The sequence below is a fragment of the Dermacentor variabilis genome, chromosome 6 (genome assembly GCF_050947875.1).
Source record: "Dermacentor variabilis isolate Ectoservices chromosome 6, ASM5094787v1, whole genome shotgun sequence".
Classification (NCBI taxonomy): Eukaryota; Metazoa; Arthropoda; class Arachnida; order Ixodida; family Ixodidae; genus Dermacentor; species Dermacentor variabilis.
The window spans coordinates 97,576,318-97,848,809 of record NC_134573.1 but is presented as its reverse complement, the minus strand read 5'-3'; the positions used below and the strand labels follow the sequence as shown (position 1 = coordinate 97,848,809).

At 45.2% G+C, this 272,492-nt stretch overlaps 1 protein-coding gene and 3 long non-coding RNA genes across 9 annotated transcripts; 3 read left to right on the top strand and 1 right to left on the bottom strand.

Moving 5' to 3' along the window:
• Positions 1-28,901: 28,901 nt before the first annotated feature.
• On the bottom strand, positions 28,902-168,568 carry LOC142584940 (uncharacterized). Of its 3 annotated transcripts, XM_075695305.1 has the most exons (6): positions 127,747-127,898; positions 113,178-113,226; positions 92,868-93,004; positions 70,294-70,379; positions 61,409-61,498; positions 28,902-29,348 (listed from the first exon to the last, which is right to left on the bottom strand). In XM_075695305.1, the coding sequence occupies exons 3-6, from the start codon at positions 92,924-92,926 to the stop codon at positions 29,188-29,190; spliced, it is 396 nt and encodes a 131-aa protein (XP_075551420.1). In that variant the 5' UTR covers positions 92,927-93,004; positions 113,178-113,226; positions 127,747-127,898; the 3' UTR covers positions 28,902-29,187. The 3 variants fall into 3 exon arrangements, with proteins under 3 accessions (XP_075551420.1, XP_075551421.1, XP_075551419.1); XM_075695306.1 differs by lacking the exons at positions 113,178-113,226; positions 127,747-127,898 and adding an exon at positions 168,420-168,568; XM_075695304.1 differs by lacking the exon at positions 113,178-113,226 and having other exon boundaries at positions 127,747-127,906.
• Positions 160,845-177,341, top strand: LOC142584942 (uncharacterized). Of its 4 annotated transcripts, XR_012828987.1 has the most exons (6): positions 160,845-161,771; positions 162,328-162,598; positions 172,940-173,056; positions 173,464-173,561; positions 175,489-175,673; positions 177,126-177,341. It is a non-coding gene; the product is annotated as an uncharacterized LOC142584942 (long non-coding RNA). The 4 variants fall into 4 exon arrangements; XR_012828985.1 differs by lacking the exons at positions 160,845-161,771; positions 162,328-162,598 and adding an exon at positions 171,936-172,371 and having other exon boundaries at positions 177,126-177,332; XR_012828986.1 differs by lacking the exons at positions 160,845-161,771; positions 162,328-162,598 and having other exon boundaries at positions 171,936-173,056; positions 173,393-173,561; positions 177,126-177,335.
• A 14,357-nt stretch (positions 177,342-191,698) lies between these two features.
• LOC142584943 (uncharacterized) lies at positions 191,699-196,998 on the top strand. The gene is made up of 3 exons (XR_012828988.1): positions 191,699-191,784; positions 192,701-193,006; positions 196,741-196,998. It is a non-coding gene; the product is annotated as an uncharacterized LOC142584943 (long non-coding RNA).
• A 39,336-nt stretch (positions 196,999-236,334) lies between these two features.
• LOC142584281 (uncharacterized) lies at positions 236,335-240,837 on the top strand. Its single transcript, XR_012828750.1, has 3 exons — positions 236,335-236,499; positions 238,020-238,055; positions 240,700-240,837. It is a non-coding gene; the product is annotated as an uncharacterized LOC142584281 (long non-coding RNA).
• The last annotated feature ends 31,655 nt before the right edge of the window (positions 240,838-272,492 follow it).

Genomic DNA, 272,492 nt, shown 5'->3' with positions numbered 1-272,492 from the left:
CCTCGTATACACCGGAGGCCTTACCGTGTCTTTGCGGCTGAACGCCAGGTCATCCAAACGAAGGTGGGCAAAATACTCTCCAAAAACATTCTCGAGCCTTCCAGCAGTACGTGGGCGTCACCTGCCGTTCTGGTGAAAAAGAAGGACAACACCGGGAGATTTTGTATCTATTATCGTCACCTTAATAAGATTACCAAAAAGTATGTGTATCCGGTTCTGCGTATTGATGACGCGCGGTACTGCAAACATGGTTCCAGTTATATTCATCGATTTATTTGCGCTCTGGCTACTGACAAATCGCAGTGGATGAACGAGATCGCGAAAAGGCCGCCTTCGTCGCACCAGATGGTCGTTACCAATTTAAAATTATGCCTTTTGGACTGCGTAATGCTCCTACTACCTTCTAGCAGATGATTGACTTTTTTCTGCGGGCATTGAAATGGACCACATCCCTCTGCTACCTTTGATGACGTCATTGTTTTTCACCGACGTTTGAGAGCCGCCTCTACTGACTCTCAGCTTTCCTTAGTATCTTTCGACGACCTTGCCTACAACTCAACAGTGCAAAATGCCATTTCGGCCACCGCCAAATACGAGTAATTGGTCACTTGGTTGACGCTTGTGGCGTCCAGTCTGATACTGATAAATTTCGTGGCATTGGTGGGTTTCCGCTTCCGCGTTCTTCTACCGATGTGCGAAGTATCTAGGGCTGTGTTCCCATTTCGGCGATTGGTCCAGAACTTTGCCGAAATCGCTCCTACTCTCACAGTCCTCCTCAAGAAGGCCCCGACTTTTGTTTAGGCGCCCGACCAGGCTGCAGCATTTTGCACGCTTATCAGTCGCCTTATCAATACACACGTGTTGGGTCATTTTGATGAGCATGCCTACACTGAAGTTCGCACTGACGCAAGCGGCCATAGCATTCGCGCCATCTTCTCCTAGCGACAGTGGAACGCCACTCGCGTGATCGCGTATGCTAGCCGTCTTCTTTCAGCACCGGAACGCAACTGCTCTATAACAGAACCAGAATACTTTGCCCTTTATTGGTCCATTTCTACCCTTACCTGTTCGGTCGACATTTCACCGTCGTGTCAGGTCATCATGCCTTATGTTGGCTATCCTCACTCAGAGACCCGACAGGCCTTCTTGGCCGCTGGGCTTTGCGTCTCCGAGAGTGTACCTTTTCCCTGTCCTACAAATCTGGCGGCTACATAAGCACGGCGACTGCCTCTCCCGCTATCCTGTCGACCCACCCGATGGCATCGAAAGTGATACAGATACCTGCATTTTGTCGATCTCCGACTCCTCACGCATCGCGGACCAGCAGCGTCGTCACCAATACTCGCGATCAATCATTGAACGTCTTACTTCGGAGCAACCGGACGTTTGCCGCCGTGTGTTTGTTCTCCAGGACGGGACTTTAAAGCGACGCAATATGCATCCACATGGTGCTGAACTGCTTCTCGTCGTTCCCCAGCCTCTGCGCTCAACAGTTACACGATGTGCCCACCGCTGGTCATATGGGTGTCTCCCGTACGTATGACCGTGTTCGCAGTTGATTGTTCTGGCCTGGCTATATCGCTCTGCCGGAGGCTACGTCGCTGCCTGCGAACTTTGCCAACACCGCAAGAAGCCTTCATTGTCTCGCTTCTGGCAACTTCAGCCTATATATATCGCCAGTGAGCCACTTTTCCGCTTCGGCCTCGACTTCTTCGGCCCATTTCAAACTTCATCCTCCGGCAACAAGTGGGCTATACCACTTGTTGTTCATACCACTTAGTTATACAGACTATACCGCGCGTTATGCCACAACGACGGCCCTCCCTACGAGCTGCGCCACTGATGTTGCTGATTTTATCCTACATGAATTGATCCTACATCATGGTGCCCCACGTCAGCTACTCACGGATAGAGGCCGCAGTTTTCTTTCTAAGGTTATCGACGATCATCTTCGCGCTTGCTCAACGTCCCACAAGTTGGACGGCTTACCACCGACAGACAAATGGACTTACCGAGCGTCTCAACCGTACACCCACGGACATGCTCTCCGTGTTCGTGTCCAATAATCACCGGGATTGGGACTGCTCCTTACCGTTCGTGACGTTTACATAAAATTCGTCTCGTCACGATATTACCGACGGCTGGCTCCGATTCCGCGCATCATGCCAGGGTCCTTATACTGTCCCTCCCACTGTTTAGGGACTGAAGGCTCTGACCCAATGTCAATTGGTGTGGTGATTTCGCTCTCAAATTGTTTGCCTCAATATATCGCGATATTAAACCACGTATCTACCTGCGCTTAAATTTCGCATTAGGGAGCATCGTAATCGTCTGACACTTTGAAGCGGTCTGCGCTGGATACATGAAAGAAGATGAAATGGGCTAGGGGAGAAGCGAGGAAGAAGCGAGAATTAAATGGCGGACGACACCCGTCTCACTTAGATTATGTCTTTTCTACGGCCCTTCTAGTTAGGAGCGCTCAGATTTGGCGTAACCGACAGTTTTCGAAAACCAGACATGTGGGTGGCGTTTTTCGTCGACCAGGCCTCAACAGCATCGTTCGTTGGCGCCCATTCTTGTTTAACGGAATATTTTTGAAGGAAACTCGCAAAGTGCGCATTACTGGCTGTGTGTTTTCGAGTACGCCTGGGACAAGAATATGGGGCACTTCGCCGAGACAAAGATGTTGAATATGAGCCGCTATTTGGGCTCTATATCCAAGAAATGGTATGATGTGCGGCTCATGGATCATGGACCAACATCTTGCGAACTGTGGAAAGGCAATTTCTTGCGCTTTCAAAGGCAATACAGAAGAAAGATGGGATGCTGCACTACAGTTCAGATATACATTGGCTCTCTGCTGGAGTGCTGTCTTGAGAAGCGTCCCCTATTATACTCCGCAGAACCGAAGCTATCATCTACTGCTGTTGTAGACTTGATAACGCAAGGGTTGTGTATCAAGATACGTAGTCATGTCCGGCTCATAGGTCCAAGAACATTTGATGACCTTCTCAACTTTCCACAGACCTCAGTGCTAAGATTTCCATTGAGAAAACAGCCAGGTGGTACAACGCAGCAACTTAATTCTCCTAAGCTGAGTGTAGATCTTGAGTCGTTGCCTTCATCTGAATGGGAAGACAGCTTCATAAACACACCCTAGCGAGCATCAGTCATGACTGTGTGGATGGTGAAGACGCAATTACCTCAGTTCTCAACAAACTAGTTCCCATCGTCTGACCACCGGGGATCACAAGCCCCAGAAAAAGAGCTTTAGTGAGACACTGTATTTGGTGTCTTCAAGCTTACTGTATGCCCTCATTAAGGCAGATGGCATTGAAGTGAAGGCTCCCTTTGACAGTGGGGATTCGGTATTACCAACAAGACTCGAGTGTATTCCAGTCGTCTGTACGCTAGTAGGACATTGCTTGTGGAAGCCTACGATGGGTAAGTGACCATGCACAGCGAAAGGGTAACCCTGGCTATTGAATTCCAAGGACATTATATTATCCATGACGTAAGGGCAATTTCCAGTGTCACCTGTGACTTTCTTTTGTCCCGCCCAGACAATAAAAAACTTAAGATAGACCTTTATTGGGACGACAAAGTAATGCCGAAAGCACATTAAGAACAGAAGATCCTTGGGAAGAATCTAGTGGCATGAAGGCCGATATTTCACCAGAAAAACATCAAGACAAAGTTCCCAGAGCTTACATGCATCGGGAGCCACCCTCCAGCGATGATCACATGTCGTTCCTTTTGAGCTCGCAGATAAAAGAGTGGTTCGTACAGTCCCCTATAATATGTCGAGAGGTAAAAAGGTGTGGCGGAAAAAGGAGTTGCAAGAAATGTTGGACGCTAGTACCATCCGGCTTTCGGTATCCCCCTTTGCTTCTCCTATGGATATCGCACCAAAAGAAGACGGGAGATTTCGCCTCTGCACAGACTACCGGGCTCTCAATCGTCAAGCTGAAATGATACCTGAAGCTAAACATTTCGACAGAATTGCCTGTCTGTATCGCGAAATTGATTAGGACTTGCACACTGACTCCAACCAATTAACTGAATTTTATTAGCGCGACGTTTCTTCGTGTTGTTCTTCGGGGGGTGGCGGTGTCCAGCTTTTAAAGGTTCTTTTATGTAAAGAAAAGAAGGGGAAACACGGCAGATGGGGAGACACTTCCCAGACGGTAAGATGGGGAGATACAAAAAGGGGGGGGGGGAATTGACGCGTGCGTGCCGCGCCGGAGTTTTTGTGTCGGTGAACAGAGCGCGAGTCTACCTGGCTGGGCGTCGTTCTCTTCTTTTCATCATGTCGCCAAGACCATGGATATACACCCAGGGTAGGTTGCCCTTCACGCGGTTTATGCAACACCCCTTATTCTGAGTATTCCATGACTCCAGTAGTAGTCTCTTCCGCGAGTTCGTCTCTGTTTGAAGGATTTCAGCTTTCTAGAAAGTAATCTTGTGGTCGGCGTCTTCAGAGTACTCGGCGACAGCGCTGCGTATACGGTTGAACGTTCGGACGTCGTTCTCGTGTTGTCTGAACCTTTCTTTCAGATTTTCGGTGGGGAAATGTACGACGCCGGACAGTCGGCACAGCTGATTTTGTAGACGAGGCCTTCAGCTTTTTCTTCTGGTGGACGATCTTTTGGTTTTAACACGCCGTGCTTGCTCAGTAGATGTAGTGTTGGGCTGCTGAGCACGATGTCGCGGGATCGAATCCCGGCCACGGCGGCCGCATTTCGATGGTGGTGAAATACAAACACACCTGTGTACTTTGATTTATGGGCACGTTAAAAAACCCCAGGTGGTCAAAATTTCTGGAGTCCTCCATTACGGCGTGCCTCATAATCAGAAACTGGTTTTGGCACGTAAAACCCCATTATTTCTTTATGTTCTGGTTTAGGGAGGAGGATATTCAAAGTGTTTATCGGTCTGTGCGCCACATTGAGGCCTCCTTCTTTCAACATTCGGCTGAGCGCTTCGCTGGTACCTCTGACGTACGGGATGGACACTCGCTTCTGGGGTTGGGGAGAAGTCTACTGCTGAAGTTTCCGCAGTTTCTTCCTTCTTTTTTGTTGTCTGGTTGTTTTTCGAATGAAGTCGTCTGTGTAGCCATTCCTCTTAAGTTCGTTGAGAACCGTTCTCTTTTCTTCCTTTTGATCCAATTCTGGTGAGGAATGAGTTTCGGCTCGTTTGAATAAAGAATTTACATCAGATGCCTTGTGGTTTGCCGGATGGTCGGATTGGAAATGAAGGTAGCAGCCTGTTTGGGTTGGTTTTCGGTAGACTGAAAATTTTAGAATGCCGTCTGTTCGTGTAACTTGTACATTTCAGAATGGGAGCGATGCGTTCTGTTCGGGCTCATATGGGAACTGTATATCCGGGTCTATAGAGTTTAAGTGTTTCTGAAGGTTTTCGACTTGCCCCGTCTTCACGATGCAGAAGCAATCATCCACGTACCTGAGGAAGACCTTAAGTTTCGGGGAAAAGGTATTTAAAGCTCTGTCCTCGATGCTCTCCATAGTCAAGCTAGCCACAGAAACGGAAATTGAGGCCCCCATAGTATTTCCTTTAACCTGTTTGTAGTAGCTGCCTCGGAAGGCAAAATAGGTATTGAACAGGTACAGGTACAGTAGGTACAGGTACAGGTACAGGTTATTTGAGTGTAGCTTTCGTCTACGTTCAAAGGGGATTTCTCGCTCAGCATGTCATCGCATTCCAGGCCATGCCTAGTTGTGGAAACAGCCAACTTAATAGGTACTCTGGTGAACAGAGAGATTACATCAAAAGAGACCAGACAATCCTTATCTTCGATGCATACGGAAGAAAGAACTCGACGCGTTCTTCGTCAGAAGAAAGCTTCAACACGAGGTACCTCATCTCTCTGCAACAGTTGAATCATGTGCAAAGGCCTTGGCGTCCTCAGAGAAAATGAAACGCAGTCAAACGCAGGGGAAGAAATTCTCTTCCCTAATCAACGAAATCCAGAAAACAGGAGTGTTAAACAAACACACAGTAACCAATTTATCACCGAGGAAGTGCACGAGCGAGGAAACTTCAATCATGGCAAAAGGTCACAAATTCAGTGTTACCACAGATAACCCACCCCTCCCCAAGATGATCGCCGCCCTTGATAGCGGCATCCAGCAACTAGACCACAAAGTGCGGGAACAGTTCAGACTGAAAGGAATCATCATAATAAAGTCCAATAACAACCGCACAAGAGAACGCAACCTATCTTCCGGCGAAATAAGAGCTGTGAGAATTCTGAAAGAAGATACAAGCATTGTAATCCTACCGGCGGACAAGGGGAGCTCAACCGTTGTTTTGAAGATAAAGGACTGCGAGGGAAAGGCGTCCGCCCTACTTGACAGCCAAGATTACGAGAAACTCAAGAAGGACCACACTAAAAGAACCGAATCGGTGCTGAAAAAAGACGATGGTTGAAATTTTCTGCAGCCATCTAATTGCTCGAAATCTCTACCTCAAATTAATGTGTAGGAACGGATCCGCCCCAGCTTTCTACAGCTTGCCAAAACTCCATAAACCCGGAATCCCCTTACGACCAATTGTAGACTTTTCTTTTCCCCCACTGCGATCACTAGCCACTTGCTTGCACCAGATCATATGCCCCACTTACCGTAAGGACAGCAGCCCACCTACGCGACTCCGAGAATTTCATCAAATTCACATCCAGAGTACGTATTGAAGATGATAAATGTCTGGTCTCTTTTGATGTAATCTATCTGTTCACCAGAGTACTTATTAAGTTGGCCGTTTCCGCAACTAGGGATGCCCTGGAACGCGACGATATGCTCAAAAAGAGAACCCCTTTGAGTGTAGGCGATATCTGCCGCCTTCTCGAGCTGTGCCTGTCCAATACCTATTCCATCTTCCGAGGCAGTTACTACAAACACGTTAAAGGAACTCCTATGGGGGCCTCAATTTCCGTTGCCATGGCTAACTTGACTATGGCGAGCATCGACGAGAAAGCTCTAAATACTTTTCCTCGAAACCAAAAGGCTTCCTCAGGTAGTCAAGTCAAGTCAAGTCAAGTCAGTTTTATTTACATCATTATGATGTGGGTAGGCTCAGGCAAAAAGCGAACGATTTTCGCTTGAAGAAGCCCGAGCCCCCCTACATGGCGTACAGCAAGGTCAAAAGCTTTAAAATAAAGTACAAAATCCACACACACTACATAACAGAATATAATACAAGAAATTCAGAACAGTCGATATAAACTCTTGGTACATGCTCATTAATACACAATGCATAGGTGTTCACAGAGATGAAAATGCCCTTTCCATCACACTTTAACGCAAAGGGAATACAGCGGAACAATTCAGAAAAATTGTTATTAGTGAAATTCAGAACAATGGATATAAACTCGTCGTACATGCTCATTTATACACAGTGCATAGATGTTAACAGAGATGCAAATGTCATTCGTGTCAGACTTTAATGCAAAGGGAATACAGCGGCTTACAAAAAATGATTTCTTAGAGTTTGTGTACTAGATGTTTCAAGAGAAAAACGTTCAAATATTAATTTATTTAGTAACCTTGGAACTGCATGACGCATCATCTGTCGACCATGTTCTGTACGGCAAAAGGGAATGGTCCAACGTTCGTGTTTTCGAAACGAGTATGGCGTTGAGTTTGCTTCGAGGGATGACAATGCTATCAAGAAGTTGTCATTGTGAAAAATGGATTTTTTATATCTTACGGCTAAGAAAAATTCGTATAGCTTATGAACGGGTATGATTTTGAATCGCTTAAACAATTCTTCGGTATGTGCGAGGTAGTCAACATTTGCTATGTAACGTACTGCTTTCTTTTGCAGCATGTGTATTTTGTGCAGGTTAGTTTGAGTAGTAGTGCCCCAAACAAGGAAACTGTAGTTAACATATGACATGAATAATGTGTTGTATATTATTAATTTAATCGATACAGGTAGATAGGAGCGAAATTTCGCGAGCATTCCGACGCACTTTGATAAATTGATTAAAGTGGAGCTAATATGAGGGTCCCAGCTCATGTTCTTGTTAAAGAAAATTCCTAGTGTTTTTACTGTGTCTACTACCTCTATAATAGAATTGTCTATTTTTAGCCTAATGTCTGATGTAACGATGCTCTGCCGGTAATGAAAAAGTACCGCTTTTGTTTTCTTACTATTTATTATCAAGGAATTTGCTGCGCTCCATGATTTCAACTTTTCTAATACGCTGTTTATGCTAGAAATTAGCAATGGAATGTTATTACCCCTAAACAAGAGACTCGTATCGTCTGCATACAGAAGATATTTTGGAAGGTTGCTGATATCTGTTATGTCGTTTATGTATATAATAAACAGTAGCGGTCCTAAGATACTTCCTTGTGGAACTCCAGTGGTTATTGGTTGAAGGGTCGAAACATGCTGATCTATTGTTACACATTGATATCGATGCTGTAGGTAGGACTTTAGTAGACAAGCTGCAGTGCCACGGATTCCATATCTTTCTAGCTTAGTGAGTAGTATTTGATGGTTTAGGCGATCAAAAGCCTTCGAGAAATCCACAAAAACACCTATGCATATCTCCCTGTTTTCAAGTGCCTCGAGGATTATCTCTTTTTGCATTAGTAAGGCTGTTTCAGTGGACCTGTTTGGGCGGAAACCATGTTGTGACGGATTAATGAGGTTAAGCTTATTGCAAAAGTTCATGAGTCTTTTATGAATTATTCTTTCTAGGCCCTTAGAAAAAATCGGCAGAATAGAAATAGGTCGATAGTTGGACATATCGTTTTTATCGCCACTCTTGAAAAGTACAATTACTTTGGAGATTTGCATTAATTTGGGGAAGCAACCTGTTGATAACGCCAGATTATATATATAAGTCAGTAGGGGGGCAATAACGTTCAGCACATATTTAACTGGAATAATTTGTATGCCGTCAATATCGCGTGATGTGCTATTTGTCAACGAGTTGAAGCTATTACATACCTCGCGTTCATCTGTCGGATCAAAATAAATGCTGCGATTATTCCTAGGAATAGTGCTGCTCAGAGATTGAGGGTTTTGAGAACTGCTGACAACATCTTTAAAAAATTTGTTAAATTCTTCGGCAAGCTCTGTGCCATGTATGCGGCGGCCCTGAAAAACGAGATCTTTGATAACTGGCGACGATGGGGTTCTGTTTAGCAATTTGTTTAGTTTTTTCCACACGTCTGCACTATCCTTACAGGATTCCTGTTGGAACTGATCCTGCAGGAAGCGCCGCTTTTCATTTCTCATGAAGGAATTCAGCTTATTTCTATATTGCTTAAATATTTTCAAATCTAAAAGTGACTTCGTTTTGACAAACTTTTTATATAATCTACCCTTCTTTTTTATTCGTTTTAAACACTCACGGCTGATCCATGGCTTTCGGTTGTTATGATGTGGCTTTAAAATAATTTCTCTAAATTGTTCACAGTAAATGCGCTTAAAAATAGATATGAATGTTTCATATGCCTCATCTGCAGTGTCACAATGGAATACACCATCCCAGTTTTCATTCACAAGACTCGAGTAGAAAGATTCCAAGGTTACAGGGGTGATGTTCTGGATATTTACTGTCATCGAAGTTTGCGCATGTGTTCTTTTATCTTCACATTCAACAAAAAGGTATATCGGAAAGTGGTCGCTTATGCCATTACATACAACTCCTGATATCACATTTTTTACATCAATGTTGGTGATAAAAAGGTCTATCAAAGTCTCTGTGTACATTGTAACACGTGTTGCAGTTTTAGTAGTGATAGCATGACCATTTGCTTCTACTGCCAAAAGAAAGGTCTCTTGCGCAGGGCAAGGTTTTAGCACATCAATGTTGAAATCACCCGCAAGTAGTAATTCCAAATTATTTACATTCACGTAGTTGAATAGCAATTCAATGTGGGAAATGAATTGATTGAATTGACCATTTGGCGGTCGGTAGATCACACAGTAGATGTATTTTCTCGATTTCAAGCATAGGCATTCAAAATCTTCAGTCAATAGAGACACTTCAGGAATTATTTCACATTCTAGATTATTTTTGATGAGGATTTCAATTCCACCACCTTGTTTATTAGGTCTGTTTAGGAAGAAACTATTATATCCATCACGCCTGTAAACCTCTGTATCCGATGAATACCACGTTTCAGTCAACATTATTACATCGAAGTCAAAAACAAATTCATTTAGAAGAATAGAAAGCTCGTCTTCTTTATGCCTCGCTGATCTAATATTCAGATGAAAAGAGCTCAAGCCGATTTTCCTCGATGTGTTAAATGTGGTGTTTATGTCGTGCGGAGACTGAGCCATTTTACAGGCGAGATGCAAAATATAAAAAAGTGAAGACACTTAAACCATTTTTTCCACGTCTTGAGCATTGCGAAGGTACAGAATCGATGACGATTCATCCTTCCGTGCAAGAACCCTACCATTGCTTGTCCAGACAAATTTCCAACCTTTTGCTTTCTTTTGTTCAATAGCCATGCCAAGTACTCGCTTTAGTGCAGGGCACAGGTGTTCGTTGATGAACAGCGGCGAGTTTGGTGAAAAACCCAGGTCCTCAGTTGATAGGCGCATTTTACGTGCTTTTTGGAGCACAGCGTCTCGCTTGGGGCGGCTTTTGAATTGTACGACGATATTCGGTACAGTGTTGGGTTTTTTTGCAGGGACGCGATGACAAATTTCAATGTCGCTTTTCGCAATAGGCTCCTTTAAAGCCTCCCCTATTTTATCAAGAGCATCAGGAAGGTTTTCATCTTCAGAGAAAGGGATCCCTTTAATCTCAAGGTTCCGATTCCTTGAATACTGCTCCGAGAAAGTCACTCGATCCTCGAGCTGTAAAACTTGCGTTCTGAGCGCCTGGCATTCTTCTAATAACTTTTCATTAGCCGCTTGGAGCTCTTTGTTTACTTTTGCCAGCTCATCACGTTCTTTCTTTCTGTCCTCGAATTCTTTATTGAAAAATTCGAGACTTGCCTTGACTTCCCTTAGGTCTTTTCTTAGATCCCGTTCAAGTTTAGCTTGAAATTCGCGCATTTCCTTCCTAAGTTCAGCAGATTCACTCATCTCAAATGCAACAAAAGAGTGCACACAAGCAACGGCGTTGGCAGCAGTTTGGACAGAAAGGACAGAAATGGCACTTCACTGTATGGAAAACGTTCTAACCTGCAATGATAGCGGACAAGATTTCGATGGTCTCGTCAGGCTGCCCTTGCTGCTGCCAAGTGATTCCTCGGTGAAAGCGCGGCCCTTTTTGTAGCAGGCACTTCCCTGGTGGACGTGACGTCACCGGCGTACTGTCGTCGTCACGCTGCCTGCCTTCCTCGCCGACGGTTGCTTCCTACACCGATGAATACCGGCCGCGCACTTGATGCTGCAATGATAGCGGACAAGATTTAGATGGTCTCGTCAGGCTGCCCTTGCTGCTGCCAAGTGATTCCTCGGTGAAAGCGCGGCCCTTATTGTAGCAGGCACTTCCCTGGTGGACGTGACGTCACCGGCGTACTGTCGTCGTCACGCTGCCTGCCTTCCTCGCCGACGGTTGCTTCCTACACCGATGAATACCGGCCGCGCACTTGATGCTGCAATGATAGCGGACAAGATTTAGATGGTCTCGTCAGGCTGCCCTTGCTGCTGCCAAGGGCATCACGTGGATGATTGCTTCTGCATCGTGAAGACGGGGCAAGTCGAAAACCTGCAGAAACACTTAAACTCCGTAGACCCGGATATACAGCTCACATATGAGCGCGAACAGAACGGATCGCTCCAATTCTTAGACGTACAAGTTACATGAACAGACAGAATCCTAAAATTTTCAGTCTGCCCATAACCAACCCACACAGGCCGCTATCTTCATTTCCAATCCAACCATCCGGCAATATTCGTCTGTTGTAAATTCTTTGCTCAAACTAGCCGAAACTCATTCCTCATCGGAATCGGATCAAAAGAAAGAAAAGAACAGTTCTCAAGGCACTTAAGAGGAAGGGCTACACAGATGACTTTATTCGAAAACGACCAGAGAACAAACAAGAAGAAACAAACTGCGGGCCCTTCAGCCGTTGACTTCTCCCCAACTCCAGAAGCGAGTGTCCATCCCTTACATCAGAGGTACCAGCGAAGCGCTCAGCCGAATATTAAAAAAGAAGGCCTCAATGTGGCGCACAAACCGATAAACACTTTGAATATCCTCCTCCCTAAATCAAAAGATCGTGCACGAAAAGATAAAGCTGAAGGCGTCGTCTACAAAATCAGCTGTGCCGACTGTCCGGCGTCGTGCATCGGGGAAACCAAAAATCTAAAAGAAAGGATGAGTCAACACGAGAACGACGTGAGAACATTCAGCCGTATACGCAGCGCCGTCACCGAAAACTCTGAAGACGTCGACCACAAAATTGCTTTTCGGGAAACTGAAATCCTTCAAACAGAGACGAACTCGTGGATGAGACCACTATAGGAGTCATGACGCATTCAGAATATGGGGGTAACATAAACCGCGGGAAGGGCAACCTACCCTCGTTGTATATCCATGTTCTTGGCGACATGGCGAAACGAAGAAAACGACTCCCAGCCAGGTAGACTCCCGCTCGGTTCACAAACACAAAAATGTCGGTGCGGCCCTGTAACCTCCCCCACCCCCTCGCCTCCCATCAGCGGCACTCTCGAGGGCCAAGCTTCCCCAGCATCGGTCATCCCAGCGCCCCCCCCCCCCACCTTCATGGTTGCCTCAATTCCCCCCTCCTTTTTGTGTCTCTCCACCCTCCCGTCTGTGAAGTGTCTCCCTACCTTCCGTGCTCCCCCTTTCTTTCTCCACAAAAGAACCTTTAAAAGCTGCACACCGCCAACCCCCGAAGAACAACTCCCTGAGGAAGCAGCCGAATGGGCTCCGTAACGTCGGGATAATAAAATTCAATTATTTTGTTGTAGTCTGTCTGAAAGCCCTAATGAATTGATACCGTATCCAATGCCGAGAATCGACGAGATCGTTGACAAAACTGGTGGTTTGCATCGTTTCTCACGAATAGATCTCTGCAAGAGCTTTTGGCAGATAGCACTAAGTGAAGAAACAAAAAGCACACCACGTTTATCACGCCGTTTGACTTGTTCGAGCAATCACCTACCATTTGCTTGGAAGAACTCGCCTTCGTGGTTTCAAAAGATTATGACCGACATTCTGAAATCTTACTTGGGCATATTTTGAAATGTGTACATCGGCGACATCATCATCTACTTAAAGACAAAAGAGAACGCCGTAGTCATCTTTCAAAAGTTCGTTACGCTCTCAGTCTTGCCCAACTCAATGTAAACTTCAAGAGAAGCGTGCTCTTTCAAGATACAGTGGTATTTCTTGGCAGAATGTTTGATGGACACTCTAAAAGCACTAAGCAAGAATCTTTAGAGAGAATCACCAAGCTGGTAAAGCCTTATGACGTGCACTCCCTGCGCATTTTTCTTGGCCTAGCCGACCAAGGTGCCTCACACGTTCAACTCAGAAAGACGTGCGAAGCTGTCTATTCTGAGCTTGTAAAACTAATATTGTCGGAACCCATCTTCAGAATACCGGATTTTTTCTCTGCCTTTCGCGCTGAACACAGATGCATCACATTATGCTACCGCTGCAGTCCTGTACGAGAAACTCTCAAAACAAGCTGATTAAACCAAACACGACGTTGTGGGGCATTATAGAATCAGAATCAGAATCAGAATCCACTTTATTTCCAACACACTAGTTGGGGGCCCCCAGGCAAGAAGCTGTCGCAGACAGCTTGACGGGACCTGGGGGCCTACAGAGAGCAGCAGGCAGTGGATTTCACAAATTCGAACAACTGTATATACATATAGACATTATGAAGAAGAAGTGAACTTGTTTCATACAGATGCAGCATACAGATTATGACATTGCAGCATACTGATGTAGCATACAGATACAGACATTATGAAGAATAAATTAACTTGTTTCATACAGATGCAGCATACAAGGTGGACACTATCACAGAATGCATAAACGGTGCAGGAAAATGTAGCAGCCAGGGGAAAAGAGAAAAAGTTCATTGCTTCATCAGGTAATCACGCACCTCCGATTTAAACGTGCCAAGTGGGGTATTGAAATTAATGTGATTTTTTAAGAGGTTATATAGTGTTGGTATGCCGTAATCCAGCCTAGATCTACCGTAATTTGTACGTGTACGCGGCACTGGCATTAGCCTGTTACGTATGCTGTAGTCATACGGGGAATGTTGTGTATAGTGTGGGAGTTTATTTTTATACATATAGAGAGATAGTTTATAGTCATATAACTTAGACGCTTTAAGCATATTATGGTTAATGAATAAGGGACCAGTGGGTAATAGGCTAGGGTGTTCATTAAAGTTCTCAAAGATTCTTATTACCTTCTTTTGGAGCCGCTCCAGTTTGTTATAGTTGGTGGTTGTTGTAGTGCCCCATACTAAAGTGCAATATGAAAGACGTGAGTAAAAATTAGCATAATATATTGCATTCTTTAGTCTAATTGGAATTAATTCCCTCAGTCTGTAGAGGCAACCAACTGATTTGCCTAATTCAATCGTGAGCTTAGTAACGTGCATGTTCCAAGACAGTGTTTCTTCGAACCAAACCCCCAAAAACTTTTCAGATGCAACGCGTTGCAGGGCCATTCCTTGAAAGTTTAGGGTGAGTTCGAAATCGCTTTGTTTGTTGAGAGGTTTAAAAATAATATATTTAGCTTTTTTAATATTTAAGGTTAATCTGTTAGAGTTCAACCACTGTTCAAGCTTAATTAGGTAATTGTTTATTGTTATGTTTAGGTGGGCTAAAGTTGGTGCGGAAAAGAAAATATTAGTATCATCAGCATACATGACCAGTTTGGGAGAATTAGGCACATCACATAAGTCATTGATATAAAGTATAAACAATAAGGGCCCTAGAATCGACCCCTGAGGCACTCCATGTTTTACCACAGTAGTCGGAGATGACAAGCCATCGACTTTTACACACTGCTTGCTATTGTAAAGATAGTTCTTTACGAGATCATGGGCGACGCCACGTATGCCGTAGTCATGCAGTTTTGACAGCAGAATATTATGATTTACACAATCAAATGCTTTTTTTAAATCAATGAACAATCCCACAGTAAAAAAGTCTGTTTTCTATGTTGCTACTAATTTCATTCTTGATTAGTAATAGCGCCATCTCGGTAGATTTCCCTTTCTGGAAGCCATATTGTGAATCATTCACAACGCGGTATTTAGTAAGAAAGTTTTCGAGCCGTGTATGAATGACATTCTCAAAAACTTTGGACAAGATGGGCAGAACAGATATTGGTCGGTAGTTTGCTATATCACTGACGGCTCCACCTTTGTGAACAGGGGTTATACGTGCCAGTTTAAGGTCAGAGGGAAATATACCAGTCTCTAACATTTGATTAATTATGAATGTCAGCGGTAAGGCTATAATAGACGCCACATGCTTAATAGGGACAGCACTCAGGCCATCAACCCGGTGGCGACGTTGTTTTTAATTCTGGAAATGAAATTTGTGGCTTCTTGTGCAGTAACCGGTGAAAGAATAATTGAATTAGCCAGTATTGTACGTGCAAACTGTGGCGTTTTAGTACAATCACTATGGCTATGCGGAGACACGTAGTCGCCAACGTTGGAAAAAAATTCGTTCATTTCTGTTAGGGCGTCTTCATTCGTCTTGCCTTGAGCAAAAGCTGCAATATTAATTGAGCACTGAACCTTAGAGTTATTAGACAAATTATGGATTTCCTGCCATAATTTTCTTTGACTGTTGTATATTTTAGCAAACAGGGACTGATAGAAGGAGATCTTAGCCTTTTTTAAATCAGCGTTTAATTTATTACGATATGATTCGAATTCAGTAAGCAAGGCAGCATCACGTGATTGAACGAATCTATGGTACATTTTGTTTTTGGCTTTTATTCTTTTATGCAAGCTGTTTGTAATCCAAGGCTTGCGTATTCTTTTGCTTTGTTTTGTGTTATGTGTCAAAGGGAAATGTTTTTCATAGCAGGCTATGATTTTCTTGAGAAAGATACGGTAGGCCTGATCTGGATCACTTTCGGCGTAAACATTCTCCCATGCAATCATTTCAGTATCAGAATAAAAATTGTTGAGCGAAGCGGTGTTAATGTCGCGATAAGTTGGGTTGTTATTTTTGTACTTTTTGGGAGCTACCGGTATAAACGTAAAAATCGGGAGATGATCACTGATATCAAGGGAAAAGACACCTGTTAAGTACTGGTCGCAAGGAAGGCTGGCGATGCTGATATCAAGAAGTGTGGCGCTAGTTCCAGTAATACGCGTAGGTAACGTAATCAGATTTGCGCAGGCAAAAGTACGAAGGATGTTTTGAAAATGTTCACTGGGTGCGTCACCACTGAGCATATTGATGTTCACATCGCCCATTACTAAAAAGGATGTGCGCATTGAGTGTAGACTGGGCAGCAAAGTTTCCATGAACTCAAAGAATTCAGACTTAAGTCCTAATGGAGGCCTATAAACTGCTGCAATAACAACATTCGTAAGTCTTACTACTAGACACTCTACATTGGCTGTAATACAAGTTATAATAAGTATTATAATGTTGTATTATAAGTTATAATGTTATATTGTAAGTATTATAATGTTGCGGAATTTAATAGTGAATTGCGCTCTAGCAAGAACTTGTATTCTACATTGCATATAAATTGTAGAAGCATAAAAAGAAAACTCGATGACATTGCTGTTTTTCTACGGTCTCTGTCATTTGGGTTTGATATGCTGGTTTTCTCTGAGGCATGGATCACTTGTAAAGAAGATGCACCGTTCCTTCCAGGTTATCGAAATGAAATCCTTTGTAGTTAACAGCAAAAAAGTGGAGGTCTTGCTATTCGCTTTAAGGATGAGGTTTCTTGGGAACTACTTGATAAATATTCTGTCATGAATGATGATATTGAATGCATGACAATGTGTACTGGACCATTTTTAGTAGTTGGTCTATGTAGGCCACCACGTGGCCACAAGGTAAATTTGTTTAGTACCATGACGTTGTATTATCAGCAACTGTTCTCTACACTGCTTCCATAATTATGAGCGATATAAATATTGACCTCTGCTTCAATGATCGCTATGCGACAGAAATTGAAACGCTTTTGGATAGATATGGAAGTGCAAATTTTATAACACTGCCTATCAGGATTACATCAGTAAGCACTACGCTGCTTGATATATGAGCTGTAAATTTAAATTCGCAGAATATAAAAACCGTTTTTTTTGTGTACGACATAAATGATCATATGCCCATTTTCCTTCTGGTGTTTTCTAGCTCTCACATCTGCATACCAAAAACCCAGACATTTCTTCATGGAACTAAAAACAGCAAAACTCGGGAACATTTTTTTACCAAGTTCAGAACCTAGCTTGGAGCACTCTTTATATGCAAAATAACGCTAATGAAGCTTATAACACCTTACTAAAGCTGTTGTGTGCTAGTTATGACGAACCATTTCCACTTGAGTTCTCACGTGATAGAAATAAAAAACGCAGAAAGCCTTGATAAATTTTGATCTTTACAGGCTAATACAAATAAAGAATAAGTTGTGCCACGATTTTATCCACTCGAGACAGACGCATGCCTTCACTAATTACAAGACATATCGAAATATTTTAACTTCAGATATAAGGAAGGCTAAAATGAACTGCTATGGAAAGTTATTTGAAAAAAATTACAACAATTACAGGAAATTATCGGAAGTCATAAATGGGCTCCCGAACAGGAATAAAGGCTGTCATAGAACACATGACCTAATAATTAATGGCGAATCACTCAGCGGCGAAAGGTTTCCCAATGTCATGAACGAACACTTTATAAACTCTCGAGCTTCTATGTTGCAACCGATAGATATACGGAAAGTACCCCAACTGCTGATAAGTATACTATGCCCTATTGTATTTTTTGGTACCCACAGATCTGGTTGAAGTAGACAACTTAATGAGAAAGCTTAAAGATAATTTTACATCAGGGATTCATGCAATAGGCTCTGCTGAGTCGAAATTCATATCACCATTGATATGTCATGTATTCGTCTATATTGTTGCAGGAAGAAAGCAGGCCGACGAGTGTAAAATAATGTATATTTACATCTGAGGTATATGGAAGTCAGGCAACTGCCTGACTTTCTCTTCCTCTAGTCAAATTCAACTTCCTTTTATTCACCGTAACATCACCCTCTCGGCGGAGTAGCTCCATCCCGGTGCAAGTTATAGAGCCTCAATTATTGGGGGGACATAGGGCTTGAGCCTGACGACGTAAGCAACATCGCTGGTGACATTGGGAGGCACTGAAGGCTCACCGACTGGGGTGATCTCGCATGTCCCGTCGGACAGTTGGTGTAAGGTCTGGTGCGAACCAGAATAACGGCAAAGTAGTTTTTCCGACAAGCCGACGCGACGTGAAGGCGTCCAGAGAAGGACAAGGGAACTATGTAAAAAATGGGAGTCTCGGTGCCGGAGGTCGTAGCGTCGCTTTCGAGACGCTTGCGAGTCTGTGAGGCGTTGACGGGCGATTTCTCGGGCCTGGGCCGCTAAGTCACTAGCATCGCGAGCGTAACCAGTGCTGGGTGATTGTACTGTGGAAGGTAGCAACGTGTCAGAGGGCAGGGTGGGGTCGCGGCCATACAAGAGGTAAAATGGTGAAACTCCGGCAGTATCGTGAAGGGACGAGTTGTATGCGAAATTGATGCACAGTAAAGCGAAGTCCCAGTCACGGTGATCTTCGGAAACGTACATAGCCAGCATTTCAGTTAGCGTGCGGTTGAGTCGGTCGGTGAGGCCGTTCGTTTGAGGGTGGTACGCGGTAGCAATCTGGTGTTCTGAAAAATAGGAGTGGAGCAGATCATCGACGTCCTTCGATAGAAAGTAGCAGCCGCGATCCGTCAGCAACTGGCGGGGGACGCCGTTGTGCAGGATGACGTCGTATAGTAAGAAGTCGGCGACATCTGTGGAGCAGCTGGTTGGTAGCGCTCCTGCGATGGCATATCTCGTGGCATAATCGGTTGATACAGAAATCCATTTGTTTCCTTTGATGGAAATTGGGAAGGGGCCAAGGAGGTCTAGGCCCAAACGGAAGAAGGGCTCTGTAGGAATATCAACTGGTTGGAGCAAACCAGCGGGAGGCATAGCAGGCGTCTTCTGGCGCTGGCACAGGTCACAAGAAGGACATAACGGCGCACAGAGCGATAAATGCCGGGCCAAAAGAAGCGGCGCCGCAGGCGGTCCTAAAGTACGAGTGATGCCCAGATGGCCGGAAGTAGGAGCGTCGTGTGAAGTTGCTGGAGCACGGCGAGTAGAAGGTACTTGGGAACGACTAGGAGGAGCTCCGGGCCTTTAGTATGAACGCTACAACGGTAAAATGTTCCATCGCGCAAGGTGAACATCCGGAGGGACGGGTCATTGGGCGAGGAGCTTAGGTGCTCCATAAGTGTTCGAAGAGCAGGATCTTTGCGCTGCTCATCCCCAATATGGAGGAAGCCGGAGAGGGATAGAACACTGATGTCCGAGTCTGCATCGGTATGGTCCGCTTGATCCACGGGATTGCGGGACAGGCAGTCAGCGTCTTTATGCAGGCGCCCTGACTTATACATAATAGAAGATCTATATTCTTGCAGACGCAATGCCCAACGTGGAAGTCGTCGAGTTGGGTCCTTCAAAGAGGAGAGCCAGCAGAGGGCGTGATGATCGGTTACGACGCAGAAGCTCCAACCGAAAAGGTACGGCCGAAATTTCGCGATCGCCCATACGTGCGCGAGACAACCTCTCTCAGTAATGGAGTAATTTCGGTCGGGCGTGGAAAGAAGGCGGCTAGCGTAAGCGATGATACGGTCTTGGTCCTGTTGACGCTGAGCTAGGACAGTGCCGTTGACATGACCACTCGCGTCAGTTCGCACTTCAGTGGGTGCAGATGGGTCAAATTGTGACAGAATTTGGGAAGTTGTAAGACGCTCAATCAGGGAAGCGAAGGCTTTTTCCTCCAGTGGTCCCCAAGAGAAAGAGACGTCTTTCTTAAGAAGGTCAGTTAGAGGGTGAGCGATGTCGGCAGAATTTTTCACAAATCGCCGGAAATAAGAGCATAAGCCCAGAAAACGATGGACATCAATTGTTGAACAAGGTACAGGAAAATTGCGCATGGCGTGAACTTTCTCTGGATCAGGTTGAATTCCGGCTGCGTTTACGGGATGGCCGAGAATGTTAATTTCACGGCTACCGAAATGACACTTGTAGGAGTTTAGCTGAAGGCCAGCCCAGCGAAACACGGAGATATGGTTGTGAGGCGCTGCAGGTGGCTCTCAAAGTTCGGCAAAAACACAATCACATCGTCGAGGTAACAGAGGCATGTAGATCACTTCAAGCCGTGCAAGAGAGAGTCCATCATGCGCTCGAATGTAGCTGGCGCATTGCATAATCCAAAGGGCATGACTTTAAATTGGTACAGACCGGCCGGTGTGACGAAGGCGGTTTTCTCGCGGTCCATCTCATCGACGCTAATCTGCCAATAGCGGGAGCGGAGGTCAATTGTTGAAAAGTATTGGGATCCGTGAAGGCAGTCAAGAGCGTGATCAAGGCGAGGCAGGGGATAAACATCCTTCTTTGTTATCTTATTGAGGGGATGGTAGTCAACGCAGAAATGCCACGAGTTGTCGTTTTTCTTTACTAAGACAACCGGTGGTGCCCACGAGTTACTGGAAGTTTCAATGATGTCCTTGTCAATCATCCTGTCTACCTCTTTCTGTGTGATGGCCCTTTCTGTCACGTAGACACGATATGGCCGCCTATGAATGGGGCTGGCGTCACCGGTGTTGATGCGATGCGTGACAACAGATCTCTGGCCAAGTGGACGGTCGTCCAAATCGAACATGTCTCGATAAGATGACAGGAGGTGACGAAGAGCTGCTGTTTGCTCGGAAGGAAGGTCAGGGGCAATCATCTTAGAAACATTTTCCGCAGGCGTGGAGTCCAGAGGACTGCGTGTCAAAGGTCCGTTGGTACTGAGGAAGGATTCAGTGGTCCAAGAGAAAAACCTCAAATTCTTCCAAAGGAGTGATATGCGCTATGGCGATACCGTGTGGCAGCACATGCGATGAAAATCCAAAATTGAGGATGGGTACGCGAGTGCAGTTTTTGCGGATCCGGATTAAGGTGCTCGGCGGGGCAATATTGCGCGACAAAACGACGTCAGTAGGCGGCGACACGACGTACTCGCCATCAGGTACGGAAGGACAGGGCGTCAGGAGGACATTTGAAGCCACTTGTGGAGACAGCCTTGCAAACTCAGCAGAACATAAGCGGTGTGAAGCACAAGTTGTTGCGTCGGCAGAAAGCGGCAGAACCAACTGTACAACACCTGCGGAGCAGTCAATTTGAGAAGAGTGTTTCGAAAGGAAGTCGAGGCTGAGAATTAGGTCGTGCGGACAGTGTTCAAGGACGATAAAGAGAACAACGGTATAATGACCCCCAATGGCCACACGTGCAGTGCACATTCCAAGGACAGGTGAAGTACTCCCATCAGCGACTCACACAGTTCCCAGTACCGCGTGTGTCAGAACCTTTTTGAGCCTTCGGCGGGGAGCAGCGCTCATAACTGAAAGCGGCGCTCCTGTATCAACGAGATATATAACAGGAACACCATCAACTTCAATGTCCAGTAGGTTTGCACAATGTAGGCGAGGTCAAAAGAGGATTTTTGGGCCGGGTCGGAGTTGCAGCTTCACCTCCGGCAGCTGCACAACCTAGTTTCCTGAAGAGATGCGACCTGTTACAGAAGGGGACGAAGAGCAGTGAACGAGAGGCGAACGGGACCTACGACCTTGCGTAGACGGGGAGCGGCTGGATCTTGTTGGAGCACTGTCGGCATTGATGTTCCTAGTCGGCGTATAGGGGGAGAAAGTACGATTGTCTGGTACTTGGCGGTAGTGACTCGGAGACGACCACCGAGCAGGCGACGACCAGTGGTTGCAGCAATGACGGGCGATGTGTCCAATACTGGAGCAATTAAAACAGATGGGTTTATCATCCGCTGTGCGCCAGTCAGCTGGGTTGTGACGGAGTGGCGGAAAGCTTTGCGTCTGGGAGTGAGCGGCAGGAGAAATCTGGTAGGTGTTTGTATGGCGGAACGAGCAGGGAGACAGAATGCCCAAACTTGCTATTTCCTCCCGAATGACCGCTTGTATAAGGGAGATAGCGGGCACGCTTTCCCGACAGTCGGGACAAATTGGAGTGGGAGCCATGGCCTCAAGCTCACGGCGAAGGATGCTATTTTTTCCCGAATGACCGCTTGTATAAGGGAGATAGCGGGCACGCTTTCCCGACAGTCGGGACGAATTGGAGTGGGAGCCATGGCCTCAAGCTCACGGCGGAGGATGCGCGTGATATCTTCCGGGCCTGTGGGCTGATCAAACCGCGGCGGGTCTTCGCAAGAAGATGTCGCGGCGGTATGGGCATTCGGCCGAAAGTTTGAGTGACGCGGCGGTCCTTCGCTTGTTCGAAGCGCCGGCACTCCTTTATAATTGCATCCACAGTTCCACAATCCTTACGCATAGGGAAATTGAAGGCAACGTCTGCAACACCTTTCTGTATGTGACCAATCTTGTCTGCCTCGGTCATGTTATCAGCCTTGCGACAGAGGGCCAGCACAACCTGCATGTACATGACGTAGGATTCTCTGGATGTCTGAGCACGGCACGCAAGTTCTTTTTTTGCTGCCATCTGACGACCGACAGGTCTGCCAAAGAGGTCTCGCATTTTTTCTTTGCACACATCCCAGCTCGTTAGGTCAGCTTCGTGTGTGTCGTACCAATGCTTCGCAGTTCCTCTTAGATAAAATATCACGCTTGCTAGCATCTTTGTTGGATCTCACCCGTTGTTGTCGCACACTCGTTCGTACATCGTAAGCCAGCCCTCGACGTAGGCGTCGTCCTTGCCACAAGATGTCCCAAGGTCCCGCGTATGAGTGAGGATGATTGTAGGCACGGGCTTCTGAGGTGTTGTCGCTTGTGTCGTTTGATTTGCCATTGTGGCGGCAGGTAGATGACGTCCGCTGCGAAGTTCCGTAATTCTACCCTGCACATTCCACCAAAATGTCGCAGGAAGAAAGCAGCACCACGAGTGTAAAATAATGTATATTTACAACTGAGGTATATGGTGGTCAGGCAACTGCCAGACTTCCTCTTCCTCTAGTCTAATTCAACATCCTTCTCTTCCCCGTAACAATATTATCAACCTGCCCCTTACTGCCGGTGTATTTCCAGAAGAGTTAAAGGTGGCAAAAGTCACTGCAGTACATAAAGGTGATGATGTCTGTAATTTAGCAAACTATCGACGAATATTATTGCTTCCATTCGTATCAAAAATATTTGAAGGAGTAATTTACGATACACTTGCATCTTTTTTGATAAACATCAAATAATAACCAAGAATCAATATAGGTTTTAGGAAAGTAAGTCAACGGAACAAGCTCTATTGCATATCAAAGATAAGATAATCGGCCACACGGAAGAGAAAAAGATACACTCATGGGCTCTTTCCTGATCTTCAAAAAGCATTCGGCTCCATACAATTCCAACTAATAATTCATACATTGTCGATGTATGGAGTGCGTGGAGTCGCACTTCTCCTCTTTAAATGTTACCTTGAAGGTCGCTAACCAAGGAGTGCATCAAGGGTCCATATCGGGGCCACTATTATTTCTTGTTTATTTAAATAATATTGTAGAAATTTCCGATTCCCATAAAGGTATTATGCCCGCTGATGATACAAACGTTTTCTTTTCACCAGAAAATTTTATATCACTTGAAGTCAGTGAAAATAACTATTTAAGGCATCTTTCAGAATGGCTAAGGCAAAATAAGCAACGCTTAAATGCCAAAAAACAACCTGTATTATATTGGCACCTAAAAACAAGCCTATAAGTAAAATAAGTGTCGCATTTGAAGGAAATTGTATTACACACGTTAGGGGGCAAAAAATTTTTTGGTGTCTGGTTTCACGAAGAATGAAACTGGAACACAGATGAAAATAACCTGATTTCCGCATTAGCGGTAATCAGGTGAACAAAACAGGTAAACAGGTGAATCCGATAAACAAGAACAGGTCAATCAGGTAAAGAAAACAGCACACTTAATCCCATTAAGGCTAAAACGAAATATGTATAATGCACGCTTTCATTCTAAGGTAAGTTAGGGGATATTAGTCTCGGGAACAACACCGCAAAGAAATTACCATAGACCTATTACTAAGCAAAAGAAAATATTGCGCTTTTTCGAAATGTACAGGAAAATATTACAAGACCTGCTAACTGCTCCACTGTTCATAAAACGTTCCATGCTCAGGGTTTATCATTTGTACTACCTTGAACTGCTCCAGCTAATTCAACAAAATAAATTATATGAACAAAGCCGCATCGAAAAACCATAAAATAAAAACTAATTATGGAAAACAAAGTGCTGCGTACAAGACACATCATGTTGCGAATATCCTTGCAGATAGATTGAACTTTAAAGGTAGCAGTGCTGCACTTAAAAACCAAGCAAAGAATCACATGTATACAGTACCAACATTAGCTTGTGGATTTTCATTCCTAGACCAATGCTTAAATCATTCACGAAGTAGTATTCTGAGTGTTTCCATGTATAATGTAATTTCATTGCATCTTCATGCATTCTACGTTTCGATTTTTTAAAATTTATTTTGTGTAGCTGTGTATTTTGGCGTGCGCGACCTCTTCTCTACAATCAATTAAAGGTGTGATGTAAAATTTTTCTCTTGTTTATGTGATTTGTTATGTGTACTCTTGCAAGTTGCTAGTTGTCCATTTTCCTAGAACTGATGTATTGCAATTCTTTTTTTGACTCTTGAACTCGAAGCGTGTGAGCTGCCACGAACTGCCGAGGGACAGGGACCTTTGTCAGGCTTGATTGCCTTTAGCCCCTGCCCCTGCAATGAGCTTTGCATATTGCTTAGTGTAAATAAAATACTTACTTTCTTACTTATACCCTGAATCCCGCTGAAGTCAATTACCCTACAACAGAAAAGGAAGCTCTCGCCGTCTTCAAAGCTGTGCAATACTGTCGTACTTACCTGGAAGTTGCCAAATTCAAACGTTTCATGACCACCAAGCACTGACTCAACTTCTGAGCATGGTCCAGCCAAGAGGCCGCAATGCTAGATGGGTGAACGATCTGCAACAATTTGATTTCGTAATTTCGCACCGTCTTGGCCCACACCTCACTGACGCTGAAGCACTATCAAAATTAATTGTAGACGAATCAAGCAAGAATCCAGATGCAATAAATCATATTAAACTGTGGGTAGGTACAGAAGAGCTCCAGTTCATCATCGGAAAGTATCACGTACCACCAAGTAAGCTTCCAAGGATTCTTTATCTGTACCACGAGACACATGGATCCGGTGGATATGATGGATTCTGGCGCACTTATAAGAAACTGCTCATGAGATTCACGTGGCCGGGCATGAAAAACGACATCAGCCAATACATCTGCACATGTCACCTCTGCCAGGTGAACAAAGTTAAATTCAAGCAATCTACAGACGTTATGACAAACCCCGAATATTCAAGCGTCCCATTCAAAGTAATTACCTTGGACATCGCGAACCTCAAGAAGAAAGGGGAAGGAGTCAAGCGAACGCAAGCTTTCTTGCTCTCTTATACATGAGTGCACAAGAACGATTGCGGCTAAAGCTGGCAAAGACGACGCAAACAGTGTAATAGATCTCAATGCTGAGTGTTTTCAACACACAAAGACGCTCGTCTCCGACAACGGGCCGGCTTTCTTGAGTGCCAAATTATAAAAGTGGGCACAAGAGCACAGCGTAATTATCGAGTATTCTTTTCCATACCACCCGGCAACAAACGGTTTAGCGGAACGTGCCATAGGAGACGTGAAACAGTATCTCAAGATGGATCCAGATTTTGCCGTTGGCTGAAAGTGGCTGTCTCCAGGTCGCCGTGAAACATTACAACAGATCGTACACCACTGGTTTACGCTGCAGCCCTCATTTTGGCACTGCGTGTCCAGCACCCTTACTTCCTGCAGATAGTAAGCTAGGCCTCCTAGAGAACCTTGAACTCGCTGAAGGAAAACTGTCAAAGAACGGGAGGTCTACAAGCGCCGGATGAAGAGAGCAAGAGAGAGAGAAGGGAAGAAGGAAAGGCAGGGAGGTTAACCAGGCTCAGTCCAGTTTGCTACCCTACACGTGGGGAGGAGAATGGGGAGTGAAAGAGAGAGACAGAAAACTTAGGTGTAGGATGTCTATAGTCGGGCACTGAAGTCTGTTGGCTTCAGGTAGTGAAAAAGCGCTCGAACTGCTTTCTGGGCTATTGAACTGTGAGGCCAGGCTCCCAAGACCTTCGCTTCCGTAATTGGCCTCTCATCCAGTCTATTCAAGGTACACATGAGAGGCTGACGTTGATTATCAAAGCGAGAAAAGTGGCACAGAAGATGACTGATGGTCTCTTCATACTTGCACTTAGCGCACATTGGTGAATCTACCATTCCAATACGATAACTGTAGGAGTTGGTGAATGCTACTCCTACCGACAGCCGACACAGCACTGTTGCGTCACGTCGTGAAAGCTTCGCTAGTAATTTAAGTTTTAGTGGTGGGTCGAGGATGTACAAACGGCACTTAGAGTTCTGTTGTGTATACCAGTAACTTAACCTGATTGTATGAGCTAGATGGTGAAGCTCTCCTGCGGCGTCGACTCTCGATAAAGGTAGAAGGAGTGTCGATGCGCCAGCATGGGCACATCGCTTTAGCCATCATGAAGAGAAACGTTGATAAAAGGCGTAGTGCCGAGATACCGGACATAAAACCTGGAGTCTATGTCCTTGTAAGGAAAGGAGCTGTGCCTTCAAATTATAATTTTACGGACCATTTCAAATCATTAAGTCTGCAACCCAGTATGGAATATTGAAGAACGTCTGGTACACCGGAGTGTCGTGTCAAACGGAGTGCGCCTCTGCTGGAAACATATTCAAGTATCACCCCAGGAGGTGTAATCAAAAGAAGTCCGGAAGAGTGAAGCGGTCTGCGGTAGATGCATGAAAGAAGACGAAGTGGGTAAGGGGAGAAGCGAGGAAGAAGTTAGACTAAAATGGCAGACGACACCCGTCTCACTGAGATTATGTCTTTTCTACTACCGTTCTAGTTAGGAACGCTGCACTTCTATGTTATAAAACATTGTTCACTTTTCTTATCGAGTGAGGTAATAGAAAGGAATACTTGAATGAGTTATCAGCAGCTCCTGTTGCCGCAAAACCTAGGCGAAGTATTAAAATAAGTTTACTTGCCGGCGTCATTCTCTAAGACAGCGTCAATCCCTTCTCCCGCCTGAAATAATGTAGAGGATAAATGTGTAAAATGTCGGTTGGCATGGGTAATGCGACATAAAATTCTATGAAATGCGAAGTATGTGAGGCTCAGCCATGGAGGTGGGTGGAACGTGCACGTGACACTTCCAAATTTAAGCGTAACCGGATCCATAACGTGAAGCGACGTGTGCCATCACTGGGCTCACGTCACCCCCTTCCCACAAAATAAATTCCTTGCTACGCCACCACGAACTCTACTTGCAGAGAAATTGTATCTATAGGGACAGTTTTCCCGTATTACAAAAGGCAATCAAACATGTGCCGTACCAAAACGTTTCAATTCCAACCTACGTTTCCTTATGGGATGGCGGCAACTTCGCCTGTTGGAGCAAAATAAAGCTGTCTGCACCTACAGTCGCCAGAACTAGCGCGCATGTTGTCCACTGTGGTGGTTATTCTGAATCTTCCAAAGTAGACATTGCAAAGGAAAAGAAAAAGATCTTCCCTTGGCTTCTTCTTAGCGCATATTGACAAAAACAACAAAGTGACGAAAGTTGGCGCGTGGAATTTTACGTCATGCAACTGAGGGTTACTAGGATTGCTTTCACTTGAATATATTATTACAATTTTAGAATTATTAGAACTTTATAATGTTGTACCCCTAAATGAGCCTTCGCAATATGAATTAACATTCGTGTTTTGTGTAGACGTCCACCGATTCAGGATAAAAAAAATGCAATAGCCCGGAGAAGACACATTGGAAATGCGTAAAATATAGGGCTAGTGCCTTCTTGCACCTGCAGGCCGCAGTGAGCGCTATTTATGTGCGTGGCTCTTGGTAGGAACCATAGAAGACTAGGATATTATATGGGAGCTGGAAAATGCATGCCGCGTGGGGTTATGCTTGTTTCACTTCGGGGCATTAAGGCTGCACTGAAATTGTAATAACTCATCGCGGTGTTATATAGCATTCCGGTGATTTTAAAATTAAAAGCACTCTATCCAATGCATTTTGTTCCTGACTTTTCAGGACTATTATCATCCTTAAAATTTGTGTCGACGGTTATTGTGTGATCAGGATTCGAATTTATTTTGAATAGATTGAGTCACACATTTTCAGAAATTTCTTCGCACACCCCTAGCAACACAGTTTAATAACGCCTGCAGACGGGCTAGATGGTGAATTGTAGATCGATGGAAAATTATCGCAAAGGAACACGAACCGCCGAGAAAGACACAGGACCGGCCTGTTCTGTGAAAATAAGCCTACAGGAAGATGCACACGAACAGCCGAGAAAGACACAGAACAGGCCTGTCCTGTGTTTGTTCGTGTGTGTCTTACTATGCGCCTATTTTCCGTCGATCTCTAGAAACAAAGCTGCTTAAATCCAGCATAACGTTGTTATGTGGCACTGGCCGCAATTGTTTCGGTGATTTTCTACAATGTTGCTGTATGATAGATGTGAGACTGACTTTAATAGTATCTTACTTCAAAGAAGAAGAATTGTAGGTTTCCGTAGAATTTATTTCTTTCATAGACAATATCAAAACAGCCATATCACATTTATTAGATATAAAGACCTTTTATTTTGCTGAAGGATATCTTCCGAAGTGGCCCGAAAGATGAACCTAGTAATTATATAAAAGCAATGAATATTCTATGTCTGACAAGTAGTGGTTACCAAAAAGTAGATGACAGAATTATGCAAAAAATGAATGGTTCCTCTTGTGCGTGCAGCCCGTGAACACTCAATTCTTAAGCAATGGCAGCATGGTGATCTACTAGTTCATCAGCATCCTGGCTGCTCCACACACTCATCGTGGTAGACTTCTTGCTCAGCTTTCTTATATGAGCTACAGTAGGTTTCATAGGTGTTTAGACATGTTTCTTTACCACTCTTGACAGTTCTATTCCATATATACGCCTCGCATTTCTGATCCATTTTGCGATCTGCAAGAAGAATATGATGTAATATAGTGTTCTAAAAGTACAGAAAATATTTGCAGAGAAAGAAAACCGGATACATTTATGTTCTACAGAATGTACAGATATGCGTGTGGCAGATGGTGAAGATGTTAAAAATGGCCAGGCTTAGCTTGGTTAAGCCAAGAATGCGTTGCATATTGCGCGGTCAGGTCGTGGCTGCGGCCGCGCGCGACTACGCGAGTTGGGGCCCAGCTTTTCCTTCGTGACGTCACGTGCCGGCGCAGCGCCCCTAGCGGGAGGAGCGGGAGTCAGGTGGTGGCTGTGGCCGCGCGCGACCGCGCGAGTTGGGGCCCAGCTTTTTCTCCGGCTGTCGTGACGTCACGTCACGTGGTTGCGCTAAAGGTCAATGGTGGCTGCCCGGCCGCGCCCAAGGGCTGAACTGAGTGATTGCAATATGCAACGCATAAAAGCAGTGACATCTCAAGTATTTGTTCAAAATAAGTATGGCTCGCAAGCTCATTGTGTACAATTTGTATAATACAATATGTGCCATAAAGTAACTGTTAAAATTTATTAGGGAAAACTTTACTAATTGTTCGGTTATGCCTTCTCATTTATTCCTAATGTAACGTCTGCTTGTTCAAGAAAATGCAGTTCTTGGAACAAAATTATATTGTTTGCCAGCGAAGTCTTTGTGTAGATTTTTCTAAAGTAACAAAAAAGCGACAGCGCATTTGTGGAGCCTTGAAGAACAGCAACCTGTTTCCAACAGAGCTGCTTTTTGAGTAGTTGGAATAATAGTTTGAGTTAGCTGTAGTGAAATCACGTTAAAGGGCCACTGAGCCACCCCTCGGATTTGGTAAAATAAAATAGTCAGAGGGTAGCATAGGTTGCTGTGAAAATTTCAGCCAAGTTTTGCTGTCGTGCGCGGCGCGTGGAAATCGCAAGCGAAGCTCTAACTTACCTTTGTCTCAAACACCCTCTTTTAAAATAGAAGCCTGCTCCTCAGTTTCTTCTTGAAGCTTTATTTCGTAATAAAACGGATCCCCATACGCGGCTGCCATTGGTAGCTGCGGTCGGCTACACATAGTAGATACAGCGTCCGCCGCCGGGTGTCACCACGAGTCCTCAGGCTAATCGAACAGCGGGTCGCTGAGTGCAACCACGTCGGCATTACTTTTAGCCTGCCATAGGCACAAAAATCACACGTCATTCCGTCTACGTTATTATCTAAAATGAAAACTGAATTGCGCGCCACGGTGATAAAAAAGGCGGAGCGTTTTGGGCACACCCCAGTTCGCGGTAGCCTTCGCAGTGCAAGGCAGTGAAGAAGGAATGGGAGCACAGCGGATGCTGCATTTGAATGCCAATAACTCCGCTTCTGCAAAATGCATTAAAGGACTTTTTGTGGCAAAGTATTTCTGAAATAGTCCATTTTCACTTCAAACGCCTTTATTCACTTCCATGAAAAGTGGTTCAGGGCCACATTAAAACGCTTCCCTCACATTACTGTTCTGTTTGCAATCTACCGTGCATATAATGGCTTCGAGCACTTTTAACGCGATAGCGTTAAGGAGCTCGTGTCGCAGAAAAGCCGGTGTCGTCGGCGTCGGTGTCGGTGTCGGCGTCCGCGGCGTTGGCCGTGAGCGATAAATCACGGCAGGCACTTCATAAGTAAAAAGCAACTTCCAAGATGGGCTGGGTGGGAATCGAACCAGGGTCTCCGGAGTGTGAGATGGAGACGTTACCACTGAGCCACGAGTTTTTTTTTTCTTTATTGACTGAGCCACGAGTTCGATGCTTCAAAGCGGTACAAAAGCGCCTCTAGTGAACGCGGTGTTGCCTTAGAAACGAGCTGTTTCTAAGGCTCAGGCGTGCGTCGCTTGCTCAGGCGCACATTTCGTTGTCGCGCCGAACGCTGCGTTGCTCGACGCTCACCGCGTCAGATGCGGGGCGCGTAGTCGCTGCGCCGTAGCCCATTGTCTTACACCCCTTGGTGGGTCGACGGGAACGCTGTCGCGTTCCACTCTTGAAAGCGAAGCTTAAGCGTCCTCCAATTTTTTAATAAGTTTTACAAATGCAGTAATAAACCATTTATATTTTATCTCACCAGGTCATCGGCCGTAGAGTAGCTAACACTGAATAAATTTGTTTACAAAACAAAATTATTTAATCCAAACACCTAAACGCGCAGTGAGATATGCTATAGAGTGATTGATATGCCATAGAGAACTTGATTTTGGTGGCATTCGTAGATTTTAACAAGGAAGTGGGTTAAGATCTGTGCCACTCGTAAGACAGACTAATAGCACACCATAATGCTTGAAGCTGTAATCTATTCCGAAGACCCCAATGTACCCTTTTATTTTATACTTTGACATGCAGTACCCGATATATGGCCCCTACTAGCACCAAATCCAAACAAGCTGCCTATATAGTTTAGTTGATCGAAGAGCCCAAGTGAACGTAAAGCACGCATTCAAAACCGGAATAACTCAGGGTTCACCAAATATCTGTTAGACTCGTAATCGAGCCAGAAACGTTAACATTTGTTACTAATTCCACTTAAGACGCCGCCGATTTCTTTTAACCCTATTGCAAAAACCAGCGTCTTCCAGTGCCTTCCAGTGTGAAACCAGCGCGTTTTTTGTCACTGGATCTTACTGGGTACGCTGGCGCTCGCTGGAACTCACTGAGACGCCAGTGAGAACGATGGATAAGGGCTGGGTCACGCTGGAAGAGACGCTGGTTCCAATTTCATGACGCTGGGGCGCACTGGTTTCTGCTGTACAGGTGCTGGTTCTCGCGGCAGTTCGCTGGTTTGCACTCGAAACTGCGCTGCATTTGTTTGTGCCGCCCTGGTTCCATTACGCAAAGGACGAGCGCTGCTGAATAATAAATGTTTGTACAATTTAATCGCTTTATACAAGTATATTCTCCTAAATAACGCTATACCTTGGGGTAGTGAAACTCTATCTCGTGTCGCAGCTTGGAATGAAGGTGCGTGAGCTGCCCTGTTTATTCATGCACATTTGACTCTGAAGATCACTTTCGTTTTATGCTTTTTCTCGTTTGACTTGGCGGATAGCTAAATTCTTGAACGAAACCATGGAAACGCAGAGGACGCCGCGTTTTTTTACTAGTTCGCACGTAACGTATGACTGGGAGTTGTCGCCGTTGTCAGTGTTGTGGAGCGGACATGAAATCCAAAAGTCATTCACAGCCACTCGAACGAACCCCTAGTTCGAAGCCTACGGCTGACTGATATTATTGCACCGATAACAAAGCTGAGGTGATTCGTGCACTTTCCCTATTCTACTAAAAAAAGTTCTGAGGCTCAAATACACAAATTTTAGCTTTCGCCAGCTAGCCGCGCCGAGACTGGTCCCCACGGAAGCTTAGGCCTTTCGTATCCGGCGAGTCCCTCTGCATGCTACCGATGCGTCTAGGCTCAGCAATGAAGAAGTCTAACAACGATAAATCACTCTATATTTAGCTTTCGCATCGGTGTTCTTAAATAAACCATTTTTTCATGTCTACAGTGCGAGCAAAAGAAGCGATGACCGCCAATGTGACGCGACATAAACACAGGTATATGTGCTGTCGCCGAAGGCTCCCAGCACAAGCCTGCGCTTCTCTGGCGAATATATATGACTAGACAGAGGCGTTGACTGAAAGGTATCACTGAACTAAGAAAAGTTGCATATCCCTCGCGTGATGAACAAGAAACGGCTATCGAAATCGGCAGTAACAGCCCATACACTGTCCCGCGTCGGCGATTCATTTAGGACTTTTTTCGTAGTTAAAATACCAATCGCCAGTGAAAATCGATGTTGTGGCACTTCCGTGCGTGTTACTAAATACAGACAGCAAATTTGTCTTTGTTATACAGGCGTGAGCTTTAGTTGCTGGGCGATAACGCATCTACCATGTCTGTGCCAGACGTATCTCTGCGAAAGTAAAAGTGCTTCTCGATTTCGACAAGGCAAATTATCCGTTCATGTGTATCTGCTCGCGTGGCGCACGAAAACACTGAATTTTATTAGTGTTTTCGTGCGCCACGCCAGCAGATATACAGGAACGGAAAAAAGATCTGCGTTATTTAGGTGTGCCTCTCTCACAGTATATAAATGGCAACGCTCATTGGTCGGAGGAAGTTGGCAAAATTCAACGTAAAGTGAATTCATGGCGAAGGCGGAATTTATCAATGTTCATTCGTGATGAAGTGCGCAACGTGTTCTTAGCTTCCCGCCTTATGTATGTGCTGCAAGTGCTGCACTGCTCACGACTTCGCCTTCAGGCACTGCATCGTGTATTTGCAACATTTATTTGGAGTTCGAGCTGTGAATCGATGCGCCACGACAATCTGTTCCTCCCCCTTGTACGTGGTCGTCTAGGATTAGTGCACCTCTTCGTCAGACAAATTGTTCCTAGCTTGCTTTTCTTTCGAGAAAGTGACCATCCGTTCTTTCGTGAAATGTTGCAACTACGTTTAGTTCATTATGTTCCTAATATACTAGTGTCATCAAATACCAAAGATGTCCCGCAGGCTCCTTGGAGCTTTCTCAAGGAGGTTGTTGACACATTTCTTTTCTTGAAACTTAGATTCAGCCAGGAGTTCGTGTTCACTGGGAGTCGAAAAGCAATTTATGTGGCACTGGTGGACATTATTTTCCCAGATCTTTGCATCGTGTACCTTATTTAAGCGAACCTTATCAGGATGTACTTAAGCGTGTCCGAAAAATGTGTGTACCTCCTGGAGTAAAAACATTTTTGTTTAAATTACATTCGGAAACACTCCTTGTTAGAACTTGGTTCAATTCGAGGGGTTGCTTTGTGCCGTGGTCAACAAACTGTCGACTCTGTCCACATGCCGAAACATAGATCACTGTCTCATAGACTGTAGGGATGCTGTATTTTTTTTTTGGGGGGGGAGGCATTCTCCAACAGCTGCTATCACTCCATATTCAATTAGCTTTCAACCGTTTAAGGTTACGGGTGCTCCTCCCTTTGACATGTTCATTGTACTTGGTTTATAGAGCCTATGGAGGTGTAAACTGTGTGATCGCCATGCCGAAATCCCGTGATCTACAAAATTCTTCTTTCGCGAAAGTGCTGCTTATGTAAGAAGTGTGCACGCTGCGCAGCAACCTCCGCCAGACTGGATGCAATTGTTTAATGCATGTGTGTGTTTGTCTCCTTTTTCAGTGTGTAGTTGTGTCCACTTTGTAATATACCTTCAGTTTTGTTTCCCATGTAATAAAGAAGAAAGAACTGCTGGCGTGGCTTAGCGGTAAAGTACCGGGCTTGGGATCAGTGCGTCGGACGATCGAATCCTGGTCGGGGCACGTTTATTTTTGCGTTTCTTTTATTGCACTAAAACGCTCTCTGTTGCTTTCTGTAGTCAACAAAATATACACGGTGTCCCGGCACCGCGTATTTAACTCGCTAGAGCTGTTTTTCGCATCAGTAGCCAGCGCCTCGCAGTACGCCTCGCCTGCCCAGCGTCCCAGCATCCAGCGCGCGGCACTGGACCCATAATCCGGCGCACTGGGTACTGGGTACTGGGTTTTGCAATAGGGAAGTTAACGAAAAGGACGACCGGTAAGCCAGGCGCGGTCACTAAAATTGCACTAAATAGCAGCGTCAAGCTGCTACTTCGTCGGCTGGGTGACAACTGGTCAGTCCATAGGTTAATGGTGGCAAACTGTGCTGCTATGTTGGAGGAACCCCATTCAAAACCAACCATTCGACAAACTAAGACCCCTGCTTCAATTCAATTCTTCAATCAATCTATTTGAGGCCTACTTGTATCACCGGGTAGGGGCTACTCTTCAGTGAATCTCATTCACGACATGTTTAGTCACTAAGTATGTGCCACGGAGCTTGCACCGCTCTTAAATTAACGTTTTTCACGCCAACTTGGCCGGCTAGATATGTGCAACAGGATATATGCTGTTCTTTTATGAACCTCTTAACGCCAACTTGGCTCGGCTGGTATGTGCCGCTGCTGAATGAATCTTAGAGGGGGAACTTGGGTAACCAACTAGAGCTTTGTTACTGAAGCGTAGTGCAGGCTGTCTCATTGTGGCTGAAAGGTCGCACCGACGAGGGCAGTCACTCAGTCCATACTGCGCATTTTTAGAGCCAACCGAAACAATGACTAGTTTATATGGGACTGTCCCTCCTTCGTTAAGCAGCAGTCTGCACTCTACAAAGACTACCGATACCTTGGCTTATCATGTGCTACATGGATGGCTTAAAACGTATTTCCCTTTGGTGATGCGTCCAAACTTCATCAAGCACACAGAGCCCTTCTAGCATTAAGGCATCGAATCTAGACTCCCGATAAAGCCCCCTATTTTTCTCCAAATTTGTAATAATTTGTGCACAATTTGCCGGACGTTAGGTGTCGTGAGCTTAGTTGTGATCCACATGCATCCTTTATTCTTGTGCCATTCTTCTCTCTCATCCTTCCTCATCTTCCTGTTAATTCTTTTTCGTTATTCCTTATTCCTTTTGTTTATTCCTTTTCCTTATTGCTTATTCTTTTTTCATTATTATCTTTCTATGTGCATTTCCTCTTCTGGAGCCGAGAGAAGTTGTGCCCTTCCTGTTGGCATTTATTATTTGCCAGCTAGCTCTATTCCTGATTTCTGGGATTGTAACGTTTTTTTTATTGTAAACCAAATAAAAAATTGAACCACTGTTTATACAACGGACTTCAGTGAGAAAAACAAGAAAATCTGAAGAACCCGTCGCACTATGACTGTCGGCGGTAATGCGCTTAGCATTGCATCAATATAGCGACACAATATATTGCCACCATCGAAACGAGGTGTGAATTAAGGCGCGTATTCCAGCGTTTCCCCTCTTTCGCTCTTTGATGATGATGATGATTGATTGGCATCCCCTTTGGAACGGAACGGTGACAAATAATCACCTAGCCTGATTGAGTTACTAAGGTATGCTATACATGCTTTTCATCCTGGCATTTTTATACGCATATCCTTAATGTTTTCTTTTCTTCCACAAAATTTCTGTGTCTATCTTGTACCACTGCCTATGCCCGTAACGGATCGGGTTGTATAAATATATTGATAAAGGTCGGTTGCTTGCCTTCACTGCCTACAGGTTGATGCTTCCGTTCACTTTAAATCCAAGTATTTCGGGAAGGTGTACTTCACCTACCGGTTTCAATGGGTGAATCCCTTCGCGTTCCCTTAGAATGTGATGACTTGTCTCCAAACTTTCGCTGCAGCATACGCATGCTTCTTCTTGTTGCCAATGTTTGCTACAGTATGTTTTTGTCTTTAGGAAACCAGCTCAAGCCTCAAATAACAATGAACTTCCCTCCGTGTTATCGCACAGATTTTGCTTTCCGATTTCTTTTTTCTCATGCTTGTAAATGTACACGGTCTTTTTTATTTACATTCTCTGCATCCAATTCATCGTCTCTGTTTCTCTCACATTATATTGATGACCCCTAGTTGTCTATTTAATTTTCAATTACCATGTACATGGTTGCAATCTTTCTTGAGCTCTTCCTCAACTCTGTGTCTGTGCTTCTCAGGTGCAGATACTTGTGCACTTTAGCCACCCATTTATTTTGATCCATGTTCCTGTATCTTTCTTCAAAACTAATTTTGCTTTGAGCTTCTCCAACTTCAAACGAGGCGTAACCCATGCCACCAAGCTCTGCTTCATTTTTCGTTTTGCCGTGGGCTCCCAAAGGCAACCGGCCAACCAATATTTGGTTAACTTTGGCATGTGGCAGTGCTTTTGTAAGTACACATGGCGCCATCTAGCAGCGCCTAACCGAAGCCAGCGCGGTGGCTTCGGTTAGGCGCTAAGCGCATCAAGCGGCTGCCTGGCTCCTCTCTGCCGCTATTTTCTGGGCGCACTTTGCCATCTAGTGTCCCTGTCAAGAAGTCTGCGCATGGCCTCCAAGAGAAAAAGCCTGGCGAGAAGGTGCACGCATATAGTTACACAACTTTTCGTCAAAGACGGTTATTCAAGGGCAGCACACACCTAACTGCACAAACTATGTGACCACAGTTGGCATCAAACAGTCTATTGAAGACCAGCATACACCGAGTGGCCCATAACAGTGGTTCGAAGTGGGCGTCAGAGAGTGTTTTCGAGCACCGTTACCTACTCCGTACCGCGTCTACAGCGACCCATGGCGGCGAGAAAGAGGCTCTTTGAAGAGCGGCACCTATCTGCATACTACCATATACCCAGTGACCTAACTTGTTCCGAAGGCTGGTTTTGAACCTTCCTTCCTCAGCATACTATCTGAATGCGCTAACCATTCAACCATAGACTGTCCAGTTACCATGGTACGGGGCAGAATAGAAATGAGATCAGTAGAAAGTTAGCCGGTGCTTGTAAAGGGACGCGGGGTGTACCCTAGAAATTCTGAATTAAGCTCGGAAAAAATGTATATTTCTCCCGTGTTGGGTGAAATAAAGTTGTCGTCGTATACTTGTATATACTGACAATCTTGTCGGAATCTCGCCGGAGTGACTCTCCTCTTCAGTGATTTTTCCCGTGAATGCCGCTCGTGCACAGAGTTCATGCCCTGTGCTAACGGTCGGTCCCAAACATCGGTGATCAATAAACGTAATAAACGCCTTTACAAATGGTGGAGGTTGCATCGGCCTACAACGTAAAACCTGGAATTTCGATCCCGTACCCTACGCTCAACCATGCCTGAAGACGCATCCCAGTGAACTCTTGTTACTCCATCCCAGCAAGCGCCTCCTCAGTCCGTCCTGTGCTTTAGTGCGCCTCGCAACAGCGACCCTGACGTTTTCAGCGGCGCGGACGGCACCGACGTTGATGAATGGCTGACGACATAAGCAAGGGCAAACGCCCACAAAAATTGCGACGATACCGCGAAGCTGAGAAACGTGCTCTTCTAACTCGTGGGTGTCGCCACTCTCGTGTACAACAACCATGAGACCGACTGTGCGACGCGGTCCTCGTTCAAGACCTCTTTAGTGGCTGCGTTCGTTCGCTTTGCTGTGTTCAAGCTGCGCGTCGAATTGTGTTTGCGAGAGGACGTGCCAAGCATCCGGGTGAATCATTTACCAGCTACATAGAAGATCTACTGAGCTTGTGCAAGAAAGTCGATGCAGCGATTTCGGAGTACGACAAAATCAGAAATGTCTTGAAAGGGATAGAGGCCGATGCTTTCAACATGCTACTTGTCAAGAATCCTCATTCCGTGACAGATATCATCACTTTATGCCGAACCTACCAGAAGCTACGCAGGCGGCGCTCATTGACACGCCGCCCTTCCTCACGCGACGACCTCATTGTTGGCTTGGCTACCATCTCCGACCAGTCAGCGTTGCTTGCTGAAATGAAAGCGTTCGTTCTGAAGGAAGTTTTACGCCAGCTCTCCTTGATATCCCTCGCTCAGCCGTCGCATCTCCTACAGCCTGCATCGAATGTTCTGCCTCCACTCTGTCATGCGATCGAGCAGGAAATCGCCGAGGTGTTGCCAGACCAGAAACAATAACTTGCGGCTGCACCGCCAAGCTAAGCTAACGTCGTCGCGTGGACCCAGCCACTCTCTTCAAGTATACCTTTCCTTTTTGCCGACTTCGTGCCTAGACTCCGACTGCCGCCCGGAGCGCAGACATGTCAGCAGCCGCCCTTCAACACGTCCTGTGACATGGATAGGAGCTGCCCCGGCGAGCCGGTGGCGTACTCCCGACAACCGGACAATATACTTTGCGTGCGGCTACGCCGGTCACGTTGCACGTTTCTATAATCATGTGCAGCCGCCTAGCGCCGCACCACCCAAGAAAGACAAGCCAGTTCAACCGTTCATACTACGGCCCCCCGTAAGCTATGTCACCGGCATTGTGCTCGAGCGCAACTACTCGCCGTTCACCTACTCCACGCTGTCGCTCACTGTCGCCGATGCGACTTCTCCCCGTAAATTGGGACGAAGAAAAGTAATCGTCGCAGTCCATGAGGCAGGGGCTGCGGCAGCGTCGAAATGTGAAAGTCCTCACCGCGGTCCCTCGAACGTTATCGAAATGTTTGTTGACAGTGTTCGCGCATCTGAACTCGTGGACACAGCAGCCGCCGTATGTGTCATGAACGCTAAGGTTTGGCGCTTACATTGGAAAGCCACGCCGCCCATCTGTAGACTGTCCCTCCACATAACCAGTGCGCTCATTGCCGATGTTCTAAACGCTATAGAATTCATCATGCTTTCCTCGTGCTCTCATGACGTTACCCTTGGCTGTGATTTTCTCTAGCGCCACAATGCCGTTATTCATTGCGCATGGGACGAAATAGAACTGTCGCCACTATTAGATTTGCGGCTCACCGACAATTCTTCCCTCTCAAGAAAACTACTTGTCCAAGCCGACAGCCGACACCCACACTCGTCCGAACGCCTCAAAGGTTGTACCCATGTCCTGTAGCGGAATCACAGACGCTCCTGCGCTACACTCTCCATCTGACCGCTTGTCACTCAGAAAGGTCTGCTGCTACATTTTGCGACAGTGGACATCACACAGGGCTACAGCACAATTTTGTTTGCCACCCGTTTCCATACCTTATGTTACTGCTCCGAGGGGAATGTATTGGGAATCTAGAAGCGATCGAAGACGTGCCAGTTATGGACGTCGCCAATGACAATTACTGTGCTACTTCCAGTGCGCTCAGTGCTGTTTCTACGTCCAGTGATGTGTTCGGTTCTCTTATTGCCGATGCCCGAACACCGGTGAAGTGATTTCAACTTTTGTGCCTTCTAGACGAATTTCGTTGTTCTTTCGATGTAGGGCCATATTCCCTGGGCCGGACACCAACTGTTACACATCGCATCGAAACTGGCCCGCTACCGCGATTGTGGCAACGTCTTTATCGCGTGTATCCTGCAGAACGTTGTGTAATCAACGAACAAGCCGACGACATGCTTCGCCGCGAGGTGAGACGATCTTCTAACAGTCAATGGGCATCCCCTGTAATCCTAGTTACGAAGAAAGGTGGTTCTGTGCGATTTTGTATGAACTACCACCGCCTGAACAAGATCACTCGCAAGGACATCTACCCTCTCCCGTGAACAGAAGACGCGATTGACAGTCTACAAGCCGCAAAATTCTTTTCATCCCTAGATTTGCGCTCAGGGCATTGGTAAGTACCCATGGCAGACGCCGATCGGCTGAAGACAGCTTTTGTCATACCCGACGGCTTACAGGAATTTAACGTAATGCCTTTTGGACTTTGTAATGCATCCGCAGCGTTTGAGCGCATAATGGACATAGTTCTGCACAGCTTGAAGTGGTACATGCGCTTGTGCTATCTTCACGACGTTATTCTTTTTGCTCCTGACTTCCCCACTTACCTTCAATGGCTGCGGTCTGTATTGCCGTTTTTAAAAAGCGCAGGGCTACAACTAAGCCTTAAGAAGTGCTGATTTGCTGCTCGGCAGCTGGCAAATCTAGGTTACGTCGTCTTCAAGGATGGAATTCTACCGGATCCAGCCGAGCTTCGGGCCATTGCCAAATACCCTAAACTTACATCCGTAAAAGGCCTGTGCAGTATTGGAGGTCTCTGTTCCTAATTTAGACACTTCATCCCTAATATCGCCACCATCATTCCGCCCTGACGAAGTTTATTGGAAGCAGCGGGCCTCTCACTTCATGGTCGTGAGAGTAAGATGTAATAGTTCGCAATCCTGCACCGTTTGCTGCCCTCAGGCCGCTTTGCCCATTGGAAACTTCGCCTGCAGGACTAGGATATTCGCGTGCTCCACTTTAGCGTCCATCAGCACTGTGACGCCGAGGCCCTCACGCCCTTTCCTTCGCCCAACGACAATGCCTACTGCTCCGTATCCCAGCGAAGGTTTTCCATCAACCTTTGCACTATCGCTTCCAAGCACCGTAAGGACCACCGGATCGCCTCGCTGATAGGCATGCTCTCAGATCCATGGGCACAACCAATCACTCGCCCGTTACGTCGCCAAGCCCCCCATTTCTCCATTCGCTGTGACCTACTCCACCGACGCAGCTACACCACCGATGGCCGCCACTGTTTGCTAGTAGTACTCCGCAGTCTGCGTTTGGAAATATGCGCATCATTCCACTCTGGCATACAGTGTGCGCACTTGGGAGTACTCAGAACTTACCAGTGCAACCGACAGCGGTACTACTGGCGTGGTCCGCACAGCTCCGTTCAGAAGTTCGTTTACTCGTGCCCATATTGTCAACGCTTGAAATCTTCACCGCCCCTCTCGCCAGCCGGTCTGGAACCGTTCGTTACCTTGTCCTAACCGGCCCTTCGGGCGCGTCAGCATTGATTTGTATGGGCCACTTCCTTTGACATATGCTGGTAACCGCAGGGCCATCGTAGCTGTTGACCACGTCACGTAATGCTCCGAAACTGCCGCTCTCCCTGCAGCTACAGTGCTTGAGGCTGCCTCCTTGCTGCTGCAGCCAATAATCATGCGTCATGGTCCACCACAGGAGTTTCTCAGCGATCGCGCACGTATCATCGTGTTTGAAGTCTTGAAGCCATTTTCAAAGAATGCCAGGTTGTGCACCGCACGACTACTGCCTACCATCTGCAGGCCAATGGCCTCGTGGAACGCTTTAACCGCACGCTTGGCGACATGCTCGCAGTGTACGTAACCTCCGAACACAAATTAGGATGCCATTCTGCCCTTTGCTACCTACGCCTACAATATCGCCACTCAGAGCACCACTGGCTTTTCCCCCTTTTTGTTATTGTACAGCTGGCACCCGTCGCACGCAAGTGACACAATCCTTTTGTACAAGCCGGATGCATCTGAATGTGCGCCTATGTCTGCCACGGCCAGACATGCCGAAGTGCGTCGCGATTTAACGCTGGCCTTCACTTCAAATGACCAAGCGCGCCAGAAGAGCGTTCATGGTGACACCACTTCTGCGCCCACGTTGCTCCCCGGGGAGCTTGTGTGGCTTTCGGGGTTACTTCCGCTGCACTTGGTCTCTCGTCGAAACCACTACGAAGTATGAAAGCTCCTACCGCTTTGTCGAACGCACATCTCCGGTCAACTACGTGATCCAGCCTGTTGAAGTTGAACCCTCTTCGGACATGCGCCGTCGTGGACGAGACATTGCCAACGCTGACCGCCTTAGGACCTTCTATGACCCACTCATAGTGAAAAGTTGTTAGGTCGCCGGGTGGCTCCCTTTTCATTACTGGGGGTAAATGTAGAAAAGTATTGGGACGACAAAGTGGGTCGTCCTCGCCAGCGCTTTTTCTCGTGAATGCCGCTCTTGCAGAGAGTCCGTGCCCTGCACTAAGGGTCGCTTCCAATCTCAAGCGCCCGTGACTAATATACGCCTTTCAAAATCTTACAGTCATCACGTGCGGAAATCGTAGTGGCGTCGCTAGGTGACGCAGCGTATCCAAAAGAAACGCGGAAGAGGAGCTCGGCTACCCACCGGGTAGGCTTAGCGGCTTTGACAGTACGCTGCTAAGCCCTAGAGGGCGCGAAAAATATCCCTGCTGCTGCGGCCGTATTTCTGTGAGGTCGAAATGTAAGAACGCTTTGTGCCGAGCATTGGTTAAGATTTAAAGAAGTATAGGGCGTCGAAATTATTACGGAGCCTCCCACTACGGCGTGGTTTGAAGTAACATTCCCGCGCAAAACCTCAAGGTAGAGAGGAGTAGTTAATAAAGGAAAAATGAGACATCCACCCAAGCTTAGCAAATTGCTACAAAGGAAACCGATACGAGTTCCTCGAAAGAAAAAGCCTCGCAGTTGAAAAAAAAAATTCATCCTGGTCCGTGACTCATACCCCAAACCACCGCCTTTCCGGGGCAACTCTACCATCTGAGCTAACCAGGCGGCTAGCAGATGTCAGGGCGAAGCCGAATTCATCCATAACTCGGACGGAAGTTTTCTGAAAGAATTATTTATACATTTTGACTTAGACAGCGCTAACATAGATGGGCGAAAAGAAAACACATATACTTTCAAATGAGGAATAATTGAAAAACAGGCACATAGGTAGACACATTGATAAACACATGTGGTCCCTAGAAAAATTTAGAAAAAATTTTTTATTCCCACATCACTTAGTGGTGGGCGTCCAGGTAATCTAAGTCACCGTGATGCAGCATGATGGACTGTCTCGTGACACAGAGGTTTCGCCCTATTTGCTTATAAAAAGTGATTCTTCTATTTCTCGTGCCACCTTGTCTTTGATTCTCAAGTTTCATTTCCCTCCGCGTATGGTAGTTTGCGCTGCCTAAGTAAACGATATAGCCATATCATGATTTAGGCACGTAAAACTCCACAACTATTAATTTGGCAGCCCGGTTACTTACAGCCCCGAAAACATGACGCGTCTCTTCGGTGAAAATACAATTGGTCGCTGTATTGCTTCAGTGCTGATCGCATTACCGTCTGCATTTATTATCAAAAGAAATGCTGCTCCGCTGCCTACTTTCGTGACTGATGCTGGTTTCGTGAGAACACGAAAACATTTATGCGAATAAAACAAAATAAAACGCAGCAACTTTCAACAATCATTTAGCAGCACTAGCCCCAAGGCATAACAGTTAAATATTGTTCCTCTGAGGCAGTAAAACTGCGCGAAGGATTTTCCTTCATATAGTGCTCTACTTTTCTTCTGCTTTACGAAAGTGACAACGAATCATGGACCTTTGGTACATTAGTAGGTCGTTGCAGATGGACGCCGCGTTCTACAAAGTGTCACACTGTGAAAGGCGAAGTGGGGCACCATGTCTCAATAAAAGAGAGATCGCCTCTGTCATACCGGTTGGCAATGTCCCAGAGCAACGGGAGCTCATGGTGTTCGCACAGCACCTGGAAGGCCAACGACCACTGGTGTGCCGGGCCCAGCACGCAGACAGCACCGAAGGAGTCGGGCTCTGAGGTTTCCTCCGACTCGCGCAAGCAAACAGCCGGAAACAAGTTCGCGTCCTTTGTGGTTCTAGTGGAATTCTACATTTAATTCCTTTATGTTCATGATAGGTCTCGCCTGAGCCCTGTTATGTACAGCGTAAATGAAGATATACGGGCTGTTTTAATATCGCGCGTTATTACAGAAGGCGGACGCTCATTCAAGATCATTTCTCTAACGGCCCTAATGTTGCGCGGCGCCGTGAATACGATAGCAATGTAATGTAATAATGTAGGTTGCGTAGATGTTCAGTCGTTTCTAGCAAGGCCCCTTCAGAAAGATTTGTACCACATGGTCATAGTATATTATTTGCATTAGGGCCATTTTGGCCATTAGCATGATTTTGATTGTCATGCGCTTTGTGAGTATTTATATGGAATTTTTTCTTCCTGAGTTGTGCGAAACCATTATCATCGACTCGCGTCAACGTTTTCTTCGCGCTCGTTGGTTTTCTAGCATCATAGCATCGACACAACCATCATGTCAGTAATGGTAGGTAATACGGCCCCTTCGTGATCTGCGCTTTCCCTATTTCCACTCCACTTTTATTTCCTGAACTGTATAAATATTGTTTGCGGAAAGCGCTCACAGATATGCCATCGCACGAGACTGCAGCTTCCACTGACCTGGTGGCCTTCCAGTGATCTTCCTGTACTCTGAGCAGTCGTAAACCGGACCCTAGGATATTCGGTTGCCTCCACCATTTCCCGTTTAACTACGACTTTTAAAAACAGCTGCTGAACCTTCTTTTTACTTCTATTTTAAGCGTTTATACGAGGCTCATAGTAGGTGTCTGGGTGCCTCGCCACTTCGATTATATAAGCAAATCACCCTGCTCATATTTCCTGGAGTAGGGGAATGGTTATGGGTGAGGTGTATGCAAAATGCAAAGTAGTTAATGGCGCCTTACGAACGGCGAAGGCACTATCTAGCTTTTGTGAAATAATTGTAGGGGTCACTGAGATCAAGCTTTTGCAAAAGGCAATTATGGAGCTTAAGAGGGCAGTTGCCATTGCTGCGGGTATGTATATATATATATATATATATATATATATATATATATATATATATATATATATATATTCACCTTTAATAATGGTGGCACTTGAAACTTCGTCAGACCTCGAAGATATTCGCGTAAGTCATGCTCTTACATGAGCCCTTACAAGAAATCTTAGTAGTAGAGAGGGGTGCTATAACAGAATGCTAGTTTTCAAATTTTTCTATTCCATTTCTTACCTCAACGCTTCACGATTGGTCTAACAACTTTCGAGCCTCCGCCAACTTCGCCTGTCTGTCACCTGATGACAGGAAAACCGCGATAGCTCACCGTATGATAGGACGTGTACATCCCACTAGGCCCCGAATATCCTCTGGAGATCCCGATTAGATCCGAACCTCCAAGTGACGCTTAAGACATCCAGTATATAACATGAGGACTATAATTTGGGGATGTCCTCTTTAAGGCATCTTGAGGACATCCACAAGATTGAACTTCTGGGATGCAAACTAATCCCAAAATTTTATTTCTACAAATGCCGGAAGGGTGTTCCTAACCGGATGTCCTATAGATGTTATATGTGGTACCAACACACACAATCCAAGATGTACTGAATTTTAGGTCTCTTGCATGGCTGCCCACTGTGCACTTTCTTCCGAAAACACATGCCAGACAGTAACGTGAAGTGGCCACACTCAGGATCAAACTTCTAATGAAGACGATAAATGGAGAAGTTGCAGTGAACGTCCGAAAATGCATAAGCCTATCGGGAGGAAACGTCACAAGGCAGTAGGCAGAGCACCAGAACAGCTGCGCATTACCACCAACCGCAAGGCGCAACCGAATGCATCATATCCTACGCCCTCTGAACATGTCGAGAAAGCAGAGTACTGCAACGGTTGCAACGACCACAACTCTTTCTATAGAATGGGGCAGCGACAACTTTACGTCTCAAAAACAAAAAGGTGTTAATTGAACGTTTGCCACGTGTCAAACCACCGCACCTCCTATTCAGGCGATAACACAGCGTGGACACTGACGGTTTAAGGGCGCTCACCCCACCATTACCTAGAAACCTGAGCAAAGGATGAAAAAGAGGGACAACTTACTGAGAGGCGCAGTTAATTAGACGTTTTGGACGAGTCAAATCACCACCCATCCTTCAGCACTTATCCAGCCTTTAAGACAGCGTGTAAACCAGCTGTTGCAGGGTTCCACGAAAGGCCCTCACGCCACCCTTTACTTGGCAGCCTGAGCGAAGAAGAAAGTGGGGGCAACGATGAAGGAACTAAGTGTCGCCGGATTTCTTTCTACAGATTCCAAACCAGTTTCTTCGGAGGCGGAGTTACTGCAGGTTATTGCCAGCATGGGCGTGGTATCGCAACTGAGTGGATGGTGGTGATTTGCTGCTGCAGAGTCTTCAGATTCCCTAGTCGGCTAGCCTAGGGAAAACGACTGTATTAAAAGCAGCGAGTTTTCCAGAGTGAGGACAGAGGGTCCCGATGTGAACTGAAATGTTTAACTTGCTCCTGCATGCAGTGGGCTTCCGCACCAGAGCCGTGTAGCTAAGCTAATAAACCATTTTTCCTTTATTTCCTACAACCTGACATAGTAATCCATGATCTGGGTGGATTCCATGCCCCGAACTCCACCTTAGACGCAACACCGCCTTCGCCGAGTGGAATTACTACTGTCTGTTGCATGCACGCTTTACACTGATTTGCGCGCAGTCGGTCACATGACCTAACGCTGCCTTTTATTGCATCTCTCTGCCCTTCTTGTAGTCACCTGTGTTGCACTTCCCGCTCAGTGTGCACGTTCTCTCTGAACGTGGTGGTTGGGTCATGTGCTTATCAGTTCCAGCGGGAACGTTTGTATGTACCAGGGGGCGATTTTTTGCGCTTTGGAGTTATATCTGACTTCAACGTGCACCACCAGCTTTGGGGAAGCACCAAGATTAGCATCAGAGAGCAGAATGACGGCAGCCTAACGTATCGGCGGAGCACTTGCTTGGACTTGACTGATTTCAAGGCGCGTTGCTGCGTTCACACACAATGTTCCCTCTAGCCCGCTGCCTTTTTTCCATTCCACCTTTCCGTTCCCCCAGTGTAGGGTAGCAAACCGGACGCTCGTCTGGTTAACCGCCCTGCCTCTCCTCTCTTTACTCTCTCTCTCTCTCTCTCTCTCTCTCTCTCTCTCTCTCTCTATATATATATATATATATATATATATATATATATATATATATATATATATATATATATATATATATATATATCTTGCAGTTCCATCTCCGCGGCGCCTGAATGTCTGACCCCTATCAAGAGGTGAGTGACAGTTCCTGGAGTCAGTGTTTTTCTATTAGCAGGCTTGCAACCTTTTCGACTGTCGTGTCTGCGGGTAATGGAATGCTGGGCACTGCACATCCTCATGTCTTGCGGCCACGGTAAGATCAATCGGCGATTCACCATCCGTTGTGCTCCTGCAATACTTCGTTCGGTCGCATCGTACTGCTTGTCTGCAAAACTTCCGAGCTTACTCTGTGCTATATTGTTGCTGCGCAGCGCCGAGACCCACCGAAAAGAAATTCCTGAATGAGAGACTTTAGCACCGCTAAACGCTACCATGCCCACAGGATGGGTCCGCGAGAGATGTCGTTGTCTCTTTCGTGAACAGTGGAGAATATTAATAATAATAATAATAATGACTGTTCCCTACTCGCACACTCCGGAATACCCTCGCCTGAGCTTCGTATACGTTTTAACGCGAGACCGTTTAGGGCCGCATGTTGCAGAAAATCTGGCGTTGGCGTCCGGCGTATCCCCGTCCCACGTGCCACGTCAGACGTCGCTTCGCCGGAAAAAAATTGAAACAAAATCCGTACCACGCATACCCGACCACTCTTCTGCAACCAGAGTTGATCATACCTTGTCTTTCATTCTTTACAAAGTTAGTCTTTGCAATTTCGGGAATGGCAGACCAAAATCAAATGTAATATTTAAAAAACACCGAGAGCGCATATCTTTTGTGTTAGCTCTTGTCAAACTGAAACATTAAAACTGCTAAACAATAACAGGCGATCAACCCACGCAAGAGGCCGCGTTTCTACGAGAAAGATCGTCTTCGTGCATAGCGTTCGCCGCCAGCGTGTCGCGGCAAGTGTTACGGCTACCTAAGCGGCAGTTGCCGTGAAACATGAAAAGCAGTTAGGGGTTTCTGAGTGCTATCGCGTTCCACACTTAAAGACACAGCTTAAGCGTCCTCCAAATTTTGTATGCGTAATAGCGATTGCTACAGCAATTGTATAACTGCGTAAGGTTAAAATAAATGAACTTTTGTAGGCATTTGCATCATGGTCGAAGCGCTTGTACATAATGGCCCGCGGCATTACTGAATTTTACCACGTCTGTCCTTAAGACTGGTATATTCCTCTTTCTATACAGTGCCTTGCCCGTTTCTTGGAATAACAAAAGTTTTGCGCGGCTTGTTACTTCTGCTTACTTCTGCTTACTTTCCCGTGATCGGATGCTAGTATGGTAGCACATCAAGAGAAGTTTACTTCTCAGAAGCAGGTGACGATCGACACGTTGGCGCTAACATAATTGCTCGTTTGCATGTGGTCGTATTTTTAGTACGTAACAGTAGAACTTTTTCTCGACTGTTTCTGTCCCGCACTCGTAATGGTAACCGCGTTGCATAAACTTCGTACCTGTGCTGTTGGTATTCTGCATAGGTAAGCATGGTTCGGAAAGTAAACGTAAAACTGGGTACGTTTAGAATTACAGAACTTTTGATGGCGTTTGTATAGCGATCGAAGAACTTGCTGCATGGTATGGCAGTCGCGCTGCCGAATTTAACCACGCGTGTCTTTAGGGTAGGTATCTGTTTTTAACAAAGAGCGCCGTGCACGCTGTTGGAATAAAGAAACCTTTGGGCGGCTGGCTAAACTGCTTATTTACACGTTAACCGGTGCACACTAGTATGGCGTTAAAGTCAACTCCCTGTCTCCATTCTGTAAGGGTCGAAACGTTTTGCGTTGATTAGCTCTTTTGCACGTAGTCTCAGTTTTTAATATGAACGTTTATCTGAGTTGACTCTTTCTGTAACACGCTTGTAGTGAATAGCTGTATCGCTTAACTTAATTGACCTTGGTCTACCAGTGGCGTTTTGTTTGCTTAACGATCGCGATAGCAATCGTAAAACTGCGTTAAGGATGGATTTCCTGGACTTGTTTTATTTATTTATTTATTTATTTATTTCAATACTGCGAGTTATTATCGCGGTTTTCAAAGATGATGAAACAGCTGGTGTCCTTAGAATCAACGTACTGTAATGGGTGCACTGAACAGTTCCGATGGTAACGTCTCTTCGTAACCCAGGAGGCAGGTGACGCAGAGCAGGAACACCTGGTAGCTCGAACGGCTCACACTCGTGCCAAGCAGTGGCGATCCGGCTGGCCCACTGGTTGCACAGCAGGCATGGAAGAGACGATCTGGCTGGCCTTGTTCCTGTGCTCTTCTTCTTCATTACAATTACCCCCGGTGCAAAAGCGGAGCCATCCTGGCGACTTACGACGTGGAGACGAGCGGGTCATAGAATTGTTTCAGGCGGCGCACGTGAACAACATCCCGTCTACGGCGGCGCTTGTCGGATGTCGATGTAAGCGGCTCTATGACATAGTTGACGGGAGAGGTCCGTTCGACGATGCGGTATGGTCCATCATACTGCGAGAGAAGTTTTGTCGAAAGTCCAGCCGTCGTAGAAGGCACGGACAACAAGACAAGGGCGCCGGGAGCGAAGTTCGGATTCGTAGCGTCGCCATCACGATTGGCTTTTTGTCGTTGTTGGTCAGCGGAGGTGAACTTTCGGGCTAATTGACGGCATTCCTCGGCGTATCGGGCGACGGCTGAAACGGGAGCACATTCGGATGCGTCCTGTGTATAAGGCAAAACCGTATCGATGGTATGGGAAGGATCGCGACCGTAGAGAAGAAAGTATGGAGAAAATCCTGTGGTACTTTGTGTAGCCGTATTATATGCGTACGTGACAAATGGGCGGATGATGTCCCAGTTTGTATGCTCTGATGAAACGTACATGGCGAGCATATCCCCAAGGGTCGAGGTGTCGCAGTATATGCGGAGACGTCAGGAGACGGCGTAAGGTCACGAACGCGGTGTCGCATGCAGGAGACCAGGAGGATAGGTCGTTGGCGCCACTTAAGAGTTGTGTCAGAGGTGATATTATCGAGGCAAAATTGCGAACAAAGCGTCGGAAGTAAGAACAGAGGCCGATGAAGGCGCGGAGTTCTCTGAGTGTCTTAGTTTTCGGAAATTCTCCCACGGCGCGAAGTTTGGATGAGTCGGGCAAATGCCCTCTTGTGATACGGCGTGACCCAGAATCATGAGCTTGCGCGCGGCGAACTGGCACTTTTTCAGGTTCAGCTGCAGGCCTGCGTTGGTCAAGGACGTCAACACTTGCCGAAGGCGAAGAATATGCGTGCTGAAATCAGGGGCGAACACAACGATGTCATCGAGATAGCACAAACACGTGCTCCATTTTAGGCCGCGCAAGATATGGTCCATCATTCGTTCAAAGGTAGCAGGCGCATTGCATAGGCCAAATGGCATCACATTAAATTCGTATAAACCATCTGGCGTGACGAATGCAGTTTTAGGGCGATCAACTGCTGACATCGGGACCTGCCAGTAGCCCGAGCGTAAGTCCAACGAAGAGAAGAATTTAGCGCCTTGCAAGCAGTCCAGTGCTATCTCCAATGCTATTCACAGCGTGTTTACAGGAGGTATTCAGCGACCTGGATTGGGAAGAATTGGGAATAAAAGTTAATGGAGAATAGCTTAGTAACTTGCGATTCGCTGATGATATTGCCTCGCTTAGTAACTCAGGGGACCAATTGCAATGCATGCTCACTGACCTGGAGAGGCAAAGCAGAAGAGTGGGTCTAAAAATTAATCTGCAGAAAACTAAAGTTATGCTTAACAGTCTCGGAATAGAACAGCAATTTACAATAGGCAGCGAGGCACTGGAAGTCGTAAAGGAATACATCTACTTAGGGCAGGTAGTGACGGCGGATCCGGATCATGAGACGGAAATAATCAGAAGAATAAGAATGGGCTGGGGTGCGTTTGGCAGGCATTCTCAGATCATGAACAGCAGGTTGCCATTATCCCTCAAGAGAAAAGTATATAACAGCTGTGTCTTACCAGTACTCACCTACGGGGCAGAAACCTGGAGGCTTACTAAAAGGGTTCTACTCAAATTGAGGACGACACAACGAGCTATGGAAAGAAGAATGATAGGTGTAACGTTAAGGGGTAAGAAAAGAGCAGATTGGGTGAGGGAACAAACGCGAGTTAATGACATCTTAGTTGAAATCAAGAAAAAGAAATGGGCATGGGCAGGACATGTAATGAGGAGGGAAGATAACCGATGGTCATTAAGGGTTACGGACTGGATCCCAAGGGAAGGGAAGCATAGCAGGGGGCGGCAGAAAGTTAGGTGGGCGGATGAGGTTAAGAAGTTTGCAGGGACGGCATGGCCACAATTAGTACATGACCGGGGTTGTTGGAGAAGTATGGGAGAGGTCTTTGCCCTGCAGTGGGCGTAACCACGCTGATGATGATGAAGCAGTCCACAGCGTGGTCAATGCGCGGTAGCGGGTAGACGTCCTTGCGCGTTATCTTCTTGAGACGGCGATAATCGACGCAGAACCGAATGGAACCATCTTTTTTTGTGACGAGAACCACCGGTGATGCCCACGGGCTATTGGAAGGTCTAATGACGCCACGCTGAAGCATGTCGTCCACGTGCTCACTGATCACCTGACGCTCCTCGGCGGATACGCGGTACAGGCGCTGCCGCAATGGCGCGTCGGAGCCAGTGTCGATGTGGTGGCTGACGGTTGACGTGCGACCCAGAGTAGGCTGAGCGACATCAAAAGAAGAGCAGAACTAGGCAAGTAGGTGAAGAAGCTGGGAGCGCTGCTCGGAAGTAAGGTCATTGGCAATGAAAGGTGTCAATAAGTCGGGCAATGGCGGAGCAGAAGTGGAAAGTGCACAGAAGTCGGTGAGCTCTGCATACGAAGCATCCGGCGCGTCGGTTATAAACATGTCATCAATAGGCTGAACATGGCCAAGTGCTTCGCCGCGAAGAGCCATCAGGGCTGTAGGAAGCGGATTGCAGACAACGATGGCGCTGAAACCGGCTGAAAGGTCAAGCGCGGCGAAAGGCAGGGGAACGTCTTTGCGGGTCATGAAGAGTTCTGAAGGAGTGAAGAGGACAGCGCCTTCATAGACAGCGCCACAGAAGACGGGAACAACGGCAGACGAGTACGGCGGTATGGCGATGTCTTCTTGAAGAACTAGCTTAGCGGAAAGAGAAGTGGCGCCGACGAGGGGCACGTCACAAGGAGGCGATAATTCGACTTCAGCACGTACACAATTGATGACGGCGTCATTTCGCGAAAGAAAGTCCCACCCAAGTATCACGTCGTGAGAACAGGACTGGAGAACCACAAACTCCACAATATAGAGAACGCCCTGAATAACAACTCGAGCTGTGCACGCTGCTGAAGGCTGAACTGGCTGCGCGCTTGCTGTGCGAAGACAAAACCCAGAAAGTGGCGTCGTAACTTTTCGTAAAGCGCGAGAGAGGCGTTCGTTTGGGACAGACACGGCTGCTCCAGTATCAATTAGCGCAACGGTAGGGACGCCGTCAACAGTAAGATCGACAACGTTCGAAGGCCACAATGGAGGACTTGTACAGATCGATGGTGACGCAGTTCTTGCCTCCTGAACTGCGGCGCTTAGTTTTCCTCTTGCGTGGGTGAAGGACGCCGACGCATGGGGGACAACGAGCGGCGACGCGGGGAAGGTGAACGACGTGTAAAGACCGGGCGCTCGGCTGGTGGCCTGTACGACTGCCGAATAAGATAAGTGTCGTGGAAAGGCTGCACGTTGGCGTAGGGAGGCGACTGCAGAAACTCATCAGAGTGCAGCATGCGGCGGCGGCAGAGTCGTACAACGTGGCCGGGAATACCGCAGGCATAACATATGGGCCTGTTGTCTTGCGTGCGCCAAGGATTAGTAAAGGCAGGAGCAGGTCGATGAACGGGACTATGAACGAGTGGTGGCGGCCGAGGATGTAGGGCAACGAGTGGTTGACGAGGGGGCTGCGCGGCGACGGATGCGTAAGTAGGTGGCGCGGCGCCAGGGTACAGCTGATGCTGCATTGGTAGAGCCTCAGCAACTTGAGGCTGCGCGGCGACGGTTGCGTAGGTAAGTGGCGCGGCGACAGGGTACTGCTGATGCTGCATAGGTAGGGCCTCAGCAACTTGCTCTTCAATAACCCGCCGGAGCGTAGGGGCGAGCTGTGTAGGAGGCTGTGAAGGCAGCGGCTGCTGTTGGGGTAGCTCAGCAAAGGGCATTAGAGAGAGCTGACGTGCAATTTCCTCCCGCACGAAAGCTTGGATTTGTGTGAGCAGGGGGGAGCGATCAGGGAGGACGGTCATGGAAGAGAGGGCCTCGTCAGCCACTGAGGGGCGCCTGGTCAAAGCGCGTTGCCTTCTCAAGTCGTCGTAGCTTTGGCACAAGTTTATGAGCTCTGCTACGGTGCGCGGACTCTTGGCGATCAACATTTGAAAAATGTCATCGGCGATGCCCTTCAAAATGTGCTTTAATTTCTCATTTTCGGGCATAGAAGCATCCACACGTTTGCTCAGGTCGAGAACCTCTTCGCTGTAACAGGTGAATGTTTCTCCGGGTTGTTGCGCTCGCTCTCGTAACCGCTGCTCGGCGCGCAACTTGTGGACGGCAGGGCGACCGAAAACTGCAGCGAAACTGGTCTTGAACGCGGACCAGGACTGAAAGTCGGCTTCGTGATTCTTAAACCACAGGTGAGCCACTCCCGCTAGGTAGAATGTGACGGCATTTAACTTGGCGGTATCATCCCATCGATTGTGCAAGCTCACCCGTTCGTACGTAGCCAACCAGTCATTGACGTCCTGTTCGTCCGTACCGCTCAAAACCGCTGGATGGCGTTGCGGGACAGCGCCAGAGCAGGCAATGGGGGGTGGCGGCGGCGTCGGCTGGCGAGAGTCAGGCATGACGGGAGGCAGAGTCCGAGACCGGAGTTCCAGGGTGTAGATGTTCTTGAGTACCCCGCACCTTCCACCATTTGTAATGGGTGCACTGAACAGTTCCGATGGTAACGTCTCTTCGTAACCGAGGAGGCAGGTGACGCAGAGCAGGAACAGCTGGTAGCTCGAACGGCTCACACTCGTGCCCAGCACTGGCGATCCGGCTGGCCCACTGGTTGCACAGCAGGCATGGAAGAGACGATCTGGATGGCCTTGTTCCTGTGCTCTTCTTCTTCATTACAGTATAAACATCCAGGCTTGTAGGCGAACTTAGGACGTGGCGGAATATAGATGCAGGCATCTGCACCACGATCGGAGCACTTGCTGCACGTGATGGTTAGTTGGAAGGCCGCGCTACTGAATTTTTGCCACGCTTGTACTTACGGCTAGTATATTCGTGTCAAAAAAAGCCATGCAAGTTTGTCGGAATAAGAAAACTTTTGAGGGGTTTGTTAAGTTTCTGTCCATTTGCACGTGGTCGGATGCATGATGTTATGAGGGTAAGCTTAAACTTGTCAGCTTCCTGTAATGATCGAAACATTTACGCTACTTAGACTATTGCTTGTTCGCACGTGATCGTTCTTTTTAGTCGATTTGTTATTAGTGGGACACGTTTGTCTATGTTAACTATTAAATTTGTGTTACGCGCCCGCCCTCACTGATTAACCCTGTCGCTTAAGCCGTCGGCTGCCGTTTACATTTAGGGCAACCGCGGTTGTGATAGCAATCGTAAAATAGCGTAAGGGTGAAATACGCGAAATTCTGTAGGCATTGGTATCAAGATCGCAGCACTGCTGCACGTGATAGCCGGCTGACCGCGCTGCTGCCTTTTCCCACGCATTTTTAGGTAGGTGTACGCTGTGTTAAAAAAAGGTAAAGTGTGGGCTTTAACATGCCAAAACCACTTTCTGATTATGAGGCACGCCGTAGTGGAGGACTCCACCTGGAGATCTTTAACGTGCACCTAAATCTAAGTTCACGGGTGTTTTCGCCTCCATCGAAATGCGGCCGCCATGGCCGGGATTCGATCCCGTGACCTCGTGCTGAGCAGCCTAGCACCATAGCCACTGAGCAACCACGGCGATTTATACGCTGTGTAAACACGTTCATGAAAATAACGATACTTTTGGCTGGTTACTTGTTGAACAGCTACTCATTGGCACGTTGCCGGATGCATGCTTGTATGATTGTGAGGTCATGCTTACGTGTCAACACTCTGTAACGATTGAAATGTTTACGCTACTTATTCGACTATTTCTCGTTCGCACATTGTATTGTCAGTAATCGGGAACGTTTGTCCCTGTTGACAGTTAAATAAATTTGACACGCGCCTTCGACGATTAACCGTGTCGTTTCAGCAGGGTCTGCGGCTGGCGTTTTCTGTGCGCAACCGCCATTGCAAGAGTAATCATAAAAGCGCATAAAGCTCTAAGAACTGAACTTTTGTAGGCATTTGTATCTCTAAGGCAGCACCTCTAAGATATTGTTGTTAGCCAACCGAGCTCCTTCGCGTTTCTTTCCCTTCGTATTTGCTATCATTTGTGCCAGCGTACGTTCAAATATGTGCGCGTGATTAGAAGATTGCGAGTTTCGTCCATCCCCATATTATCACTGGATTCTTAGTGAAACTACAGTCTACATTTCCCTAATTTCTTGTTTACTATTGTGATTGAAATTGCAGGGACACTCCAGGCGAAATTCTTCTGATGCGGCGTACGCATCGTACGTGCGCGGTAGGGGGGGGGGGGGTGGCTTCATGAGCGCTGTTTCCTTGCAGCTATAGTGTCGAAGGTTGCGTCAATTTAGCTTAGCAAGCTTGGGCAACGCGTTGTGGCTTGAAGCAGCAAGAAACCTTAGCTTGTCGCTGCTACTTCGCTTCAGCATGCCAGCGTTCCGATGGCGAGCTTCCCCTGTTAACGAGTGACATGTGTTCATGTTTGTCTTTGAGCATGACCACGAGGATGTCAGTTTAGTGAGAACGCGAAGGTTTCCTATAATTTACACTGGCGATAACACTTGCAGATGCTTAATTTACTTATTATAGCTGTCTGATAATTTGCTATCGCAATCACTGCTTCGGCTTTTGGGAGAAACTGTGCTATTGTTATTATTATCAGCACGTTTGACAAATCCATACTGACAGTGACATTAGGATAATTCCTTTTATCTTTGCACAGAGTTGAAATTACTATTTATTTTCTGGTGACTTTTAACCCAGCTAGTTTGTATAAAGCCCGAAAGAAGCAACGTTATTCTAAATACCAGCACATTGCTGTTAAATGTGCAGCTTTTTAACATGCACATAGTGGATAGTAATTTGCATATATATTCCTAATACGTCTTTCTTGCATACTTTACAGCCATACTGTGTGCTTTCCATCAGCCTGATGTCGCTTTGGGTCGACATCATTCTTCGTTGCTGCTCAGTACTGAAGCAAGCGCACATAAATCTGGTGACTTTCTTAGCTAACTTTCCTAGCACCTCTGATCTAAAGAGTGAATTTTCGCGTCTCCGATCGCTGAACTGATCTTGGAGCATGACTAGTAAATTGTGCAGCCGCCAACGCACCAGTGATCTGCCCTGTTCTACATTTGCAACCATGAATGAAAAGCTGCACCCATCAAGTGGTAACTTCCTTAGGGGTGAATGTACTCGTGAACTCTGGGATAACTTGTATCTGTAACTGTTAGTGCATGTTCACATGAATGTCCCACTAAATTTTTTAGTAGCTGTGAACTGCAATGCACTTTGTGTCAGCGACCACTGAAGCGAGCTTGCAACATGCTCTAGTAAATTGTGTAAACATCAAGCTAACTGCTATCTTTTCAGAAGTATCTGTATCTGCAGCCACAGAGGAACAGCCATAATCAGCCTCTGGTCACTTTCTTTAAGGCTGTGTCATACCCGGGACTTTTTAGGATGAATTTGTCTTAACAGAACTTCTTGCTGGAAAAGTTGGCATTATTTGATTATACCTATTCTTAAGGTGCCAAAAACAACACACAGCACACAAGAGAGGACCACGGGACAGACCATTTTCCTTTCGTATGCTGTGTGTTGTTTTCTGGCGCCTTAAAAATAGGTAGGATAAATTTGTATTTGTGTGACCACAAAAACAAGTCCACGCAAATCCTGTTAACTTTTGGTACATTTAGTCCGGGTGAACCCATACAATGAATTTGTATGGACGCTGCATGCTTAGCTGCCAACGTATCTGTGAATTCTTTAGCAGTATTTTGCAGCGACCAAGGAAGAAAGACCGCCTTCAGCTTCTGGTAATTCAATTGAAGGCCCCTGAATCTGCAAGCTCTAGAGGTGAATTGGTATTTGTGACCACTAAAGCACAGCAAGAATTTTGTTACTTCCAGTACCCGTGAACTCTGCTTGGTTTTGTGCTGAAACAAGTGTCTTGTAAATGCTTTTGTTCCTTTGAACTGTCCAGTTGTGTTCGTGTCCTTAACTGCTAAAGTGGGACTTTAGTAATTTCATTAATAACCAATTTAACTCCGAAATCTTTATTATTTCTATTGTGTGAGACCAGTGGAACAAGCCTCCAGAAAGCCTGAATAAAGTATCTTCCTTGATCGCTAAGACACCGGTGAAATTTTTAGCAAATTTCGCATTTATGTGCTTGTAACCCGTGAAGTGAGCCAGCACGCAGTAGGCCTTCTACTAACTTCCTTTGCGCCCCAACGTTACAAAGGGATTTTAAAATTCTTTTACTGGCCGAGGTGTATCTACAAAATATTAGCTCAACTGAAATTGTATCGTCGCTACTCGAAAATGTTTATTCTACTAACTTTCACCAGAATGTCTCATGAATGCAGAGTGCATTTGCAGTATAAATGGATGATCATACAGCAGCTGTTTATGTCTGCTACCGCTATCAAATACCTTCGTTAACACCTAATGTAGCTGTGATATCTTGAGCATAACTTGTTTTAGTGTGTGTAACTACTGAAGGCATCCTGCAGAAATGCTCTTGTAACTTCCTTATAGTGACACATATCTGAACTTTCCAGAAAATTCTGAGTTCATGTGCCTGCAACCATGGAACTGAGTCCACTGTAAGCCTCATTACAACTTCCGTAGTGGCCCCACTGCGAGTTCTTAGATTTTCTTGCTACCTAAAGTGCAGTTGTAAGCAGTTTGTAATAAAGCTTTTTGTGGTGCAGGAAAACTTATCGAGCTCTTTCAGCTCGTATAGAACATCGCTCTGCTAACTATCCCTTGCTGAGTATCCGTTTTAGCGCCATTCTTAGCCATCCGTCGTAAGCCGCCGCGATTTTCTACCAGCCAGCGCAAGCTCTAAGAAAGAGGAAGCGGACCAATCGCAGTCACTGGCACAATCTCATTCATCCCGTTATCTACTTTCACTCCACTTGCTGAGCTCCATCGAGACCTCCTCCATTTGAGCGTGCTTCTCGCATCATGTCAGCCAATAACATAAGAAATACAGCTCAGTGTAGGCAATGTTAAAGAATAGAAAGTTGGGCAAGTTGGTACGATAACATGATGTTACATTGTAGTGCGAAGGGACACAGACACAGACACAGACTTCCTGTCTGCTTCTAGTTTGCGTCCGCGTCCATTTGCGCTACAATGCAAGATTATGTAGGCAATGTTATTCATGTTGAAAGCGAACAAAACCGATCTGCTATGGAAAAAGACAACGTTTAATTGTACTGCGCTGACAACACTGCGGTTCAACGGCCGATGCTCGCATCCGCGGTTACGTAAGTTTGACGTCAGGTGATTGGAATTAAAACAGATTGGAATAGGTTCTCGTTATAGGGCCCCATTTGACGTTCACAGCCCAAGTTCTCTCGCACCATCAAGAATCTGGCGTCTGTCATGGTGTGAACTTTCTTCGAGTAATTGTGTTATACTTCGCTATCACTAATACAGCTTCACCTTTTCGGCGACCACTGCATCCTCTCTCACTCTCATTTTTACGATGAGTCCGAGTATAAGCGCTGCTGCGCATGACTGCTACTTATTCTGATTGCGAGGGAATACGCATTGGCCTCATTTAGGTAGCTGTGGGACTTTTAGACGGGGTTTTTTTAGCTGCACCAAATTCTTAAACATTACCTGTGGCAAATGGCACATTTCTAACCATCGATATAAAGTACTCGATGAGGCGGGCGTTGCATCCACGAGACATAAAAATCTTCTGCTCAATAATAACGTAATTACGCAAATTAACTTTTTTAAATTCTTTACTTTACACCACATATTTCTATGAATTATAGCTGCTGAGTTCGCATGAAGTATCCACTTGCAACGAATTGTCTGGACAGCGCCAGTTCCGACATAATAATTGTGAAAGTGTCCGTCGAAATGCATAGATGTTCAAGTTAATTTTGTGCGTCAACGCACAAAACAGCATTTTTTAAAGAAAAGTAACTGGAACACCACTGCATTTCGTCCGGCACTCTGATAATTAATATCTAAGAACTGGTGCCGTTTAGAGAATTCATTCCAAGTGGATACGCCGGGCGAACTCAGCGGCTATAAATCATACATTGATTTACGTGGCGTCAAGTAACACCTTCAAAAGGTAATTGGTTTAATTACATTAGTTTTTCAATTGAGCATCATGTGTTCTCATAGAAGTATCGGCCGCCTCATCGAGTAATTTAGATCAAGGGTTAGAATTGTGCTATGTGCGATTGGCAATATTAAAAAAAAATGGGTGGAGCTAAAAAAAAACACCCTGTATAAATTTATAACCTCTGCGTTCAAGCGGCCGTGCTTCTATCCCTAATACTAAATGTTGTAAGTTATTAGAAGAGCTTTATTTTTTCTTTGTCATGAGCCCTTAGCATTACGGCACTGAGACACATATTCCCGTGTACTTCCCACGCCGTTGATAAAGAGTTTGCTGAAGGGGTCACTCAAGTAAGCAATGTTTCTTGTTTTCAAGGTCAAAAAAGCACGCGAAGCAATTTCATGTGACGTGAACCTATAGCAACATATTTGTTCTCTAGGCATAGGCTATGCATACTATTAGAAATAATTGTTAGTTGCATAGCTACATCTCCGTAAAAATATAATAAACTTTGTCCTGTGTATATATAGCGCTTGTGTCGTGTGGTTCTTTTCTGTGTCCCGTTATTCACGCTGTATTCTAAAGAATATATTTAAATATGTTTTGTCTGCATTGTGTTTACAGCGGAACGAAAAAAAGTGGTGACATAAGACTGCGGTAACTGCCTCTGGTGATTCTAATTCACTCATCATGCTACTGCCAGAATTTGCAGAAATAAAGCGAAAGTATGAATTAAAAGCCGCGCACACGCGCGACAACAATGATGCGGCAAGCTTTTAGTAAAAGTGACATTTTAAGTTAAAAGGTAAAGACAACTAAACAGACACCTGAAGTGATGTGGGTGATAGAACACGTGCTGATACTTTAGGGAAGATGAGATTGGGCTTAGGCATCGCCATGGGGGCTCCCCCCCCCCCCCCCGTCCTCGTCTCCTCAAAACTTCGTAGGGTTCTGGGACCACGGAGCCCCCCTGCCCCGGACGTCGGCGCCTATGTTATGGCCTATGTGTTCTTGAAGTAATGAGTACTTGAATACGGTCTTTTCTAAGAATTACTCTAAAGCTTTTCAAAGCCTTATATGCAGGTAATATTTAATGTCAGTGGTTTGCTACGCACAACTGCAATTTTTAATGCAACTGCTCATTAAGGACAGTGGAATGTCATGTCTTCAAAAGTCTGCTGTGTTTAACAAGTTTTAATGTGGTAGTTAGTTTTCGAAAAATGAGAACAGCTAATCTTTCGTTTCTACAAAAGGGAGAAGTTCAATGCGGTGCTCGTGTGTTCGCGTTTCCCAAAGTTTTCTCGAATGCAAAAGTCGCGGCAACTGAAAACTGTGTAAGCAATTAAGAGGGAGGTTTTTACCAGACGGTCGTTGTCGTCGTAATTAAATAATATCAGGGAAGTCTGCAGCTGTGCTAAAGGTGTAGAACTTACCTTCTGAGGTGTCCACGAAATAGAAAATACCACAGTGGCTATGCTCTTCATAGTGAAGAAGTACATAATCCATGGTGCCATTCGTTTCCTCTATAAGGAATAAAAAAACATAGAATACACTAACGGAACGCAATAAGTTTCAGCCGTTTTGTGATAAGGACTATCACAAAGAACATCACAAAACAACTTTTTTAACTAAGAATAAACTTTAATATAAGTAAATAACGGGTATGAAGTTTCAAACATACGCGTATTTTCTGTTAGCGCATGTTATTCTTTACCTTCTCGGTATGAAAAGATACAATGCTTGAGCGCTCTTTTCGTAGTGATGATGAATTTCTCGTTTCAATAGTACTATCGATGTATTTCCTGTTTGTGTACTGATTTTTACATTTCCCGATGACGCTTTATCTCCAGTTTTGCGTTGTTCTAATACATTGCTCACTACTACATGCTTAGTGCTATTATCGACCTCAAAGAACATCATTTGTTTGCACTGTGCTCCTAGTGAATTACCGCGTACCTTTTGCCTATTTAGACATAATACGCTTTAGGACATTTATGTCGCCGTGCGGAATGGTATGAGGATTTTTGTGGGGCACGAACAAGCTCTTGTGGTAAGAGGATGTTCCTGCCTCTCCCGTAATGCAGGTGAATGTATAAGGATGAGCCAATGTACACAGGTGAGAGCTTGTTAACAGCAAAATTCCTACAACAGTATCCTCTACGGCCCCAAGTGACAAATGTAATAGGCAAGTTTTCTGCATAATGTCACGTTATAGTTACAGTCAACAACCACAATGGCACAACGCAAGTCGCGAAACTAAGTCGTTGCTGAGAAAGCCTGAGGTCAGCAATCCAATCAGCACTCAGCGCAATATAGCGGCGACCACACTAGTCGGTCACCGAAAATCTGATTTATGGATGAGAGGCGTTGGTTATTCATACATGACTCATTGAACCTTCCAAAGTAATTGTTGGCACTTGCGTAAGTTCTAGAATGTATACCGGTTTTGTTGTCGTGGAGGAAATCTGATAACACAATGCTCCGTGACGACATACACAGCTGATGGAACCAGCGATAGGATTTGAGAATGATCCGATAAAGAAAGGCGCGTCTTGCACTGGGTGATAACATTGAGCATGTTATAGCCGGCGAAAGATGGCCACCAAGAAAGGTAAATATGTACGCTGGGGAATGGAATGTAACCCACATTTGTTAATTAGTATGAACGTGGTATCGGTGATGGGTAAACTCAAAACAAAATAAACTATACTGATGGGCGACTTCAATGCCAGGGTAGGCAAGAAGCAGGCTGGAGAGAAGGTCAGTGGGGGAATATGGCATAGGCCCTAGGAATAGCAGGTGAGAGTTATTAGTAGAGTTTGCAGAACAGAATAATATGCGGATAAGGAATACCTTCTTCCGCAAGCGGGTTAACCGAAAGTGGACGTGGAGGAGACTAAATGGCGCGACTAGAAATGAAATAGTCTTCATACTGGACGTGGTCGGCAAGGTGCCTGCAGTGAGCATAGGATGGTAGCAATTCGAATTAACCTATACTTGAGGAGGGAACGGAAGAAACACGTACATAAGAAGTCAATCAAAGAGTTAGCGGTAAGAGGAAAACAAGAGGAATTCCGGATTAATCTACAGAACAGGTATTCGGCTTGAACTAAGGAAGCGGGCCTTAGTGTTGAAGCAATGATCGACAATCTTATGGGCATCAGTAAGGAGTGTGCAATAGAAGTCGGTGGTAACTCCGTTAGACAGGATACCAGTAAGCTATCGCAGGAGACGAAGAATCTGATCAAGAAACGACTATGTTTGAAAGCCTCTAACCCTACAGCTAGAATGGAACTGGCAGAACTTTGTAACTTAATTAACAAGCGTAAGACAGCTCACATAAGGAACTCTAATATGGATAGAGTTGAATATGCTCTCAGGAACGGAGGAAGCCTAAAAGCATTGAAAAAGAAACTACGAATAGGCAAGAATCAGTTGTATGCGTTAAGAGACAAAGTCGGCAATATCATTACTAATATGGATGAGATAGTTGAAGTGGCTGAGGAGTTCTATAGAGATTTATGTAGTACCAGTGGCACCCACGATGATAATGGAAGAGAGAAAAGTCTAGACGAATTTGGAATCCCACAACTAACGCCGGAATAAGTAAGGAAAACCTTGGGAGCTATGCAATGGGGGAAGGCAGCTGGGGAAGACCAGGTAAGAGCAGATTTGTTGAAGGATGGTGGGAACATTGTTCTAGAAAGACTGGCCACCCTGTATACACAATGCCTCATGACCTCGAGCGTAGCGGAATCTTGGAAGAACGCTAACATAATCCTAATCAATAAAATAGGGGACGCCAAAGATTTGAAAAATTATAGTCCGATCAGCTTAGTGTCCATTGCCTACAAAGTATTTACTAAGGTAATCGCAAAAAGAATGAGGAATACCTTAGACTTCTGTGAAGCAAAGGACCAGGCAGGATTCCGTAAAGGATACTCAACAATAGACCATATTCGCACTATCAATCAGGTGATAGAGAAATGTGCGGAATATAACCAGCCCTTATATATACCTGTGATTATTTACGAGAAAGCGTTTGATTTAGTCGGAACCTCCGCAGTCATGGAGGCACTAAGGAATCAGGGTGTAGACGAGCCGTATGTAAAAATACTGAAAGATATCTCTAATGGCTCTACAGCCAGCGCAGTGCTTCATAAAGCAAGCAACAAAATCCCAATAAAGAAAGGCGTCAAGCAGGGAGATACGATCTCTCCAATGCTATTCACAGCGTGTTTACAGGAGGTATTCAGAGACCTGGAGTGTAAAGAATCGGGGATAAAAGCTCACGGAGAATACCTCAGTAACTTGCGATTCGCTGATGATATTGCCTTGATAGTAACTGAGGAGACCATTTGCAACGCATGCTCACTGACCTGGACAGGCAAAGCAGAAGGGTGGGTTTAAAAATTAATCTGCAGAAAACTAATGTAATGTTTAACAGTCTTGGAAGAGAACAGCAGTTTACGATAGGTAGCGAGGCACTGGAAGTGGTAAGGGAATACATCTATATAGGGCAGGTAGGGCCCACGGATGCAGATCATGAGGCTGAAATAATCAGAAGAATAAAAATGGGCTGGGGTGCGTTTGGCAGACGTTCTCAAATCATGAACAGCAGGTTGCCACTATCCCTCAAGAGAAAATTGTATAACAGTTGTGTCTTGCCAGTACCCACGTATGGGGCAGAAACCTGGAGGCTTACGAAAATCGTTCTGCTTAAATTGAAGATGACGCAACGAGCTATAGAAAGAAGAATGGTGGGTGTAACGTTATGGGATAAGAAAAGAGCAGATTGGGGTGAGGGAACAAACGAGGGTTAACGACATCTAAGTTGAAATCAGGAAAAAGAAATGGGGGGGGGGCATGGGCAGAAGATGTAATGAGGTGGGAAGATCACCGATGGTCATTAAGGGTTACGGACTGGATTCCAAGGGAAGAGACGCGTACCAGGGGGCGGCAGAGAGTTAGGTGGGTGGATTCCATTAAGAAGTTTGCAGGAGCAACACGGCCACAATTAGTACATGAACGGTGTAGTTAGAGAAGTATGGGACAGCCCTTTGCCCTGCAGTGGGAGTAACCAGGCTGATGATGATGAAATGCGATTAGGTTTTGAACACCGACGCCCTAGCGTTATGTAATTCCAGCCTTAATATTATCTTAGTAGTTATCTCTCGCTCATCATTTTATTTGTTTGACAAATAAGAATGTAGGTATCTGTACGTGCGTACGCACAATTGTCTGAATGCCGTAGAGCAATCTCTCCCCCCACTTTACATAAGGACGATGACTATATAACTAATTTGCTCTGCAATAGCGCCACTTTAAAAGCGAGCCTAGCCGGCAGGCTCCAGCCAGCAATAACAACAACAACAACAACACACAAAAAGCAGGCTGCTTTAAATAGAACTAACGGAACATATTTTTGAATATTTGCGCATGCAGAACTAATTGAGTGGTTTTCAAACCAGCCCCAAATCTAGAAATGCTATTGAAACCGAATGGATTCTATTATGACCAGTGCTGAGATTCAAAGCTTCCCTATTCTCTCGCACTAGCACATTCTTTTGCAACACGTTTCAAAGAGAAATCCAGAATCGTCCTATGGCAATTATTGTCAGAATTGGCAGAGGCAGAAATAGACCCCTCATGATCATAAAAAATTTGGGAGACTGCAACACTTCCGGGGGGTACTGCGAAAGCACTAAAGGGAACACGTTGGGGGATTACGTGTTGGAATACATTGGGAAAGTATTAGAATTGAGTTTTGTGTCCTAATTTAGTTTCCGAATGAAGAGGCCCCAAACAAGGCGAGACAGAAACCTACCTAAAGTGCAATGTTCTTCAAAGAGGAAAAAAATGCGCTGCATTTGAACACCCCATGCCTATCACAGCCTCACTATTGGTACCCACAATATACAACCGACAAAAATACGGTGATGTTAGCGTGCAGCGTAAGACAGCGCTCGAGCATTCGCGTAGCTATATCAGCAACCCTCGTCATATCCACGCAGCAGGAGATACAGTGACAGTTTTACTAAAACAGCACCATGGACGAGGACCAAAATTACACAAACAACAGGATGAGGCTGAACTTTCAACTCACGTTTATTTCAATTGGCTGACACACTGCATACTGCAGATCACGAACACACACTGCTTATCAGGCACTCACTTGTCTGGGCCTGAAGTGCACTGTGTCCCGTCTTGTAAACAGTACAATATGTGGGGGCTATTACGACAGCCGCAGTAATTTTACCGAAGTGAGTGTTTTATTCAGAAAACTGAACACTAATATTCGCAATTTTTATCATCATCATCATTGTCATCACTATTATCACCATGATACGTAATGTTCACAGCAGAAGGAAGGCCTCTCCCTGTGATATTCAATTAACCCTTTTCTGTGCCAACTGATTACAACTAGCGCCTGCGAATTTCCAAAATTCATCACCCCATCTAGTCTTGTGCCGTCCTTAACTGCGCTTCCGTTATCTTGGCACCCGTTCTGTAACCCTATTGGTCCACCAGCTATCAAGCCTACGCATTACATGGCCTGGCCAACTTCATTTTTTCCTCTTAATGTCAATTAGAACCTCGGCTATCCCATTTGCTCTCTGATCCAGACAACTCTCTCCCTCTCTCTTAAAGTTACACCAAACATTCTTCATTCCATCGTTCTTTCGGTGGTTCCTTACTTGTTCTGGAGCTTAATTGTCACACTCCAAGTATCTTCCCCAAATATTATCAGCTGTAGAATGCATTGATTTTATACATTTATTTTCAATGATAGTTGTGAGCTTCTAGTCAGGATCTGAGAATGTCTGGTGAATGCGTTATAACCCATTTATATACTTATGTAAATTTCCTTCGTATCATCAGGGTCCCCTGTGAGTAATTGACCTAAGGAAATGTACTCCTTCAGTGATTCTGGAGGCTGAATGGCGATCCTGAATGTTTGTTCCTTTGACAGGCTATTTATCTTTATCTTTGCTTTCTGCATATTAATCTTCAAACCTACTCTTACACACTTTCTGGTAAGGTCCTCAATAACTTGTTGTCATTCGTCCACTGTGTTGCTGAGCTGGGAAATGTCATCTGCAATGGAATTTTGCGGGGACATTCACCGTTGATCCTCACTCCTAAACCGTCTCAGTTAAATAGATTGCATACTTCTTCCAAGCACGCAGTGAATTGCCGTGGATAGATTGTGTCTCCTTGCCTGACCACTTTCTTTATAGGCATCTTCCTACTTTCTTAGTGGAGAGTTAAGGTGGCTGTGGAATACTTGCAGATATTTTCCAAGATATTTACGTAATCTTCCTGTACATGTTGATTACGTATTATCTTTACGAGTCTTGTTATCTGTGCTGACTCAAATGGATTTTCGTAATATATCAAAGTCCCACAGAGAGCCTGATTGTTCTCTGCAGATTTCTCGGCTGCCTGATTTAGGACCTGCATGCGATCCACTGCACAATATTCCTTCCTGAAGCCTGCCTGCTCTTTTAGATAAGGAAGTCAAGTGTTACCCTTGTTCTACAGGAAATTATCATCGTGAATGTTTTCCACAAAACTGGAAGTAAGCTAATGGGACTGTAGTTTTTTTCAATTCATTAACGTCTCCATTTTTTATGGATTAGTATTATGTTGTCATTCTTCGAGTTTTCTGGGACCCTTGAAGTCGTGACACATTTTGTATAAAGGGGCACAAGCTTCTCAAGCATGATGTCTCCTGCTTCTTTGATTACATCGATAATTATTCTAACTTCTCCTGCCGCTTTTCTCCGTTTCATGTCTTGCACTGCCCTTCAAACTTCATCACTAGGTATAGAAGGAGCTTCTGTAACCTCTTCATTACTACTTTAACTGGAGCTTTCATGGCTCCTGTTTGTACTGCACTGGTCATTACCGAATTATTCCACTGCTTTTACTATATCTTCAAGATTTCTAGTTATATTACCCTGCTCATCTTTCAGTGCATACATTATGGCTTGTACTATCCCAAGTTTTCTTGATTTCATGCTGCATCCATGTTTTACTGATTCCTCAATCTTCCTCACGTTATAATTTCGAATATCCCTTGTTTTCTCGTTGTTGGTGAGTTTCGACAGCGCCGCAAATTCTTTATTGTCTCTTGAGTTGTAAGCTTTCGTGATTTGTCGTTTCTTTTTTATGCATTTCTTTGCTTGGGAGAGCTCACCTACTGTTTGCCTTGGTGCCTTACATCCCAATTTTATTGCTGATTATGAAACCAGCCTAGTTAGAGTTTCATTGATTACCTTTATGTCATCATCTCTCTCTTGTAAGGCTGCATATTCGTTTGCAAGTACCAGCCTGAATTTGTCTGCTTTTACCAATACCGCGAATATGTTGGCCTGTTTCTTTTGTACCAATTTTACTCTCCCTCTCATCGTATTGAGCCTAATCCTTGACCTCATTAACCTATGATCACTGCACTTTGGCCTACCTAACACTTCTACACTTCGCACTAAGTAGGGATCGGCGGAAAGTGTGAAATCTATTTCATTTCTTGTTTCACCATTCGGGCTTTTCCAGGTTCACTTTCTCTTCTACGCTGCCTAAAGAAGGTCTTCATTATTCGCAACTTATTCCTTTATGCGAATTCTACCAGCATCTCTCCTCTACCGTTTCAAGAATCGACGCAGTAGTTACCAATTGCTTGTTCACCAGCCTGCTTGTTCCCCATGTTTGCATTGAAGTCGCCCATGAATATAGTATACTGAGTTTGCACTTTTCTCATCGCTAACTAAACATCTTCATAAAGCTGTTCTACCTCATCTACATCATGAGTGGATGTTAGAGGTTAGGCTTGTCATACCTTTAATCAATATCTCTCATTAGGTCTAATTACGACTACTGCTACCCTCTCATTTTGCTGCAGAATTCGTCAATGTTACCCTCTATTCATAATCCTTGTGGATGACGTAGTAGTGCTGCGGAAACCCGCAAGGTGGAGAGAAGTAATGAATAAAGGGAAAATCAGACATCCACCCGTTCGTAGCAATTGCTACAAAGGAAACCCATACGGGTTCCTCGAAAGAAAACGCCTCATAGTTGAAGAAAAATTCGTCTTGGTCCGGGACTCGAACCGGGGACCACCGTTTTTCCGGGGCAGCCGCTCTACCATCTGAGCTAACCAGGCGGCTAGCAGATGGCAGGGCGAAGTCGAATTTGTCGACAACACGAAGCAATGGCAAGTGTTTGACGTAGTAGTTGTGCAGAAACACGCAAGGTGGAGAGAAGTAATGAATAAAAGGCAAATCAGACACCCACCCGTTCGTAGTAATTGCTACAAAGGAAACCCATACGGGTTCCTCGAAAGAAAACGTCTCATAGTTCGTCTTGGTGCGGGACTCGAACTCGGGACCACCGCCTTTCCGGGGCAGCCGCTCTACCATCTGAGCTAACCAGGCGGCTAGCAGATGGCAGGGTGAATTCGATCTTACCGACTTAAGATATGAAAGAGAGGGAAGAAAACCGAGGATTTGAATTTCTACCTATGGCAACCGAGCAACCGAGATAGCTAAGTCAGATAACCCTGTATGTGGCGAGTCCAACCTATGGCGGAGACGTCTAGCCTAGATGATCATACATGCCTAAAAACTGTCTTCGTTTATCTGGGATAAAAGGGTTTAGTTTTATATCAAATAGGTTGCACAATATGGCATTATCTTTAAATGGTTGTAACCGCGTGGTTCCGGAAAATGACGTGAGCAGGTGACTGTGAACACGGCGAAGTACACGGCCCGAAAACCACGAATCACTTACGCACGAGGGTATACCCACAGGCTTGTATTGTTGAGGAATATTGTTTTTCTTTTTCTTCAACTGCTCTATGAATAATATTATTGATTTCCACAGCATAATCACTGCTGCACAAGACAGGTGTCTTGTGAGGCTTGTCTAGTAAAACTGTCCTGCCCCCTACATTTTCCAACAATCGATCTCTACTTTTATTGATTCGCGCAAAATCCGCTCGTTCCATTGAAAAGGTTTTGGCCAGTAGGTGACCAGAAAAGGTCACCTACTGTCTGCAAATAAGGAATGCCCATATATGATAAGTAATGTTACAGAAGCAATCAGACCCACGTGTGTGCAGTTAGAGATTGTGTCAGCGCCGCTTCCATTGTACAAGTTCACGCATAAATATAGTTAGAAATATTGCAATGTTTTCCTTGCTTTTTACGATGGCTAGCATTCTAAGGATACTTTCTTTGCCGTTGTTAGCTTTATAATGGCGTAAATAGCATTCGTAATCCACAAAGCGTTACAAAGATACCATGGAACTACTCACCTTTTTTTTCACGGACAATGATTTTTGGCGTCTGCTGGTCCCCAGAGCCCATAGACAGCCTCGAGTACAAGTGATTATAGTACACCCTGAAATAATGGCCGAAAACACGTGGTTGTACAAGCTATGATTACAAATTTACCATGTGGTAATACTTGCCAAAGTATCCTTGAAAGGCCATATGATTTCACCGTCCTCTTATTCCAAGCCGATTTGTGTCCATAAAAAAATAAGCAATTAAACCTGCGAGGGTATTCTAAACCAACTTTGCTATGACCACGTATTGCAGCTGCGTGCTTGTTCGTCTACATAATATGGAGACGGCCGAGGCAGAAGTTTTCTTTCTTTGGGAGTTGCAATCACATTTGAATGCTTGTCAAGTTACAAAACTTATTAGTACTGTATAGAACCGTGTCCTGAATTATCGAAACCTAACGCTGAATAAGGAGGAATGTGCGGTTCAGGTACTTCGTTAAGAAGTTTCAGAAATTGAGAATCCTAAATTGGGGCAAACTGAAGACTTACAAGAACATAAAAAATTAAAGAAAGAATAACGGTAAACTCGTACAGAAAAAAATGAGTTTTGGGAAACATAAAACCGCTTGTGGGCACCATTTCTAAAACTCCCTATTTCATGCACACTATTTGGACTATAATTTTAGTGAAACAATTCAACTTCAATTTTTCCCACGCTTCGCTATTGAGCGGGCCTATACCATGTAACCTGTATCACCAGGATTGGCCACTAGGCATGGCAGATAAGTAGACTAGATGAATAGAAAAGACAGATAGATGGATTCACAAGAAGTGGGCTTCAATCATTGTAGCAGCTGTAGTACACACCCTCGTCCCTCTTCGGGACTCCTGTTATCGATGCTGCACGGGCTTCGATTTGATGAAAGGCAGGAATTCCGCGAAATGAGTAATTTAAGTGGTCAGACATTGCCCCACGTATTCTTGTCTGCTGGGAGTCAGCATTACAAGGTGTGATTGTTCAAATGAACAATAGACTCGAATTCTGTAAAACAAGATGCAGCAATCTGAAAATATGACAATTGATTAACGTGCAGATGTTACACGTGGCCAACTTAACGGATGCCTTGAATTCAATGAAAAAATTGTTTTCCTGAGAAATATTCTAGAATGCTCTGCTGACAGTACGTTGTTCTAAGGGGTATTGCTGACAATACGATCAGTCTGCTTGTATACAAGAATGTTGTCAGCACTTACACCATCCTTTTAAAACGGCGTTGCAGGAACAAGCGAAAAGCCAGCGACTGCACATGTACTTCACAAACCTTCTCAACCCAGTTGTAACGTAGTCTTGCGAAGAACTTACAAATCAGCCCTTTCGATGCGACAGCCTACCCTGCAGTGTTAGTCGTGTGTTCAAGGCACTGCCTGTCATACCTTTGAACCTGATGCCGCAAAGATCGTCCGCGAAATACCTGACAAGTTCAGTCTTCAATCGTTTGGCCCGCTGCGCTGTGGTCAGTCCGATTATGCACCTATTGCTGCACCTTTTCTCGTGTACTATTTTTCACATCTTTGTATTCTGTCTGACTGGCGCTTCCCGCTAGGACAAAGTGACCTATTTCAAATGCTGACACACTGGTCACACCACACGCCGACTGCCGGAAATGTTGACTTTCTCGGCACCGAATGCTATTGTCACCTTCTCCTGTCCCTCCAGTCCTTCCTTCAGCTTTCCGACGCCGATTGTGTGTCCAGTTCTTGTGGCACATACGGGAAGTTGCCGGTACGGCCAGCCCCCTTATTCGCCCCGCTAAATATGCTTTCAGTTAACCAACACGCCCCAAAAATGGAAAATGGCAATGCCCTCAATCTGTTTCACCTCCGTCTCACTGTGCTTTTTTACTGACCTATTCGCCCCACTACTGACCAGAGCACTAGACAGTTCCCGTTACGAAGGTAGAGCTGCATTAGATAACTTGCATACACACCTTCTCTTGATATTCATTACGAAGTGGACATCTTGGACGTTCATGCTTCGTGCTGAACCCCTCTGATGCTCATGCAAAGGTCTCCTGCAAGCACGTTTATCTGCGCTAGGGCGCATGGATTTATTTTGATTGCTGCCCTTCGCGTCGGCAGAAGGATGCTTATATGCCTGCGCTTAACAAATTTGTACGAGTCGCCAATGGCGAGTTTAGGCACTATTGTCGGCGTGTGCCCTGCCGCAGTCGCCGATAGACAAAATGTTGTTCTTTTCCCTGGGACAGAACATTTGCCACACAAACGTCTTGGTTTTCTGTCCACCAATTCTGCTCTCATTGGGCGTTTCGCCACCTACCTTCGCCTTGCCTTGGCTCTTCTGTGGTACCCAAGCACGACCAATTAAGGCACATATATTTTCCGAGGCTTCCTGGGTGCCAATGGGCGGCCGGCGAACGATGGGCGAACGCGCATACTTCAAGCCGGTAACACCAGGATTGCTGAAAATTTGCCCCCTGTATATTTCGGCGCGTGGACCATGGCCCGTAGCAGCACGGTGATCAGCTGTCACCACAGCGCATGCGCTGATATGGAGTGTAAGCGTATACTTTTAATGTGTAAGCATTCTTTAGCGAGTACCCCACCGAAATCTGTCCGCCCTGTGAAGCCTTATATCTCCAACGAAAAAGCATCATTGTTCAAGTTAACGCATGTACGTTATAACAGTGTAACAGCAGGTGATTGGAAGCGTTAGAAAACAAAAAGAAGACTGGGCCCGTATTCGCAAAACTTTCTTACGCTAAAAGCGTTCGCGCCGACCAATAGTGATGTTGGGCATATTATTAGCGAAGGCGATCAGGCAATAAAAACAGCAGTTACGAACGAGAAGTTTGTCAATTCGGACCCTGGTTACGTTGCCGTCGCTGCGTAAAGCTCGTAAAAAAAGCAAAATATAGAAGCTAACACATGTAATCGGCGTAATAGTGTACCAGTATATTATTGGTAACGTTAGAAAAAAAATATTCTGGGGTCGCCGTCGCAGCGTCAAGGTTGTAACAAAAGAGAAAACTGAAAAAAGAAAGAAAAGAGACCTTCGGTGTGGAAAAAAATGACGGTTGTGATGGCGTGTTAGCTCAGTTGACACATTAAATCTGCGACATAACTGCATAATTGGTCAAGTTAACACGTGTAGTCGTTATAGTAGTGTAACATTAGATGATTGTTATCGATTGGTAGACATGCATACGCTAGCTAAATAAGTGAACAAGAGCGAAGTAGCAGTCGAGCTAAAAAATGCTTACGCAGTAGTAGAAAATTCTCAGAATTCCTGTAGCATTTTCGCTTGGCGAAGGCGCACACTCAGGACATTCTTTACGATGCACCCGTACTGCAGGCCAGCATGCTGCCTGTCAGCCCCGACAGAGCGCAATGCACGCTTGTATGGCAGCTCCGGCATGAAATGAGGGCATGCTTTATTCCCGCGCTAAACAAGTCAAAGCACGCTGAGCGTCGCCAGTCATGCTCACTGCACCACGACGCTAGAATGTATGTCGTCAACTTTATGCCGGCGTAGCGTAGCTGCATCGTGCGTGACGCGTGTACGTGCTCTGTCGGGCTATGTTCGCAACATTAGAGCCGCTTAGGCTGCATCGAGCTTATTCGCCGGCCAACTGATGATTTGGCACATGTCGATGTGTTCTGCCCAGCTGTACCTCATTCTGGCTGCGCGATTACACAAATTCCTGACTTTTTTAATGTTTACTTGTTTTCTCATCCGTCCGGCCCTTGCCCATCCGCCTGCGCAGAGCAGCCAACCTTAACTTCAGCTCATTAACCTCTGTGACTTTCACCTCTTGTTTTCGCTCTTTCGTTCACGCACGGTGTTACTGTTTTGCACACTGCACTGACAAATCAATGGCAGCTGCACCTATTTTTTTCTTGTAAATGTTGAGATAATTACGCAGACTTCTACGCAAATCATCTCATTGGCTGACTTTTGCACTCTGCAGGGGCGCCAACGCTATAGGCTTTCTCAGTGCATGGCTCCGTCAGTCCAAACTACGCCTGAACTTCATCGCATTGCGGTGGCGAGGGCTTTTAGAACTTGATTGCCACTGCTATTCCGCCTTTTCAATCACAAGCTATTTCAGATTTGGTGATTTGCACATTTGGTAACGTGTTTGTGCAAAGTACCTGTATGAAAAGATTGCGAGGTTTATGTGTGCATGTAGGCATGGCTGCTGCAAAGATGATTTAGTGAAGTTGCTCTCTCTGTCTGCACCAGGGCCCTAGACGATCGCAAGCATGCCGTCATACAAAATACTAAGTGCCTTTCAGTCTAACTCCATCCGAGAAGGTCGATTCCACGTCTGAGTGGTTTGAATAACCATCGTCATCACAGTCGCCGCGGTGGCGTAGTAGGTTTGATATTGTGCTGCTCAGCATGAGGGCGCGGAATGAAATCCTGGCTGCGGCCGCCGACGGAGCTATGGGTACGAAATGTAGAACACCCGTCTAGCGTGCAATGTGCACGGTAAGGAACCTCGGCTGTTCGATCTTGTTCTGGATCCTCCCACTACGGCGTGGCCCTTAATGATATCGTGGTTTTAGAATGAAAACCCCGAGAATTTACTTCATTATTTTACCTTGCATATCCAGGTATCTTACAGCGGACCTGTAAAGCCTTTCGTAGGTCCGTTTCGTGCCGACAGAAAATTCGGCGCAGCTGTGCGTCACCGAGCCTTGCAACCACCTCGCATCGCACACGTGCGTAGGTCTCGCCGTGGCATGCGTGTGCTTCCCTCTACCCAGCCGAGGAGGAGCAAGTGTTCGCTTAGCAATGACGTCACTGATATGCTAGAAAGGTCTGAGCAGCCGGCGCCCTGACAGACTTGTCGCTTCTCTCGTCTCGTGAACACGCATGCACAGATACCACGGGACGAGCCTAGATAATTATCCAGCGTGTGCAACCTGGACGGCCGGTTGAGTTTTATACCAATGTTATATGTATTAGAAAGTTGTAAGTGCTTGAACATTACTATCCTCTACGACCGCGTCGTTCCCTCCCAACGTTTATTGCATGCGGACATGGCTATGTCCCACCTTCTGGGGTGCAACCTCGTGCGGTGGCGAGTGCTGTGGCTAAGCAGCGCAATGAAACATGTACACTCGAAATAAGGAACAAGAGAAGGGCGCTGACTATCGACTAAACGTTATTGGTACGTGCACGAATACATAGTTTGAACAGCATCACTTTTATGCCCTACCGTAAGAAACAGCAAACCAAGAAAGAGTACGAATGTTCGGTAACCTACGTCTCTAACTCCTCCGGCTACCAAATAGATCAAAGCTTCGCTTACGCACTAATTAGCCGCTTTAATAATATGGCGCAACTCGGTTATCACTTTAGTGAGATCTAGCTTATGCTTAACCAACTCGGTATTTCACGTTAGCTTAGGATGGCACCAGGACGAGCAGCAGTGCATGTTCCGATGGGTTAAAGCGCTGTTAATATGATTAGCATTCTTTCTTTACTTGAGATGTTCGTCTGTCTGTCTGTCTGTCTGTCTGTCTGTCTGTCTGTATGTCTGTCTGTCTGTCTGTCTGTCTGTCTGTCTGTGCATTCGTTCATGGATGGATGGAAACAAGTTTATTTAAAATGCCCACTTTTGTGTCTTGAGGTCGGCAGCGCACTTCGACATAACAGCGACCATAGCTACTGCCATTTTAGCTGATATATCTGGACACGTCCACAACATGTTTGAGAGCGTCACTCTAGTTGCCTGACAACTTGCAAGGAGCACACGGGTACTGCGTGAGGCAAATGTGCGCAGTCGCGACAGATTTGGGAACGTTAGTGTTTGCAGTTGCCGCCAGACGACTGCCTGGCGACGTTTCAGTTTGGGCTGAGGTGGGGGAAATATCCGCCTGCTTAGCTTGTAGTGCTTGGTGATGTCGTTGCACCTGACTAAGCGCCTCGCATGTTTGTAGCCAGGAGTTCCAAATTCAGAGGGGATCTCTGATTCTGCGCGACGGGTCAGTTCTCCCGCAGAGCGGTGTGCTACCTCGTTCAAGTTATGGGCGCCCTTCGCGGTGGGGGTGGCGCCGTAAGCTGGGAACCACACGATTGCGGTGGTATCGAAGTGCTGTCAACCAGCTTTTCTTAGGCTCAGAAGAGCTTCGGAAGATATGCGCTAGTGTGCGTAGTTACGAACTGCGGTTGCAAGTTGCTAAGAACTACCTCGCATTCATTCATCCTCTTCCGACAGCACAGAAGCCCAAGTTGTCTTGCAGCTAGGACGACTGAGTATGCGGTCGTTTCTTCACCCCCATTCAAGCTTGGTCGTACGACTCTCGTCATACCGTCGTCGTCACGCCTAGTACGCCGACCAAATGGCTTAAGTTGTCTAGTACGCACCAGCGCTTGTGGTGTGTTTGTCTTCTCTGTGTCGTCGTTGTTGCGCTGCTTTCACCTTTATTGATCCCGCTTATGCAACTAAGCCAGCGTTGAACATTGGACGCTGCACTAGCTTTATGCTACCGAGGACGCTAGGGGGTTACGTGACGTGCGTATGTGTTTGCATGAGCTCCACCAAGCGAAGTTCACCTACTTGGTGCAATGTACTTTTCCCTCACAATTTTTATTGGAACAACTCAGGGAAGTTACAAGGAGCGGATGGATGCCGCATTTATCACGTTAGGCCCACTGAAACCTTTTTTGTGGGTCCCTTCTCCGACATCGAGGGTTAAGCCTATTTTGGCTCAACACAACATCGGCTCCGCTGTAGTGTGGGAAGGTGGGAAGGCGTGGCCGCTCGTTTGGCCTACCGCCAACAACGTTCTAGAACATTCCACCATGCCTTACGAGGCAATGGTAGAGGGCGAACAAATCTTCAAAGACGCCGAGTCCAACAGCTGGATTACCGCTGACAGCGGAACGCGGACAAAACCTGCATCGAGAACGAGATGCGAAAGGCAAGGTAAAAAGGCTCCTACGTTGGCGCCATACAAGCCGGCCAGCTAAGAAAGGTTGCCCCATCCTCTAGGCTACCATCATCATCATAATAATAATAATCATCATCATGGTTACACTCACTGCAGGGAAAGGCCTCTCCCATACTTCTCCAACTACCGCGCTCATGTACTAATTGTGGCAATGTTGTCCCTGCAAACTTCTGCAGGTCAGTGAGCATGCATTGCAGTTGGTCCGCTGAGTTACTAAGCAAGGCAGTATTGTCGCGCATACCCTGCTGAAGTATACACGCTGAATGGGGATCCAGGCGTTTGTACTTCACGAAACATATCCATTGACGCGCAATCCCGAACGAACCTTGGTGTCTTCTCTTTCAGTCCTTTTACTGTGCCACACCATGTGGCACTACCCCCTCTCCAAAAAATAATAAAAAATGAATCAAAACATACATAGGCTTGACGTGAGAGCGCCGAGATCGCCTATGACGGACACATAGGCTATCGTCACAGTCACTGTGGTGTGCGATATAGTCACAAGGCACTGAGGGACGAGCAACAATAAAAACTAACCTAAGCGGTTGAAAACGTCGAATTTTAGGGGCTGTAGTAGGGTTTCAACCGCACAACGTGCACAATCTCAGATTGCGGTTGTCGACATCGGGGAGGCTGGCTTCCCTCAGGAAGGACATCGTAATTCACGTCACTAATTCGCTGCAACACTTTGTAAGGTCCGAAGTAGCGACTCAAAAGCTTCTCGGATAGTCCTTTACGGCACAAGGGAGTCCAGACCAAAACTATTTCGCCAGGTTGGAACTCGACTTGTCGATGGCGGAGATTGTAACGTTGCGCATCGATGCTCTGTTGTTTCTTTATGTGCACTCGGGCAAACTGACGGGCTTCTTCCGCGCGTTGCACAAAAAGTTCGACATCTTTAGCAAGGTCGAGATGATCGATGTTGTCACACGGCAGCATTGCTACCAACATAGTCTCCACTTCACGACTGTAAACGAGGTAAAACGGCGTGAAGCGTGTTGTTTCTTGCGTAGAAGTGTTATAGGCAACGTTACGTATGGGAGTATCTCGTCCCACGTCTTGTGCTGCACCTCTACGCACATAGACAGCATGTCAGTCATCGTTTTGTTCAGTCGTTCGGTCAAGCCGTTTGTCTGCGGATGATAAGCAGTTGTCCTTCGATGGTTTGTGCAGCTGAGTTTATAAACGTCTTTAATGAGCTGCGCTGTAAAGGCCTTGTCTCGGTCTGTGATGACGAGCAATGGGGCGCCATGCCGTAGGATGATGCTCTGTATGAAAAACTGGGCAACCTCGGCAGCTGTGCCTCGAGGCAACGCCTTTGTCTCTGTACACCGCGTTAAGTAGTCTGAGGCGACAATTATCCACCTCTTGCCAGAAGACAGTGGAAACGGGCCCAGAAGATCCATGCCGACCTGGTCGACAGGTTTTCCAGGTGGCTCAATAGGATTAAGCAATCCCGCAAGTTTCACAGCTGGTGAATTTCGGCGCTGGCAGTCACGGCAGGCTTGGACGTACCGCTTAACACACTCGGCAAGTTTCGGCCTGTAATACAATTTGCGCACTCTGTCACGACTTCGGGTAAAACCCAAATGGCCAGACGAAGGCTCGTCATGACAGGCGAATAAAACTTCGGCACGGATGTCTGCTGGAATGACCGAAAGGTACATCCTGTTGGTGGCAGTGGAGTTCTTCTTATACAAGACGCCATGTCGTAAACAAAACGACGACAATCCTCTAGCGATGTACCGGGGTATTTGTGGGTTTCGTCCCTCCAGATTTTCAAATATAGGCCGTAGTGAGTCGTCTGCGCGCTGCCGTGAGGACAAATCAGTAACGCTTACGGCCCCCGGGAAAAGGCCATCGTCCTCAATGTCTTTGTTGATGGTGTCGATAGGGGCGCGCGAAAGTGCGTCAGCGTCTTCGAGTATGCGGTCCGATTTGTACACGATGGTCATGTCGTACTCCTGCAAATGTAGACTCCACCGTGCCATTCGTCCAGAAGCGTCCCGCAGATTTGCAAGCTAGCATAACAAGTGATGATCGGTTACAACTTTGAATCGGCGGCCGTAGAGGTAAGGTAGAAACTTCGCCAGCGCCCATACGACGGCAAGACGCTCTTTCTCCGTAGTGGTGTAGTTGGTCTCTGCACGCGATAGCATGTGACTTGTGTAGGCGATCACTCGTTCAGTACCTCCCTGCCATTGAACAAGCACAGCACCAAGACCAGCGTTACTGGCGTCTGTATGAACTTCCATGTTCGCCTCCTCGTCAAAGTGGGCCAAAACTGGTGCTGACACTAGACGCTGTGTAAGCTCAGTCAAAGCAGTCTCTTGCTCTGTGGCCCAGCCGAACGATACATCGTCCCCGTGAGTCGAGTCAGCGGCTCCGCCATCTTCGAAAAATTTTCGATGAAACGCCGGTAGTGTGCGCAAAGCGTCGGACACCTTTCTTGTCGGTCGGTGTTGGAAACGTGGCTACAGCGGCAGTTTTCGCGGGATCGGGGCGAATGCCTTCCGCGCTGAACACGTGTCCCAGAAACATGAGCTCCTTGTGGCCTAAAACACACTTCGGAGGCTTAAGAGTGAGGTTAGCCGATCGGATGGCTTCGAGAACTTTCCGCAGTCGTTTCAGGTGGTCGTCAAATGTCGCCGAAAAAACAACCACGTCGTCGAGGTAGACGAGGCAGCTTTGCCATTCAGACCAGCGAGAACGGTGTCCATCATTCGCTGGAAAGTTGCTGGTGCCAAACAGAGCCCGAAAGGAAGTACCCTGAATTCGTAAAGGCCATCTGGAGTGACGAAAGCAGTTTTTCCGCGGTCTCGTTCATCTACCTCAATTTGCCAGCAACCACTCTTTAGATCGAGAGACGAAAAATACTTAGCTCGCCGCAACCTGTCTAAAGAGTCATCGATACGTGGTAGTGGGTACACGTCCTTCTTGGTGACATTGTTTAGGCATCGATAATCAACACAGAAACGAAGCGTTCCGTCTTTTTTCTTGACCAGAACGACCGGGGACGACCACGGACTGTGCGAATGCTGAATGACACCATCATCTAGCATCTCCTTGACTACGGCTTGAATTGCCTCACGTTCTTTCGGCGAGATACGGTAAGGCGGTTGTTTGATGGGGCTTTCGTCGGCGGATGTCATTATTCGGTGTTTCGTGATTGGCGTTTGGCCCACCTTAGTAGACCGAGCGAACCACGCGTGGAGTTCCTGCAGTGCGTCCTTTTGGTCGTCCGTAAGCTCGGAGTTTACATTAATGTCTCTGGGCGAACCGCCGTCTGTGTCCACTTCAGAAGTAAAGCACTCGACGATGTCCGTTCATGGTTCGGCGTAGGCGACGGCAGTCCCACAAAAAATGCGCCGAGGCTCAAAGGTAACGTTGGTAACGAGGACCGCTGTCCGGCTATGACGAAGTTCCACAAGGCTTCGCGCTACACAAGTACCTTGGGTAAGCAACATAGAAATGTTGCCTTCTACAATGGCTTCACCGCCTTGTAGCTCATCGGACTTGACCGGAACCATAACACTTGCACGCGGCGGTATCGTGATGCTGTCGTCCGAAACGCGAAGTGCGGATATGTGTCCAACGGCGTCGGTCTGTGTTGTTGCCCTTTGCGTCGAGAAAGTGATGGAGCGCTCGCGGAGGTCAATAATGGCGCCATATTCCAGGAGAAAGGTCATCCCAAGAATTAAATCACGGGAACACTCGCGTAGCACCGGACAAGTGGCGAGAAAGCAGCACCGCGAATTTCTGCTCTCGCCGTGCATAAGCCAAGCGGTTTGACGACGTGGCCACCTGCCGTACGAACTGGTGCCCCGTTTCAGAGCAACGTAACTTTTTTCAGAACGCTCGCCAGTTTGCCACTCAAAATAGAGTCATGGGCGCCGGTATCTACAAGTGCACTTATCTTTCTGCCGTCGATCAACACATGTATGTCCAGTGAGACCTTGTCGCGGGAACTGCTTTTGGCGTCGTAGTGTTTTCGTTGTTCTGCGGTCGGCACGATACGAGGTCTTATATACGAGTATCAGCGGCCTCGCCTCGAAAGGTCGCTAACGTCAGTTTTCCAGGCGTGGTCTTGGTGAACTCCCTTGCGTCGTCCTCGAGGTGGTATCACGAGCAGGGAAATATCGCCGCGGTGAGGGTGAGCGTGACTGCCGCTGTGATGTGCCCGGCCTGCGCTGTTCTTCGATGAATTTTGTGATGTCGGGAGGCCTCAGGCAAAACCTTGGTCGAGGCGAATCGATAGAAAAAACCCGCTGTCTGAGTCATCAATAGGGGCACTCCCGATACACATGACCAGCTTCGCCGCTGTGGTAGCATAGCAGTCGTCGATCGGGTACTCGCCAAACCTCTGATTTCCTCGAGGCTGTTCGGAGGTCGTCGAAGTACGGTAGCGGAGTTGTCGGAGCGGCTTGCGCAGATTGCAACGCGACTGGCGACGCAACATAAGTAGGTGCGAAAGCTTGCGCGGTGCTCAGTAATGTCTCTGCGTAAGTCTTGCGCCAGGACTTATTTGGCAGAGGTGGAGCTTCACTGCTGGAAAGAGATGCCTGCAGTGCCTGCTGAACTTCGTTGCGTACGACGCTGGCGAGGGAGCTGCCTGGCGGTGGCGACGTACCGTGGTGCTTCTGCAGGTCGTCGCGAACCACACAGCTAATCAGCTCGCAAAGCAAGGCGACGTCGCACCCGAAGCCTACCGGCGTATCCGGAGTGCAGACGGCATTTACTTGTCGCTTGTGCATGTTCGACCTTTGCTGAAGCGTCTTCTGCATTGCGGTGGCTTCGGTGATGAACTCCGCGACAGTCTTCGGCGTATTCCGAACAAGACCGCCAAGGAGCTGTTCCTTTACGTCTCTCATCAGATGACGCTCCTTCTTCTCTTCCGGTATGCTCGGATCGACACGCTGAAAGAGACGCGTCATGTCCTGAAGTACATCATGACGCTCTCATTGGGCCTTTGGAAGCGTGACTGAAGGGCTCGCTCCGCTTTTCCCCGATGATCGGGGCTGGAGTAAGTCTCCAGTAGCTTGCGCTGGAATTCAGGCCATGATGACAGACCACTTTCGCGGTTCGTAAATCACGTGCGACCACCATCCTGGAGGCTGAAATAGACGTTCCTGTGTTTGGCGTTGTTCTTCCACTCGTTAAACGCAGCCACGTGCTCGAACTCCGCCAGCCAGTCTTCCACGTCTTTAAATGTGTCGCCGTGAAAAGCCGTTGGCACTAGGGGGTTCAGCAGCGTTAGGTAAGTCGGGGTCACCCTTTCCGTAGAACTCGCAGTGGTCGCAGTCATCACTTTTTCTTGGAGGTTTCCAAATTCTGGGGCCAGGCCTCGGATTCGCCAGCTTGTGCGGTGAACTGGAGTCACCTCCAATTGTGCGAGGTTCTTGCTGCCCAGTGGTGTCTCCTGCGTAAGTTGCGTGTACCCAGCAAGCTCCACCAAATTGTCGCGTATACCCTGCTTAAGTATACACGCTGAATGGGGATCCAGGCGTTTGTACTTCATGAAACGTAACCGTTGACGCGCGATGCCGAGACGAACCTCGTTCTCTTCATCTTCATTGCCCTTGCTATGCCACACCATGTGGCAATATCATTAGCGAATCGCAATTCACTAAGGTATTCTCGTTTAACTCTTATCGCCTTAGATTGAAGGTGTCGATCACGCCTTCTACGCCGACGACATCACAGTCTAGTGCAAGGGAGGTAGCAACGGGAAAATCGAAGACAAATGACAAACAGCGATCACACTCGTTTAGTATTTCTTCACAAAGGCAGGACTCTGCCTGTCGGCTAAGAAATCGGAACTGCTACTATACCGGTCCACAATCGGTGCAAAGAAAGGGACACCTCCCTATATATCTGTCACCAGCGAGACCGGATCCCTTATCCCGGTAGTACACAGAGTCAGAATCTTGGGCATGTTACTGGAGGAGGACGCCAGTAATGATTATACCATAGAGCGCATAGCAACCAAAGCCAATTCCCGAGCAAAGTTAATCACGAGGGTGGCCAACAAGGATGGGGGGCTATCAGAGGATAATTTTCGGCGATTCTTTCACACCTTCCTAATCAGCCGCATTAACTACATAGCCCTCGCCCACAAATAGAGCAGAAGGAACGCGGCTGGGCTAGAAACAATCATTCGTAAGACCATAAAAGAGACAATGGGTCTCTCACAGAGGACCATTACCGATATGCTCTTGGAGCCAGGCATCCACGACACCTCTGAAGAGATTGTCGAGGCGCAAAAATGGCACAAGTTGCAAGACTGGCTTCAACGGAAGCAGGCAGACCTCTACTAGCGCATATCGGTCAAGATTCGAGCATCACCAAACAAAGGGAGTGCGCGCTCCCGGTCAAATTTAGACAAATGTATTCTGTATCTACGATACCTAGAAATATGCATTCATAGCACAATTACGGCAGAATTAAAGCGAGGACCAGGGCACTTTTTTATCCTGGCGGCTAACCTTGAGGACAACGTCGCCTTCGTCGACGCTGCGCAATACGCAGCCTGCAATCATTTTGTTTCGGTAGCTACCTCGCTGCGAAGGGAGCTGCTGACGTCGCTTTCGCATCAAAATATGAGCACCCACAAAGCTGAACCGGTGGCTGTAGCCGTCGCCATGGCAACCACGAACTGTTCCGGTATCTTCACAGACTCGCGAGCTGCCGTTAGAGCATTCATGAAAGGCTCGGTATGTGCGGAAGGCACTCGCGTTCCCTCTGGAGCACCTTGGACAGGCAAAAAGCTGTTAATCTGGTTCCCCTGTCACACAGGCAGCGATGCTCATGAAGCCATCCCCAACGCCAATGAACTTCCCCACTCCCAGGAGCGAGATCTCACCCGCCACCCTGCAAGTGGGCAATCGGAGGCCGGGAGATGGCAATGACACAGGGACCCCCTGCTTACTTTTAACGAGGGCTGCAAGCACTATCAACTAGCACGTTGGAAGTTTCCATTTCCACACCTAACCAGACCACAGGCAATCACCCTAAAAATGCTGCAGACTCATACGCATCAGTCTCCATTTATTTGCTCAAGATTCCTTGGCGCCATCAACCCGGCCTATCCGCACTATGGACATCCCAGATACACTCTTAGTCACATGCTCCGACAATGCCTCGACTTGCGCAGGGTCTCAGGGTTTCCCTCTACGGAGGAACAATGGCTCTGCATCGTCACCAGCTCCGCCAAGGAAGAGCAACTCAGGGCTTTCCAGAGAGTCTGAGAAATCGTTGAGAGTCTCAACCTCCCGGCTCCGTCGTAGGTGCGGCCCGCAGACGCAACCACGACGATGAGTGTCCCCTAAGGGGGACACTCATGGTGTTCTCAGGACCAAAATAAAAGTACTTTGTCCGCTTGTTTGGGCTGCCGAAGTGTGCAGCGTTGCGCACCTCTGCAATTCATTCGTCTTATAGCTTGGGCCACGAGGCATGTGCTCGCTGTTGTTGTAACATCGTAGTCGTTGCATCGTCGTCATTTAATTTTTGTCATCTGAATCTCCTCATGTTGTCTTCTTCACGACGTCGTCATCATGCAGTCGCCATGCATTCGTTGTCATGAAGTCATTGGGATAAGGTTGTGATCATTCTATTGTAGTGATACCCGCCGTGGTTGCTCAGTGGATATAGTAGTTGGCTGCGTAGCACAAGGTTGCGGTATCGAAGCCCGGCCACGGCGGCCGCATTTGGATGGCGGCGCAATGCAAAAACACCCGTGTACTCAGATTTAGGTGCACGTTAAAGAACCCCAGGTGGCCGAAATTTCCGGAGTCCTCTACTACGGCTGCCTCATAATCAGAAAGTGCTTTTGTGACGTAAAACCCCACAATTTAATTTTCTTTATTGTAGTCATGCAACTCATGTTCTGCCGCCTCCGTTACACAATCGTTGTCAATGCGACGCTGTCCTAGACTTGCCGTCACTTCTTTATCGTCATGCCGCCACCGTAACGCGGCCATGTTTATTTCATCATCGTCATTCTAACTTCGTCATCCGACACTCATCATGCCGTCTTTGTCTTATGTTTGTCGTCGTGCCATCGTCGTCACTCTGTCATTTGACCATCCTGATGAATTGATGCATGCAAGCTTATTTCTTCACGACCTCGTATTTACCCTACCTACGTCGTTCCACTGACGACATTTCGACTCCGATAAATATTGTACTAATGGCGTCATCATTTATTCGTGATTATGTTACCGTTGTGATTCCATCGCAGTCATTTTGTCGTCATGAGACAGTCCCTCTCACGAACCCATTGTCGTAAGATAGTCGTCATTCGGTCATTGCTGTGCCGTCGCCGTCATTCCAGCTTTGCCATTCGGTTGTCTTCATACCTAGATCACGCCACTGGGGTAATACACTCGTCGTCATCCCATTGTCTTCATGCCGACGTCATAGCGCTGTCCTCGTTAAACCATCGTTATTGTTTGATAATCGTCGTCAGTGGTCGTCACGCCGCCCTCGTCATAGTGCCGTTGCCAATCTATCAACGCATCCCCTTTCTTTTTTCAGCGTCGGCCCTGAATCGCCGTCATATACTCATTGGCACGCTGCCATGCTTATTGCTTACTTCGGCAACTGAGTGCCACTGCAAGATGGGCCGATAACGAAGTGAGCGTGCGTCGCATGTAGTGTAAGCAATGAAAGTCTTGGAATGACGATTACAAATAATAAAGAAGCGTGGCTTCCGTAATACAGTGTATTGCTACATTGTTTGAATACTAATCGCATTACGACTAGTGCGAGTGAGATGGGTTCTGTTGTAATTAATTTTAATAGCACCCTCGTGCTCGGCCAAACGCTTGTTCAGGCATCTGCCCATCTGTCCAGTGTATGCTCCTCATATTTGCAAGGCTTGGAACACATGAGCCCTGCTGCACACCTGACAAATTGTTTGACATCTTTCCCCCCACAGCCGCTGTAGGAATTAGTTGCACCATTTCCTGCTTTTCACTGTGCCGCACTGCACTGCGGTTGAAAACACAACGCCAGTGCGATAGAAAGCAGACACCTCGTTGGGACCACGCAAGAATGTGCGTGTCTGTGCAATGACTGCTGCCTCCTAAGATGCAGATTACAGCTGACCAGGTCATGCTGCCCCATCGTTATGAATGTTTACAACTTTTTACAAGCGAATTGCACCATTGTCTTCAAATATTCTATAGGATTAAACTTATCAGCTGACCAGTAATGTTTTCAGTGAATGCTTGAACCCATCATCACATTTTCAAACGCCCTGAGAACATCTACGTCCCTGGAATTTACATTTTTGCAGAAACATTAAGCAATAATCGATGTAGCGGTACACTGCGAGAGCCAAATCACTTCGGGTGCACTCACCTGAGTCAGAAATAGAATGTTCGAAATTCGCACTACATTGGACCTTATACAGAGTCCAGACTTCTGCACTTTCTAGTGAAGCACAAGAACAAGCATGTTAGACAGATCTTCATCACCTGTCACCGCTGCGAGTGGCTCGAGTTGTGTTACTGCCCGTCTCCTAGCTCCTCAACACCGGGCATCAAACCTCTATTATAGTTGGTAGAGTTACTGAATACCCTTCAAGACAAGAGCGAGGTCCGAAGTTGCAATCTACCTATTGCAATCACAAACAACACAAGGGTTCAACAGCCTGCGGTGTTACTGGCTTGCATATATTTTGGTGCGATGCACCAGCGAGATTCCATTTTCTTCAGCGGCACCATCTGTCGGGACGTAGAAAACACGCTACCTTCGTACGAAAGGGTGAGCGAAAGAAGAATAGCGATGATAGCATAAGGCTTAAGAACATCACGTTCTACCTGACAGATGTTGCCAACCTGTCAACCGCACGCCATGCCATTTGGAAGCTTCGAGCATCGCAATGTCGTCACCTACCAGAACAGCCGGCCGCTGAGAACCTTATGAGCTATAAAAACGTAAGCAATAGAGTGCCAATACCCTCGACCGCTCAGTCAAAAGTAAAATTGGAATTAGAAGTGACCAATTCTTATACGCGACGACGAGCACTCCGTACTTTTGTATAAACGTGCTACAGGCTCATCATTTTCATGTAATATACTTCTTAGCACAGTACAAAAGCTTGCGATGCGGTGCACAATAAAACAGGTCCTTCAAGCTGCTAGACGAGGCCTTCCAGTCGCTCCTATTGCGCTGCTTCAGACATTCCCCTCACACATTTAAAACGGGCAATAGGAGGACATCCTTCAATTTCGAAGATGCTAAGTGCTACTGCAGGAAGCTGGAAACATATTATGAAACTCCACCCTCTCAGACTAAATATCGGAAGTATAACCAGTAGCAGATACGAAGAACCCCAAGTTGAAATAAAGAATCTTAATTGAAGACGGGGCAAATACCGAGTGGCACATACCCACTGACCCTAGATGGCGTCAAAGAGGCTCCTTGATGTGCGCAAGATCCCAGGGGCGTTAAACGGGTTCAGTGAATGTCCATGAGTCCCATACGCAGTGACCCGATTTCGACCAACGGTTAATAATGCGTGAACATCTAAGGCTAGAGTTAATTTCCTTTCCCTTCGTCCTCTGGTAGCTTCAACACTAGTCATGGAGGGAAGGTGTTGAAGGTCCGAAGTCGGCGCCCCTTGATGATTCTAGTGCACGGTGGCAGCGCTAAGGAAGAGCCGTTGTCCGATAAAGGGACGCTTTATTCAAGCGCCGAGGCGTCTGTCCGTGTCGAAGCCCGAAGCTCTACTCTCTCCACAGAACTAAACATGACTTTTTAAGCCGTCAGCTGCACAAAGGAGTCGCAAACCAGCCAATCACACATACGAGTTGCCGAGAACGCTTCCGTGAAACCAAGGCTTATTGACTGCATATCTGCCGGACAGCGGGCTGCCTTGCATGTACTGAGAAAACTGTCTGAAGACATTAAAACATTACTTAAACCCAATCAGCAATAATAGGAGTGATTAATGCTTATTCATTTTACATTTCATTACCCTAGTTTATAATTATCACAATTACAATATTATCGCCAAATAAGATTAATCCTGCTGAGTATGTTCACCGACTGGGTTTTTGCAACAAGTTATCGCAATACTTGCCGCACAACGCATCATCCTTGACACAGTGAGTCGCGGTGTGCGTACCTCGTTCACTCAATTATTCACAGAAAGAGTGCACGATCAGAGACACGAAATAATATTTACCCATTATCTGACAAGTCGCACTAGGGAATTCTTGCAGTAACCTTACGGAAGTAGCTTCCCACAACACTGTAGCTTTATGCTTTGCTCATGGTAGCATGAATTAACAGTGAGCCAAGTGAGCGTGGGTCGGGGAAAGTGGTTAGAGACAGACATAGATAGATTGACACAGCGCCTCTGTCGTGTGCCCCTTTTCTGTGCCCCACTTTCGCGCTGTTTGCTGAAGTATGTGTTCCTATTATTACGCTTTGCTTAAATTTGTAAGGTCTCCCATCCTACTTAATAGACTAAGAATGGCACCTGGCACCACTGGATTGCTTGGTGCATTACTTAGTTCTTCCTCGTATCCTTTCTGTCGTTTTCTGTCACCTTACCCTTCCTTCCGCGCAGAGCAGCCAACGAGAACAACATCTAGGTAATATTCACGCATTTCTATACACCATTTGTCCTTTTCGTCAGCCGCACGTGTTGATGATGTAAAATAGTGCACAAAAAATGTGAATCTACGCAACATTTTAGCAAAACGGGTGAAGTAAATTTATGTTTTTTTCGGTATTGCATTTGTTTAAGCGATGGAACGTAAACTGTCATGCTATATGTGTCTAATAATGCGGTTAATTTTCGCTTGACGACACAAGTGCTGCCACGCGGGATGTCTCTGGCCCAGCTTTGCTCATTCGATGATCACTCAGTAGCATCTATTGCAGTAGACGACAATTCAGCTGATCCTCCTCTACCATCGCAGTAGGCAACTTGTACCATCGCCAACTTACAGAAAATAATTGCGCCCGACATGCCTTCCGAGCATGCTCGTGAGCTCTACCGCGTTCTGTTTTCCTACCACGATATTTTTGACTTTAACGATTGTCCTTTGGCCCAAACTACAGCTCTTGAACATCGCATTATTTCCGGCAATGCCCATCCTATTCATCGCCACCCATATCGAGTGTCACCGGCTGAGCGTCAAGTTATTAACGCAGAAGTTTGCAAAATGCTTGCCAAGAACATTATTGAACCGTCATGCAGTCCATGGGCGCCACTTGTTATACTGGTAAAAAAGAGGGATGGCTCATGGCGCTTTTGCGTGGATTATCGGCACCTTAACAGGGTTACCAAAAAGGACGTGTATCCCCTACCTCGGATTGATGATGCCCTTGACTGCCTCCACGGTGCTCGCTACTTCTCCTCTATTGACCTTCACTCCGGCTACTGGCAGAGTGCCGTGGACAATCTCGACCGCGAGAAGACTGCTTTTGTAACGCCCGACGGTTTTATCAATTCAAAGTGATGCCGCTCGGTCTATGTAACGCTCCTGCTACTATTTAACGCATGATGGACTCCCTTCTTCATGGTTTCAATTGTCGACGTGCCTGTGCTACTTGGACGCTGTTATAGTATTCTGCCCAACGTTCGCTACGCACCTCGAGCGCCTCTCAGCAGTCCTGGACGTTTTTCATCGATCCGGTCTGCAACTCAACACATCGAAGTGCCAATTCGGCCATCGCCAGATTACCGTCCTTGGGGATCTCGTTGGCGCGAACGGAGTGCAAGGGGACCCAGGCAAGATCCATGCTGTTACGCACTTCCCTGTTCCGAAGTGTGTCATTGATGTGAGCAGCTTCATCGGCCTTTGTTCGTACTTCCGCCGTTTCGTGAAAAATTTTGCAGCCATAGCACTACCACTAACCGAGCTTTTGAATAAATACGCCCCTTTTCAGTGGGGCAATAACGAGGCCTCTGTATTCTCGCATCTAATCGACCTTCTCACAACGCCTCCAGTTCTGGCCCATTACGATCCTTCTGCGCTTAGCGAAGTCCGTACTATGCCAGCGGTCACAGAACTGGCGCAATACTGGCCCAAAGCAAGCGTGCCAACGACCGTGTTATCGCTTACGCCAGCAGGCACCTCTCACCCTCCGAGCGCAACCATTCCATCACTGAGCGTGAGTGTCTGACCCTAGTTTGGGCGGTTGCGAAGTTCCGCCCATACTTATATGGCGGACCCTATTCCGTTGTCAAAGACCATCACGCGCTTTGCTGGTTATGCTCACTGAAAGATCCTACAGAAAGACTTGGTCGCTTTGCCTTACGCCTCCACGAATATTCGTATACTGTCACCTACAAATCTGGCCGACTTCACAAGGACGCTGACTGCCTGTCTCGCGACCCGGTAAACGAGCCTGACGATGCCGATAGTATTACCGCCAGCGGCATTTTCTCTCTGTCTGCCTTCGCTAACATCGCCGATGAGCAGTACCGAGACCTATCGCTGCGAGCACTCATCGAGCGTCTGCACTCTACACCTACCCGCGCATCCGTTCGCCGATATGTCCTTCAGGGCGGCATTCTGTACCGATGGAACTTGCTCGCTGACGGATCTGAACTTCTTCTTTTGGTGCCAAAACATCTACGACAGACTGTGCTCTTTGAAATGCATGACGCACCCACTGCAGGACATCTTGGGGTAACCCGCACGTACAACCGCGTCCGTCACCGCTTCTATTGCCCTGGTCTCGATCGCTCAGTCCGACACTATGTTGCTTCCTCTGATCCCTGCCAGCGTCGCAAAACACCTCAGGTGCTACCTGCCGGTCATCTCCAGCCGCTCACCGTGCCTGTGGAACCGTTCTTCCGTGTTGGGTTAGACCTCCTCGGTCCCTTTCCCACGTCATCATCTGGGAACAAATGGGTAGCCGTCGCAACTGATTACACCACCCGATACGCTATCACTCGGGCTCTCCCTACCAGTTGCGCCACTGACGTCGCGGGTTTCTCCTCCGTGACATTATCTTACTTCATGGCGCCCAGCGACACCTGCTTACTGACCGTGGTCGTAACTTCCTCTCGAAAGTTATCGCCGACATTGTGCATTCCTGTTCCACTCAACACAAGCTGACTACCTCATACCATCCTCAAACCAATGGCATAACAGAGCGGTTAAACAGTACTCTTATCGATACACTGTCCAAGTACATTTCCGAGGACCACCACGACTGGGACATTGCCCTTACTTACGTCACATTTGCGTACAATTCTTCCCGGCATGACACCGCCGGATAATCTCCATTTTACCTAATGTACGGTCGCGAACCTACCTTGCCCCATGACACGGCACTTCCTCCTGCTGCGATCTCAACAAGCCGGTATGCGCGCGACGCCATCGCCCTCGCCGACCATGCACGCCAGCTTGCCCGTGCTCGACTGACAACCTCACAAACCACTCAGCAACGTCAGTACAACGCCCGCCACCGTGGCGTACGGTTTTCGCCTGGTGCGCTCGTGCTCCTCTGGTCGCACTCTCGTCACGTCGGACTTTCCCAAAAGCTCGTTTCGCGATACACAGGGCCCTACCACGTGCTGCGCCAGGTGACGCCTGTGACGTACGAAATTGCTCGTGCGAGCTCAACTTCGTCCTCTACTCTGGCCTCTAGTGATGTCGTGTGCGTCAGTAGGGTCAAGGCCTACTACACTGCTTCCGAGTCCGACCTTTAGTCGCTCCGGGAGGGCGCTTTTGCCGGCGGGGATAGTGCTACGGAAGAGTGTTTACAATGACGAAGAGGCGAGGAGTGAGAAGACGACGACGACGATTGGAGGCTTGTGCGGGCTGTTGCCTCTTGGCCAACTGCGCCATATTTTCTTGTAAATATACTTGTATATAGCTTTTTGTCTGCGTCTTGCTACGTAAAATTATCAACTATTAACCTGCCCAAGTACAAAAGTAATAATTTTCTGCCCCTCTAAATAAAAGTTATTAATGTGTCAGCAAGCTGACCATCGCATACTAATATATTACTTCATGCACGGTAATTTGGCGGGAAAACAGAGGAGTTCAGGTATAAATGTATAATGAGCAGCTAGGGCCGCCTAAATTATCTTTGTTCCCGGCCTACATCAAAAATTGATGAGGAAATATTTTTTGCTTAACTGTTGTTTGCGAATTAAATATTTACCACTAGTGTAGCGTGCCTCAAATCTGGTAAGATTGTATTTACTCAGATGTTTACCGTCGCCAGCGTGTTTTCCGATGTAAGTGTATTAGTGGTGTCTATCTTGCCTTTGTTTAGTCGAAATGATTCGCATGTTTATCTTTGTCGGTGAATCAATTTTGTGCTCTACAAATCAGTCATTGTGACCCGTACTTTTTAGTTCTTCATATGAGATGTAACAATAGTAGCTGAAGGTCTGTATGACTGGATTCCGTAAGCAAAATAAATATACATACGACACCCGAATTGCCAATCAAGCTGTGATATTCATTTCTTCTTCAAGGAACAATTGTCAATACAATATGAACCTCCCACCTTTTTACAGAAAAAAAGTAATCACTGAAATACAAGCCGTTTGTTACTGACAAATTGTTTTTTCAAACACTTTTGAAGGGAGTGTAGTCAAAGACTGCTATACAAATCTAGTTTCTTTTACTTACTTGCCTCCAGCACTATAATATCGGGTAAATTCATAGTCGGAGCCGTTAAGAAACACCATTTTTGTATAGATACATGATTCATTTTCTTTGCTGTATGATCGCTTCAGCAACCAAACAGGATCAGATGTGTTAAGTGCCTGGAAGAGAAATAAAACTGTATTTCCTTCAAGTCCATGATAGGCTCTTAGCACAAGTGAAATAGGAAGAAACCAGACACAGCGAACCAAAATCTTACTAATGGAAAGCCACTACGAAAGCCACGAGTACATTTTACAAATTTAACGTTATTTTTTAAAGCACAAAAATAATTAAAGGCGCATAATTTGAATTTGATAGAAAAACAGGTGATGAGGGCGTAATTAATTTTATAGCACTTTTACCCAGCAGCAAGTTGTCGCTGTGATGTTCCGTTGAGGAATGTGCGCGAAAATCATAAAAAGCAATAGTAACATTCTTGCACTCAATAAGGATCCTAAAGAATAGAGCTTGTGCTGTGAAATTGAATGTAAAAGAGAAATGCCCCGTCCCATGAGACTGGTCACTTGGGGAGGCACTGCGTAGAAATGGAGCTCAATCTTATATTGGAGGCCATTTAGTGCTTATAATGCATTGCGTTAAAGCTGTAGCTTGTTTTTCTTTGTCCCACCATATAGTGAAAGTACCAGAGTGTTGAATTTGCTAGTGCAGATAAGGTGATGTAAGGTGACGACAAAATATGGTGACATTCGCAGAATTTCTATCCACGGAAGCACACCTGAATTTGTACTTTTATACACGGCTATGTTGTGTTACGGAATAACACAAAAGTCATCTGCATAACCAGTGCACAAATATTATCACGACAGTATGAAAATGTAGTTTTCATATACTTTTCATTACGCAGATTAGCATGTCAAGGGAAACAAGCATCAACTCCCACACATCAAAGATCACTACAATGTGAATAAATTATGCGCCACTTTTATAGCGAAACAACAGCAGCAATACCAGACGCTGGAGAATGGTCGTTTCAAATGAATGCTGCAAATGACGGCAAGCCTTTGTTGTAAAATCATCCGAAGAAATGGATCAATTTGCGCAGCAATGGTTCACATGTGCAGGTGCACCGGCACTGCTATACCAACGGGCTTTAATTAAACAGTTTGTGGCTAACTAAAAAACTGCTCTTTTTGTCGTGTCAACCACTACTCATTGTGGACCAATACCCCGGGGTGTTTCAATATTATCCAGCAGGCATCCGTGAAATTTTGTAGCTGTGTAGGCTGTACGAAAAAACGTGGAATTGATTTCATAGCTTTAATTCGTCCTTTCGGTGCGCTATAAGCCATTTTCAAATTTGAATTACTTGGGCTTATGCAGGATGTTTGCCAAGAAAATAGAACTTTTGATATGACCGAACCACCGACTCTAAACAACAGCAATAAATAGGTGGAAATAAAATATGCAAATAAATGAGGGTCCTTCTTAACTTTCAACCTACTAAGTGAATTCGCGACGCCCTACAGAAGTTATTTAATGCTGTCAAATGTGCAAAACAATCCGCAGAGAGGTGATATTAAAGTTATATTTGTTTCATGCAAATGGCTCAATTAAGAAACCGATTCACGTGAACAAGATTAGACGCATCAATATCTGCGCATTTCTATGTATCCGATGGGAGTTATTAACGTGCTGCGTTCTAAATATGAGCGCTAAATTAATTTCAATTGGTTTTTATCAAATAGTTTACTGCTTCGCTTCCGAACGTTAACCAATCGAATGCATTTAGTAACACCGCAGAATCAGCGGCGTTTGCAACCATTAAAGTCGGTTTGGGAAAGAATAAAAACAACATAGATTTTGTGAGCGCGATGTGAAGTCTGTGATAATCACTGCAATGTAAAAAGCACTACCATGTGGACTTCTATACTGAAGGAAACCATTTATTCATCATGCACGGAGCGTACGCGTCGTGCAGTATGTCGTGGTCGCTTACATATAGATTTTGAATAATAAAGCGGATTCAAGAATGATATTTTTGAAGCAACTTTCCTGGCTTCGAAGGGGCTGAAATGTTGCCAATTCTTGATTCAAGTTGCCTAAACGTCGCCACTCACCAAGTACAAAGCTTTGCCACTAAACAGAAAATAATGTCCCGGAATCTAGCGACAAATTTCTAAAATGACAACACTGATTATTTCAGATCGGCAAATTATCAAAACCAACGCTTATTTTACGTTTTCAGATATGGTTAAGTTAGACTTCGCCTTGGCTGTTATTTTGTTGGATTTGCCAATGTCCCGCCAACAGTGCAATTTTCAAAATTGGGGCAGGGGGAGGCAAACGGTCAACCTTGCGCGCCTCGCTTACTCTCCTAATCCTCCATGCATCGCCTCCTGTCTCCTTCGCTGTTTCGTTGAACTCTACCTAGACTTTCCTCTAGGTGGCGCTGCTGCGCCGCGCACTCCAGTAGTAGCGTGAGATATTGTCGTTGATAGACGTGTTTTCTAGGGCTCTGTGGCGGCGACGAAATCATAAATTTTTTGTGCGTGCTTTGAGTTTGCTTTTGTTTTTGATTTGCTGGTTTTTAGCCTTTAAATAATAATTGGGTAGTTTCTCTTTCTTTCTCTTCTTTTTGTGTGCGCGGGTGTGCTTCGTGTATATTTGGTTTTGCAGGATAGTCACAGAGTCTTTTCGTGCCACGTGCTTCATTCCACACATGGCAACCGGGTGGGACGTTAACTCTTTATAGACTTTAAATAGTAGCTTGGAAGTGGCAAGATTAGTAGGTAGTAGTGGTTTTAGTGTGTGTGTACTTTGGTATCGGAATATTGCTTTGGTAGGAAATTGATAGCGTGACGCGTGGTTGAACCCGTTCGAAAAAGTGGCATACCTTAAGTCTATGCGGCATTGATTCCTTTTGAAACATTGGTGAGAACTGCCTTGTGGCATTCTATGGATTTAGGTACTGTGCGTATCGGTTTTAGTTAGAAGGCACGTATTCTGCGTTATTATAGTATTATCGTATTTAGATTAGGAAAAGCCGTGCGATACATGGGAAGAAAGCCGGAAAAGCGTGGGCTGGATGAGAATGGTGAGAGAATCCAGTCAATTGGCCCACACTTTGATGTCGATGCTAGGCTGAAGAAAAAGGAAGCTTACCAGGAGGAGCTTGCCAAACAGGCCGAAGAGCGCAAAAATGAGCTAAATATGCAGCGTGATGCACGGACAGGGCCGCCATTGATGAATAGGGCCGCCGTTGTGAACTAGAATGATCGTGACAATGAAACACAGTTCCCCGACGTGACAGGAAAGGGAATGCCAGCAAAATACGGGGATTGCGTGCAACGTAGTGAGGGGGTAGCTGCAAAGAGCGATACCTGCCTTGAGGAGATAAAAGCAGAAACGCAGGACTCATTGCCTCGTGTCAAGTCCGAAACACGCGGAAAAGGACGAAAGCAAGCAGGGAGAGGAAGGAGAGAGTTAAATGGGGATTATCGATGGCGACCTAAATCTGGCTAGGTGCTCAGAAGCAATTCTGGAGATGGTTAAAGGCGATAAAAGAGTGGCGCTAGGGAAATTTTCAGGGCGGATACTGGGTTCTGTCAAGGATCGGGCGATAGCAAAGCTCTCGGGAAATGGTCACCTGCGTAACTTTGTCACAGTAGCAGGTGGGCTAAATGACGGCCGAAAGAGGAAAGGGACAGTACTAGCCCAGCCCTTGGCGAAAGGGGTGGACGACTTGCGCGAGCTGTCGCCTAAGTTGCAGATCCTGGTGTGCACGGTGCCAGAAGTGCCTGCACGTGACAGTTACGTACAAAGAGCCGTAGTGGCTGCTAATACGGCGATATGGAAACTGAGCCGAGAGAAAGGTGTCGAGGTTGTCTAAGTAAAAATGGAGGTGAGGTTTGGTAGCTTTCAACGAGGCGAATCGACTTCAATTACAGACTTGGACGAGAAGTGGACTGGAGACTTCCTGGTTGCGCTGTTGCTTTCGTTCAGAGGCCCACGGGGGCTCAGAAGGCCAGAGTACGTAGTAGTAATGAAGAAGGTCCTCTAGGGGAACCTTAGAATAGCATCGCCGTCAATAACAGTTAAAGGAGGAAAACAACAAAGAGAGCTCCCCATGCAATAGGCTACATCAGCATGCAAGGCCTCCAAAGAAAGGAAAGTTGGCAGACATAGCGGATCAGTTAAATAGAGAAGAAATAGGGGTGTATGCGGATACAGTGCCGCACCTTACAGACTGGGAAGAGGCCCGAGTAACTGAGAATTATGTTTGCGAAGGTGCAGCGGTGGCGTAGAGGTAGAACATCCGCCTCGCGTGCAAGAGGACCGTGGTCGGAATCCCGGTGCCGCGCTATTTTCCACCGGATTAAAAATCTTCGCGTGCTAAAAAAATTGCATAAACAAGCCTGGAGTGTAGCTTGATCCCGGTGACCAGAACTGGTAACGCACTCCCTCACTCGCAACCTTCCTTTCCACCCTCGCACTCCCACCATCGCACCACTTCTCTTTCCTGCAGACTACGCGGTAAGATTTGTGCCGAGTGAAAAAGGGGAACGGGTGTCTGGCTGCTTCTGTGTGACCGTGAAGCCGCCACATCACGTCCCCTTCTAGTGAGTTAACGAACGTTCATAGGACGATCTAAATTGTTCACACGTCCATATGACAGGGCGCCCTGGAGACTCGTCCAGTGCGTGTCCTTGTGACTTGGCGTGTTTGGAGGAGAAGAGCTTTGGAGGGTGGTGTCAGAGATGACGGTTCATGTGAAACTGTGCCTGCTTCTTCAACGTGCGCTGGCTTCAGCCGATCGAGTGACAGCACTTCGTGACGACCGCGCACTTCGATTGTGAATTGCTTCTCACCTCGACTCAGCACTCGGATTGGCCCGTTATGCGGTGTGTGGAGTGGCTGATGAACTGCGTCATGGCGCAAATCACGTGTGTACACGAAACGAGTTCTGATCGTACGTGCACCGTGCGTGCCACTGCCCGTCGCGGTGGCGTCGTCCGAAGGTGTTTCATTATGTCTCGTAGCCTAAATGCGTAGGCTGCGGTGGATGTGCAACCGTCTTACGGGTGCCCCTGAAGAATTCTCCTGGAAGGTGTAATGTCGTACCCTAGACCAGTTCGGCTGGACTGCAGCCGATGTCTGTTTTGACAGCTGCCCTGATTCGCAGGAAGATGAGTGGTAGTGCCTCCTTCCAGCTGCGCTATTCTGTTGCGGCGAGCGCAGACTTGAACTAGCAGTGGAAGCGCTCCACCATGCCGTGGCTAATCGAGTGATAGACAGCTCTTCTGAGGCGAGAAACACCAATGAAACGTGTAATGCTGGCCGAAAGTGATGATTCGAACTGCCTTCCATGGTTATTTATTACAGATGGTGCACTGAAACGAGCAACCCAGCGGTGCAGGAAGGTGTGGTCAACCGTGTCAGTAGTGATATACGCTATAGGTATTCCCTCCGCCCAGCGCGCGAATCTGTCAATGCACGCCAGTAAATAGGCTTGTTCTTGGCAAGGCGGCAGAGGTCCGACAATGTCGAGGTGTACGTGGTCGACACGCGCGTCTGCAGGCGCGAACGCTGCTAACGGGGTCACAGTATGTCGATGAATTTCGGCTCGCTGACACGGTATGCATCCTCTTGCCCAGCAACTCACGTCTCGGTTGATACTTGGCCAGATGAACCTTGCTGTGAGCAACTTTTGCATAGCTTTGACTCCAGGGTGCGATGGCGTGTGAATAGAAAGGAGAGAGAGAGAGAGAAACTTTATTGCAATTGTAAAGATTTGAAGGAGGGTGGTCGGAGCCTCTCAGTCCAGGGCGTCACTGGCCTCTGCCGCCTGCCTGACCTGGCTAATTAAGGACTTTTGTCCTGCCAGGTCGGAGCGGGCGAGCTGTGCCTCCCACTGCTCCATTATCCTACTGGTATTTAGCCTATGAGGGTGCTTAGTGCACTCCCAGGTTATGTGTATTAGGGTAGGTATGCCACCGCACCAAGGACAGTTGGCCCTATAACGAGTGGGATACATGGCGTTTAGCAATTTTAAATGGGGGAACACCCCGGTCTGTATTTTACGCCAATCGGCGGCCTCTTCCCCGTGAAGTTTTGGGTGGGGCGGCGGGTATTTTCTGCGGACTCCACGCTGATGAGCAAGGATGTCTTTGGCGTTTAAATTGGTGGAATTTTGTGAGGGATAGTGCGGGTGGTTGGGGTTAGAAGAGGACGCCGTCGCTCGGTTAGTGAACCCTCGAGCTAACGCGTTAGCCTTTTCGTTCCCCTGTACCCCCGCGTGGCCCGGGCACCAGAGTAGGCGATGATGGTGGTTGAAGGATTTGGGAATTATCGCAAGGCTAGCCGCAGTCACGTGCCCCTTGAGAAACATGCGACATGTCTCCTGGGAGTCCGTGACCACGGCCGAGTCTCTTTGCGAACGCTCCGCGTGGGCGAGTGCGATCGCCACTGCTAATATTTCAGCCGAGGTGGGAGATCCAGCCGCGGCCGACGCGGTAATTTGCTGTTGGCTGATAGTGTTCACGACTGCCAGGGCGTACCTCCTTTGGTAGCGCTGCCCGGTCGCCTCGGCATACAGAGCTGCGTCCGTGTAGTACGTGTTGTACCTATGGCTATTAGAGTACGCTGATTGAATGTGTTGTGCGCGTGCTTTGCGCCTTTCTTTGTTGTACTCGGGATGCATATTCTTTGGAATTGGGACTACTGTAATTTTGGATCTCATCGAAAGAGGGAGATCCACGGCCTGCTCTGTGAGATAAATGGGGTATGCTGGGATATTCAGTCTAGCCAATATTGCCCTACCAGTTTTTGTGAAGCTGAGGCGCTCCCTCTGTCGCATCAGGGTGGCTTGCCTCAGTTCGTCGAAAGTATTGTGCACTCCCAAAGCTAACATGCGCTCCGTTGAAGTACATTTAGGCAGGCCCAGAGCAGCTTTGAAAGCGGTTCGGATTATTGTGTTAGCCTGCTTTTCCTCCTCCCTGTTCAGGATTTGGTACGGTAAGCCATACGTTATTCGACTAACCACTAAGGCCTGTACGACCCTTAGGGTATCGTCTTCTCGCATTCCCGCTTTTCGATACGTCACGCGACGTATCATTTGGGCTATGTTGTTGGCTGTGGATTTGAGGGTCTTGAGTGTCTGTACTGCTCTCCCGTCGCTCTGAAGCCACAAACCCAGGACTCGCATCGTGGGTACCTCTCGGACTGATTGGCCCTCAACCACGATGATAATGGATCCTCTGGATTTGTAGCCTTTCGCGTGTATCCGGATAACCTCAGATTTTTCGGGTGCGCACTTCAGGCCACTCCATCTAGAAAACTTCTCCACCGCTAATACTGCGCTTTGGAGCGTATATTCCTTATCCCCTAGTGAACCTCTGCTCGTCCACAGCGTGATGTCGTCCGCGTAGAGCGTGTAACCTAGGTCGGGTATCCGATCCAGATCGCGCGCGAGGCGACACATCGCTATGTTGAAGAGAAGAGGAGATAAAACAGCTCCTTGAGGTGTTCTTTTGTCAGGCATTTTAAATAAATCCGAAGTTATTTGGCCTATACTGATGCTCGCCTCGCGATTGGAAAGAAACGCTCTTAAGTAATTGTATGTGCGCTCACCACAACCCGCGAGTTCGAGTTCCTCCAATATTGCGGCGTGAGAGATGTTGTCGAAGGCTCCTTTCAGGTCTAGTGCTAGGACTAGTCTCTCGTCGCCGTACGGTATATTAGTTAGAATTTCATCTCTAAGTAGGAGGAACGCGTCCTGGCAAGAGAAACCCGTGCGAAATCCTATCATGGAGTCCGGGAACCAGCTCCGCTCTTCCAGGTATCGCTGCAATCTGCTATGGATAACCCTTTCATAGAGCTTACCTAGGCAGGACGTGAGCGACACCGGCCGTAGTGTATCAATGGAGGGATTCTTTTTTGGTTTGGGGATCATGATTATTTTAGCCAATTTCCACTCTTGGGGCAAGTCTCCCTTGGCCCAGCACTCGCTATTAAATGTCTTTGTGATTTTCGCTAGTGCTACCGAATCCATGTTTCGAATCATTGCATTTGTGATCGAGTCTGGGCCCGGTGCCGAGTTTTTAACCGCGGATTGTGCCGCCTCATACATTTCCGCGTACGTTATAGCTTCGTCTAATTTAGGGTTCGCTTCCCCCGCGTATTGTCTCCTCGCGTACGACGATCCTGTGGCAGGTGAGGGTCCTATGTACTTTTTCTGAAGCGCATGGACGAGATCTTGGTCTGTACCGTCGAAGTTGTCTGCTATAATTTGGAGCTTCTTGTTATTCTCAGTACGCGTGCTCATCCGGTCTAGCATGCTTCGTAGTATTCGCCACGTACTGGTCGTTCCAAGAGTTCCTGACAGGGTTCCACAGAACGTCACCCACTCGTTTTTAGCGAGCTCGTTGGCATGGCCTTGGGCTTGTTCTGCCAAGAGAGCGATGCGTTGTCTCAGGTGTTTGTTTAGACGTTGCCTTTTGCACCTCTTGGCCAGTTTCCGCCTCTCTTCCCATAAGCTGACCAGGTGAGAGTCTATCACCGGCGCCTCCGCTGTACGCTCAATGGCTTTAGTGGTGTCCCCGTGTGCTCGTCGAAGGAATTCAGTCCATTCTCGCATGTTGGTCGGGGCGGTATCCGACTCCTCCAGCGCTCTCTGGAGTTGTCTATAACGAGGCCAGTCAGTTAATTTAGTCATTCCTAATCTTCTCCGTATGTTGGGCGTGGAGAGCGCTATTCGGATTATGTCGTGATCGCTTCCCAAATTTTCGTCAAAGGAAACCCATTGTGCGTCGCTGATGTTAACTGTAAAGGCACGGTCGGGCGCCGTGTCTCTGCTGACGCTGTTACCTGTGCGCGTCGGTTTGCCGATCTGATTTATTGCCCGTAAGCCCAAGGCCTTTGCGGTGCGCTCGAGTAGGAACCCTTTGGGCGACGTTTTCGCGTATCCCCATAGTATGTGGGGTGCATTGAAGTCACCCACTATCACCGCCTTATCCCTGGTGCCCGCTAAATCTTTTGTTGCTGAGAGAATGTGGGGTAGGTCGTCCCCTTTGCATTTGGGAGGACTGTACAGATTTGTGATTAGTGTGTGTGCTTTACTTCGTTTCCTTGGCATCACACTGATAACAATGGAATTAGTCTCTCCCTCAGTTTGCGGAAGTGTTAATAATTGAGCGTTTATCGAGTTGCTCACCAGCGTGGCGACCATCGAATTTTGAGGATCGCTCAGTGTAGTATCCCTGCAGTTTGACCGGCTTGGCCCCCACCTCCTGCAGACATATTACATCCGGAGCGATTCCGGAGTTTTTGATAAACTGGTGGAACACTGCTGCTTTCCTGGAGAAGGAGCGGCAGTTCCATTGCCATATCTCTAATTGGTCTGAATTTTGTAATCGTTGTGATTTCTTAGCGTGATTAGCCATGTTGCCCACTCTTATTTTAAGCCCGTTACGCTTCCGTGTCCGAGCCGTCGGATTCTGTTACGCAGTGGCTTATTTTAGTTTTTGCCGAACCCGCTCCTATCGCAATTGCGCGTTTTTTGGTTGGAACAGCCTTCGAGACTGCCTTAAGCTGTTCCGCCACGAATACCTTGTGTTTCTCGAAGTCCTTCGTGCATAGTTGTTGAAATTCCGTTAACCTTTGGGTAACTAACGTCATCATTTCATGCATAAATATTTTCAAATTGTCTGGATCTGCGCTGCCGTTATCTACGTGTCCGTCTCCACGCAGTCTCCGACAATCCAAATCTCAAAAAACACGCAGAAAGGAAAATGCGGCGACGTAGATTGCCAGGCACGAAGGGGCGTGGGTTGCCCGTGGAGGTGTTGCAACAAATCTGGTCACCTGATCCCGGAATCTGCATCCACTGTAGCTTGAGGGCCGTTTTGTTGTTAGGAGGCTTTTTAGCTCGTCGTCTTCTCTTTGGGCTTCCACCAGTGCGTCGAACTCAACTCCTTCTGGACCGTCGACGACGTTTATATCGTTCCGCGACAGGGCGTCGGCAACGACGTTATCGCTCCCTTTTACGTGGCGGATGTCTGTCGTGAACTCACAGATGTATGCCAGTTGCCGAAGTTCACGGGCCGTATGCGTGCCGCCATGCGAACGCATACAGCGGAGAGCGGTCAGCGGCTTATGGTCGGTTAAAAGGAAGAACGACGCCTTCTAAGAAATGGCGGAATTTGCGTGTACTCGAGTAGACGGCCAGGAATTCGCGGTCGAAGGTGCTGTAGCGGCGCTCAGGAGGTCCCAGCTTGCTCGAGAAGAATGCAGTTGGTTGCCATGGGGGGGAGGGTGCCATCGCAACACGGCGCCGCGTGTGTCGTTCCAACAACGCGCCGATGGCTATGTCTCAGGCATCGACCATTAAACACTGGGCAATACCTGGCCGTGGGTAGGTCAGGAGAGCCGCATTTGCCGAGGCCTGCTTGCTTTGGTTGAAAACCATTTTCGCTTCTTCGCACCAAGGCAGGTCACTCGAAGATCCTTGCTTTGCCTTGAGCAGTCCGTGAAGCGGTTGTATGATATGGGCGCATTTAGGCACAAAGCGGCGGTAGAAGTTTAGCAATTCGAAAAATTCACGTACTTGGCGTTTCGTGGTTGGCAGGGCGAAATTTTGAATGGCCTGCACTTAATATGGGTGTGGCCGTACTCCCGAGCTCGAAATGATCATCATCATCATCAGCCTGGTTACGCCCACTGCAGGGCAAAGGCCTCTCCCATACTTCTCCAACAACCCCGGTCATGTACTAATTGTGGCATGCCGTCCCTGCAAACTTCTTAATCTCATCCGCCCACCTAACTTTCTACCGCCCCCTGCTACGCTTCCCTTCCCTTGGAGTCCAGTCTGTAACCCTTAATGACCATCGGTTATCTTCCCTCCTCATTACATGTCCTGCCCATGCCCATTTCTTTTTCTTGATTTCAACCAAGATGTCATTAACTCGCGTTTGTTCCCTCACCCAATCTGCTCTTTTCTTATCCCTTAACGTTACACCTATCATTCTTATTTCCATAGTTTGTCGCGTCGTCCTCAATTTGAGTAGAACCCTTTTCGTAAGCCTCCAGGTTTCTGCCCCGTAGGTGAGTACTGGTAAGACACAGCTATTATACACTTTTCTCTTGAGGGATAATGGTAACCTGCTGTTCATGATCTGAGAATGCCTGCCAAACGCACCCCAGCCCATTCTTATCCTTCTGATTATTTCCGTCTCATGATCCAGATCCGCCGCCACTACCTGCCCTAAGTTGATGTATTCCCTTACCACTTCCAGTGCCTCGCTACCTATTGTAAATTGCTGTGCTCTTCCGAGACTGTTAAACATTACTGTACTTTTCTGCAGATTAATTTTTAGACCCACTTTTCTGCTTTGCCTCTCCAGGTCAGTAAGCATGCATTGCAATTGGTCTCCTGAGTTACTAAGCGAGGCAATATCGTCAGCGAATCGTAAGTTACTAAGGTATTCTCCATTAACTTTTATCCCCAATTCTTCCCAATCCAGGTCTCTGAATACCTCCTGTAAGCAAGCTGTGAATAGCATTGGAGAAATCGTATCTCCCTGTCTGACGCAGTTCTTTATTGGGATTTTGTTGCATTCATTATGGAGGACTACGGTGGCTGTGGAGCCGCCATAGATATCTTTCAGTATTTTTACATACGGCTCATCTACACCCTGATTCCGCAATGCCTCCGTGACTGCTGAGGTTTCGACAGGATCAAACGCTTTCTCGTAATCAATGAAAGCTATATATAAGGGTTGGTTATATTCCGCACATTTCTCTATCACGTGATTGATAGTGTGAATATGGTCTATGGTTGAGTAGCCTTTACAGAATCCTGCCAGGTCCTTTGCTTGACAGAAGTCTAAGGTGTTCCTGATTCTATTTCGATTATCTTAGTAAATAGTTTGTAGGCCACGGACAGTAAGCTGATCGGTCTATAATTTTTCAAGTCTCACCGAGTTCACTCTTGACCGCGTTGACGATAACGCTGTGCTCAGATAGACGCCGAAAAATTATCCGCTGGTGCTCTTCATGCTCTTCTGGAGTGGTGCTCGCAATAAGCAAGTCGTCCATGTAGTTGTGACAAAAATTGAGGCCCCGTAGAACACCGTCAACATACCTTTGGAATATTTGACCCGCGTTGCGAAGGCCGAATGGCATGCGCTTGAACTCGAATCGACCAAAGGGTGTAGTGATTGCAGTCTTGGGGACGTCTTCCTGTGACACAGGTATCTGGTGGTATGTCGGCACGAGATAAATTTTTGCAAAACTTTTCGCCCCATGCAAACCTGCCCGTATGCCGTTAATATGTGGCACGCGGTACCTGTCGAGCCTTGTAACACTGTTCAGCGCTCGATTGTCTCTGCAGCGACGCCATTCACCCTATGATCGCTTAGGAACCATGTGAAGGGGAAATGCCCAAGGACTGGAAGAAGGTTGCATGATACCCACCTCCAACATATGGTCGAATTCCTGTCGTGCTACTACCAGTTTCTCAGGCGACAATCGAAGAGGTCGAGCGTGAGCCGACGGTCCAGTAGTAGTCATGTAGTAGTCATTTTACTGGGGATCCCACTTGGCGAGCGTGTGTCCGAAAATTCGCTCATTATGGAAGCGAAATTGATCAGCATAGGGCTGAGCGGCGTATGTCTTGAAGGCTTGCCTTTTACATCGCTTTGTTAAACTGGATCCTGTAACCACCAGTTACGCACGTCGACTAACAACCCGAAGTTGCGCAGAAAATCTCTTCCGAGAATGGCGACTTTCACGTCGGCTGCTGTGACAATCTATCGTAGCGTTCTCTGGAGGCCCAGACTAACGGTTAAGGAGCGGTTTTCATACGTGGCGATGGCCGTGTTGTTGACTGCTTTCAAAGGCGATGGATTAGGGCGCTTGCTGTCCGCGGGTGATGCTGGAAGTAGGCTGACTTCTGCGCCTTTGTCGACGAGGAAGCAGAAACCGCTGTTGCGGTACGTTAGAAAAAAGACGGACGAGCGACGTTCTTGAATGGCATAAACGCTGGTTGCCCTCAGCGGCTGCCCGGGGCGTTTCACGAGGGCTCGCAGGGTGGTACGCATTTGCGTGCAGCAATGCCGAACTTGCGCTGGTATCTACATAGTTTTTCGCGTTTCATAGGCGACTGCGGAGCACTCTGATTCGTTCACCGTGACGCGGTATAGAGCGCTACCACGGAATCCACGAGGCGCGATATTTCGTTATTGATCTCTCTAAGCTGCTCATGTCGACATGGTTTGCTTGTGACGGCCGCGACAGATGTGGGAGCTACCACCATGAGCTTGTCGGTTAGGTCGGCCAGCTTGGATAGATCGTTCTCATTTCAGGCAGTCATAACCATTCTGACGTTGGGGGGGATTTTCTGCTGAAATATTTCGTAGAGCAGCAGGCTGTCAAGACCATCCACTTTGCTGCCCAATAATTGCTACATATGACGCAGCAGCTGGCTCGGCGTTCTGTCGCCGCGGTTGGCATCACGGAGAGGCTGTTGTAGCCGTTGGCTTTCGGTCAGCGTGACCCTGCGAATGAGTGTTCGCTTCAATTCCTTATAAACGTTGTCTGCAAGAGGGGAAAGCAACAGGTCTCGAATTTCGCTGGCGGTTGATTGGGGTCAGACTGCTCACTACCTAATGGTATTTCGTGGAATCTGCTGTGATGCGCCATGCAGTTAATTGTGGTTCTACCGGAATGAATCACAATGTAGGCTCCGATGTCCAAAACAGAGTTCGACGTCGACGCCGAAGAGTGTCGGAATTTCGGTGCCTTGAGGTGTGGCCATAGCACTTGCTGCTCGTCCGGGTCACCAATGTTGCGGGGGACGCGAGCGCGGCTGGAAATCCGCAGATAGAAGAGAGTGATGTGTCCCTGAACAACAAGCAACAACTAAATTTATTTTTGTGCTCGTCCAGCCTTTAAGGCTCGGTTGCGTACCCTCACACCACTTCCCTTTTAGCCACACTCCACGATAAGATATTTACAAAGTGAAAAAGGGGGTCCGGCTGCTGCTGTGCGAACGTGAGGCCGCCACACCTTCTTCCGCAAGCGGGATAGCCGAAAGTGGATGGTGGAGGAGCCCGAATGGCGAGACTAGAAATGAAATAGACCTTAGACTCTGTGCTAACCCTGGCATCATACAAGATGTGGTCATGCTCGGCAAGGTGCGCTGCAGTGAGCATTGGATGGTAAGAACTCGGATTAGCCTGGACTTGAGGAGGGAACGGAAGAAATTTGTACATAAGAAACGGATCAATGAGTTAGCTGTAAGAGGGAAAATAGTGCGATTGCGGATCAAGCTAGAGAACAGGTATTCGGCTGGGTCAACACTAAGGAAGAGGTCCTTAGTGTTGACCCAATGAACGACAATCTTATTTGCATCACTAAGGAATGTGCAGTAGAAGTCGGTGGTAACTCTGTTAGACAGGATACCAGTGAGCTTTCGCAGGAGACGAAAGATCTGATCAAGAAACACCAATCTATGAAAGCCTCTAACCCTACAGGAAGAATAGAACTGGCAGAATTGTCCATGTTAATCAACAAGCGTAAGACAGCTGACATAAGGAAGTATAATATGGATAGAATTCAACAAGTTCTCAGGAACGGAGGAAGCCTAAGAGCCGTGAAGAAGAAACTAGGAATAGGCAAGAATAAGATGTATGCGGTAAGAGACAATGCCGGCAGTATAATTACTAATATGAATGAGATATTTCAAGTGGCTGAGGAGTTCTATAGAGATTTATAGAGTACCAGTGGCACCCACGACGGTAATGGAAGATAGAATAGTCTAGTGGAATTTGAAATCCCACAAGTAACGCCGGAAGAAGTAACGGAAGCTATGGGAGCTATGCAAAGGGGGAAGGCAACTGGGAAGGATCAGATAACAGCATATTTGTTGAAGGATGGTGGGCAGATTGTTCTAGAAAAACTGGCCACCCTGTATACGCAATGCCACATGACTTTGAGCGTACCGGAATCTTGGCAGAACCCAAACGAAATCCTAATCCATAAGAAAGGGGACGCGAAAAACTTCAAAAATTATAGACCGATCAGCTTACTGTCCGTTGCCTATAAAGTATTTTACGAAGGCAATCGCAAATACAATCAGGAACACCTTAGACTTCTGTCAACCAAAGCACAAGGCAGGATTCCGTAAAGGCTACTCAACAGTACACCATATTCACACTATCAGTCAGGTGATAGAGAAATCTGCGGAATATAATTAACCTTTCTATAGAGCTCTCATTGATTACGAGAAAGCGTTTGAGTCAGTCGAAACTTTAGCAGTCATAGAGGCATTACGGAATCAGCGTGTAGACGCGCCGTATATATAAATACTGAAAGATATCTATAACGGCTCCAGAGCCACTGTAGTCCTCCATAAAGAAAGCTACAAAATCCTAATCAAGAGGAGCGTCAGGCAGGGAGACGCGATCCCTGCAATACTATTCAAAGCGTGTATACAGGACGTATTCAGAGACCTGGATCGCGAAGAATTGGGGTTACGAGTTTATGGACAATACCTTAGTAACTTTCGATTTGCTGATGCAATTGCCTTACGTAGTAACTCAGGGTACCAATTGCAATGCATGCTCACTGACCTGGGGAGGCAAAGCTGAAGGGTGCGTCTAAAAATTAATTTGCAGAAGACTAAAGTAATGTTTAACAGTCTCGGAAGAGAACACCAATTTGCGATATGTAGCAAGGCACTGGAAGTGGTAAGAGAATACACCTACTTAGGGCAGGTAGTGACTGCGGATCCAGAACACGAGACTGAAATAATGAGGAAAATAAGAATGGGCTGGGGTGCCTTTGGCAGGCGTTCTTAGATCATGAACAGCAGCTTATCATTGTCCCTCAAGAGAAAAGTGTATATCAGCTATGTCTTACCAGTACTCACGTACGAGGCAAAAACTTGGAGGCTTACGAAAAGGGTTCTACTTAAGTTGAGAACGACGGAACGAGCTATACAAAGAAGTTTGATGGGTGTAACGTTACGGGATAAGAAAAGAGCAGATTGGGTGAGGCAACGAATGCGAGTTAATGATATCTTAGTTAAAATCAAGAAAAAGAAATGGAGGGGTGCATGGGCAGGACATGTATTGAGAAGGGAAGATAACCGATGGTCATTAAGGGTTACGGACTGGATTCCAAAGGAAGAGAAGCGTAGTAGGGGGCGGCAGAAAGTTAGGTGGGCGGATGAGATTACGATGATTGCAGGGACAACATGGCCACAATTAGTACATGACCGGGGTAGTTCGAGAGGTATGGGAGAGGCCTTCGCCCTGCAGTTGGCGTGACCAGGCTGATGATGATGATTATGATGATTGCGAAGGGTGGAACAGAAGGAAGTCGGAAAGGAAGGGATGGGGAGTTGGAATGCTCATCCATCAGGGAACCAAATGGAAAAGAGTAAAATGAAAATTTCCCGAGCATATTTCGTTATCAGGTACAATAGTGGAAAGAAAGACTCTGCTGGGCGTAACGTATTTGTGGACCGGAAATAATTGGATAGACAAGAATCACGAGTTAGTGGGATCCATATGTGCTGCATTAAGGGTTTCGGGAATGATGCCGAAAATATTCTATTAGGTGAGATATATTCCCACATACAGGACCTAGATGGGTATAATGGCTAATGGCTATATTGCTATAATGCACAAACCTATTCGCGTCGAACATGACATATGATCATATAGAGTAAGTACAAATATCACTAGCAATATTTTTGCTTTGAGAATAGGCGATAACATTCAAGACACGTATGGTTCCTCTCGCGCTATGTAACAGCTGGTTAGCCGCTGAAAAAACTGTACAGGAACCAGACACAAATGTGCGCGTGAGAACACAAATATAAAAATTGACCCTGCGAATATAGCAGGGCAGTGCTATACAGTGTATATAGTCAGTCGTAGTCCATCGAACTTCGAGGTACAACAGTTGAAACCGAATGTAGCGTCTATTACCCTACCTCAATCTGCGCAAAATTCTACTTAGCTTGCGTTTTTTTGTAAAGCACGAAGCACAGAAAATTTCTAACACTCGTTTTATGCGCTGTCATTGTTTTCTGAACTTGCCTATTTTATCTTTCAAAGCACTGTGTCAAAAACAACGTGTGACGAACGATTTATAGAACTGACTCTATCTAGGATAGTGTCTCTTTGATTTTTGTTATGCTTAAAAAAATAAAATAAGTGTTTCTGCCGACAGTGACTCACAACGAAGAACTTGATGCATCCATTTTATCTAAAGTGGGTATTTCATCGAGTTTCCCTTTTTTCTTCGGTGTGAAAGTCTCCTTGCCGCCAAGGACGTGCAATGAACGAGCAAGCACACTCGACCGCTGTGCCGCGCCGTTTTTGCATTTGAGAGGAGTGACTTTTCTGTTTAACGTGAATGCGTTGGTAGGCATGATGGCTGACCTATGAACAAGTCCGCTCCCGTAGGAAGCACATGCAGTAACTTTAACGCAGTCAGTGCATTCCTTCGTACTTTTCTCTGAGCGCGATTCTCTTCTCCACCTCGAGGCGCCTTCATCCTCCGGCGCACGCTTCCTTCACGGCTTCAAACATCGGGTCGCCGAGTTCACCGGTGAAACTTGTACGCTGGCGCGTGAAAGTGACATGATAATGGCACCAATTTTTTATTCTTCCTTGTTCCGCCAACAATTCTAGGCTAACTTGAAACCATTGTACTTCGCAAGGCGGAAGTATACAGCGGAATGACTGGTATTCGAAGAGGACGGAAGCTCTGAACCCCACTCATATTGCTACCTGATATTTTAAAATCATAGGTTTGTGACCAATATTAGACGAGACTGATTTGTATTGTGCAAAAGTAATTCTTGTGAGGTAACGATGCGGTCAAGAACTGCTAACAAATCGGATATGGTATAACTGGTATGCAAAGGAATTTAAATTGTAATTTGAGGATAATGCTGCAAGTAGGCTATAAAAAAGCATAAGAGAGCGCGAAATAACGTGCGAACAATTATAAAGAATAGTACACCTGAATGGCTAAAATACGATGCAGCGCAGCGCTGAACTGCCTGTAGGAAGCGACGGATACAATCCTGCAAGGATACGTCCAAACTGTCTAAGTATGCTTATGCTACATAATAATGGGCGCAAACCTTAATTCAGTAATGTCAGCCCTCTAATACAAGTAAAAAAAGGAACACCGATTACAGACTGCTATTTAAGATGCAGCAGCGGAGATTAAGCTGGCAAATTTTCAGCTCGCGCAGGATTCTACTACGCTCACGAAGAATCAACAAGAAGATATTCGCAATCTGAACGCATTTCTAAGGCTGCTGAATTCTAAGTAGTAGCGATGTAGTGAACCACAAAAGAAGAGGCCCAATTTGAAGAACCGTAAGAACCGCGGCACGTTGTGCACGTTTAGCGGCACAATAACAATTTTTAAACACTGTGTAGACATTGCATGAGCAATAAACCGAGCACAAAGGGCTCGGCCTTTGAAGGTGCAGCAATCTTACGATGATAAGCTGTCCTAAGGTTCCATGGCCAGTAATCTGATTTCGCTGGTAGGCAAGGGCACCAATCAACAGCGGAAATATACATGCATACAGCAGAGCATTCATTTTAGTGACGCTATGAGAGCGAAGGGTATCGATAAACCAGATATACCGGGGCGCAAGATGCTCTGTGTATGCCCTTATTAGCCGCGCGGGAGATAGCATGCTATATACTTAGTCGACTGGCTGCTACTTCATCATTTTGCTTACGTATATACGTCATCCAATACGTCAAGAGTGGCATTTGAAGAAGGTTCGAGTTTAAGGGACCTTGACCGTCCTGCCTGTCAGAAGACACTTACGTTCCTTTAGCGAAAGGAAACACCATGCAGAAATAAACACCCGGGGTACACATCACCGTTATGTGAGCATATACGTCGTTTATACAGCGTAGGGGACAACTCTTCGACACGTCAACGGTTTATCGTGTGACATTATTTCTCTCTTTTTTCTTTCTTTCTTTGTTGATATTGTCAGCGCTTTCTTTAGGGCCATTACAGGAGTGGAGAAAAAAAATAAAACAAGCAATGTCAACACATCTGATTCAGGCAGGGCGCACAATACATCTGAATACAGCGTACAAAAAAGAAAGTGCAGTGCATATGCACTGTAATAAAGCAGGCAGAAAAACCAATCAATATCCCTTGAGGCACGTAAAATAAGAACAACATACACAGATGATAACGGAATCATAAAATAGGATTATTCACAAAGTTAGATGATTAACGCACCGCGCTCTCGGAATAGATAACGGCATGCAAATTACTCAGAAAATTAATAAAGGAGGCAGACTGGACTACGAAATCTGGAAGCATGTTCCACTCTTTTATCGTTCTGGCAAAGAAGTTATATTTAAATGTGTCGTTACGGTTTACAAGAGGGGGAATCTACATGCTCTGGCGATGTCTAGAAGATTAATTAGCAGAAATTTCAAAATAGTTCATCCTAATATTTTTATTTCAATATGGATAGTAAGGAACAGGAACTTCAGCCTATCATACTTAGTCCTTGGTTCTAAATTGGAAAGATTTTCAAACTGACATAGTTTGAAGGGGAGTGAAGTTCACCATATTTGTTGAAGATGAATCGAGAAGCTAACCACTGAATCCTTCCCAGCTTATTACGGTTTTTCTGTGTGTAAGCATCGCAGACAGTTTTCGCGTACTCAATGATTTGTCTGACCAGTGTTCTATAGGCCAAGTTTCTAACTTCAGAGGTTGCTTTGTGTAAATTTTGCCTTAAGCTTCAAAGTGCATTATTCGCCTACTTTCTTACTTCCTATACATGTCTATTCCTGCTTAAGTCACTCCTAAATAAGAATCCCACCCGGGACGGTGTTCCCGGGTTCCATTCCCGGACCAGGACTCTGAGGCTTTTCTTTCGAGGAACCTGTGTGGCGTTTCCTTAGTAGGAACTGTTACGAACGGGTCGATGTCTGATTTTCCTTTTAATAATTACTTCTCCACCTTGCGGGTTTCCACAGAACTACTACGTCAAAGATGAGGCACAAATGTTCGTCTAGTAGTCTCTCTTCATAACGCGCTACTTTTCTATCCACGCTCCCTCACGCACATCCCCTGGAATCTGAACTCAGGAAAGACTAGCGTCTCTAGTAAAAGTCAAATGCTTTAGACAAGCTTCCCATGTCGGCTAGTGACACATTATCGAAGTTTAAACATGTAAATCTTGGACAAAGTGGGCTAGAGGCATAAAAGTCGCCACAACAATGAACACGCCGTTGGTAAGTAAAAAGTAACTAGACTCACCTCTTCAAGACACAGATTTTGAAATTGTTCTATAATTACAGTCAATTTTCTGCAACACAATTACAGCAAGTGCACTCGTTACTTTTATGGGCCTGTTTAAGTTCAATGGAAGTCAAAGGCTTCTTATGTGAACGTTATGAAGTTTACATAAAGGAGGCTTGTTAATGTCTGCGCATTTCGCAACAACCTGATTATTAACATGCATGTGATCTCCTGCTGGAAACCGTTTTGAAAACTTGCCCTGTTCTCTGGGTGCAGTGTTTCTCGTGTTGCTCCGATTTCACTTGAGATCTGCTAAACTAGTGAGAGTAAGATAATGAGCCTCTCGCTTCTAAAGTCACGTTTGTTCCGGCATAGTATTGCATTAACATTCATGCACGTTACAGGCACACTTCATTTAAAGAGAATTTGTGTATACGGGGCTGCAAGTTTTGCGAGCAGAATATATTCATCGTATTTTATAAGATTCGCAGTTACTGTTTCATTGTCTGCTTTGAGAGGAATAATAAAGTAAGAGTATCAGGGCAGGATACCAAGTAGCAGTTCATAAGCCGCTGAAGCAAATTGAACTTGCGTTCCCCTATATCAAATAGTCAGCGCTGTAGTAATTTCAGAAATTCAATGTATCTTTCCTGGAAAGTGAACAAGCAGCAAGAAAATGGAAGAAAAATAAAATTTTCAGGCATTGAAAAGCTTTTAAAAAATTATGGGGTTTTGCGTGCCAAAACCACTTTCTGATTATGAGGCACGCCGTAGTGGAGAACTCCGGAAATTTTGGCCATCTGGGGTTCTTTAACGTGCACCTCAATATGAGTAAACCGGTGTTTTCGCATTTCGCTCCCATCGAAATGCAGCCGCCATGGCCGGGATTTGATCCCGCGACTTCATGTTCAGCCGCCCGACACCATAGCCACTGAGCAACCACGGCGGGCTGAAAACCTGTTCATCCCCATCATGGAAGAGATGCGGCTGCAATTTAAATACGCTATGAACCCTTGAAATAAGGAGACACCTAAAGTAGACGCTAACTGTCCACACATTCAATAATTTAGTGGAATGCAATGGGAGTCCGGAAAAAGGCCATGCTGGATATGTTAGGGGACGTCAGCTTTACCATGCAATGTTCATGACATCAGAACAGCAAAAAGATGTCATGAGGTAATCTTAGGCTTTTTGTGGCTTCTTTGCTACATAATGTGAATAACAGTCTTGTTTGTTAATACTAAAAAAGAGTGGCTAACTATAAACCGATAAGTTATGATGATGCCTTTTTTATTCATATGCATAAAGAGGGAAGGGAGTTTCTGGTGCCGAAATACCGATAATATAATTTTTCATCAGGGGTAAATACATAGAGTGCACACATACAAGGTAGTTATTTCTAAGTTTTATGGAGTTTTAAATATAGTCTGTTGCAGATAACATAATTCCTTAACCGTCCTAGTCTATTTGCTCGTTTAAAAGTGTTGCGTTGTGTGTGGCCAACACCGCAAGCAGCCACAATATTGAACTATAATTGTAGTGCTTGAACTGGATTATTGAGAGAGTCAGAAATTACTTGCACGAGAAATTCCAACGGATATACAACTAATTACCAAAAATCCACGAAATATATTTTGCATTATTTAGTTTACGGCATATATTGGAATTTGCGAATTGTAGCTTGTGAGTTTGCATGGCGTAACCACTTGGAATGCCACAAAATATGTGCGGCATTACGGAGGCGGGAGTTTCTACACTTTCGTCTACACTGCCGCATTCGCAGTAAGGGCTATCTGTTTGGCCAATAATATAGAATACATAACGCAAGGCATAACTAGCCGTAGTGTGAAGTAAACGTGCGGTAAGCCGTTGTCTGCCAGCTTCTGCTTATCTCAGCCTCCAGTCTACGTTGCCCTCTCGCCTCGTCGCGTTGCTGCTTTCGCAGTTCGGCTTCTTTGGCTCGTTTGTGCCACTTTAGCTGGGGCTTCTCGCGCTCGTATAACGGGATCAGACTCGCACCAACGGCGTTTCGCTTCCACATTACGCTGCATTCTCTAAGTAGGGGAAAGCAGCACTCGTGGTCGAACGCCTTGCTTCCGCCGCTTCGCATGTCGAACCACGTTTCTCTCTTGGCGAGCATCATCGGCCTTAGCGTTATTCGAAGAGGGCCTATGCAATGCTTTAGTGATCGTTCGGATGCTTGTTTTGAGCTTGTTATTTATTGAAATGTAGGCTGTTCTGGTATGTACTAGTGGCTATTTCAATGAACGTATCAACTGTTCGCTTAACTGTGCTGAGCGGTTGTAGCCTCTGCTTTAAGGGGTTATCAGCCATTGCATTTTTTGCTTGCTTACGTGAGTATGAGCCATTGCTGATGACGACATATCTGTACCACTCGAGAAGACGTCGCGTTCTTAACGTATCAACTATTGCAACGAGCCACTTAAGGCTTTCGCCTTAATCTATGCAATAGAGGCCGATTACGATGTTTCATAAAGCGAGTATGCATAAATGTATCCCTTCATATCAGTTATTCACAATGACATTGCCAAGAGGACATCTGAGGGCTATTCTGTAAGTGTCCACCTAGCGGACATGTCCATGTCACCTGCTGCTGGTGTGTTGATGTGGTTAGGTGCGCCTGCCCCCTTCTGAAACGTACCCCAGCCCCACCAATCTGTACTCCAGCAGCAGACGAAACGTTACCACGGTGAACCTTCTTAAGAGTAGCACAACTGATAGTTTGGCCAGTTGGTACGAATTTATAGTAAAATATTTTGCGCACACAAATGACAAGGACACAGTGAAGCGCTCGTCTGTCCCCCTTCACAATTGTGCGCGCTAAATATTTTACTATGACTTCTTAGGAGTAGTTGAAGGCTTTGAAGAAATATAAGTACGCTGTTTGCACAATACCTACGTTCAAAACTTTCCCATAGTATCATTCAGTAACAATAAGCATAGCCGACTTCTAGGAGCGCATCGAGTCCTGTATTCACTTTCTGATATCCGAGGACGAGGTCATGAGCCCGCTCTTCCATCGACTCACTAACACTTTTATTTACCTTAACTTGGAACAAATACGTTGCGCATTGACGTGAAATTATGAAAACTGTTTAATTCTGTTATGGGGTTTTGCGTGCCAAAACCACTTTCTGATTATGAGGTCGCCGTAGTGGAGGACTCCAGATAATTCGACTACCCGGGGCTTTTTACCGTGCACCTATTCTGAGTACACTGGTGTTTTCGAATTTCGCCCCCATCTAAATGCGGCCACCGCAGCCGGGATTCGATCCCGAGACCTCGTGCTCAGCAGCCTAACACCATAACCACTGAGCAACCACGGCGGGTCTTATAAAAAATTTAGTGGTGTGTTGTAGGGCTAATCAAGCGGCCTGCTTCTTACATATAGCAATCCTGCTACACATAATGTATCATGATATTGCGAGGGCGAGCTTATGTATGCAAATTCCACTTATATTTAAAAAATGTAAATAGACGATGAATAGTGTCCCGCTAACTTTACGCAATCAGCAGCAAATCACATGACTGATATCATTATAAGGGCGAACAGTAACACTACATTTGACTCTTACAATTTATTAAAAACTCAAAGTGGGCATGGCAATCAATGAATCAATGAAACTGGGCCTTGCGCAAGGTTAAACACTGAGAGCAGTGCCCTGTCAAAAATCCTTCGGCTGTATTTAGTGTTTTCGTTTTGTGACGCGCTGAAAAGCAAGGAAGGCGTATGTCATCTCCTGTAATTTGTGGAAAACTGATCACGTGTTTGACTCTCTACCATAATCTACGGCTACGTCTAGCACTGCTTCAGAAAAGGTTGAAGTTCGCGATCTTATAAAAAACTTGCATACATCGCTGTTTCCCGGTAATTCCTTGCGTATCTCCGTATAAACGTTCTTTATCTTTCTGGAAATTCAGGACGCGAAACTTTAGATGCCATCTTCAAAGGCAGATGTCAGTTGCTGTCATGTAAATATTTTTGTATTCAATAAAAAAATATCATCTTAGGCTTCTTGCGGAAAAGGGCGTTTTGCACCTGCTGATACACCAGTGAGGGTCGGAATGCGTGACGTCTGCTAAACATCAACATTTGCGACTAAACCGAAGGTCAAAAAATAAATGACGGTGATGAAGACATTTAGAATATCAGCAAGTTTTCCTATCGCGCAGAATAGAGAAAGTGCGACGATGATGGATAAATATTTTTCAGGTGAAAGGAATAAGGATACCCAATTATCAAATTACGCTGATCATTTATTACAAATACTAATAATAATTTAGTACATGCTTCACCAAGATATACATTTATGTTAGCAAATATATGTCTAAAAACTGTTGTCATGCTGGAAACTGATTCCCACTGTATACGCTTCGCAAAATCAGCGGCTTTAATTGGTTACTTGCAATATGTGCCGTAAAGTAAATATTTGTGAGTTAATTAGTGAAAACGTTAAAATATTTGAAAAGCTGCTTCACTTTATCATTTAAATAATGAGCACATCTCTGAGTAATGCAACTCTAGGACTACAACAATGTTTTCACTTGTAAGGTCTACAACAAGAATTAGCCCGTCTGTATAGCAATATAAGATGTTAATAGACATCTTTTTTTTCTATCCTTGTGGGCGAGCTCAGTAATTAAATTCCTTCTCATAGGAATTCCTGGCAGAAGCTTCCTCAAACCGTCTTCATAGCCGTCCAGCTAGGCTTTGTACGAAGGGAGGCCAACTTAAGAATACAGTTTCATTTGGAAAAAGTGGGATACATTGACCATAGCGGCGGACAATTATCGGCTCGCTCGATCTCCCTCCCCCCTCCCCCCCCATCGTGTGCAAATACTCGTTTAAATGCCTTGTGATATGGGGTGGTACCCTTATTTTAGCTATCGTTGCTCACATTTTACCAATCTCTTCTTATACATGGCGTGCCATTTCTAAGTCGGCCGGACATTAAACAATCAAAACCGTGACCACCTGCTTTTCCGATACACCGCTCAACATTTAAAGGAACGCCACATGACGCTCTTGCTTGAACGTCACGCAACTCAGTGCAACAGGCCCGGTGCGATAATATGCCGTGCGAACACATAAATTGAGGCGCGAGCCACTAGCAGCGGACATGCCGCAGAATCGTACACGCGCACGACTTTGCCGCCTCTTCTCGCGTTATACACTTATCCTTGCTATATGGCATGAACTGTGTACCTCGCAAGCAGCAGTTTCGGCACTGCCAGTGCTTGCGTTATCCCACCAAGGAAGGGCTATATACCGCTGAGTGACATGCACGTGGAGAGCCTGCTACTTCGCTTCTCGTTACATACGCTTGTCCATAAAGTATTCGCACATTTCGGGCAACAAAGAGGAAGTGCGTCTTCCCCAGCAGACCCTCTCTCGAAGAGCAGCACAGTTCTATAACATAAGTGACGTACTGTCGGCTGCGAAAAAATAAACGATCTGCGCGAGTATCATGGATGTGCCATCCAGGCTACTAATTCCTTTTTGTTTCCTAATAACAAAATAATGAAAGCTGCGTTCTGTTAGGCTACCACGTCGGGAGGGAGGAAATAACACATGCGGGTGCTTCATCAGCCGAGCGTGAGGGACCAGTGTGTGACCTGCTAACAGCTCACCCTATACTCAAGAGTTTCTAATTGTGAATAAGAGGACACACAGGCTTCCTTCATTCACGGGCGCTAGGGCTCGCGCTTTCATAGTAAAGCTGTCATGTTATACAGAGATATAATAGTTTTACAGAGATAAAAGCTTAAGGCCGGTATTGTTGCATTTATTGAGTGATTTTGAAACCTACGCAGCAAGGACGGAAGAGGCTAGTGAAACTCCGAAAATCCACTAGTAAACTGTTCACTTTCTGGTTCAGCAAATATGTTACAAACAAGAAATGTTGCATATGCTGTGCGTATACTAATTCTCTGGGCGAACCTGATGGAGCACAATAGACGAGTGTGCATGACAGCGTCAGAGCCCATGTGACTTTCCAGCTACAATGTTAACATCCTTTGCCAGAAACTTGTCAATTATTCGGTTTGAATTTGCACTACACACAGCTCAAAAACAACTGAAGTAACATGACATCTCGCGCGCACATGATGATGCGCATGATTACAGAGAACATTTTTCATTTGTTTTTCGTTGACATATAAACCGGCCAAAGCAGTAAAATCTGGCCCTGAGAAATATTTCAAATGGGCTAGGAGAGGACGGGTCAAAGTGGGCCAGTAAATGTGGATTGGTGAGAATGTTGGTGAGCTGGGCAAATGCGGCAGTTTGAGCGGGGCCCCACATGAACGGCACGTCCTTGTACAGAATATGATCAATAAGTCGTTCGTTATGTGTGTTTGTACTTCAATAAGGAAATGCTTCAATTTTTTGACGCGAATAACCTCAAAGCAATTAGACATAAGTCAGTAATGAGAATGAAATGAAGCCATCTTCAATGCGAGCCGTTTTTCATGTATACTACGAAGTTGATCGCTCTTTCTTCATGTTTGTAATATTATCCACGGAGACGCTAAACCTGGTAAAGGTGCGGGAGCTCTGAAGAAGAACTATGACGTCCGCGAACCGATGGTTTATCTCCTGAATCATTGGCACCTGGCATGTAAATGATGGCGCGTCTATTGTAATTCATCATGACCTTTCGGAGGCATAATGATAAATTTTATCCGTCGAAGTATTTCCGAATGTTTATGAAATTGCTCCTATTCATTAAAATTATCAGTTATTTTTTATTAATCATGCTTCGGCATCATTAAACTCTGTCTCTATAAAAATTCATTTTATAATTCCTTGTGTAATTTTTAGTACTTTCTTCTGGTGTACTACTTCACTTTATTATTTTACCTTCTTCGCTCCCCTCGAATCCCCTGTCTTGTGGCCAATATTACTTAGTGGACAAGGGCTATGTTTCCTTTGGCAAACAAGCAAGATTGTCTCGACTGCTCCACCCCATTTGTACATACAAGTTTTCGTTTGGCCAAAGCGAGTTTTCTCGCCACGCATTAGGCTTTGAGGGATGGGCGCCTGAAAATATTCGGAAATGCCTACATGTGCTCAAAATACACTGAGCTAGCCAGAACATATCATAAAGCCTGCACTTGTGCCGTGCATTGGGTGCACGGTAGAAGTATCATCTCTAGCAATAGAATTCACAGCAGCTGTAACCAAGAAAATATTTTTTCGCAGATTTTGTCAATCAATGGGTACACGCTGGTACCTCACTACAGAATGTCCAAAAAGTTCGGTAAGAAAACTCGTTATTTTAGTTATCCTAACATTCCATAGCAACATCAAAACACGTAAAAAAACCAGCCGCAAATTTGCTCTTCATAAGTATAATGCGACTTTGAAAATAGAAATCTACATTCTGGTGTTCTTGTGACGCAATTATTGATTGATCCATGTTATATTACAATATGCAGTTATGGGTTTTGTTAGGGCCAAGGCGTTTATTTGTCGCTTCTTCATTTCGAGAAAACAAGTTCGGCAATGAAAACATAACGTTTTCACGGGCCATACATTAGATTAACGCTGTTATTGGTACGAAGGTGTCATAAATAAAATATTCTAGCAAATTCTACGACAGAAATAGCGCAACCCTGATCTACGTGTTACATACAGGAGAATGAAGAACGAAACGTTCGGAGGAGCAGCAAGAACGCATTATTCTTGCTTGTGTCTAGCTTTGTCTAGCGATTTCGGATCGCGCTGGTGATCTTCCGCCGGATATTGTTTGCCGCAGGCGCGACACCACTTGCGTCCTGGGTTGGAACATATGCCAGCCCGGTATCCTGGTCCTCCACATACGCAGTAGACTTCGGTATGGCGTCGGCATAGCGTGGAGCGAAATATACTAACGTCGTATGCCACGTATTTGGGCAGACTCATGCCTTCGAAAAGCACCACCACCGCCCAGGTGTTTTTGGTCCGCCTGCCCTCCAAAGCACCTGGATTCCGATGATGTACAATTCTCACTCTGACCTGAGCTTCGCTGAATTCCACGTCAACTACTCTTCTGACTCCCTCACATTTATTCTCAGGAGGGGTCAGGTGTGGCCACCCCGAACGTGCCTTTGCCGAGCCTGATTTGCTGCACTTGGATGTACCTGTCCATGTTTTTGTCGTACGGAGTGCACGCCACAACTTTTCCTGAACTCCATTGGGACGCATCGTGTGTTCTTCGTTTACGGCCGCAGCCAAGGGTGCCGCCATGGTCAAGGCTGTCTCAAAGCGTATTTTACTGACCTTGTTTACAATCGGGCGGTTCCGTGGTCTGACAATGATGCGAAAAGTGTCCCTAGGCAGTCGAGGGAGCCTTGTAGCACCATCCGTGAGTAATTTTTTTTTCTTGGAAGATTTGCCCACTTTCCTCTGTGACACATGGTCACTCCAACATTTCGCTACCATCGTTGCAACGAATATTCACTATCGTTGCTACATACGCCGACAGTCACAGACAGAATGGCACCACGCGTTTGCAACACCACCCTGCGTGTTCGTCGTCTGCTTCCTACACTCATGGACACCACAATGTAGAAAGTGTACTTTTAATGCTACATCAAAGCAATACAAATTTGGATGATGCTTATGCTTCTCCTTTAAGAGTGGTACGCGACAGCATTCAAAGATCCCGGACTGCTTCTCATGTTACCCGGCAACTGAAGCGTATCTAACCGTAATGTTTACCAGAAAACGTTGGCCGTAAACGCAATGCACGAAGGCGGGCTTTCTGGTAGGAACGCGGCCTCTTGCGTAGAGCGCTATGCGGCTAAGGCGAGCGCCACGTGGGGGCATTGCGAGGAAGCGGGCGCACCGCTCCGTGGTCCCTGAGTCACTGGCGCGCCGGCGCGTACAAATGGCGGACTTCGTCGCCGATCTATGCGTGGTAGAAGCGCTGAAAAAGGGTTTTCTTTGAGTTTTCGATTAAGAAAATTATGTTTTCTCATATAGTCAAATTAGTATCCGACTTTATCACGTGTGTAGGTGGTGTGTAAGTCGTACTTTACGATTTTCTACATATTTTGGCTTGAGAAATTCAATTATTTCTGCAACTTCCTGACGGCACATGGAGGGCCTGGAAATGGTTGGTTCAGGAACTTTCTTGCAGAATAACGTCCGACGCCGGACGCCGACGCAGAATTCTCTGCAACACGGGACCTTTAATGCTTTCGCTTTAGAACGGCTCCGTGAAGGTGGGCGGAGCTACGCTTTTCTACACCAAGTAAAAAATGGCGGCTTCCTACACTAGTTAAACTCATGTGGACCGTTTAGGCAACTAAATAGCCCTACTATTTACAGGAAGGAGAGGCAGTCAAGTGCACAAATTTGGAAAGAAGCAGGTGTTCATTTCTGCATGGGAGCTGTCATGTTGCTACGTAGCCGCGGTTAGCGCGGCTATTACTTTTGCTGGCGATAAACGGCACAGTTGCTTTGCCGTATACAACCTGCATGGCAAAGGGCTGAATATGTTACGTATCGGTGGAATGTATTATGTACCAAGAAAAAATCGAGCTCTCTAATCCCACCAATAATCACATAGTTACACCAGGAAGTATATTACGCCGCGCAATGATGTTTCCTCCGCACACGTCGTGCAATCGGTAGTCCTGCGAGTTACTTCTTTAGATATTGCATATTTGTCTGCATGAGATGCTACCGTGCGTCGGGATACTCTACGCAGGTTTTTAGGCCTCGAGGTTTGGTGAGTGCGTGGCTTTTCTCTAGTGAGCTTTACCACACATTTGTTACTGTAGGAAACAAAACGGGTAAAATTTGTATTTGTCGCCAAGCGCATGTGAGCAAGCAACATGGAACTGAGCGACGAATTTGAAGCACTTGCATAAAGAGGAGTTCTTGGAGCTTACGATGGAGCTGTGTCTGGACGCCCCCGACATACCCCAAGAACCAGATTTGATTGAGGATATTCTTCCGTTCCGAGCCGATAATGACGAGATTTCTGAACGCCTTAAAATCATTCGGGAGAGGCCCAAAAAGGAAGCCAGAGACAGGCGGAAGAGACTGCGAGCTTTAAAGGCAAGACTGCGAACATGCACGTGAAAGAGAAAAGCGTGCACTTCAAAGATGGTTTTCAAATGATCGCGAAGAGTGAGAACGCGAACTTGCGCTTGAAATGATGGGGCTTGACGGCGAACTAGAACACATTCGAATACCAGCTTTGGGCAATAAGGAGCCAAGTGCAGGAGAAAGTTTTGACCAAAAACCCGCAATAACTTCCTTCGAATTGAAAAAGTGGCGAAATGTTGAGTTGTTGAAGTTGCATTGAGAGCCAGATGTAGACCTAGAGGAAGATTTGTTGGAGGCAGCTATTCGTAAGAATGTTTTCGAAAACGGAAGTGACTGCACTGAGATGATATACCTCGGTAGAATCATTCAGAAAGAGAGACTTGTGAAGCAAGCAAGTAGGTGGGAAATAGAAACATTGGACAGATAGATTGAATAACTCGGACAAGAGTTGTGGCGCAAACAATAAGAGCGCTAAGACCGCGAACGTGCGAATCAAGAAGAATGCAAAGTCGCCATTGCGGCTGTTTCTATTGCTTGTGAACTTGCTGAAAAGGCAGTAATTCATGAAACGATGGATACAAATGACGGAAATAATCAGAAGGGCACCGCAATGGAATTGGAAGCGATCACGTGTTGAAGCCAAACTACCTGTTGCGAAGGCAAGACGCGAAAGTCATGTTTGAAGCCGCGAACACCAGTCAAACGCAAAGCGCATGGAAATTTTGAGAGCCGCCGCGCTAGAATAGAATGTAGAGATGGGCCACTCAGGAGTAAACCCGATCATTCAAGCTGCTTTTTACTGCGAAGCAGTATAGCTTTTCCTCCCAATCGGTGTGTCGTCTCTGTGGGCACGCACAGCGGGACGCGTGTGCCACATAGGCCACTGGGTTCCTTACAGCACCACGAGGCAGCGCTCGCCTCTGCGCATCTATGGCAGCCGTGCGGGGGGGGGGGGAAGTAGAACCACAAGATCGCCTGAGCAAATAGGAATCGCCGCAAGCGTTACCCAGAAAAATGCTGGCTGTGTAAGGTGCACTTGTCGAGAAGCATCAACTGTGGTATACGAAATAGCGAGTGAGCTAAGTACCCTTTCGTATTGACAAGAACAACCCACCTAGTCACTGATTTGCGCTGCGACAGTGCAATGCCACGGCCCTGCCTAGTGAGGACTCCACCGCAGTAGCCTGCACAGAGGGAGTGACGAAGAGAGCAGAGGCGACATTTTGAACAACGGCGTCGTGATCGTGCCGCGGATCAACATCGTGTCCAGGATGCTCATCGCAAACGCCAGGCGCCACAGGATAAGGACGAATTTCGTGAAGCGGAAAACCTCGCCAAACGACGAAAGTGCAGTGCAGTCATTCTTATGAAGGGTACAAATTCTAAATTTAAGGACAAATTTCTCCACGCAGTATTTGCATTCGGCTGCTCCTTCAGTGATCGACTGTGGTTCCAGGATGATCTGGTGTTCATGTCAAATGCCACGAATAGACCACAGAAGCAAAGCGCACTCGACCTGTTGCCACGTTACTTTCCTGTGGAAGACGTTGTGAACATTAAAGTATGTGGTGCCTCCAGCGGTCCGTTACTGGAAGGTAAACTGCCTGTACTATCTAAGACTCGTGGATACTTATATCCTCCAATCCCAACACGACTGCCTTCGCTAACCATCGTAGAAAAACGCCTGATTGCGCCGCCGATTTCGTTCACATCACTAAGACGCATTTCTTACAGAAGTGCGCAGTCTGCTTTTACAGGCCAAGTTGTACACATTTTTATTAATGGGCACAATACTGTTGAGCGTCTTCCTCGAAGCATATATGACGATGTCGCCATCAAAGTAGACTTGAAACGGCGCCTGCTCGCAAAATTACATACTCTGTAGGTACCGTTCATCAGCGTAACGTCAATACATGGCTCTACGTTGTCCTCCAGTGCCCCCTCCACAATTTCAACAGCATTCGGTTCAAACCACAGACCTTCAAATGTCTCCTAGAGGAAGAGGACATACACGCAGACAGGGTCTAGAAGCTAAGGGAAGTCGACGACTTGAATAAGCCAACGCAAGGCACCAAAGCTATGAACGCGTCATCAGACGGTTGTGTACAATATTTTATACCTAGGTAATCTGCGAAATCACACACAATTCTTGGCTGTTGGTCCCAGTGAAGGTGAGACGCCAATCTCACGAATGTATAATTCTAATACGCAAGAACTATCCTTTCCGCAAAAATACCTCGGTCACCCTCATCAGATCCTGAGCGACAGGGTAACACTGTTCTTGCTTAAACGAGTGAAATGCGCCACACTGATCGAAGGGATGTCCATGCGGGACACATGCCGTACGTGGCTCTGAGAGTCATAAGGCTCATGATGGTTGAAAAGGCAGTCACCTTTAGAAGTAATCATAAACCAAAGGGCATTACACGCAAACTAGAAGAGGGTGAGTTTGACAAATCTGCCATCAACCAAGACCTGGCGTTCATTCGAGGAGTGCCAAACACGACACACAACTGGACAGAGGAGCCGTGAGAGGTGTTCGTGATGATCCGACTGCTCACGAAGCGCACCGTTTTCCTCACAATGTCGGCATCGGAAATGCATTGGAAGCGTTTCGATGCACTCCTCGAGAAATTACGGGTGCTAGGCAACCCGGAGTGTTAGTGACCGCACAAGCAGTTGCAGCTCATGTACGCACCGGGCCTCGTTAACAACAATCCTGGGATGTATGCCATACATGTCGATCGGCTCTTCAACACCATCATGAGCATGTTGAAGGACAATATAGCCTCTCCTTTCATGCTATGCTACTTGGTAGACTCCTTCAACCGAGTAGAATTTTAGCACGGACGCAGTCCGTACGTCCACATTCTCCTCGGGCTGCCCAATGGGCCAAATGAACAGTTGACCAAAGGCATGCCGCAGACGATCACGCGGACAGTTCCTTTGATATGTTGAATTAGTTTTCCTTACTATACACACATGCTGTAAGAAGAACAGACACGCCTGTCAGTTCGGTGCATCGTTCATACTGAGTGGGAAAACAATGATAATCGCACCGTTCCCATCGAGTGATGCACCCAATGAGCTATAGAGACGCGAGGCGTTCAAGCAAAATACCTCGAGACGTACGCTAAGTTAAAATAAACCGAATACGAAACGACTGAAGGCTTTAAGGAATTCAATATCACTTCGGAGCAACATTACATTGACATGCTCAGGGATGGTTTTTGTTAGGCCACGTTTCTTGCTCAAACGCAATGCGAAAGAGAAATGGATGAATATATTCAACCCACGCATTACCTCAGTGCTCAATTGCATCATTGATCTCCTGGGCATTTTGGCTAATTACGCATGTATTACGCATGTCCTTGATTACGTCAGCAAGGCGGATTATTGCATTTACAATTTTCCCAATGCGATCATCAAGATTATGGTCGAAAAACCGGAGATGCAGCACACCGAGGCACTGAAGCCAGTTGGTGCTACAACGTTGAAAATAATTGAAATGGCGGAGGAAGCAGCATCGTTTTCGCTGAAAGGAGACTTGTCCGAAAAAGGTCAAAGCGTTATATGTATCCCAACCTGGCCCCTGGAAGAGCGGCTTCGTACGCGTAAGAGCAAGCAGCATATGGATAGCGAAAACTTACACGAAAATGTAACCCAGGTGTACCTGCGCAATATCATTCAAAAGTACGAAGATCGTCCGCCACACCTACAGGATTTCTGTCTGGCAGATTTTGTCACTCATTACAGTTACAACTTTAGGGCTAAAAGGTATGACCAGAACGACACAACCTCTATCATCAGACACAGGCATTACACAATTGGCTACCCCATCCACTGTAATATGGAACAAGTGCTTGCATAAATTCAAGCGGCAAGTTGACGTTCTAGACAACACCAAATTTGAGACAATCTATGAAGAAAACCTGGACACGTATTCGTTTTGCCTCGCTACTATTCGAAACAAAGCTAGTACGCAGTGGGAAAGGATTATGACAAAATCATGGAGATCTCCCGATCCATTATATCCGACCAAAGCGAGCGAGCGACGGGATGTGAAGGAGCAGAAGCATCATTGAACGCCCGTGTCCACTACGACCAGGACAACGACATTCAGCATCAACGTTGCCGGTTCTGACGTATATGCGGCGGCCATGCCTAAAGTCCCAGTTTGTTTGCTAGGCTAGACAGCAGCCAATGCGTGTCTTTACTTTTTTATCAAATAGGAGGGTGCCCTTATGTCCTTAATAAAGATGAATAACATTACCACCGCAGTTCTGTTCGTTTAAAACTTTACGTTTTTGTTAAAGCTTTCGTTTCCCTGGCTATTTCCCTATTCATATATGCGAAATAACTCCGAATTTGTTATGTAGGTAATGAAAAATGAGGCATGCAGTGAAGAAAGGTAGTTATCAAATTCAAGCCCAAAAGCTAATTTCATTAACAAAAGTGTTCAGCGATGAAGCAAAAAGGAAGTACCTAAAAACGCAGTGTAATTTCAAAAACAAATGGTCTTACCGTGTAAAGTTGTCCTACAGAACCATGTCCGGTTGTCTGACTCGTAGGATAAGCGCCTAGTGCGCCACACGAAAGATGCAGTAAAGTTGTAAGCAGAATTATCTCCATCGCAATTAACGAAAGCTAGAAACGAATGCAGTCGAATTAATGTTGGTGCTAACGCACGGCATATATACGCTCGACAGCAGCTGTGAATTGTTTTTTCAGTGAACTCACCTTTACTAAGTTTCTTTACCGACCTGCATCATTAAATACCAAGCAGCAAGGATGTAATGAATGACGGATTCAATACTGTCTGCCTTTAATCACTGTCAACATGAGGCGCTGACATTTATTTCACCATGACTTTACTGATCAGAAAACGAAAGATCGTGACGAATTGCGGAAAACCTCAAGATGCGAATAGTTTTTCTCATGTGTCTAGAACAGCGTTTTTCCCAGAAATTTCGGGGCTCAGCGTTTATCCTATGGGGCGAGCACTGCTTGCGTGACTTTGATTTTGGATTGGTACCTAATATAGGGGCCTTTAAAGACTTTCTGATGACAAGAAAGTTCTGCCGAGCCTTAGGCGTGAGATGCAAAGCCAACAATTTATTACACCACACGCAGCAGGTAATTTGCCTTCTCATGTCAAAATCAGTAAAAAAGTGCTTACTCTCTCCTTCGGAATGTGGCCATGCAGCCACGTCGCAAGCAGCCAAGTGTACCAAATGTTATTGGGTGGTTTCTTGATCGCGAGAACATTCTCATCACCACACTGATTGCTAGTTTCAAGTTATCGCAATTAGGTATACACATACCCGCGACTTAAAACAAAAGAAAACAGAAAAGTATCTCACCTTGGCGCTCCCGGTCTGCACACGCCATTTTGGCTTAAGTGCGTCTGCTGAGCGTGGCCTCCTAGATTGTAGCAGCGTTTTGCGCAACGTAGATGCCGCTGCAGTCACAGAGTGTCGGGACCATTTCGCGGAGATAGAGCGCCGCACGCACCTGAACCACTAGTAGCGCCGTAAGGAAATGAAAACAGCAAAAAATAAAATAGAAACTTTGCTTGCTTTTTATGCCTTTGTGTAATTGCCAGTGCGTTAAGAATAGACGCAAGAAGAGAGAGAGAGTGGCGCATCGGCGCAGTAAATAACTCCGCTTGTACTTGAATTATGCGAAAAAAATTTGCGGCATGATATTCCTCATGCGATGTCCTATAATAGTGAGACCAATCTATGATTAGTTAGAATAGCGTTGCAGGGCCCTTTTAAAGTGGAAATAAACGTTACACAATTCACTCTGTGTCGCACTGCGCGAGAAGATGCATTCGCGCCATCTTCTGGAAGCACACCACCTACATTGTATGAAGGGTAACTCGTCATGCTCCTCACTGCTCATAGTCTGATTGCCAGCACCCGAGTGTTGCACCAAGCGGGTGCCTTTGTGATCATTTCTGAAAGTGTAACAAAAAAGGAAAATTGAAAACTGCCACATGACTGGTCGTGGGTAAAGGGCTAACAGCGAACACTGCGCACATGTCACATGATCACAAGAGACAGTGTGCAGACAATGCATAGCTACGTCTCAGTGGAGTGCTCTGAAAAGCTGTCTGTAAGCAGCATACAACCTCGAGTAATGCAGCGGAATGCAGTGACCACACCTATTCTCAGCGAGCCTTGCACATGAGCATGTGGGCTATCACGTCATGTTCCCATCTCAGAGAGTGATATGGCGCAATATTTTCATTTTGACTAGTCTTCCCATTTTGTCTCTTTTCTTTCTTGAAGCGAAATTTCATTACGGTGCTTAGCAGGGAATAGGCGGCCGATTGAGGCAAAATACAGGCTGGGGTATTCCCCTTCTGAAATTACTAAACGCCATGTTTCCAACGAACTATAGGGGCAACTCCCCTAGGTGAGGTGGGATACTCACCCTAATACAACTAACCTGAGAGTGCACTAAGCGCCCTCATAGATGAAAGAGCAATGACGCAATGGAGGTCAGGCAGGCGGCAGGGGCCAGTGGGGACCTGGACTGAGGAGCTCCGCCTTAAAATCTGTTCCTGTCAAATAAAGATTTTATATATATATATATATGAGTGTGTGTGTGTGTGTGTGTGTGTGGGTGGGTGGGTGCCATGCCTCAATTCATATCTTGAAATCGATCCGCCATGGGACAGAGCACTGACTGCTGAGAGCTTCATGTGCCCTGTGTTCTTGCCTCCTATTTGACGTTGAAAAGAGACGTGTAGGTCGCTATTTTAAAAGCGATTTGTGATTGGGATACAGCGTGGATAGTGCTGGTAGCTTCATGAGCATTGTGTTATTGCCGCTTATTTCGCGTTGAAGCGATAGGTCGTACGAAGGTGAATTCTGTCACTGCGGCGGGCCATATTTTGAAAGCGTATGTCCGAAGAAGGTGGACGGATGCAGTGACGGATGGGTTTCCTCGTTGCGTCAGCATAGGAATGCGCAGGCATTTAAAACCGACAACACTTGGCGGCGCCACGGTGGCTCACCTTTGAAAATCTGTATGGACACGAGCGCGCGATGGCGTCAGAGCTCTACCGAGGCAGTTTCCTCATGGACGCACTCGCCGTTGCGTCGAATGCACCTAAGACGCCGAATACACTCCTGAGTGTTGTTTATGCTGCGCAGCGCACCGGCCTCGCGTGTTTGATATTGCCATCATTGTTTTGCCCTTGGACAGAACCTGTATATAATTAAAAACTGTGCACATTTACAGGTTCATAATTGCGAACGTGCAACGAAGCTGTCGCTGCTTCTTAGAATACACGCTTTCCTTTTGTATTTAGACACATTCCTTTCAAATCTGGATGAATATTTTTTTTCCAAGTACTACTTCGTATGCCGAGAACTTCCGTCGTTTTTCTCCGTGGAAATCGAGCGCTATGACTTCAACTAATGCTTTATATACCGATGAGGACTGTATACGCAGCAAAATGGTATTGTTCAGTGGCTGTACAGTGCAACAACGCACTCGAAGGGGTGTTTGCGGTTATGAGCAAGAAACAAAGTTTTTGGTAATTACTCAAACGACTGATCGTCTGTCGACCAGGGCAAGTGCAACTATTCCAGCCACAGATACTTCTATAAAATTTGTCAGAGGATAGCGAGGCCTTGTGCTGCTCCGTACAGACGCCATTCTTGCATCAGGAACTGCTACTACTTTTCATGTCCGGAATGAGTCGGGCGTCGCAGCCCTGGGGAAAGTCAAGGCCATCGAGGAGATGACGAGTGGAAATCACAGGCAAAGGGGTGCGCTTCGGTTGGAAAACTCAAATATGATTAAGCAGGCAATGAAAAGAATAGAACTGCAGGGACACAGGAAGTTGCGGCTCGAGAGAAGGGATAAGCGACGTCGACAGTGAGGTGTCACGTAAGAGGGACTACAGGAAAATAAACATAATGAACAATTGGAAGGCGTGCATCACTGTCCAGTGTTGCCTGAAACCCTGGTGGGATACGCGTGAGAAATGGACATAATGGTATGGCTGATGGTCGCGGCGAGAAAGTCAGCGGTAGGGTCCAGGCAATAATTTCAGCGTAATTAAGGGGTGCAGGCACCAGCGGTGGTAAAAGAGAGGGTGGAATAGCCCAGGATTCCCAGTGTACGTGCTACGTAAACTAGACTTCAGCAGTGTGGCCTGTCGCTATGTGGCTCAATTTTTATTCACATTGCTGTCAACAGTCATCACGAGCAGAGTTCTGCCGAAATTTTTTTTCTGTTAGAGCATCGAGATCGGGAACAGCAGGGCCGGGACTCGAATTCGGCCAGCGCATGCACTTTTTTGTCATAAACATTATATGCACGCTTCAGTCAAATTTAAGCGGTGGTCGTCCATGTTGCCGCGATGTTCCGTATAAAGTTAAAGTAAAATAAGGTCGTGATCGCGAGCCGTATGCTGTAGGCGAGAGATGAAGCGTGAGATGGTGAGCCGAGAAGAACGGTGACTTGATCTCACGCGCACAAAGGAGGAAGGTGGACCGGAAGTGTGCCGACGTTGGCCCCGCGCAAGGCAGCAGGAGGGTGTGGGGACGTTCTACTCTAGCCGCGGCTGCCTATGGCTGCCGCGGTTGCGTGTGCCTTATAGTTTGAAGTGCTGTGTACAAAGTGCATGCGCGACGAGTGCTGATGGCATCGTTTGCGCTGTGTTTTCCCCGCCTACTTCATTATTGGGGCGGACGCAGCACGAAGGGCAGTTCACTCGCAGCTTCCTCCGCTTTTGCTTACGTGAGGGAATTGATACCGTGTGTACTGTGTCATTCAGTGAAGATGTGTTCACGTTTGCCGGTGCTCGCGGTTACACAGTGCTTGTTAGTCGAGTTAGTAGGCGAATGTTTACAAGTTGATACAGGCAATAGAGCTATATTGCGTACTTCATATAGCTGTGTAACTATTTTGTCTCGCAATCGATGCTCCGCATTACGGGCGATACTACGACATTTTTTATTGAATGCAAATAGTCGATAAGTACCAAACGAGCTAGTGACCAAGCCATGCGAAGCCATGAAATGGTAGGCAAACGAAGGTTGAAGCAGAGTTTGGGCCCGGGCTAGTTGGTATTCCATTGTTTCCAACATCACTTACAACAAGCACATAGACAGGGACCAAAAGAACGGCGAAGACAAGCGCTTGTCTTCATCATTCTTTTGGTCCCTGTCTATGTACTAGCTGTAAGTGATGCATGAACGAAAGGAAGGTTGGCTTGAATATCATGCGTCGCTTTTTTTCACACAGAGGGCCAACGCAGTGCCATATTTGAGTTAGCATCACTAGGCAAGTCGGCTACCTGCGCTAAACATTTAATAGCCTAGGGGCAGCTTGCCATTTGACGTCAAAAGCAGTCGAGCTCTCGAGCGAAAGGCTCAATGTGATGGTCGTCACTAGCCCGATTTAAACTCCCTTTCAAATCGAGGAATTTAGTTGGCGAAGTAATAATAATAATATTTGGGGTTTTACGTGCCATAACCACTTTCTGATTATGAGGCACGCCGTAGTGGAGGACTCCGGAAATTTTTGACCACCTGGGGTTCTTTAACGTGCACCTAAATCTAAGCACACGGGTGTTTTCGCATTTCGCCCCCATCGAAATGCGGCCGCCGTGGCCGGGATTCGATCCCGCGACCTCGTGCTCAGCAGCCCAACACCATAGCCACTGAGCAACCACGGCGGGTAGTTGGCGAAGTATTAACTATTAATTAGCTGTTGAGCGTGTAGGTAATCCATACTCAAAGAATGGCGAAAAGGAAAAGGGACAAGGTAGAAAATATTATCTCCTCGGTGTTTTTTATCTCATTCCAGTTTGTTTGCGCCATTCTTCTTTGAGGATTTAGTTTGCAGCGTGCTTAAGAGCAAGGGTTCGTGTGGCGATCAAACCGGAGGCCGCCAAGGCTTTCTTCAAACTATCTAAATTTTTTTGCATATGGTAGAAAGAATTGTGGAAGAGATAGAAATGAATCCGGCATTGTCGCATGCGTTGAAAACAATGCCGTTATTTTGAAACAATATCTCGCATGTGCTCAAACAATATCTCTCGTAGATACATTAGTAACGCAGGTAGCGTGTTTTTAGAAAATAATTATTTCAAGACAAAAACAGAAATCAGGCGGGCTCAAAACGACGCTGCTAACAACACATGTAACTGATGTCAACTGCATATAAGTCTTCATTCCTTTAATGACCTGGTGCACGATGGGTGTGACACTTTCTATAGCCATATAAAGCCCTTTGCATTGTTTCGTGAAGCGATAGTCAGAAATGAGTGAACAAGTACATAAGTGCACTCTGTTAGACATATTCATCATTATCCTCAGCCTATTCATTGTCCACGGCACGACAAAGGCCTTTCCCTGCGATCTCCACGATCTCCAATTCCCCCTGTCATGCGCCAGCTGATTGCAGCTAGCGCCTGCGATTTTCTTAATTTCATTACCCCAACTAGCCTTCTGCAGTCCTCGACTGCGCTTGCATTCTCTTGACGCTAAATCTGTAACCCTAACAGTCCACCGGTTATCTAACCTACGCAATACTGACCTACCCAGCTTCAATTCTTTCTCTTAGTGTTTATTATATTATCGGCTATCGCCGTTTGCCCTCTCATTCCCACCGCTCTCCTTCTGTCTCTTAATGATAAGGAAAACATTTTTAGTTCCATCGCTCTTTATGTGCTCCTTTACTTCTGCTCGAGCTTTTTTGTTAGTCTCCAAGTTTGTGCACCATATGTCAGCACCGGTAGAATGCATTGATTGTATACCTTTCTTTTCACTGAGAATAATAACCTTCCAGTCAGTAGCTGACAGTTTCTACCGTATGCGCTCCAACTTATTTTTATTCTTCTGCGAATTTCCTTCTCATGATCAGGATTCCCCGTTGTTAATTTGCCTAGGTAAACGTACTCCTTCAGAGAATCTATTGGCTGACTGGCGATCCTGAACATTTGTTCCCTTGCCATGCTATTGATAATCATCCTTGTCTTTTGAATATTAATCTTCGACCCCACTCTTACACTTTCTCCGTTAAGGTCCTCAATCCTTCCTTGTGACTCATCCCTAGTGTTCCTTAACAGGGCAGTGTCATTTGCAAACCGATGGTTGCTGAGATATTCGCCGTTCATCCTCACTCCTAAGCGTTCCCAGTTTATTAGCTTGAATACTTCTTTCAAGCATGCAGTGAATAGCATTAGAGAGATTGTGTGTTCTTCTCTGACCCCTTTTTTTATAGGTAACTTTCTACGTTTCTCGTGGAGTATTAAGTTAGCTGTGTAGTCTGTGCAGATATATTCCAAGATATTTACCTAAGCCTCCTGTACTCCTTTATTACGTAATGCCTCTATGACTGATGGTATCTCTACTGATTTAATGCCTTTTCGTAATCTATGAAAGCCATGTAGAGGGGCTAATTGTACTCTGCAGATTTCAGGATTACCCAATAGGTGACACCAATGTGATCCATTGTATAGTGTCCCTTCATGAAACCAGCTTGCTCCTTTGGTTGATTGAAGGCTGGTGTCGACGTTATTCTATTGGAAATTGCCTTGGTGAATATTTATATAATACTGGAAGTAAGCTAATGGGCCTATTATCTTTTACCTCCTTAACGTCTCCTTTTTTGGGGATTAGTATAAATATTGTAAGGCAGTTTGTCGTGTGCGTATCATGGCCACGCATGCTTATATCGCCTTTCCGTTTCTCTACCACGGTTGCGCTTTAAAACCACGACGCTGCAAGTTTGCTTCAGAGACTTTCCTTTCCTTCCCTATTCTCCGCCCTTAAACTGGCTCTCTTAACTACTACACGCACAGAAAAAGCAACAGCGCGCGCTTTAGATCCTATAGATGAGATGAATATTTACAATTATTTTATAATTATATTCGAGTGCTGATTGCCATGTTATAGTTTGTTAACGAAGCTTCCCCTCAAGTCTAAATATTGTAAGGCAGTTTGTCGTGTGCGTATCATGGACACGCATGCTTATATCGCCTTCCGTTTCCCTACCACGGTTGCGTTTAAAACCAACAGCGCGCGCATGCGATCCCATAGATGAGATGAATACATATATATAGAAAAGTATCAGTCATAGCTCTCGTAGTATAGCCTTCTGAGCCGTTTCCCTTTTTTTTTCTTTGAAAGAAGTCCTATTAGGGTTATTATAATTACACGAAGGTATTTCGCTCTCGCGAGCAGCAGTACTTGAGATAGCTATTCCGGCGGCTAGCTTCCCACGCTATGCGTGCCGCCCTCGCACCTGTTTAAGCTTTTTCCTAGACGCTAGAGCTATACAATGTCCGCGCAACCTTGAGCGATCGGAAAGCGCGTTTTCCACCCTTGGCCGGCGGAGAGGGGAGACTTCGTTCCGGCCGCGAAGCTCTCTACATCTCAGTAAGGTGCCTGGTGGTGGTCTCGTGCTGACGATGCCCTCTCGGTGAGCGCATAATTCCCCCCTCATCTCTTAAGAGATTCAATACATACAAGCATTTGTCTCGAAAACCAGATTTATTTCAAGGGAATTTTCCACGTCTCAATAATTTCTCTCGTCGTATACGAGTGCTGATTGCCGTGTTATAGTTTGTTAACGAAGCTTCCCCCAAGTCTAAATATTGTAAGGCAGTTTTCCTAGTCTCTAAAGCCGCTAGAGTTCACGCTGCTCCTCTGGCGGCCATTTTTCCAAGAAATTATGCCTTCCAACCACTCACTGCCGCGGACAACATCAGTCCCTTTCCACATAAGTATGAGGCTCGGAGCAGGAGCTATGGCGCTTGAAAGTAACTCTTGGCTTGACGAACCAACCGACTGAGCTACCTTTCCGGGCAACATTGAAGGATCACGAGTTCAAATCACATGTTATGTTCCTTTTTTCCCCCCGTTTTTTTCTTTCTTTTAATGTATTTTCCTTCCTTTTATCACTGTACGAAAACCCTCCTAAAAAAAATTATATATCCTCAATTATGTGTGGCCACACATGTGCAGGTCATAAATACCAGGTTCTCTAGCCGAGTGCCATCCATGCGGTATAACCGAGCTCAGATTGGTCCACCTTGACTGATCAAACAGGGCACCACTGTGGGTTAAATGAGGCGTACAACGCCTGCGGGACCCGCCGTGGTTGCTCAGTGGTTATGGTGTTAGACTGCTGAGCACGAGGTCGCGGGATCGGACCCCGGCCACTAGAAACTAGGAATAGGCAAGAATCAGATGTGTGCGTTAAGAGACAAAGCCGGCAATATCGTTACTAATATGGATGAGATAGTTCAAGTGGCTGAGGAGTTCTATAGAGATTTATACAGTACCAGTGGCACCCACGACGATAGTGGAAGAGAGAATAGCCTAGAGGAATTCGAAATCCCACAGGTAACGCCAGAAGAAGTAAAGAAAGCCTTAGGAGCTATGCAAAGGGGGAAGGCAGCTGGGGAGGATCAGGTAACAGCAGATTTGTTGAAGGATGGTGGTCAGATTGTTCTAGAGAAACTGGCCACCCTGTATACGCAATGCCTCATAAACTCGAGCGTACCGGAATCTTGGAAGAACGCTAGCATAATCCTAATCCATAAGAAAGGGGACGCCAAAGGCTTGAAAAATTATAGACCGATCAGCTTACTGTCCGTTGCCTACAAAGTATTTACTAAGGTAATTGCAAATAGAATCAGGAATACCTTAGACTTCTGTCAACCAAAGGACCAGGCAGGATTCCGTAAAGGCTACTCAACAATAGACCATATTCACACTATCAATCAAGTGATAGAGAAAGGTGCAGAATATAACCAACCCTTATATATAGCTTTCATTGATTACGAGAAAGCGTTTGATTCAATCGAAACCTCAGCAGTCATGGAGGCATTACGGAATCAGGGTGTAGATGAGCCATATGTAAAGATACTGGAAGATATCTATAGCGGCTCCAAAGCCACCGTAGTCCTCCACAAAGAAAGCAACAAAATCCCTATAAAGAAAGGCGTCAGACAGGGAGATACGATATCTCCAATGCTATTCACAGCATGTTTACAGGAGGTATTCAGAGGCCTGGAGTGGGAAGAATTGGGGATAAAAGTTGATGGAGAATACCTTAGCAACTTGCGATTCGCTGATGATATTGCCTTGCTTAGTAACTCAGGAGACCAATTGCAATGCATGCTCACTGACCTGGAGAGGCAAAGCAGAAGGGTGGGTCTGAAAATTAATCTGCAGAAAACTGAAGTATTGTTTAACAGGCTCGGAAGAGAACAGCAGTTTACGATAGGTAGCGAAGCACTGGAAGGGGTAAGGGAATACATCTACTTAGGGCAGGTAGTGACCACGGATCCGGATCATGAGACTGAAATAACCGGAAGAATAAGAATGGGCTGGGGTGCGTTTGGCAGGCACTCTCAAATCATGAACAGCAGGTTGCCACTATCCCTCAAAAGGAAAGTGTATAACAGCTGTGTGTTACCAGTACTCACATATGGGGCAGAAACCTGGAGGCTTACGAAAAGGGTTCTGCTGAAATTGAGGACGACGCAACGAGCTATGGAAAGAAGAATGATGGGTGTGACGTTAAGGGATAAAAAAAGAGCAGATTGGGTGAGGCAACAAACGCGGGTAAACGACATCTTAGTTGAAATCAAGAAAAAGAAATGGGCATGGGCCGGACATGTAATGAGGAGGGAAGATAACCGATGGTCACTAAGGGTTACGGACTGGATTCCAAGGGAAGGGATGCGTAGCAGGGGGCGGCAGAAAGTTAGGTGGGCGGATGACATTAAGACGTTTGCAGGGACAACATGGCCACAATTAGTACATGACCGGGGTAGTTGGAGAAGTATGGGAGAGGCGTTTGCCCTGCAGTGGGCGTAACCAGGCTGATGATGATGATGATGGTGATGATAATGTTGGAGTTCTTCCACTTGTCTGGGACCTTTGAAGTCGTGAGTGATTTCGCATAGAGGGCAGCAAGCTTTTCAAGCATGATGTGGCCTCCATCTTTGATTAAATTGACTGTTCTTCCGTCTTCTCGCGCCGTTTTTCCTCGTTTCATGTCTTGCAAGACCCTTCTACTTTCATCCCTAGTTCTTAAAAAATCTTCTGTAACCTATTCACTACTACAACAGAGGGAAGCATTGTGGCTGCTCCGGGCATTGTACAGGTGAGTATAGAATTCTTCCGCTTCTATTACTATGTCTTCGAAGTTGCTGGTGATATTACCTTGTTGTCTTCCAGTGAAAACATCACGGCTTGTCATATGCCAAGTTTTCTTCTCACTGAGCTCATGCTGCGTACGTTTTTTACTGCTTCCTCAGTCTTTCTTACGTTATAATTTCGAATATCCCTTACGTTCTCCTTGTTGATCAAATTTGACAATGCCGCAAAATCTATCTGATCTCTTGAGTTGGACGCTTTCAATCCGTGTCGTTTCTTTATTAGGTCCTTCTTTGCTTGGGAGAGCCTTCGTGTTTGTTGCCTTCGTACATGACCTGCTACTTCAGAAACCAGCCTAGTTATGGTTTAATTCATTACCTTTATGTCATCTTCATGTCGCTCTTCTAGCGCTGCATATTTTTTTGCAAGCACCAGAATGATTTGGTTTGCTTTTAACCTTACTCTGTGTAGGTTGGACTGTTTCTTCTTGACCAATTTGACTCTTTCTCTCGTTAAATTGAGGTGAATCCGAGCCCTCACTAACCTATACGCACGGTGCTTTACCCTACCTAACATTGGTACACACTGCACTATGCTGGGACCGGCAGAAAGTATGAAAACAATTTAATTTGTTGTGTCACATTTAGGTCTTTGAGATGTCCATTATTGTTGTTACGGGTTTCTGAAGAAAGTGTTACGATAGACTTGATCGTAAAAGTGAATTCTAGCGCATGTATATGCTCAATATATTGAGCCCTTGCCCCGTGGTGTATTATGTATGATACATATAGAACCAATTCTTCTTGTGTTATTACATTCAATTCAACATTTCTTAAGGTGACCGCTGAACCTTTTGGCGAGCTCGCCATCAAGTTAGTTTTCTTGCCTGTCATTTTCCTTGGTAGCTATTGTTCCTTGTGAAGCCACGATGTATGGCCTTACAGTGGTAATAGAAGAAAACATGGAAGCTCCGTGTTTCATGTTTTGTAGTTACCCTGGTGAAGTCAGTGCCCCAGCCGAAACATTAGGTAGTGAACTCATTGCTATGTACGCGAGACAACAAGGGTGTCAAGTGAATATGGACCAAGCTTTTTTTTAAATAAAGGGAAGTGCTCTAGATGACTCGTGGTGACTGCATAGTAGCCGTATTGGTGGGTACTTGCAGCCAGTATTTTTTCATCACGAAGTATATTTAGTTAACTGCTTTCAATTATCGAACTTTTTATACATTGCTTGAATTTTAAACATATCAATTACAAAGTCGCAGGGTAACTGAAATAACCTCCCAATGAAGCATTTGTTTCGTGCTGAGCTGTCCGTCGTTGGTTTTCTGAGAGGAAACAATAGCGCGCGAACCATCCGAAATGCGAAATAGATCCGCTCTCGCGCGCCCCTGCTAGAGCGCTCCAAAGCGAATATCCATGGATACAAGGCTTGACTAGCGGTGGCAGCTCGATCCAGACCTTCACGCTATGTGATGGTTGCGGCACCATGAGAAGACTCCACTGACGCATTGATAAGCGTAGCGGAGTCGTGGGAGGAGGGGGGGGGGGGAGGTGTTGAAGCCGGGCATCTGTGACGGCGCACTTAGGGCTGTAATTTCGCACACTCATCTTGTTCGGTAGACAGGCGCGCCCGGATGGAATGTTTCTTATGTTTCCTTTAGCAATAGAAACAAACCTTGCGCAGGCTATGTCAATCTAATACGTTTTGGCGGGTCTGTACGGCCAGTAGATGCTGTTGTCGATTACCTAAATCATTCTTGCTTGACGTGTCAGTACGTAGGTAATAACAGGAGATCTGAACGGTACGATGCCAGTGACCTGTTCTTCAAGAATACAGTCATGTCCTTCACGAATGATCACAAGGCTAAAACGATCATGGCTCTGGGGGCGGCCCAGGTTGACAAGGCATCAATTCTATTCTGAATGTGGCATTGTGGAGGACTTCCTTGTACGTCAACAACACTTAGAATTTAGGCAGTCCTTAGCGAGAAGGGTAGCTTTACAAGAAAGCGACGCAGGACTTCGGCGGTAATTGAAGACGCGGAAACGGATGTTTTGAAATTGATTGCTGCTAACCCTCACGGTAGTGCGCGCGACGCTAGTGCGGATACCGGAACCTCAAGGTCATGAGTGTGGAGGATTTTAAGGAAACGTCTTATGCCCCCATGACATGTACATCTTCATCAAAAAGCTTGTAGACCGAGATTTTGAAAACAGAGTTTGTCAATTAGATTTTCGCGAAATGTGAAGAAGAACCGGACTTTCTTGCTCGCGTAGTTTGGACTGATGAGGCTAATTTCTCCGAAAACACGCAACTGAATCTTCCCAACACACACTAGTGGAGTGATAGGAATTGCCACTGGCTGGCACAAACACGACACCAATACCAGTGGTAGTTTAATGGGTGGCGCGGTATTTTTGATGGCTACATCATCGGACACATATTTTTTGACATCACACTAACGACGTGACGCTACGTCAACGACATCCTCGAGGGCCCTGTGAAGGACGTCTGTTGCAACGTTCCACTTGCGCACCTTCGGAACATCTGGCTTCAACGCGATGGTGTCTCTGCGCACAGTAGCAGTCGGTCTCGAGCGTGGGTCGACAAGCTTTTTCTGGACAGAGGATTGGCCTGCAAGGTCGCCGGACATAGGACCACTGGACTTTTTTTTTGTGGGCCTACGTGAAAAATCGCGTGCGTAGCAGCGAAACTACCCCACCGGACGCCCCAAAGGCCAAAATGAACAGAGTCTAACGCGAGATTCCAACGTCATTGGTCAAAACTGCAGCAGCACAAGTGTTGGAAAGAAGCAAGTACCGTATTTCTTCAAACGTGGACCTATTTGTACACGTGCACAAGCGACAGTGGAAAATAACCGCTAAAAACTGGAGCAAAGCGCGACTACTTAACGCCGCTTCATGATGTCACCCTATCTTTACATCAGAAAAGCTTGCGAAAAAGATAGAAATAGTTAAAAAATCACGTTGTTCCGCCTCTATTTCGTAGTTTTAGAGACAGAAAAGGTAAATGCCTAAGCCCGCTGCACCTTTGGATGTTTCTTTGTGAGCGGCTGAGACGTCTTAAGTCCTTTAGTTAATTTTGTACTGAAATAAAATCCACAGTAGCTCTTTTCTGTTCTTCTGAGAACAGCTTTTTTCTGCTCTATTGCGCACTTTCTTTTAACATTGGTTGAATTTCGTTTGTAGCTTTGTTTCATAATACGCGAAGGTTAAAGCTATCACGAGTGCCTCATGGTCGAGCTCAACATTTTTGCGTCTGCAGATGCTGACGCTTATCGCACCAAGCTAGTTGAGTCGAGAAACCTCTCGAACCATCCTACATGATGAAGCCTTATACGATGCGGCGATTAGTGAATGTAGCCGTATATCTTTCAAAGAAGGCTTGGAGGCGCTTGAGTAGCCGCGCGCTAGTGGGCATAAATTTCATATTTCGCGTATTTCGCGGGCTCTTCTTTCTTCTTCTTAGAAGAAACAACCAGGCACACTCCAGCACAAAATAAATACTTGATTCAGAGGTTAATTAAGGTGCCCTACAATCGCGCAATTGACATGTTTGCGATTCAAGCAATAAATATAACGCTAATTATTTACAATCAATAATCAGCTAATACTTCGTAATGAAAAGAATACTGGCTATAAGTACACACGACTGCCGCTTCTATGCAGTCGCTACAATTTCTTTACAGCTCTTGGCTTTTTTTTTAAATCTTGGTATAAGTTAACTAGGACACCCGGTATATATATTAGGCTGCTAGTACACAGGAGTAGCTTCAGCCTCCTCGTCAATAGCTTTTAGCTGATATAGGATGGTTTTCAATAAACGCCGACGCCAGGGCAATACATGTAATTTTTTTTCGCCTTTTTTGGCCCGAGAAAATAGTAGCTGGTCTAGAAAACCAGGAAGTATGGCGTCATTCAAGTTGCTAATGCACATTGAAACTTTAGTCCCGTCATCATTTATACTGCCCTCGGAGCGGCATGTTCCAGTGTTTGCTTTGTTTATGTTTTTTTCTTTCAAAAAGAGCGCATGTAGAGTCTTTCCATGTATGTGACGCGCTAAGTCCTCTGGCTCAAGCCATCTTGCATTCCTTCTCCGAGTCATTTTTTGCTCAAGCCTAGATATGTCAAAATTCGCATGGTATCACAACAGCTTGCTTATTGAAAGGGTCGCCGTTCATATAGACACAGTTGAAGAAGAAGAAGAAGAAGAAGAAGAAGAAGTTTATTTTACCACATAAGTACACTGATATATACAAAGCGGTAGGAATGGCAGTATAAAAGCTGCGTAACGGCAGCTTGACTAGTCCCCCTTCCCGTGAACAACAGGCAGCAACATGGCAAGATATTTGTTGCACATACTTGTGGCAGGGTTAATACTTACATATTCAAAGACGTGTATATATATATATATATATATATATATATATATATATATATATATATATATATATATATATATATATATATATATATATATATATATATATATATATATATATACTCATACACATATGCGAGAAAACCAGAAATGAGAACTTTGATACAGCAAAGAAATAGTTTTCGACCGACAAACCAAAAAGTTAATCATTCACAGAAATTTTTGCAGTAATGTGCTCTTGGATATATGGTGTATGTTTACATCACTTAGACTATATTTGTTAAGTGTAAAGGGAAGACAGTAGGAGAGTGCTTGAAGGCCATAGTTAGTCCGAGGGCGCTGGACTTCCCAGTGTTCCGTATATCGATTTAGGCGAAATGAAGGATTCCGCTGCAAGCTTGCGATGTTTATGATATTGCCACGACCTCGACACAGCTGACAGCCACTCGGTGCAATTCGGTGCCACATGCTAGGCATGTTGGGTGGCTCCGAGAAGAAGAGAACGACGAAGATGCCAGGAAAGCGACATATATAAAAGATCTCTAGCGTCGACCGAAGTATTTTGTGGCTTTGTCTGTGGCAAACTGGTGGAGGTGCGGGGTACGCGTCTATGTACTCTGACCCCCAAGAACAGGGAGCGGGCAACCTGCGCAAAAGCCGACGGCTTCAAAGAGTGCCTCTGGAATAGGGCCTGTAAGATCTGCCGAGGATGTCCACCACAACCGCAAGCCAGACACAGGAGACGTACGGTACGGGACAGCCTCCTGCGTCGCTGGTTCTCCACACCCCACGCTTGCCGCGGCCGTTCTATGGTGAGCCTTTTGAGGACGTGGAAGACTGGCTCGACGACTTCGATCGTGTGGCTGACGTCAATTATCGGGACGAATAGAAAAAGTTAAGGAACGTGTACTTCGCCCTAGAGGACTCTGCCCGAACATGGTTCGCTGACCACGAGCCATCCATCACCACCTGGCAAGAATTTCAACCGCAAATACGCGATACGTACAGCAGCCCCGCAAGAAAAGAACGAGCAGAGCAAGCCCTTCAGAATAGGGTTCAAAGGCCGAACGAAAGCGTAGCCATGTTCGTAGAAGACATGTCGCGGCTTTTCAAGCGTGCTGACCCTGGCAGGACAGAAGCGAGGAAAGTACGCCTACTGATACGTGCAGTAAAAGAGCAGCTGTTTGCTGGACTGATGCGAAGGCCTCCAGCTACAGTAGCTGAGTTCGCCAGTGAGGCGACAACAATGGAGCGAGCCCTTCAACAACGCTCCTCGGTCTACGATTGCCAAATCAACCTGGGTTCAGCATCTTCTCTCTCGTTACCCTATGACACCGATGCGCTTCGAGAGCTTGTGCGTAGTGTCGTGCGGGAGGACCTCGACCGGCTACATGGAGTGCGATTTCAACCGACCGTAACATCCCTCACAGATATCGTCCGCGAAAAAGTTCGCCAAGCAGCACAGGCATTCGTGCAAACCAGACCTGAAGCCGCCCCCGTACTGACTTATGCGCTAGCAGTGAGGCTACCTGCGCAACCCGGGAACCACCGTAACCCGCCTTCTTCTGAAGAACCGCTGTGCCACTTCCAGGGCCAAGGTTCACGTACAAATATGTACGGGTCCGCGAGCCCCCGAATGAATACACGAAAGTCAGGCGTGTGGCGCACACCTGACTATCAGCCACTCTGCTTCCACTGTGGCGAAGCGGGCCACTTGTACCGTGCCTGCTACTACCGAAGAATTGGACTCCAGGGCTATCACCCCGGCGCTCGTCGCCCACGTGAGGGAGAGCGCCCGAGAGAAATCCAGCAATATCTGGCCGGTCAACCTTCGTCGCCGTACGCGCAGTTCCCACCGGTTGAACAGTCTCTGCCAACGACCCGATCTCCGTCTCCGCAGAGGCGCCAGTCACGATCACCACCTCCTCGACGATCGGCGTCACCTAGCCGCTACACTACGTTCTCCGCTTCCGTGGGCAACCAGCCCACGAGCCCAAGTCGGGGAAACTGAAAACAGCGACCTCCGGAGGTGGGGCCGCTGTCCAACGCACTTCGAAAGATCCTCCGCTGCGACACCCCGACGACGACGATAACGACGACGACAACGACGACTGCGTACCTTCGACACCTTGGTTCGAAAACCGTGAACCTGTTTCAGCCGACATATTCGTTTCTGTCGATAACCACCCGGTAACCGCGCTTGTCGATACTGCCGCCGATTATTCTGTCATGAGCGGACAACTGGTTAAGGCACTTCGCAAGGTGACGACACCGTGGCCAGGACCTAAGCTCCGTTCAGCCGGCGGTCATGTTCTCACGCGGATCGGCAAATGCACTGCGAGGGTACAAATTTGTGAGGTCACATTTGTCGGTTCATTTATTATACTGGAAGAGTGCTCTAGGCAGGTCATACTCGGCATGGACTTTCTTCGGTATTACGGCGCAATCATAAACCTTCGCGAGTTGCTTGTCACATTTTCCAGCGAACACGCAACTCTTTCGGACGACTACCACCCACAGTCCACGGTGTTACGCGTTTCGGGTGACTGTGCTACTTTACCACCCCGGAGTACTGCGTTGATCACCGTAGAAACAGACGATGATCCTCCCCATCTCGGAATCGCTGAAGGCAATCTGTCAGTCTTATTGGCTCGACAGGTTTGCGGAGCCCGCGGCATCATGCACCCGTCGTCACGGACTGCTCAGATTTTAGTGACCAATTTCAGTCGTAAATACCAGCACTTCGCCCCACGAACTGCCATCGCCAATTTGGAGCCAATCAGTGGTTTTCCCGCTTGTTTAACTGTACGGCAAAATGATGGAGATTGTAACTGTGACGTACCAGCCAACACCAATATTGATGTGAATTCTAAATTATCAGGTGAACAACAGGCTAGCATTCGAAGCCTTTTACAGTCTTTTGCGGACTGTTTCGCTTCAACATCGAAGGTCAACCTAACGCCTATTGCGAAACACAGAATTATTACAAATCCCAACGAATGACCCGTGCGCCAACGTGCCTACCGTGTTTCTCGTAAAGAGCAAGACGCCATCCGAAATGAAGGCCAACAAATGCTTACCGACGATATCATACAGCCCTCCACCAGTTCATGGGCGTCACCTGTAGTTCTGGTGAAAAAGGAAGACGGCACACTGCGTTTTTGCGTTGACTATCGCAAGCTTAACAACGTTACGAAGAAGGACGTTTATCCCCTTCGCCGCATCGACGAGTCTTTGGACCGCCTTCGAAATGCTCGATGCTCCTCATCGATGGACCTTCGCAGCGGCTACTGGCAAATAGAGGTTGATGAGCGTGACCGTGAGAAAACCGCATTTATTACGCCTGGCGGACTTTACGAATTCAAGGTCCTTCCTTTCGGATTGTGCTCTGCGCCTGCTACTTTTCAGCGCATGATGGACACGGTGCTATCAGGTCTCAAGTGGCAGTCATGCTTTGTCTATTTAGATGATATCGTTGTCTTTTCAGAAACTTTTGAGCAGCACCTCCAGCGCTTATACGCAGTTCTAGACGCAATTCGTACTGCTGGCCTGTCTTTAAAGCCTGAAAAATGCCATTTCGGGTATGACGAACTCAAATTTTTAGGCCATGTCGTCAGCTACGAGGGCATTCGACCAGATCCCGACTAAACCATTGCTGTTGCTTCGCTTCCAACACCTTCCAACAAACACGAACTCCGCCGTTTTCTAGGGCTCTGCGCATATTATCGACGCTTCGTGGCTAACTTTTCAGGGATAGCCGAACCGTTGCAGCGGTTGACTAAAGATAATGTTCCGTTTGCCTGGGAGCAGGACCAACAAGAGGCCTTCTGTGAACTCCAGAAACGTCTGCACACACTTCCTGTTCTAGGACACTTTGACGAAGACAGTGACACCGAGTTGCACACGGATGCCAGCTACGTTGGCCTTGGTGCCGTCCTCGTACAGTGGCAAGATGGAGCCGAGCCCGTCATTGCGTACGCAAGCCGCACTTTGTCTCCAGCTGAAAGGAACTATTCCACTACGGAGAAGGAATGCTTGGCCGTTGTGTGGGGAATTGCTAAGTTCCGACCATATTTGTATGGCCGATCATTTCGAGTTATGACAGATCACCATTCATTGTGCTGGCTCGCCAATCTGAAGGATCCATCTGGCCGTCTTGCACGCTGGAGTCTTCGCTTGCAAGAATACGATATGACGATAGCGTTCAAGTCCGGGCGTAAACACACCGACGCCGACTGCCTGTCACGTGCTCCACTTCAACCGTCGCCATGCGACTTTGATGAAGAGGACGCATTTCTGTTCATTATCACAGTATCAAACATCAGCAAGCAACAGCGCGATGATTCAGAACTCCGGCCTCTCATCGACTACCTTGAGAAGCGTCTACCAGAGCCGCCTCGTATGTTCATCCGCAAATTATCCTCGTTTTTTCTCCGCGATGGCGATCTGTACAAACTTGGTTTTCACTCGACCGCAACCGCCTGCCTTCTTGTAGTGCCGTCTCCACTACGTGACCATATCCTGCGGGCCACTCACGACGAGCCATCTTCGGGCCACTTGAGATTCGCGCGGACGTTTTCACGCATAGGCCAAAAGTACTTCTGGCCTAACCTTCGCCGTTACGTAAAGTAATACGTGAAGACATGCCGCGACTGCCAGAGACGCAAGACACCACCCGTGCGTCCGGCTGGCCTTCTCCATCCCGCGGATCCTCCGCGGATCCCTTTTCAGCAGGTTGGCATAGATTTGCTGGGACCATTCCCCACGTCGAGGGCTGGTAACCGTTGGTTTGCTGTTGCCACAGGCTACCTTACACGTTACATTGAAACCCGCGCACTCCCACGAGGCACTGCTAATGATATTGCGACCTTTTTTGTACATGGTATCGTACTCCGCCCCGGTGCTACAACAATGGTCATAACCGACCGTGGCACAGCATTTACAGCGCAGCTCACAGAAGATATCATGCTTCTCAGTGGTACAGTTCACCGCAAAGCCACTGCTTACCATCCCCAGACGAATGAGCTCACAGAAAGGCTAAACAAAACGATCGCTGATATGATTGCCATGTATGTTGACGTCGACCACAAAAACTGGGACGACGTTCTCCCATATGTTACATTTGCATATAATACTGCCGTTCAAGAAACTACCGGCTTCACCCCTTTTCGCTTGGTACACGGCCGGGAAGCTGTCACAACGTTGGACGCAATGCTTCTACCCACCTACTGTTCTAATGTTGTCACTGATGCTGCGGAATTCGCTCGATGCGCCGAAGAGGCGCGCCAGCTCGCAGGAATGCGTATCCGCCACCAACAACACAAAGACGCCGGCCGGTACAATCTTCGTCACCGCGACGTCACTTATCAACCCGGTGACAAAGTATGGGTGTGGACACCGATCCGCCAGTGCGGTCGGTCGGAGAAACTTTTGCGCCGCTACTTTGGACCTTATAGGATCGTTAAACGACTCGGCGACGTCACATACGAAGTGATTCCTGAAGGAGAAGGCACCAGTCGCCGTCCCTGACGCCCACGCCTGTCCGATGTCGTTCACGTCTCTAGATTGAAGTTATACCAATCCCGCTGAACACAAAGCTCCACACCTCTCTCACCATCTACGTCTGTTTTAACAGTATCACCGTGGCAATCTCCAGTGCATCAATGTTCCGCATCGAGACGATGCTTCTAGGGAGGGGGGTAATGCCACGACCTCGACACAGCTGACAGCCACTCGGTGCAATTCGGTGCCCCATGCTAGGCATGTTGGGTGGCTCCGAGAAGAAGAGAACGACGAAGATGCCAGGACAGCGACATATATAAGATGTCTCTAACGTCGACCGAAGTCTTTTGTGGCTTTGTCTGTGACAATATGATTAGTAGCCTTAATCGTATCACGTTTAAAAAACACATAAGTTGATACTCGTAAAGGTGGTGTACTCGTAAAATCTTGAACTTCTGGAATAGATCACGCGTATGTGCATTGTAAGGCAAGCTCATTCTGTTCAGTCATTCCATGGCGCATTCCTTCTTTACCACGGGAAGCATTCCCCCATCAGCATTCGACCTAACGTGCACGTAAATGTTAAACAGCTTGTCGTAGACGAACAAAACAACCGAATAAAGAAATATATCCTGGCTGGCTTCAAGGTTGCAATGCGGCTCTGTGCCGTTCATGAATGTAGGAAGGTCACAAGTGATTAAAGCGTCAAGACTTCCACGAAATTGACGTCATATGCGCTCTACTTCCTAGAAACTTTTCCTTTCAGCGAGTCTGCAAATTTCAAAAAATTCTTCGCGTGGCTCTCACGATAACTTTCTTATAGAAAAATATCATTCTTCCGCTGAGTGCAATGATAACGTGCTCCGAATTGCTCAAATGCAATTGTCCATAGGATTAGTTCTTCGGCCAATATTCCTCCAGCTCTCCTACCTAAACAAACAACTGCTGAAGTTGCTCCTATAGTATAAACTACAAATCACGCTAATTTATTGACAGAGATAATGTCACTATGATCTGCTTGACTCTCATACGAACTGCAAAGCGCAAAATCCATAGTTTCTAATAATATGAAAAAAATTGCATTCAAAATTTTGTGGCTGTAGCAGGCAGTAAAATATTACGCTTTAGAACGCATTCTAAAGCATAAATTTAAGTTCTTTGCACCGCGCTACGTTGATATTGCCCTTCCGGGTTTTTCAAGGTGCCCGTAAAATAAATATTGGCCACGTATTTTCGTCTAAACACCGCAATAGTGCCGTTTTCGAACACTCTGCGAACTAGCGTAGATCCAAAGCAAATGTTTGAATATGCGTGAAGCGGTTAATTAAATGCTATAAATTTGATTTTTGCATCTTGAGCGTGAACGAAACTGGCACGCGCATGTGCCCTCGTATACGTGTGCTAATCAATGTGACAAATGTTATAGTCTTGCGCTTCTTCATTTTAAAGCGAATCTTTCTTTTGAAGTTCGAGGCACTTGTTCGTACGTATCTTGCTTCTAATGCGAAAGGCGTTTGACAGGAAGGTGGTGCCATGTAGCAAGCGTGCAGCAATGTAGTGGTTTACCGTTTCAAGCATACGTGCTTGATATAATAATTAGTGGAGGGTACTGTGGTACTAGTGTCTACGGGACCTGCTAGCAGGGCATTTCAGCTAGCATCGGAATGATGATTAGTACATGAATTTGCGTAAACGATGTCGTTTTGGCTTGAAACGACACGGTGACTTGGGTAACTCAACAGTACATTTTTATATATAACTAAATATACATTAATAAGATTGTCCGATGGCAATATACGAGCACAGGACCTTTAGCACACAAATATGATATTGGCACCGTTATACCATGGGCGCGGGCGTCGACAAGCGCCATAGCAAGCACTTTATTGCGGGAAAGCAAGCTAGCGCGTTTAGACGCCTGGCGCATTTGGTCAGGCCAGGCATTACATTTGGCCACCTAGACAGGGGTTGCCACTGCAGTCAATTGCGATTACCTGCGTTCGTAGGGCTTTATTGCCGTCTGCATTTAGAAAAGTATATGTTTGAAGTATAACTTTTAAACTTATGCCCATTAAGGGAGATAAATAGTAATAAACAAGACTGCCGTTCTTTGCTACTAATATTTGTATCTCGAAAACTTCACTTCATATGTCCACACACACACACATGTCTCATGAGGCAGTCTATTTCTTTCCTATATGCGAAATAGAGTTTAATATGCCTTTTCTTGTCGAAGGGAAGCTTTCTGTGCCGACCAACCCGCACTTCCTTGACCGTGGTTGCCACCTTCTGCTGCTGCTTCTCTTGCTTTATCGCCGGATAGCTCACACTCGGCTGCATACGGTGGCACCATCTAGGAGCGGTGGCTCACAGTTCTTCACCCGCAGCAGTTGAATGTAGAGGGGGGATGCTGGCCTGGTCATGCTAGTTGTTGCCCGCTGATGGAGAGAGCAAGGGCTGGCCACATGAAAAGCCGTGTTGAAACGGCAGGAAAGGCAGCTGAGGAGATGTCCTGGCTTTGGGCATGTGCTGCGCCGCCTAGTAACTTTGTGGACGGTCACTTCTGTGCCCCCAAAAGGGGATGGAGCACCAAAAATGCTCTATCCTGACTTTTGTTGCTTTGTGGCTATTGGTCATCGTGTGGACATCATGATTTTTATCAACACGGAGCAGTCATCACACATAGCTAGTTGGCATCGCTCTAACATACATGTCCCACGTGCCACCCTCGCAGTCGAGAGAGTGAATTCCTACGAACATGCACGAGGAAGCGCCGGCACTCCTGAAGGGGCGGTCATATCCCCGCTCCTTTTCAACCTCGAGATACCGGGTCTCCTGGCCTACCTCAACGAGACTGACGGTGTCCACCACGCCTTGTATCCAGACGACATCATCCTGTGGGTCGACAAGGGCAGCGACGGTCACAGAGAATGCACCTGACAAGTAGCGGTCTCTGCCGTATAAACCTACCTCCAAGACACGGGTCTCTGGTTACCTCCACTCAAACCGGAGCTGCTCCTCTGTCGCCTGCGTCGCCAACCCAAACCTACTGGCGAATCGCGCCAATGTGAGGAAATACTCCTCTATACGCAAGACAGCTCCTGTTTTCGCAGAGTTCTCGACGTGCATATAGCAGCCAACGGGTCAAACGCAGAATCTATCTGCAAGATCAAAGGCAAAGTAACAGCGGCTAGCCGCCCGACAAAATGCATTAGAAATAAGGACACGTTCATGAAGGAACACAACGGGATGCGCCCCATACACTCCTTCGCAATCAGTCACATTACTTAAATGGCTGCCTTCTACAAGTAGAATGTCACCGAAAGGGAGAAACTGAACACGCTTATACGCAAGATTTACACGATCGCCCCTGGCCTACGGTAGTCTACGAGCACTGCTCCTCCGCTACAGCTGGGGTTATAGTGTACGCTTGAGGAAATCGTGGCCGCGCAAAGAGCCTCGCAACTCAAACACAAGTCCCTGACAGCCACGGGTCGGTATATCCTGCAGAAAATCGGCTTCAATTACCACGTGCAACATGGTCAGCAGCAGGCCATTCCATCAGACACACGCTGATCATCGAGCGCATCCCTCGAAACGTGCACCCCGAAGGCACTGCTGCACTCTTTTGGTGGGAAGAGGACTACGCGATTCGTCGACGCGGCAGAACACTAAAAAACACCGGTTCGCGGTTGTAGTGATAGATGCTAACTCCCGGCTTACGCAAGCGTGTATGGCCAGCGCCGAATACCCAGAAACAGCGGAATAGGTTGCGATTGCGCTTGCGCTTACTGACCACTTCTGTGAGGTAGTTCTTAGTGATTCACAATCCGCAGTTCGTAACTACGCACGGGGGTGCATTTCCTGCGAAGCTCTCCAGATCCAAAGGAAAGCAAGTCGACAGCACTTAGATAGCACCACTATCATGTGGTTCTCAGTGCACGTCGGCACCCCCACTGACGAAGGCCCCCTTAACTTGAACGAGGTAGAACACCGCAATGCGCGAGAACTAAGCCGGCGCGCAGAGTTGACCCCACCTCTTCGAGTTCAGACCTCCTCGTGCGAAACACGTGAAAACGCTTATTCAGTTAGAACGACATCACCAAGCACTACCAGCTAGGCAGGTGGATATTGCCCCCACTTCACCCAAACTGGTACGTCGCAGGAATTTGCCTTGCGACACCTGCAGGCATACACCCCTGCCAGTGCGGTGCGATTGTGGTACATATTCCAGGCACAATACCAGAGTGCTCTTTGCAAGTTATGTCATCCAACTATAGACCAATGCTCTCGCACATGTTGTGGGAGCGTCCTGCTATATCAGCTGAAATGGGAGTGGCTCCGGCGGCTCTTGCACTGAAGTGGACCGCCACTCTTCGGCACTCCAGCCTCAGGATACAAGAGTGGGCAGTCCAGCGGACCCGAGAGGTGGCGACGAGGCAAGGCCTCGAAGTCCCCGCATGAGAGACCTGAACCCGGACCGTTACACTTTGGACGGTTTTCAATGAAGTTTTTTTTCCAAACATCCATCCTACTTGTGGACGAATCCGGGTACCAGCCTTTGTATCCAAATGACCATCACCAAAATTAACGTGGGCCCTCGCTTTCTCGCCGATTGCCTGTTGCGGGTACGTGTCACGTTAATGAATACGTAATCATCTTGAACACTTGGCGACCATGTCAACGCTGCTGGCGTGGCACGATGTTTAGTACCTCTTGCTTCCTGCTCGACTCCCCATTGGGGACGCGTGCAATTGTGCGGTGGTTATCATCATCATAATCTACACGCTGACACGATTTCTGACGGAACCTCCGTTCTGGTTATGTGCCATAGTATGAGAATCATGATAATCAAGATGCGGTGATCATCGCAAAGAGCTAGTTGACGCAGGCACGAGAGAGGTGTGCGTGTGGTTGCAGCCTTATTTTTTTTTTATTTGGAGTGTCAGGTTGCTGAGCTAGAGGGCCGAGGTTTCAATCCCACCGTCCGACACTCTTAATTTTTTTATTGCTTAGCCATTATATGGATAATCCCATCGAATTTACTCCATCGTCGGCGTGATGTGTGGTATGAACTCCAAGCGCACTAAGATTGCGGCCGCATGCTGTAGGTGCTAGTGAAAGCCTTCGAGGCTGAGCCGCAAAGGGCGCTGGCTTAATCTCCGCACGCACAACAGAGGAAGGCGCAGCGGGGCGGAAGCGCGCCGTCTTTTGTTGCGATAAGAGGTAGCTTTAGCTCGGGCCCAACTCCAACGCGGCCAATTCAAATACATGTACAACGCAAAAACGCTTTTCTGCGATAACCCCTGGACCAATTTTAATGAAATATATTGCATCTGAGAGGAAAAGTTAATATCTAGTGACTGTTGCAAGCGGAATTTTGATTTAGGGCTTGAGTTTTGTTAAAAAGATGTTCAAATATTTATTCGACCATTGGAAATAAATAGAAGCACGAAGTTTACAAATTCATAGCTCTGCATCAAAAACTGATATCGCGGTTGTGTAAACGACATCCACTAGACCATTTAAAGCGGGCAAATTCGGTTTGTAATTTCACGTCTTACTTGAATTTGTTACGTTGGTTACAAGGGTTCTGCAAAAGCTGTATTTCTATATTACTAAATTTTTTATATATTCATGTGTAACATATCAGATTTTGTCCGCTTTAGATGTACTATTAGATGCAATTCACAGAATTGTATTATCATTTTTCGTTGTTGAGTTAGAGTTGTTTCATAGTTTCGTTTTTTAAAATTTGCCATTTTTGCTAATTTCAAATAAAAAATTGACGACCTAACTCGAAAATTCGAAACCAACAATCACCAGATTTTAAGTTTTTACTTTATATGCAACAAACCTCGTCAAATTTGGTGCAGTGGTTGCCGAGAAAAAAGAATTCTCCTTTTACATGTATTTAGATAGGAGCACCCGAGCTAAAGCTTCCTCTTAAGGCAGCAGGAAGGAGGGGAGCGCATTCTACGGCGGAAGGGGCTGCGTATGGCGCGACCGTGCGGGTCTTAGCGTGAAAGTTTTATGCGGAGGGTACCAAGTGTTGGCGCGACGAGGGCTCATGGCATTTTGCACGCAGCGTTTGCGCTGCTTAGTTAGCGTTGAAGCGAGAGGCAGCACGGTCAACTCGCTCCCTGCTGCTTCCGCTCTTCCTCTCGCGAGTATTTTGACAGCGAATATACGGTGTCCTCTAGTGAGGTCTGTTCATGTTTAGCTGTGCTACTGATCACACCATAACTGCTGTTTATTTAGTGAGCGAATGTGTACAAATATTTACGGCTTATTAAACTACTATGCTTACTTCGTATAGCTGCCTAATAATTTTCTGTGGCAATCAATTTTTCAAGTTCTGGGTGAAAGTCCCACACTCTTTAAAGTGAATGCGAATATACTCGATAAGTACCATACGAATACATATATATATATATATATATATATATATATATATATATATATATATATATATATATATATATATATATATATATATATATATATATATATATTCGGCCAATTTTGCAGCGTGCTTGAAACTAGGACTCCTTTTACGCTAAAGAACGAGCGATGTAAAAGACTGCAATGGAGCTAATTATTTTGCATGCGTCCTAAAGGATACCGCTTTTATATTGCTCTTAAGTACATTGGTAACACAAGTAGCGTTTTATGACAATTACGTATGTGAAGACAAAAATAGAAATCTGCTGGCGCGTTAGGACGCTCTTAACACCACACATATTTGATGCCGCTGTCATAGGCTTAGTTTTTTTAGGGAATCGGTGCACAATAGCAGAGGCACCCTCTTTAACTACGCATCTCTTTCGTGAAGCGGCATTTATACTGCTTGAGAAAAGCGCATGAGTGCAGGCAATTGCGCATCAGGGTCTATATTTTCAAACAGCTCTTACGACATATTTTATAGTGAAATCGAATTCCAGCAAGTGTGGATACTCCACATATTATTCCTATTTACACCACACTGTGTATCATGCATGATGTTCAAAGTTGCCATTCTTCTTGGACAATGCATTCCAAAAGAAACAAGATTGTGCATATTCATTCAGAATGTGTCTTCTCTAGCAGCGACATAAACAGCGAGTTTTACACTGAAAAGATAGCTTAAGTATTTTCCTTTAAATAGTATGCATGCGGGCGGTTCTTCGCACAACGTGCTAGAAATTCATAAATAAACACCTTATTTATACAATTTGTGCCATTGAAATTCACCCACCAGAAATACCGGAATCTTTCCATAGCCCACTATGATGTTTCGATTCTGAAATGCATTCGGATGGTTCTGTTTGACAAGCATTTTTCACAAATGATAAAGCATGCAGTTCAAGGTTTTTTTGAGGAGGACAGTAAAGGTACGGTTCCGTGAAAAAGAAGAAATTTGACGGTTAAATTTATTAATTGCCCCAGATATAATTTCTTTACCGCCTGCATTGGTGCAGAAACGTTAGGAAAACGAAAATCCTTGGGGTGTTTACGATGAAGATAGCGTGGAGTCAGCCATATTCCTAGAGGCAAGAACAATAGAAGCAGCAAGTAACTCTCCGATGACGAAGACAGTTTTCTTTTGGCTTGCGTGAAACTCGCAATGTCATGCAAAGGGAAACCTTTGGGGCGTGCGAATGCGGTCCTTGACACCTAATCAAATGCGCTTTTAAGAGTTAATTTATACAATTTAATTATGGGGTTTTACGTGCCAAAACCACTCTCTGATTCTGAGGCACGCCATAGTGGGGGACTCCGGAAATTTTGACCACCTGGGGTACTTTAACGTTCACCTAAATCTAAGTACACGGGTGTTTTCGCATTTCGCCCCCATCGAAATGCGGCCGCTGTGACCCGAATTCAATCCCGCGACCTCGTGCTCAGCAGCCCAACACCATAGCCACTACGTAATTACGGCGGGTGAAGTCCAGAATGCCAGAGGCGAATCGACTTGAATAGAATGTAGAATGCCTTTCAAATAGTTTTGTAATAGTGAAGAGTGGTTATCAAAACTAGTATAAAACGTTGGTCGCATCCAAGTATTCCTAAAATTAGCAAGTCTCTGTTATTACAAAGTATGCTGTGAACAATTGTTTATTAAAAGCACAAATGGATCATTCGGAGCAAACGGTAGTTCCTAAGCATGCAAAAGGTGCACAGGGCTCTTCAGAAAGGTCGAACGATCGCCTGTACAGCGTGTAAAGTATAGCTACCTAAGTGAATCGGCCTGGTCTACTACGCAAGATCTCTTGTTTTATGTCTATACTATGCCGGCTATACCATGCAATACTATGAGTTATCGGGCTTTACGTACCAAACGAAGATTTGATTATTTGGTATGCCGTAGTGGGGGACGGCGCATTAATTCTGACTACCAGGGGATCTTTAACGTGCCCCCAATACATGGGACACGTGTGTTTTTTTGCATTTTGCCCGAATTGCAATGGGGCCGCCCAGTTGATCCCAGGACCTCGTGCTTAGCATTGCAACGCCATAGCTGCTAAAGGCGCCGCTGCGGGTAATGCTATAATGTACTAGACTATGTTTTTGGGGGTTTATTCGACGTTTAGAACTATTTGAAAAGTATTCGATATATATTCGCACTTACGAATAGTGAATTCAATTTGAAGACCCAATCAAATCGTAAACTATTCGACTCGCTATTCAAACATTTTGAATATTTGCATGCCCGTAGAAAGGGTAATATAAAACGGAGGTCGATAAATGATCCCGCCTTGTTGTTGAAGGTATGATATAGCCAACCAAGAAAGACATCATAAAATATAAATGAAACACGTACCAGCTGCAGCGGCGAGAAATGCGCTTCATATCTTAAGCAACGTGTCAAGTTTGTTCAATTATTCTGTTATATTTTGGAAGTCATCTGTGATTCTACTCGCTCTTTCAACGGTAAAAAAATATGCCCGTAGCTGCATGGTGTGTCATAAAGATTCGCGACAATTTCCCATTCATATATGTACAACGAGGTGTTCCTTTTTTTAGAAAACGAGGCTGGTTTCGGCATATAGGGCCTACAAAAAGCATGTCCGATTTGTTCACCAGAAAAAAAAAATAATATTGCAGTAAGGGGTTAACCAATGGTTTCAACGTGCTTCAAGTGCACTAAATGGATCGGAAATTCGTCAAGAGATTGAATTCAGAAAGCTGTTTGTTCGCAGGGCTGTTAGCCCTATCTGGTCGCATTCGCTAGTAGAATGCCCACCATTACGACTTACAAGCGTGGTCATAAGAATCTGGTCTTTAGAACAGTTGTAGCATAATAATTATTTTATGTGTGTGTGTGCGTGTGCGTGTGCGCGCGCACGGACACGCGCGTGCGCTATAGGGATTCAGAACGCGCTACATTGATTGAACCTATGCGGTAGTGGTTAGCGGTCGTTTTGATGATAGTTAAACTTTAAATCCCAAGGCTGCCCAGTTGAAGTATACCACGGGAGTGGGGGCTCACTGTCGGAACTGCCTGTGGATATATACATTGATTTGGTTGCTTTTCTCATTCGCATTGACTAAGCTTGCAATTTTTCGAAAATATACACCTCTATTGTTTAAGGTAGGCCGTAAAAAATATAAGTGTCCTCAGGCCTATGCTCAATCCCAATATTCTTCTAGCACATGTGACAACATGGTCTCCGGGTATCGTTCAGCAATGCACCCAGGAACCCCCTGTGCAATGACAAATTCGAAAACTAGTTTTTGCTTATAAAATCGTGTCCCTAGCACTTCTTTTCAGGAAGATATATGAAACGGCAAAACTTTGTTGTGGTTCATCTGATGTTCATATGCATGCTGGAGGGAAAAATTGTGCCCCACTCTAAAGCCATTATAATGGCTAATATATATTGCAGTCTGATGACAACATAGAGTATGGAAATATACGTGTCTACCATAACATTTGAGAAAAAAAACTGCAATAAGTCATTAAATAGACACTCTTAATGTGCGGTGCAATGTTGAAGCACTTGCACTCATCATAGCGCCTACCAAGATGTTACACCACGTAGGCGCGCTTTGTTCGCTCTGCTCGTCCTCGGATAACTTTATGCATTGAAATCATTGAGCGGCTCATCGCAGTCATCTGAATGATTCCATCGCGAGAGCGAGGTGACAGTGTGAAGAAGCACATCGTTTTCGGCTCTCAAACTATGTTTTGTGTTGACCTCACACTCAATTTAATCATTTCCTGGCAATTAAGGCACAGTGGTGGAGCACGTATCACGTTTAGTGCCACCAACGAAGTTAAAATTCAGAGGACATTCGCGCCAAAACTACGACGTGGTTATGGGGCACACCATAGTGTGGCAATCTGGCCTAATTTTGGCTTCCCAGGGTTCTTCAATATGTAATATGTAATATCGTAATATATGTAATATCGGGTGAACGATGACTACTGATTGCAACCGCGATAACGTACTCGTATGTTTGAACGGATAGTTAATTTAGAAACACGCGACAGCGAACTTAGAATGTGCTTATCTACTAGTCCTTGGCCGGTGTGCTCGTACAATCACGCATTATGGTAAGGTAAAGCTTGTCGGAATAGTACGATGAGCTAATATTTTTGTTTTCTTTTTATCGTGAGAAATGTTAACTGTGGAGCCGCAAAGGGGAGCCAGAACTCGAATGACCCTATGTCAGTCATTTTACTCATCGTCCAGCATATGAGGGATGTGCACAGCCGCTGCTCACTCCACATTTCAGTATCACAGGCAGCTCTGCACATAGGGGGAGCGAAGTGCACTGGTCTCGCCACCTGGTTTAAGTTGAGCGAAATGCTCTTCACAAAGCATCAGTCCAGAATTCTTTTGCGTTTCCTCTCTCTTCAACACAGGCTGGCCTAATTTGTCGCTTATATCACTTGTTTAGAGGATGAAACGGGGAGCTATTTAAATAGCTAAGTAAGTTCATTGTCTAGGTTACGATAATTTCGCTGCACAGAAATGAAGCAACGCTTCGAAATTCACTGCAAACATCTAAGATAAAAAAACTATTGATATATATAAAAGAACAAACATTATCTCTATGAGTCATTGATAAAGAGACCTCATCTGAGTTATTCACGAAATAGAAAACTGTCATCATTAAAAAAGTACAACCAACAAAAATTTTGCTGCATTTTCGGAGGTTTTGTACGTAGTATATTGATACCTCGATGGGGAAGTGAGTTCGTTAAGCTGTAATCTTCTGCCAGATATATTATAAGGTATATTGAATGCTTTTACTTTACAAACACAGAAAAGTGATGGCTGATGAACTTAGAAACACTCTTTTTGTTACCCAAAATTTTCTGCAACAGCATTCGGTGCTGTTATCAAACCAAACCACTGTTATTCTACTTATGCGCGTAAAGACGAATATCTCCGTAAAAGACGCTTCAGTAAACTTTTTAACAATCTCGAAACACATCAATGGTTTAGAAACGAGGTTTAAAATATACAGCAACGACCCTGTTAGGCTAGACGTTTCCTACATTAAAAAGTACCAAAAGTGTAGCGGTTTCGTAAAGGCGGTGGACGATTGGTTTGAGCAAGCACCGGCGAATATCTCTCTGTCTTACCTCTTTTCGAAGGCCATTGAAAATACGAACCCACTATCTTGGAAAACATATTTAGCGCCTGCGAACAAGGACAGAAGAGAGACGACACTACGCAGCGCAATGCGCCACTATCTTGCTCAAACTTTTGACACCATTTTGTATTTACGTCGGTTGAGCTTCTCCAAGCAGCTAGAACTGAGCAAATATTACCGCAAGCTTAGGCCTCCCGCTGTGAAAAAAATGTGAGTATGCCAGCACAGCAGGTCCTAATTCAGTTTCAAACTACGGGAACTCCTTCTGTGAATACATAAGCTGTAATTATCCGAATTCTTGTCATAAATAAACTGATTCTGATTCTGATTCTGAACAGGAAACCGCATACAAAACAGTGTTTAGGAATGGGCACCCCACACCACTATCCGCGGCAATTGAGCAGGCGCTCCGGCGACGCGCCATCTTATAGTAGGTAACCGCCACGAAGAGGGGGGGCGCGCTAGCAAGTAATATCAATTGTTTCTTCTCATGTGGGATGAGGATACGGGTGGATAACAGGGGTATTGAGAAGAAGTTACACACTCAGCACTAAACTGTTTTTCGAGTAACCGCAACAGCACTGCGCCAGATAAGGGGGAGTATAGGGCAATACTGGAGACGGGAGAAGGACAGCCAGGTGCATTCACTGTCAGAGGCAACAAGTGCCACTGAGAAACGCGCATCGCAAACGGGGAAGCGAGAGATACGGCTAAGATCCGTACAGCCACGAGACGCCGATACGTAGCAGTGGAGAGCCGTGAATCACGCGCGAGGTGGCAAGGAGCGCCCGCTGCCGGCACCGTGGCAGTGCCGCGACAGAGGGAAAAGGAACGGCGAGGGTTTACTAGATGGTAGCGGCGAGAGTCACCGCAACGGTGCTGCAAGGAGGAAGTGGGCGAGAGGATAGGCGAGAACACGTAATCCTGCTTTGGAGCACAAGGGAAGTTGTGCTCCAAAGGGAGCACAAGTTGCACAGGGAGCACAAGGGAACTCCGGCTTTGGAGCACAGCAGGAGTTGTTAGGAATGGCCGTACGGGGTGACAACGTGCCAGCTATTTCAGCCCGCTGCACGTGTTCCTAACAACCGGACGGGGCGCACTTCAGAGAACTGCGAATAAACCGGCAGCCACGTGGCGCGGGGTCAGCTCAGGAATGTGGTACCCGGCCGCGCCACCCGGGATGAAGCAGAGTTCTACGAAGCCCCTCTGACGTCGGCTCCGGATCTTTACACCTGTGTGTGTGCGGCACTGAAACCTGTGCAACACGTGTTTGTGAGCCCTCCTCCAAAAGGGCGGGTCATCTACGGTGACGTCGAACGATGACTGGACGAACGTTTCCGTCCACTGGGAATCAAGGGGGACCAAGTGCTCATAAGCAGCGTTTGCCGGCTGCTAGAGCGTGCTCGTTGCGTGCTCGTTGCAGTGCTCGTCGTGGTGAGCTGAGTGCTCGTTGCCACGCTCAAAATGTACTCGTGAGCTGTGTGCTCGTAAGCTGTTTGCTGTATGTTAGTCTTGCGGGCTCCATATGGGAGTCACGCTAGACTGTCTATATTTATCTTGTTCAAAATGTAAATTCAGGAAATAAATCCTGCTCTCCTAACTCCCGACGAAGAGTCAAGCTCTATCCTAGAGCTACGACTGCCAAATCGGACAACTGGTGGCAGCGGTGGGATATTCCGACGAATCTAATATCTGATGGCAGCGGTGGGATCGACTTACGGCTCCTAGATCGGCCTACGGCTCCTAAATGAGCCTACGACTCGGAGACAGCAACGGCATCTGACGGATGTTGGCACATGGTGACCGACCGGTATCCTGATCAAGTTGGGGGTGACGTGAGATTGACCACCTCTTGCAACTGACTGGGTACGGCGGAGAAGGACTGGTGATATGGTGCTGCTTCAGTGGGTAAGTGTTTGGTTTTGGCTGTCAGATTTACCAGGCTTCAATTTCTCTGTGTTTTTGGATTTGATTCGCTGGCATCTTTTACTTGTATTTTGATTTGCGTGGGTATCGCAGCAAGTATTGTGTTACAGCAGAGCCAAAGCTTAAACTAGCGATCATGGTCCTAATGTGTTTGATGAGAGCTGACCTGTTGGGGTTGTGTGAGGAAATCGAGGTAGACGTAGAGGAGGACTTGACGGAAGAAGAAATTCCTAAGACAATTCTATAAAGTAACAATGATTCAAAATTCATAGAACAAATGAGTAAACGAATTCTAAAGAAAAAACGGGAACAGGAACCAATTAGGCAAAAGCAGGAAGAAATTAAGGAAGAACCGAGGATTTCTAGAGCATTCCTTGATTCTTCTCTTTCGAGCTCCTTGCCGCGGGCCGCAGCGTCCGAGTTGCTGCCGGCCCGTAATGACTTTAAGACTTTTAATTGACTCTCACTGTAAATAATGTAAATAAACCTCCCAAGTTTTCATCCCGACGTCCTCCTCAACTCCTACAACTGGGGGCAGAGGTGGGATCGCCTCCGAATGCTACAACTGGTGGCAGCGCTAAGGATCAACCTTCGTCGAGAGAAGTCCTGAGGAACCCGGAACAGTGAAAAAGAGCCTTCGTCCAAAGGAGTCGCGAGGAACCGGGAAGAGCGAAGAAGAGAGAGCCTTCGTCGAAAGAGGTCCTAAGAAACTGGGAGTAGCGAAGAAGAGCGACTCTTCGACCCAGGGAGTCCTGAGGAACCGGGAACAGCGGACCAATGAGCCAGATGGCAGGGTGCTGCAACCGTAGGTAAGCGCGTGGTTTTTGCCTTTTGATTCGCCAGACTGAAATGCTGTGTGTTCATTTTTATAGTTCTGGGAATCGGGAATTTGTTGCAATGTGCGTTTGCACAAATTAATTAAGGAAAACACTTCTAACCACCAGTCGGGGCAGCTGCCATGGATCTTAGAAGGTTGACGAGGTTAGACTTGTTGTTGGTGTGCGACGATTTGGGGAGTTGAGGCGGACGAACAGATGAAAGCGCCAGCTATCAAAAAGGCGATTCAAGATAGTGGCAATGATGATAAAAGCATTGAGCTTGCTTGGGAGGTGATACAAGAACCACGGGAGCGTGAGCGTCGTGAACGTAAAAGTGAGCGCAAGCGTCAAGAACGCGAGAATGAACGTGAACGTGAGTATCAGTAACGTAAGCGTGAGCGTAAGCAAACGTACGAGAGAGAGAAGGCAGCATTGATAAAAGAGCTACAATATTTTGATCAGTTAAAGGCACAGATACAACGGCTGTCAGAAAATTCTGTAGGCAGTACAGAGCACAAGAATGAGGAAATATCTAGCGGATTTTCGCCGAGAGCCAACGAGAAGAGTAGTGCCTGTGAGATTGGCTGCACATTCATAGATGAAGGGAAAAAGCTAGGCAGAAACTAAAAATTATTTCGCAGGAAGAAGGCTTAACAGGAGTTACGAGGCAGTACATTGATGCACTGAACATAGAGATTGAAGGTTTTGAGCAGTTAATCGAGCAAAGTCAACAGCGGCTTGAAAAATCTGTAGGCTGGACGCAGCGAAAGTGGCAGGATGTCGACAGCAGATTTCAGTCGACAGCCGAGAGAAGGAGTAGCACCTGCGAGATTAGCAGCACGTTCATAAGTGAACTAGAAGTGCTAGCAGCTAACAATGCCTTAGTGGCAGCAGAGGCCGTTAAAGGCCAGAGTGAGAGCGACGAGGTGCTGTGCCAACAGATGACTGTAGAGACAGCTAGGCCAGCTGCGAACAAATTGGCACAGTTACCGCACGTGTGCGTCGCTTGTAATGTTATCGAGGTTGCTAGCGAAGTAAAGAGTACTGCTGACCCGATAGACACGAGCACCCACGTGGAGTCAGATCTCCGTGCCGAAGAGAAATGCCAGCTGGACGATGCAGTTGAGAGTAGTTCTCGGGATGGCGAGCTCCGTAGCTCACGAGAGAACAACTGCATTGTTCAGGGCTCGTTGTAGTGCTCGTCGTGGTGAGCTGAGTGCTCGTTGTCATGCTCGAAATGTACTCTGCTCGTAAGCTGTTTGCTGTATGTTAGTCTTGCGGGCTCCATATGGGAGTCACCCTAGCCTGTCGATATATGTCTTGTTTAAAATGTAAATTCAGGAAATAAATCCTGCTCTCCTAAGTCCCGACGAAGAGTCAAGCTCCTTCCTACAGCTACGACTGCCAAATCGGACAGAGTGCGCGCCGCTAGAGCAGCGCGTCACCTTGGTTGCGGCGTGCCCAGCGGCGAGGCTCAACGGCGACGCGAAACGCAGGAACGGGCGCTGCGTTCTGAAATGATGGTTCTCCAGTAAACGAGAGAAGTGAGCATGAAATGGCTAACGACTGTGCATATCGGTTGGGGATAATTCATTGCCACAGTCTTGAAATGGGTGTAGTGCATGTTCGCAATGGCACATCCCACCACATCACACCACGCCACTCCATAGTGTGCACTCGTCCATTTGGACGCAACAGTTTGCTGTCACAGATAGAACCTCATTGCAAGTATCATCTCGGTCATACGGCCATTCGCGGCGCAACGGACGCGCCACAGAACTCCCGGTCCGCTGGGGTTCAGAAGAGACTTAGGGCCAGAAGATGACAGTCAAGTGTGTAGTGCCCTGTATGTGTCTTTTGAACGTCGCTATAGGAAAGGGAAAATGAAACCTCAGCGTACTAGAACTTACATCTTGAGCGATATTGTGAACAAACATGAGGAAGAAGTCGGAAGTGTAATGAAGGAAAGAAGCAGTTGGGATCACGCGCTCGGATTGCGAGCGCGGACAGACGCAAGATGACAAGTCAGGTAATAGAACCGCCGACCGAGCGGACGGGTGTTGTCTCTGTTCGCTCCTTTAGCATGGCGCAGACATGAAATGCGGAGCAACCGAGTCTTAATGCTCCTCTGTCCAAGTTCCTTCGAAGCGGCGGATTCTTTTCGGGATCGCAGTCACTACCACCCGGGGACAGCGTTCAAGCCTCCATGGTGACTTCATGGCAGGACTGCACCGCCAAACTTGCCCGAGTCTTCTTCATGCTGACACAGCAGCTGAACGTCCCATCGACCAATAGATGGTGAAGGAATGCCGTACGCGTTTTCCTGGCCATGCTTCCGCCTATCGTGATTACCGCGGCCGCCACCAAACCTGACTCAACGGATGCTGTTCACGCTTCCTTGGTGACTGGTCCGGCTGGCACGAGTACAGTGGCCGCTGCCCCCTCCTCATTGTGTACGAGTTCCACCCCTCGCTCACCGTGCGGCTCAGCCGAAGCTTAACGGACGTCATACGAGCCACCTCTCTGCTCTCGCAGCAGCTGAACTGCATTGTTTCTTCCACCTCAGGCTTGCCGTCTGCAACCATAGCATCACCGGCTGCCTCAGAACTACCGGAGCTCCACGGATTTCATAATGACCCAGTTCTGAGAGTGCAAGCAGCCAATGCGCTTGGCACTCGCCATGCTTGCCCAACAACACGATATGGCTGGTTGCAGCGAGGCGGCTTCGAGGTGGCGCAAAGGCGTGGAATAACTACGGAGGCCACGATTACCGGTCTTGGGCAAAATGGAGCGCAGCTTTGATAGCCGTTTTCCGCCCGCTCATGCATGTCGGCGATGAGCCCGACCGGCACTACTCTGCGGCCACCACCTTGCGGTACACCACTTTGACGCTGCAGTCGGGCCCAGTAGCGCCTCGTCAGAGAAAGCCACTGGCTGCCCCGCCGCAAACGCCAACTCACCGGGTGTCACCGTCGGCTCCACCGAAGACAGTGGGAAGCGCATGGCGACTACGGCTCCCGCGTCACCCACCACTGAGCGACGCATCACAAACCGACACCATCGGCTCCATCACACCCTCTACACATGCAGAAAGTCACCGCTGTTCGTTCCACACGGCAGCAGTGCTGCGGAGATTGGAATTCGCAGCACCTCACTACTGCAGCTGCACTCGGGAGTGTTTTGACAGATTGCCTTGCCACTTGCCCCGCTTTAGACCCCGACGAGGATAGCAATAGGGGCTTGTTGGTACGGCATATCTTATTTTGTTATAGCGCAAGCTTGACACGGACAACAGACGGCACATTTGACACACACAGCGCTACTTTCAACAACAGATTTATTTCTCGTTCTCGTCGCTATATATTGTCCGTGTCAAGCTTGCGCTATAACAAAATTAGATAGGTAGACCCCGAATGCGAGCCGTTTATACCCCCGTGGGTTTGGACTCTGCACCAGCGTCCGAGAGACTGAGACCATTTTAGGGCCACAGTATTCTGTAAAGCTGCGCCCAAACAAATCATCTCTGGCACGTACGGAGGCGCCAACGCTATCCTTCTAGGAACCCGACCTCTCCACGGATCGCAGCAGGGAGATGCTACCTGACTCGCCGGAGCCACATCGTTCTATGCCCACGCAGTCGTTTGCTAAATTCGTGGCCGTCCACACCACGCTTAGAGAGGTCTCGCTTAACTTCATCACCGTTGATACCTGCCCGCGCGCGATGAAACGCACCAGGCGTGCAGAACACCGCAAAGGACACGCAAAAGACCAGATGAGCAAGGAACGTAGTTTTCCATCAAGCTTGGCGTAATCGAGCGCAACGGCGAGCCTAGATCAATCAGTGGAAACGTTGAGAAGAAGCATGCGACGGTTCGGCACAGGGCTTAGCTCTTTGCACGACGCGTGAGTGCGGCCTGTAGCGGTTCACTGTACAATGTCTCCTGTTTTACTTTGCCAGGTGCGACGAGTTAACCGCCGGCGAGACATGCTACCCGAATGTAACATTCAGTGGCGACCCCCTGAGAAGCTAGTTTCTCACAGGGTGGCGTTAACGACTTTCAGTTAACGAGTTATAAGTTAACTAACTATTTTCAATCACCACCGAGCCCTTGCAACCACTTGAGCTTTATTCACCATCGTGGCCGAGCATAATAAACAGAAAAAAGCACTTTGGCTCGCGCGCTTCTACGGCGGTTGTGGGCAGACGGAAGATGACGAGGCACATAATAGAACAGCCGGCCGAATGAACGGATGTTGTCTCAGTTCGCTCCATTACAGAAGCAATATTTTTGTAACTTCTTTAGGAAGTAACTAGCATATGCAATATTGTCTTGACTGGTTACCTGGATTATCTCGTTTTGTTTTCTCAACTTGTCCGGATGTTCTCGTTTGAGAGCCCGGATAACTGCTTTGGCATTTTGGTCAAGGTCACTTGAAGGTTGCCGACAAATGAAGCTAAAAGCATTTCATGCTTAAAAACTGTCAGGAGTGTCTCGGTTTTCAAGAAAGTAATTTATTTATGTACATTCAAACATCATTGAAATAGTATGCTTGTGAAACAATGCAGCGTTTCTAGCATCCCTTCATTATTGCGATAATATTCGGTAAGGCTAGTACGAAAGTTGGAGCTCCAGGACACAGTCTATCTTTTCCTCTTTGTCTCCCTCTTGCGCGCAGGATCCTGTCCAAATGCACCTTAACTATATCTTGGACGTCTTATTACCGGAAGGAGTCTGGCACCTTACAGCGGTTCATGCTGAATTAAGGCAATCGTAAATATTGCATTGTATAGGGGTCGTACCCTTACACCTTAGCTTCGTCTCAAGTGATGACACTCGATGTGAACAACAGTGATTCGCAAAGATTCGTTGCCATTTATTTCGCTCTCTTTAAAATGTAACACAATGCTCAAAGGCTGGCATTTTTACAAGATTGCCTAAATCAAGCTCAAACCAAACTAGGGTGCTTCACTGGTTCTGGAAGAGACCTCCAGGATATATTCACAAATGTTCAGGACCGCTACGAGCGTTGTATTGTTGTGCGATAGGACCGTTTCGAAGATGAGAGTGTTTGATAGCGCGTAAATTATTTACTTTTCATCAAAGAGAGCCAATTGCTTCTCTAGGCGTTCGCTGTATCCCCAATTCCCTGACTACAAGGTTAAGCAAGACACTGACGGCTGTGTTTTGTCCATCGTTGATGGACCTCCACAATAGAAGAACGAATAAGTGCGCGATAATGGCTCACGCTCAGTCATTCTAGGTGCCTGTGGATACTGCCGGTCACTCTATGCAAAAGCTCGTTCTCTGTTGGCGAATTCACTAACGCGGAGCCCTATTATGTGAAGTGCCGGTGGAGTCAGCCCGACCGCGCATCGAATCATAGCTCAGCAGGTGAAGTATGGTTGCGGCTGCCAGGTTGTGTCACCTGCTGTTCTATATAGCCGCCAAACCGGCGTTATAGCCAAGTGAACAACGCTCACATGGACATGTGATTATATCAGCGCAGCCAGGCGTCTCATACAGACGGCTGGCTGATTCCACACCTGGAGACTCACTGTTCAGGCTTGTTGGTGTATGCGCGTTTACACAGAAAGGTTTCTTTGGTGCAAGTACATTAATTGAAAGGAAACGCGGTTTGTCGGGTTTATCCTTTCATTGTCGTGCGCCTGGCTATGAACAAACATTTTTCTTTCTAGAACTTCACACCCGGAGCATAATAAATTATAACGTCTCCGTAAAACTGTTCTGCCTTAACAAATGTATAACTTCTTGTGCTTATTACGGAGAATAACGGTTGCATGCAACATTACCTTATTCTTCGTTCATAACATCGTTCTCCGCCATGGCGTGCCAGCCGTGGTCATCACAGGTCGCGACGCACCCTTTCCAGCAGAGCTTCTGCACGAAGTCCCGTAATTAAGTGGCACTGCGCACCGTGAAGATGCTGAGTACCATGCGCAAACAAATGGCCTACCCGAACACTTAAACAAGGCAACTGCTGAAATGTCATCCATGTACGGCGCCGTCGACCCCAAGAGCTGGGACGATGGGCTTCCATACATAATGTTCGCTTGTAATACTACGCTTAAAGAAAACCAACAGAACACAACCCCTTTCGCTTACTGTACAAGCGGGAAGTTACCACCACGTTGGACGCAATGGTATTGCCTCACACATGCGCAGCTGCTATCCAGAATGCAGACTGCTTCGCCGAAAGGGCAGAAGAAGCTGCTTCTCATCATGCGCGAATGCGTATTCATTGTAAACACAGCTATGATGTCCACCTTTACATCCTCCTCCGCTGACCTCCTCCGCTCAGAGATCGTGTACAGAGCTGGCAATCGCGTCTGGTTGTCAAGCCCCATACGTCAACGAGGTCGCTCGGAAATACTCGTACACCGTTACTTAGGTACATACGCTTTCTTGCACAGCCAAAAGAATGCCAACTACAGAGTGATCCCGGCTCCCGTCCTAAGCCTGTGCCGAAAATTGTGCACGTAGTTGTGCTGAAGCCCTATTACTCACGATGACTTACCTTTTTCGCACTCTCATGTTGATGCTAGTTATCAGCTTCTTTCCAACATTCATTTTTTTATCCACTTGTCTTTCTTGAGATCTGACTCAAGCGTGCTTTACTATTGCGGCAGTGCATTTGCATGGATGTTTTACATGTTCATTTCCTAATCATCCTCATCAAACCTGGCGCCCATTTTTGGAGTGGCCGGATGTAGAAGATAACTTGAAGGACGTTGGTTGCTGTGGCCGCTTCACTTTGGATTGCTGCGGTGCCTGCGTATGTGGCTCAAGCCGCTACGGGGGATCGGCCATGAATCGGGCGGCAGTAGGTAAGAAGGGAAGAATACTGAACAAAATTTTGCAATTTACAAATGATCATAAATGAAAACTAATTGTTATCACGAATTTTCAGGCTGTTTAAATTTTGAAGTTTTTATTGGTGTTTTCGTATTGAGGAAAGCAAAACAATGAAACCAACGTGGCAGTGTCTTCGTGTCACTCACAAACTAAAATATGGCATCACATACACTTCTATAGCAGTGTCCAAGTGCCAACACCCCAAGAGACAGTATCACGGGAAGGTAAAGACCAATCCAAGTTGGCGAACGACCTGTTATATAAGTCGTGTACTGTGCACGTTCTACCTACGGCACTATTTAGAGAAATGTTCGATGCTTCTACTTCGTTACAGTAGAAACATTGAGGAGAAGGTGCCAACTGCACCTGTGGGAATAAAAATTGAGCATTGGTATTCGGCAACGGCATTCTCGAGAATGAATCTTCAAATTTTCTTATTGAACATTACTTTCTGTGCCAAGAGAATCACAGGCGCTGAGAATTGGTGTTTTTTTTTACACCTAATGGTATCATATTCTTCTTGGACCCAAAATTTTGTAAATCTTGCAGCCGTGATGTACGCCGAAGGTTTAAAGATCTTCAGTACCGGGCCTTTAATAGATGCTGCCGCCAGTGCGTCTGCTGACTCGTTTAAAATGAGTCCCATGTGTCCTGCTACCCATATCAAACTGATGATGCATAAATGTTGGATGATAGATGAATAAAACTATGGGAGAATTGTGGATGAATTTAGCACTGTTACAGTAGAACGAACCGACAAGGAGTCGGTCATTCTTACGAATGTACAAATAGATGAGGGAAGTAATCTAACATTTACAATGATAGCCAATAAATCTGCCTGAAATATTGGTGTAAAGTTGGGCAGTTGAGAGACAAATACCAATATATTGTTGACGAAAGAATGCCAACCATTGCTTTTTATTCACTGACAGAAGCAACAATGACTATTACTGTAACTATAGGGAGGTTCTCAAGGTGGTCATCTGACAAAGCTTTCATGGATCTAACAGACAGGAGCTTAGCGTTATTAGGAATCATCTTATTGAATTCAAAGCTTACTGTCCCATGTGGGTAAATTTAGGAAAACCACATCACCAATTGATACTTGCACTGGTCCCAATAGCTCCTGCACGAAAATTATCTGGTGACAGTGCAGTCGAGACCACTGATTCGCAAAAATGCAGTCGGCTCTCAAATGAACACACAGCATGAGCGTCTTAGGGCAGATGCATAGATATTCAGTAATGTCTGGAGTGTCAGTAACCGAAACTAAGTCTGACGAGAAGGCAGGTGCAATTGTTTGCCAGGCAGCTTCTCTTGCCTTTCCTCTCGCGACAATGTAAAATATAGTGTGGCGATTTTTGTTGTGGCGCTCGGCTGCTTGGTCGTGTGTGTCCTAAGCTAGATGACGCGATTGTTATATGGGATACACATAAAACATCCAGCCCAACTAGCGGCTCTGCATAATGCGGCCTGCACGCAACTTGCGCGCAGCTCTCATTTACGTGGTGCTAATATTTTTTGCGTGCGATATTTGGGAGCATCAAATTCGTTGACGGCGTTTCTTTTTTTATAGCATGGTACTTTACTTGAGAGTGATTTCCTGCATCCTAAATGTATATTATGAGACCGAATCTCCCCTGTCGTTTCATGCGTAGCTTATCTACGTCAAACTATTCAAGGTGAGTTAGGAAAGGCTCTGTTCTGTCTCGACCTTTAGTTAACATTTTGATAGGTGTAATTCCAATGTGCGATAGCATGCAGCTTTGTTTATCCAGACGACATTTTGTTCTTCCCATCTTCAAGTGACATTCATTAACTGCATTGACCAATATAATCATACATCTGAATATTTCAACATTAGCTTGAGCATCTTTGGGTATTAAAATCTTTCTTAGTAATCAAATTGTTAGTATACCCGCAGTATGGACAAGAAATAATTCATGAAACTAACCGTATCGACTACTCCATCATCATCATCATTAATCATCATCAACCTGTTTCATGTCCACTGCAGCACGAAGACCTCCCCCTCCGATCGCGAACTGCCACTGTCCTGCGCCAACCAATTCCTATTAGTGCCCGCGAATTGCTTAATTCCATCGCACAACCTATTTTTCCGCCGCCCTCGACTGCGTTTCCTTTCTCTTGGTGCCCATTCTGTAACTCTAATGGTCCAACAGTTGTCTAAGGGGCGAATTACATGACCTGCCGAGCTCCATCTTTTTCCCTTGATGACAATTACAATATCGTCTATACCCGTTTGCTGTCTGATTCAAACCACTCTCTTCCTGTCTCTTTACGTTATCGGTAGCAATCTTCGTTCCATCGCTCTTTGCGCGTCATTAACTTGTTCTCAAGCTTATATGTCAGTCTCGAAGTCTTTGCCCCATATGTCAGGACTGATAAAATGCACCTACTGTACACCTTCCTTTTCAGTGATAATGGTAAGATTCCAGTCAGGAGCTGACAACGTCTGCCGTATGCGATGCCACCCATTTTTATTTTTCAATTAATTTTCTTCTCATGATAAGGGTTCCCTGTGATTAGTCCACCTACGTAAACGAACTCCTTCACAGACTCTGGAGGCTGACTGGCGATCCTGAACCCTTGTTCCTTTGCCCGGCTATTCGTGATTATCTTTATATTCTTCATACTAATCTTCAACCCCACTCTTACACTCTATCTCTTAAAGACCTCAATCATTTGTTGTAACTCGTGTGCATTGTTGCTGAATAGAACAACGTAATCGGCAAACCGAAGGTTGCTGAGATATTCGCCGTCTAAAATCGCACCAAGCCTTCTCAGTTTAATAGCTTGAATACTTCTTCCAAGCACGACGTGAATTGCATTGGATAAGTTGTGTCGCCGTGTCTGACCCCTTTCTTTGTAGGTATCTTTTGCTTTTCTAGTGTAGAATTAGGGTAGCTGTAGAAGTTGTGTAGATATTTTCCAAGGTATTTACGTAAGCGTCCTGTACTCCTTGTGTGCATAATGCCTCTATGACTGCTCGTATCTCTACTGATTCAAATGCCTTTTCATAATCTGTGAAAGCCATGTAGAGAGACTCATTGTGCTCTGCGGATTTCTCGATAACCTGATCGATGACATGGATGTGATCCATTGTAGAGTATCCCTTCCTGAAGCCAGCATGTTTCCTTGGTTGACTAAAGTTCAGTGTTTCCGTTATTCTATTGGAGATTATTTTGTCAAATATTTTATTTAATACTGGAAGTAAGCAAGTGTGCCTATAGTTTTTTAATTCTTTAACGTCTCCCTTTTTGTGGATTAGTGTAATTTTTTCATTCTTCCACTTTTCTGGGAGCCTTGCAGTCAATAGACACTGCGTATAAAGAAAGTGCCACCAGTTCTTCAACTGTTATTTCTCCTTCATCTTTGATTAAATTGACTGTTATTCCATCTCCTCCTGCCGCCTTCCTCGTTTCATGTCTTGCAGGGCCCTTCTGACTTGCAGGGCCCTGCTGACCTCATCGCTAGTTGCAGGAGGAGTTTCTGTATCCTGGCCATTACTGTTTGTAATTGAGGTATCCTGACTCCTCTGGGTACTGTACAGGTCAGTGCAGAATTCTTCCGCTGCTTTTACTGTATCTTGGAGATTGTTAGTGAAATTCCCCAGGTTATCGTTTAGTGCATGCATCTTGGTTTGCCCTATGCCAAGTTTCTTTCTCACTGATTTTAGGCTGTGTTCATCTTCAGACAAATGTTTCACAAGTGTTTCACAAGTGTTTCAGACAAGTGTTTCCAACAAGTATTTCAAACAAGTGTTTAAAACAAGTGTTTCTGCCAGGATTCCTTCAACATAATAGGAAAACATTGCCGCTGAACAGTAGAACGACAGTTGGTTGATTTCGCCGAAATTGCAAAGCCGCTCTGTGCTTTTTCATTGCAGAAGTTGCTTTTACATGCGTCCTGATATAAGTCGCCCGTTGATCGTTGTCGTCGTGAATTCTCTGATTTCAGAGAATTTTGATGCGACTACTTAGAAGGAATTTCGAGTTGATTCCAGTCGTTATAGAAACGATGCCACCATCGCTCAGCCGGAGTACACACACGACAGCGTAAGTGCCTTCTACAAGTGTCCTTCTTAAACAGCACAGCGGGCTCGGGCCATAAAATATTAATTTGTTGGTGTTACTGCTGTGGATGTCCGCAAACAACGTCCCTACTTGTTTGGAAGCATTATTACCGTCACTAGCTGATCCCCGTCACTTCCACTAGCTACCTCCTTTCAAATAGCTAACAGGTGGTCTCTGTCGCTAGGAATCTCGTCAGCACAAGTACCATTTATACATAGTACATAAGTACCTGTAGTAGCATGGCGATATCAAACACTTTCATCTCGGTCCATCTGATTAGCAAGCATACCATGCAAGTTATTAGAATACATATTCTAACTTAGCAGAATTCCGAAAATCGAATTCACTTTCGAGAACCGTTCAGCGTAGCTCATGCAAACATTTCTCGTGCGAATTTTTAATTATCACTAATGAACTCTTTGCAAATGTTGATCTTGGAACTGATCGTGATTGAACATTTTTATACTTCGTTAAAGCATTTGCTACTGTCTAGCACCTTAAACTCCTCTTAAAGAAAGCTCCTTTGACATTATGGTGAAGTATCCTAATGGATTAGCAGTTTCTAATGTGACCTACTAGGTACTTGCATATAACATTTCTTCAAGTTCTACCTCTGTCACTCTAGCCGTTTGCAAAGGTTCTCTTCTTGGAGCTCTTCTCTTTTAAATCTCATTAACGACTTTGAAAACTGCCTCAGTTTTACAGCGAAACTGTACATGGCTAGACGGTTCATTCGTCCGTCGCCGGTACGCCGAAAACTCCTCCGGCGCAACCTCATGCGCATGTCCGAAAAAAAATAAAGGTGCACGATTGGCTATGTTAGAAGCGACGTCGTTGCTCTCCATCATAGCCGAGCGCGCGCCCATCAGTTTCTCTCCGGTTCCGAAATGGGTGGGCCACGCGTCATATGTACACCTGAGGAGCACAGCTTTCCATCAGCAACGCCGCGCGCAGAAGCGAGGAAGAGGTCTTCTAGTCCGTGCCGATGCTGCAGCCCGGACACAAGAACAGGCTCGAGCAGCCGGGCCCAAGCAGCAGCTACGTACCGAGGATCCCACCACCAACCAAGTCATGCTTTAACGAAGCGTCGTGATTAACCCACTGATAAACACAGGGGCCGCACGTTTCAGCTTTTCTGTTTAACCATTTGTACGGAGTGTTTGGGTCGTGATATTTTTTCATCAAAAAAAATATTTGCTGATAATTGCGTTTTCTGCCATAAAATTACTGACTCGGCTGACAATAGCGAACTTCAACACGGTCTTGATAATGTGTTAGAGTAGCGCTCTACATGGTGGATGACATTAAATACCGAACAATATAAAGTCATGCATATGACTCGTCATTCTAACATCAGCCCTGCGCGCAACTGTGTATTCCTAATGGTTATCCGTTGTCACCCGTCACATGCTACAAGTACCTTGGAGTTCAAAACGCTATGAATCGGTGATAGCGAGACCGCATAGACCACATTTCTAACAATGCTTACCGCACGCTTAATTATCTGCGAGGGAATTTTCGCTCTATAACATCTTTTCTTAAACTCTCTATTTAAAGAACAGTTCTTAGACTAAATTGGAATACGCCTCTGCTATTTGGAGCCCCTATGAGCTCACCCTTATCATCAAGCTTGAATGTTTTCAGAATTCAGCCACTCGTTTCATTTTTCCTAATTATTGATGTCATGCCTGTGTCACGCCATTGAGGATCAGTTGAAATGTTACCGATCTTACAATGTGTGGTAAGTGTTCCGGTCTTTGACTCTTCCATCAAGTTTACCATTAAACACTGTTTTCAAAGAAGCTATCTTTTCTCCACCTACCTACACTTCATCCAGGTTGCATCATAAGTATACAGTAGAAGTTCCTGCCAGCCGTAGGAATATACTTGGACTGTTTTTCGTCCCTAGGACAAGCTTCAACTGGAAGCACCTTCCTACGACCATTGTTGTTATCCGGGACTCGGACAAATTGAAATTTCCTGTTCACAGTGTCTTTATTTAATCAATTGCACACGTATTCTACCCCTGTCCTCCCTGAAAGTTCCAGGGTGACCTTGAGAGCACTTGAAATGAATAAACGAATATATACATAGGTAAGTAAGTAACAAACAAATAAAACAGTTTTCTTATACAAACCACCTGACAGGATACGTGATATGCAATACAGAAACCGATAACGTTCAAGCATGTCAGATACAGATCATGGAAAAGTAAAATACGATCATACAATAGCCAAACATATAAACAAATATATATGCTTATTAGCGAACACAGTATATCTCTGTTAGGCAAATTAGTAGTATGAACGGATTAAAATAGACATTTGGCAGATATCTTTAATGAATTGTAATTTGTATTCGATGCGAAAGCTGGGTAACAACCAATAATTGGGCTTTCTCATGTATTTTGTTTTCCATTGCGTTGCAGGGTCGCTACTGATGCAAGGAAACATTTGAATTGTTCTTTTGCTCAATAAAATAAAAGCTTCAGCTACGAAATCACTAACAAATTTGCATTCTACCAATTTGGTTTCTTCATTGCTTCAAAAACTTCTGTTGTCGTTTTCCTGCTTATAATTTCTAATACTTTGTTTAGCAGATGGAGAAAAGAAATCAGATTTTGTCATTTGGTTCCGCTAGTTGTTCGCTCAGTTTCGATATTAAACATACCGACTAGTTTATTTTCTAATATGAACACAAATAGAGTAATATTCAATTCGTACTGGAAACTTCCGATATTCGCCCACGCGTACTTTAAAAGAATTCGAACATTGTGAGACGACACAAATATTATATTTGACAAATTCGTATATGCGCTGTGTATCACAGTGCCATTGTAATTTAATGACTGGAAATTATTGAGCTGAATTTTTCTGCTGTATGTGCTAACTCAGAAACTCGTGACCTTTCAGAACAACCGCAATAATCCTGCAGCAGAACAATTCCGAGCAGTTTTCATATCCATAGTTCTGTCTCCCTCGACGCTCAAATAAGAGTTTTTTCCATAATATGCAATTTCGAAACGAACGAGTATTCGACAAATAGGAATAGCGAAAGCTGGATTCAAATACTACTTTAAAAACAGGAACTAAAGAATTCTTATTTATAAATTTCAAGCATTATTACCTCTTTCAAATTTCAGAATATCATCTTTCAAGCGTTGCCGTCCAGTCAAGTCCTGGCGTGCTCATTCTAGCAGCTTAAATTTCTTAGCCTGTTATATGCAGGTACAAAGAGCAAGGCTCCCAGTTGAGGACACCAGCTGCCTCCTATAGGGAATGCGGGTTACATTTAGCAATGGCACTTTCTTTGAGATCTGGTCGACGTCGGAATTTGCGGCTATATTTGTGCCGCTGATGACGGCGTGTTCCATTTGACTCAGAAGCGTTTTTAGAATTCCGGCACAGAGAAACAACAATAATCGACATTAGCTGTGGTTATAAAAAATAACTATGAAGAGACGGGAATGAACCATTTTATTTCAATTTTATTGTGCAGAATTGGGAAGAATTCTATGATTTAGAAGTATCATTCTACTGTTTGCAGACGAGTTCCATGTAAGCACGAAGGGTGAAGAAAAATTTATGAAATGAAAAAGAAAGAAGTGTCGTCCATCGAACTGTACCACGAAACTCTAAAGGAAACCCCCGTACGAACCGGAAGAAAACTTCGCAGTTGAATAAATAAATTAAAGTTCGTCCCAAACCATGAGGGCTTTTTCTTTAACAGGTTTTGTTTCTTAAACCTGTGAAGCTATATACGACAGCTTACTGCTCTATCTATTAAGGGGCGAAGCAGTTCAGCTAATCTAGGCACCCCTTAGGAAAAACTGGTGATGCATTTTATTATAAGCATATTTTTAAATTTAATAACGTCTTTCTGTCTCTCTCTCTTTGCGAAATACCTGTATGAGTTTGCTTTGCTGCTAGGTGCTGCAGTGAGATGGATGAGAATTTTTTTCTTTCATTTTTTTCTCTGCCTTGGAGGATTGAATGTTTGTTGATTCCGTCACAATTATGGGAAATTGAAACTTTTCCTATAAATAGTGCACACATGACTGTAAGCAAGATGGTTTATGTGCTATTCTTTTTCTAAGTGCGATGGTAATTATGCCTAACGCTTGAGGTGCCCTCATAGCATCGGTGAAAAAAAGCGATGAAAAAAAACCACAATATTTGCACTAAATATTCACACTGCATTCATATACTTTCTTTGGAATTCCTCGTATATATACAAGGTGCGTAATTTGTTTTACAACAACATACTTAGCGAATTAACTACAGTTTTGGTGTAAAGCCTAAAAACGAAGAAAACAAACGAATACTTAGCAAATATTTCTGAGGCCCGGATTTAAACTTCAACCGTTAAAAATTCAACACATATTACGCCTAACGTGTTCTTCGTTTCAACTCAATGTCAATTTGGTGCACAACGCAGTTCTTCGTGGGCATTCATAAAGATTACGGAAAACGGTATTTCAAGGCTGTCTGGCTTTGCTTCAAGAAATCGATTTTTCAAGTTGTTGCATGCCTTTTCTCTAGTTATTATGTTCACATGCGCATTTGCCATAATCTTATCATATCTTTGTCGAATTTTGTATACATGGCAGATATATTTCACCGGGGTCAGCACGCTTGCGCAAACGCCTTTAACGCCCTTTGAAGCACTTGGATAAATTAATTTTTGCAGAATCCGTAATTACCACATGCAGTTTGAACTTCACCTACACATCGGCCATTATGTTGCCCATATATTGAATAAATATAAAAATATTCCACGCTTAGCTTAAGGAGGACATCGGGCAAACCTACGACGTGTCTCGTTAAACAGGCGAATATAAGAGGAAAAGAAAGGAATACTGTAATAATTTGTGGCGCTAATAATTCACCAAGAAACGTCAAAAACGTTAAAGACATCACACCAAACATTTCTCACTTTATGTTGGAATGTGGTCTCGACATGGTAGACAGTTTTTCTAGGACGCCGGGAAAGACTGCGAATAACTGACATATATCGCTTTATAGAACTTACTAAATAAAGAGTTTGCAAAACTATTAATTGCATTACTTCTTTTGAAAATGGTGCTGCATGTCACTCATAATATTCCCATGGTTGCTTGGAAATATTGGCTTTGTCGCATGTAGATTTTAAACAGAAAGTTAGGAAACGTTCGTACGTGGTTCATCAAATACGCTTCTTGAAACACTGGTGAATTTTTCACGAAACACGGTAAGGTACACAGTTTACATCGCAGACAGGCTCACTACTTCTATCAAAAATAAACAATATGTTTTTTCTTCATTCATCGTGGAAAATGAATAACTTAAGCAGGGCCCTAGTGTAACGTCTGAAAGTATCAAGAAAATTTAGTTACATTGTGATAGCCACTGTATGGACACTGCAGAGGTATTTCCGTAGTCGTCGATGCCGACGACATGGCGGTGAGGTTCCGTTTAAAGTTCTTGTGTGATAAGATCGTGAGTACGATCGGTCAACTGTAATAGATCGGTAATCCTTACAGATCGGTCTACCGTTAATGTGAAGCAATTATGAGTTCTTTTTCAACACATGGCATGTTCTTTCTTTATTTATATTCTCTTAACACTGCTTTCCCGCATCATTGCATTCATAATTGTTATTCAAATGCCAAACGCAGAAACTAAACAATCCCGCAGCCAGATCTACCTCAAGACAAATGACGAAACCATATATGTCAAATTCTTAAACCGCATTCTCTGCTTAGATATTCGAAGATGGAGCGGGACAAGTTATTTATACAGACCCATGTGTTCACAACAATTCTTGCAGAGAACAATAGAAGCACGTGTAGCGTGATTAAAATCGGACACAAAATTTCACTGAATATCTTGCTTTTCGACTAATTTGCTGTGCCTTGCACTTTGGCAAAAAGCTTTCTTAGTAGCAAAATAACTTTGAAAGAGTAATTCCAAAAACCTCTAGAATTACATCTGGACTGTGCCAATGTGCTTCAAACGACGCCCTAAATAAGATAGGCAGATTGAAAGCTTTAGATTTGAAAATAATATTTCCACAAGGCACACAGTTGCCTCAGATTTTGACCCAGAAGAGGGAATTTCAACCTATATCTACCGACCACCTACTTCAAAATATGCCAACGTTTTGACCCCAGAACGATCTGAAGCACGTTCGCAATAAGAAAATTCATTTGCACATTCCCGAGATGCTGATGAGGAGCATGAAAATCAAAGGAATGTGCTCCGAAAGAACTGGCTGCTTTCCTACGTCGCCGCCATTTATTACACTGATGAAAATTTCTCCAGTGCCAGGGGTACTGCTTCAACAAGTTCGTGTCATACGAATCAGACTTGGCGCTTAACCAACGTAATGACAGAGAACCAGTAGAGATCACCACAGTAGCAAAAGGCATCACTCGCTAAAACCGCCCAACGCCTAGCAACCTATCTCGATCTGACAGTCATGGTTAATGCAGGATTTTCCAAACCATCGCACTCCCTTATAATATTATTCATGATAGGCAAACATATCTAGACAATGTTCCCAGCGTCAAGTTCACTGTGTAAAAGTACCTGCCAACACAGAATTGCAAGACTAAATTGGTATCATAAGCTCTGCAGAAGCAAGTTTATTCCGGACCCCATTACCTTTGGCCAGTCGGCCCTCTCAGCACGAGGACTATATGAAAGTACAATCACTGAAACCCATCCACTGAACACGAATAACATAGGCGACGTCAAACAGGTCCGGAGGGCACCAACATTCTTTAACCTCGCGAGCCAAATTACGCCGCCGTTCCCAACCCTTCGGGAAGGCCCTGTATATGTGAGTGCCATTGCGAAATATAGAGCATGAGCTATATGCTTCCTTCCACATTCAACGCGTTTTTCCCTCTCAATGCGACCCCACACCTAGAGTCAATAGACCGTTCCCATTGAATGCTTGCAACAAACAAGGCTTTCAGATGAGCACATAAGACTTAATCCAGTTGTCTCGATGATTGTGTACACTCCGAACCTGAAGTGAAATATATTTTAAGCACAATCTGCTGCCTGTATTCACCTCTTGTCGTGCGTGCCAGTGACTTCAACGTCCATATTGCAAATCAACGCGACATTGCGTGTGGAAGGCTCATTTAGCCTCGTGACAACTTCCATTCCTGCTATTGTATAGTGGGTTAAGTGCGTGGGAGCTATTTTAAAGGGTGGTCAAAGGCAGGAATGATGAATGATCTTAGCAGTTTGCTCAAACCCAGAGTTACATTTTTATGGCGTAAAGACATAAAATTGACTATTAAAGGAAATTTGGGAGTTACAATTATCTGTGTTTTCTGGTTGAATATTTTTTAGTCTTTCATAGACGCGGTATCAAAAGCTTGCTCTAGAGGCCCACGGGCTCAATGGCCTTCATTGGGTCTCTCTTTATAAATTGCTTTGAATATAGCAAGCAGTGTTGTAGGCGAAAGAGGAGTTCTTTAACACACGTTGACTTCTTTTCTTGCCCACATTAGGCGCGTGCGGCGTAGTGAAGGAGTCACTATTACTTTATTTCACATCTACGTTTAGCTTTAACGCACATTGTCCATGGCGGACAGCTTTAGTTGGTGCATTAGAATGATAACATTACGCACAGGGATAGGTCACAGTGTTTGGTGACTGACGCGATGGCAGTTTACCTTTAAAACTGGGGCGTGCGAATATTCATAAATTCGTGCACAAACCAGGCACTCTTTGCTTTTCGATTTTTATTTCATTCTGGAAAACAAAAGATATTTTTGGTGGAATAATGTGGCTGCGTGTTCCGAGCAGACACATTATGAATTTCCACAGTCTGTGCTGGAACTATATGCTAAAATCTGTGCTGGAACTAGGTGCGTAACCGATTTATTGGCGACGGCTTGTTGGTGAGGTCACATAATATGACGACACATGCCCTCGTCTTGGGAAGGCTATGCATACCGTTGGTGGTCGCGCTGAATTGCAGACGACCGTGACCTCCTGCTGGGCATAACGTGCAACACTTTTCCTCCCCTTATTTTTGAGCGCCAGCTATTAGTACCCATACCTTTCGGGCATCCGCTGGGCTCTAGCGGATCGTCTCAAGGGAGATGGTCCTACTTGCTGTTTCGTTGAAATAGGTTCCTTTGCTCCCACGTCTCCTTAAGCACCGACTGCTGAGCAGTCGCGCCTGCGTGTACTGTACGCCAAATTTTGGGTAGCACTTAGCTTGGAGTATTGTATCAGACAGCGGTATTTGGGACAAGGAAACCGTTGACGAATCCGCTTTATATCTTGTGATTTGCATTACAAAATCTGAGAAACCCACCTACGCGTACCAAGAACGTCACTAGTGACATCATCTTGACAATTTTCCCTGACCACCAATTTATCCTTTCGTTGAGAACTTTGCGGACATATACATCTTCGCCTTGCGTAAACTCGCGGCTATTTCCTCATCTCGCAACCGCCGTCAGCCCATTTTTTCTCTTCAGTTTTTCCACACCTTCTTCCTGCCTGGTTTCAGAATGGGCAGTCCGGTTTGAGTTTTCCGTCGTAAAAACAGTTCGCAGGGCCCCTTATTCTGGAAAAGAACGAATCGTCGTCATGTATGAAAACGGAAAATTATCAATGTGGCGCTGTAACGATCGCTTTCGGTCTGTTCTTTCATCTCGAGCTCTGATTTCAAGATTGCACTCTTCGTTGTCTACACAAGACTTTCTACTTCACAGTTCGAGTGGGGCGATGTGGTGGCGGAAAAATTGACTGTATGCTATTTTGCTCCATGATGCGTGGAAATTCACTGAATTAAATTTTGAATCTTTGTCCTTCACCCCAACACCGGATAGGCCATGCGCCGCAAAACAGCTCCTTAACACTTCCAGCATGACCACGGCTGGTGCCCGTGCATTACTCTTATCTCGAGCCACTTTCAGTATGCTTCTACGATTCGCAGCAATGATTTGTCTTTTACTTCCGCAAAATCTAAGTGAACCCTTTCCCATATATTTGGAGATATTGGCGGCCGTTCAACCAGTACTGATAGCGTAGACTTCCGCACACTGACGTATCTCACATGTTTGTGCCACGTTTTCTAGATCTGTATGCAGATTTAGCCACCCAATTCTGTTTCGGTTCAGCATTTTTATTTTCGTCATTCCTGGCTGCGCTCGCGCATTAAAGCCCGAACAATTCGCCTGGGAGCTGTACGGATAACAAACCAATTTTTCCGTAAGAAACAACCCTGCTTCATTGACAGTTAGTGTTGACGATTTTAATAGGCACGGTGTTCCTCTTCTTTGTATTTGTGTCCAAGCGCGCTGCGTCATGTCGATTACGGCGCTCAAAACCTCATTCTTGCCTGCTTCTTCAGCAACTTCCTGGGCTTTAAAGAGAGCCTGGGGTAGTGGTGAAAAGAAATGCCCCCGGTCGTCGTTTCCAACGGCACCCTTGATAAACCATCAGCGTTCGACACTTGTTGACCGTTCTTGTACTTCATGACGTACTAATAAGGGGTCAAGAAATTTCTCTATCGCTGCTCTCGTGCTATGGCTGCTACAGTGCCGCGTCTCTTCCGATCGAACAGCTGAATCACCGGTTGATGATCAATTACTCTTTCGAACTGCCGACCGAGCAACCACTTTTGACACTTTTTACAGCCAAGAGACATTTGCTAAAACTTCGCGCTCAACTTGTGTATACTTTCTAACGGCTGGTGCAAGCGTGGCCGACGTGAAAGCGATAGGTCTTTCGTCGTGACCTTCGGTAAGGGCGAGCATCGCTCCGAGGCCATGTGCCGATGTGTCAAATGTCAAGCGCAGCGGTTTGTTTCAGTCGTACTAAGCTAACGGCGACTCCTTGCTAAGAAGCAGTTTCAACTTTTGAAAGTGGTTTTCACACTCTTTTGCCCACTTCCACGAACAATCGTTTCTGGGTAGTTCGTAGAGCAGTTATACGGTCGTTGCTCTTTGAGGATCGAACCAAGCGTGAAAATTCACCAGTCCTTGTAAAGCACTCAGTTCAGAGACGCCAGCCGGGATTGATGCCCTCAATGTGGCATCAATGCTAGATTTAGAGGGATAACTGGTGACTGCGTCCTTTTCTTGACCTAGGTAGCGGGTGCAGAGCTACAAAAAATGAATTTATCGGCATTTATTTATTTATTTTGAAAATACTGCTGCCCAAGGAATGACCCAGGTAGGAGTAGTGTAGTTACGGAAGAAATGCACATGGCCAAATAGATATTACAGGCGCGGCAAAATAACAGACAGGTATGTAAGATAGTAAAGTACAAGATCAGAATCACAGTTCACAATAATTTTCAATGGGTTCAATGCTTCCGGAATAAAAAAATATTTGGCGGCAGCTTGTTCCAATGTGTTATTGTGCGAGGAAAAAAGCGTATTTAAAATCGTTAGTACGGGCAAAGAGAGGGGTGAAGTGTGAATGGTATTGTCTTGTGGGACACAAATACAACGGAGCAAGGATGTTGTTAGGTATAGAATACATTTTTTTGCTAGATAGGTGGAAAAGAAATTTTAGTCTTGCCATGTTCCTTCGACATTCTAAAGATTGAATTTTGTTTTTATTCACTAGCTCAGTTGGGGAGTCACAGTCGCGAGAACGGTTGAAAACGAAACAAAAGGCTAATCTTCGGGTTTTTTTCGAGATTGTTAATATCTTTTCTAGTGTGCGGATCCCAAACCTCAGATGCATAGTCCAAGCTGGAACGTAATATTATCTTATATGCGAGGAGTTTTGTGCAAGGAGAGAGCTTCTAAGTTTACGCCTTAGCAAGTCTAATTTCCTGCATGCGACGAACAATCGTTTTCAATGTGGGAGGACTAAGTAAGTTTGCTGGTGATTGTTGCGCCCAGATATTTATAACTGTGTGTTAGTGAAATTCGTGTTCCTTCGATGCTGTAGTGGTAAATTAACGGTTGTTCTTGATTAGTGATGCGCATAAATACGGTTTTATCAGGGTTTAAATTCACGCCCCAGCAGTCACACCAGGTAGTGATTGCATCAATAGATTGGTCCAGTATTATTTGGTCATTTACAGAGTTAATAGAACGTAATAAAAGAAAATCATCAGCAAACAAACGCATTTCAATAACTTATTTATCACATGTTGTAATAGCATTGTTATAAATGTAGTGGTCGATAGCGGTCCTAGGACGCGTCCTTGCGGGACTTCGGAATTAACAGGGAGAGGGCTAGAGTAAACGCCGTTGACGCCAACACAGTGTGTACGAGAATTTAAGTATGATGGAGCACAGTTAAGAATAGTAGAGAGGAAACCAATCAGACTAAGTTTATGTGTTAGTTTGGAGTGAGGTATCGTATCAAACGCCTTTTGAAGTAAAGGAAGCTAACATCGATTTGGACTGATTTATCTAGAGCAAAGGAGAAGGAATGAACACAAGAATTTAGTTGTGTAGTTGCAGAACGTCCTTTCAGGAAACCGTGCTGGAATGGCGATAGATTATGTTATATGCTTCTAAAAAATGATCATGCAATTTGAAATGATGTGTTACAGCAGTTCACAACACGTTCTTTTAGGTGATCTCGATCTGTAGGTGGTTATGAGAGTATTATTTCCTTGTTTTAATAGAGGAACTGCACAAGCGATGCGGCTGTTTGTTGGTATAATACCTTGTGACGTTGGCACGTGTGCCATGCTTCGGTGCCACGTATGCCGTGCTATGAGAACACCATCGAGGTAGTGCAAAGCGCTCTCCGTGCCAAACAATACCCGATACATTACTGACTGTAAAATGGCTATGGCGCTCGCTACAACAAACGCAAACGCGTGAAACGAAAATGCCGTGGTGCGTATTTATCCTTGGCCACTCTTGCAAATGGCTGTAAATTTGAAGCTGGAAATACGATTTCCATAGATTAAGCAGACTGAAACAGCTATCCCTTGCCAATGAGGCGAACACATTGTCTGGCAATGGCAACGCGTAGTGTGCTACCGTAATACACGGGTTTTAGGACACGTGGCTGTCACCAACCTGGTGGCTTCTCTATCACTCTTCAGAACAGCTACAACAAAGGTTTATTGGTTTTTGTGTCAAGGATGCAACTTACTTGACGCTTGCAACTCGTCTAACTGTGTTGCAACCTTGCCTCTCAGGGCGTACGGCACTGGTGTGGCTTTACAGAATACCGGTTGAGCTCCCAGCTTCAAAACACTGGAGCCCACAAGCCCCTTAATAGTTCTAATTGGGCCCACAAACACGTCCTTGTATTTGTCTAGCAGCCCATCCTGTTTAGTGATTGCGCTCACTCGGAGGACTTGCGACCAGTTCAGGTGAATGTGCTTCAAACACGAGCAGCAGTCTCAAAGACATGCCCTCATGAGTTACAGTTATGGTGACACTGCCCTACACTTGAGCAATGGTATGTGTGTAAGCGGAACTTCAAAGGCTGGTATGGCTGATCCTTGAAATATTTAACAAATGTGCCTTCATGAAAAAAGGATACCGCTGAGCATGTGTCTATTTCTATGGAAATGTTTCGTTCGTTGACATTCATATCAACTTTGTACGACTGAATTCTTTCTCTTTGCACGTACAATTCTAAACTAGATGCACCCTCTTCAACTGTGAAATTGTTCAGCGTTGTATGCACACGCTAGCTAAATGTGCCTTCCGAGAGTAACTATAGCAGCTTTATGTGATGTGTCCACAGTCCTGCTGGTGGTCGCGACAGCCACATCGAAAACACGACGGTATCCTGTCCTTCTTAGGTGACAGTTGTCATGCACCCGCTGCTCGACGTCGGCTACTGTCGCTCATACACCGCGTAGTCGCCACACTGTCGCCTTGTTGCCACTTGACACTCTCCTCTGGTTCCCGTGTCACGCTTGGTCCCGTTAGCACCTCCCTCGCGTTGTTTTCCGCGGCTTCCATTGAGGTGGCGATAACACACGCTTTATTCTAAGTCAGGCCGTTGTCGTCTTAAGCGGCCGGCAGTTCCAACCGTATAGCCTCACCGCGCACACCCAAGACAAGCTGGTCTCTAAGGGCCTGAGTTAAAAACGTTCCAAAGGAGCAGTTCGCCGCCAAACGCTTCAATTCTACGATGTCGTTAATTGTCTCCCGGAATCCCTTTGTGCTTTTATGAAGTTATTTCATAGAGAAAGACGTTCAACAAGAGCAGACACTACCATAGAGCCGAGCAAGCCCCGCCGGCATTGATACCTGAAACACAATTGCCGTTTTGGTCTTGGGCGCGCGTGTTTAGAGTGCTAGCTGGAACGCGTTACGACGGCTGCACTGATCGGCGTTCCATTTGATTTTTTGCTTCTACTGGTCAACCGTGCGTGACCTTCATGCGGAATCGTTTTATTGTTTAGTAAAAGTGATCGCGAACGATCTTTACAAGTTCTCCATCGAATCTTAGTGGAATTACATAAAGCAGACGCAAGACGTCTTGCGAAATAAGAAAATCTTTATTTTGCGCTATATAAATGCTCGTTGTAGGGTTTTTGTGGATTCATCCAATGTTTTGGCACCAGGTAAGCAGCAGTAGTTCCCGTACGAAGCTGCAACGGACGGCATCACGTGAAAAAAAGAAGTAAATTACGAGCATGTGTCATTTTGCTATACATAGAAACACTGAATGCAAAGGCCGAACGTGCGAAAGTGGTGATTGCGTGGATTTACATGCAAAAGCAATTAGCTTTTGCTTAAATGGTGTAGAAAATACTCGACTCAACCCAAACAATACTATCAAATATAAAAAAAAACCTTTGATATCCGAGCTTTCGCCAATTCCTGGGCCATATTTCCTGCACTTTAAGAACAGAAATACAGGGGCGACTGCGCTTTCCCAAAAAACTTGGCATCCGCCGATGCGATGGCACGCTACGTACAGATAGGTTGCCCCAACAGAGTACTATAACCAGACCACGCTATACTCGCTAACAGCTTTTTTTGGCTGTGAAGGAAGAGCTACGAATGCAAAGAACGCACAAGTGAGAGGGCTTCTGAAAAGAGTGCCGCGTTTTAACCCACGATAGTTTAGACTGAGAAAGACAGAGCAGAACACCTTGTTAGCAACAGTTAAATAAGACAGAACAAACCACTGAGTGTAGAAGTTTACTTATTTTTGCGGCTTTTCCCTTCCACGTCTGGGGAAACACAAAACCGTCACACGTGGAAGACGCGTCGATTCAGCGTCTGTTCCCAGCAACCAAAAGCGCTGTCAAACGGGGCATTAGTCAAACCCTGCCAAAGCACTCGGCGCTATACCACATGTGAAGCAGCCACGCGCCCGTAGCTTTCCCTTCATAGCCATAGAAAGTTCTCATCGCGTATAGAGGCCCGCAGAATTCCTTCAACTCGCACTCAAGACAAATACTTGGATGCAAAGCCTGTTTTAAGTCGTTCATAAGGGATATTTTTTCAGTTACGCCCTTCTGTTTTTTGAGCTTCACGGCCTTGTCTTCTGCGCGTTCTGCCGGCACAAGCAACCAACTCCCGTGCTATCACTCTTGGCAATTGCAGCTCGCGTTTTCGTGACTACCGGAAGAAGGTGTATGTTGTTGCGGGTCAATAAGAGACATCATGAACTTTTCCTACTAGTATTCAGTACATGGGAAACTAACTGCGCCACACAGCCGAGCTGTATTTTGTTAACTGTTTCGCAACGCCATGCATGGCGAGGGTGCCCAGAAGCTAAGGAAATCAGTTACAATAACGTGGGATCCATAGAAGGCGTTGAGAGCATCACCCAGTACGAGTAATTAATACAACTTAACCGCGCCAGGACGACTGAGTTGTTCTTCGCTAACTGCGTAACTTGTATAGGTTCCGCGCCGTAAGCCTAAATTTCTTGAAATGCATCGCAGACTGTCAAACAAAATGTCTCGCCTTGCCGTAGCCCAATAGAAGAGTGGTGCCATGTCGAAATGGAGAAGGAAAGCGAGAATACGCTGGGAGTCCAACAAACCAGGCTAGATAAAAAAAAAGAAAGAAAGAGAGAGAGAGAGAGAGAGAGACACGGTTTGCCGAACCGGTGCACTTCACAAGCGCAATTGGCCTCGCTGGCTTCGGTGGCGTGTCTGGCGCATTACGCATGCATCTAGCGCGTTTGGCGGGCCATTAGCTTTTTACTAGGTGACTCCACAAGAATATCACAAAGTATGAGTTCATTAACATGCGAAACTTTCAACTTTCAGCGAGAAAAAGTAAAAAAATAAGACAATGTCTGTTAACTTTATTTCACATTTCTATATTCCGATGTTCTCGGATGATATTATTAGCAGCGTAACTGATTTCCTGTTGCCAGTTTTCGTCGAGTGTCCCCTCTTGTTGAATTTCTTTCTTTATGAGTGAGGCGTCAGGTCTCGCCTTTCTAGCACCCAAGAATACCAGTAAAATACACCATGACTGGAAATTATTCAATGGTATACAACACTGGCCGACATGTACACAAATGAAAGTGCGAGGAATATTACATTGCCTTCCAAGAAAGAACGCCACTGATTTCCATGTTGACTTGTCCTCCGCTTCATTTTGTTACATTCCAGTGTACAAGTTTTTCTGGCGTAATTTCCGAAAAGACATTGTTGCTCTTCTATGGTAGTCTCATTCTGCATAGAAAACTTCATGATTTGTTGTCTTTGAGTGCAAATTATATTGTTCAGTAAATTTAGATTTCGTTATAAGCCGCGAAGCCTGTTTTTATAGCGCTAATCAGAGGAATGATGAAAAGCTATTTAAGGCGTGTAAATATATATATATATATATATATATATATATATATATATATATATATATATATATATATATATATATATATATATATATATAATGTACTGATCAAAGCAGTGCGATATTTAGAGCAACATGAAGAATTCCTGATACAGTTACTGTTGCTCGGTACGTTCTATATCAAAGTGTTTTTCAGAGCGTGAAAGCAGCCCGCAAATACACGAAAAAATACATGGCGCTCGAGGCACTTGCGTGTATTATCGGGCTTCTTTCACGCTTGGAAAAACACTGTTATATAGCATGTATTAGGGAACAGAAACCGGTATCCGGAATTTTTCATGTCGCACTGCACTTTTTTAACAGTTTCATCGAATTTCATCTAAATATATTATTTGAGAAGCTGATTAATTTATGAAGACAAAGTATCTAATTAGGCGGAAAGAAATTTATCTCCAATTGACGCCCGCAACATTACCTTTGTTCTGTCCTGCTACATGGAATTTGCACATTTTCAAGGTCTGCCTAAATTAAGCTTGGTATATGCGTGTTTAGCTACATAGGGGCAATATAAGTCAAAGCTGTTCCAAACTATTCTATTCCAATTCTCCAATTAGCCGCCCCCCCTCCCCGACTGATCAAAAATTTTTCGGACCACCCCCACTTTACCTGTCTCTCACGCGGTATCGCGAAAATCGCAAAAACACCTCACCCTGTATGATATCCGGACACTGATTATGCATGTGTAGATCAGACGAAAGAAAACTATATATTTCTGATTCAGCGCCTTTGTCGCCCTTAGCCCTCTGCTACTGATTTTTGGGCTGCGCTCACTACGCCAACCTGTCACATGACGTAAAAAACCTCGAGAACTCACATCGTCAAATTGATATGAACGCGTTAAGAACGCGTTAATATGTCGAAGAAACCAGTTTTTATTTTCGAAATAGGAATAGAAGATGGCTGCCCGCCACGATTGCTCTTGCACTGGCCAGTCAGAGTTGCCAAGGAGTACTACCACGCAACTTTTTTTTTGCGTGGTAGTAAATTTTATTGAGCCCTGTCGGCACATATACGACGTTGCTCAGCCGACTCTTTCCTGGGGATCCTGTTTTAGCGGCATTTATAACCTTCCGTTCAACGCCGCCGCGAGTTTCGACCAGCCACCTCAAGCTAAAGGGAAGCGGACCACTCGCACACGCCGGCACCATCCTCCTCATCCGGTTATCCATTTTAACTGCTCTGGCTCGGCCCCATACAAACTCTCTCAACTTGAGCGTGCTCCTCGCTTCGAGACAGCCAATTAGACAAGAAAAACTGCTCAATGCAGGCAATGCTACCCGCTTTAAGAGGGGAAGAAAACTGACCTCCTATAAACGAGGACCGCGTTTGCTTGGGCTTTTCAAGCAACGTTGCAGGTTACCGCCCGATGCTTGCGTCGGTATTGCGTAAATTTGATGTCAACATACTGAAAGTAAAACAGAGTGGGATAGTACTATGCTATAGGTCCTTAGGACGAATTTTCTAGCAGTTCCAGACTGAAAAAAATAAACTAATAGAAATATATGTTACGTTCTCTAATCTAGCACATAGGTTGTCTTAAGGCAAGGAACAAGATTGCGTGATTTAGTACCTTCAAATATTTATCTTCCTAATTATTGACAGTCGGTTCCTAGCGTAGCTAAATCGAACGTCGTCGATATTTCCTAACCCAATCGTTGATATTTTCAATAAAGATTATGTGATAACTCCGCAAATCATTTTTTAACCTTTGTAGGCTTACTCGAATTGACACCGCTTCGGAAAAACACCGGCTGTGACGTCAATCGGGCCACCTCCGTACGTCGCCATTCTGCCCCGCCATTACTTACACTGACCCATGAAGAATGTGGTTCGTGGATTGCCGTGTTAACGTTTTTCCTTTCGGAAGCAGCGTATGCACATTCCTCGTGTACTAGTGACGCGCTAATTCTATTCCGTCGTTCCATCGCGCATACCTTTTCGACAGCGGAAAGCTTTCCGCGGTCAGCATTCGACAAAGCGCACATTGAAATGCTAAATAGCTTGCCATAGACGAACAAAACAACCGAATAAATAAATAAATCTAAGCTGTATCCAAGACTGAAATGCGGCGCTGTGCCATTTGTTACGGTGGGAAGGTGACAAAAGGTTAAATATGTCAAGACTTCCACGAAATCTTGACAAGTCTTCAATAGCATGAAAAAAAGCACTTTTTAAATTTTCTGGTCGGGGCAGGTAATAAAATATCACATTTTAGAAAGGATTCTACTGGATCAATTTAAAATATTTGCATGGGCTATGTTGATGTAGCCCTTTCAGGCTATTCAGGGCGCCCGTGAAATAAACGTTGGCCTCGTATTGTCGCCTATGCACTGCAATAGTGTGGCTTTCAAACACTCTGCGAAGTAATTTTAATACAGATACAAATCGCATATTGGAATTTAGGTGAAGCGAAATTGTCGTGAAATGGTAAATCAAATGCTATAAATTTCATTATTGCTTCTTGCGCGTAAGCCAAGCTGGATGGCGCATGTGCTTTAGCATACGCCTGCTGATCAATGTGACAAATCTTATAGTCTTGCGTTTCTTCGTTTCAAAGCGAATATTTCTTTCGAAGTTTGAGGCACTTTTTCGTACGTATCTTGCCTCTAATGCGGAACATCTTTGACGGGAAGGTGGTGCCATATAGGAAGCGTGCAACAAAGAAGCAGTTTAAAGTTTCAAGCATGGGCGCTTGATAAAATAATTACTAAAAAGAACTGTGGCACTAGTGTCTACGGAAGCTGCCAGCACGGCAATTCAGCTTGCATCTGAATGATGGTTAGTACATGGAGTTGCATAAACCTGGTCCTTAGGCCTTGAAACGGCAATGCCACTTTGCTAACTCATCCATAAAGTGTGATAAATAACTAAATAGACATTAATAAACTCATCCGATGGCAACACGCGAGCACAGGACCTCTGGCACACAAATCAGATACAGAAACCTTTATGCCACGGGCGCATGCGTGCACAAGCGCCATAGCAAACCATTTCTTGCGGGAAAGCAAGCTTGCGTGTTAAGGCGCTTGGTGCGTTTAGATTTGAACACCAGGACAGGCATTGCCACTGCAGTCAGTGACAATTATATGTGTTTGCAGGGTCTTATTGCCGTATGAATTGATAAAGATATAGATATGAAGTTTAGGCTCTTAACTTTAGGCCCATTAAGGCAGAGAAATAGTATTAAAGAAACATGGCGTTCTTTACTACTAATAATTGTGCCTCGAAAACTAAACTTCGTATCTCCACAACCACATGGTTCATGGTTCGATATATTTGCTTTCGTATATGCAAAATTTAGTTAAGTATGCCGGTTGTTGTAGAAGAAAAGCTTTCTTTGCAGATCATCCCGGAATTCTTTGACCATGGTTGCCGCATTCTGCTGCTGCTGCTGGTCGTGCTTTATCGCCGAATAGCTCACATCCGCCTGCGGACGGTGGTGACATCTAGGACGGGTGCTCATACTTCTTCGCTCGCAGCAGTTGTAGGTAGAGGCGGGTTGGCGAAGCTGGCCTACTGATGCGGTTTATGGCCGCTGATGGAGAGGGCAAGGGGGTGGCCACCTGGAGAGCCGCGATGAGACGGGAGGAAGGTCACCGGAGGAGACGGCCTCGTGTTGGGCATGCTCTGCGCCGCCTAGCAACCGCAGGTACGGTCGCATTTGCGCCTCCAAGCGAAGATCGAGTACCATAAATAAATGGCGCATAGAGCCAGCTTGCCTCTTGCAACCTATATTGACCTGGTTGCGTTAAAAAGTGGATATTATTACTGTGCTCCTCGCTCGTGGCATTACATGGCCAAAAAAGCAAGTTTTCGTGAACACTGCTTCTTAAGCTTCGCTGTGTATTGACTGCAACATAGCACGTTGGATCAGTTGCATTTTTGTTTATTTCAACGTGCCAGCTTCATCTTGACCTGTGCTTCTTTGTGGCTATTTGCCATCGCGTGGAAATCATGATCTTTGTTAACTTAGAGCAGTCACCAGAAATAGCTATTTGGCGTTTTCTTACCGGGACTTTTTCTTAGCCCACTATATTTCGATTCTGAAATGGTTCCAGATGGTCCCGTTTAACAACCCTTTCTCATATATGATAAATTATGCAGTTTAAGGTTATTTCGTGGAAGACAGTAAGGATAGGGTTCCTTGCGAAAGAAGAAATTTAACTGCCAAATGTATTAATTGCATGACATATAATATCTTTAGCTCCTGCACTGGTGCAAAAATGTTAGGAAAAGGGAAATGCTTGCAGTGTTTACGATGAAAATAACTCGGAGCCTGCCATATTCTAAGAGCTAAGAACAATAGAAGCAACAAATAACTATCGGAAGACGAAACCAGTTTTCTTTCCGCTTGCGTCAAACACGTAAAGACTATGCAAAGGGATATTTAGGGGTGCGTAAATAATAATTTTTGAAACCGAATCTAATAGGAATCGAATAGCGCCAGGGGCGAATGGAATCGAACAGGATATCGAATACTTTTCAAATTGTTTTGGAATAGTAAACAGCCGTTATCACGATTAATATAAAACGATGTGCACATCCAAGTATACTTAAAGTCTGCAAGTCTCTGTTCCGATATAGTAGCTTATGAAGAGTGGTTTATTAAAAGCAAAAGTGGAACATTAGAAGCTAACAATTAGTTTCTTTGCATGCGCAGCGTGCACAAAGCTCTTCAGATGTGCGAATGATGGCCTGTACAGCCGGTAAAATATTGCTAACTGACGTTGCCTGCTCTGCTACGCAAGTTCTCGTGTTGTGTGTCTGTACTTGGCCCAAAATGTAATATTATACTCTACTAAACTATGTTTATGTGGTCGCGCACTGGACGTTCTGCAATATTTGAAATGTTTTTGAAAAATATTCGCATTTGCGAATAGTGCATGACTATTCCATTCGAAGTCCCAATCAAATAGGACACTATTCGATTCATTATTCGAACGTTTCGAATACTCACACACCCCTAGGAAAGTTAACATAAAACAAAGGTCTATAAACAATGCTGCCTCATTGTTGAAGGTATGATATAGCCAATCAAGAATGAAGTCATCACTTTTGAATTAAACGTGTACTAGCTGGAGCTGTGAGAATTACGTTTCATCTCTAAAGGCAACGTGTCAATTTGTTCATTGGTTCTGATATATTCTGCATTTCATCTGAAGTTCAAATGTGTTTCAGCATGGTAAAAGGTATACCCATAGATGCATGTTGTATAATGTAAGATACGCGACAATTCCACCTCATAAATTTACAACCAAGCCCTTAAAAAACCACGAGGCTTCTTTTGACATATCTGGCCTAAAGAAAGGCTTGTCGAATTTTTCACAACAAAATAAATGCATTTACATAACTGGCTAACTAACAGTTTCCGCGTACATAAAGCACACAATAACCAATGTGAGTTTGTCGAGAGCTCATATTAACAAAGATTTTTATTCAAAGGGCTGTTGGCTCTTGCTGGCCACATTCGCTGATATGTCCGTCATCATGGCTGACGGCCCGGCGAGAACGGGGCAAGGTCTGACGAAGCTAATCCTGGCCATGTGACGTCCCCGAAATTTGACTAACAAAATAGATGAAGCACTGCGCGAAGACAAAGCAACGATTAAACATCGTGGTAGCGCTGCTGCAACCTGGCCCTCTCATGAATGATGTTCACCCAGGCAAAATTCAACTAATGCTTCGTTCGTATGTCAGAATGTAACTTCTCTTTGCAATATTAAAATGCACTTTCGTTTGTAGTTATTTGCTATATTGTGCTCCTCTGCTTTTGCATTAGTTATTTTCTATAGTATTTTCCTTGTTGCCTGTTCTACATCGGTACGTTTACTAACCGTCCGCTTTTGTTTCCCATTTATTCTCTTTTGAGTGCCTTTCATGTATTCTGAATTCTAGTTTACTAAATTTTGAAATTTGTTCTAATTGTTTGCTTATTCTGGTTTTATCCGAACTTTGATTTTGCTACACATAGTCGTGTCTTCGTATTTTGTCACGTTTGTTGTGTTTTTCTCACAAAAGCTTATGGCAGTATGTACGTGTGTCCCCCTCTCCCCCTATGTAATACCTTCTTTCGGAGGGAATTTGGGGTATTTTTGAATGAATTAATGAATAAATAAATAATAAATCAGCGGAGAGGCCTGTTCTGTGAGTAAAGTTTCCCTTCATATGCTTGAGTAATGAACTTATTAGTTGGTACATAAGATTTCGTTTTAAAACCTCAAGGCACATGTACTTACCGTCCTGAGATTTCATTGTCAGATTGTTGAAATGTCGGGCCCCGCTTTTAGAGCAACCAAGTTTGCCATAAAGATCTGGTTTCAGAACAAACGATGACTTTTCTCTCCTATTCATATAATCACATTCAGCACTTATCAACTTCTGAATAAGCGAAATTGCCGGTAAATTTACGTTGTTTTCAAGAAACAACGCAAGTGACCTCACTTGTTTAACTTCCTTCATTTCTTTCTTTGCCTTCCAGCTTAAAAGTGGTTCAATTCTCATTGGCCAAAAAGTAATCGCCGTTCGTCTATACTAGCCTTATGCTGCATAAATACATTCACGTTTTCCCTTTCAATAGAAAGCATATCGTTCAGTGCGCCAGACATGCCCCCTTTGGTGTTTCGACAACTAATTCACGTGAATCTGGTGTAGGTTCTGTGTTCTTTGGTTTATAGTATGTTTGTGAGTCAGAAGTAAAGATTACACTGCGTACGGCGCGTGCTTAACAGCTTTATTAATGTGAACTCGGCATTCAACCTTTTTTTCTTTACGTGTGCTTTCCCTAAGCGATTATTTTTCGTTAGGAAAGAGCGAAGCCTAATAATACACTGGTAATACGAGGTCTCATGAAGCGCCATTTTTAATGTTTTGTATGTGCAATTATGAAGGCCGTGCGACAGCCGAATTTTTTGTAAGTAAACATATTGGTTCCTACTAGTGACCAATGCTTTTCGATTCCTTACTCTCACAACATAGTGTCCAAGATATATATATATATATGTATATATATATATATATATATATATATATATATATATATATATATATATATATATATATATATATATATATATATATATATATATATATATATATATATGCGTCTTTATGTGAATAGCATACATTTCCTAGCAGTACCACAGTGACAAATTAAACGAAGTATCTGTCTCGTTCATCATTCTAATACCCTGATTCTTGTATCTTGATAAGGAAAAGTTTGCGTGCATAAATACCATCATATATTTAACCTCCTAATTATGAACAATCGGTTCCTAATACACTGATGTAGCTAATAAAACGTCGTTGACATTTCCTAGCCAACCATTGGTGTCTTCAATAAAGTATATGTGAAAATTCCGCTAACATTTTTTTTTACTTTTGCAGGGTCGCTCGAATTCTCACCGATTTGGAAAAACAGCGGCTATCACGTGCATCCGGCCACCCACGTACTTCCCCACTCTGCCCCCATCATCATTTACACTGCCCCATGTAGCACGTGCTTCGTGGATTGCAGCGTTTACGTTCGTTGCTTTGAGAAGCAGCGTATTCACATTCGTCATCTACTAGTGACTCGCTCATTCTGTTCCCTCATTCCATGCCGTATTCCTTTCGTACCGCGGAAACCTTTCTGCCGTCAGCATTCGATCCAAATCACAAGTAAATACCTAAACAGCTTGTCATAGACGTAGAAAGTAACCGAATAAACAAATAAATGTTGGCTGGCTTCAAGGCTGCAATGCGGCGCTGTGCCATTGGTGACGGTAACAAGGTCACAGAAGGTTAAAGGCGTGAAGACTTCTACGAAATATACGTCATAGCCGTTCTATCTCCTAGTAATAGTTTTCTTTCAGCAAGCCTGAAAATTTCAAATAATTCTTGGCGTGGCTCTCATAAGAGCTTGCTTATAGAAAAATATAGTTCTTCATAATAGTACGATGATAAAGGGCGCCGAAAACATCAAATCCAAGAGGCAACGGGATTAGTCATTCGGCCAATAATCGTTTTACTCCCCTACCGAAGCACATAACTGCTCAATTTACTCCAGTAGTATTACTTACAAGTCAAGCCACTTTAATCAGATAGATAATGTCAATATGATCTGCATAACTCTCATAAGAACTCCAGAGCTAAAAATTCATGGTTTCTATTATTACGGAAAAATGTTTCAAACATTCGGCAAGTAATCAGATATTAGGTATTAGAACCCATTCGAAAGCATAAATTTAGATTCTATGCACCGCTCTGTTGCTGTAGCCCTTCCAGATTTTTCAAGGCGCCCGTGAAATAAATGTTGCCCTGGTATTTTCGCCTATACACCCCAATAGTGCCACTTTCAAACACTCTGCCAACTGATTTCTATGCAGATCCAACGGAAACATTTCAATATACGTGAAGTGAAGCTTTCGTGAAACGGTTAATCAAGCACTATGTATTTCATTCTTGCGTCTTGCACGGAAACGAAACTGGCGTGTGCATGAGCTCTCGCATACGTGTGCTAATCAATGTGAGAAAAGTTATAGTATTGCGCTTGTTTGTTTGAAAGTGAATCTTTCTTTCGAAGTTAGAGGCACCTTTTCGTGCGTATCTTGCTTCTAATGCGGAACGCATTTGCCAGGAAGGTGGTGCCATATAGGAGGCGTGCAGCGAAGGAGCAGTTTACCGTTCCAAGCATGCGCGTTTAATACAACATTACTAGAGTAAACTGTGGTGGTAGTGTCTACGGGAGCCGTTAGCAAGGCAATTCAGCTAAGATCGGAATGATGGTTAGTTCATTCATTTGCATAAACCTTGTTCTTTTGGCTTCAAATGACATTGTGACTTTGCTAACTCATCAGTACGACGTTATCAATAACTAAATATACATTAATAAGATTTTTCCGATGGCAACATTCAAGCACAGGGACTCTGGCACAGAAATCTGATATTGAAATTATTATGCCACTGGCGCATGCATCCACAGGCGCCACGGAAAACACTTCTCGCGGGAAAGGAAGCTATCGTGTTAAGATGCTCGGCGCGTTTAGATTTGACCACCTGGATGAGTGTTGCCGCTGCAGTGAGTGGCGATTATCTGTCTTCTCAGGGTCTTATTGCCGTATGAACTTAGATAAGCATAGATTTGAAAATTAGGCTTTTAAATGTATGCCCATTAAGGCAGATAAACAGTAATAAAGCAACGTGACGTTCTTTACAACTAATATTTGTGCCTTGAAAACGACACTTCATATATGCACGCACATATGGTTTAATAATATTTGGGGTTTTACGTGCCAAAACCACTTTCTGATTATGAGGCACGCCGTAGTGGAGGACTCCGGAAATGTTGACCACCTGGGGTTCTTTAACGTGCACCTAAATCTAAGCACACGGGTGTTTTCGCATTTCGCCCCCATCGAAATGCGGCCGCCGTGGCCGGGATTCGATCCCGCGACCTCGTGCTCAGCAGCCCAACACCATAGCCACTGAGCAACCACGGCGGGTCACATATGGTTTATAAGCCAATATATTCAGTTTCGTACATTGTGCGAGGAAAAAAGCGTATTTAAAATCATTAGTACGGGCAAAGAGTGGGGTGAAGTGTGAATGGTATTGTCTTGTGTGACGCAAATGCAACGAAGCAAGGATGTTTTTAGGTATAGAATACATTTTTTTGCTAGATAGGTGGAAAAGAAATTTTAGACTTGCCAAGTTGCTTCGACATTCTAAAGATTGAATTTTGTTTTTATTCACTAGCTCAGTTGGGGAGTCAGAGTGGCGAGAGTGGTTGAAAATGAAACAAAAGGCTAATCTTCGGGTTTTTTCGAGATTGTTAATATCTTTTCTAGGGTGCGGATCCCAAACGTCATATGCATATTCCATGTTAGACCGTATTATTGTCTTATATGCGAGGAGTTTTGTGCAAGGCGAGAGCTTCTAACTTTACGCCTTAGAAAGTCTAATTTCCTGGATGCGACGAACAATCGTTTTCAATGTGGGAGGGCTAAATGAGTTTGCTGGTGATTATTACGCCCAGATATTTATAACTGTGTGTTAGTGAAATTCGTGTTCGTTCGATGCTGTAGTGGTAAATTAACGGTTGTTCTTTATTAGTGATGCGCATAAATACGGTTTTATCAGGGTTTAAGTTCACGCCCCAGCAGTCACACCAGGTAGTGATTGCATCAATAGATTGGTCCAGTATTATTTGGTCATTTACAGAGCTAATAGAACGTAATAAAAGAAAATCATCAGCAAACAAACGCATTTCAATAACTTATTTATCACATGTTGTAATAGCATTGTTATAAATTTAGTGGTCGATAGCGGTCCTAGGACGCGTCCTTGGGGGACTTCGGAATTAACAGGGAGAGGGCTAGAGTAAACGCCGTTGACGCCAACACAGTGTGTACGAGAATTTAAGTATGATGAAGCCCAGTTAAGAATAGTAGAGAGGAAACCAGTCAGACTAAGTTGATGTGTTTTTGGAGTGAGGTATCGTATCAAACGCCTTTTGAAGTCAAGGAAGCTAACATCGATTTGGCCTGATTTATCTAGAGCAAAGGAGAAGGAATGAACACAAGAATTTAGTTGTGTAGTTGCAGAACGTCCTTTCAGGAAACCGTGCTGGAATGGCGATAGATTATGTTATATGCTTCTAAAAAATGATCATGCAATTTGAAATGATGTGTTACAGCAGTTCACAACACGTTCTTTTAGGCGATCTCGATCTGTAGGTGGTTATGAGAGTATTATTTCCTTGTTTTAATACAGGAACTGCACAAGCGATGCGGCTGTTTGTTGGTATAATACCTTGTGACGTTGGTACGTGTGCCATGCTTCGGTGCCACGTATGCCGTGCTATGAGAACACCATCGAGGTAGTGCAAAGCGCTCTCCGTGCCAAACAATACCCGATACATTACTGACTGTAACATGGCTATGGCGCTCGCGACAACAAACGCAAACACGTGAAACAAAAATGCCGTGGTGCGTATTTATCCTTGGCCACTCTTGCAAAGGGCTGTAAATTTGAAGCTGGAAATACGATTTCCATAGATTAAACAGACTGAAACAGCTATCCCTTGCCAATGAGGCGAACACATTGTCTGGCAATGGCAACGCGTAGTGTGCTACCGTAATACACGGGTTTTAGGACACGTGGCTGTCACCAACCTGGTGGCTTCTCTATCACTCTTCAGAACAGCTAGAACAAAGGTTTATTGGTTTTTGTGTCAAGGATGCAACTTACTTGACGCTTGCAACTCGTCTAACTGTGTTGCAACCTTGCCTCTCAGGGCGTACGGCACTGGTGTGGCTTTACAGAATACCGGTTGGGCTCCCAGCTTCAAAACACTGGAGCCCACAAGCCCCTTAATAGTTCTAATTGGGCCCACAAACACGTCCTTGTATTTGTCTAGCAGCCCATCCTGTTTAGCGATTGCGCTCACTCGGAGTACTTGCGACCAGTTCAGGTGAATGCGCTTCAAACATGAGCAGCAGTCTCAAACACGTGCCCTCATGAGTTACAGTTATGGTGACACTGCCCTACACTTGAGCAATGGTATGTGTGTAAGCGGAACTTCAAAGGCTGGTATGGCTGATCCCTGAAATATTTAACAAATGTGCCTTCATGGAAAAAGGATACCGCTGAGCATGTGTCTATTTCTATGGAAATGTTTCGTTCGTTGACATTCATATCAACTTTGTACAACTGAATTCTTTCTCTTTGCACGTACAATTCTAAACTAGATGCACCCTCTTCAACGGTGAAATTGTTCAGCGTTGTATGCACACGCTAGCTAAATGTGCCTTCCGAGAGTAACTATAGCAGCTTTATGTGATGTGTCCACAGTCCTGCTGGTGGTCGCGACAGCCACATCGAAAACACGACGGTATCCTGTCCTTGTTAGGTGACAGTTATCATGCACCCGCTGCGCGACGTCGGCTACTGTCGCTGATACACCGCGTAGTCGCCACACTGTCGCCTTGTTGCCACTTGACACTCTCCTCTGTTTCTCGTGTCACGCTTGGTCCCGTTAGCACCTCCCTCGCGTTGTTTTCCGTGGCTTCCATTGAGGTGGCGATAACACACGCTTTATTCTAAGTCAGGCCGTTGTCGTCTTAAGCGGCCGGCAGTTCCAACCGTATAGCCTCACCGCGCACACCCAAGACAAGCTGGTCTCTAAGGGCCTGAGTTAAAAACGTTCCAAAGGAGCAGTTCGCCGCCAAACGCTTCAATTCTACGATGTCGTTAATTGTCTCCCGGAATCCCTTTGTGCTTTTATGAAGTTATTTCATACAGAAAGACGTTCAACAAGAGCAGACACTACCATAGAGCCGAGCAAGCCCCGCCGGCATTGATACCTGAAACACAATTGCCGTTTTGGTCTTGGGCGCGCTTGTTTAGAGTGCTAGCTGGAACGCGTTACGACGGCTGCACTGATCGGCGTTCCATTTGATTTTTTGCTTCTACTGGTCAACCGTGCGTGACCTTCATGCGGAATCGTTTTATTGTTTAGTAAAAGTGATCGCGAACGATCTTTACAAGTCTCCATCGAATCTTAGTAGAATTACATAAAGCAGACGCAAGACGTCTTGCGAAATAAGAAAATCTTTATTTTGCGCTATATAAATGCTCGTTGTAGGGTTTTTGTGGATTCATCCAATGTTTTGGCACCAGGTAAGCAGCAGTAGTTTGCGTACGAAGCTGCAACGGACGGTATCACGTGAAAAAAAGAAGTAAATTACGAGCATTTGTCATTTTGCTATTTATAGAAACACTGAATGCAAAGGCCGAACGTGCGAAAGTGGTGATTGCGTGGATTTACACGCGAAAGCAATTAGCTTTTGCTTAAATGGTGTAGAAAATACTCGACTCAACCCAAACAATACCATCAAATATAAAAAAAAACCTTTGATATCCCAGCTTTCGCCAATTCCTGGGCCATATTTCCTGCACTTTAAGAACACAAATACAGGGGCGACTGCGCTTTCCCAAAAAACTTGGCCTCCGCCGATGCGATGGTACGCTACGTACAGATAGGTTGCCCCAACAGAGTATTATAACCAGACCACGCTATACTCGCTAACAGCTTTTTTTGCCTGTGAAGGAAGAGCTACGAATGCAAAGAACGCACAAGTGAGAGGGCTTCTGAAAAGAGTCCCGCGTTTTAACCCACGATAGTTTAGACTGAGAAAGACAAAGCAGAACACCTTGTTAGCAACATTTAAATAAGACAGAACACACCACTGAGTGTAGAAGCTTACTTATTTTTGCGGCTTTTCCCTTCCGCGTCTGGGGAAACACGAAACCGTCACACGTGGAAGACGCGTCGATTCAGCGTCTGTTCCCAGCAACCAAAAGCGCTGTCAAACGGGGCTTTAGTCAAACCCTGCCAGAGCACTCGGCGCTATACCGCCTGTGAAGCAGCCACGCAGCCGTAGCTTTCCCTTCATAGCCATAGAAAGTTCTCATCGCGTATAGAGGCCCGCAGAATTCCTTCAACTCGCACTCAAGACAAATACTTGGATGCAAAGCCTGTTTTAAGTCGTTCATAAGGGATATTTTTTTCAGTTACGCCCTTCTGTTTTTTGAGCTTCACGGCCTTTTCTTCTGCGCGTTCTGCCGGCACAAGCAACCAACTCCCGTGCTATCACTCTTGGCAATTGCAGCTCGCGTTTTCGTGACTACCGGAAGAAGGTGTATGTTGTTGCGGGTCAATAAGAGACATCATGAACATTTCCTACTAGTATTCAGTACATGGGAAACTAACTGCGCCACACAGCCGCGCTGTATTTTATTAACTGCTTCGCAACGCCATGCATGGCGAGGGTGCCCAGAAGCTAAGGAAATCAGTTACAATAACGTGGGATCCATAGAAGGCGTTGAGAGCATCACCCAGTACGAGTAATTAATACAACTTAACTGCGCCAGGACGACTGAGTTGTTCTTCGCTAACTGCGTAACTTGTATAGGTTCCGCGCCGTAAGCCTAAATTTCTTGAAATGCATCGCAGACTGTCAAACAAAATGTCTCGCCTTGCCGTAGCCCAATAAAAGAGTGGTGCCATGTCGAAGTGGAGAAGGAAAGCGAGAATACGCTGGTAGTCCAACAAACCAGGCTAGATTAAAGAAAAAAGAAAGAGAGAGAGAGAGAGAGAGAGAGAGAGATACGGTTTGCCGAACCGGTGCACTTCGCAAGTGCAATTGGCCTCGCTGGCTTCGGTGGCGTGTCTGGCGCATTACGCATGCATCTAGCGCGTTTGGCGGGCCATTAGCTTTTTACTAGGTGACCGCACAAAAATATCACAAAGTATGAGTTCATTTACATGCGAAACTTTCAACTTTCAGCGAGAAAGAATAAAAAATAAGACAATGTCTGTTAACTTTATTTCACATTTTTATTTCCCGATGTTCTCGGATGATATTATTATCAGCGTAAGTGATTTCCTGTTGCCAGTTTTCGTCGAGTGTCCCCTCTTGTTGAATTTCTTTCTTTATGAGTGAGGCGGCAGGTCTCGCCTTTCTAGCATCCAAGACTACCAGTAGAATACACCATGACTGGAAATTATTCAATGGTATACAACACTGGCGGACATGTACACAAATGAAAGTGCGAGGAATATTACATTGCCTTCCAAGAAAGAACGCCACTGATTTCCATGTTGACTTGTCCTCCGCTTCATTTTGTTACATTCCAGTGTACAAGTTTTTCTGGCGTAATTTCCGAAAAGACCATTGTTGCTCTTCTATCGTAGTCTCATTCTGCATAGAAAACTTCATGATTTGTTGACTTTGAGTGCAAAGTATATTGTTCAGTAAATTTAGATTGCGTTATAAGCCGCGAAGCCTGTTTTTACAGCGCTAATCAGAGGAATCATAAAAAAGCTATTTAAGGCGTGTAAATATATATATATATATATATATATATATATATATATATATATATATATATATATATATATATATATATATAATGTACTGATCAAAGCCGTGCGATATTTAGAGCAACATGAAGAACTCCCGATACAGTTACTGTTGCTCGGTACGTGCTATATCAAAGTGTTTTTCCGAGCGTGAAAGCAGCCCGCAAATACACGAAAAAATACATGGCGCTCGAGGCACTTGCGTGTATTACCGGGCTTCTTTCACGCTTGGAAAAACGCTGTTATATAGCATGTATTAGGGAACAGAAACCGGTATCCGGAATTTTTCATGTCGCTCTGCAATTTTTTAACAGTTTCATCGAATTTCATCTAAATATATTATTTGAGAAGCTGATTAATTTATGAAGACAAAGTATCTAATTAGGCGGAAAGAAATTTATCTCCAAGCGACGCAAACAACATTACCTTTGTTCGGTCCTGCTACATGGAATTTGCACATTTTCAAGGTCTGCCTAAATTAAGCTTGGTATATGCGTGTTTAGCTACATACAAGCTACAAGCTGTTCCAAACTATTCTATTCCAATTCTCCAATTAGCCGCCCCCCCCCTCCCCGACTGATCAAAAATTTTTCGGACCACCCCCACTTTACCTGTCTCTCACGCGGTATCACGAAAATCGCAAAAACACCTCACCCCGTATGATATCCGGACACTGATTATGCATGTTTAGATCAAACGAAAGAAAACTATATATTTCTGATTCGGCGCCTTTTACGCCCTTAGTCCTCTGCTATTGATTTTTGGGCTGCGCTCACTTCGCTAACGTGTCACATGACGTAAAAAAAGCCCGAGAACTCACATCGTCAAATTGATATGAACGCGTTAAAAACGCGTTAATATGTCGAAGAAACCAGTTCTTATTTTCTAAATAGGAATAGAACATGGCTGCCCGCCACGATTGCTCTTGCACTGGCCAGTCAGAGTTGCCAAGGAGTACTACCACGCAATTTTTTTTTGCGTGGTAGTAAATTTTATTGAGCCCTTTCGGCACATATACGACGTTGCTCAGCCGACGCTTTCCTGGGGATCCTGTTTTAGCGGCATTTATAACCTTCCGTTCAACGCCGCCGCGAGTTTCGACCAGCCACCTCAAGCTAAAGGGAAGCGGACCACTCGCACACGCCGGCACCATCCTCCTCATCCGGTTATCCATTTTAACTGTTCTGGCTCGGCCCCATACAAACTCTGTCAACTTGAGCGTGCTCCTCGCTTCGAGACAGCCAATTAGACAAGAAAAACTGCTCAATGCCGGCAATGCTGCTCGCTTTAGGAGGGGAAGAAAACTGACCTCCTATAAACGAGGACCGCGTTTGTTTGGGTTTTTCAAGCAATGCTGCAGGTTACCGCCCGATGCTTGCGTCGGTATTGCGTAAATTTGATGTCAGCATATTGAAAGTAAAACAGAGTAGGATAGCACTACGCTATAGGTCCTGAGGACGCATTTTCTAGCAGTTCCAGATTGAAAGAAAAATAAACTAATACAAATATATGTTACGTTCTCTAATCTAGCACATAGGTTGTCTTAAGGCAAGGAACAAGATTGCGTGATTTAGTAGCTTCAAATATTTATCTTCCTAATAATTGACAGTCGGTTCCTAGCGTAGCTAAATCGAACGTCGTCGACATTTCCTAGCCAATCGTTGATATTTTCAATAAAGATTATGTGATAACTCCGCAAATCATTTTTTAACCTTTGTAGGCTTACTCGAATTGAAACCGCTTCGGAAAAACACCGGCTGTGACGTCAATCGGGCCACCTCCGTACGTCGCCATTCTGCCCCGCCATTACTTACACTGACCCATGAAGAATGTGGTTCGTGGATTGCCGTGTTAACGTTTTTCCTTTCGGAAGCAGCGTATGCACATTCCTCGTATACTAGTGATGCACTAATTCTATTCTGTCGTTCCATCGCGCGTACCTTTTGCACAGCGGAAAGCTTTCCGCGGTCAGCATTCGACACTGCGCACGTTGAAATGCTAAAGAGTTTGCCATAGAGGAGCAAAACAACCGAATAAATAAATAAATCTAAGCTGTATCCAAGGGTGAAATGCGGCGCTGTGCCATTTGGTACAGTGGGAAGGTGACAAAAGGTTAAAGATGTCAAGACTTCCACGAAGTAGGTGTCATAGGCGCTCTATTTCTCATAAGTGTTTGCTTTCAGCGAGCCTGCAAATTTCAAATTGTTCGCATGGCTGTCACAAGGACAAGCTTATAGAAAAATATAATTCTTCCGCTTAGTACAATGGTAAGGAGCGCAGAAATGCTCTAATGCCATAGTCAATAAGATTAGTTATTCGGCCAATGATCCTCCAATTCTCCTACCTAAGGATATAACTGCTCAAGTTACTTCAATTCTATAAACTACAAATCACGCCAATTTAATGACAGATATAACGTCCCTATGATCTACATAACACTCATAAGATCTTCAAAGCTATTGGTTATTGGTTTTTAATAGCATGAAAAAAAGCACTTTTTAAATGTTCTGGTTGGGGCAGGTAATAAAATATTACATTTTAGAAAGGATTCTAATGGATCAATTTAAAATATTTGCATGGGCTATGTTGATGTAGCCCATTCGGGCTATTCAGGGCGCCCGTGAAATAAACGCCTATGCACTGCAATAGTGTGGCTTTCAAACACTCTGCGAAGTAATTTTAATGCAGATCCAAATCGCATGTTGGAATTTAGGTGAAGCGAAATTGTTGTGAAATGGTAAATCAAATACTATAAATTTCATTATTGCTTCCTGCGCGTAAGCGAAGCTGGATGGCGCACGTGCTTTAGCATACGTGTGCTGATCAATGTGACAAATCTTATAATCTTGCGCTTCTTCGTTTCAAAGCGAATATTTCTTTCGAAGTTTGAGGCACTTTTTCGTACGTATCTTGCCTCTAATGCGGAACACCTTTGACGGGAAGGTGGTGCCATAGAGGAAGCGTGCAACAAAGACGCAGTTTACAGTTTCAAGCATGGGCGCTTGATACAATAATTACTAGAAAGAACTGTGGCATTTGTGTCTGCGGGAGCTGCCAGTACGGCAATACAGCTTGCATCTGAATGATGGTTAGTACATGGAGTTGCGTAAACCTGGTCCTTTTGCCTTGAAACGGCATTGTCACTTTGTTAACTCATAAATAAAGTGTTATAAATAACTAAATAGACATTGTTAAAATCATCCGATGGCAGCACGCGAGCACAGGACCTCTGGCACACAAATCAGATATAGAAACCATTATGCCAGGGGCGCATGCGTGGACAAGCGCCATAGAAAACCATTTCTTCCGGGAAAGCAAGCTTGCGTGCTGAGGCGCTTGGTGCGTTTAGATTTGAACACCCGGACAGGCATTGCCACTGCAGTCAGTGACAATTATATGTGTTTGCAGGGTCTTAGTGCCGTCTGCATTTATAAAAGTATAGATATGAAATTTACGCTTTTAAATTTTGGCCCATTAAGGCAGAGAAATAGTAATAAATAAACATGGCGTTCTTTACTACTAATAATTGTACCTCTAAAACTAAACTTCATATCGCCACAACCACATGGTTCATGGTTCAATATATTTGCTTTCGTACATGCAAAATTTAGTTCAGTATGCCTGTTCTTGTAGAAGAGAAGCTTTCTTTGCAGATCATCCCGGACTTCTTTGACCGTGGTTGCCGCCTTCTGCTGCTACTACTGGTCGTGCTTTATCGCCGAATAGCTCACATCCGCCTGAGGATGGTGGTGACATCTAAGACGGGAGCTCACACTTCTTCGCCCGCAGCAGTTGTAGGTAGAGGGGGTTGGCGAAGCTCGCCTACTGATGCGTTGATGGCAACCTTACTAGAGTAGCTTCACTTTTAAAACTCGGCGCCGTTGCTCGGAACCACCACCCGCCCACGCCTTCGTGGCGCTGCAGTCGCACCCAGCTTCACTTCCTCACTGGCCGGCTACGCGGGCTGGTCGGACTAAGCACGCGGTGCAGCGTTGGTGTATTCTGTGGTTTGTTGTGGACGGCGAATTTCAGCAAGCATGTCATCCGTGGAACTGTAGCCTTCGCCGAGTTTCTTAAGAATATCAGCAGACGAATCCGACATATTCCGTACCTGACTACATAGGCCGCCATCGGAACGATGTCCACAGTTCGGCGCACCATTTTTTCTGTGCTCCCAGCAATGCGACGGTTCGCTCCACGTGAAACAGAGCGATTCCTCGTGCCGACCGGCAACACTTTGTAAAATGAACGGCATCTTCGTCTTCCACAGCTGGCTGCGTGGCCGTTCATCTTTCCAGCGTGGAATTTCACTTCACTTCTGTCGTCGTAATGGGGAGGCCGCGTTTACAGGGGTATGAGCCACTCATGGTCTTACGTAATGGAAAGATTTAATTTTGAAGAAATGTAATTGCGAAGAATCACAAGCGGCAAATCGCAGGCGAAGGCTGCTAACCACGCCGCCGAGCAAACACGAGACATCGAACGCAAGCGACAACTGCCGACTGCGGGCATACCGTCAGTAACGTCGTTCTTTCCGTCGCAGCCAATTGTGTGTGACCTTATAATTGAAACACTTTAATGAACCCTCGGGATTAAAACCCAGTGATAAACACAGGGGCCGCACGTTTCAGCTTCGCTGATTTAGCATCTTCACGGAATGAAAAATCCGACTTCCTTTTTTTTCTTCTTTTTTGTGTGGTTGTGTGTAGAAAGACCGACCTCATCTGTCTTTTTGTAGCGCTTCTTTGGCGTGGTGAGAAGCTTCGGTGGGGATGAAGATTATCCTTCAATCACACACTTTGGCCAGATATTCAGGCTCGTCAGCGTAAACTGCGCGAAACGTTAAGACGACAGGAAGAAACACACGACATTTAGAAACGCTCATGAGAGTGGCTTGTTGGGCTAGTTGGTACAGGCGCCCAAATCTTTAACTGGCCTGCGCGAGCGGCGACTTTTCCGTGCGTCAGCGCCGTATGACCGGGCGAGGCTGGAAACAGCTTAGCAGACGATGGGCCCAGCTGAGCGCGCTTTGTCCGTATGCACTTAGCCTCAGACTCTTTGCAGCCGCGCCCCGTCATACGGCGCTGACGCACGGAAAAGTCGCCGCTCGCGCACGCCAGTTAAAGATTTGGGCGCCTGTACATGGTTATACTAGGAAAATGCCAGCAAACTTGAGAGTAGAAAAAATCAAGAGGCAGACATAGTCAAAGAGACAGGAAGCTGGCTGGTGGTGACAAGTCACCTTCCTGTCTCTTTGTGTATGTCTGCCTCTTGATTTTTAACGCGACAGCGTTGAGGAGCTGGTGTCGCAGAAAAGCCGGTGTCGTCGGCGTCGTCGGCGTTGGCCGTGAGCGATAAATCCCAGCAGGAACTTCATGAATAAAAAACAACTTGCAAGATGGGCTGGGTGGGACTCGAACCAGGGTCTCCGGAGTGTGAGACGGAGACGTTACCACTGAGCCACCAGTTCTTCTTTTTCTTTATTTCCAGCTTGGCTACAAGCCTCAAAAGTGTTTGTGATCATAGATCACACTCGTTTTATATGTGTCAAAGTATCAAGCATTGACACCACAGCTTCATCACAGTCATTCATCTTGTACACGTCACGTACCTTCACAACCATTTCCACAAAATATTCATACACAGTTCGGCCTTTAACATCGCAATGTCTATATGCCAACAGACTACGCCAGGCTGCGTGCAGTCCAAGTTCGATGCTTCAAAGCAGTACAAAAGCGCCTCTAGTGAACGCGGTGTTGCCTTAGAAACGAGCTGTTTCTAAGGCTCAGGCGTGCGTCGCTTGCTCAGGCGCACATTTCGTTGCAGCGCCGAACGCTGCGTTGCTCGACGCTCACCGCGTCCGATGCGGGGCGCGTAGTCGCTGCGCCGTAGCCCATTGTCTTACACCCTTTGGCGGGTGGACGGGAACGCTGTCGCGTTCCACTCTTGAAGGCGACCCTTAAGCGTCCTCCAATTTTTTTCTACTCTCAAGTTTGCTTGCACTTTCCTCGTATAATTTAGAAACGCCGCTTCTGCGCTTCGCTGTATGCGTTTCTTCCTTTCTTGCAGTTTACTCTTCTTTCAGTATTAGCAAACTGGCGCGATTAATCTTATTGCTGTATGTGCATGCCGCTTTCTCGTGGTATCACTAATTCGGACAAAGGGAGAACACCAGCGAGCGTGAAACACGCGCAAACTGCCCGTCCGCTCGAGCTCAAGGCTGTGACAAGGCGTCTGCAGTGGAGCCCGATGGAACAGCGTTGCCATCTGGAGGCTGTCACAGAAATGGCGACAACGGCTGTAAGCGCCCGGGCGGGGAGTTTTACAACTGAAGCTAGTCTAGTAACGTTGGTTGATGGCCGCTGATGGAGAGGGCAAGGGATGGCAACCTGGAGAGCCGCGATGAGACGGGAGGAAGGGCACCGGAGGAGACGGCCTCGTGTTGGGCATGCGCTGCGCCGCCTAGCAACCACAGGTACGGTCGCATTTGCGTCTCCAAGCGAAGATCGAGTGCCAGAAATAAATGGCGCATAGAGCCACCTTGCCTCTTGCAACCTATATTGGCCTGGTTGGGTTAAAAGGTGCATATTATTACTGTGCTCCTCGCTCGTGGCATTACATGGCCAGATAAGCAAGTTTTCATGAACACTCTCTGTTAAGCTTCGCTGTATATTGAGTGCAACGGAGCACGTTGGATCAGTTGCATTTTTGTTTATTTCAAATTGCCAGTTTCGTCTTTACCTGTGCTTCTTTGTGCCTATTTGCCATCGTGTTGAAATCATGATCTTTGTTAACATGGAGCAGGCATCACAAATAGCTATTTGGCGTTTTCTTACCGGGACTTTTTCTTAGCCCACTATGATATTTCGATTCTAAATGGTTCCACATGCTCCCGTTTAACAAGCTTTGGCGGTTAACATGTTTGTTTTTTTTCAAAAACAAACATGTTTTTGAAAAATTTACGCATTTGCGAATAGTGCATGACTATTCTATTCGAAGAGCCAATCAATAAGGACACTATTCGATTCAATATTCGAACGTTTCGTATAGTCGCACACCCTTAGAAAAGTTAGCATAAAACAAAGGTCTATAAACAATGCTGTCTCATTGTTGAAGGTATGATATAGCGAATCAAGAATGAAGTCATCAATTTTGAACTAATCCCGTACTAGCGGGAGCTGTGAGAAATACGTTTCATCTCTAAAGACAAAGTGTCAATTTGTTCAATAGTTCTGATATATTCTACATTTCGTCTGAAGTTGAAATGTCTTTCAGCATGGTAAAAAGTATACCCCGCATGTTGTATAATGTGAGATACGCGACAATTCCACCTCACAAATTTACAAACAAACCCTTAAAAAACCACGAGGCTTCTTTTGGCATATCTGGCATAACCAAAGCTTGTAAAATTTGTTCACAACGAAGCAAATACATTTACAGTAACTGGCTAATCAGCAGTTTCCGCGTACTTAGAGCACAAAATAAGCAATGTGAGTTCGCCGAGAGCTCATATTAACAAAGCTTTTTATTCAAAGCGCTGTTGGCCCTTGCTGGCCACATTCGCTGATATATCTTTCATCATAACTGACGGCCCGGCCAGAACAGGGCAACGTCTGACGAAGGTAATCCTGATCATGTGACGGCCCCGAAATTGTGATTAGCAGTTCAGGTACTGCACGAAGTGCAAGCAACGATTAAACACCGTGCTAGCGCTGCTGCGACCTAGCCCTCTCATGAATGATATTCACCCAGATAAAATTCAACTAATGCTTCGTTCGTATGTCAGAATGTAACTTCTCTTTCCAATTTTAAAATACACTTTCGTTATTAGTTATTTGCTATATTGTGTTCCTCTGATTTTGCATTAGTTATTTTCTATATTCTATTCCTTGTTGCTACTTCTATATGGGTACCTTTACTAACCGTCCGCTTTTTTTCCCAATTATTCTCTTTTGAGTGCCTTTTATGTATTCTTAATTCTAGTTTTCTAAATTTTGAAATTTGTTCTAATTGTTTGATATTCTGGTTTTATCCGATATTTGATTTTGCTACACATCGTCGTGTCTTCGTATTTTGTCACGTTTGATATGTTTTTCTCACAAAAGCTTATGGCAGTATGTACGTGTGTCCCCCTCTCCCCCTATGTACTACCTTCTTTCGGAGGGCATTTGGGGTATTTTTGAAAGAATAAATGAATAAACGAACAATAAATCAGCGCACAGGCCTGTTCTGTGAGCAAAGTTTCCCTTCATATGCTTGAGTAATGAACTTATTAGCTGGTAGATAAGATTTCGTTTTAAAACGTCAAGGTACATGTACTTACAATCCTGAGATTTCATGGTCAGATTGTTGAATTGTCGGGCCCCGCTTTTAGAGCAACCAAATTTTCCATAAAGATTTGGTTTTGGAACAAACGATGAGTAATTTTCTCTCTCCTATCCAGATTATCACATTTAACACTTATCAACTTCTGCATAAACGAAATTGCCGGTAAATTTACGTTTTCAAGAAACAGCGCAAGTGACCTCACTTATTTACTCTTCCTTCGTTTCTTTCTTTGCCTTCCCGCTTAAAAGTGGTTCAATTCTCATTGGCCAAAAAGTAATAGTCGTTCTTCTGTACCAGTCTTATGCTGCATAAATACATTCATGTTTTCCTTTTCAATCGAAAACATATTGTTCAGTGCACCAGATATGCCCCCTTTGGTTGTTCGACAACTAATTCACGTAGATCTGGTGCGTGTTCTTTGTCCTTTCGTCTATAGTATGTTTGTGAGTCAGAACTAAAAGATTACATTGCGTATGGCGCATGCTTAACAGCCTTATTGATGTGAACTCGGCATTCAATATTTTTTTACGTGTGCTTTCCCTAGGCGATTATTTTTTGTTAGGAAAGAGCGAAGCTTAAAAATACACTGGGAATACGAGGACTCATAAAGCGCCATTTCTAATGTTTTCCATTTGCAATTCTAAAGGCCGTGCAACCGCCGAATTTGTGGTAAGTAAACATAGTGGTTCCTACTAGTGACCAATGCTTGTCGATTCCCTACTCTCACAGCATAGTGTGCACGATATATATATATATATATATATATATATATATATATATATATATATATATATATATATATATATATATATATATATATATATATATATATATATATATATATATATGTATATACATATATATATATATATGTATATATAGATATATATATATATATATATATATATGCGTCTTTATGTAAGTAGCATACATTTCCTAGCCAACCATAGGTGTCTTCAATACAGTATATGTGAAAATTCCGCTGACATTTTTTTTTTCACTTTTGCAGGGTCGCTCCAATTCTAACCGATTTGTAAAAACAGCGGCTATCACGTCAATCCGGCTACCCACGTACTTCCCCACTCTGCCCCCATCATCATTTACACTGCCCCATGTAGCACGTGCTTCGTGGATTGCAGTGTTTACGTTCGTTGCTTTGAGAAGCAGCTTATTCACATTCGTCATATACTAGTGACTCACTCATTCTGTTCCCTCATTCCATGCCGTATTCCTTTTGTACCGCGGTAACCTTTCCGCCGCGAGCATTCGACCCAACGCACAAGTAAATACCTAAACAGCTTGTCATAGACGTAGAAAGTAACCGAATAAAGAAATAAATGCTGGCTGGCTTCAAGGCTGCAATTCGGCGCTGTGTCATTGGTGACGGTAGCGAGGTCACAGAAGGTTAAAGACGTGAAGACTTCTATGAAATAGACCTCAAAGGCGTTTTATTTCCTAGTAATATTTTGCTTTCAGCGAGCCTGAAAATTTCAAATTATTGTTCGCGTGGCTCTCATAAGAGCTTGCTTATAGGAGAATTTAATTCTTCAGCATAGTACAATGATAACGGGCTCCGAAAACCTCAAATTGAAGAGGCAACGTGATCAGTTATTCGGCCAATAATCGTCGAACTCCCCTACCAAACCACATAACTGCTGAAATTGATGATGCCACTTTAATCACATAGATAATGTCAATATGGTCTGTATAACTCTCATAAGAACTTCACAGCTAAAAATTCATGGTTTCCATAATTACGAAAAAAAAGTTTCAAACATTCGGCACGTAATAAGATATTAGGTTTTAGAACCCATTCGAAAGCATAAATTTAGGTTCTATGCACTGCTCTGTTGTTGTAGCCCTTCCGGATTTTTCAAGGCGCCCGTGAAATAAATGTTGGCCTGAATGTTTTCGCCAATACACCCCAATAGTGCCGCTTTCGAGCATTCTGCCAATTTACTTCTATGCAGATCCAACGCAAACATGTCAATTTACGTGAAGCGAAGCTTTCGTGAAACGGTTAATCAAGTGCTATGTATTTCATTCTTGCGTCTTGCACGCAAACGAAACTGGCGCGCCCATGAGCTCTAGCATACGCTTGCATATCAATATGAGAAATCTTATAGTCTTGCGCTTGTTCGTTTGAAAGCGAATCTTTCTTTTGAAGTTCGAGGCACCTTTTCGTACGTATCTTGCTTCTAATGCCGAACGCGTTTTCCAGGAAGGTGGTGCCATATAGGAGGCGTGCAGCGAAGGAGCAGTTTACCGTTTCAAGCATGCGCGGTTAATACAACATTACTATATTAAACTGTGGCGGTAGTACCTACGGGAGCCGCTAGCAGGGCAATTCAGCTAGCATCGGAATGATGGTTAGTTCATTCATTTGCGTAAACCTTGTTATTTTGGCTTCAAACGACATTGTGACTTTGCTAACTCATCAGCACGACGTTATCAATAACTAAATATACATTAATAACATTGTCCGATGGCAACATTCGAGCACAGGGCCTCTGGCACAAAAATTTGAGGAGGAGGAGGAATAAACATTTATTGTAGAACCAGCACTTTATGATGACCGGGCCTAAGCCTCCCACGAAGGGATGTCGAGGGCTTGCCTCGCTGCCGCCTCGCGGGCGTGCTGGGTTGCCCAGGTTTGGTCGTCGAGGGCGGATCTCCGTAGAGCCTCTTGTAACCTCGACGAGAGTCGAGGTGTTAGTCTGTGTGTACTGTGCTGGGCACTCCCACAGCGTATGCGGAAGCGTAGCCGGGTGAATTCCACAGCACCGGCAGTTAGGGGTAGTGTAGACGTCTGGAAATATAAGGTGGAGGCGGGCGGGTGAAGGGTATGTGTTTGTTTGTTGTAGACGCAGGGTAGTAGCCTGCGCCCGGCTGAACTTCGGGTCAGGCGGAGGGAAGGTTCGGCGACTGAGGTAAAAGGCCTTAACGAGATCGTTATAAGTTGTCAGATTGTCCCTAGAGTCCAACTTATCTTCAGTGACTCCGGCGCGGTTGACCAGGCCTCGCGCAATGGAGTGGGTGACCTCGTTGAGATTGGCGAGGTGTAGGTGGACAGGGCCCGCATGGGCCGGGATCCATGTTAGGGACATTACGCTGCCTGCAGAGTGTGGTGGCTGGCAGAGGATGCGAAGAGCTTGGGGAGAAATACGGCCTTTGCTGAAGTTAGTGATGGCTGAGCGAGAGTCACACTATGGTTTGACAGGTAGGATCTACAGTGGCCAGGGCGATGGCCATTTCTTCAGCCGTCTCGGCAGTGTGGGTAGTGACGCTGCAGGCGTGGTGTAGTTCTCCATCGCGTGTTGCGACGGCCACAAATCGTGTACCATGGCAGTATTGGGCTGCATCAACAAATGTGACGCCAGGTACGTGGGCAAGGGCTATTATGATAGCTCCGGCCCGAGCTTGGCGCCGGCCCCTGTTATATTCAGGGTGCATGTTTCTAGGGATAAGATCTATGTAGATCGAGCTACGGATGTCGGTCGGGATCGGTTATTTGGGGCCCTGTTGCTGATGGTAGGTGAAGCCAAGTGTGGACAGAATAAAGTGTCCCGTTTTAGTAAGGGTGAGCCGTTCAAGCTGAGAGCGTTGTTGGGCTTCAATGAGTTCGGAAAGGTTGTTGTGAACTCCCAGTTCCAACTCCCAGTGCTGGTGCAATGCGGGAGACTAAGTGCTTGTTTTTAGACCCCTCGTATGAGGGTGTCGAGCTTGTTTTGCTCAGCCCGGTACCAGTTGAGGTACGCAGCAACGTAGTTAATGTGGCATATGACAATGCATTGGATGAGCCGGAGTAGGCTTTCTTCTTTGAGTCCCCCTCCTCGGTTAGATATATGTTTAAGAAGTCGTAGGGTGTTTTGAGATTGGGCAGAGATCTTGTTGAGAGCCAAGGCGTTGGAGCCGTTGGTAGAGATAGTGAGACCGAGAACCCGGATACTAGGGACGGGTGGGATAGGACTGCCATCTTGAAGGCGTAGGGTGATGGCGTCACAGGGTCGGTGATCAGATTGGTGTTTTGGAGGGCGACCCTGCTGAATGGGCTTGTATAGCGGAAGCTCCGATTTAGCCAGCGAACAGCACAGTCCGGTCCCTTGGAGATAGGCTTCAACCGTGTCAATCGCCGTTTGGAGGGCTGCTTCCACTTGACCATCACTGCCTCGGTACGACCAGATGGTGACGTCGTCGGCGTAGATGGTATGGTTGATATTGTCGACTTCTTGCAGTTGCTTGACAAGGCCAATCACGACTAAGTTAAAGAGCATGGAAGAGATAACCGAACCTTGCGGGGTGCCTTTGCTGTGAAGGGGAACCTGGTCCGATCGTAAATCTCCGGCCGAGAGGGTAGCCGTGCGATTGGAGAGAAAGTCACGAATGTAATTGTAGGCTCGCTCTCCAAGGTGGAGGTTGGAGACCTGGTCATGGGTAGCTGCATGGGAAATGTTATCAAAGGCTTGAGTGAGGTCGAGTCCGAGGATGGCTTTCATTTCACGGGAATGATCGTTTAGCACTTGATGTTTGAGCTGAAACATAGCGTCTTGAGTAGAAAGTTGAGGGCGAAATGCAATGAGGTAGTGGGGCTAGAGAGAGTTGTCCTCGAGGTGACCGTTGATGCGTACCACTTTGCCTACACATGGAGTGAGGGAGATGGGCTTTAAGTTATTGAGGCTAGATGGTTTGCCAGGCTTTGGGATTTGGATAACTTTGGCAGTATTCCAGGCAGCTGAAAGGGCACCACTGCGCCAGCAATCGTTGATGTAGTGTCAGATGGGACACGGACTCGCCATCGAGATTGCGAAGGCTTTTGTTAGTGACCCCGTCTCGCCCCGGAGCAGAACGACCGGTAAGCTTGCGAAGAGCAGCATGTATTTCAGATACGCTGAAATCGGCGTCTAGTGTAGGGTTGGGGCTACCGATGTAATTGCTGTGTGGACTAACTTGTCCCCTGGAGATATATCTGGTGCAGATGTAGTCAAGCACCTGTTGTGGACCTTGCTGAAGGGTCTCCGTATAAAGGAGCTTCTGCTGCCGATCCTGTTGGGTGGTGCGGGTGGTGGTATTTCAAGCAGATGTTTGAGGAGTTTTCACGAGTAAGGGCGATGAAGTTGTCCATCCACCGTGTTACACAGCTCAGTCCATTGTTGCCGGCTGAGGGTTTGACGATGCTCCTCGATGGCTGTGTTGAGTTTGGCGATCTTACTTCTGAGGCGACGGTTTAGGCACTGCCCCTTCCATCGAGCTAGGATGGAGGCCTTAGCCTCCGGAAGATGGTCGAGGCGGCTATCCATGCGTTCAACACAGGCATCTGTAGTTACCACCCGAGTATCCGTTTGAACATCAGTGCGTAGCGCTTGCATCCAGGTGTTAATGTCGGTAATGTCGTCTGCTGAGGTAGAACCTATGCGTATTTTTCGAAAAACATCCCAGTCGGTAATGGTGAATTCTTTAGTGGGGGCAGGGGCGGCAGCGAGTTGGGGTAAAGACAGAGCAAGGATATAATGGTTGCTGCCCAGGTCTTGCTGGGTATTGGTCCAGTGTACATTGTTGATATGTTTTCTGAAGGTGAGGTCGGGGGTAGAGTCCCGGGTAGTGGAGGTACCGAGGCGTGTGGGAAAGGAGGGATCCGTGATGAGCGTAAGGCCTAAGTTGTGGTAATCTTGCCAGATGTTGCGAGCTGCAGCTTCCGTGCGAACGTAGTCCCAGCCTGTATGGGCGAGGTTGACATCACCACCGATGAGTAGGGGGTGCGTTCCAGCTACGTGAAGAGCCTTCTTAAAAAGGGTGAGGAAGCGACACCTTGCTTTGTCCATGGGGCTATTGTAATTGTTCAGAAGCAAGATGCATTCTTTCCGTTTACGATTGGGAATTAATTCGAGGAATAGATGTTCGATGTGAGGACTATTGAGATCATGTTCAATAACAGGAATATGACGCCGTACTAGGGTGGAGGGTGGTATGGAAGGTATGAAAACCGGGGAGCGTGGTCGGGGCGTTGTTGGTTTTTTGAAGTAGGATAGCATCCGGGCGGCGGCTATGTTGGCGTAGGTATTGATTGAGTACCGGTTGTTTCTGGTGAAAGCCTCGGCAGTTCCACTGCGAAATGAGTGCGTCTTGATTAGTGTGAGCCATGATGATAGATGGTGGATGTCGCCATCGGCGTCCCGGAAGGGTCACAGACAGGGGCGGCATGGCTAGGAGTAGTGAGAATATAAGTTTCTAGGTTGGTCACGCGTTGGACAATACCGACGAAGGCTTGCTGGATGAAGTCCAGTGCATGTTGGAAAGTGCTAATAGTTGTTTGAAGTGAGATGAGCATGTCTTTAACGTCAGAGCGGACCTGGCCTGTGGCTCCATCTGCCTTCTTCTTGCTGACTTCTTGCTGACTTGCTTCTTGCTGACTTGCTGACTTCTTGCTGACTTGCTGACTTCTTCGGGGCGGGAGTCGAGGGGGCGTCCTGACTAGGGGCAGGGACGTTCTGTGCGATAGGTGTAGGGGCTGATGTTTGGGAATGTTTGAGATCTCTAACCTCCTGCGAGAGTTTAGTTAGGAGGTCGCATAGGATGGCGTTCTCGCGCTTAAGCTGAGCTATTTCTGAGTTATCTGGTGAAAGAGGAGGGTAGGTGACTTGTGTGTTGGCGATCTTACGACCCTCTCGCGAGGTGCCCATGAGAGCCTCTGCGAAGCTCACCTTGTTGTTGTTGGCAGATTTGATGCGTGAAGCCGATGCAGACCGGGATCTTGAGCGTTGTTGCCTGGATCGATACGGAGTTTTGGAGCGGGACCGGCTCCCCCTTGACGGTGTGCGGGAGCGTGGCCTGGTTCTGGTGTTGAGGCTGGAGGGGTCGGCTTGTTTATTGGTGGCTTGGCTGGTTATTCGTCGTTCGCCGATACGCTTGCGGATGACGTACGGGGTTTTTTATCGAGCGGCACAGCTTTTGTCCGCGGTGAGATGGGGACCACCACAGAGCGAGCACTTAGGTTTACAGTTATCGTCGGCGGGGAGGTTGCGGACACCGCAGCCCCGGCATATCTTGTTATTTGGGTAGGGACAAACGTCCATACGGTGTCCGAGGCGGCCACACTGGTAACAAATGTCAATTTGCTTTCGATATAGCGCACGTGGGAGTAACGTGGAGCCATAGCGGACCTGATAAGGCACATCCAGTCCGTCAAAAGCGATGATCACAGTTGTAGTAGAAGCGATGCACTTGGCTGCCAAGGCTGTCGGGTTTCGGGCAGTGACAATTTTGTTGTGGATCTGCTGGGGAGTCTCCGTGAGTGGGATCCCACAGATGACCCCCTTCGTCGTGTGCTCAGCTGCGGTTTCGTATGCACTGACCTCGTGGTTGACGCCCTTCACATGGATAGAGCGGATGCGAGCGTACCAGTCTGCATGGTCCGGGTGAGGTGTGCTGACGACAACGATGTTTTGTTGCGTATTCGGGCAGACAGTGTCTTCTGAGCATTCTTCGTCCGTGAGGTTGGCTGCTTGGAGAATGGCGGCGGTTACCACGGGACTGCCGATCTTGGCTATATGAAGGGCGCCCTTGGGGCGTATGACAATCTTTATATCCTCCGTCGGAAGCGGCGGCATGCGGCCCGCCTTCAAAACTTGAGCTTTAATGGGCTGCCTCGCCCGAGAGAGGGGCCGGCTACTTGGGGCTTGAGATGATTCATCGGTCGGGGTCAAGTTGTCCGTGCCGCGTTTTGAGCGGCGAGATCGTGCAGTGAGCCAGCCAGACTGGGCGGTCACTCCTTCTGGCGAAATATCCTGGCCGGCGACCTGGATCTCCATAGCAAAGACAGAGGTGCGGGGTCACTCTGGTGGCAGATGTAGACGCCGCGCGCCGAGGCGCGACACGCCACCGAGACCCAGCAGGTGCAGTCGGAGGCTTAACGACCGGCCAGCTAGGCTTAGCGCGGCGGCGACGTGGCGGGTGGACAAAAGGTGCAGTTCCCAGGAAGATGGAAAGTCCCACCTGAAAGCGAGGTGTCTACAGAGCCCGGAGAACTTCAAGAATCGTTTGGTGAAAACTTTAGGTCGCTAATCACAGAGAAATATGCGATAACATTTGAGAAAGCGGGAACCGACATGAAAACATCCGCACTCCACGGCCTCTTCTTCTCCCCTCCACAGATATGATATTGAAATTATTATGCCACGGGCGCATGCAGCCAGAGGCGCCATGGAAAACACTTCTCGCGGGAAATGAAGCTAGCGTGTTAAGACGCGCGGCGCGTTTATATTTGGCCACCTCGACGAGCGTTGCCCCTGCAGTCAGTGGCGATTATCTGTCTTGTGAGGGTCTTATTGCCGTATGCACTTAGATAAGCATAGATTTGAAATTTAGGCGTTTAAATGTACGCCCATAAGGCAGATAAACCGTAATAAAGCAATGTGACGTTCTTTACTACTAATATTTGTACCTTGAAAACTACACTTCATATATGCACGCACATATGGTTTATAAGCCAATATATTCAGTTTCATATAAGCGAAATGGAGTTGAGGATGCCTGTTCTTATCGGAGAGAAGCCTTCTTTTTGGATCATACCGGACTTTCTCGACCGTAGCTGTCGCCTTCTGCAGCTGCTGCTGCTCGTTCTTTATCGCCTCACAGCTCACACTCGGCTGCGGACGGCGGAGTCATCTAGGAGCGGTGGCTCACACTTCTTCACCTGCAGCATTTGAAGGTAGAGGAGGGAAGCTCTCCTGGTCATGCGGGTTGTTGGCCGCTGATGGAGACTGCAAGGGGCTGGCCACCTGGATGACCGCCCCTTCAATAGTGATCTCAATTGACAGCTGCTGTTGTTTAACGGAAAACTGCCATGAGAATCTAAAAGATCGCTAATACTAACAATTTAAAATAAACAATACATTTTTCTAATTGAAATAAGTTTATCGATCAAAGCAACGTTTTTCCAAGAGAGAACACTCAGTTTTAGAAGTAATCGTAGGCACATGTTCTCTACTATTACCGACGAGAAATGGACGTTATATTTATGCATTGATACACAGCGTGAAAGGTACGATTCTTGTGGAAGCTTATCCCAACTGCAACAATTCGCAATAGAAAGAATACAGGACGGAACTTTTGACTTTTGGTATTCCGCTTTTCTGGTACAAACACACTGTGCATGGCGCGGTTATACAAGAGCTTTCTAATCGGACTAAATTGGATGCCAGACTAGTCTTTAATAAAGTTTCGCCTTCTTCTAATTGGACGAAAAACAAATTAAATACGCTTAATCACATCCAAAAAGAAACGGACTCCATAGAATCGCCCTAGAAAATGAGTAAACTCAGCAATCTATTAACTAGCATGGAAGGTTCTCTTTAAACTACGGCCTTTAAACTTTCGGCGCTTATCACTCCATTCCATGCCATCAGTCTCTCACAATCATAAATTGCTTCTCCATTTCTTTATTCCAGGTTGGCGGAGAAACATTGTAGGATTTTCACATGGTGTCTGAAAACGGGTCCTATACAAGAGTGCAACAATATTATTGCGCCGTAATTCAACCAGTGTAATTAATGTATTATTCAATATGTTTCCTTGGCATATCCCCATAGCATTCAGAGATAAACTTCGTGAATGATGTAGTCATTTCGCAATTCCATAAGACCCTGTATATACCATTTTCGAGCACCTCTGCAATCGAACTAACACCTTCAGTGTAACAATCTCATAATATAATACATAACGTTAGTTTCCGTGCAGAACACCGAATATTTACTGTGTAATTGGGAATGTTATTAAATAAGGAATACTGCATACGCATGGTAATTAGATTTTTTTTTGGTCGGTTATGTTACTAAATTTGTCGTAACACGAACTTGGCCTCTTCGCGCTCTAGCACAAGCAAATAAAATTTGGGTACAGTTAAAATACTGATATGATTTCTGAAGTAAATTTGCAAATGTGTTTCAGTAACATATTCTTTAAACCCAACATGAAATGTCTGATTGAATTCATTCCATCATCACAGCTGTGATCCGAACATCGCCTCCACTTGTTTGGAAACATCATTACCATCATAAGCTGGTCATCGTGCCCTCCACTGGCTATCTTCTTTCAAGTATCTGACAGGTGGTCTCCGTCGCTAGGAATCACGTAGGCACAAGTACCAGTTTTGCCTAGTACACAAAAACCTCTAACAACATGGTGGCATCAAACACTTTGGAGAGTGTCTCTGATTTCATGAAAGTAACTTAAGGATGTACATGCAACCATATTTGAAATAGACCCCTCGTGCAGTGGAGGAGCACTCCTAGCTTTATTTACACTTTGTCAAAAATCGTGGGTTTCATATTTCCGGAAGGAGACTGGCACTTTTCTGCGGTTCGTATATGATTGAGCCAATCATGACGACTGTTGAATCATTTAGGAGTCGTAACCTTACGCCTATGTCACTTCTCTAGGATGACTCTCGATATGAAGATCGGCAATTTGTAAGAATTCACCTTCCGCATAGTTCACTCTTTTAATAACACGGAAATCCTGCTCAAATGTAGCCATTCATACACGATTGCTTAAGTCGAGCGAGTCATTGTGGGAGAGACGTCCAGGGCATACAAAATTTTCAAGAACGCTAGGCGCACTCTATTGCTGAGGAATGGGACAATGTCGAAAATGAAAGTTTGAGAGTGCATTAATGATTTTCTTCCATAAAGACAGCCAGTTGCTTCGCTAAGAATGCTTTAATTGTATCCCTGTCTTCCCGACAAAAACAGGTAAGCCACCGACGGCTCTGTTCTGTCTACCTTTGATGGACCTCCGTAATACATGGATGAAGAACAGCTAGATCATGGTTCACTTTCTATCATCGATGGTACCACTCGATACATCCGCTCACCCTATGCACCAACCTTATGTACACACCGGCATATTTCTTCGAGTGCCAATGCATCTAGCGCAGCGGCACATTGAATCAAATGAGCGATCGCCTTTAACGCAATTAGTTTTCGCACTCAGCTTTCAGTAATTCTCAGACACTTGATTTGACTTGCACGTATGGTCCATTTGCATGTAATCAAAACCGATTTTTTTCTGCTCCAAGATAAAGAGAGTTAAACACCTTTATGCAAGAGCTCAGATTATTCAAAAAACACTACACATAACTGAAAAAAATACATATTAGACAGTAGATTTATTAGCAAGCATATATATTCTCGAATCGAGCTAAATTGCACACAGTATTTAAATAGGAATATGCGCATGACTCAAGTTATCACGAAACCTCTGGGACGTTCGTCAGAGCGCAATTTAAAGATACGGCATATGTTGAATTACCTATGTAAAAACTTACGCTTGCTCCGAAGGTGCCAGAAAACCGCTAAGTTCGTTATAACCTATTTCGAATTCGGCTTTATGCTGGCGCTTCTGTTTCCTTGGTGACTACCGCACATATATTGATGTAATTTCTAAAGCCGTTATAAGCATCGTGAAGCACCAGATAAGCTCCATAATATTACGCAGAGAATAAAAGTTGCGGACGTCATTAGAATAGGAAGCTAGTGTTAAATTTTTGCGAGACGACTGTAGCCTCTGACAGAGAACGAGAGAAAACGTGGAAAAGTATTCCAGACTCATGTGTGCCCATAACCTTTCTCGCCTTGAGTTTGCGATGCCGAGTCATCTCACGTAAGTTACGTCATTCAATTGCTACTGCGAGCCAAAGCGTGCAGCAGACAACATAGACAACAGTTCCACTGTTACACAAGGATATTTGCTCAATATAGAAAGTAATGACAGCTCACGAGGAACTCCATCTCACTGTCGCTGCGCCAGTGTTTGATGTCTGTTTTACTTTTCGGCGCACGTGAGATATTGATAGTACGTGTTGGTTCTTTCGTTCACATCATCAAAAATTCTTGTTACAGTAATTATTACATTGTATCCTCCAGTAAAATTTTGGTTAATGTTGCTGCTTAGCACAATAAAGCATTTGACATCCCAAAGGAAGCACCCCTGACATGTCATATATCCTGAGGATGATATCGATCTCGTCAATTACGCCGTTCGTGACCATGTCGATGAAAGCCCGCACGATGGCGGCGATGAGGCAGACTCCTCCGATGACCATGTCATGCTCCTTCACGTATCGGTTTGTCGCGTCCGCACAGTTTCCCGTGTGGACGCGGAAGCGAGCCTCATGGTGGGACCGGTTCAGAATGCTGCGCCCACAGAAGATGCCCGTGAAAGTTGATTCGGGTCGGCAGCATGGCGGTGGTACTGAACAATGCTCGTGGCTCGGGTTGGCCGTGCGGATTAGCTCTGACGCCCCATTCTTCGTGGGATATGATTTTGTTATACCAGCTATACGCTAAGGAAAAGCGCGCAGAGAACACATAATTGTCTCGTCTCTTATTGAAATGAAGCGTAGATCAAGGGCAAACGGTACTAAAGCACCGAGCTTGCTATGATTATTCTGTTATGAGAAATAAAATGGTAATTTCTCATGGCTTCAGCGAACAGAAGTATTGTAATGCGGCATAGCATTGAATGTATTACAGAGAAGCTAGTAAGAATTTGCTGGCATACACAATATAAGCAACGCGTTATTTTAAAATCTGTAAACATTACTCATATGCTCACCTGATGCATCCGTACTCAAGCATAACAGCGTGTTGCAGTGAAACGAAGAGAGAATTTGTTATAAAAACTGGAAACCCCACTGCGCTACTGTTGCAGTTTTTATTATTATCTCAAGTGCGCACCTGAGGCTCTCGGCTGCCAGTATTATTTTTTTTCGCTTGCTATGCAATGTCACCGCAGCACATATAACTATTGTGGAGAAGTTTTTCAAGCAAATTTACCATCATGAAATGCGTTTCTTTTTGTCCGTCTTCATATACGTCTTGTTAAACTCTAAATCGTGAAGCAGGGTTGATGGCACAATAACAGCATACAAGTCTGCTGTTGCTCATGAGGACAACGCTCTGCAACGTTGTACGTTTTGATGAAAGCATTTTCCTTTACCGCACTTCTGCAAGCACATATAATGAACTCAAGGTTACTTCAGCACGTCTTGAGAATTAAGAGCAAATAAAGAAGTGCTTCCCTGTCAATACATTGTTCCTTCGCTTGATGAGTGATCTACGAGTGATAAGACCAAGTGTAGAAACAAATATGCTACCATCAAGTGGATAACTTCTACACTTGCTTTGTTTTGTCGGGTGGTTTTTCTGAGGTTTCTCGTTAGCATACCAGATGTGAGTCAAGTATATCCACTTTCGCTCATAAATGCAAGGCAATATAGAATCCTTTACACTTTTTTCGTATTATATGCCTTGTTTGAATATTTATTGGTTTGAATAAACGGTGCCTAAACAATGCCAATAAAATCGAAATATGTTCGTATATCTATAATGAATGATTTCTGAAATCTACGCTACTGTTTCTCCTTGCATTTTATGGACGCCTTCTTGCGTCATCTGTGATATGGTAGATATTTTTCTCGATATTTTTCTGGGGCAAGGCAAGGAGGGGGGGGGGGCTATGCGCATTTCATGATGGTGAAACTGCTGTAATAACGTTCTTCCCAATACTTGTGTGTACTGCGATGAAATTGTATAGCAAGCGAAAAAAAAATAATACCAACAGGCGGTTACCTCAGGTGCGCAACTGAGATAAGAATAATTACTGCAATTGTGGTCAAGTGGAGTTTAGTTTTTATAACATGTTGCTTGCACTTGGTGCGCGCGCAAATTCTTCCTTCGCTTCACTGCACCACACTGCATGCTTCAGCGCAGAGGCCACAAGTGAGCACCTGAGATAATAAAGGCTAGAAGCGTGGCCAAGTGAGGCATACAGTTCTTATAATAACGCGTTGCTTACACTTGTATGCGCGAAAATTCTCACTCGATTCACTGCAAGACTTGCACGCTTCGCCGCGTTACAGTAGTGCCGTGCATTGAAGCTATTAGAAATTGCCGTTTCCTTTTTTCATAACTGAAAAATCATAGCAAGCTCGGTACTTAGTAGAGCTTCCTCTTGTTCTACGCTTTATTCCAATAAGAGACGAGACAATTACGCGTTGGCCACGCGCATTTCCTTCACGCATAGCCGGTGTGAGGAAATCCTATCCCGCGAAGAGTGAGGGGTGAGATCTAAGCCGCATACGCGGTAGCAGGAAAGTGCTTATGGTTTGAAGCATGCTTTGAGGGCTTATGGACGCACATCTGCAAATATATACGCGCTTGTCATTCCGCGTGGCATGCACTCAGTCATTCTGTGTGGCACCGAAATATTTTGGAGAATTGTGCGCTGCGCGTAACGTATGCGGTGTTAAGTCTTACCTGATCGTACTAGCGTTCTCGTAAATACGCACTCCGAACTGCAAGAAAAAATTGTCGTGTCGTCGTTATTGTTTGAGCCTCAACACATGATGATGATGATGATGATGAAGTCAATATATGGCAAAAACTCACTATGCATAACAGGCCACAAATTGGTTGGTCATAAGATTCAAAATAAAGGAATTAATTAATAAATAAATAAGGATCACAAAAAAGTAAATAAATGAATCATCTAAAGTGAGAAACAAACTAAGAATAACTTAGATGAAGTAACGTTTCATACGATAGGCAGCCTTGCCTTGATACGAGTAGTAACAAGAACTCATTGCCGAAATGCAGAAATTATATACTTAAGTAGGAGCGCGTGAAATTGCGTCTAATAATATTAATAATGCAGTAACTTTGATGTATTTTTAATTTTGTTTTTTTTTCTGAAATGAAGCAGAAGTAAGTCAAATATGGAAGCTACGAAATGTCAGTAAGGCAGTTCTTTTCTGTCACATAGGCAATTAAAAATGGCTAGGCAAACTTTCCTGTGGCTGTATCCTAACACCGTTGCTCCAAGGGAGAGTATAGCAGCACTGCTTAAAGGCACTCCTAGATTTCGAAACGCAATATCTATACATCGTTTTCCATGAGTATAAAACCCCGACATGATAATAAAAAAAAATGATCAATGGGTTCTGACTCATCAGAGTGGTAGCATAAAGGCGATACCGCCAGACCACTTCTGTGCAAGTATAAAATTAAGTGTTGCAATACGGCAACGCAGTCTTCTAAATGATACTTCGAATTGCCGGTTAGGACAACATTGTCGGTTCCAAGAATACATTATAAGCATGAAAACTGTAGATTTTGCTAATGACAGGCTTTTTTACAGTGGAGCTTTATAGCTCTACCGTCCAAGGAGATTTTCATGTCGTTGGCGTGGTAATAAAAAAACTCCACAAACATGGGCCGATGCCGCAGATAGTGCAATCCCGGGCGTACCCGCCGCGCAGGTGAGGCAGGCGTTAAGCACTCCCCATACGTGGGCCGATCCCGAAGACAGTTGAACGCCGGGCCGACCCACGGCGGAGGTGATGCGGGCGTTAAGCACACCCCATACGGTGAAGGTGAAGCATCGATCGCGATAACAAATTATTAGACAGGTATACAAAGTAAGGAGGGTAGATTTATTGGGCTTATAGATCTGGAAACATTCGCTTACTAGCAGAATTAACAAGCATGGTGTCAGCGCGCGCAGAAAAACATGCACACAACACACTATATCACCAAGGACACTGGCGTCAGCAAGCGCGGTAGCAACAGCAAGCTAATTGACGTTGGCGCTGTGCATCGCTTCAGCGCAAACAGCGGCGAGATAAGAGCACGCACAACGGTATGAACCATCCGCAGATCGCTTTCAAGATACGGCGCGCGCCACCGCGCGCCGCCGCGCAAAGTACGCAGTTGATGGCTGAGTAGAAGCCCCCTTCCCCTGGGTTTCGCCCTTCCAGCCCACTTTCCTCCATACTGAGCAATTGAAACGCGATTGTGATTTCCCGTACGTCCCGTCGTAAAATGCGCAGAAGGTGCCGGAGCCCAGCGCGCGACCTCCTTTCTGTCCATCTCCCCACGGCTTTTCGCGCGACGGAAGGCAAGGGACAGCTCTACGGCTTCGTTTCTTGCGCGCGCCATATTGAGCCACGATCGTCGGCTCCTCTCGCGGGCTTTGAATCGGTCATACAGTATACGGTGCGCGGCCACGGTGTTACCACCCTTGGACTTTAAACGGAACACAACTGCTCTGGCAAAAATGCGCCTGGAGTGTCCGTGTAATTGCGATTGCAACAAAATGTCGCCGACGATTACTGTGCTCCGTAATGCGAAATTTGAGGGCAGCTGTATACATGTTTTCGTTTCGCGATGCACAAGACAAAAAATTTGAGAGAGACGTGTATGCACCTACAGGTAGAACACACTCTTTATTTTATACACATAGATTTTCTTCACGAAACACCCCTCTCCAAGTTCTTGATTGTAAGAAGGCAGCCAGATGGTCAGAAAATTAGGTGGATATAAAGATAATAATAATATTTGGGGTTTTACGTGCCAAAACCACTTTCTGATTATGAGGCACGCCGTAGTGGAGGACTCCGGAAATTTTGACCACCTGGGGTTCTTTAACGTGCACCTAAATCTAAGCACACGGGTGTTTTCGCATTTCGCCCCCATCGAAATGCGGCCGCCGTGGCCGGGATTCGATCCCGCGACCTCGTGCTCAGCAGCCCAACACCATAGCCACTGAGCAACCACGGCGGGTGCGGATATAAAGAGTATTTCACGTACCTTGAGCCAAAGTTAAAAAAATATCCAAATGCGACGAGATGGCCAGAACCAAAGCAATGTTTGCCATCGCTTGGATATATTCAGACTGTTTGTTCCTAGTCCACCTAATTAGATATTTAGTCTTAATGATTTAGGTGAAATTTTCAATTACTATAATTAGCTGAAATGTGTCAATGAAAAAATCGCAGGGAAACATGAGAATCTCCCGATACAGCTGTCTGTTGCTGAATACATGCACCTCAGGGTGTCTACCAGCCTGTAAAACCGGGAATTCGCAGGGATATTGATTAGTCTGGAAATAATCAGGGAAAACACAGGGAATTTCTGCTTCTATAAGCAAAAATTGGGTGTAGCTTTTTTTTTTTTTGAAAAAGAGCGAAAGTCGTGGTATTGCTGGCTCAAGTAACAGAGAGGAATCGCAAATAATATACATTAACGCCGTCTCGTCGGCTAGAGGAGTTGCCAGTGTACTTCAACGACCGACTTTTCGGATGCCCAGTAGTTCGGACAGCTTCGCTGCAGCATCACCTACGCCATATCGCCAGTGTATAACAATATCTGAAATTCCGGACGCAAGATCCCTTCGCCTTCCAATTTTTCCGACTTGCTGCCATGACCGCAGGTCCGAAATCGCATTAATCAAAGCCATCACCGCCGTCATTTTGATTATCTCGCCACCTCGAACCGGCGCTTCCGCACGCAGATCCGCTGGAAGCAGTAGCCACCACCGCGGCAACCCTACGCCTAGCTGCTTCGATGTTCGCTACCAAGCTTCTTGCTATTCGACGTCATGTTTTTCATTAAAACAATTCGCCGCTCTCAGCAAAGTGAACGACTCCGCCTTTGTGAACCTCCAATTGGCTTCCAAGCACAGAAAACGCGACGCCTTGCAGAATACAGATTTCTTAAAGTCAGCTTTGGCGTAATACAATTGTGCTGCGCGGTGAAGGATTAGCCAAAGTATTGCGGTGAGGCATAACAAGTGTGGAAAGGTGCAATTGTCACGGGACCCAGTATATATATTCCTTAATTATACACGTGTGCACCCACCATCTGCTGTCGCAGAAGGAGCACATATATGCCCAATAAGTGTACTGGCAGGCATTCAGAGCTTTTTCGGATGTGCCTGTAGCGATTTGAGTGCAAAAGTACCCCTCACTAGGTCTGGTCATTTTCAGTTGAGAAGCGCAGAGCACACATTGCTTCATAACGGTCGTGTCTGCAAAGTATTACATCGCTACGTACCGCGGAAAGACCTGAAATTTCAAACCGAGCGTTTTTTCTTCTCTTCGCGGCCACCGCGCTCGGCGTAACCAAGCATCAGGGTAAACCCAAGCGCTTCCCTGTTTGGCTTAAGAAGTTTGCTTTGCATTAGAACTTTCATGGACCACGAGCGTACAGTTCTTTGGCACCAATTTTCACTCTGCCTACACCGCGGTCTCTGCGATGGTGGTCGAGTGACATTATAATGTGACCAGGCGTGATACCTATAATTATACAGAGTATTTCAGCTAGCACTCAGGCATGGAATGCGTTAGATCGAGTGTGCACCGTTATTATTGAAATAGCTTTAAAAGTAGCTTTAATGAAATAGCTTAAGAAAAGACCTTGTCTTATTGTGCAGGCCACGATATTGTCCATGGATTTGTAGATGACCGCATGGAACGGCCATCGAGCATTGCTGACAGACCCATGGCTGTGCTTCTGGCTGGTATTTCTATGAGGAGGTTGCAATCAGTCGCGTTTACAATGGGACATGAATTGACATCGGTAAGCGTTATGGGTAAATTACACAACTCAATTATTAATCAACCTAAAGCAGCCAAAATAATTGTGAAACAAGCAATTTATGATCAAAGCACGTCAAATGTAAGCCTAGCTCAACATTTAGGCATTACTGTTGAGAAAGCGTTTTTCGAAGTTATGGGCGAGTGTGTCTATTTCATTTTGTATGTGCCTCATTTGGTCCAAACCACATGGAACAATAGCCAAGCTCATAAGCTGCTAATTTGGAACGAGGCTGTTAATGGATCGCACATTGTACACCTCTACAAATCCGCGTACGTTTAGCGGCTGCGATTGACTCCAAAGCTGACAGAGCGGAACGTCTACCAGAGGCCTTTTTCTAACATGAAAGTTAGCAGAGCGGCACAAGTCCTGACGTCATCTGTTGGCATAGCAATGGTGGTATTAGTCTACGTAAATGAGATTCCTGCATCAGCAAAAGCTACAGCAAATTTCGGTGAGCTTATGGATAAGATCTTGAACGTTCTGAACAGTTCAAGCCTCCCAAAAATCCACAAAAGTTTCGACACGGAATTAAAGACGGCGAAGCTGAATTAAATAAATTTCTTCGAGAACAGCTTCATTGGTTTAAGTCATGGAAGCTTTCTGCAAGGCGTCAGCCACGAACAGCCATTGGATGGCAGATTACGATTCAGACAGTTGTCCGTCTTTGGAACGATCTCTCAACAAATTATTAGTATTTTATTTTCTAATTTGTCGGGTGCAGCAGAATATCCTCGAAAATATGTTAGGGGACATTATGCAGAAACAAGGGTGCAACACCAACACAAACGTAGCCCAATTTCTTTATGGTTTCAAACATATTTGCATTCATAAAGTTTTTAAACTCTCCGAGAAAGCGAATGTAGAAGATAATGGAGCTGAACTCCGTAGGCAAGTGTCGCCTTTCTCCCTGAACATTTATTCTCTGGTTGACATTGTCGAATGGATTAAGCATGACGACTTTCCATCTCTAGAGGACATTTCGGAACTAGCAGCCGACATGTCATCAATGAATCCACTGCTTATTACTTCGCAGGCTTCCTGGTTAAGTTATCCGTTGCGAACTCTGTGGAAGGCTGCACTTGTCGCCACTAGTGAATAGGTGGTGAAAAGGCACTGAGTGGAGCGCACCAATGTTTCACCATGATAAAAGCATATTCCGTACCAAGAAACTTTTTGGCAATCTGACTGTGCCTTCAGAAAGAGGTTTTACCTTTGTTCAAGAAATGGAGACGCACTTCCTTGCCCTGACTGAGGCTCCAGCGCATACTGCGACTGTCTGTAGTGTTTCGTTTCAGTATGTCTCGCGTTGGGGACATGGAATTTTGTTGGGAGGACATGGACATGGATTGAATGTCGGAAGAGGTTTGTGAAAATGTATTGCCGGAAACGTTTGTCTTGGCATGTCCGATTTGTGAACCGTAATTTATATAAATTTCGCTTTCACTCATCTGTTTCTGGCGTGCACCTACAAAAATTCAAAGGTTAAAGCAGGACTGCCTTTAAACCAGTGATTCCATAATTGCCTGTTAACAAATAATTGTTTTTTCGGATCTGCTGCTGCTCCCTTGTTAACATTGTATGAGGAATTCTGCAGGGTCCGACTACGCATTACAGCTGTGTGGTGGTGATGTGGTGGTGGTGGGGTGGTTGTGGTGGGTGGTGGTTTCTTCCGGAGGTGCAAATGCACCTGTGGGGGGGGGGAGGCGATGCAGATAGAATCCGGAAGAGTCGCTTGCCATCAGTTTCACGTGTGGTGCATCCGAAGGCACAGCAACACGGCATCGCGAACACGGAACTACGCTACAAGAGCAAAATGCTGGCGCGAAACGTGGCGTCTGCGTAGGCCGCTCGCATTTTTTGGCACCGACATGCCGGCGGAAGCAAACAGAAGTTAGAAAAAAAAGCACCTGACGGCGTTCGGCAGTTGGCAGGGCTGTGCGTAGAGGTAACACGCAGGGGAAGAGGACATTGGCAGTCTTGAAAGGATCGCACTGCTTTCGTTGTTTATTAAGGAGTGCATGGCAGTCTCGCCATTGCATAACCATATACTCCGTTGCATACATAGCACTCAGCCCTGTGGAAGCTGTTCAAGAAGTTTGGTCAAAAAAAATTACTCCGCGCGTTCCGTCCAAACATCGCTGCGCGCCAATAGTATTCGCTCGCGCGAGCATGCTTCTGCGGCTCCTCGCGACGGGTTGCAAATAAAAAAAACAATAAAACAACAAAAATAAAAATTATCTAAAATAACGCATTAGCAGGCGTATACAACAGTGTGTTTGGTTATAAGGGCTAAAACTTGTCGGACTCAACGCTGACCCTAGATAAAGAACAGTTGCCCAGGACTGCAGTAAAAAGAAAAAATCGAACTATATTCAAATGTGAACGAAGACACTGCAAGAAGTATCTCTACGCTCCACAACGTTGGCTGCTGTGTATGGAACAGAGTATAGTGCCCGAAAATCTTTCTGCACAACATATGCGGCCACTACGAATAAGGAGTGAGAACGATTTCAAAACTAGACAGAGAGACCACCACAGAAATACACATGTTCCATACTGAACGTAAGATGAGTTGGGCATGTAAGCTTTCAAATGCTGAACCATATATATTTGCTGATGTAATTTCTGTATCCGAATTCCCACACGCTCTCTGCACGACCCTTATGAAAATGACTGTTGAAAAGTTGTTGGCATATTGTTGACGAATTGTTGACTCAACAGCCTTTCAGCAATACCTCAACAATTATTGAAACCACAGGCAATAATTCAACAGTAAAGTTGTTGGGCAGTTCACAACAAAAAAGTCGTTGACTAAATTCTGTTGGTATATTGTTGAATAGTATTGAGTATTATTGAGCCATTGTTGAGTAGTTTCCAACAATAAATTCGTTGACTAAATTCTGTTGATATATTGTTGAATAGTATTGAGTATTATTGAGCTAATATTGAGTAGTTTTCAACAATAAAGTCGTTGACTAAATACTCTTAACATGTTGTTGAATAGTATTGACTATTGAACCATTGTTGAGTAGTTTCCAACAATAAAGTCGTTGACTAAATGCTGTTAACTTATTGTTGAATAAAATTGAGTCACGAGCAATATTGAGTTTCGAAGTACATGTGAAACACACGCACATATGTATGTGTGCGTCTTTTGCACATATATGTTGCTTTACTGATCACTTGATCACCATTGCATATATACAGGGTGTTGTTTCACGTTACTTGAACCATAGACGTATATACACGTGTTTCAGCTAACTTTACTCAGAGTTGAAAAATATGCCGATGCACCATAAGACGATGCGACCAAATGCATGTTGCTCACTCTTGTACGTGTCACGCTATTCTTGTATTTTTCCTAAGTAGTTAATTAGTCAAGAAAATTAGCCATTCTGAAGGAACAAAGTTAGGCGAAAAATTCGAATTAGAAAGCTCTAGAGCACTTTGCAAAACGTCCTATTAGGCAATTTCTCACTTTCTATCTATTAAATGTTAGTGTTTTTCAGCTTACTGCGGATGCCCGTGAAATACAAAAAATATCACCTGACATATCCGCTTGCGCGCCGTGCTTGCAGCGCTCCCAAACGAGCATACCATCGAGCAGGGTGTGTTGCCGCTTAAAAGGCGACAGGGCAGTGACGAAGGCGTTGGCTGTGGTATTGACGCCAGCGACGTGCTCCCCTCGCTGCGGTTCATGATGGCGATAAGCAGACATGTGTTCACACCGGTTAAATGGTATGTTTTCGTTTGTGCGCAGAAGGCTTAGGAGCAGTGCAATCACGACGCAGGCGGGCATATGTCATGTGGTGCTTTTTCTATTTCGCGAGCATGCGCAGTAAGCTGAAAAACAATCATACTTAACAGATAGAAAGACAGAAACTGTGTATTCGGACGTGTTGCCAACAGCTCTGCAACTTTCTAATTGGAATTTCTTTCCTAACTTCCTTGCTTCAGAAGTTGGTTAATTATGCTTGACTAATTAGCTAATTAAGCAAAAATACACAAATAGCGCGACACGCTACATACCAAAGGGAGCAACATGCATTTAGTCGCGTCGTCATAGAGTTTATACACTCGGCCTAAAGTTAGCAGAAACACCCGGCATATATATATATATATATATATATATATATATATATATATATATATATATATATATATATATATATATATATATATATATGTATATATATATATATGCAGTTTGAGAAGACAAACGTCCCTACAAGCAGTGACAAACAACCGATGATTGGACACATCCTGCATTTCCATCGGCGTCCATTATAAGGGGCCAGTGCCCTGGCTGTGTGTTAGGAAACGGCATTGCATGCCTCCATGTTAAATATGGTCAAGGTGGCGGAGAACGTTAACAAAATTCAAGTCTGGCGTTTGACGTGCCAAAACCACGCTTTGATTATGAGCCGCGCCGTAGTAAGAAATGCCATATTTATTTTTGCCATCTGGGGTCCTTTAACCTGCACCGAACGCACAGTACACGGTCGTTTTTGCATTTCACCCCAATCGAAATGCAGCCGCCGCGGCCGGCATTAGATCCCAAGCACTCGGGTTAGTAGAGCAACACCTCAGCCACTATGCCACCACGGTGGGTGCGGCGGAGAAAGGAGTGAACATCGTTTTTACAGAGTGCATTTCGCTTACCCGTTAGCGCGCTATACAGAACGAAACGAAAAGCTTGGCCGATATGTACGACATGGTGCTCATATTTCACATGGAGGCCAAATTCCTTTCTGTGACCTAGACGGGGTGCTGGCGAATGTGTTCGGAGTCTGCTCGGCCACCAAGCACAATCTGCGCTGCTATACGTTCTCGGTGACAAATCGCACAGCGCAGGAGCACACGCACAAATGTTTAAAGAATGGGACGACAGACCGCCTGCAGTTTGCCATGACGTCGAAATAAGAAGCACAAACAGCGACGTTTCTGTACTTTTCTGGTCAATAGTTCAGTTCGTATTGTTGCGGCACGCATTACTTTTTTTTTTTAAATCCACACGACGAAAACTGTGCGCGCACAAATTAGCGCGGCGTTTGTGACGTTTGAATTTGGCGCCCTTTCCCGCGCATGCCATTAGCTCCGGCCGGTGCACTGCGTTACTGCGCTAAAGAAAGTAGTTCATCAAAGAAGCGAAGCAAAAACTTTTATACACTTGCAAATCGCAACAATTGTTCTGTAATAACATGAAATTACATAATTTGTTATCCGATAGTATAATTTATGATAATATAAGCGTGTATTTGTATGAGTGTACATGTATGATTGCGAGTTTGCGCTGTTGATGCTTGGCGCATTCCGGCGAGTTCGTGCACGCCGTTTGCGTGAGAGTTTCCTGCGTTTTCTGTGTTCTTTGTGTGCTTCGCTGTGACATCTTTGGAATATTCCTGCGTGTTGCTCGCTTTTTATGGACTTGTTGCCTCGAAGATCGCCATGATCGCCTCCGACTCAGCGACATCAAGGGTGAGTGAGTGTTTCGAATTCCCCTTGTTCGTCCATTGCGACGCGGTGAACGGAAGCGGGGAAATGATTTCAGCGCTTGTGCGTGTCTTCCGCGCGCCTCTTTTCTAGTTTTCATTCCTAGTACTATCCTTCCGTTGCGAGAATGGGTTGTACAGCACTAGATTTGTGGTAGATAACGTGGAGTTTTGTCCTGGTTTAACTTTACACTCCGCTTGTGGTGGCGTAAGGCAGCTATGTGGTGCCACCTAAAACAGGGCATGTTGTACGCCATGATTTCTGATACGGTGTTCGAGCACCGATTGAGTTAGCCTTATTAATGAGCGCAAAACAATGCGACGTGAAACCATCCGATCTGTACTGTAATCGAAGATATTTCGTTTGCGCCACGCTAGTACAAGGCGTGTGAGCGAGCTTTCAGCAAAAGGGGGGGGGGGGTTGCGGTGGGATTGGCGGAAGTGTATTCTGTTGCGCTGTTCCCTTCAGGATCGAGTGACTCCGCGGTGCTTCAAAGCTACTATCTGACACGCCGTGCGGCCGATGTTCGCGCGATCGGAAAACACAGAGGAGGCTGTCGCGCAATAATAATAAAGAATTTCAAGGGTGTACATGCGATACGTGAGATACAATAGGGGTGATGCCACAGAGTGCTGCGAAATCATCGAGTCATACGCCTTGCCAACCGCGTGTGTTTTGTTTTCCCCCAGGTCGCGCGCATTCAACTTTCTTTTATCATCTTCTCCGTTCGACGCCATCGAGTGCTTCGCCCAAACGGCTTCGCGTAGGCGCTCTTTGCATTCACGGAAAGGCAGATTTCATGGCACTCCAGGTCCTACAACATTCAAAATAATCTAATTTCGTGAAATTGCAGCTTTTCGCACTTCAGCAACTGATTTAACAATAGTTTTAAAATCAGTAAAGGAACGAGATGCCTGGCATATCTGCGTTGTTGTCCCACTGTGTTTCGAGGCGGCATGTATACGTTATCGGCAACATAAACATCAATAATTAGCATTGTTTCTTGTGACCGTAGAAGTAGCTAGTTATGTCGAAAAGCTATTTTTGCTTTGAATCAGAGCACTATAGAGTGAACAGATTGAAAGGGGAGCGCATCGTTGTGGACTAAATCACGACACTTTGCCACAAGCTTGGAATAATGCTTTGTCGAAAGAGCAGTTCTGTGAAATTCTTTCTTTGAGAGTAAGCAAAACTTCAGTAGCATCAGGTAGACGGGGAGTAAAAGAATGTTACACTGGTTTTATATGAAGGAGCTGCCTCTAATATGTGGCCATAACAGTTAAGTAGATGCGTGGAAATAATGTTTAAAGTAACTAGAGGAATGTGAAATAAATTTTTTGACAAGCTCACACTGCCATTGGCAAGAGCGGCCACACTTTAGTGTATTCAATGACTAGTCATTTGTATCCGTCCATTTATGTCAGCCTAATGGTCCATGTAGCTCTTTTGATTGTCGCTTTTGCTGCATCGTGGCTTCACGTTTTAATAGTGACATCTTTTTTCAGATTCAAAATGAGCCGGGAGAGGCCCCAGCTGGAACGGTAAAAGTGAATTCTTTGGCCATCCATTCTGTAGCGTCACGATGATCAAATACAGTGATACCGTGAAAATGTATTGCAGGAAGCAGGAAAAACAACAACATTGCTGATGCAACTGCAACGCATTTGCTCCAGTGATCAATTGGCGCAGAGTGCCTTCATTAGTAGACATGGTGCCTTTAAGCACTCAGCTTAAAGACTTTGCAATGCACCGGGACTGGGAGTGAATTTCAGTGCCACTTGTGAACATATTAGACGCAGAATGTGCCTTTTTCAGTGTATATGCCTGATATGAGAGGGGCGTTCAGAAACTTAGTGTGGACATTAGTGGTCTGCATGAGCGCACATCTTTCTAGTTTTACCAGAACGAAGGTATTATGACCTATGTCATACAGCAGTGCACAGCTAGAGGTATCAAACCAGAACAGCAGCACCCCTTGAGAAAGTTGGCTGAAAAAACGAGCAGTGATCGAGGCTTTCTACATTTCAAGGGCCAAATTCCAAAAAAGATTGATGTCGAGCTGGGCGGTGTGAAGTGCCGGTCACCACATGCTGTAGCCAGCATGGCATTTTTAATCTCCTTGGCATTATGTCTCGTTAAGATACAGAAATTGCATCACTGCTCATAAAGAAATTGGAAATTGGGAGGTTGAGGGGAAGTGGAAGGGCTTCCCTCTGGGGCAGCCAGTGCATGCCCTTTGCTATACTGATAATCCTACCTTAATGAGAACCAGTGATGCATGTTAACCTATTACGCAGCCAAGTGCATTCCTTGTTTTGTATTAAGGGGACACTAATGACACCTTAAATGAATTTAAAATAAAGCATCGTCTTAAATAACTACTTCTGTAACTTTCTTGGTAGTTTGATTATTAGAGAAAATAAAGCTCAAAGTTCAATTTTCTGAGTATCGCCTTAAAATCTTTGTGCTGACACCTCATTGTCGCATCATGGATTCCAAGTATTTTTTCAAACTTGGGCTGTATTGGTTCTGTAAAAGTTCTTGGCGCTTTTTATTTTGGGTTTTTGGAATACGATGAAGAACATCTTTATTTGTAAAAAAAATTGCTACACCTCAACAGACATCATCAAAATCCATGACGTCACAGCAAGCGGGTGTGGTAACTTCAAAGCAGCACTGCCACCAATCTTTCCTCTTGCTGCTTTTACAGTTTACTCAGCCTCTTGTCACGGTATGAGTGAATCTCTTGAATTGTAGGAAGGTCATGTACAGATACATCTAAAATAATTTTACTCTTTAGTGCTTTCATGCTGTAGTTGCTTAGGGGTGTTGGCACAGCTCCGCTAAGCACGAGGTCACAGGATCAAACAACCGCATTTTGATGGAGGTGAAATACAAAACTGCCCAGGTACCTTGCAGCCTGATTTGGTAAAAATTAGTCCAGAGTTCCCCACTAAGGCATGCCTAAACATCAGATTGTCGTTTTGGCACTTAAAACACCAAAATTTAATTAATTTAATTTTGCTTTAGTGCTCCTTTAAGCTGTAGAATTCATGATCTTTGCAAAAACTCATGCTCAAAGTATTCTCCATAAAGATTAAATAAACAGTAGATATAAGTGTCTATTTATATTTTGAATTGTGGTGATACGTGATGACTATTAGAACGGTGGTACAACGAGACAGACAGAATTGTAATACAATGTATGACGGCACGATGATCCACATCGAGGAAATGACTGAGTCTCCCTAGAGGTCCCTGACATGGTCATCAACTGACTGTCCACAAACTTCTGAGTTCACTCCGTGATCTTGTGCAGCCTGTGCTTTGAGAGTCGATTAATTTAATTGAGGTGGTGGTTGGCACATACTGTCCTTGCAGCTTATGTACATTTCATACAGTGGAGTGGAATCTCACATATTGCTTCTGCAGCACAGCAAGCTAACGTGACGTGTAGTGGTAATCTTAGTAATGATCGACAATCATGTCCCTCTTTGAGCTCCTAATGCTGCTTGCCAACACAAGCAGCAGCAGTTGCCCAAGATAGCGGGAAGGAGATTCATTGAAAAGTGGCATATGCTCAAGGTTGCATACCCAGTCACCCAAGCTGTTCCAACGGTTGATTTTGAACTCTTCCCTCAACATAGCCCAATCTCCCCATTAGACCATGGACTACCTATTGACACAAATGGATGGGAAAATAGAGACAAACACCTGAAAATATGAAGTATCCTAAGAATGGTAATCACAATAAATAGTACTAGATGTGGATTAGCGCAAGCTCTTGGGCCAGTTGGTGCATGATAAACTTGAAAAAGGGGGGTACCAGCAAAACAAAGGACGCGCACACACGTAAAAGGCGTTAGACAGGGACGGACGCTGGTCCGTCCCAACGTCCGTCCGTGTCTAATGCCGTTTCCTTGTGTGCGTGTCATTTGTGTTTCGCTGGTACTCCCCTTTTTCAAGTACTAGATGTTTGGATACTTTGGTTTATTATTCTTCTTTGTGCTGGATTGTTTTTCTGAAACATGTGGCGTCCAGACAGCATAAGAAGCTTGTAAGCAGTCAAGTTTAGCAATCTAGATTTGCAACAGGTACTTTTGTAATTTATTTGCAGTAGGGCTGTTGTGTGAATGTGCTTGAAAGGCTTAAAACTGTTTTGCTGACATTTACTTAAACATGCAGGTTCACATAGGTTGAAGGAGTGCACATTGAGAAGGTTATCCTGGCACAGCTTGCCATGGCCTGCCATGGTGGACCAGGAAAGTTTGCAAGGGCCTTGCTTCACCATGTGTTCACAGAGGAGGAGCTCATGGGCCATTTGGGCTTCGGAAATAACACCAAGGGGCAAAAAAGGCTCTTGACCCCACCAGGGTCAGTGATGTTATAGGCAAGTACCATATATCCTTTCTGGTTGCATTTTTACATTCACATTTTTTTCTAAAACTATGAACTTGCCATTGGCATAACAAACGACTTTCAAGTAGCCCGTGTGTGCAGTTGTGTGCAACAATAGCCTACTATTTGGAATGACTGTTCATACGATCTTAAGTGCGTAATGCCGCCATACTCAAATGCTTCTAAAATTTAAAAGCTGCCTTCACTGCTGAAAGTTTTTAGTGGCTCTACCACATAAAATGAGCTGCATTTGCGCATTAGCAGTGTTACTTGGCTGTCATTGCAAGGAATAGTTGTCTGTGAAGCACGCTCCAAATCTATTGGCATGGAGGACATGTTTAGTTAGCCTGAAAATGTTATTCTAATACGCGAATTGCGGAGAAGGTATGCTCAAGTGTGGTTACTGCTCAGCTCGAGCAGGAGCATGTTCACCAAATTGCAGAAGTCAAAACAGCTCTCCAGGTTCTGAGATGTGAAACAGTAGTTTCACCAATTTTAACTGACCACATCGAATTAAGGTTGCTCCTATATTGAAGGAGGTCCATGTAATGCCAGACAGCAGCCTTTTAGCAGAGGGAACCTGAGTGGTGTGGCAATTTTCTTTTGGTTGTTTCCATCAAAGAAACAACAGCGACAGAGTTGCAAGCATTGCTGTCAACAGTACTACGTTTAGTGGGCGCTTACTCATTCTAAGCACTTAACCTATGACTCGTATTTATTAATGCACACTTTATCACTTTGTATTCTAAGATATGAAAAAAATATTTATGTGGCTTTTCCCCATATACTTCAATAAATTGAGAATAGGATCTTGGGGCCTAATGTATAAAGCTTCTTACAGACCATCGGACATGTTCACTACTCCCATTCTGAAATTGTTAGAATTGATTCCTGCTTCCTTACTTCACCTACCTGTTAACAGGGTTATTATGAACCATTGCCAAGTAGATTATGGGCTTAAATTAATCAAAAAGATGAATGGGCTTTTCTGTCGCTCTTGTTTAGCCCGTTGAAGATCACATTTTGGGGAGAAATATGCCTCTCTAATTTAGGAGTTATATATTTTTTGTGGTGTGCAAATGCTCAAAACTTTCGAATTGAATAGTGTCCTATTCAATTTAGACTTTGAGTGGTCACTATTTGTAAATGCGAGTATTCTAATATTTCGAAACACCAATAAAACATGAAATTTGAGCCAAAGTACGGTAAATTTTCACCTCCAATAACATAGTGTAGACTTAAAACGTAAGAACTTGTAATAGCAGACCAGGCTACGTTACTTCAGTAGCTGTACTTTAGAGGCTTTACAGCAATCATTTATGCTTACTGAAGAGTCCTGTGCATGTGAAGAAACTTTCTGCTGCTCCATTTGTGCTTTTAATAAACAGCTTTTCATAACATAACAATGACAGAAACTTGCTAACTTTAATAATACTAGGATGTGAGCCTCATTTTACATTAATTGTGATATCAGCTGTTCATTATTCAGAAGCTATCCATTATTTGATTTGCTTCTAGCATTTTTCGGTTCAGCCTCAAAAATCACTTTTCGCGCACCCTTAATATTTTTATTGCAGATTTAAGTTCTTCAGAGTGACATTCCGAGAAAATAAACTGGTAAATAATATTTTTAAATAACAATAAAGTGGCAATACCATTTCAACATTTGCAGTTTTACATGTTTTATTTTTTTATGCAGGATAAAGCAGCATAATTTTTTTGTGTAATGAAACTTACAAAAAACTTGTGGCAACACTCCCAAATTACTGCAATGACAGACACCAAGGAGCTAGGTGAACAATCAGTTTTGGAGAAACCCAAGGAGCGACACCACTATAAGAATATTTTCTAGAAGTCTCAGAAGGTTGCAGCACCTCCAGTGGGATGCTAGGCAACACTTTATTCTGAAAAGGCAAATTTTTTTCAGAACGTTCCATCACAGCCACAGATGTACGGCAGTGAACCCTAAAAGGGTTAAAGAAGTCAGTCCTATGGCATATGGCTCTTAAAAGACGGCATTTCTTCGTCTCTGTCACATTCTGCATGTGTCATGCTAAGCAGCTTGGTGCACTACACGGAATCCTCATTATAACAGTAATTCAGTCGTCGAGGCAGAAAACATACTTCACTGTAAGCAGTGTCTTCTTTAATGTAGAAAGTCTTAAGTCATTGTAAGGCGAGAAGTACATTCCGATTGCATGTGAACTCGGGAAACCTAACATCAAATGAAGCTACACTCAGTTGTAGTGACATGACAGTATTGTATTTGGAGCATGGAAAAGCACAGTGAAGTGCAGCAAATTTTAATTATGAAAGTTATAAGAAATAATTTTAGTTGTCAGTTCAGGTTTATTTATGAACGACATGAATTTGTTTCACCATTTCGTTTCTCAGCAAGCAAAGCTCACATCTTTGACATTGAGGATATTCATAAAGTTATTTTGCTACAGTGCTTTCTTCCTCTTTGCCCTTTCCTGCATTTGACACTTAGTGGAGTCCTGTGCCGCACTGAATAAATTTAAATGGTCATGCTGTAAAGCTGTACCCGTGGAAAGTTGGAATAAAGCAACACAAATACATAAATCAATTTCGTTATAACGAGGGCAGATTGCATGCCATTCTTTTGCATGTGGAAGTTGCTTTTTAAAACTTGTTCTGGCTTCTTGTTTTTGCAGGCTTCACGTGTCGCAAATTGCCTGGTACCAACATGCCCTATGTAAAGAACTGTGGCCTCGCTTCTCGCATGGGACCAATAACCTCTCAAGAGCCCAAGTTGGACAGCTCAAACCAAAACACAAGTGTTGTGCTTTTGTAACTCTCGACATTTTTATGTTCTGTGTTAGTCTCCTGAAGGGCCCAATTTGGATTTCTCAAATGAGCTTACAAATGTTGTGCCTTTCTATGCCTTCACATTTTTATGTTAATTTTATTTATGTTAATTGTGCTAGTCTCCTGAGAAGTCCACATTGGATTGCTCAATCCAGAATACAAGTGCTGTGCTTTGTTATAGTTCACTACATTTTTATGTTAGTTTTTGATATGGTTCTAGTAAGGAAAGTGTTTCCTTATTAATATATTTTTTAAGTATCTTAAGCCATTTCATGCCAAACCACCCAATTTTGTCAAGAGCTGTTCCATTATGGCAAACCATTTCAAGTTTGCTTGATTTTGAGTAGGTACAATGAGGAAATTTGCTTTCGTACATACACTTCAGTCATTCCAGGGCAACCAACTAACGTTTTTTTGACCATCACAGATATAGTTGAAGCTCCAAACTCTTGCTCCCCATTTATTTTCCTTCGGAAAAAATTTTTTGAACTTTGGCAAAAATTTATTGTTCTTGCCCAGCTAAGCTAGAAGGCACTGATACATGTTTCTTCTGAAAGGGAAATTGTATGATCCAAATATTCAGATGGTGTTCATGTCAAGAGACTGAAGTGGTGTGAGTGCCAAAATTTGCAAAGTTTGAATTTTCTTCTAACGTAGGGAAATACAGAAGGCACAAAATAAATATAAAATCAGACTGGTTGACTTGGGATAGCTGCAAAATATTTCAAGCCTTGGAGGTTCAGTTGATCAGCTAAAAAACTGTAAAGTTCAAATTTTTTGCAAAAAGCTTCGTGTTGAAGGTAAAAAATTAGCTTTGGTGGTTGGCACAAAAGTATAGCCATCGTTACACAGCCCTACATGTCTGCTATACATGTGACAAGTAACAAAAAGGTATTATTCTTTAAGTGCGATAAATTATTTTTTATAATCTTCATTTGTGGATCACACATACAGCATAAATATAGCATAAATATATGAAGCCATGTCATCTAGTAAGGAAATATTGTTAATATAATTAGCCACAAGAACTATTCAACAAACTGACTGCCTTTTTTATCATTGCGAAGGCAGGTGACGTCAAGAGCTGCAGCTGCAGTCTCAATTCGTATTTTTTTAACATGAACGCAAGTGGTTGCCAATGGTGTCTGACCACATCAGACTAAACATGGCACATATGACTTTTATAGATGAGCATGTTCCGACTCTGAAACAGTGGTAGCAAACAACACCACAAGAATTTGTTCGTACTCATGTAGGTTTTCAGTCCTAATTATGAAGGTGTTTTCTACTTGCATCATCATTGGGCTTCAGGGAGCAGGGCACAAAGTGTCCTGCTCCCTCTATGTTGCATTGCACTGCGACATGCCCTTTAAAATGCTTTGTATAAACAATATCAGCGCTCTTTCTGGATTTACTGTCTACATAATAGCTGATATTTCTTTTTGTAAACTGCACGAACCATATCTTTTAGCACTGCAGGATTCCCTCACGTATTTAATATGTACGATGTCTGTTAGAAAAGTATTTGACCTTTTTTTGCGAACATCTGATGAATATGTAACAAGTGCGTTTTCATCAGCCGCCCTTGAACCTTTGTGCGCATGCACGAATTTTTTCCTGCCTGCCAATAGCGTGACTTGCTGGGACGCAGCATTTGAATGAGGTAGTACACAGTGCTCTCGTCGGTTTTTTATTGCAAGGAAAATGGCGGAGTGACTGGAGCAGTGCTACTGCATCAAATTTTGCCAGAAACTGGGCGACAGCCAAGTGGAAACCATTCCGAAGATTCAGACTGCTTTTGGTGACTATGCTATGAGCAGCACACAGATTAAGGAGTGGTACAACCAGTTTAAAGAAGGCCACGCATCGGTGGAGAGAGAGCCACGCTCCAGTCGGCCATCAACATGCCGAAATGACCAGGTCATTGCCGAAGTGAACCCCGTGGTGATGCGGGACTGTCGTGTGACTATCCAAGAAATTGTGGAAGAGGTGGGCATCAGCACATTTTATCCACATTCCTTTATCACTGATGATTTGGCCATGAAGAGAGTTTCACCGAAATTCGTTCCCAAGCTGCTCATGGTGGAGCTAAAGCAACTTCGTGTTGAAGTCTCACAGACATGCTGGATTCCACAAACAGTGACCCCAACTTCATGAACACCATAATCACTGGTGACAAGTCTTGGGGGTATGTTTACGACCCGGAAACCAAATCCCAGTCATTACAGTGGAAGCATTCCACGTCACCAACCAAAGACCGCTAAGTGCGCATCAATGTTAAAGTGTTGCTGACTGCTTTCTTTGACTCCCGCAGTGGTACACCACGGGTACGCACCACAGGGTCAAACAATCACTAAAGACTACTACAGGGATGTCCTCCATGGTCTATGTGATGCTGTGTGGCGCAAGATACCGAAGTTGTCAACAGGAAATTGGCGCATCCATGACGACAATGCTTTTCTCGCACTTGATTCAGACTTTTTTGGCGAATAACCAGACTCCTGTAGTTCGACAGGCTCCTTACTCTCCTGATATGGCCGTCTGCGACTTCTGGCTGTTTCCCAAAATCAAGAGGCCATTGAAAGAAGCGCGATTTCAGACAAGAGAAGACATTATGGCTGCAACGACAGCTGAGCTAAACTCCGTTCGGAAAGAGGCCTTCTCGGAATGCTTCTAACAATGGCAGCACTGCTGGGAGAAGTGACTGGAGTCCCAAGGTGACTACTTTGAGGGTGATTAGGTTTCCAACGCTCCAGTTATGCCAGTTTTTTTCCTTCAGCCAAATGTCAGATACTTTTCTAACAGACCTCGTATTGATAGTTTATGTGCAATGGCTGTATGGTTTACCTGGCCCACACCAAACACAAGCCTCGTTGCGTTAGAGCATGTGGCCCTTGGCAATAAAATGCAGACCCTAACACCGCTTCTCTGTCATCTGTGTGGAGACAAAGCCAGCTTTGTCGTGTGCATTCCCAGCCGGCAAGCTGTGCGCATATCCGAGAAAAGTCGGTGCTGACAAAATTTCAAAAAAGAATTTCTCGCATTTAAAAATAATGCCTTCTTTAACTTAACACATGCATAGCAGACATGTAGAGCTATCCAATAATGTATCATATTTTTTGGCCAACTACGAAAGCTGTTTTTTCCTTCAACATGAAGCTTCTTGCAAAACATTAGAATTTGTTTTTTTTTTACAGGCGATCAGCTGAACCTTCAAAGCTGCACATATTTTTTTGCTATACTATGTCACCTGGGCTACCATTCTGTATTTAAATTCTGTCCTGTGAATTTTTCGTTGCGAAAAAAAATCTAACGGATTGCAATCTGACTCATTTTTTGCCGGTGCCAAAAGCAATTGAAGTATTCAAATATTTGAAAAATTGTCTATTTTGGCAGTTGCATCACTTCACCGTATTTCCACGCACACCATTTGAAGGCCTCGATCAATACAATATGCATTTGAAAAAGAATGTCGATTGATGTCCTTTAGCTCAGCTGAGCAGGAAAACTAAACTGTCACCAAAATGCTACAAAATATCTGGCAAAAATTAATAAAAGTGGGTAACGAGTTTTGAACTCTATAAACACATGGCAATGTTTCAGCTGTATGTGTGGTGTCAAAAAGACACTGGTCGATTCGGCATGGAATCGCACACCTGCAAGTGCATCTGTGCCATTGTCAGAGTTCAGTAAAAACTGCATTTTACATAGCTTTGTAAACATGGTTTATTGCTATCTAAAATACATGAGTAAAAATTAATAGGTATAAGTCGGCTTAAATTTAAAATGCAACAAGAAATCTCCGGTAATGGCAATGATGTGCCTTTCATGCTTGCATGAAACCATATCTTTTTCTGAATTCTTTCGTTATTTTTTTGTGACAGTGAATAAAATTGAACTCACAAAAGGAGTAACTTTGTTTTATTCCAGCACATCACTAATAGTTTTTTTTTTCATATAAAAATCTGAAGTAGTTAATATGAATAAGTTGCTTGATATGGAATGACCTGTGCAGGAACGTTATCATGGCAGAAAACGCAACTGTATCATGCAACAGCAATGCAGCATAATAAACTGCTCCCATAAGCATCACTTATTGTGATTGCCATATTTCAGAAGTATGTAAGGTTTACTGAAATTGGCACACACCATTCAACCAACAAATAAGGATTGTACAGTGGTCCTTTTTCAGTTTTACAGATTTTTTAAAAGTTGTCTGTGCCAGGTAGCATAATTTTTGTTCTATTATTCAGAGGTGGACATTACTAGCACAAGAAATGGAAACATTAAACTGATTCTCATAAATTTATTAATTCACTTAAACATCACGGCACATATTTCAGTTTGCAAATTGTAGCCAGTGAGGTTGAAAGACATATTCACTTGAAATTAATTTCCAGGATGACACCAGTTGCGAGATTTTTTCAGAAATGTGAGAAATACATGGGCATTCCGGTTACTTTTGTGCTTCAATGCATAACAGTGCGTTTTGTTAACAAAAAAGTGCTACAGCAGTGCATTTCTACAGCCAGTTTGATGGCATGTGTCTCGTTACTGGTGTTATTCTGGAAGTTCGTTCTTAGTGCATACACCTTGTAAAATTACCGTCTACAATTCGTAAAAACTTTATTAGGAACTGAGTTTTTCTTAATCAGCTGACTATGGTGTCTTGATTTCTCATGCAAGTAATGTTTGGCACTCTGTATCTAGAATTATGTTAGCTGCAACAGTCCGTGTTTAATAAATTCCATGAAACTTAAAGATAACCACCCTGCATATCGGGTCTCATTTGATTGCTGTGGGCTCAAGTAAATCGTGCCATGGTAATAGTACCACTGGCTCCCTAATAGAGAAAGCAAGTACCTTTTTTGAGTGCTCTTATTGACAGTCATATCAGTCTGCTTCTACATTTATTTATTTAGGTATTTATTTTTTAAAATTTATTTCTTTTGGGAAATGTGTTTTACTTGAGGGCCACACAGACTACACCTTCAGTATTCAATTTTGTTATGGTGTCAAGCTGCAGGAAGTTTGTACTGTGCAATAGTTTTTAAGAAGTTTCTGATGTTCTCGAACTACAAATGGTTGTACATTTACACAGATGTTTGGTTACAAATAAACAGTTCACCTAGAAAAATGGTTTTTGTCTGCATCAGTTCAGCACTCTTGATTTTGTGGAGGACCATTCACTCTGACAACTGAAAAATGTGGCATAACAGTACTGCTAGCAGTTTTGCAATATGTTTTATTACAGGCAATCTAGGAGCATGTTTTGAGCCCAGAGTGTCAGAGTCCTGCGATACAAAATGGCTGTATTTAAATTTTATCCCTATCCTCTCACAGCAAACATACCAACGTGACATCAAAGGTAATTATATGCAACATAGCTCAGCAGTATTTTAAGATAAGTGCAGGTTTAAACTGCTAAATACCCAGTGGGGCATAAAGGGATTTCAACATAATTTGGGTTGATGTTCAACAGATCTGCAACAATTCTTCCATGGGCTTTCAATATTGACGAACAACACATTTCAACAATACGTCAATGGGCTTTCAATTTTGAGACTAAACACATCTTCAACAATGCTTCAATGGGCTTTCAACATTGACAAACAACACATTTCAACAATACCTCAATGGGCTTTCAATTTTGAGCTTCAACAATGCTTCAATGGGCTTTCAACATTGACAAACAACACATTTCAACAATACGTCAATTGGGTTTCAACATTGACAAACAACACGTCTTCAACAATGCTTCAATGGGCTTTCAGCATTGAAGTATACCATAGTTTCAACGATATGCCAATGATCTTTCAAATTGAGAGGCCACAATGATGTTTCGAGTGAATGTCGCGGGCCAATTATCAACACTTGTCAACAATTTCCTCAATGATGTTTCAACAATTCCCCAATGATCTTTCAAGGTAATTTGTTGACGTTGAACAATGATACGTCAATAACCTTTCAACAATTTTTTTTGTAAGGGGACGCTGTGAACGCTGGCAAAATATAACGTCTCTAAGGTACACATTGTTCTCTTTACTAAGCATACGTAATGTGACACCTCCAATTGCGTAATCGCTCACAATGCACTTAAAATATTTTTCAATTGTTTTCATTTGTGTGTGTATTGCTGTATAACTTCCCTCGTTTTCTTTTGAAAACACATTTAGTGATATTACCGGATGTGCTTTATTTCGAGTTCAGGGTACACTGTGCAATTTTTTCTAATTGAAGTAATTTGTAATTTGGTATTCTGCTTGTGTTTCATACTGATTGTTTTATGTGTGCCGCCATGTCGATGGAGAAACGACTGCCGTCAAGAGGCTATTTGGTTGCTTTCTTGTTTGTTTTTTTCAGCAATGTGCATGTGACTGCTCATTCAAGTAAGCGAGTGTACACCATTCAAATAGGCGCTTCACGAAACATTACCATCAAATATATATCAAGATCTGGGCTGGATCTGTGTAGTTTATTATTTTTACTTATTTTGTGTTTTGTGTTTAGTGTTCGATGTGCGCATGTTCAGTGGTTCTTAGCGCTTTGTACAAGAAAGTGTAAAGTGCGAGTCGGTACTCTACCAGCGTATTTCTCCGCTGCCCCTGCACTTATTGGGCGGAATTAAAAAGAAAAGAATGGATCAATATCAACGTGTCCTACTTTCAGTTGTTTTACAAGTTTTTTGTACCGCTTATTGTACATGTTGCGTACCGATTGTACCCAAACTTTCTGGTTGAGAGCTATAAGTTTCCCGAGTATTGCGAATCTCGATATTCGAGAAAGCGTCGATTACGTGAGCATCTCGTGCAATGTGTTCACCGTGCAGCTCATTTGGCATCGTAAAGCATGGAATGACAATTGCTTCCACCTGGTATCTACAAGTTCCTCACCCCAGTATGTACGCTATACGCGTATCCAGCTTTTCTAAACCCGAGGATAAGGTCCGCGTGAGCGCCACCACGCGACGTACTGACCTTAAACTTTTCAACCTTCCCGTGGTGACACGTGATGACGCTAACAAAATAAAAATAAAATAATCAGAAGATATCCCTGCGCATTGAACTTCGCCACAATGCTTGTCCCGCCACCGTTATCAGTGTTCTTGATAAAGCGTAGCCGCTTGTCACCTGGAAATTACTTATTACTGTAAGAGCGTTTAGTCGCGACGAGCGACGATTGATTCTGGGCTTTTGATACTAAGGAGTAAACAAGCTGATGTAATGGTCGGAAGCACCTCGCAGCAGCCTTTCTTCAGGTCGGCACATACTCTTAACATCTGAACATCGCACAGCGTCTACGAGAGACGCCGTCATGGACGACTTTTGATTTTGACTTATCGATTTCGTTAAGGTGGCCCAATTACTTCCCTAGCAACTTTGCTATGCACACTCATGGGCTACCGCCGCAGCTGCAAATCGAGATGTGCATAATTGTTTAGATGGATACATGGATAAGTTGGTTTTGTACCTTGAGGCAAAAGACACGACACAATAATTCTACAAAGTGTCTCTGTGTGGTCGTCCGTTAAAATACTATGGCCGAAGCTGCTCACAATATGACGTCCCATTTACTTGCCACCGGGCACGTACACCTTTGCTCACGACATATACAGTACTTCCAGTTAGTTGTGAAAGTACTGTCCTGTCAGGGTTATCCACGTGCCTGAAAGATCATTATTTAAGATTATTGTGCAGAAATATATGCGGGATTTGTCTGTTCTCCATTATGTCTACCATGTTTCCGTTCCGAATATTTATTATAGCCGTATAGTAGACTAGCAGATATCGAACACCAGAATGGCTACCCACATACTCAAAGACCTCGCGCGCAACTCCTGACACTTAGTTGTATTCAAGAGTTGTACGACTCCCAAGAACATCCTTAAGGAATGTTAAATAATGAATTATGGGGTATTACGTTCCAAAACCACAACGTGATTACGAAGCACGCGATAGTGGGGGATTCCATTATAATTTGGACAGGCTGGGGTTTCTTAACGTGCACCTAAATCTAAGTACACGGGTGTTTTCGCATTTCGCCCCCATCAAAATACGGCCGCCGTGGCTAGGATTTGATCTCGCAACATCGTGCTTAGCAGCCCGGCATTAGATAGACTAAGCAACTACGGCGCGTAAGGAATGTTGGAAGTTCGAGGAAGGTGACAGTCGGCCCATGAGACAATTTGTTTGCATCGTCATGGAGCGAGAATCGGTATGAACGGCCGAAGAATGACCGTAGAGTGCATTGTATATAATGTGTTGGAGTCCGCGGCCAAAATTTTATACCCGAATCATCCTGTAACGACTGACGACCAGGCATGTCGAATATATGTGCGGTCACCTGACAGTTACCGCGCACTGGCGTCGGCCACAGGACCTACTTTACCTCTCTACAACACCTTGCCAGCATTCTCGCCTTACTTCACACCATCGGGTTTCGGCTGAACTCCTTCAGCAGTAAACTTATTTGTCCGGAATTTTGGCTACCAACTTTATGTTTTTTTTTATCTTTAGGTCATCTTTTATATTTAAGCTAGACTGGAAACAGTTACAAACAAACACATTCCCCAACCCCGTCCATGTCAGGAGGATATATCCGGACACCTACTCAGACGATAACTGCAAACTATGTGGCAGGGCTCACGCATGTCTTAGACACATTCCCTGGAAATGTGAGGTTATATGCAGAGAAAATGCAGTTTCCCCGGATGAAGCTGGGGCGCGATGGACGGCAACTTTGCGCTGCTCAAACCTCGAAAATCAACTATGGGCCATCCAGCAAGCCCGTGAGGCAGCGAGGAGACCGGATCCCGGACCTCCTCGGGGGCGCCCTAGGCCCAGGCCACCAATTTGCCGGATTATCAATAAAGTTGTTACCACCACCACCAGTACTGTTCGGAGAATTCCAGCGGGCTCACCTTTCCCATAATGCCTGCAGTTTTGTCGGCCTCTGTTCATCTTTGGGGGATTTTTAATAGACGTCGAACCCAAAGCAGACGGCCTCCTGATCATACTGCTCAAAAAGTCATTTTATTTTCCTGATGTCTTTTGCAAGCTTCTGTATTCTTGCCATCCATCAACTTCCCGATTTCCCTGTCATTTATATTCCATTTTGACGACTGTGATCCTACGGAAGTTGGAAATGATGTAATGGCCATGAGACTGAAGCCGTTCTACCATGGACACGATAGCCGCTTTTTCCAACTGCGAATGAAAATACTGTATTATTGAGCGCCAATCTTAAGCATATAATTTCATAGCCTACATAATTATGCGGATCCCATGCACCATGGGAATCGATGTAAGCAACGCTTTTGTGTAGGTTGCTTTTATCGACGATAATTAGCGCTAATGCTGACTGCGAATGTATAATTTCTTCAGCGTTTAGTACAATACGAGAGTTGCGAGTTGACGGCAAATGTTACCTTGCTTGCACCACTGCCTTTTGTCTGCGTAGTACACAACACACAGCGAGACGTGTTTGCTTGAGGTATTGTTGTGCGCCATTGTTTTAAACTCATGAGAGGGTTTTGAGGATTGTCGTTGCATCACATGGCGCATTGCCTCGCGGCACACGCGTTGACAGAACTGTGAGGCTCTACGGGCTAAATCCATAATAAGATTATGAGCCACGCCTTAGTGGTGGACTCCCGATTAATTTTCACTCCCTGATGTTCTTTAACGTGCACCTTAATCTAAGTGCACGACTGGTTTTGTATTTAGCTCCTGTTTAAATCTCACTCCAGTGGTAGGGATCGAAACCACGACGTCGAGCGATGCCATAGCCGCACAGCTAGCGCGGTGGGCACAGAAGCGTTGATTTGATGTGCGACCGCTTCCTTAGTGTTGCATAGACCCTACGGTTATTTACTGTGGCTTTGCATCTTCGCGCCCGGCGTGAATAGTCCACTTGACAAATTTGTATGGTGCCTGTTTTTGAGTCATAGGAGAAACGTGCAGTACAGTCACTGGCCCGCAACTGTTGTCGTGTCCATAGTAGTAGCGTTTTCTTATCTTCGTTTCCTTAACATAACCTTATCCTCGTCACGACCTTCCCACTTGTATGAGAGCTGCAAGCGAAGAGTGACAAGGCTGTTATTCACTCGTTTCGCGATTGCGCCCGTTTTTCCTCAATCTCTGCCTCATCTCCTTGCTCCCTCTCTACCATTCTATTTATCTCTCCTCAGGACTTGCACGTCAGTAGAGCGGTAAGCGCTGCAGTTTGTGCAGTGCTTTTGCGGGGGGTCACAGATGTGCACAGAACACATGTGCACAGAGCACTGTGCACATGTGACGCGATGAACAGCTCCAAACGAGTTTCGCGCGTCGCCATTCCTCTCTGCTTCGTTTGTTTCATGTATATGCAGCCCCCGCCCCAGCGAGGCGTTCAAGCAGCAGCAGCAGCAGCAGCAGTGTAAAAGTGGAAGAGGCAAAGAAAACTTCGCTTTAAACAAAATATATTTATTTGTTGGTGCAATTTCACGTGTCATCGTGGCGTCATCGCGTCCTTTGCGGGGTTTTATCACTGCGAGAGCCGACTGTCCGATTTCCCCACTAGACTTTCCGCCTTCAGGAGTAACTTGTATAACGTTGCCAAGGCGCGAATGGTCTATCCAGTTTACTACAGACCTACAAGACCTTTTTCAGTATGTTCAATATTTGCGTCATCCACATATATACTATGGAGGCACTTCCTTTTTATTGCACTGTAATAATAAGTGAATTTGTTTTAGAATTGAAAGTTCATGGTGAAAAATACCATATTGCAACAAAAACATAACTGTAGGGGGCGTTTATCGGCCCCCAAATGCAGCTCCGGACTTCATCGATCAGATTCATGATTACCTCTCAAAACATACTAATGCTAGAACAAAACTTATAATTGCCGGGGATTTTAACCTTCCCGGAATAGACTGGAACAACCGCTCGCATGACGGCCGTGATGTCTCAAGCTCAGAATCACTACTAGACTTGGCATTTACGTTTTCACTGAGCCAAATGGTAGCTGATAAGACCCGTATCACTTCAACATCATCATCTTTACTTGACTTAGTTCTTATAAGTGATGCATTAAAAGGATCTACCGTGTCCATCGAGAATGGTATTTACGACCACAAAGCGCTTATTCTAACCTGTCCCATTTAAACCACGCGAAAACTCAAAAACCACAACCTATATACTTTAAGCATTACACACGCGCAAATGATCCTGCTGTGCTAGGTTTCCTAGAATTCAAGTTTCATTCATTCAGTGAACTAACAAATGTACAAGAACTCTGGAAGCGTATTAGAAATATTGTTAAGTATTCCGAAAACACCTTCATTCCTAATAAAAAGAAACGCGTTAACCGAGAATACCCGTGGATAACACGTGAAATCATCCAACTCAAAAGAAAAATAAACCGATGGCGGAAAAAGGAAACCACGTGCACGTTAGACGATCTTATCGGTACATTCAAACAAATAATATCGAAAGGAAAAGCCCGTTTCTTTGACACTACATTACCTTCGTTTATGGCGCATGACCCTCATAAATTCTGGCGATATTTGTCAGATGAACGAAAAAAGATAACGCAAATCAAAGTCTCGGATCATGCTTTTCAGGACCCTGAACACATTGCTAAAGAGATGAATAACTTCTTTCAGACAGTTGTTACGAAACATGCTACAAATGCAGCTTTAACACCTTACGATGTCAAATGTCAAAAGAATGTCAAAAGAATTAACTGTAAGTGAAGAGGACATACTGTCTTTATTGCAAAAGCTCGATGTTAAAAAATCTACCGGCCCCGATCAAATTTCTAACTCATTCTTAAGTCGATACGCAAGTTGGACATCAAAGTATCTATTTAAAATATTCACTCTTTCTCTTCAAACATCAGTGCTACCAGACGATTGGCGCAAGGCTGCAATAATTCCAATACATAAATCGGGCTCGAAATTCGATTTAAATAACTACCGCCCAGTGTCATTAACAAGCTCATGCTGAAAAATAATCGAACACATAATATTTAAGGCCATATTAACTCACCTAGAAACAAACGAACTCCTATATAAACAACAACATGGTTTCAGTTCAAGCCTGTCAACCATAACCCAACTAGCAGAGTTAACTCATGACATAGCTAACGTACTTAATAATGATGGCCAATTAGATGCAGTTTTTTTAGACTTTTCTAAAGCGTTTGACGTAGTTCCGCACCAGGATTTAATCACAAAATTATCGGCTTTCGGTATTAGTAATAAAATAATATCCTGGATCAACAGTTTTCTAGCCAATCGTAAACAGAGCGTTTCAATTGATAGTAATCTTTCACAACCACTTGATGTCTACTCCGGAGTACCTCAAGGATCAGTTCTGGCACCACTTTTGTTCTTGATGTACATAAACGACATCCAGTTTTGCGTTAAAAACTCAATTCAGATGCGCCTGTTTGCTGATGACTATGTCGTGTACACAGACGTACACAACCAAGAAGACCAGATAGAACTTCATAATTCACTTCAAACAATTTACTCTTGGTGCAACACTTGGGGCATGAAACTGCACACATCAAAAACACGTCTTTCACAAATAAGAAACTCCCGCTTAACTTTTCATATTCGATCGGAAGGTCAGCAATCAACAAAAGCAACCAGGTAAAATACCTAGGCATTAAACTCACGCCTAACCATAACTGGGAGCCTCATATTTCGACCATGTGCCAAAAGCCATAGCCAAACTGTCCTTTTTAAAAAGGAGACTGCGCGCAGCACCACCACACCTCAAACTAAATGCGTACAAAACACTAATAAGACCATGCCTAGAATACGCTGATCTAATCTGGAGCCCTCATCAAAAATGCCTTATAAATAAAATAGAACGCATACAAAAATTAGCAATTAGGTTTCTATATTCGGACTACAAAAGGCAGTCCAGTGTCTCGGGTCTGCTAGCAAGGGCAAACCTAAAACCCCTCTCGCAGAGAAGACCAATTTCGCGACTAGAATTTATCTATCAATTATACCATGGTCATTTCCAAATAGCACGTTGTCATTACCTGCAAGATCCTCCAAAACGTTCAACCAGACTTAATCACTCCAAAACAATCTATCTTCCCCCAAGTCGTGTTAATGTTCACAAGCATTCCCCTTTTCCATCGGCCATTTCCCAGTGGAACAAGTTAACTAACGATATTGTGTGTTACAATAACATCGACTCTTTTATTAACTGCATCATGATTTTTTTCATTGCATCTCTGTACCATTCCTGCACGGGCCGTGAAGGGCCTGCAGTATATTCAAATAAATAAAAAAATATATTCTCTTATAATGTTGCATTCTTGCTATCATTGTCGTACGTAACCTACACAGAGTACTCAGGCACCCTCTAATGCTCTCACTTTTTGCCTGATTACGCCCGCCATTGAAGGCAAATAAACATAGCTTGAACTCATTGTCTCAGACATAAACGTTGAATAAAACGCTGCGGTCATGCTGAACAAAATCAGCAAGAGCCGTCGTACTCGATTTCCTGATGTCCCTGTTCGAAAGCTCTTTTTTCTCTTTTTCTGGATGTGATCTTGTACCATAGAAACGTCCCTCGGACGTCTCTGATGTGCTCGTTTTTATTCTCAAGCCCCCTGTGCAAACTTTCATCGCCGTAACTCAATAATGTCTGGTGGCATGCAACCATGGCGTGTCGCGCAAGTATGATCACGCTGATTCATTTGGGTTGGCATATACTATTTAGCTTGAAAAGGCCGTCAATCTAACCTGATTGTCTTTTCCAATCTCTTCATACACCACACGAGTTCTCTGATTAATCTAATTTTCAACTCACCCGGCCCTTTTCCTCTTTTCGTTTTTGCTCTCTCCCAAAACTGGACAATCGGCCGCTTTCCGTGCAGGTGCTGCTGAAACACCGCCCCCATCGCTCATCGGCCGATAAAGCGGTGAAGGCGCTTTTGTGCGTCTTGAGGACGACGGGCTTGAGTGAACGTCTGTGACTATTAGTGCAATTACTATTAGAACGCACGCATCAGCGAACTCACCGCTAATTTCCATCTTTCCTTCCCTCCGCTCGCTCCCTGGCATCTTTGTTTTCCCCTTTCCGACTCCCCCTGTGTAGGGTAGCCAAACGGACATTAATCTGGTTAACCTCTCTGCCTTCTGCTTCTCTTTTTCCTTCCTTTCTTCCTTAACGGGATAGTAATGACAGCATAGCACGTGCGTTTCCTCGACATTACGAAGCGCTCTTTGCTTATACACCTGCGAATGCAGAGAGGTTTAAATAACAATTTCTTGAGAGAATGCCACGGCTGTACGATGACAGCAGAACAATGTTCGAATCACACGTATCAGAAACGGAAGTAGAAAAGGCTTCAGATAACCTGAATCTCGAAAAGTTGCCAGGGCCTGATAGTCTGAGCGCTTCGTTTTACAGGACATTTGAAGAAGAATTGTTTCATGTCCTTACACTTCTTTTTAATGAGGCCTACGAAGTAGATGACCTGCTTGATCATGCCGGGAAGCACATACTGTATCAATACGAAAGACAGAAGAAACAGAGAAGTTAAAATTGGTTTCCTCATACAGGCCTATATCACTAATTGTGATCATAATATCTTGCTGAAAGTTCTAGCAAGGCGGCTTCAGAAAGTAATTAAGGAATTGGTTGGTGCTCACCAAAAATGTGGCATTCTGGGGCGTTCGACTGTCACTTACATAAGATGCGGTGCGTGATGGAGTGCTGCGACATTATGCAAGCAGGAGTAGCAATTCGACAGCTCGATCTTGAGAAAGCGTTTCATTGTGTACCTCATGGTGTATTTCTGGCCATCCTAGACCACATAAATTTCGTATCGATCATTAGAGATAGGGTAGCTTTGGCGTACCGGAACTGCACTACACGTTTAATTGTTAACAAGTCAGTGGGGGCCTCTATTAACTTAAAGCGTTCTGTACGCCAAGGCTGCCCCCTGAGTTCACTTCTGTTTACTATATATGTAGAAACAATGTGCCTAGCGATCATTGAAAACAGCAGTATTCACGACTTGAGATCAAATGCATCCGAAGTTAGAACTCTGGCGTATGTAGGTGACGTCGAATTTTGTTGTACAGATAAAGAAAGTAGCTGCCGCTATCGCTATAGTGAAGGGTATCGGAAAGGTAACTGGAAGTCTGGTAAACTGGTGAAAGTGCCTTGGCTTCTGGCTTAAAGAGTGGCCTTCCACCCGGTCACTCTTTCCAGGGTCAAGTGGCTGACGACACCCGTTAAATACATAGGAGTCCAGCTGGAATAGTAAAGAAACAACGATGAGTATTGGCAAGGTTAAACAAGAGAAACACAGATAAACGGGAACAAGTGCAAAGATCGGCCACGGCTTCCAATCCTTCGGTAATGATACGCTTGGGTTTTTTACACATACCACGTGAATTTGAATGACTGTGTGTCAAAAATTGCGTTTGGGAACAGTGTTACGCCATGTATAGAGAGCCAATTCTCTGGGTCACTGGGTAGTCCGTCGTTGAATCGGTGAAATTGGGAACAGGGTTTGAAACCAACCATGGGACGAAATTCAGCCACTGCCTATGCAGCGATAAGTAAATACGTGCCGGTTTGCAACAAACCACTTTCACGCCGACATGGGTCGCTGTAGATGCGATACCTAGCAGGTACCGTTCTTCGAAGAAACTATTTGATGCTGACTTGAATCACTCTATGTGGGCCACTCTGTGCAGGTGTCTAATGAACACATTTGAAGCCAACCTGGTCAATGGGTACATGCCTGTAGGTGTGTGACACTCTCCAATGAACGTCTTTGATGTCAACTTGGTTAACAAGGTATATGCCACCGTTATTGTGCCGCTCAACAAGGACGAGAAAGCCCCCAAAATTTCTCCGATGCTGAGCGGGAATGAATCCACGTCATAAAGGTTCCTCAAGGACAGTAACCAACCAACGTGACATAGAAACTGCAACGTTCCATTGTCGTCCGGATAAGCCCAGCTTTATCACGTTTTGTACTTTCTTAGCCTGGTACAAATGTCATCGTCGCTTTAACATAGACCAGATGACATAAACGTAGGTACGTACGACTGAAAAACAAATCTTCAACACAGATCACACCACGATTCGTGTTTCCCTTGTAAACGTCGGTTCAGAACCTATGCATAGCACAAAAATCGCGATGTTTAAATTGGTGTCAAACATCCGCAGTAGAAACCTCGCCGTTGGCGTCAACAACCGCCGGGAATTGGTCGTCACATGCAGAACTACGCAATATACACAAACGCCCATGTCCGACTGGTAAAACTTTGGAAATCCCCAAGCAATGCTTAGTAGCCAGCTACCTGGAAGACGTGTCGCATAACATCAATTTCCACAGTTCGTGGAATGTGCACATATTTTTATCTAGTTCTCGTAAGGACATGGTGAAGTCACGGAAGGCGGAGATGTCTTTCTTTCTTTCTTTGTTTATTGTTTCCTCAGACACAGTCTAAGAGGGGGCCGAGGCTAAAGGCGACAGAGCGCCTGACAAGGGCCCCGGCCCCCTTGCACAATATATACAGACAAAATACATCAACAAAGTTCAGTCAGACAGACATCATAGGTTCAGACAGTGGGCAATATTAAAAAGGGAGACTAGTCACTGCTCGAATATGAAGTCAGCAAATAATTGGTACAAAATATTTACATACGCAGCATAATGTCTGCAACGTAAATACAGAACACAGCAATTCAGTTATCAGTCAGCACGTTCAACAACATCATTCATAGCCATGGCATTCATCACAAAAACCAAGCACTATTTCACAGCCGTGTATCAAAATTGCAGTAGCTAAGAGGAGCATGGCAAGGGAGAACAAAGCGCACTTTGTGAGGTAATTTACAATATTGAAAACATAATGTCACTGTTCACAAGAAACTTCCTACAGTATTCCTAAATGCATGTACATTTTTATTAAAGTCGACTTGCATATCTCCTCTGTTTAGAGCATTGGTTATTTGAAAAGATAATGCTTGCCTTCCATAGTTGGTTCTAACTTGCGGCATTTTTTCGTTTTGGGTTTCGGGTACTGTATGAACTTGAGCTGGGCACTGCGGAAATATGTAACTTGTATTTATTGATCCATTGCAATAGCTTAAAATAGTACACCTGGTCAGCCTTCAACATGTTATATTTGGTAAATAACGGCTGTGTTCTCAATAACTGCTTGTTGCCTTTAAAAGTTTCCAGTATGCGCAAAATTTGCTTTTGTAATACATTATGTTTGTAGTAGTTAGCAGCTGTTGTTCCCCAAGTCAAGATTCCATAGCTCATTCTAGAGTAAACCAGTGAATAGTATAGTGCCTGCTTTAAACGTTTGGTTATTAGATGTTGTACTTTGTAAATGCACCCAATGGTGCGAGAAAGGCTTGATTTGAGTTGAGTAATGTGAGTATTCCATGAGAGGTTGTGGTTAAACCAGACACCTAAAAACTTTTGTTCAGTAACCTGTTCCAGCAAGCGTCCTTTAAATCTAATGTTAACCGGGTAGCCGTCATGTTTATTAATTGGCTTAAAAATGACGTACTTTGTTTTATTTATATTTAAACTCAAGCGATTTCTTTGAAGCCATGCAGATAACTGTAATAAGTAGTCATTAACAGACGTCCCTAAACATTGCATGGTTTCACCGGTGAAAAAAACATTAGTATCGTCTGCATACATTATTAATTGTGGGGATCCATGTATTGCTATAATATCATTTATATAGATAAGAAAAAGTAGGGGTCCCAGAATAGAGCCCTGGGGAACGCCCTGTTGTACTTCGAGTTTGCTGGAGGACCAATTGTTAACACGTACATATTGATAACGTTTCTCTAGATAACTCCGGATTCGTTTTATTGCTACTCCTGTAATACCATATTTTTCTAATTTTCTTAACAATATGGTATGTTGAACAGTGTCGAAGGCTTTGCTGAAATCTATAAATGAGCCATGAGTGAGCAATATTTTTTTCTATATTTTCAATTATTTTATCCTTTATGTCAACGAGAGCAATCTCTGCTGATTTGTTTGCTTGAAAGCCGTACTGAGCTTCTGTTATTACTCGGTGTTTATTAAAGAAACCGCTTAGCCTGTGATTGATGACGTATTCAAATACCTTTGAAAACACTGTCAGAACTGAAATGGGCCTATAATTATTAATGTTGGTCTCACCACCGCCTTTGTAGACAGGTGTAACTTTTGCGATCTTCAAATCGTCTGGAAAATCTCCGCTAAGAAGCATCTGATTTATTATATGCGATAATATGGGGCTTATCAAGCATACCACATGCTTAATAGGCAAAACTTTTATCCCGTCGTCTCCACAAGCGAGTTGGTTTTTTAGATTTCCTATTATTGTTTCAATTTCATGAGACGTTGTAGGGGCAAGCATGATTGACTCCATCAAGCTATTTATATGTACGCAGTCACTGGAAGTGCCATGCCGTCCTGAATAAACACCTACTTTGACGAAATGCCGATTCATTGCTTCTACTAAATTGTTCCCAGTTAGAAGCCCATTGTCAATGCAGATTTCCTTCACGCCACAGTCAGCTTGATTTCTTGCTAATATGTTGTTTAGTAGCTCCCATGTCTTTTTGCCGTCATTTTGAACGTCCTGGAATTTAGTTCGGAAATAATTGGACTTTGCGCATTTTAGATCCGAGTTCAATGTGTTTCTCGGTTGTTCGAATTCATTCAGTACGCATGGATCTCGGGTTTTAAGAAACTGTTGAAATTTTCGATTTATATCTTTTATTCTTCTGTGCAACTCCCTAGTAACCCATGGTTTTCTAATCCGTTTACTCTTCTGGGCACTTTCTCGGAGTGGAAAGGCCAAATCGTAGCAATGCTGAAATTTCATCAAAAAGACCTGGTAAGCCAGTGTGGCGTTGCGTTGCTTGAACACATCATCCCAGTTCTCTTCTGCTATATAGTTATGAAACGTCATCAAGGTTTCATTAGTTATTTCTCGATACAAAATTTTTTCTTGAGGAAACACATTTTTCTCGAAAGGAAAGCCCAAGCAGAACACTGGCAAATGATCGCTCATGTCATATCTGAGAACACCAGCCGTAACATTTGCATCATCTATGTTGGTAACACACACATCAAGACACGTGGCCGTATCTACTGTGACCCTGGTTGGCAGTGATATAAGATTGGAACAGGCACAGGAATTTAGTATGTCGTGAAAGTCTCTTGCGCATGGACTATCTGATATGGTGTCTATGTTGACGTCACCAAGAAGCATAAATGATTTTGTTACAGTCTGTAAAGTGCGAAGAGCATTGTCGATGAAGTCGATAAATTCCATCGATTTGCCTGCTGGCGGTCTGTAGATCGCTCCAACAGTGACGTTCGACAATTTGACAAACAGGCTTTCAATAACTTCATAGCATCTAGTCAGGTCGCTCAGCACTTCATACTGTACACTCTTCTTTATAGAAATTGCTATACCACCGCCCCTTTTTATATCCCTACTAAGGCTTACGCACTTGTAACCAGGAAGGTGCGGTGCCGTGTCTGTGTGTGTTAGCCAAGTTTCTGTTAATACTATTGAAGCAAACTCAATGTGTAGGGACTGAAGAAGTATCTCAAGACTATCCACTTTGTTTTTTAGGCTTCGCATGTTTATATGTATAACTGAAAATTGTCTTTTGTTTGACCTGTGCTTTTGATTAAAAGTTTGGCAATCGTAGTACTGGCAATCATTTTGTCCTGCCATCATTTTTCTCAAGTATGTCGAACAGGTGGGTGCACCATTATCCTTAGTTTATGTTCTCCAGATCAGACTGTTTAGGAATTCTGATATGAACCGAGCCCTCGTCTTTTCGAGCAAGAATTTTCCCTCCAGAGCACCACACGAACTTCCATCCTGCAGACTTTTTCTTGGCGATCGCAGCCCCCAGAAGCCTTTTGTTTAAGACAGTCAAATGTTCATTCACATATACCGGAGAAGCTTCTCCTCCGTAGTCAAGGTCTTTCGTAGTTATGCTTTGTTTTTTGCTTTTTTTGCAGGATTACATTGCGCTTGGTACGCTGTACAAAACGAACTAGTATGTTTTTCTCCTCCGAATTGTGTACAGCGACGCGAAGACAAATGTCAATATCTGTGTCACGGACTGGCTCACCCAAGAAGACGCCAATTTTCTTAACGACCTCTGTAGCATCTCCTTCTGTTGGCACACCCTTGATTTCCAGATTGTTAGATCTCTGATGCTGTTCCAGCTCTTCGACTCTGTTGCTCAATTTGCGGTTCTCGGCTCATAGTTCTTCATTTCTTTTCACTAACCCTTGAAATTCTTTTCGCAATTCACTTAACTCTTGCTTGATATCATTTACAGCATCACATGTGTCACTGCAGAATTTCACACTTTCTTTCAAAGCCCTTAGGTCAGCCCGAAGTTCGCGCTTCAAGTCATCAAGGGCCTTAAAAAAATCTTTGGCGTCCTTAGTTATAACTAGGTCGAAAGCGGGCAGCTAAGAGAAGTAGGGTAAGGATACAAGGACAGCGCACAGTAGGCTCTCGATCAACGAGAAACAATACGACACTGGTGGCGCACGTTGTGTCCGGCAACAGTGCAAGGATAGTAAGGATCTGTTTGAGGATAGCAAGTAGCCTCACCTGCAGTGTAACAGGAAAAAATTAAGTCCGTGTTCCCTGTACACTGTCGCCGAACTGTAGTCGCAGTTGGCTGTCGTCCTCCTAAAGTACGGTGGTGCGGCGCCGCCGTCGTAGCCAACTTCTCTATGGAGCACGCATGCGCCAGGTAGCCACCCGAACGGCGTCCGAAGATGATGAGATAGCAGCCGTCTTTGCTGGATGAATCGGTCCTTCACAGCAGTTGATCCGTGGCAGTTGATCCATGGCGTGGTCCACCCTTGAAATCGTGGTAATGCTTTCAAGTCGATCAAACTTTTTCAATACCCGTCACGCCTTCGGCACATAGAAAGCACGGCAGTGTTGTCCTAGATTTTATGGAGTGAGCATGACTTTTTATTATGGGATAACTCTAATCATCTTCAGCCATGCCCTTCAGGAGATGCCTAACCATATACGTGGCTGACGTGCCTTTCTTCAGAATTCTGCAAAGTTTCAATGAGCTGCAATACGTCAATGCAGGTTGTGCATGTTTTCCTGGGCAGGTGTGCTCTTCGCGAAAGCATATCCTCAGCCTTTTTTGTGCTCTCGATTTTCTCCATTAACCTTTTCCATGTGGTCATCGTGTTCTTCCTATTATCAAACCAGAAAAATGCGGATCTGTTCAGACAATAAAAACGGATCTGGCTAGGCCCGCCGCCGAATTTTATCCAGTACGGCCGCTCATCCACTCACCCACCCCAGCCACTCGCCGATACTCTCATCAGCTTTGCCTGATATTGTGCGTGGTTCTCTTCGAGAGATCAAGCGGATGACTTCCCTTGCGCAGTTGCTGCCATTTTGCACGCTGGTGTCATGGCTGCCTCTAGCTGATTACGGTTCGCTCAAGTCCGTGTCATGAAAAGCTGGCATTCCGTAGAAAAAGGTTCTCCAGACCGACTACCCAGGCTCTCTAGCAGAGTCGTCACTATTGAGATCGTTTCACTTACAGGATGAATAAGGGAGCGCAGAGACGATGGAAGGTAGTCAGACATGTCATACCACCATGCGCAGTTCTTGAATATCTTCAGCTCCGCTGCGAAGTGCAAAAATATACCAGTTGGTTCTGTACAACCTAAATAAGATGCTTCGCTGCCTGCATAACCTACCGCACTGTCAAGTGTTTCGATGACCCTTGTACTCTAAAGTGTCCTTGAACTAAATAATAGTTGGTGCGAAACTTGACAAGTGTCCCTTGACGCTATGAATGTGAGCTGACCTCCTTCAGCCATAAATGCACCAGCTCAGTGTTTCGCTGTTCGGTTAATCATAACATAGTTTATAATACCCGATCTACGAATATCCCGGCGTCCAGCTTGCACTTGATCTTTTCTATGCTACGCAGGTGACAGCCACCTGTTCTAAAGCATCTTACTCGCTCGACTATCTGCGTAAAAACTTTTGTAAGAAACTGTCTAATGTACAGTAATTGCATATCTAACCTAAGTTCGTCCACAAGTAGAATTTCTTTCACCCACATGGTCACCATTTTCGGAGTACGTTATGTGTATGCTAGGAAGTTGTTCAGAACAGAGTAGCTAAATTCATCTTGCATCAGTAAGACCATCCTTATAGCATTACTCGAATAAAGAAATATATTTCACTTTAGTCATTAAAAATTTGCCGCCTGGTCACTCTTCTATGTGTGCTTCCCCCCCCCCCCCCATACGTAGATTTATATAAATAAATCACACCGTCTTCCGATCCATACACCTGTGCGCCCTTCACGACGCCTTCACAACAGGTTCAGTTTCATGTGTACCGATGGGCAAACACACGCATTGAACTAAATATATCCTCGGGCTATTGCGCATTGCAGCAATCTTTTGGACCACATTGCATTTATGTCAAACCGCGAAACATTTCTTGATAACCTTAATACGCTCTTTGGTGTCATTGTTTAATAAAGTTCTACTGCACTATTTGCAATCTGTGTTGTATTACGTATTTATTTGACACTATCTTTTTATGACCTGCAGAAATGGTTACACCCTGCCCCCACCCTACTCAATGTTTTTTCGATAGGCCTGTTTGGTATTTTGAAAGAAAATAAAACATACGGAATGTTTAAAGATCGCCTGTGACCGATAATCTATTATTCGTGTCATTGCTTTTGATGTCTCATAGAGGCGAACACTACTTATACGACCAATTAAAATGCATATCCGACCAATAAAAACACTAATTAACTTTTCATTATTCACTTTATGGTACATATTGTAATATATACATTGGAGCCGGTAAATTCGCAAGGCGTGTTTGCTTGAAACAAATTTTCAGGATAACACCAGTTTCGAGTTATTCATTACGAAAGTATGCGGCCAAATACATGGGCGTACGAATGACTTTTGTACTCAGTGCACAAAATGGCAGTTAGAAGTGATGCGGATCCCATGAACTGTGGCAATCGATGTGAGCGAAGCTTTCTGTGCTGTTTGCTTTGATCGCCGATAATAATGGTAATGTTATCGGCGGTTGTTTATTTTCTTCAACGTTTAGTCCAATACAAGACCGTTGCGTCGATGTTAAACGTCGCCAAGCGTACACCAGTGCTCTTTGTCGGTTAGGTACGGAGCGCACACAACCAGACGTGTTAGCTTGAGGCGTTTTTGTGCACCATAGTTTATAACCTCTGATAAGCTCTTTGCCTCACATGGAACATCGCATCCTTCCAAATGTGTTACACTTTGATTGAATTATCTAGCTGTACGTGCCGAAACCACAACCAGATAAGGCAGCGTCAGGATAGTGTTGAAACCCTGGAGTTTTTTAACCTAAACACAAATCTAAATTTACGAGCGTTCTTGTATTTTCCCCCCTTCGGAATGTGGCTGCCGCGTTTGGGATCGAATCCACGACGCCGAGCAATGCCACAGCCGCATAGCTACCGCCACTGTGAGACCACTGCAGTGGTGTCGCGTTTACGCATGGTGCTTTAATGCTTCTTTGAGTCGGCACGCCCTGGGTCAGTTGCCTGCTTGAAAAAAATGCTTGGTGTTTATTTTTCACAGATAGCAGAAACGTACCCTACCGTGCTTTCAGTGTGCCAGCAACCGCTGTCCTGTCTTGTGCCGCTCTACAATGACGAGAAAGCCCTCAAAATTTCGACGATGTTGAGCGGGATTGAATCCGCGTCATAAAGGTTCCTCAAGGACAGTAGCGTTTCCTTGCATTCACACTTCACCTTTTACCTCCTCCGCCCTCTGCCCATGTGTGGGAACTGCGGCCGAAGTAGGGCAAGGCTCATTCGTCACAGCGTCGATTCTGCCCATCCTCTGCCTCCTCTCTACCATTCTAGTAACCTTCGCTCTGGACTTGCACGTTAGTTGAAGGCGAGCGCTGCCGTTTCTGCAATGTCTTTTCGGGGCTCACAGGATAATTACAGCTGTCATAGGGGTATTGTGGTGATGCCCGTAGAGCTCCAGAGGGCATTGTGGACATGCAACGCGATGGAAAGGTCCAAATGAGTTTATCGCGATGCGTTTCCTTTGTTCTACAATCCATTCATGGTATGTGCACGCTTTCAACCACCTTCGACGCGGCATGCAAGGTAGCGATAGGAGCAGCAGCAGCAGTGGAAAAGTCGAAGGAAGACCCAAAGAAGCCTTCGCTTTAAATACTAAGCAGAACAATATCGTCTTTCTGCGGCAAGTTTCAAGGCGCATATCTCGAAACCCTAGCAATAGATATCCAGCTGAAGTGACTTCAGTTGTATATTTTTTGCAAAGCCACCGTCTGCAATTCGTAAATTGCAATACGTGCCTTAAATACAGAATATGAAATATTATTAAAATTTCAGTGATTCGTCAATTAAGCTCACACTACACGTATGCTCGCGGACGCGGTAAAACTAGCCTCAATACGCCCACACATGTGCAAACGGTTCGGCACGGCTCCTACACATGGAGACGCGGCACGCTCCCCGCGATATGCTCCTCTTTGAAATCCCGCGCTCGGACTGCCCTCGTCGGTGCGCCAGTACAGAACATTCAACTCTGTAAGAAGCAAATTTATGACATACGACTAAGTTATTTATTCCTTCCTTGTTACGCTGATCTAACAGCTCAAAAAAGAAACAATTACGTTTTAAATATTGAAACGTATTGAAGCAATGTCAATAACGACGAAATTGTGCTTTTATGCTATTATGCGATGCAAAGTGAGCCCCGATGACTTGATGGCCTCTAGTACTGTCGCAAGCCGCCTGAGGTGATCGCCGAAATTTCTGGCGAAGACGACGACGTCATCCAAGAAAACGAGACAGGTCTGCCACTTCAATCCTGCTAAAACCGAGTCCGTAACGCGCTGGAATGTTGCAGGCACCGAGAACAGTCCGAATGGCATAACCTTGAACTCGTAGAGGCCGTCTGGGGTGATTAAGGCGGTCTTTTCGCGATCTCTTTCATCGAATTCTATTTTCCAATAGCCAAACTTGAGGTCTATCGACGAGGAGTATATAGCGTTGCAGAGCCGATCCAATGCGTCGTCTATTTGTCGGAGGCGGTATTCGTCCTTCTTCGTGATCTTGTTCAGACGACGATAATCGACGCAGAAACGTAGGGTTCCGTCTTTTTTCTTCACCGAGACTACAGGAGATGCCAACAAGATTTTCGACGGCTAGATGCTGTCGTCGCGCGCCGTTTTGTCGGTTTGGTACCATAGAGCGTCACGTTCTCGCGTCGAAACTCGGTAAGGGCTCTGGCGGAGTAGTCGAGTGCACTCTTCGGTTATTATGCGATGCTTTTCGACTGGTGTTCGTCGAATCCTTGATGACGCCGAAAAGCACTCTTTTTGTCGTCGAAGCAGACTTCTGAGCTGCTGCTGCTTAATCACGGCTAGAATTGGGTTTATATCGAAGTCTGGCTCGGGGACTACGGTCGTCGATTTAGATGCGGCAGAATCCGAGAGGACAAAGACATTGTGGTTTACAGAATTTCCTGGATGTATGCGATCGTCGTGCCCTTGTCGATGGGCTTGAACTCCTGGCTGAAGTTTTTCAGCAACACTTTCGTGTTTCCTCCATGCAGTCGAGCGATCCCTCTTGCGATGCGAATTTCACGGTCGAGCAGTAGACGTTCGCGGCCTTCGATGACGACTTCTACGTCAGCAGATGTTGCGGTGCCGATCGAAATAACAACGCTAGAGAGAGGCGGGATTCTAACTTGATCTTCGAGCGCATTCAAGTGGCGGTGACTGGGAAGGCTCTGGGATCTTCCGACAGCGTTATATACTTCCACTTCAGGTCGATGATTGCACCACGTTGGTTCAGGAACAGGACAGGACGCCATTGGAATGTGAACCTGGCAACGTTTAACAATAGAACGTTATCTAGTGAGGCGAGTCTAGTAGTGCTATTGCATGAATTAGAGGGCAGTAAATGGGATATAATAGGGCTCAGTAAAGTTAATAGGACAAAAGAAGCATATGCAGTGCTAAAAAGCGGGCACGTCTTGTGCTACCGATGCTTAGCGGAGGGACGAGAACTAAGAGTAGGATTCCTATTTAATGAGAATATAGCTGGTAACATACAGGAATTCTATAGCATTAACGAGGGGGTGGCAGGTCTTGTAGTGAAACCTAATAAAAGGTAGAAATTGAAGGTCGTACAGGTGTACGCCCCTACTTCCAGTCATGATGACCAGGAAGTGGAAAGCTTCTGTGAACGCGTGGAATCAGCGATGGGTAAAGTCACAACAAAGTACACCATACTGACGGGCGACTTCAATGCCAGGGTAGGCAAGATGCAGGCTGGAGACAAGTCAATGGGGGAATATGGCATACGCTCTAGGAATAGCAGGGGAGAATCATTAGTAGAGTTTGCAGAGCAGAAATGTATGCGGATAATGAATATCTTCTTCCCCAAGCAGGATAGCCGATAGTGAACGTTGAGGAGCCCTAATGACCAAAGTAAAAATGAAATAGACTTTATAATCTGCGCTAACACTGGCATCGCACAAGATGTGGACACGCTCGCCAAGGTGCGCTGCAGTTACCATAGGATGGTAAGAACTCGAATTAGCCATGACTTCAGGAGGGAACGGGAGAAACTGGTACATAAGAAGCCGATCATTGAGTTAGCGGTAAGAGGGAAAATAGAGGAATTCCAGATCAAGCTACAGAACAGGTACATGGCCTTAACTCTGGAAGAGGACCTTAGTGTTGACGATATGAACGACAATTTTATGGGCATCATTAAGCAGTGTGCCATAGAAGTCGGTGGTAACTCCGTTAGACAGGATGCCAGTAAGCTATCGCAGGAGTCTAAAGATCTGATCAAGAAACGCCAATGTATGAAAGCCTCTAACCCTACAGCTAGAATAGAACTGGCAGAACATTCGAAATTAATCAACAAGCGCAAGACAGCAGACAGAAGAAAGTATAACGTGGATAGAATTGAACATGCTCTCAGGAACGGAGGAAGCCTAAAACAGTGAAGTACTAACTAGGAATAGGCAAGAATCAGATCTATGCGTTAGGAGACAAATCCGGCAATATTATTACTAATATGGATGAGATAGTTCAAGTAGCTGTGGAGTTTTATAAAGATTTACACAGTACCAGTGACACCCACGACAATAATGGAAGAGAGAATAGTCTAGAGGAATTTTACATCCCGCTAATAACGCCGGAAGAAATAAAGGCAGCCATGGGAGCTATGCGAAGGGGGAAGGCAGCTGAGGAGGATCAGGTAACAGCAGATTTGTTGAAGGATGGTGGGCAGATTGTTCTAGAAAAACTGGTCACCCTGTTTACGCAGCGCCTCATGACTAAGAGCGTACCGGAATCTTGGAAGAATGCTAACATAGTCCTAATCCATAAAAAAGGGGACGCCAAGGATTTGAAAAATTATAGACCAATCAGCTAACTGTCCATTGCCTACAAAGTATTTACTAAGGTAATTGCATATAGAATCAGGAACACCTTACACTTCTGTCAACCAAAAGACCGGGCAGGATTCTGTAAAGGCGACTGAACAATATACCATATTCGCACTATCAATCAGGTGACAGAGAAATGTGCATAATATAACCAGCACTTATATATAGCTTTCATTATTTACGAGAAAGCGTTTGATTCAGCTGAAACCTCGGCAGTCATGGAGGCACTAAGGAATCAGGGTGTAGACGAGCCGTATCTAAAAATACTGAAAGATATCTCTAACTGCTCTACAGCCAGCGCAGTGCTCCATAAAGCAAGCAACAAAATCCCAATAAAGAAAGGCGTCAAGCAGGGAGATACGATCTCTCCAATGCTATTCATAGCGTGTTTACAGGAGCTATTCAGACACCTGGATTGGGAAGAATTGGGGATAAGAGTTAATGGAGAATACCTTAGTAACTTGCGATTCGCTGATGATATTGCCTTGCTTAGTAACTCAGGGGACCAGCTGCAATGCATTCTCAGTGACCTGTAGAGGCGAAGCAGAAGGGTGGGTCTAACAATTAATCTGCACAAAACTAAAGTAATGTTTAACAGTCTCGGACGAGAGCAGCAGTTTACGATAGGTAGCGAGGTACTGGAAGTGGAAAGGGAATACATCTACTTAGGACAGGTAGTATTCGCGAATGCGGATCATGAGACTGAAATAATGAGAAGAATAACAATGGGCTGGAGTGCGTTTGCCAGGCATTCTCAGATCATGAACAGCAGGTTGTCATTATGCCTCAAGAGGAAAGTGTGTAACAGCTGTGTCTTACCTGTACTCAGGTACGGGGCAGGTTGAATGAATGCGTGGTGTTTATTGGCGCAAGGGCCAGGTATGGCCAAAGAGCGTCAAGCCAGTGTTGATAAATTTGCAGTGGAGTTATGACTTCTATGAAGTTGATTTGACGTGGCTGTAAGGGGGCCTAACATACTTGCTGTAAAGTGTGGAAAATCTACATGTAATAAGTTTATGGCGCTGACAAAAGAAGTGTACTATGAGCATTAAGGTGCATTGCGAAATAATGATACCATATAAAACTGTATCAGATTTTAAGTTAACTAGAGCACTACGGCCTCGTTAGAGCCCTTAAAACACAAGGGCCTAGAGGCATGTGCTATACAAAAAAAGAAAACCATCACAGCTACATCCTCTGGAAAGAGGATGCGA

Bases quoted from the DNA above. Each gene is read 5' to 3' on its own strand.
- LOC142584940 (XM_075695304.1), bottom strand. From the start codon at position 127,854: ATGGAGATAATTCTGCTTACAACTTTACTGCATCTTTCGTGTGGCGCA. The intron at 70,380-92,867 runs GTAAGTAAAAGA...CCATTATTTCAG, and splicing joins TATTATAGTGCTGGAGGCAA to GGTGTACTATAATCACTTGT. The intron at 61,499-70,293 runs GTGAGTAGTTCC...TATTCCTTATAG, and splicing joins CATTGTCCGTGAAAAAAAAG to AGGAAACGAATGGCACCATG.